Source organism: Peromyscus californicus, unplaced genomic scaffold (genome assembly GCF_007827085.1).
Source record: "Peromyscus californicus insignis strain IS unplaced genomic scaffold, ASM782708v3 Scaffold_4__1_contigs__length_199733344, whole genome shotgun sequence".
NCBI lineage: Eukaryota > Metazoa > Chordata > Mammalia > Rodentia > Cricetidae > Peromyscus > Peromyscus californicus.
This window is the reverse complement of record NW_026294562.1, coordinates 7,632,542-7,853,878: the sequence shown is the minus strand read 5'-3', so window position 1 is coordinate 7,853,878 and position 221,337 is coordinate 7,632,542. Positions and strand designations below refer to the sequence as shown.

At 41.0% G+C, this 221,337-nt stretch overlaps 4 protein-coding genes across 15 annotated transcripts; 3 read left to right on the top strand and 1 right to left on the bottom strand.

Annotated features, from left to right (window-relative positions):
* The first annotated feature begins 4,417 nt into the window (after positions 1–4,417).
* On the top strand, positions 4,418–40,035 carry Pdcd4 (programmed cell death 4). 5 transcript variants are annotated; one of them, XM_052712490.1, is made up of 13 exons: positions 4,418–4,696; positions 8,161–8,267; positions 9,926–10,228; positions 12,149–12,243; positions 14,114–14,227; positions 26,007–26,228; positions 27,773–27,870; positions 28,973–29,087; positions 32,416–32,523; positions 32,763–32,873; positions 33,623–33,762; positions 35,717–35,801; positions 39,537–40,035. In XM_052712490.1, the coding sequence occupies exons 2-12, from the start codon at positions 8,225–8,227 to the stop codon at positions 35,775–35,777; spliced, it is 1,410 nt and encodes a 469-aa protein (XP_052568450.1). In that variant the 5' UTR covers positions 4,418–4,696; positions 8,161–8,224; the 3' UTR covers positions 35,778–35,801; positions 39,537–40,035. The 5 variants fall into 5 exon arrangements, with proteins under 5 accessions (XP_052568450.1, XP_052568449.1, XP_052568448.1 ...); XM_052712489.1 differs by lacking the exon at positions 39,537–40,035 and adding an exon at positions 36,316–36,450; XM_052712488.1 differs by having other exon boundaries at positions 4,419–4,696; positions 35,717–35,825.
* Positions 37,690–53,550, bottom strand: Bbip1 (BBSome interacting protein 1). 5 transcript variants are annotated; one of them, XM_052712497.1, is made up of 3 exons: positions 53,426–53,550; positions 38,792–38,880; positions 37,690–38,183 (listed from the first exon to the last, which is right to left on the bottom strand). In XM_052712497.1, the coding sequence occupies exons 2-3, from the start codon at positions 38,823–38,825 to the stop codon at positions 38,017–38,019; spliced, it is 201 nt and encodes a 66-aa protein (XP_052568457.1). In that variant the 5' UTR covers positions 38,826–38,880; positions 53,426–53,550; the 3' UTR covers positions 37,690–38,016. The 5 variants fall into 5 exon arrangements, with proteins under 5 accessions (XP_052568457.1, XP_052568454.1, XP_052568455.1 ...); XM_052712494.1 differs by having other exon boundaries at positions 38,805–38,880; positions 53,426–53,542; XM_052712495.1 differs by lacking the exon at positions 53,426–53,550 and adding an exon at positions 53,167–53,278.
* Shoc2 (SHOC2 leucine rich repeat scaffold protein) lies at positions 53,200–141,723 on the top strand. 3 transcript variants are annotated; one of them, XM_052712483.1, is made up of 9 exons: positions 53,200–53,311; positions 96,299–97,236; positions 113,107–113,244; positions 126,097–126,227; positions 133,675–133,863; positions 136,212–136,334; positions 137,980–138,117; positions 138,443–138,560; positions 139,673–141,723. In XM_052712483.1, exons 2-9 carry the CDS (start codon positions 96,534–96,536, stop codon positions 139,879–139,881), a joined length of 1,749 nt encoding a protein of 582 aa, XP_052568443.1. In that variant the 5' UTR covers positions 53,200–53,311; positions 96,299–96,533; the 3' UTR covers positions 139,882–141,723. The 3 variants fall into 3 exon arrangements, with proteins under 3 accessions (XP_052568443.1, XP_052568445.1, XP_052568444.1); XM_052712484.1 differs by lacking the exon at positions 53,200–53,311 and adding an exon at positions 53,848–53,909; XM_052712485.1 differs by lacking the exon at positions 113,107–113,244.
* Positions 141,724–155,134: 13,411 nt separating this feature from the next.
* Positions 155,135–158,952, top strand: Adra2a (adrenoceptor alpha 2A). Of its 2 annotated transcripts, none has more exons than XM_052712797.1 (2): positions 155,135–155,707; positions 155,837–158,952. In XM_052712797.1, the coding sequence occupies exon 2, from the start codon at positions 156,144–156,146 to the stop codon at positions 157,539–157,541; it is 1,398 nt and encodes a 465-aa protein (XP_052568757.1). In that variant the 5' UTR covers positions 155,135–155,707; positions 155,837–156,143; the 3' UTR covers positions 157,542–158,952. The 2 variants fall into 2 exon arrangements, with proteins under 2 accessions (XP_052568757.1, XP_052568756.1); XM_052712796.1 differs by having other exon boundaries at positions 155,135–155,744.
* The last annotated feature ends 62,385 nt before the right edge of the window (positions 158,953–221,337 follow it).

Here is a 221,337-nt window from a genome sequence, read left to right as displayed (position 1 = left end):
TTTTATTTTTTTAAGGGAAATGAGTTTTTCTGGAGTTCCTCATCCCTAGTTGAGCTTGTTTCTAACTTGTTAAGGTGGTAGGACTGACTTGGTAAATAAGCCCTATAAAAGACCACAAAATAAGTACCACAAAACCTCTGAGGAGCTGAACTGAAGTAAACGCTTCCAGTCACTCAGCACTCCTTGGTTTATCCTGTGGTAAGGTGCTGCATCTACCTGTGCATAGCATACTTGTGCTATGCTTCTGATCATGCCGTGCTCTGCAGCCCAGGAATGAGATTCTTGAGAATGTCTATGAGACGGAGTCACCTGAGAGCAGAAGGTGCTGGGGTCCAGATACCTGACTTTCACTGAAAAGACTCAGGACTGAGCTGTAGAAACAATTTAGTCCAGCCGGGCTTCTAAACACCTGGACCCTTCCTGTCTGTAGGATCCCTACTTGACCTGTGTGCTGAAACCTTATTTTCTCTTCTGGCTTTGATTCTAACTAGTTATGAGGGTTGGACAACTCACTCAGTTTCTCTGGATCTGTTTCTCTACTTAGTAAATGAAAAGTTTGCTTTCAGCATAAAAAGTCCCATGATTACTAGAGACCTGCTTAAGCTTCATTTCTCTCGCCTCTGAAGCACAGAGTGTCTCATCCACATCACTGTGTACACTGTGACATGGCCTCTTGGGGAAATTCCTAAAATCTTGGCTTCCACAAAGGGAGACCAAGGCTGTTTGTGAATGAAGCTGATGCAAATGACAATCTCATCTGCAAGTCCTTGGGAAGGAAGTGGGCTAGATCTACTCTCACTCCCCAGAAAGATGGCTGCTTCTCAGTTTCATGCAGGAGCTTGAACGGTGCTCAGTCAGAGCCCTCAGATCTCAAATGTGACTTTGTCCAAAGCATGAACTGGCTCTGAGGAGCGCCACAGCCACCTGCAGACATTCAGGAGTTTGCCTTCCACCTGTGTGTTTCTAGGCAGTTTGCTCATCCGAACTCATTAGCATGCCGGGCCTAGCACCGACTGTCAGCCACTCTCTTCTCTGCTTGATCAGGGGATGGCTCCATGCTGTTGCCCAGGCTGCCCTTGGACTCCTGGTAGTCCTCTTGCTTCTCTCTGCCAACTGCTGGAATTACAGGTATGGCCACCATGCCTGGCTTCTGCCATCACTCTTCTTGCCTTTGGGATGGAGGGGACGTTGTATTATCAAAGCCTTGCACCCAGAGACAGCTCCTAGATTGAGTGTGACAATGATTTTACCAGCATCTCACTGAATCCTTTCAGAATTAGAGGAAAATTCTGTCACCTCTGGTTTTTCATTCCCAGGACTCCTGTGGTGCGACCTACGTTCTTTGCATAGTATCTCGAGGTGTGACCCCTCAGAGTCGATAATTCCTTCTTTTACAGTCCAGAATAGTGGAGCATTCGATTGATCTGGGGAAGAGAAGTTGAAAATGCCCAAAGCAATGCAGTTAGGAACAAAGTCAATAACTTAAAAGCAAAACTGAGGAACTCTATCACACTCTTCTTCCCACAAACCCCCACAAGCCAAATACACCTTCTCTGTGCATCTTAACAGGGCTTAAACCTGAGGTATAGTGGGAAACTGAGCTCCGTAACGCCCATCTCATCATACAGTAAAGATTCTGCTGTCACTTCTGAACAGGTGGCTTGTCCTAGGTTATTGTTGGTCTTTTCTTTCCTGGAATGAGTTGTTATGAAAGGAAATGGAAGTTACAATCCCATTATTCTGGAATGAACGAGTGAAGAGGAAGGGAAATTTATATCTAACAGCAAAATAAATGTGAAGCCCATAGGCAAAGGGCTTTAAGTAACAAAAAGTCTATGAGAGTTTATAATGTGACATGAAAGTACACATGGTGGCCAGAAGGCCTGGGGAGTCCTAGGCTTCAGGTACTAGCTCTCCTAGACAGAAAAATGCCTTTTGCTAAGAACACAGATGGATAAATTAGGTGCTTTTCACAGAATAAGCAGCCAATAAATACTTGTAGATTGATTTGCTACGCAAGAATTCTTGGCACCTGGTTATTTTTCTATTTCTAGTTCATTCTTTAATTTTTATTCTTTTAAAACATTTAGCTATAAAGGCACAGATGATCAGGGTTCAGTTTGGCTAGAAACAGTGTTGGTGACGGTGGCTATCATATATACTCCCAAGCTGGTTTTTTTTGCAACATGTTCTGGGCTATCTTGAAGCCTAAGAATTCTGTGTTCAAATAAATAGACGTCAAGTTTCTTGGGCTGCCCACCAAAGATGCTAAGAGTGCATCGTAAAGGAAAGTTTAACTTTTTTGAAACTCCTTTTTCCCAATATGTGGCTATGAAACAGTTTCTCCCCCACTTTTTTTTAGGATGCCTATTAAAATATTGCAAAATTCATATGCTTCTGAAAATATCATCTGAATTTTACTGGTAAAGAAACAGAAGTCTTGAGGAGGAAGTGGAGTTGTTATTGGTAGCAGGAGACCTGGGACTAGAACATCACTCCTGTCCGGCCCAGACTGGTCAACCACATACTAAGGTGGGTTTTGGGATTTCAGATATTGGGGCAAGGGTTGAGACGGCGAGCAAAATGGATGTGAATATTTTATTCTCCATTAGTCCCCTTTGCCAGGGCAGACTTGATAACAGACAGTTTTATATTTTGTTCTCTATTAGATCCCTCTTCCGGGGAGATTTGCTAACACGATTTCAGAGGTCTAAGGTGCTCTTTTTAAACTGGGGATTATATTGTATTCTTATTTCAGAGGTTTGGGGATATTTGCTTTACAAACCTGGCTATCCCTTGTGCTAACCAAGTGAGTAAAGGGAAGAACTTAGCAGGCATCTGCAGTTGGTGGCAGGCTGGGAAAAAGGGTCAAGAACCAAAGTCAAGAGAGGGATGGGGGGAAAGAGAAGCCAGCAGCCACAGATTAGGGGAGAGAAAGGAGACAGCTGCAGATAGTTAAATAAGCCACAAAATTGAGTGGCTAGGAAGCTCTGATTATACATAATGATCATGACTCATGAGGCTAATTCAGATGCTGGCCATGTGAAGAAGCCCCTGACCAAGAGCGGGTGATCACCAACGGCTAGAATCCTCTGTGAACTCACACAATGTACATTTATTATATGGGTTAATAAATCTACAAAGCGGCTTCTTAAGCACACATACAAAGGATGAGTGAGACACAGATCTTGTGTCCAACAAGGCCATGTTCTTAGGGAGACAAGCCAGGACCGGGACTCAGATAAAAGAATGCCAGGTAGAATGGGATCGGTGCCTCCAGAGGCACAACAGGCCAATACTCCGAGGAATTAGGTTTCAGAAAATGAATCGTATCGGCGTGAGACTTGACAAAGACTGAGGAAGGCCAAGAGACATGGATATACCAGGCATTTCAAGATGATATGATAAAGAGCTGTCAAGACACAAGGGAGGACGTGGATCAGTGAGCTGCCCAAGTGGGTTTCAGAGAAGGGGTATCCATGGACTGACTAGGAAGGGTGTGGAGACATGGCCTCAAAGCCTTTAAGTCACATTGTGGGTTGTAGGATGTCTGTTGAGAAGCAGGAACCCCAGGGAGGTAGTGGGGTGCTTGTGAAGGAGCGTGTGTGTGTGTGTGTGTGTGTGTGTGTGTGTGTGTGTGTGTGTGTGTGTGTGTGTAATTAGTTAACACCAGGTAGGAGACTGGGCAGTAAGGCATAAGTTAGGGGATGGTGATTGCTATTGAGCGAGGAGGCAGTTCAGTTTTGAAAAGACCAAGCGATCATTCTGCTATTGCTGCAGACTATAGGTAAACATGGCCAGAGAAAGCAGGTCAGTCCTTTTACAAGGGCACAGGGAGATTATAAGGCACTGCACACTATCTCAGGAGATAACGACCCAGACAAAATGAGAGCTAGCAGGAAAAGTCACACAAGACAGCCAAAGAAGGCTGCTTCAATATGCAAACTGTAGCCATGGTTGAGAAACCCAGCCTTGAAATCCAGAAAGCAAGAACCACAGTGGCCTGGCTGGTTAGCAAAGGGCCTTCAGTTTTTGATTCTCTTTATTTGGGAAATGGGAACGATTTTTATCTCAAAGGGCTTAGGCCTTTGCTGCGAGAAACTTCTGAGCACGTGGACACACGGTAGGAGCCACGCGTGAGCAAGGGCCAGGGGCAGAAGGAAGAGAATAGCTTTCCTACACGCCCAGAAATGGAGGGGACCTCAGGAAATCCACAGCTTTAGGAGTTGGCTGAGTCTGCCGACGCCCTGGGGAGAGACCAGGCGAGGCGGGTCGACGAGCCGCACCCCAGCCCCCACTCCGGCCCAACCCTCCGGCCCTCCCCACCCGCCCCCGACTTCCCGCGGAGCGGGCCCCCGAGCCGCTGCGCATGCGCCGGCCGTCGGAGCCCCCCCAGCGCCCCGCCCCGACTTTCCACGTTTCACTTCCCTCCCTCTCGGCCTGGGCTGCAGCTTCGCCGCCACGATTGGCTGCCGGACCTCCTCCTCTCGGCCAATAAACGCCACGCCGTCGCCCCCGTGTTACTGGGTAGAACAAAACAAAAACAAACAGAGCGAGCCGGGCCAGAGGCGCTCCGAGGCGGCGGCGGAGGCTGAGGAGTGGGGTCGGGGCCAGGTGGACCGGAGGCCCGGGCGAGCGGCGGCGGCGGCGGCGGCGGCGGCGGCGGCGGCGGCGGCGGCGGCGGCGGCCGGAGGAGGTCAGTCGGGGGGGCGCGGCTCGCACGCTCCGGTGGCGGCGGCGTCCTCCTCCTCCTCCCGCTTGCCCTCGGTCCGGGCAGGCTTGCCGCACGTTGGGAGGGGGAGGGGGCGTGGAGGCCTCGACGCGGCGGTCGGGGCGACGAGCCCGGGTCTGCAGCCGCCTGGAGGCCCTCAGGCCCAGCCGCGCTCGCCCAACGCCCGGGGCTGCGGGGAGCCGCCGGGGCTCGGTCTCCGAGGCCGGAGCGGGGCGCTGCAGCGCGGGCCCGCCCCCTCCTCCGCTGCCCCTTCCCCGGCGGCTGAGCGCGCGGGCGCTCGTGGCCGAGGAGCCCTCAGGTGCCCGTCCCCGATGCAGTTGAAGGTGGGGGACGGGTCGGTAGGGGAGGTGTGTGGGCCAGACGGAGGTCAGGGGAGGGCTGCGTGCCCAGATCCTGGAGGGCCTGGCCCTGCCGGAGGGTGGGAGTCCCGCGGGAACGCCGTCCGCCCGTGCGGGTTCCGGACGCGGACAGGCCCCCGCCAGGCCCTGCGCCAACCCCTCCTTGCCGTCTCCTGCACAGGGGCCCTAAAAAGAAAAAGAATACCACCTAGGGAAAACAGCCGAGAAGGGGGCCCCCTTTCTGTGAACGCGTGCTGTGTCTGCTGCCTGTGTCTGTCCGCTGCTGTGATGTACACAGAGGGTGCCCCCCCACCCCCCAGGCTGCAGATGTAGGTCTCCCCATTTCTTCCCCCACACCCTCCTGGGAACTGGCTCAGTAGCCAGCCGCTGTAGGGTCTGTCCTATGTGCTATGATTCAAATGCAGCTACTGGCCTGGGTGAGTGGTGGCTGTGAGGCCTACAGGAGGCTTTTAAAACATTTTCGGAGACTCACAGTTGTGACAGTCTCCATGATTTAGAGTTTGAGGCTTTGGGAAAGCCCATATTCCTTTTTAAAAACAGAGTCTTAGCATATGTATCTGTATTGGCATTTATACCCATAACGTGCTTGCTACTGAGGCGCGCGCGCGCACACACACACACACACACACACACACACACCGGTGGCATCTTTGAATTATAATTTGATTAGTTTGTCTAGTGTGGTAATGTTAAGGGAGAAATACTTGTAAGGACCGCAAAAATAAATGTACACGGTTATTTTCTATAGTGATTGCTTTTGCAATTGCATTACTGTGGTGCAGTGCTTTTAGCTGAGTGTAAGTTGCTAATTAGGTGATTGTATCCCAGAAAAGAACTAAAGTAATTTTCTAGTTAACATTCGGTCTAAACTCTGACTTCCAAAAATGTCAGTAATTTATGGGGTTATTTAGGAAGTACACTGGAGAACAGTTAATTTCAGCTTTAATTTTTCTAACTTGTAAAGCATGCTTTTTTTTCCCTCATTGGAAATGATTTTGTATAGATTACTGTGGAGCAAATGGAGTTTAGATTTTTTTTTTCCTTTGCCTTAAGTTTGAGGTACGGATTGTTAAATTTTAAAAAAGAAAAAAAAATCCTGCCACTCTGAAGAGAGTAGAACATATTGTTCTTTAGAACAGCTGTGCTGCTGTGGGCTGTGACTCGGTTCCTGATTGTTTGATCCAGTTGTCATGGTCAGGAGAAGGAACTTTTTTTTTAATTTTTACTTTTGTTATAATTACTTAATAAAACAGTATATTATTTGTGATAGTCATTTCCTGATAGCTGTTTTCTGTATCATAGATTAATTACTTTTAGTGTTTGGAAAGCAGTGTTTAACAGTTGTTGTAACAAGTCTGTGTTGTCACTTTTTTTGTTAACCCGGACCTTCCCTGTAGGGCACTGTGAGCTCTGGTCCTGCATTTACAGGATTGGTCTGGATTCGAGTAGTGGTTCCTCTACTGTGCTGCTCTTTATCCTTGCACAGATCACCCGCTCTCCTGAATCTCTTGAATTGTATGCAAAGTGAATACATGAAGTACACGAAATAATGCACTTAAAATTTATTTTGATTTATACAGGGCTTGATAAGTATTGTTTATAATCTTTCCCCTTTATTAGGTAGATGCTGCAGAAAGTATTTTCTCAAAGATTATGTTTGCATGAAGAATGAAAAGAAAAAACTTCACAGTGTAACTTTAAACTCAGATCACATCCCATGTGACAGATTTCCTATAACATGTAATTCATACTCTGAAAGGAAGCCAAAGGTGGCATTTCCAGCCATGGAAAGTACTAAGTGTTTGCATTTCTAAACTGTATTTGGTCTTATATCTGTTTGAATCTCCACATAAAAATTCGTTTTTTTCTAAATCCTCAGTTATTTGAAATTAAAACGTTGGGAAGTGATCATTTAGATCCATGTGTCAGTTAATTCTGAATAGAATTAGAGGATGATTTTTATTGTGTTGTGTTTCTCAAGCAGTATGGTAATGTGTTGGTGTAGCCTAACAGTTATGGCATCACTTTAACATAAGGTTATTTTTGTTTCACAAGTTAATACCCTTTTTAAAGGAGAATATAAAATCGAAGGGGTCTTGCACATGCTGCCACTGAGTTCTGTCAGCTGTCTGTGCCTCCCTTAGCACAGTCACTTATGTAGGCTGTAAACTCCTGATGATCCTTCCTTGTGCTTCCAGAGTGCTGTGCTTATGGATTTGGTTACCACGTCTGGCTTTCATTTGTTACTAAAACAAGTTATTTCTTTTTAAGAATGAAAATTTTAGATTGTAAAAGCAATATGCTAAAAATAAATTACAAGTAAATCTCATAATAGAAAAGGTTACTTAAAAGAATGACTCCCCATCTCAGTGCTTCATAAAAAGACACGAAATGGCAGATACTTCTGCTTCCAAGTCTGTGCTTGAAAGATCAATATGTGAAATAAAAGTTATTGTTAGAAAACTATTCCAATAGTTGTGTTCCTATATATGAATGTGTGGTTAATTTTAAGACTATTAAATGTGGGCTGGAGAGATGGAACATGGATTAAGAGTACCTAGTCTTCTTCAGAGGACCTGAGTTCAGTTCCCAACACCACATCAGTCAGCTCACAACTCCCTGGAAGTCCAGCTTTGGGGATCCAGTGCCCTCTTCTGGCCTCCACAGCTGCCTGTACACCTGTGGCTGTACACACACACACACACACACACACACACACACACACACACAGCGAGGGGGAGGTGTAAATCTTAAAAGATTTGCTGTGTATGTATTTCTTTAAGTTGAAAGAAATATGTGTTGTTAAATAGGTCTTGAAACCCCAAATTTAAGGGATTCATTGGCAACATGCTGAAATCTGTTGTATTTTAATCTCAATTTTTTTTTCTTTTTTCTTGGTCTCAGAAGAGCTTGTCGAGCAATTTGAAACTAAGTGTTAATTAGATTATTTGTGAAAGTAAAGCAGACTTTAAAAAGGCATTTTTTTCACATTGTATTCAAGTAAGTTGAATTTACCTTAATTGTGTCATCTTAGAAGATGCTGAAACTTTTTTCTTTTTTAAAACATAGATTTTAAAGGAAGACTTCCATTTCATAATTTGTGTATAATCAGTGCAAGCAAAATTAAGGAAAAATGGATGTAGAAAATGATCAGATTCTGAACGTAAACCCCACTGGTAAGTTGTATCCTAACCCCTGTCTTGTGATCAACCTTGACACTATTCCATATTTTATGTGAAAAAAATGACAGTAAAACTTTTAAAGCACTTCCTTATCCATGCTGAAGATGCCCTAGCTCTACAGAGAGGCAATCGGAACTAGGAAGACTTTCGAAAGGAAAGAAGATATCATAGCTACATTTGACGATGTGAGGTAAAATATATAGTCAGCACCGAGGGTGGCGCAGTTAGCAGGGGCCAGGTGTCAGTGACGTCACACTGCCTAGTAAAGACTTTACATTCCCGTGAGAGCACGCGAAGGGTGTGCTTTAGGAACCACTCTCTTGATTTAGAGAAGGCTGAAGATTGAAGGCAGAGGCTGAGACCCATGGGACACCTTAATATACTGAGTGTGTGTGTTTGGGATCACAGCATTTCCTTATTGACATCTGTACCTTTTTGTTAAGAATCGAAAAGGATTAAGTACTAATATAGATTTTAGAGGTTGATTTAATGTTTACTTTTTAAACTATCACGAAACATATTAAAGTCCTATATATCAATTTTACACATTATAATTTTAATTAGGCACCACACAATTTGGGTGATTTGGCTCTGACTTGAGTTACCTATCCTGAACAAAACTGCTGTAGTGGTAAATGAATTCTGACATAAAAACGTTTCCAGAGCAAAGCTGAGGTTGACAGGCAGTCTTTAGAGACATCTGAAATGGGGTGGAGAGTGGTCTACTCAGTGTTGTTGGTAGACAGTACAGTCTAGTAATAGCCTCTTCTTTGAAGCTATAGCCAGTGAAAAGAATTATTAAAAAGTAAAACATGGATTTCTGTGATGGGCTAAATGATCATTATATGAATGTTTAGGATTACTGTGGCTTGAGTTTTTAGGGAGATATTCATGGAAGGATTAAGATTTGGGGTGTATTTTGAAGACTTCTGATAGCAGATTAGTAATTAAATGACTTCTAAGCAAGAGAACAGTAGGAATGATTTTAGGTGCTAATGTGCCAACTTGTATAGGCTGGGAACTTTTCATAGATAGAAATTTGGGGAAATAAGTTAGGAGTTGGAGATGATGATTTTAAGAATATTACTTATGTTGAAGGCAGTCAGTTCAACAATTACATGTGATTACATTTATTTGCCAAATATATATTATAGACTTTTTGGGAGTTACTAATATTTCCTAAGTATTTATAACTGAACAGAGAATGTTTGGGAAGTAATTTTAAATACAATTCTGAACCTTAATTTTCTCATTTGTGTCAATTACTGAATTTGTAGTGTCCAATATAGAGCCTAAAAATCATAATAGACATTGTGTGTGGTTTATCTCCATTGTCTCAAGAGTTTTTGTCTTACTATCTCTATTTTCATAACTCTTTGCTCATGAGTCTACAGTTTTACGATCTTCTACTAGCATAATTTTTTTTTCAAACATGAGGCTCCTTTTCAGACCTTATTAGTTAAAATTCAGTGTCTTCGTTTACGTTCCTTGGTAATGTCCTTTATTAGATGAAACCATGTTAAATTGCCAGTGTATGACTACTGCTAACGACAAAATGTTAATTTCATGGGTAGTAATAAAATTCAATTGTACCTGACATAACAGTGGGTGTTGGAAATACTTAGTTTGGTTTCTTCGTTTTCTCTTTTAAGATCCTGATAACTTAAGCGACTCTCTCTTTTCTGGTGATGAAGAAAATGCTGGCACTGAGGAAATAAAGAATGAAATAAATGGAAATTGGATTTCCGCATCCTCTATTAATGAAGCTAGAATTAATGCCAAGGCAAAAAGACGACTACGGAAAAACTCGTCCCGGGACTCTGGCAGAGGCGATTCCGTCAGTGATAACGGAAGTGAAGTCATTAGAAGTGGAGTGGCTGTGCCCACCAGTCCAAAAGGAAGGTTGTTAGATAGACGGTCCCGATCTGGGAAAGGAAGGGGGCTGCCAAAGAAAGGTTAGTGTGTGCCATGCAAAGAAACACTGGGAAACCAGTTCCTGCGCTGGGAAGAGGATGGAGGTACAGGCAGTTGTAAGGTTTATGGGTCGCATATGCATTTGCAGTGGAGCGAAGCCCACATCGCTTTCTCTTAAGGTTGATTCTTTTTCTTTGGAATAGTACTTTATTTTTTCCCCTAGTGAAATATAGTAAAACATTGTTGCTTTCAGTTATGGATTTTATACACACTATGAAAGTAATCAGATTAATCATAACTTACCAAATGAATCTGGTTTTGGTCTGTTGTTTAAGAATAGTAACTATAATACAGTTGGTAACATGTTTGTAGATGTTGGTCTGGGTTCTCTCTAGCTTTGCTGTTTGAATGGTGGAGTGGATTGATTTATTTCACTGCTGTATCCAGTGCCCAGAATACTGATAGACATTTAACACTAGTTGGGTGAAGGTCTGTCAACTTCGATCTATAGTAGAATTTTGGTAGAATTTGGAGACTGGACTGAATTTTGAATGATGTGAGCTTCAATTTATACACTTAATTAAGACCCTGACAACTTAAATGGATCTGGTGATGAAAATGCTTAGAAGAGGGTTGGGGATGAAACAGATTGGATTTTAGCATCTTCCATTAATGAACCTAGAACTAATGCCAAGACAAAAAGATGATTATGGAAAACTTTTTGTTAAGAAGAGAGAAAGATAAATATATAACTATTCAGGTAAACTATAGTAGTCTTTCAGAAATTATTTTTGTGAATAATTTCATAATCATTTGGATCAGAATGATAGTTATCTGATTCTGGTCTGCTATGTTGGCAGGGATTATACTCCAAGTACAGAATGAAAACTTAAAAAAAGAAAGGCAGAGGTGCAGTGTCAGAAATAAAACTTATAAAAAGGGAGGGTGTTGGTAGAATGAAAACTTAAAAAGGGGCAATGACATTCTGAAGACTTTTTTTTTTTTTTTTTTTTTTGGTTTTTCGAGACAGGGTTTCTCTGTGTAGCTTTGCGCCTTTCCTGGAACTCGCTTTGGAGACCAGGCTGGCCTCGAACTCACAGAGATCCACCTGGCTCTGCCTCCCGAGTGCTGGGATTAAAGGCGTGCGCCACCACCGCCCGGCCGACATTCTGAAGACTTTTAAAAAGTATTATTTTAGACTAATTTGGCCTTATAAAAGTGTCACATTTGATATGGAAAAGCAACTTGGCAAGTTGAAGTTTTACTCTTTGGTTTGTATACAGAAATAGAAGCAACTGTCAGTGTTGTTGTTCTTAAATAGCAATTAGTTATTTGTTAACACACTGCTAATTTCCAAGCATAGTTTAATGTGTCCTTTATGTGGAAGAACATTAGACTTTAAAGCATTTGATGGTGGTCATTATGGTTCTTTGTGGAATCATAGGTTGTGGTTTTAATGCCACATTTACTGGCCCAACATGCGTCTCTTAATTTCCTTCTTTCTAGTTCCAAGAAATGTCAACCATAGTGTCACTTTGTGTAAGGTCTGTGGCATGGCTGTTTTCGGATTAAAAAAAAAATACTTTAAAGACTCTGCCTTTGTAGTTTCTAAGTAAGTTATTTCAACTTCATGCTTTTGGAAATAGGTAACCTAACTATTGAAAAATGATCTAAATAGGAATTTCAAGTGTAATTCTTAACTGGAAAATGATTAGCATAAGAATTTTTTTTTTTTTTTTTGGTTTTTTCGAGACAGGGTTTCTCTGTGTAGCTTTGCGCCTTTCCTGGAACTCGCTTTGGAGACCAGGCTGGCCTTGAACTCACAGAGATCCGCCTGGCTCTGCCTCCCGAGTGCTGGGATTAAAGGCGTGCGCCACCACTGCCCGGCTTAGCATAAGAATTTTTATATTGAAGTTATTTCAGATTTCAGTTAATATGTGTGAACTATCAACAACTTCCAGGTGGTGCAGGAGGCAAGGGTGTCTGGGGTACACCTGGACAGGTGTATGATGTGGAGGAGGTGGATGTGAAAGACCCGAACTATGATGATGACCAGGTGGGTACCAGTTATTTTTTTATATACTCAATGTTTGTAAGATTTCTTAACTTTTCACTCATAAGAATGTCAAATGGTGTGTGATTATATATGAACACTCTGTAGTAGTAAAGGGACACACAACATGTATAGCAAAGTCATATACACTCAGTACTTTGTGATTGCTAAGTTAATTTTAGATGAGGAAAATTAGTTTTTGATAGTCAAGTGTATAAAATTTCTGCTTGGAGGTCTTTATTGACTTGGATTAGTATTGATGATGAAGGAGTTTTCTTGAGTATTTTGGGTTATAGGTGTTAGGTTCCTTTTTTGTGTCACTATTTAACACGAGTACTAGCATATATGTTGTTCTGGGAACACCTGCATTTTCTCTTATGATAATGCTTAGTAAGGAATGTTGTAATGCATCATTGTGAAGTGTTCCTTACCTTTTTAGTGGAAAAATTCCAAAAGTAGACTTGTTAGAATGAACCTTCTACTTACCTTTGAGCATCACCAGTGTCACTGTATTAACTCACAGGAAATCTTATTTAGTCCTATATCTCCATTTACCTCCTTCCTCCATATTCTGGATTATTTTTAAGTAAATACTAGATCTTGTGAAAAATTTTCTAAATCAAAAAATACTTTGTATAGATAGAAAATGGTGATAACAAATTACAACTTGAAGATGTCAGTGTGTGTGCTAGGCTGTTGTCTCTTTGCATTATCTGTACTGGTTGACAGATAGACATGGGAAGATTTCTAAGAGAATATAAAAATATTTAAAGCCTGTGGGATTGAAATACCAGGGAATCTGCTAAATATTAGTCTTTTAAATATATATTGCAAATAGTATTTCAAATTACAGTTACAGATAAATATTTTAGCTTTCCTGTAGAGGAGACATGGTTTGGTGATAGACTTTTAATCTTACTGAAATTTCACTTGAACTACTCTTTCTTACAGTTTTCAATCATTACAATGTGATCTCATTATTTTTACTATATTAATTATGAAACTTTCTGCTTTTGATGATATTGATATATAAGGAATACTTAATCTTGTTAAAAAGCCAAGTTTTAATGACAATATACAATAGGGTGCCATCTTAAAGGTTTTGGATTGAAAAATTGGTTTTGAGAGGGGTTTAAAAGTTAGCACAAGAGCTGAGTTGGCTCTGTGCAAGGATGGGATCTCAGTGTGGATCTCCAGTGCCCACATATAAGCTGGACATAATGCTGCGTATCTGTAATCTCAGCACTGGGGAGTGGAGACTGTAGGACCCCAGGACTTGATAAATGGGAGCTGTAGTATCAGTAAGAGACTGTCTCAAAAAATGAGGTGAAGGGACAGGGAGATGGCTTAGTAGGGAAGAGCTCTTATTGCACAAACCAGACAACCTGGCTTAATCCCCAGAATCGGGTAACCCCCATAAAAACTGTACATGCCATGGTGAGATGGGAGGTGGAGTTGGAAGAATCAGATGAATGGAGTGTTCTGCATAGCAGCAGAGACAAGAACCAACTCCTGGAAGTTGTTCTCTGACCTGCACACACACACACACACACACACACACACACACACACACACACACACAGAAAGAGAGAGAGAAAGAGAGAGTGTGCAGAGGGAGACAGCTCCCCCCCCCCCCCCAAGTCAGCTCAAAATACAGAGTTTGGGAGAAAATCATGTATTTGCCACAGTTAGTGGGTTTAATCTGTCTTTTGGCTAACTGAAATTTTATGAAAGTAGTGGCATACAGACTCTGAAGTGATTAAAACAGGTAGCATGTCTTTATCCTGCCTTACTGGTGATCACTAATTGGTTGGAGTGTGAAGTGATAATTTCATTTTATCTAAATATTTAATTTATAATTTCCCTTCTACAGGAGAACTGTGTTTATGAAACTGTGGTTTTGCCTCTGGATGAGACAGCATTTGAGAAGACTTTAACACCAATTATACAAGAGTACTTTGAGCATGGAGATACCAATGAAGTTGCAGTAAGTTTTAAGTTGGAGGGAGAAAAAACACTGGTATAAGGGAAACATATCTAGAATGATTTTGGATTACTCTGGATAAGTTTGTGGTTTTTGTTTTGTAACACTGACAGATTTCTTAACCATTTGTAACAATGATAAGGGGCTTGGTGGTTTATGCCTAAAATTCCAGTACTGGTGAGGGGAGGTAGGTAGGACAGTTTGAGGCCAGTCTAGGCTATATAGGGCTTCCAAAGGAAAAAGAAAAGGATAAAATTTCTTCAAATAATTTTTCTTACATATTTTTGGGCTCTGATGAAACCTGTATTCCATTTCTCTTGTGGGGGAAATGACACAACCACTATTTTTTTCCTTTTTTTTTTTAATTAAATTTTTTTCATTTACTTTACATACCAACTAGTTTCCCTTCCCTCCTCTCTTCCCGTTCCCTGCCCCCACCTCTCATCTACCCCTCCCATCCACTCTTCTGCTGTTCAGAAAGGGGAGGCCTCCCATGTGAGTTAACAAATCATGTCATATCACGATGAGGCAGCTCCTCCCCCTGCTTCAATGCTGGGCAATGCATTCCTGCAGGGGAAATAGGTTCCCAAAAAACCCAGCTCCTGTGCCAGGGACATATCCTGATCCCACTGCTAGGGCCCCACAAACAGTCCAAGCTACACAACTGTCATCCACATGCAGAGGGCCTAGGTCTGACACAACCACTATTTTTATATGTTTATAGAATTTGGTTTTATAAGTTAGATAATTTCAGGGAATTTATAGATCTTGTGTTGAAACCTCTTCAGGGGCCTCAGGATTTCTTTATGGTTCTGGATGAGATTAAAATGTATCTATACTCTCTTCAAAAACCAAAACATTTATACAGATATTTGAAAAAGAATGAATATGGCACCAAGAGAATCAACCTAAGTCATAGTTTATATGGGAATACTTAATATGTTTATAGTGGTTTGTTCATAGGTTAAATCTAGAAGGGTAAAATAGAATTGCTGATTTCACTGGAATTACAGGCCTAAAACATAACAGTACTAATTGAAAGATGTAACGTGAATTGCTAAGTGGTCTTATTAATAAAAAAAAAAAATCTGGAGCCAGATATTGGGGTGAAAGTTGAAAGATCAGAGAAATAGAACAAGCCCATCATGTTCTTACCTCTATAAAATCTTCAGCTTCAAGAGAGAGACTTCCTGATTTCTCATGCCTTATATACCTTTCTCTGCCCTGCCATCTTACTTTCTTCCTAGTGCTGGGATTAAAGGCATGTGCCACCACGCCTGGCTCTCTTCCTAGTGTGGCCTTGAACTCAGAGAGATCCGGATGGATCTGTGCCTCCCGAATACTAGGATTAAAGGCATGTGCTACCATTGCCTGACTTCTATGTTTAATATAGTGGCTGGCTTTGTCCTCTGATCCCTAGGCAAGCTTTATTGGAGTACACAACATATCACCACAGAAAGACATTTATAATTCTTAAAATCCAGGCTCAACTTTCTTGGTTTGTTTGTTACATAGTTTTGGTATCTTTGGATTTATAGAATTTCAATATAAAACAAATATTTGTTTATAACATACTGTTGTGTGACAAACTTTTCCTGGGGAGACACAACACACACACATGCACTCACTCCAGATAGGGAACCTATGACAGTCCAAAGTACAAATAACACCACAGTCCAGTTTGGTGAGTGTATGAGTTTTATTGGGATTACTTACAGGATTTGGGTGAGGGGTTTTATTGGGATTACTTACAGGATATTACTTACAGTGAGGGGTTATTTACAGGAGCAGAAATGACTCACAGATAACTGCATCACCAAAGCCCACCCCACCATGTGTGACTGCTAACAAAACTGGGAACCTGGAGCTCACTACACAGCTGCAGGCAGCTCAGCACATTAGAGTTTCCTTCTTTCCAGTGCCTCAGTTGGTCCAAACGTCTTGTAGGCAGCTTAGCTGGTTACTGCTTCTTCCAGGCCATTGGTCTGTTCTCAAAGTCCTCTTGGCAACTGGGCTTGCTTGAGTTGTCTTTGCAGCTTGGCTTTGCTTACTGTGGTGTGGAGAGACCTAATGAATCTGTTCAGTTTCAAGGACTTCCTGAAGCTGTTTTGAGTTGTTTACTTTCCTGCTTAAAAAGCTTCCCTGCAGGATGGGATGTTTTAATCTTAGAGGAAACTATTACACAACACTCCACCGCTTACTCTTGCTCTTATATTCTTTCCACCTTTTTTGTAGTGATTTCTGAACCTTGGAGGGGGTGACTGTAGATGTCTACCTATGGCTAAGAAATAGGCCACCTTAACATGCCACGGTAACAATCACTTGTCAGGAGCTTCACCAGTGCTTAGGAGTTGAGGCTGATCACAATAGTGATCTGTGGGCATAAACACACTTTTAGAATGCAGTTGGATAGGCATTTCACATCCATCTAAAAAGCCATACAAGTTGTATCCCCCATTGGAACCTGTGACCTCCCCAGCCACAGGTTTTTGTCTTAGCATACAGTACCAGGCATGAACTCCCTTTTGTGGTGTAGGCCTTGAATCTAGTTGGTAAACTGTTTTTCTTAGCCATGATAGTTGGGTCACTATTGAACACATAGAAACATCCTGCTTAGTATCTTGGTATTTCAGCATTCAGGGTCTGTAGCCAAGCAGGAATGTTGACCAGCAGCCTGCATGGCCCCTCCTGGCACTATGAAAGCCAGCCAGTAGGGTGGGAGTTTCCAGTTGAGCCCCATCTTAATTTTTCCATGTCCTATAGTCAAAACATGCACATGTAATGTCTTTAGCAATAGGGTCTTACCATCTGTGGGAGGCCAGCTGGGAGACCAGCTCCCACATTTTACCCCAGGGTACTCTTGAGGAGAGAGGGATAGGAGATTTAGATAGAAGGATAGAGGGGAGAGAAACAGCATAGGATAGCCTCCGGAGGGCCTTGATCCTTATCCACCAGCCCCTCCTGTCTCTTCTAAAGGGCTATTTATAGGAATGCCAAGGGGTGGAGCAAAAGTGTAGACCCTTCCAATCACCTAGAAACTATGCACATGGTCAAGCAATCATCTAATGCAGCTCTACTGGGTAAAGCAAGCTCATATCTTGCTAGGAAACCTTTGTGAACCTCCACAATTCCCCCTTCTTGATATAGTAAAGGACTCCCTAAGCCCCTCAGATAGACTGTGCCTGTGTTAGATTGTCCTTATTACATTCAGGGAGTTATCAAGAAGAAAGTTGCCTGTCTTTGGCTGCAAGCCTCTGGCAAGAGTGGGGACAGAGCTTGACTCAGCTCTGACCCAAGTCCTTACTATGAGCTTGCAAATATCCACAGCAATCTCCATAGTAGCCACACCTCCCAGTAAAGGAGTAGAGGATAATAAAGATGGACTATCCTTTTTGAAATGGATCTAAGGTGATTACAGTAGTCTTAGCTGTACCAAGCCCTTTTCCTGGATCAAAACTCTCTCCTAACAGATGATCAAGATTTTGATTCTGAGGAGAAAAGTCATTTCAAATCATTTCAAAGTATCTACTCAAGTGAACAAAACCCCATGCTAATTATAAAAACACTGTTAGCTGTTTAAGTATCTCATCTGTACATGTGTCCCTACCACAGCAGTAGACTTTCTGTCTGAACTAACTCCATTGTGGAAGGCCTACCCTTTTCTAAACAGAAACAGAAGAGTGGAAACTTTTAGGAAGAAGACAGAAAAGCTCCCCTAATTATGACACCTTCACTTAAGTTTTCCAGGGGCCACAGACATCATAAAATTATATTTTAAGCTATCATAAAAAGTATTCAAATATATCTGAAGGTAAAAGTAATAAAAGCAATTCTAGTATGAACTTACATTTAACATTTACACTTTTTACAGACTTACATTCAACGTTTAGACTTACATTTAACATTTACAATTTTTACATTCAACATTTACACTTTTTACATTCAATATTTCATTATCCATACACTTTTTACAGACATATTCAAAAGGAACCTATTTTACAAACATTCAAATTGAAACTGTAGAACTATTTTACCAACTTATCTAGAAGAATCTCTTAACAGAACTAACTTACATTCAAAAGCAAACTCTATAGGATTATTTTACAAACTTTCAGAAGAGATTTCTTAACTGAACTATTATATTTTCATTCAACTAGATAGAGAGGATGTAAATCATGAGTTACTATAGTAAAAATCATAGGTAAACTCAACACTGCTTTATTTCTGAAAATTTGGAGTTCATGGTCAACTTTGATATCATTCTGAAAGTTTTCTTAAGAATTTGAAGTCAGTGTAATTTATCAAGGGCTCTAAGCTTAACTGAGGGTAAAGTTCCCTCTTCTTAATTTTTTAAAGCTACTTTTCAAGATTACCTTGAGCATTTTTAATGATTCCAATATTTCCCTCTCACATTTGTAGCACAACTCAATCCTGTAAGTTTCTTTTTCATACCCAAAGTAATTTTTGAGTGTATGGACCACTTTACCTTGTTTTCTAAAGGATTTCAAAGTGGCTTGTTGACAGATGGTATTAGCATTTTAATTGCCTCCTGACAGGCAAGCTGGTCACCTGTTTCTCATTCCCTGGATACAAGCTAACAAAGCTTGTGGAAAAAATAGCATGTTGAGCTGAAAAAACGTTGAAAAAACAGTTTTTGGGCAATGTAATACTGGCATCTCTGTTGTGGACTTCATTTCCCAAATTGCCTTTCTCTATAGCATCATGCTATTACATTGTGGACTACATTTCCCAAACTGCCTTTCTGTATATTGTCACTACATTTCCCAAACTACTATTTGAACTACATTTCCCACGTTGCCTTTCTGGGTCCAGGAGAAAACTTGGTTCACATGGTCTGTATTTGTGCCAAAAATCAAGCTTCTGCTTTTACCACGGGAGGTTTTTAATTTCCTAAGCTTGCATTAGGACTCCTGTGTTACTGTTTGAAAGGTGTACTTCTCTAATCAGAATTTTCACCTGACACTGTTCCTGAGCGGGTCATGCATGTCCGTGTGCACTCAGATAGGTGCTTGGTGCCAGAAGTGGAAGTCCCTTGGGGCTTGCTCCCCTGCCTTTCTGGGTCAGTGAAAGAAAGTGAAAATACTTGAAATAAAAGCTGTTTCAGAAAGGTCTTTTCCCCAATAGAAAAGAGAGCTTTCTCAGAGAGATTTTTTTCCCCCCAGGATAGATCCTCTGATTTTCCCTGCTTGTCCCCTCCCCAAGATGTAGAGGCCTTGATGCCTTAGCCGAGGCTCAGTTTTTCTGCTAACTGCTTCCACACCAGCAGCCCCTTCCCAGGTCCTGCACCATGTCTGTTGTGGTTCTACCTTGGGGGATGCTTCCCCTGCTCAGCTTTTTGGCTGTACTTTCTCAAGCATAGGCTCTGGCTGCAGGAGATTCTGGGTGCTGTTCTTATTGGCTTGAAGGAGAGACAGGACTACTCAAGAAGATTTGCCATGTTTTCAAGAGTTTTTTCTCCCCCTAGAGCAATTACAGGTGATTTTTCTTATTCTAATAGATGTTATTTCCAGGTGAATCTAATTTTGACCTTACAGGAGGAAAAAAGATATGAGAAGGGAAGGTCTGCAAAGCTTTTAGTTTTTTAGAGAGAGATTGGTAAGTTTTTTTTTTTTTTTCAACAGGATTTCTGTTCTCTAAACTTTGGCTTCATGGGCAAATGGAAACTAATTCTGATTGTACGGTGTTGTAATGGTGTCTGCCAGCAGAATGGAGGGTTTTGTTTCATCTGCATCTGCCTCAGGGAAAAGTCTTTCCTTTGCCGCTCAGGACTTAGAATTCAGCTGTCTACAGGCCACAAGTTTACACAGGAATCTTTTCTGCCTGTTTTTCTCATCTTTGATAGATTTTTCTGTGATTCTTCCCAGGAGTTTGTGTTCATAGTCCCATAGCTGGAAAATCAAGGACATAATTCCTCTGTCTTGTTGCTTATCTTATTCTACCTTATCCTAAGTTTCTTTTTACCCAATATTCCCAGTTCTACTCTTTTCTAAATTTCTTTTTACACTATATTCCTATATTCTACCTTAAATTTTTTTCTCAAATTTTATAGATAGAAATTGAGAGAGAGGAAAGAAAGAAACCTAGATAGAGAAAAATATATGCTGCAGCCTCACTTTTCAACTTTGACATTCCGCCGCCTAACTTTCACTCCCAAGAATAAAACACCATCGCCTTTATCTATTAATTCCTTTTCAGGCATGCCTCCTTATACCTGCAATGCCCACCTCTCTTTTCTCCAAGTCCCTGGTCCCTGTTCCTGGTGCCATCGGTAGGAGGCCAGCTGGGAGACCAGCTCCCACATTTTACCCCAGGGTACTCTTGAGGAGAGAGGGATAAGAGATTTAGATATAAGGGTGGAGGGGAGAGAAATAGATAAAAACACAGGATATAGCCTTGGGAGGGCCTTGATCCTTATCCACCAGCCCCTCCTGTCTCTTCTAAAGGGCTATTTATAGGAATGCCAAGGGGTGGAGCACAAGACCTCCCCCTAGCTCAGCCAAGTGCAGACCCTTCCAATCACCTAGAAACTATGCACATGGTCAAGCAATCATCTAATGCAGCTCTGCTGGGTGAATCAAGCTCCTATCTCGATAGGAAACCTTGTGGGCCCCCACAGCCATCTAGTTCTGACATACAACCAATAACAGTAGTAATAGGTTTTATGATTTGTAGGACCTCATGGGCTTCCCTGGCCAACAATTCAAAGGTGGTTGCGCATCCCTGGCACTGAGATTTTCAGGGAAAACTGGGGTTCAAACACAGACCCTGTTAGTCCTAGTGCCCTCGACAGCACCTACCTCTTCTCTGTGATCCTCCAGTTCCTGATTTATGGGGACTTTAGATGGAGATAGCTATGTATGCCTAATGGCTCTGATAAGCCAGTCCACTGGGACTGATTTCTCTCACACTGTCTCAGGTTATGCAGCCTTTACCTTAAGGAGGGGTGGGAAGTTACATCACTCAGTTTTCTTGTCTCCACAGTAGTCAGACTGATCCCATCTACTCCCATGATCCACAGCCTCACAAGCATGCTGTGACAGGCTCTTTTGTTGGCTTGTTTAAAAATCTTCTTTACTTCCAGTAGTTCAATCACTGAGTATTTGCTGATCATCCCAGTTTCTTACCTTGGACCATATTCTGGATCCTAGATTTTCCCTTTTTTTCTATTGAAGGTTGGGCCTGTGGGGTATCTTCTATTGGTTTTACTGTGATCTCTTCTTCACTCTGAATCTTACCATGGGTTCCAAGGTCTTGGATTGGAGGAAGGGCTTTTGAGCACCTATCTCTTTTCCTTTTCACCCCTGAACCTTAAGAAGTCAAAAGCCAACACCTCTATCCCATGCTCTTGTTTCTTTGCCAAATTAGAGTCTTAACACAGAGGATGCCAGTCACATCTGTCTTTCTTAATGCAATTGCTCTTTTGCGCAAACAAGTTCCTGCTTGGCCACCATTTCAGCCTCAGGTGCATTTCTAACTACACCTAAGAGTGACCAGGAAGCCTCTGCTGCTGCTTGCTGACAATCTTGACCCTTGTGTACTAATCTTAAAGACTGCAACATTTCCTCTAGACCAGTGGTTCTCAAGATTCCTAATGCTGTGGTGACTCCTAACCGTAAAATTATTTCAATGCTACTTCATAACTGTAATTTTGTTACTATTATGAATCATAATATAAATATCTGATTTGCAGGATATCTGATATGTGGCCCCAAGGGGGTTGTACCCCACAAGTTGAGAACCTGTTGCAACTTTTAACTGTTTTCAGAGCCTCTCCATATCCATATGGTGGACCCCACTCATCAAGCAGACATGCTACCCCATACCATAGAGACAAAGACTGACATCCTGGGATTTCTCCCATAGACATTCCTGATAGTTCAGCCTTAGTTTATGTCTCATTACCCATAGCAATACCCATGTAACCTCTAGCACAATCATAACACAAAAGTGCAATAACACAATAAAGGAAAGGACAACTATTGGAATTTCCTTTGCTGTTTCCCCACTCAGGTTTTTCAGCCTCAGTTGCATGCCTTGCTATCTGTCTTCGTTAGGGTTTTTATTGCTGTGAAGAGACACCATGATCATGACAACTCTTATAAAGAAAATATTTCATTGGAGTGGCTCACTTACAGTTCACAGGTTCAGTCCATTATCATCATGACAGGGAGCATGGTGGTGTGCAGGCAGAGGTGGTGCTGGAGTTGAGAGTGCTACATCTTGCAGGAAACAGGAAGTGACAGATACACTGGGTGGTATCCTGAGCATAGGAAACCTCAAAGCCCACTCCCACAGTGATACATTTCCTCCAACAAGGCTATACCCATTCCAACAAAGCTACATCTCCTGATAGTGCCACTCCCTATGAGATTATGTAGACCAATTACATTCAAACTACTGCATTCCACTCCCTGGCTCCCATAAGTTTGTAACAGTATCATAATGCAAAATGTATTTAGTTCAACTTCAAAAGTCCCTATAGTTTATCACAGCCTCAGCAGTGTTTAAAAGTCCAAAGTTCAAAGTCTCTTCTGAGATTCATGCAATATCTTAACTGTAATCACCTGTAAAAAATCAAATTAAAAAAAATCACATAATTTCAACATATAATGGCACAGGATATTCATTACCAGTCCAAAATGCAGGGAAGGGAAGCATAACAAGGAAATACTGGATCAAAGCAAGACTGAAAACCAGCTGGGCAAACTCCAAACTGCATTTCCATGTCTAATGTCAAAATGCTCTTCAGATTCCCAACTCCTTTCAGCTTTGTTGACTGCAACACACTTCTTTCTCTTGGACTGTTTCCACACTCTGTTAGCAGCTTTCCTGATCAGGAATTCTACAACTCTGGCATCTCCAACATCCTGGAGTCTCTAAGGCAATCCAGGCTTCAACTTCACAGTTTATGCAATGGCCTCTCTACTAGGCTTCTATTCAGGGACACCCCTGACACATGCCTGGCCTCAGCAGTTTTCTTTAGGTGCCAGAGGCAAATTCCATAACCCGTTTCTTCTATCCTTCAACCATATGGCCAAAGCTGCCAAGTTCTACTGCTTACTGCTTACTCCTTCAATTACATCATCACCAGGTTTCTGTCCTTCACTGCCTAAGCTTGGCTAACCTGAAAATGGATCTCTAGACCAGGCTGGCCTCAAACTCAGAGATTTACCAGCCTCCGCCTTCTGAGTGTTGCTATTAAAGCTGTGTACCACCATACTCAGCTCTAAACTTCAGTTTCTTTCCACAAGTTGGGAACTTAGTTGGATTCTTGCCCTGAGGTTACTACTCCCTTTATTCCGTTTCTTATCATTTATTTCCTTGAACACAAGATTTAGCTCCATTCCACTTCCTGGTGTTCTTTTTCCATTCCACTGCCTGGTATTTTTTTCTCCTCTAAATTTACATTTTGTAATTTACCCTGCTCAGCTTGCCCCTTTTCATTATAAATCTTCAGTAGAGTTACCACTAATATCCACATGACAGAGTCTACTAGGCTGTTTTGAGATTTCTTTTGTCAATAGAATTAATCCAAAATTCTTTGTTTTAGCCTCAGGCAGACTCTTTGGACAAGGGCAAAAGGCAGCCACTTTTTTCCCCACCAAAATAGTGACAAGAATGATTCTCTAGGCAACATACTGAATTCTCTTCTGAAACCTCTTGAGTGAGCCCTCAACAGTTCAGATAACTCTTAGCACCTCTGTCTTCCATGTTCCTACTATTAGGGCTCACTAAGTGCTTTCACAGTCCAAAGTACCAAAGTCCAAATTTCTCCAAACAAAAACATAATCAGGCCTATCACAGCAATATCCAAGTCCCTGATACCATCTTAGTTAAATACTTAACTTAAAAACTTAGGGTTTTTATTGCTGTAAAGGGACACCATGACCACTCCTAATAGTGTTACCCCTGTGAGATTATGGGGGCCAGTTACACTATCTATAGTCAGGACCTTGCACTCAGTTCTCCCCAGCTCTTCTTTGGTTCTGTCATGTTCTTGTTGGGGTGCCAATTACATTGTGTGACAAAACTGTTCCTGGGGATACACAACACACACATATAATCATCCCAGATAGGGAACCCTCAACAGACCAAAGTAAAGATACACCAAATTCCAACTTAGTGAATCAGTGAGGTACTTAGTGAATCAGTGAGGTTTACTGGGGTTACTTACAGGAGAGGGGTTACTTGCAGGTGAAGAAATGACTCAAAGATGGCTGTATAGCCAAATTCTACTCCAGTATGGGTGACGGCTCACAAAACTGGGAACCCAGAGCACACTGCACAACCTGAAAAAACAGGTGCCTCAGTTAGTCTAAACCTTGTAGTCAGCTCGTCTGGTTTCTGCTGCTTCCAGATAGCTACTCTGGTCTTAATCTTTGTAGCTCAGCTTGGCCAAGTGTCTTCTGTGCAGCTTGTCTCTTTCACTCTGGTAGGGAAAGACCTAGTAAGTCTGCTCAGTTTCAGGTACTTCCTGAAGTTCTTTTGAGTTATTTACCTTCTTGTTAAAAGAGCTTCCCTGCCTGAAGGTATTTTCAGTCTTGGAGGAAACCATTCCATAACACACAACACCATGTGGAGAAATTTGTGACCCGTGCGTGTCCTGCCCTGCTGGAGGTCAGTCAAGTAAAGGAAGTGAGAGGTGAACATTATGTTCAGAGGAACAGCTCAGTTCAGTGAAGGCAGGGACTGTGATATTTGAGTCTTTACCTGTAGCAGTTGTGTCCTGTGATTGAATAGTGTTAAAAGCGGTGTTGTAGAAGTGTAAAATAGAGATCATGGAACAGGTGATTTTAACCATATGATGTCTACTTAGCAATTTGAGTTTGCTACATAATATGATTGAAGATTATTCTGGTAAGATGGGTATGGTGTTTAAACCAGTGGGTTGTTAAAGTGCAGTTGAGGGAGATGAAAGGGTGTAGGAAGTGATTACTAACCAGGACACTACTTAGTGCATTGTGACAGTAGTACTAGTATACACCTAGTTGTATATCATGGCTTAAAAAATTCAAGAAAACTTTAAGAAGTAGGCAGTGTTAAATAACCAAGTTAGAACTCTGCCTCTAAGGTCATACTACTGCAAGTATGCCACTTTAGGTTATTTTGAGCATTAAATGAGGTGGTATAATGCCTGATAACATAGTCGAGTGGTTAATAAATATTAGCTGCTATTGTATTTTAGTAGGGAAGTTTTTTATCCCATCATTTAAAACAGTAATCCCATTTAACCACTAAAGATCTCACTTTAAATTTCACATGAAAGAATAAACACTTGTTTTAAGAGAAGGCAGGGTCTCACTGTGTAGCTTGGGCTGGTTTGGAATTCACTCTGTAGATCAGGCTGGCCTTGAACTCTGAGATCTGCCTGCCTCTGCCTCCCAAGTGCTAGGATTTAAGGCGTATACCACCAAACCCAGTCTTCAAGAGAAAAATTTAAGTAATGTAAACAGCCTGTAATATAAAATGAGTTTCTCCACAAATGTTCATCAAGTATTTGTAGAAATAATAGTAACAGATTGTAAAGCAGAGGATTAATTAAGTAATTGAATGAACTATTTTCAGTTTTCTTCACATTCTAAATGTACTGATGTTCACGAAGTTAAAGGTTATATCAATATTACTGTTTTAAACCTGCTAAATATGACTATTTTGATATTTCTAAAGAAAGGGAGGTATAATGTAGGTAAAAAGCATGACTGCAAAAATAAAATTTTACCAAACTATAGTGACAAGTAATTATTTTCATTCTTTTAAATAGGAAATGTTAAGAGATTTAAACCTTGGTGAAATGAAAAGTGGAGTGCCTGTGTTGGCAGTGTCCTTAGCATTGGAGGGGAAGGCCAGTCATCGAGAAATGACATCCAAGCTGCTTTCTGACCTTTGTGGGACAGTAATGAGCACAAATGATGTGGAGAAGTCATTTGATAAGTTGTTGAAGGATCTACCTGAATTAGCATTGGATACTCCTAGAGCACCACAGGTTTGTGGCATTTTCCTTTTTATTCACTTCCTTTCCCTTTTATACTTAAAACAGTAGAAATAATACCTGCTCCTAGCAAATCTTAATACCTAGAAGGGAAATGATGCACATTGCTTACCATCCAAAACATAGCTCTGCACATCTTCAGGTCTTTCCCCGCCAACTTTGTATTTTTTTTTTTTTTTTTTTTTTTGGTTTTTCGAGACAGGGTTTCTCTGTGTAGCTTTGCGCCTTTCCTGGAACTCACTTGGTAGTCCAGGCTGGCCTCGAACTCACAGAGATCCGCCTGGCTCTGCCTCCTGAGTGCTGGGATTAAAGGCGTGCGCCACCACCGCCCGGCCAACTTTGTATTTTTAGTATTGTCTGTTAGACCAAGGGCTACCCACTGCTAGGCAGTGCTCTACCACTGAGCTCTAACCTGCCCAGCCTTTCTACTGTTTTTCAAACAGTCTTGATGAAACTAAACTAGATTTTATGTCTGACCTCTTTTCCCAACCAGTTGTGCATTGTATTAGATCATATATAATACATGTATTTTCTGCTCATACATTTTTATTACATGTACACTGTTTTACCAAGAATTAACGTATGTTGCTATAACAGTTATAATTGACTTACTTGAGTGGCATTTATTAAAACAGAATTATAAGTAATAATGTCCCTTTTGTAACTTTGAAAACATGTAATTGCTGTTAACATTTGCATAAAAATCAATTTATAAAGAGTTACTAAATAAAATGGACTTATTTTCTTTCCCTTTTTTATATACACACTTGAAAATGATCATCTGAGTTTATATTAATTATAGAATTTTATAATTATTAATTTTAGAAGAAAGGTCAAAACAAAAAAAAACCCACAATAAACCTGTTAACATTTTGATAATTTTTTTATTTGTAGTTTTTTAGTTATTTATCAATATTCGTTTACCTTTATTTAATTAGAAAATGGAATTGTACCACATAGATTGTTTTGTAGATTTGATTTTTCTTACAGAATGCATCAAATATCTTTTCTTATGGCCTACAGTGTACTGTGCTTTGTATGCACTGCTTAACCACACCGTTATTGTCGTTATTGTCAGACACTGAAGGTGTTTCTAGTTTCTGTAGTAAATCATGCTGTGGTCATACTTTCAAATGAACATTTGTGCATAGCTTTTCTTCACAAGGTACATTTTATAGATGGTTATTTTATTTAAGAAATGGGAGTTGTTTTTCCTTGACTGTAGGTCATTTTAACAGATATTATTGATTATATGTTAAGAATGAGGCAGTGTGCAAAATATTGAGGATTAAGTAGTGAGCAAAACAGATGTAGCTTTCAAAAGTCCTGGTGGCATTAACTTGAAGGCCAATGTAAAGGAGTATAAGTCATGCATAACAAATGGATATTTTTGCATATCCCAACATGTATTTTAGCTGTTGTGTAGTTCAGCAAGTTTTTATCATTTATCCATTTCAAAATTGTGTCCTAATAAAGGTTTATTTTGGATTTGTTTTATTATTATTTTTTTTTACATAGTTCTCTTTCTTTCTTTCTAGTTGGTGGGCCAGTTCATTGCCAGAGCTGTTGGAGATGGAATTTTATGTAATACTTATATCGACAGTTACAAAGGAACTGTAGATTGTGTACAGGCTAGGTAAGTTAATTTTTGCTTCTTAGAATTTCAGAACAGGAAACTACAACATCCTGTAAAGTGACACTCACATCATCAGACATTGTAGTTGTCATTTATCTGTTCTTCATTGTTAAAAGAGTGTTGACATGAACTAACAAGAAGAGGACAGTAATAAAATGCAGGAATTCTGAGCCAATTTACTAGGTTTCCTCATTTCCAGTTAACCTTCTCTGGTCCTGATCTCCCTACTTGTGAAATGAAAGCATGGGGTGGATAGTGTTCACCGTGCCTTCTGGTTCTGACACCTGAAGTTAGTGAACCTTGCTTAGAATTCTGTAGAAATCTTTTCTTAAAATATGTGCTTTTCACTTTTGTTCTTTGATTTAATGAATTATAAGCCCAATGTGGTGTTTTACTTTTCTAAACTTCCTGGAGACTTAGATTTAGACAGCTATGCCTCAGATTTTCCTAGATACAGATACTAATTTTGTGGGGCTACTTTACATATAATGATAAATCCACGGAGTCTGTTTAAAGGGCAAAGGATTTATTAAGGGGAAAAACTCACTGTACAGAACAGAATTGATACAGGTTCTGGAATGTTGTTCCAGCTGCCTGGATCAGTCCCACAACCAAGTACCATGAGGGAAGAGAGTGATGCCTCCGTGCATCCCAGTTCTTAAGGGTCTGTGAGGCCACACCCCATGGGCATGTACTTCAAGGTCACAGTCATGTGGAGCAGTTACCTGCTGCATCTCTAGGGGTGGTGCTTCAAGGTCATAGATAGAACAGCTACCCACTACAGTGGCATGACCTCCTTGGGTGGGAAGGTGTGAATCTATATAAAAGTTGTATATGAAATGTTCCTTCCTGGTTATATGTCAATTATTTTGCAATGTATTTTGGTCTTTCTTGATGAGAAACAGATGTAAAGGAACGTGAGAATGTTAAATATTTTGCTACCTAATTTTTATTTGTAAAGTTATTTTCAAAAATCATATATTTTTTGTTATATAAAAGTTGTCAGTACATAGATACTTTGTAAACTATTGACAATGTATTATTAAACCTCAGGCATATCTGTGTATTAAAGTGAAAATTTTTTTTTTTTGTCTTTTGGTAGAGCTGCTTTGGATAAAGCTACTGTGCTTCTGAGTATGTCTAAAGGTGGAAAGCGCAAAGATAGTGTGTGGGGATCTGGAGGCGGGCAGCAGTCTGTCAATCACCTTGTTAAAGAGGTACCTAATAAGCATTGTTTTCAACTTACATGTGTTCCTTTGAAAGAGAAAACAATAAGACAACTACTAGGTAGTATTTTTGTGGGTAAGAATTCAATGTGGTCATATACCTGCAAGTAAAACAATGGAATAATCTACAAATTAGAAAATAATTACATAATTATTGCTATTTTTACCTTTTTTGAGACTTAATGGTATGACTATTAAGAGGCCTGTCATAAATCTTAAGAACACTGTCTCTGAACATCTAAGGGATGCCTGAAATCTTGTTTATAGTAGTATTTTGTCTTAACTTAAAATGCTATTTCTTTTTAAATTATTCAATAAGTATATATAAATAAGCAATTTGGGTAGTCTGAGATTACAAGTTAGGAATTATGAACATTAGAGTAGATCGGGGTCGTAGATATAAGGATCTTCACTACATTTGTTAAAAGAAAATTTAGTAATTGAGTTATTTCATTAAAATGCAAGTTTTGCTTCCTATGGATTTTTCTCTCATGTTCTTTATCAAGTGGAAAAAAAAAATGTAATGTCTTAACTGCACATCTTGGAGACCGGCAGTTAGAACATTTATAGTTTATGTACTTGTTTTAGTGTACTCTTTATTTTGATTTTTAATTAGTTTTTTGTGTGTATGCATGTTCATATTGTGTGTGTGCATGTGTGTCTGTGTTTTAGTCCAGAGATCAACCTCAGGTCTCATTCCTTAGGAACTGTCACGTTCTCTTTTGTCCCAGTCTTCACTAGGATCTTACCTAGAGCTAGGCTGGCTGGACAGCAAGCCCCAGGTATCTCCTTGTCTCGGTCTCTAATGCTGAGATTAGAAGTGTGCCATGCCCAGTGTTTTCCATGGGTAATGAGGATCAAAGTAAGGTCATCAACTTGCACGAAAAGCACTTAATTGACTGAGCTGTTGCCTTGACCCTCAGTCTCTTTGACGTCTCCACTTTAAGTGGGAAGGAGCTCACATGGGCAGTTACAGTGTTGACTGGTTTGCTTTTACATAGGTTGGAGTAGATAGATATGTCAGGTCATGATTGCATTGTCTTTTAAAAATTGGAAGAATTATAAGAAAAGTTAAAATATAAAAGTTGTTAATATCCTAGGGATATTGGGCAAGGAAATGCAATAAAGGGTATCCTGACTAGAAAGGAAGATGTAAAACTAGCTCTATTCTCAGACGAAGTGATACATAGGTTGAAGAATCCAGGTGAATCTACAGAGAAACTCCAAGAACCCAAACTTAACCAATACTTTAGCAAATTTGCACAGTAACAAGATCAGTACATGAAATTTAGTTCTTTATACATTAGGATTGAATGAAAATGTAGTGTATTTATAAAAGCGTAAAAATAGAATATGATGAAAATTAACAAAGGAAATTCAGGTCTTAGACACTAAAAACTGAAAACATTGAAAGATACGATACATTTATGGATTATAAGACAATATTGTTAAGATGATAATACTCTCTGAAGGTGATATTTTGAGAAATTGACAGACTCTTAGAATATGTGAATTATCTTTTAATTAAAAAGAGATTGAAAATAGAACAATATATGAATTAGAAATTGGCATTACTTTGGGTTCTCATTTAAATGGGAGCAAGGGTTCAAATAAAAGTACTTCCACTTTTTAAAAAATAAGTATTTTTTAAAGATTTATGTATATGTATGTGTGGGCCTATCTGTATGTAACGTGTGTGTGCGCGCGTGCACGCGCCAGAGAGGCCTTTGCCCCTCTGTAACTAAGTTAGGGGCAGTTGTGAGCTACTGTGTGGGTACTGGGGACTGAACCCAGGTCCACCACAAGAGCTGCAAGTGCTGCTAACCACTGAACTGTCTCTTCAACCTCATGTTCACTTTCTTAATGGCATAACAGATATAACTTAAGTAATACATATCTTACAGTTTTTAGTAAAAATACTAGAAATAGTAAATATTTATACAAAATATATTAAGTATATAAACATATATTTATGTTAACTATTCTTTGTGTATGTGTGTAGTGTATATGTATTGTATGATGTGGTGCACTCATCATATGAGGCATGAGTTTTTTGCGCCTGTGCACATATGGACATAAGGTGTCTTCCTCTATTACTCTCTACTGTCTTGCCTTGAGACAGAGTCTCTCACTCAGCCAGTGATATTTTATCTTGACTTACTACTGGCTAGTGAGCTGCTGTGATCCCCCCCGCCCAGCACTGCTGGCATTACATTTATGCTCAATAATGCCTGCTTATATTCTTTATGTGAGTGTGGTCTTCATGCTTGTAGTGCAAGCGCTCTTACCCACTGAGCTGATCCCTGGCCTCAAGTACAGACTTTTTAAAACAAAAAAGAAATTACTAATTAAGATGTAGTTGAGTGGTAGAATTTTACTTTATTTTTTTATTTTTTTTATTTTTTCATTTTTTTTTGTTTTTTTCGAAACAGGGTTTCTCTGTGTAGCTTTGCGCCTTTCCTGGAACTCGCTTTGGAGACCAGGCTGGCCTCGAACTCACAGAGATCCGCCTGCCTCTGCCTCCCGAGTGCTGGGATTAAAGGCGTGCGCCACCACCGCCCGGCGAGATGCTGAGTTTTAAATCCTCAATTGTAGAGAAAAGAGAAACTGGAAATCTTTGTTCTTGTAGTAATGCTCCATCATCTCTTACCTTTTGGCTCTCATTGCATTAAGACCATCCTGATACTTGTTGGCATTCTAAAAAGTGAGGAGACTTTACATTAGTGCCCTCTAGTGGTGTTTAACCCCCTGCCCTTTTCAAAGATTTTTTTTTTTTGATTGATTGTGTGTGTGTGTGTGTGTGTGTGTGTGTGTGTGTGTGTGTGTGTGTGAGATCTGCAAGAGCATTGCATGCTCTTAATTGCCAAGCCATCTCTCCAGCCCCCAGATCCTTTATTTATTTGTTTTTTGAGACAGTTTCTCTGTGTAAAAGCCCTGGCTGGAACTCACTCTGTAGACCAGGCTGACCTCAAATTCAGAGAGCTCTACCTCTGCCTCCGGAGTGCTGGGATTAAAGGGTTGTGCTACCACTGCCTGGCAAATCACTTATTTTTAATAGGATGCATTGGAGCATTATAGCTACAAGCTAGGTCATCTACATTATAAAACCTGCTTGTAGATACCAGTAATTCTTTTGAAAAGTACTGCATTTGCTTTATAAACGAAACATTCAAAGCATGGGAATTTAGTTTTTAATTATGAAAAAGTTCTTTATGACACCACCATGTCAAATCCCTATGTTCAATATTGGTGTGAATGTAAATAAATCACATCTTTTAAAAATTAGGAATTCTAACATTTCAACTTTTAAATCTCATAGATTGATATGCTGCTTAAAGAGTATTTACTCTCTGGAGATATCTCTGAAGCTGAACACTGCCTTAAGGAGCTGGAAGTACCTCATTTTCACCACGAGCTTGTGTATGAAGTAAGATTACATTCTCACACCAAAGAGGATTGTCAAGGGTTCTTACACCATAGTGACCAATGTTTATTTAATAATACAAAGATTTTTTTCCCTTAAATATACTAAAATGATAAGTTTATGTAATCATTACAAAAACCATATAATCACTATATGTTAGAGGAGAGATCTGATAACATTTTTAGGAGGAATTTCTCATGAATTGATGAACAAAAATTAATTTATTCTTTTTCAATTTTTAGGCCATTGTAATTGTTTTAGAATCAACTGGAGAAAATGCATTCAAGATGATCTTAGATTTATTAAAATCCTTGTGGAAGTCTTCTACCATTACCATAGACCAAATGAAAAGAGTATGTATGACATTATTTTAAATAAGTTTTTAAAAGGCTTATACCTGAACTATATAATTGAATAAACGTTATGAACTGTTCATGAAAATTTCTTTTAGTGCATGTGTAGTATGCCGGTATATTTTGTTTGACTTTTTAAATCTTTTGGTTGGGTTTTTTTTTTTTTTTTTTTTGGTTTTTCGAGACAGGGTTTCTCTGGGTAGCTTTGCGCCTTTCCTGGAACTCACTTGGTAGCCCAGGCTGGCCTTGAACTCACAGAGATCCGCCTGCCTCTGCCTCCCGAGTGCTGGGATTAAAGGCGTGCGCCACCACCGCCCGGCGACTTTTTAAATCTTTTGGATGTGAAACTTGTAACTAGTTTTGGAAAACAACACTTCAGTCTTTATTGTTTTTAAAGTATAGTTGTTTAGTGTGTGAGATACGATATTTTCCTTTTCTTACACCTAGAAGAAACATTTAAGTTGCATTTCTTGTCCTACTTAAAATTGTACGTGTTTTTTGAATGGTGATATTTTTATACAAGATGGTAAATGTAGATGGGGAAATAGGGAATTTGCTCATTGTCTGATATTTGCCTAGTGCTTTTTAGAGAGTTTTTAAAGAAAGCAAATATACTTTATTTTCAAGGTTCAAATCTTGACTTGTTTTGCCAGTTTGCACTGTATCAGTTTATGGTACAGTGGTGGGTTGTTTCATGGCATCATACATTTTTATACATGCTAACAATTGCATATATACTTTTGTTCTAGGGTTATGAGAGAATTTACAATGAAATTCCAGATATTAATCTGGATGTCCCACACTCATACTCTGTGCTGGAGAGATTTGTAGAGGAATGTTTTCAGGCTGGAATCATTTCCAAACAAGTCCGAGATCTTTGTCCATCAAGGTACTATGTTTAAATACTATCTCAGTGTAAAATACTGAATGAGATACTTGGGAAGCTAAGATAGTTTTCTCTCTCTCTTTTTTTTTTTGGTCATTCTGCTGTCAGAAAAATGAAGTAGTATCTATCTTGAAGTGACTGGAAATCAAGAACTGTCTACTTAAGTAAGAGTTTATGGAGAAACAAGTGTGAATCTTGTTTGTCCCCTTGGAACTGTGGACAGGACTACCATTTGGAGGGAACTAACTTTATATAGCATAGATGTTTACCAGGTTGTTAGTAAATATTTAAGAGTAGGTATTATCACTAGAAACACAGAAAATTGAAGATTATTTAATGAACCTTCACTGTCTGATGACTAGTGCATTGTATAGGCAAAGTTTGAATTCAGACTTTCTGAGACGTCAAAGGTCTAAACACTTTTCCTGTACTATGTAGTGGCTTCCTTTGCTTCCTGTGATGGAGAAACTTATTGTTAGAAACTGTGCATATGGGAGTGTTTTTCTTTGGAAGGAATTATATTTGTACTTCTAGGATATAACTTAAAGGAGGTGATAAGGGCTTTTCCTCTTAAAATTAATAAGGCTGTAATGTAGTAAGTTAAATATTTAGTTGTAGCCAAACTTACATTTTATATACATTTTTGTTTGTTCTTTTTAAGTCTGAAGAATGTAAGCTTTGAATTTTTGTTTTTGTGAAGAGTCTGAGATAAACTATTTCTAAAGTTTAGAAGCTCAGAGAGAGGAAGATGGTGGAGTAGGAATGTCTGGAAATGCAGATTGTGGATAGATGTCCTGTGTCACACAGCATCAGTGAAACTTCCATCTTGGCTCGGTCTCTTGTTGTCACTGTTTCATCCCACCCTGACCTTTGCATAGTCCTCAGCCTTTCTGTTAAGAACAAGAGCAGATTCCTGTCAGTACCTTATGGTTGCTTTTTAAGGTTTTTTTTTTTAAAGCTTGTGTTTGAAAGTCTGGTTATTTTTATTGGGGTTTTAACTCTGGAGTCATTGAAGAGTTCCTACAGTTGTATAGCATAATACCAAACAACTTTGACTTTTGTCCTCTCTTAAGCATTAGCTTTTTGTGTGTGTTAAGTGCACATGCATGTATGATCTTGCATGCTTGTACATTGTTGGTCTGGGGAAAGAGAGTAGGGGCTAATGCTGCAACAGGTCTGTTTATGCTTACAGATATAGGCTGCTGGCCAGCTGTTCTCTTGGGAGAGTGCTGCTACAGTAGCTAGAGTACAGTTACTTTAGTAGAGAAGAACTTGAGTTTTCAAATGACAGTCAAGAATCCTCTTATGGGGCATAGAGGCTAGAAGGAGCCAGATTCTCATTTGGTTGTCTACCAGTTAGGACTTTTCTAAGGTCAAGGAAAATTTAGTTATTAAACATTTTGGCAATATTATTTGTTAACATTTATTTATTCATTTGTTTATGTGGCTTTATGTGCTCATGTCATGGTACATATGTGGAGGTCAGAGGTCAACCGGTGGGTCCCAGAATTGATCATGTTTGCTGGCAAGAGCCCTTATCCACTCTGAACCACCTTGCTGGGCAAAACTATATTTTGTTGAATTCTATAGTTCCATACTTCTCATTCATGTTTAAAGTCCTTATGTTCGGCTCACTTGCTTTCACATAAGGTAGAAGTAAATACTAAAGTCTAATTAAAATGTCTTTATTTTCTATTTAACTTTTATTAATAACTAAGTAGATAAGGAAGTTCATTAGTAATTATCTAAGCTACTCATATTTGCTCTTTATCTAATGTTTTCTAAGGCTAAGGTATCTAGTAGGTAAAAAACATCTTTTCAAAGGAATTCAGACGTGCTGGCCTTGAAACAGCAGAACTCTTTAAGTCTTAAATATGTAAACAAAGAAGTCAAGGTTTTAATGTTTTCCATAGAATCAGATTTTTACCTACTCTTGTTTTTGTCCTTTTTGTTACAGGGGAAGAAAGCGTTTTGTAAGTGAAGGAGATGGAGGCCGTCTTAAACCAGAGAGCTACTGAACACAAGAACTCTTACAATCTTAGGTGTGATAACGGCAGATCTGAACTGTAAGAGGAGTTAGTGCAGTTTTTTTTTTTTTGGGGAGGGGGGCGGTCGGGTAACAAGGCATTTCTGAGATTTTATAAACATACATTTAATGGGGATTTTTGAAGGAAGTATTTTCTTTTTCTTTCTTTTTTTTTTTTCCTTTGAGGGGAAATTAAAGGAGGGACAGCGGAGTAACCTACCACTTAAGTGTGGACTATTCTGATAAGCTACTTTTTCTAAGTGCCATGTTCATGACCTAATCATTCCAAGTTCTGCATTGATGTCTGACTGCCACTCCTTCCTTTCAAGGACAGTGGTTTTTTTGTAGTAAAATCACTGGTTTATACAAAGCTTTAGTTAGGGGTGAAGTGACGCTACTAAGCCCCATGTTGGCTGCTGCTGTGGAAATGCTGTGCTTTGGGAGTAAAAACACACACACACACACACACATTTTTGTCTTAAAGAATTTTTAAAAGACGAGTTAGTCATGAGACTTTTTCATCTTTCCAGGGAACATATTGATTGGTCTTAAATACTAGACAGTTAAGTAAATGGTGGCTGGAACATCTATTTTTCTACAAAACTGGAAAAATGAACCCGGTTCTACAAGAATGTACAACAAAATAAACCGTGAAGCAGTGTTGACTCTTTAGTGGGAGTTCATTTATTTTGTCTCTTGAAAACGTCTTTTAGGCTTCCCGTCTAAACCTCATTAGGCCTTGTGTTCAATCCTAACAGTGTAAGACAAACAAAAATGTTTTGTTTTTCCTTGAGACAGAGCCTTGTTAATGTATCTCTGGCTGGCCTGATAACTCTTTAGGTAGTCCAGGCTGTCCTCAAACTCATGGTAGTCTTCCTGTGTCTATTCAGTGTCCTGAGTGTTAGGAATAAAGGCATGGACCACCATGCCTGGCTTTCAAAACAAGTATGTTTGAACTTAGTAAATTCAAGTTATGACAAGCTTTCTTTTTAACCTTCAGATTTTAATTAAAAAAATAAAACAGGACTAGAGAGATTGCGAAGCAGTAGTGAGTACTGCTGCTCTTTCACAGGACCCAAGTTGTATTCCTAGCACCTACATTGGGTGGCAGCTCACATCCTCCAGTAATTTGAGCCCTCTTGGTACCAGATGTTCTCTTGTGGCTTCTATGGACACTGCACATAGGTGGCATATACACGTACACATAAAAATCTTACAGCAGTGTAATAGTTGAAAAACTGCCTTTTAAGGTTATACTAGGGAAATATATGTATATTTTCATCTTTTGTTTACTGATCTGGAGATTAATGAAGTTTGTCTAATATATAAATAGCTTTTATATTTAAGTTCTGTTAACATGTTTAAGAAAGCATTCTCCAAGTACTTTATCTAAATACCAATTTGTAATTACCAATAAATAAGTTACTTTAAAGAGAGAGCCTATTTCTAGCCTCTTTTATAAAGGCTAATTACTTAGCAAGGTTTTAAGGTCTGTGGTAATTGAAGGTGTCTAGTAACTGCAGTAAACCATTACATTTATAATTTTCAGAATAGTTCCTTGGTTACAGGGCTTGATAAGAGTCTTAGAAAGAAAACTCTACTGTTCATACTTCATGGGCTCTTCTAAGCTCATATTGCTTAGGTTTATTACTGTGATGGCTATAATAAGCATTTCTAGGTTTTTGTATTTGGCACTCAAGTTATACAATTCTCTATTTCTTAAAATTAGTGTAATTAAAAGCTTAATTGACTCCAGAATAGCTAAAGGTTTCTCAAAATATCAAATTGGTTTAAGAAACCAGTTTTGTTATTGCTGCTGTCATTATGGTCAGGCTACATACCATTAAACGTAACATGAACATAACTGGTTAAGTTGGTTTTGGGGTAATATGTAAGCCCAACAGTGTATTCAAGAACAGAGTTTATTTTCAGATCTAGGTGTCTAATAAACATGAAGAAATCATTTATCCATAAAAGATGCATTTAATTTCTTACATTCATAACAATAGGTATGGCAAATAAGGTAATTTATAATTTTAAAAACTTTTCCAAAATCCCCCAACTTGATAAAAGCTTTCTTTTTAACATAAACCAATGTTTAAGTTCCCCAATTTTTTTTTTAAAATTATGAATGTCCAGTTTGATTATATATTTTCAGCCTATATTTATAGAATAGTTTCTAGTTCCTGAACAGGTAAGATGGGGCGTCCATCCCCTTAAAGTGGTACTCGTCACTGGGCTCTTTGCCGGTCTTCTTTTTCGGCCATTTCTTGTTGGCGGATTGTATCCTGTGCTGCTTGCTGCATTTTCTCCAGTTTTTCCAGAGTCAGAGATTTTAAGGGTAAAAGTTTGGGTTTACACAGCACCATTGTGGTTACATCTTCCACAGACAACTGCCCTATTAATAAGAAATAAGAAGTTAATTTGAGAAAGATGCCTGGTGGTTTTGATTTGCAACTAGAATGTAAGTCTAAAATCTTACTGCCAATGAAAAAGTTTCTGCTCCTGGACTGACAAAGCAGTAATCCCACAAGCACTGTTTCTCACTACTGAAGAGTCAGGAAACAAGAGCTGATACACAACAGAGCTGTTTGGGCCAAATGTTTAATTGGAAGAATATATACACAACACAAAAATATAGCACATGAATGCTCAAATTATGAGTTGTTTAACTGGAATGGTTAGCTTTTCTTACTAGAGTTTGATTTTAGGTTACTTTCCCCATATTTCCAATCTTCCTTTGAATTCCATTTCACTGAGACTTTCACATTATATTCTGCACTGACGTATAACAGGATTTATAGTTATAAGAAACAGTTTTTAATTTGGTGTCCTTTTGTTGAAAAAAGTGAGAATTTCTTTACAACCTACGCACGAAAACATAATAGACGGGAGAGTGGACAGTAAGTGAGGCATGTAACCACAGTAGTTGCAGATACTTAGCTATTCTTCTGTGTGATATTGCCCATCACCTGATAAGTCTCTAGTAGTCTATAGCCAAAATACCTGTGAGATATACCTTGTTTTGGAAGGACTTCATGGAACATCGACTTCACTTCTGCCATCTATAACTGCTGGATACAGTGCTTTTGCTCCTTCAATGAGAAATCAATTACTAATATTAAAATTCCCAACGAATACTTACTAGAGACCATAACTGAAATCACAAATACTATAGAAAGTAAACTACCCTACATGCAAGATTTTCTCATCAGTTTTCTGTGATTTTCCTCTAAAATAAAGGTGAGATATTTTATGTGTATCAAGATCTTGTCAATATTTATTCAATAGTGAGTAATTGAAATGTTACCTAACTTCTTTTCCCATCCTAAGAAAAAATTGGTAAAACTTCTGTTTTGTTTTTGTATTTTTTAATTTAATTTTATTTTTTCGAGACAGGGTTTCTCTGTGTAGCCCTGGCTGTCCAGGAACTCTCTTTGTAGACCAGGCTGGCCTTGAACTCACAGAGATGTGCCTGCCTCTGCCTCCTGAATGCTGGGATTAATGGTATGTGCCATCACTGCCTGGCATTTTTTTTTCGTTTTAAGAGGAAATCATTCAGTTGAGAAAAGGCATATAGGAAGCCATCCTGGTTCACTGACAGCTTCTCTCCCGAGGAGGTACTGACACCACTGAAACTACCACACTACCAACTGAAAAGGGGTGAAGAACAGACAAAGAGGTGGTAATAGGCAACGTTTCCTTAACATTCTTTCTCTTAAGTTGCTAACAGCTGATTTCTACTTTTCAGTTCCTGACTGCACAGCTATAATCTGTAAGAAAGCAACACAACGGGTAAACAAGCTAGAAACAGACATGAAGTATGCTTTTAGCAGTCCTACTGAGATACTATATTCAAAAGGACCAGGATACACCTTCCTATTAGCATTGTTATCGCTATGTAAGCATATGCTACCTACAGCCCTTGCAACAAATGTTACATCCCAGATTCAACTATACTGTCTGCTCTAAGTGTCTGGATCAAGTTGTGGAATAATGCCTTTCTAAATATGCTTTTCCAGGCAGTGCCACCCATTTAGTGATGTTTCACTACACTGACGCAACCTTACTATATGTCTTTCGCAATGTTACTACCAAGATTTATTATTTATAAGGTGGTGATGCTGGCTTGGTGCCTGCTTTTCCACCCACTGCAAATTAATTATAACCAAGTGAAGCTGCTTTTGTTCTTTGTCATTCTTGTTCCACTATTTAGTCCTAATAAAAGCTTTCTACTTTGTATCCTTCAAGTGATTATCTTCTCATTCAAATTGCTTGAGAATGTCTAGGTTCCTGAGAACTTCTATCTGCTTTGCAGAACTCCTATCTTCAAACTTTATTCCTGTTCTCTCTCTCTGCTCTACCAGGGAGAGTACATGATATAAGGAATAGGCCAGGAAAGCCACTCATCACTAAATGGAGTGTGAGGTAAGTGTACTATTGCAATTCCCTTAGAATGCATAGCTCCTAATACATGCTTCCTTGTTATTTAGGCCTGAAACCTAATACATCCTTTTTCTTCCTGGTTAAGGCTGATAGCAGTGCATATCCTTGATTAAACTGAATATAGCTACTGAACCCCTAACCTCTCCATTAAAAACATCACAATGAAAAAATACTGTGCCTGCATCAGGTACAGACCTGACATGCCACTGAAAAGGATGGGCGTTACTGATTTTGAGAAAAGTAAAGCATAACAACTATTTTCATACATACCACCAAAATGCTGTCTATCTTGGTAGGTTAAGTTTTAGCTGTTTATAAAAAGAGCAACCCCAACTTTGTATAATTAAATCACTACCCTTTGTTTTCCTTTGGTTTGTACCTCTTACACATCCAAAATACAGCCTGAGGAAAACAGTGATACTTGGTGCTCATTTCTGTTTGAGCCATTGTTAGTGGAAAGGGTGTGGGGCTGGCGAAGAGTGGGTTGACACTTGTGAGAGTAACATCAGCGCCTTCATTTGCTTACGTGGTTTCTGCTTTAGTAGGACTGATTCTTATTCTAGGCCCCTTAGGCCTTGACAGGAGAGAAACAGGAAGGGAAGGGCTAAAATAAGCAAAGTGGAGATCTGATGGCTAGCATTGGCCAGGATACACAGTTTTGATAATTAACTGCCCTGGGAGTCTAGAACAGGAAGGAACATCCCCCCCCCCCCCCCCCCATAGCAGTCTGCCATTATCCAAACACAAGTGTTTGTAGGGTGTAGTGTTTTCTAAGGAGTTGTGGCTACTTCTAAGCTCATTATCAAAGCAGATGGGGTGTATACAAAACCAGAGACGGATGGATCAAAAGAGAAATACAACAAACACCTATTAGTGAAATGTGTATTGAAAAACTGCCATGACCATTCAGTAAATGAGGGCCTACCATGTGTCAGACAATGTTCATCAGTGCAAATAAAAATCTTTTGCCTTTTGTAGCCTACAGCTGGGGGAGAAGAGAAACAACAGAAGGTAGCTAAGTGCAGCTACAAGTTTAAACTGAATGGGGGAAGAGGGCAATCCAGTTATAATAAGAAAATCATGATGGTCCCATTAGGATGACACTTAAGCAAAGAGTTGATGTGTGTGAGTTTATGTGCTATGCCTTGGAATTGTGGACAGATCCAAAGCCTGCTAACTTCCACAGTGAAAGAAGGGTTATGGAAATGGAACCCTCTTTCAGCTTTTTTTATAGAGCTACTTTGCTGTATCTCCTAAAGCCAAGCATTCTTCAGAGCTATCATCCCTAATAAAACTACAGCAGAATGCTTAGGAGTAGGGATGCCCATTCAGCATTGCATTAAAATGACATTGACTAGCAAAATGTTTAGCAATACTGAGCCCACTTTTTCACCAACTGCCCAAGAGTTAAATTATGGGTTATGTATAGACTAGAATACTATCTCAGAATAAGAAATGATCCAGATTGTGATGGCACATTAAGACAAATATTAAAATGAAGAAGTAAACTTACTCTTACCATATTGGAACTCAGATTTTTAACACTGCTAAATGCAGTGTCAATAAACCATTGTTTGAAGCCCTTGGTCTGGGTAACTGGAAAAGTCTGACGCTTCCTTTCCTTTTTAAAGTTGGTAATCACTCTCAGAGAATATAGTTCTGATGGGCAGTGTACCTCAAAATCCTGAGAAGGTATGCAAATCTACCATAGTACTGGATGTCTAAAATGAATGCAAAAGAACTCAAAGGAAAACAAAACCTTTGTCATAAGGTATTTCACTGTTTTTGGAGCATTGAAAGACTTGTCTAAGAAAGTCTTTTAAAATCAATCATGTATCTGGACAAGTTGGAAGAGAAGATCACCAAAATGTGTAGCAGGAATCTTAAAAAGTTCTTATCAATAAAAACAAACCTGAGCCAGGTATTGGGGTGAACTGGAAGATCAGAGAACCAGAACAAGCCACAGCTACCTCACCTCGCCGGATCCTCAGCTGGTCTTGTTTCCTCAGACTGGAGGCCTCTGAGTCCTCATCCAGAATGGCTCTCAGCTGAACTGCTGCTAAAAGCCTAAAAGCTTAACCAGGCCAAATGCTTCTAGTTCCTGGTCTTCATGCCTTATATACCTTCCTGCTTTCTACCATTACTCCCTGGGATTAAAGGCGTGAGTCACCACGCTTGGCTGTATCCTTGAACACATGAATTTCTGCCTCTGCTAGGATTAAAGGAATGTGTGCTACCACTGCCTATCCTAAATATCTAGTGGCTTTTCTGTTCTCTGACCCCAGATAGGTTTATTAGGGTACACAATATTTTGGGGAACACAATACCACCACAAAAGTGTCCTTTTTAACTTTGAGAATGCAAGCTGTCTTCAATTCTTACCTCAAGAGTCTTAGAGACATTTTACATGTTTCTAAATTGACATTTTTCATTTGCAAAAGTTATAAAGGACATGATTTCTACATACTTAATATCAGTTTTTTAAAACATTCACTGTAAACAGCAATTTGGTAGCTAACATTTTTTTTTTTAAATGAAGTTCTTCCTTAGAGATTTTGTATTATTTTATCCCTAGATCTCTTTATTTCTATCACAATTTTAATCTAATGTAACATTTTCCCACTTGTTATGTTACTGATCATACTAGATTATTAGCTGGTTACAAAATGATATTTAAAATGTATTTTAAATTATAACTTTAAAATACACATTGATAAAGTTATTGCCCACACATCTGTTATTAAGGAGACTTCTCAGTTCACATATGCTTGGCTGAGAATTTGTTTGGATTGCTACAATCTGACTTTTTATTTTTCCAGGCATTGCTACAGTCTGACTTTTCCTTTATACAGGTATAAGTACTGAGATGGGAATGGGAAAATTTTTTGTTCAAGTTTTGAACTTGTTATATATTTAAAAGTCATAGTGATCTATCACTAATGATTTGTTTTAGTGAACAACAAACTAGTAAATTAAGTTTTCCTCACCGTGCATGTTAGGCAAGCATTTTACCAATGGGCTGCATCCTTAGTGCCTACATTTCTGTGAGTAGTTTTGGAAGCGGAGCACTGAGCAGTTCCTCTTGTGAAAGCTCAACCTTACCTAATAATTCCAAGCCCTTAGTTAAGAGCTTTATTTACTTACTGTCCCTGGCACCCAAGAGCTTTCATCCCTTGAAGCATTTCATTGTAGTAAAATTCTACACTGGCTGGAAAAATGCCTTTTTCCCTTCTTTTTGTTGTTGTTAGGTGATTGTGAAGGGAGGGGTAAAGGAAATAAGACTAGGCATGATGATCTACAGGCTCTTTTTTTAGGGAATTAAGCATCAGAAACTTCACATGGGAGTTAACGGTCTCCACGTTCGTTACTCTTAGCCTTGCTTGCCTTCATTCTGCCCTGATTGTCTTTAGGTGTCTGGAAGCATGTGTACCCTGGCATAAATACTACTGATTTGTAAAATAAATCACATTATGTTGTACTTAGAGAGATTAATAGATTTTCTGAAAGAATTTTATAGTTAACTAAAATTTGAGATGCTCTATGAAGGAAAAATGATTTTTCTTTTTAACAGCAAGACTTTCCTGAAACTTCAGTATACCAAAGTATGTAATGAATCTGCAGCAGGAGAAATGAAAATGTATTATTTGTCAAACTTACTTGATCCTGGACTCCTTTAAAAATGCTCTATGGTACAGCATCTACTACAGCATACTAGATGTGTCATAAGACACGAGGTGGAGCACACACTAAGGAAACACCATTATTTACAATATAATAAAGCTAATTTGAAATCATTTTTTTTTTCTGAATAATTTGTAAAGGTCAATCCAAGATGGTTTATCTTCTTTCCTTAGTAAGTAGAAAGTTTAGACACTCTTGGAAAAAACTGTCTTTTACCACTACTTAAATATGAAAAGAGAAACATTTTTCAGAGTATTTGAGGAATTGACAAAAATAACAGCTGTTTGCTGTTGCCTGTCAGAAGAACACTCTGTGACACAAGTATAGCATTTTGACAGTTGTTTATGTATTGTGTGCACATTAGACATACAGTGGCTAGGGTGGATGTCAGGTGTCCTCTCTGTTGCTCTCAGTATCTTTAAGACAGGGTCTTACACTGGCCACCACAATCACTAAAACAGTTTGAAGACAAAAGGACCTGAATAGATGTAAAAGTTGTTTTAGGAGGACAACTGAGGCTCTTAATATAGGCTAGGACAGGTAATGGATATTTCAGTCTTGGCAACCAGCTGGATCATGGAATCAGAGAAGAAAAAAAGGAAGAATGGATGACAAGGTCATGCTCAGGTTTGGCTATGTGAATGAGGATATATTTGTAAGTCTTAGGAGGAAACGTGCTGTGTAATGACCTAGGCAGTAAAAGTGCTTGCTTGAGGTTGACCCTTGGAATCCACGGTAGCAGGGAAGAACTGATTGCTGAAGGTTTTGGCTGCATATATGCTGTACCATATGTGTATACACACATAGAACACATACACCATACACCCAATAGGCAAAGGGATGTTTAAGTATGGAATGGAATATTGAAGGAGAAGCCAAGAGGATGGTGATAGTGCAAACCAGCAAAAGCAATGGTATACATATTTTCCTTTAAGCAGCAATTTCATAATAACAATATCAATAAAGGACTTTGAAAGCAAAAGACCAAGGTTTATATGAACTTGTTAAGAGTGTGCTCTTACGACATCTGTTAGACTTTAATGTAGACATATATAGATCTCTAAAGTGGCCACACAGTAAAAGCTTATGTACTAAAACCATACCTTCTAGCCTATAGAAAACATAGGTATCAGGGAACTGGATGACTTCAAGGTATATAAAGTGATCCCTTTTTAAAAAACACATTGTAGACAGGCAAGCTTAGAAGAGACAGCATGGGCATTGGGATCAGTAAGGGAGACACAATTGTTTCAAGATGATGAATCTACAAAATCAATGAGAACAGATGTTAAGATGCAAGGGATGTTCAATAAATCTCCCCTACCATTCTACTTACCACTCTCTTTGGGTGATAAAATGATTAAAGATGACTGAGTAAAGCTAAAATGGTTGGACTGTGCAGGTAGTAATTCAAATTTGAAAGGAAGAATAAAGACCATGTATGGTGGTTTGAATGAAAATGACCCCCATTGGGTAATAGATTTGAATGCGTGGTCACTAGGGAGTGGCACTATTTGAAAGGTTTAGGAGGTGTGGCTTTATTGGAGGAAATGTGTTACTGAGGGTGGGCTTTGAGGTTTCAAAAGCCCATGCTAAGCCCAGGGTCTCATGGCCAGTGGATAAGGACGTAGCTCTCAGTTACCATTTCTGCCTGTATGCTGCCATGCTTTCTGCCATGATGATAATGGACTAAACCTCTGGAACTGTAACCAAGTCCTCATTTAAATGCTTTCTTTTATAAGAGTTGCTTTGGTCATGGTGTCTCTTCACAGCAATATAACACTGACTTAAGACACCACAATTCAGATTTAGGTTCAGTAAGTGTGTAAGTCCAATTGGAAGATAGGAATGATCGAGGAACAGAGAGTCAGCTGCACATCAGTATCAACGATAGAGGTACACTCAATCACTCAAGGATGTGGAAAATGGTGGGTGGTGGGATTAGCGGTAAAGACAAGTATACACAGCAGTTAAGAGAAGCACTTTTTCTTTTAAAGCATTCTAGGATTTTGCTTATTTTGTATGCATGTAGGTGCATACATGTCATACTAATGCATGAAAAATACAGAATTCATATAAAGCCTCACATCAATTCCTAGCACATAGAGCTGAATGAATATTAGTAATTCTTACTGTACTGTACCACTATAATGATGTCATAAAACTAGATTCTCAGAAAAAATGAAGTCTAAAAAAGAGTTATGGGGGCTTATTACTAATATTTAATGAAGAAAAATGTACCAGTAAGGAGGAACATTTCAGAATTATTCACCCATCATCCCACCCACTATCAACCAGGCCAAAACCTGCTTAGCTTCTGAGGTCAGTCCTGTTCACAGTGGTATGGCTATAGATGCCCATCATTCTCTATACAGCCATACTCTCTTAGTAATGATCTTAAACACAGATTAGTTTAAATGCATCTAGCTGGGTTGTGGTGGCACATGGCTTTAATGCCAGCACTTACCTGGGAGGTAGAGGGAGGGGGTATCTCTTGAGTTTGAGGCCAGCCTGGTCTACAGAGTGAGTTCCAGGACAGCTAGGGGTACACAGAGAAACCCTGTCTCGAACAAAACAAACCAAACTAAAGAATTAATATATCTGTATGTACCTTAGCTTCATAGTATCAGTGTTTAGTGGAAAGTTGCACATACTAAGACATTTGAGCAGAATGTGTGTGTGTGTGTGTGTGTGTGTATTTTTCACCTCAAAAAGGTAATGTTAGAATTGAATTACGTTGGGTGCAGCCAAAAAATAAGAAAACTTGAATTACCCACCTCCCATTCGTCCTCCAATATATAAAAGTGAACTGTAAAAGACTAAAAAGAAGTAATCATGTCTAAGATTATATAGTTGTTAAGTGAAGAAAAAGGACTTGGACTCTCATCTTCCATAATCCATTAACCTGGTCCTCTTCTCAGTTTTCTCTATGCTACATCTGGGTAAATAGCTTGGAGGCCCATCAAAAGAACACAAACATTTAAGATGTTAGACGAGAGAAGAGACCTCAGTGAGTAGAAACCAGTGAAGGCTAAAGTAATACATCGTCACAATCTGTTGGAATGGGCAGTTTTTAAGCCACTAATTACTGTGAGAAAGGTAAAAACCGAGTCAGACAGTAAGTCTTAGGAATGTGTACATGTTTAAAAAGTAACTGGCATACAAACTAAAGTGTATGCTTTTTTCCCCCTCTTTAGCAACTGTCACAGACAATACATGTAGCACGTGAATGATCTTTCTTAATTTGTAGATCAAGTATTCTAGTTGTCATGTTTGATACCAGCCTGAAAACAGCATTAGGAAGGCAAACTTTTTTTTGACTATGACTTTTTTTTTTCCAGTGCTGGTAATCAACTCGGGGTCTTGTGTATGATAAGTAAGTGCTCTACCATGAGCCTCAGCCCTAAATATTATGTTTTAAAAGAATGTGCCATCAGAGCTGCCACATTTTGAGCAGATAGGAAATATGTTAAATAGCTAAACAGGGCTATAAGCTTTAGGTCATATCTTTGTGTAGCTATCTGGAAAATGCAAGCTGTGGTCACAAAAGTAGTAAATAGAAAGGGAGACAGATTACTAAAATATAACTCCAGTTACAAGAATATGGATCAGAAACATAAAAAGTAAGACCCAGACCAGGATTTGGATCCATTTTTAAAACTCTTGTAGCTCACAGGAATACTGGGTTTTGTGCCAGAAGTCATTCTCATAGTCTCCTTAATATTGCCTACCACTCCTAACCTGTTTTTTTTTTTTTTTTTGGTCTTCACTATTATTCTTCCCCCCTGTATTAAATAAACTTATCAGCTTATTCTAATTATAGAAAACCCATCTTTAAAGTCTGAAATGGAATGCTTCCGAGTAGTTTAGGAGTTCCATGTACTTTAAACAAGCAATGACAACAAAAGCTCGTGTAAAACAAGCTTGAGCTGAAAATTTTTCTTCCTTAGTAATCTCTTTATATTTCTATTTTAAGTGGGGCACAGAGTTGTTCTCTATACTAATTAGCTAGCTGTTTTTGCTCTGTTTCATGTACATACTTATGAGATACTGAAGTTACACTGATACGTAACTATGTGACACTACATTTCTTAGCCTTTATGCAGCTTGGTTTCCTCATACAAAACACTTCATATTTCAATATCTATCCAAAATTCAAAGCTCCAAGTAAAGAGCAGATATAAAAATGCCTAGAAATTCAGTAGGTTAGGTCAAATTTTCATGTCATGATGGACTTGATCTACACTGCCATTAAGGGATCTTTTAAATCCACAGACCTTTGAATCTTTATAGACATTGTATTACCTACAAATAGGATGGCATGATTTATTTAAAAGTGTTTTTCTTTAAACATTTTTTTAAACTTATTTAAAGCAACATACATTGCCAAATTGTATCCTTAAATTTTTTTGTATGTATGATAAAACAAATGTACTTCATAATATATATAACTCAAGGCTGAAATCATGTTGAAGGTTTTAAGTGAGCAGCGAAGAGTAGAAACCTATATAGACTGTAACCAAGGGAACAGAAATCTGTTAAATGTTAAAATTCTATCTTGAATCTTTGGCAGAGATGACAAGTGACTTGAGCCTTACCAAGAGAAGTAATAGTGCCTTAAAGCATTTTGAGACTCTAAACCAAGTCCTAATGTTTTTATGTAAGAAATATAGACATCATAGACCAGTAGCTTTATAGTCCCAAACTAGTTTAATTTTTTTATTCTGGTCTGCTGGATGTTTAAAAAGTATCTGAACCAATTTTGAAAACCTGCAGATTCGACATAAAATTCAAATTTTAGCTGTATTGGGCAGTATTTGCTAAACTCGTACTCTCAGATTCTCTAGTCCTTACTGTTTCCATTGCTCCCCTTCCCTTATCAGCTCAGCAGTTAAGCATATCTAACATTTAACTTGCGGTAAAATACAGATCCACTACAACACATTATATGCCAAATTGTCTAACTGTACCAGTTGTGCAGTGATTGACTTTTGTTTGGTTTTTAGTTGTAAACCTAGTCTTTAATGTTTGTGCCATCTCTCCAACTTCCCCTCCCTGTCTTGAGACAGGCTCTGGATGCAGTTGCTTAGGTTGCTTTGGGACTCCTGGGCTCAAGTAATCTTCCTGCTTCATCCTCCAGCGTAGCTGGTACTATGGGTGAAAACCACTGAACCTGGACTACTAGGCACTAAGATTCAAATCCTAGAGATGGAAGCACCAGAAGCAATCCTATTATATAAAGGATATTCATTGTTAGGGCTCTTAAAGTAAATTCTTTTGTGAATTCATTAAGCTCGCTCTTTCAAAGTAAATTCAGTTTGGCTGGTGCAGTTTCAAGGGGGCATGGCATAGAATTGTAGGAACAATGACAAAAATTATCTTGTTACAGTCAAAAGTTGAAGTTAAATGAAGACTGAAATTTCAAAAGCATAGATTTTGGAATAGGGAATGGGGCAGTACTGGGGATTAAATTTAGGGCCTTTTGTATACTAGCCATGCATTCACCACTGAGCTACACCTCCAGTTCCATATAGATTGTCCAATGTAAGCTAATAAGGAAAGGTAGAGTGAGCCCTGAAAGACTATGTTTCCCAGCAAACATACAGTAGTAACACCCAGTTTTACTCAAGCAATTGCCCATATGCCAGTGGAGTATGGACTGATAACATTCATGTGGAGAAGCCAACTGAAACATCAGGTATGAGACAGTTGGAGACATAGTAGATTCTCTTCTGCTTTGCTCGCTGGCATCTGCTAGTATAAATGTGTTGCAACATGCTCAATTTGGCTAATTAACTCAGACTCATGTTAATAAAATGTGTGGTGTCTAGTTTCTGAAATGTGCCTAAGTCTCAGAACAGGAACTGTTCATGGGGGAGCTAGATGATGTCATAGGCACTGGAAGACTCCAATAGCATATACTATTAAGTTCATATTCATCTCATGTAAAATACTGTTCTCTAATAACCTGTTTTAAAATTCAGTTCTAGGTGACAGTCTTAAAAATATTAACCTTTAGCCTTGTGAAAAAGTTAATTAGTAGCTGAGATAATTGGTTAGCTATTTCCACAGTATGTAAGGAAAGAGAATTGATAGTTTACATTGTTTTCTAAAGCTCATTCCTCAAATCTCAGATTTGTGCATAAAAATCTTGTTTTATTATTAAAAATGTACACTTTTTTCTAAAGCCCTCCAGAATCAATGAATTGGAATCTTTTGTTTTTGACATTAAACTTGGAGAACTGTCTCTCTCTCATTGATCTTTAAATATTTAATGCCTAATATGTGCCTAAATTATACTGCTTTAGAAGTTAATAACAATCATACTCTGACCACATTCTGTAAGCTATGAGGCAAGCTAAAGTACTTCACATAATATTTGAATTCTGTTCAAATTTAGCCCATAGACATTAGCTAGTGAATGGTCATATTCCCGAAATCCAGGTCTGATCCTAAAACCTAGTCTTAACTACTATATTATTTAGCCTTCTTGAATTACGTACTAAGTTAAAATTGTTTCAAAATCACGTATGAGCACTCTTCCTCCTATACAAAGAAAGCAACTATTGAAACATGTTATTTTAACTTTCAGTATGGTAGCTAAAAACATTCTACACTAACCTAAGAGATTTCTTTTCACTTTCAAGATGAAAAATAAGTATAGGGTAGGAGGAATACATGAGCTTTGCATTCTTGGGAGTTTTCTTCTTGTTTATAATTTATAAACTAAATTCCACAGTTCTCTATCTACCAGGCAGAGAATGTTCCTAATGAACTAAGTGTTAAGCATAATCTTGATTTTGCAATTTTTAATAGGCAATGCTTACTACCAGAAAGCTGTCATAGAAACCACAGGACCAATTAGATCGTGCAGAAGAATTTCAGGGAGAAAATAACATTGCCTCAATTGGATTGTGGCCAGGTGGACAACAGTTGCTGTGGTATCTGCTGTGATAACATCAAGGTTCATGGATTTGAATTACAGAGCTACACATCTTTCAACAGCAGTCTGGAGGGTGCCAGGACTTGAAACTCCAGAAACTACGCTGACATCAGTATACTTTGCTGTAGATTTCATTGCACCAGCTTCAACCACAGGCGAAGTAGCAACATCTATTAAAGGGAGACAGTCTTTATTGCCAGCCCAGGGTACCAGGGTACTCTATAGACACAGGCAAATTAAATGTCAAACCCTTAGCATGCTAAATTGGATGGACTTCACTAGTAACACACGGCAAGGGTACATATAGTTGCATTTGAGAACACAACTGGGAAAGTAAGAATACTGATAATGTAGTCATGAACAAGAAAGGCTTAAGCCTCTGGTCTAACTTTAGGTCACATGAAGTAAGGAAAGGGATCCCTTTTTCAACAGTACCTCTGGGTTGATTTCTTCAAAATGTCCATGTCACAGAAGGGAAGAAGATGGGGACAGTTCTAAAGTTAGAGTGGTAATGTCCATGTACAATACAACACTTTTGACAGGACTGTGATTTGTATATTCTCTATGTTACAAAATTGCTAATTTTCTTGGTTGTAATGATACTGTATTTTTCAGTTTCTCTATTTCAAAATTCTTAGGAAATTCATGTAGGAAATCTTAGAGGTGTCTGCCTAACAGCAGACCTATAACCTATTTTTAAATAGTAATAAAGTAGGAATGTGAAGAGTAAGGAAATGTGTATATAGTAGAATGATAACAAGTATTTTACATAGGTAAATGGTGTATGTCTATACAGCCTCTGAGCTTTTCCCCTCCCTTATCCTTCCCCCTTTTTTTGAGAGAGGATTTCACTATGTATCATAGTGGCTTTGAACTTGAGATTTTCTTGCTTCAGCTTCCTGAGTGCATTACACCTAGCTCTTTTAGCTTTGTAATGTCTGAACATTTTCACAATAAAACATGCGGGAGGGGGACTATGCTGTAAAGATTTCAGAGGTTAAAACTAAGAAAACACTGAGTATCAGGGACTATGCTCAATTTCTGATATAGTGAAGAACAGTAACACTGCTAGGAGTGTCTTAGACATCCAGGACATAGCTAATTATGCAACATTTTGTCAAGGCACCATTATGTTCAGAGCAGGTGAATCTCATACAAACCATTTTATTCAGGCATAAACATGGTCATGAAGTTAAAAATACGTAAACAGCTGATACATTAAATAGTGACTATTATAAGATATGTAAGAAGTGCTATATAAACTCGGAAGAAATCACTTCCTGTTGGAATTTGGAAACACATCTCCAAGGATTACAGAATCATGGACAAAAACTCACAAAAGGTGACAGCAGACTAACCCCAGAAGAGACAAGAGTACTTCATTTTTGCCTGGAACATAGGTAGAGAAGGTAGATTTGCACTCTCATTATCGATTGGTTAGTTATAAGCAATTCTTTTTTTTTTTTTTTTTTTTTGGTTTTTCGAGACAGGGTTTCTCTGTGTAGCTTTGCGCCTTTCCTGGAACTCACTTGGTAGTCCAGGCTGGCCTCGAACTCACAGAGGATCCGCCTGGCTCTGCCTCCCGAGTGCTGGGATTAAAGGTGTGTGCCACCACCGGCCAGCTTATAAGCAATTCTTAATTTGCCTGAAAATTATCTTTTTCTTGTAGTTTTAGGTATTCAATAAATTGAATATAAATATTAGAACGACTGACTCCCTGACTCAAAAAGCCAACAGAAGGAATCGCATGAGATAATGTCTTGAAGGGGACACATAAAGCATGTTAAGTGTTCTTTAAAAGGAGATTCATAAGCATTAAGTTGTTTGTTAAATCGTAGACACCCACGACTACTACAGTATACCCTTAAAAAGAGCCCAGAAAGGGGAGGCAGGACAAAAAAAAAACTGGCGGTGGGAAGGTCTTGTTTTGCTGGTTGGCTAGAAAGTCATCTTTTTCTTTGATTGTTGGGGTGAAAATTGATTCCTTTTTGTTCCTGAAATGTACAGACTCTAAAGGTCAGGGAGTACTGTACTTGATAGGAACTCGTGGAGGCGTGGTCAGGAGCTCCGCTTAGCAGTTGCTTGGGCCCAGGCTCCTAGGTTGCCTTTTGGGCCAGCCCAGGCGGGGAACCGGCCTCGCCTTACCGGGAACCTTAGAGGGGCGGAGGGAAGGCTGGCCACCGCCCCACCAGCCGGAAAGAAAACCCTCCGCCAGCGGAAGCAGCCTTGGGCCTTACTAGTCTTCCCAGGGCTCCCTCCACGCGGTTCCTCCGGCCTGGCCGGCCCGCCGCGGGCCGTCGCGGGCACTCACCTCACTACTCAACCTTGGGAGCGGAGGCACCCCCGGGGCGCAGGCTGGGGCGATGATTCCACCTTCTGGCTATGACCCTACTAGGAAGTGCCAAGCGCAACTTCCGGCGCGAGGGAGTTTTGAAGCTCTAAATTATTTCTTCTAGGTGAGTGATCAGGGGTCTCAGTAAAGGGCCTGAAAACAAAACCTGCAGTTCCGGAGTACGAATTAACTCGTCTACCGTGGGCTGTCAGGTCACTTCTTCTGTAGGTATACTTACGGGTTCGTTCCTTCCCAGACCGCTCCGCTGTTGCCCGGGGTAACGGGGACTGAACGAAGGAAACGTGAGTACGTCAGACGGGAGACAGGAAACGCCTCTTGCCATTATCAATTATGGCTGCCCGGACTTCACCCGTAACCTCCGACTGGGAGTTGTTGCTCTAGCCGGCTGGAGGCTTTCTCTGTGGCAGAGCTAGCCAGCGGCGCCCAGTGGGCGGGCGACGGCGCACAGCCGCGGAGGAAAGGAAAAGGGCGGGGAGAGGGAAGCTGGCGCCAACGACTCTCTCTGATTGGACGGCTGCCTTCGCCCTGGCTCCGCCCATCCGCTCTCCCTAGCGAATGCCGGGCTTGCTCGGGAGGGCCGGGGCGGGGCGATTGGAGCCCGAGTGTGTGGAGGGGCGGGGCGAGTGGGGGAGGGGCGGGGGGGCGGTGGCAGGGGAGCGTCGCTCTGGGAGCGGAGGACTAGGAGGAGGAGGAGGAAGGAGGTGAGCGGGGATGGTGGAGTCCGGGCTCCAGCCTGGGGCGGGAGAGGCGGAGGGCGCCTTTGGGTCCGTCCTGCCGCCCTCCTGCCTGTCGGGCAGTCGGGCGGGCCGTCGGGAGGGGGAGGCCCCACACGTCCTGACAGGCGCGAGCCTCCGGGGCCGGGCGCGGCCTGAGGGGTCGGGGCCCTGGGAGGCGCCGCGGCCGCTTTCCGGGGTGCTCCGGCCCGGGGCCCCGGGTCCTGGGAGCCGCTGCTCGCACGGGGCCAGCGCGCGGGGCGCCGAGAGCAGCCGGCCGCCCCTGACCGCGCCGGGCCGGGCCTACTGCGGAGAGGGCGGCCGGGACAGCCCCGGAGCTCGGGCGCGGGCCCGGGGCGGGCGGTCAGTCGCGCTGGAGCTGCTCTGGGCTCTGGGCGCCACCCGGCGGGAGCTTTGGCCGGCGGGGGTCGTGGGGACGGCTGGGGCGGGCTGGCGCCGGCCGGGCGCGGCGGCGGGGCGGCGGGGTGGGGTCTCTGCGCCTCCTCCCCGAAGCCCTGGGCGCTGGGCGGTCTCCTTCCCACAGACCCTGCGTGCCGAGTGGTGAATTGGCTTTGGGTGTGTTGCCGGGTGAAAGGAGTTGCGGCCGCCGAGACCGCCCTGTTCAACATGCCTGATGGCAATCTCCGTGCTGCCTTTGAGGGCTGGAGGAAAAGTAGTGTAACTCCCCGCCCCCAGCTCGGAACGCCGGAGGCTGCAGGGCAAAACGATTTTCCCCCAGCCCCTCGGTATCCATTGTTTTGTACCATCCCCTCCCCCATGCCTAGGTAGGAGACTAAGGACTCCAAAGCAGTCGTTCGCCCGCCTCTCCCCCTTTCTCTCCCCCCTTCCCTCTCTTTCCCCGTTCCCTTTCAGAGGGTTTGGGTTAACTGTGCAAGTAGGGGTTTACAAACAGGTGGAATGCTTGTCTATTCGGGAATTGGAAAGAAGATGCTTTGGGGCTGTGTTTTCCATCTCATCTCACCTTTACACTTGCAGATTAGATTTTCTTTCTGTTGGTTTGTGTAAAAGGGGAAACTATTTTGCGACCTAGACCATAATATTCTTGAGGATTGTAGGAATGCTGAAGTAAAAATTAGGTTGCAGATGTGGATTGTGTGCTACACTGGTCTCCAGCATGATGATTAGTCTCTAAGCTTAAACCTGTATAATCTTCTACACTCTTCATAGATGTCAGAAGTTCCAGCATCCTCTCAGAGGGATTGCCGAATCAAAAACTTTGGGTTGCTGTGTTTCAGAATCCTAGGGTATACTTGTGCAACCAAGTGTTTTTGTGTTTTAGTCGTTAGCACTGACGAAGACTTAAGACCCAGATTTATTAGTGCGCTCCTAGTCCTCACTGTCACCCCTCCTTGGCAGGGCCTTTCTAACTGTTTTTTGCTGTGTATTTGAAGAAATTTAGAGATTTGTAAGTCTACAAAATAAATTACAAATATATTTTAATTTATCAAAAAATTTTTCATATGAGTTAAAGATTTTAGATAAATAATTAATATTTAATCATTTTCCACACATGGAGCTTTGGCTGAATGCTTAAAAAGTATTTAAGTGTAAAGTCTTTTAAACTTTTTAAGACAAAGTATTTTTATGTTAGTTTGAGTGTGCATTTGCAAAGTAAAATAGACAAAAGAAGGGTTTTGTCTAAGGTTTGTACCTTTCAAAGGATTAAACATAACAGAAAGCTAACATGAAATCACACTCTTGAAATCTCAGTTTGGAGTTATGGTCTTGGCCTCACTTTAAGAGTACATTTTCCCCAAGATGCTTGTTCAGTTCTGAAGAAACCATATTTGTCTCTGTTGGCATTTGTTTTATGATATGTCATTGTTTTTCTCTTATTATTCAGAAGTTAGTATGGATTGAAAAGTAGTTTAAAGAGATGTATTAATATTTTGAATCCGGATTACTTTTTAGTTTTTTTTTTTAAGATGTCATAATCAGAAAGTAGATCAGAGCTGTTTTTGGTAATTGTAGCAAGTACATATACTAAATCATCATGTGAACGACAAACCAGTCATACATTTGAAGCACTTTATGTTTAAGTAGGAACACAAACATTATTATTTTTGATATGCTTGCAGAAATTCTTTTAAAATATTATCACATTGGGCCGAGGATGTAGCTCAGTGGTAAAGTATTTGCCCTGTGTTTGATTTTCTTAGCCCTATAATAAATAAGTAAAAAATAAATAATAAATAAATAGCTGTACCTTATGTGACTTGGGACAGGATGTAATGGCTCTCCCTGTCCCAGGTATAAACTAGAAGTGTTCTATATGAAACAATCTCATGATGGCTTCTGAACAGTTGCTGAGATATAAATGTATTTGTTTTATATGTATGAGCTTTGCTTGCATGTGTCTGTAGCACATGCATACTTGGCAGAGGCCAGAGGACTTAGATCCCCTGGAACTGGAGTTAGAGAAGGTTGTGAGTGGCCATGTGAGTGCTGGGAATCAAACCTGGGTCCTCTGGTTGAGCAGCCAGTGTGCTTAACTGCTGAGCCATCTCTCCAGCCCTGGAGGTATATTTTTTGTCTTTGATTACCCATTTCAATTGTGAATAAAATTGGGATGTTTTGTGCAAGTAGCCAAATTTCAGTCATACTTGTTTTTAAAATATGCTGAATTATCAATATTTCTTATGTATTATAATATTTCTGAAAGGCTAGTGTTTTTTAAAAGGTAATCCACATATAAAAAGTGGTGGCATTTTAGAACAAAACAAAAACTAGACCTCAGATGTGTAAATGTAAGGGTATGAATATTTAGGGGGTGAAGATGAAATGAAAGAATGTCTCTGAGCTTCAGTTGCTCTGCCCTTCATGTGTCTTTCATGTATGAAGAGGCATAAAAATCTTTAACTAAAACCTAATTCAAACCGAAAAGGCAATCAAGCAAATAGGTTACCTCAGTGAGTTCTGAGGTCTGTAGCTTAGACTTGGTGTAAGACTTCTTGTTTACAAAACTATCTAAATTATTAAGGGAGAGAGTTTAGATATTATATTAGGAAGTGTCAGTGTTTATGTTTATTAGACTCTTAGTGAATGGGTAAATGTTTTTTTGTAAATGAATTGACATTGGCTTTGTAATTTAGCCATAGAATGATATGTAAAGTAATACTTGAAATGAGTCATGTAAATAAGGTTGGTAGATAATTTATTTCTTGTTAGACTTATACCATATTTCATGAATTATGTATTTTGTATTATACATTTTATAATTTATGGCTAATGAACTATCTGCTAATTTTACATTTTTTAACTACTTAGTCTTTTTTTTTTTGTTTTTGTTTTGTTTTTTTTCGAGACAGGATTTCTTTCTCTGTGTAGCTTTGTGCCTTTCCTGGAACTCGCTTTGTAGACCAGGCTGGCCTTGAACTCACAGAGATCCGCCTGGCTCTGCCTCCCGAGTACTGGGATTAAAGGTGTGTGCCACCACCACCCGGCAACTACTTAGTCTTCATATGCATGCTACACCAAATCAAAGCTGTGCCTGGTAGATCTTTTTAGAAATATTTTCTTTTAATGAAGTAAACTTCCAATATTCTTATCTACTTGTCTTATCTTGACTTTTACAATTTGAAGTTTCATAAATTACAAGGTACTTGTAATGTGCTTGAACTTGGCATGTTGCAGAGTATCTGAAATGTGCTTGTTAATCAGTACAGGTAGGAGAAAACATTTGTTAAATCTGAAAAAAAAAATTGTGTTTTAAAATAGGTACCTGTTTAAGGTAAAATAGTTTTTATTTGATGTATTCTCCTTGTCCTCAGCTTTTTAGCAAAGCATTGTTAGTTCAGTGAAACAGTTGGAGCACATAAAAAGAATATTATAATTATAAAGCACTTTTAAGCTTTTGAGATGGTAACATGTGTTTCTTGAGTAAATATGTAGTTTTCACTGTCAGGATTGAAAGAAAGCCAAATGGATTTCATACTACCTCATTACAACTTAGGAAGATCAGAAGTGATAACAAGAGGTAGTGCATTCTGTACAAGGATTCTTTTGTAGGGAAGAATGAACATACTGCTTGTATCTACACCATTAAAGGCGATTTTTAAAAAGTATGAAATCAGCCCATTAAATATACCTGAGAGATTTTTATGAATTGTTTTTGTGATATCTTTATGAGTTTATAGTGGTTCAGTATGTTATTTATTCTATTTAGGAGTCCTACCATTTTAATTATATGCTTTTATAGCTGATAAACCTTTTCTTTGGGGGCTGGGGAGATGGCTCAGTGGGTATAATACTTGCTGTGCAAGTGTGCAGACCTGAGCTTGGATCCCCAGCATGAACTTGTGTCACCCCTGCACTAGGGGAGGCTGTGACTGCCGGGTCCTGGTGGCTTGCCCCCGTATAGTGAAGTGGTGAGCTCTAGATGTGCTAAGAGAACCTTAAAAAAAAGTGTGAGAATGAAAGAGGAAAAAGAGGAAGACACCTTATGCTGACTTGTATGTTCACACATATGTACACCAGTGCTCACACATGCCAAAGAGATCTTTAATTTTTCCTTCCTCTCCCCACTCCCACCTTTATGAGACACAGTCTTACTTACATAGCCCAGGCTAGCCTCAAACCCTTCAACACCAGACTGCTCTGCAGCTCAAGCCTCCTGCTTCAGGGTCCCGAGTGCTGGGGTTGTATGGGGAGTGCCGCCATGCCTTGTTCTTTTGATTTTTCCCCAATATCCTAGAGATAATGAGTAAATGGCTTGTCCTGATACAGGTAATTTTTAGAATTTGAAATTAATTTTATCAGTTAATATTTCAGGTTTTCTTGTTTTGTAGTTCTTATATTGTCTGCTTTGCCTTCAAGCCTTTCTTAGTAGTGCAGTGTTTTTACTTTTCTCTTACGCTAGGTAGTTCTTAATAGTTACAATTTGCGTATGTCATACTTGTCTCAGGTGCTGAGAATGCAGAGGTAATACCCCTTGTTTGCCACTTCCATTAAATAGTTTGTTTAATGAATTGGACAAGTCTCACTTACACAGTGTGACAAGTGCTGTAACTGCTGTATCGTGACAAACTCAGCTGAGTTAAGACTGAGACTGTTTGTATAACTGGCAGAGCTCACTGGAGGATGTGCTCTGTGTGTGGTAGTTGAAGGGTAGAGAAAACAGACAAGAGTTAGACATTAGGTCCATTTTGAAAATTATGAGGACTAGCTATTTGGATTCCAGTAATGTTTTCTGAAAATCTTTAAAATTTTATTTGAAGTGTATATGTGTACAGACAAATGAATGTTACAGTGAACGTATGAAGGTCAGAGGACTACTTGCTAGAGTTGGTCCTGCCTTTCACCATGTGGGTCCCTGGGTGTAACTCAGGTTCTGTGGCCACCTGCTTTAACCCACTGAACCACTCTCTGGTATGCCATCCAGTATTCTAAGCCCTACTGTAGATTTTCATTATAATTTATATTTTTAGTGGTTATTTCTTGTGTACCTAATTCAGTTTGGGCCTTGAATTATAGATCTGTATTAATGTTAAGGAGTATTGAGATTATTGCTTAAAACTTTGACCTAAGTGAATTTTTGATTAATATTTTAATGAAATACAAAGAGGATGATGAGCTTAGTTTGTGATATTTGTGGGGCTTATTGATGTTGTATTTCAAATTTATATTTAAGTATTCTTTTAGGCGATACATAAAGAATGATATTTATTTAGAACACAGTTAATTTTATTATATAAACATATTCCTTCTGAGTATAATAAACACTTACTTTTATACTTAGTTGTCAGTGCTCATTCTTTACGTGATTCTGACTCTGTGGTCAGCAGTTAGACCTTGACAGAAAGCTTTGTGTGCTTTCATTGTTTGTGCTTGAGGACAGAGTAACTTTCTGTTGTTGTTTGAGAAAGGATCTTCTTAGGTACCATAGGCTGCCCTGGAGTCAGCCATCTTCTCCAATCCCAAGTGCTGGGATTATGGGCCTGTGATACCACATTTAGACGTTAAATAATTTTTTATCCAGTATTATTTAATATTTCTTGAAGGGTATAGTGAGACAGAAATTTGAGATATTCTTTGTTTTTGATTTTCATATTTCACAGTTACCTTAAAATGTTTATAACATCCCATGTATCTCAAAGTTATTAGGAAACTAACAATTTCTGATACTGTCTGCTTTGGTACTACCCATATATATATCTTTTCGGACTGAACATCAGGCCTCAGTTTGATATCATGTCATTTGAGAGACTTTTGAACTCTAGTTTTAAAGAATCTATATTTTCTCTTTTGTAACATCCATCATTTTGTAATGATTTGCTTAATGTCTTTTTGCTGAAACATGAAATTTACATTGAACATTGGCTGCTTGTCTTTATTGTTTCTTTAATGTATTAACATGGTGTTTTGACCTTGTAGAGTCTTAGTAGAAAATTACTTTTAAAGTTATTAATAATATGGAGCCCCAGACAAACTGAATAGGCTATTAAAAAGGACAAAGAGATAGGAACACATTCTTGTTCTCAAATACACATTTTTTTCAAATCCTTATAAAACCCCTCAGATCTTAATTTAGACCTTTTTTTTTAAACTCTTAAAATATGCAATTAAAATAATTACAAAATGGTAAAAAGGCTGAAATTACTCTTATAGGCTGTAAGAGAGTTAACAGTAAGAGCCCGGGAAACTATTTGAAGAGTTGAGAGCTGGGTGTGGTGACTGTAATCTCAACAATTGATTGTTCTGAGTTCCAGACCAATGTGTGCTCTAGAGACCCTGTCTCAAAACAAACAGAAAGGGCAAATGGAAGACATTTTTTTTTAAAAAGATAGTATTTTATGTAGATGTAACCAACGGTATTTATAGCACCTTAATTTGTAAGCATGTGGAACCTTTCCAGATGTCATTTGTCTTATAAGTAGAATAATCCAGGGATAATCTAGTATCATAAAGAAGTCAACTGGTATAATTGTTAAAGATTAAAAAAATATGTCTTTCAGAAAGATCTCCAATCTGAATGATAAGATTTAGAGCTTTTAGTGTTAAGCTTTTGTTACTGGAAAATTTTGCCCAATGAGGTGAAGTATAACAGATCTCAATGAGTATTTAGTGGACAAAGTCAATGGAAACAAAGAATTATCTGTGAAAGTATTGGAATAATATAGTAACCCATTACTACCTTAAATTTTTCTAATGTGGAATTTTGTATGTAACCTCTAGTTTTTTTTGGGTTAGCTGTGCAATATGTGACATTTTGTAGCATGTTTTTCTTGATTATGTTGTTTGAAAATGTAGCCTGCTACAGTGATATGACAAAATGACCAAAATGTTATAGTTTTTATTGTTTACGGGAAGTAAGCTTTATTTCTCTTGTCATCTTTCAATCATCTGAATTGGGAAATGTAGGTTCAAGATTAGTTATTTCTTTACTGGAATTTAGTGTTGTATAAGGGATTGGATGACATGGAGGCAAGTGTATTTAATTGTGAAGCTTTAGTTTGTATATATTTGGGATAGAGGGTTGGACATTTAACTCAGAACCTTTATTTCTAGTTTAAACATTTGCATTTATATCTTAATATTAAGATATCTTGAATTCTGTGACTATATATGGGTATGTAGAAGAAAAGTTTTTTGTTGTTAAAACAAAAACTGGCTTATCTCCATGTGTTAATCATAGTTCTGAATTCATAGAAGTGAGATCCTTATATACTGGGAAGCTTAAAATAGTAAATTTTATGATTTAATCTTGAAGACGTTTATTTTTGTGCTTTGGAAGTAGTGTTCTGGAATTCTTAATACTAGAAATATGGCCTCGATTCAGAACACCCACCAAGCAATGGTGGGAAATTGGCATACTAAATGGCTTGTAGTGCTGCAGTATTTTGAAGTTTTCATCTTCTTGTTATATAATAGCTTATTGTAGTACATGCAGAACATGGGTTAAGAACAAAGTATATGATAGTGCAAAGACTCTTTAAGACTAGCAGATTGTGTTTTGAGCACTAAAGACCTAAACATAATCAGATAGGATGATCCATGAAAGTTTGCCATAAATTGAATGGTAGATGTTTTATGCATGAAGTATAAAAGTTATTTTGAAGCTTGAGAAATAAAATTACTTTTTAAAAATAGAGTCCCTATTTTCAGAACAGCTTTACGGTTTTTTGCTAAGCCAGGTGATGTGGACTGTGCCTATAGTGCCCAGCACTTGGAAGGTGAAGGTAGGAGGACTGAAGGTTCATTGCTATCTTTGGGGTCAATAGTGATAGTAAATTCAAAGCCAACTGGGCTGTACGAGGAGGCTCTGTCTCAAGTTTTTTTTCTTTTCTTTTTTAAACCAGGGTAAGTTTGGTAACTACAGTACCAATATTTCCACAATGCTGTGTATAGTACTTAAAAAGTTTAGTGAATAATTTTCATCTGCTTTTATTAAAAATATTATATGTGACTTATGCCTGTGAGTGTGCATTCCTGTGCAGAGTTGAGGTTCACGTCAGGTGTTTTTCCCTCTCACTCTCTACCTAGTATTTTGAGATAGGGTCTCTCACTAAGATGTGGAGCTCACCAGCTCAACTATTCTGGCAGACCAGTAGCTCCATGCCTTGCCTATGTCTGCTTCCCCAGTGCTGGGATAACAGACATACCCCCCTCCATGCTGACTTTTTACTTGAGTGTGGCAGATTTCATTTGAGATCCTCATGCATGCAAAACAAGCATTTAATCCACTGAGGCATCCCTCTCCCCTATGATCTAACCAAAACCCACTTATTCCCAAAGGCTCCATCCCTAATAATGATCACAATGGGCTAAGCATAAGCCATAGCAGCAGGGAGTTTAGTTCATAGCAGGGAGGGTTACATTTAGAAGGTTGCATATTCAATTGGAAATTGTATGGTTTGGTTTAATGTGTTAAATTATAAAGATAGTATAATATCTGCTGCCTTTGAGTATCATTTGATGAGAGAAATTCCTTTTACCCTTAAGTTTAATTAGTCATGGCTGTTTGATGTTTCTTTTGATCTTATATGAGTGGTTTTGCTTTGAAATGTTTGGAAATGCACAGATACTTTTCAAATCCAAAAGATGTCATGTATGTTATATTAACCATTGGGCTGGAGAGTTAGCTCAGCAGTTAAGAGCACTGACTGCTCTTGCAGAGGACTGGTTTGGTTCCCAGCTCCCACATGAGAGCTCACAGCCATCTTTAACTCCAGTTCCAAGGGATCCTACACCCTCTTCTGACCTCTGTGGGCACCAGGCATGTACATAGTGCATATACATATGAAAAAACACTTATGTACATGAATTTAATAAAAAGTTATATTAAATCCATATTGTTAGGATAGTAGGCAGGTAATATAGTTGAACATACAGATCTTTTAAAGTCTCAAAAATGGACTACCTAAATGATGGAAAGGCCATTTGTTTTATAATCATGGCACATTACTAGTAAGTTTTATCCTTTGAAGACCATATAATTTCAACTTGCTGTTTATGGTATGTAATTTTTTTTCTGACTTTATAGAGTAGTAAGAAGTATTTATGCAGTCATTGACTATGAAGGACTGTGGGTTTATGCATATAAAAATGAAGCATTAAATGTAATTTAATAGCTTAAAAGTACCGAAAATAATCTATTGGGTATTATAGTGACCTTAGCATATGTAAGAAAGTAGTAATTACATTTTATTTCTCTTGTTTTGTACTCATCTACCCTCTGGGTTCTTGACTGGACTATGAATTAAATTGACATAGATTAACAAGAGAAAAACTGAATTTAATTACACATTAAAACAGGAGTCTTACAAAATATGAGATTCAAAGACAGACCAGATGATTAAAGACAATATAGCATCTTTATAGAAGGAATAGATGTAGAATAAAGAAAGGGATAGAAGTGTGGGCTTCTCGGGGTGGTAGGGGTTTATGTTATAGGTATGTGACTGGAGGGATTGTATATCAATAAAGACAGCCTTGTGATGTATGTAAAGTCAGATAATAGTTATATTAGAAAGGGCTTGCGCTTGTAGCTCAGTGTTAGAAAGCTTTGCCTATCATGTACAAGGCCATTAGTTCAGCAATCCAAACACAAGAGCATCTCTCTTCCCGATTCTGATAACATGTCAGTCATAGAATAATCTGATGAAAATATACCAATGGAAATACATTAGGGTGGCGAACACTGGTCTCCAAAAAGTCATGTTTGGGTGATATACTTTGAGCCCCAACGATAGCCAATTTTTAAAATTTACTACCTGTTCACACAGGGAAATTCTGGGAATACTTAGGTTGTATAGGACCAGTTTGGAGATTTTGGCGAGAAAGACAGTTTAAGGAATATTTATAAGTAAATTTTTAGCTCTGTAGTATTCCTATGGTATAAAAACTTTTCAGATAATGCTTGATTACAGTATCTGATGTTGAGATTCTGCTGGAGCAGTTTACAGTTAATACACATGGTAAATTAGAATTGTACAAGAGAGTTGTGGTCCCAGTTAAGGTTTGTGTTGTGGGTTGCTAAATAGGAATTTGCAGCTCTTTGTTTTAAATTTGATAATCTGGAATCTAAGTTATATATAAAGTAACACAAGTTACCTGGGAAAACTTTCACTTACTTACAACAATATAAAATAAATCAATCCTGTCTCCACATCTGCCAAACTATTAGTATTTTATCTTACTTTCTTACCAAGGAATGGGGGAAAAGTAATTTTAAAGGTACTATATATATGAATTCTTGACATTCTAATTAATATGGACACAGAAAAATTTTTCATGGGCAGAAATTCCTTTAAAACTAATCCTACCTCAGACTCAGCTGTATAAGGTTGCACTCCTTCAGTTCTCTTGAAAACAACAGTGCTTATTTAAGCATATTAATATTGTCACATATTTTCTTGTTCTTTGGACTACTACTTTATCCTTCTGACTTGGAAGAGTCTCTTTTTAAAGTCTTTACCTTGAAAAATAGTTTTATGTCATTTGGAAGCAGGAATTATTTATTTTTATCCTTAAATCATTTGAAAGAATAAAGAACTTTTCAGAACTTTATGAACAGTAACAAAAAAATTCCACCTGTACTCTTGCCATCTTTTAGGTATTTATATAAAAATCTGAGTAAAGGAGAGTTGATTGTTTTAAGTAGCTTATACACGTATATGAGATAAGGGTTTGTTATATTTTTTCAACCATATCTAGCAAATGTTTATGATTTATGCTTATTTATGCTAAATACATTTCTAATATCTTGTGTTATGAAGCACTTCATATAAAAATTGCTTCTTCATGTAAGAATTAGATGCCCAGCATGGTGTATAAAACTTAGCAAAGTCAGGTTTGGTGGTGCACACCTGTGGTACACACCTGTGGTAACACATCTGTAATCCTGACACTTAGAGACTGAGGCAGCAGGATCAGGAGGTTGCATAGCAAATTTCAAGTTATCCTGGGATATATGGAAGGCCCTGTCCTAAAAGACCAAAGCAAAACAACAATAAAATACCAAAGCATAAGTTGAACATTTATTAATTATTATTATTATTCAATAAATACAACTACTGAAATACTATTCTAACTCCTGGGCTATACCTGAAAAAAGATAGGTTGGTTCCTATTTACTCATTGTTTTAAATGGGAGAACCTTACCTGAGAAGTATACTACAGGGTGTTAAGTGCTCTGACAGTGTATTTTTTTTTATTATTATTTTTAGCTTTTGAAACAGGGTCTCACTGTATATACAGTCCTGGCTGTCCTGAAACTTACTATGTAGACCAAGCTGGCCTTGATCTCAACAGAGATCTGCCTGCTTCTGCTTCCAAAGTTCTGGAATTAAAGGTGTAGGCCACTGAATCTGTTTGATAGTGTTTTTTTTTTTTTTTTAATGGGAGGACAGAAGAGATGATATGCAGAAAGGCTTTTCAATAAGAAGGGATTCCTGGGAGTATGCTTAGTGAAGAACTGTATATCCGTATTTGTAACAGAAGAAATAACTTGTGCAAAGTACTAGTTAGCAAGAAATGGTATGCCCTGATGTGATTGTGAAAAAAGTTCATGTGACCAGAGTGTAAACTGGAAAGTACTAGTGTTGTGGCAAAAGTAAGCAGGGGCCAGATCTTAAAAAGATTGTAAATTACTGTTAAGTTTTTTAGGATTTATCTTGAGGGTTACCTCTAAGTGTTTTAGTTTTGACAGTAACCTATTAGGTTTGATTGTTTGAAAGATCACTCTAATTACAGTTATTATGTTAAGAACAGAATGGAGGTGGATATGGTAAGGCAAGCAAGAAAGCCCTAGAGAGAACTGCCTATTCCCGATTGTGAGTAGGATCCGAGTCTACCTTGTTGATAGTGGCATTGGGAATACAGAGAGGCTGTCAAAAGTTTTTGGAGAAGAAATTAATAGAATTTGGTAATAACAGAGATGTAGGAGGTTGGGGTTGATTTCAGCATAAATGATCTCTCTCAGGAAGACCTTCCTGATCCCCCTACTTTGAGGCCTGTGTTCATTGTCTTCTCTTTATGCTTACCAACACATTTTTGCATTGCTTTACTTGCTTATCTGTAAGTGTATAGCAAGTATTGTGCGTTAAACATAACCACAATGTGTGAAGAATAATGTAATAAATATTGACTAAATGAAGATATACTTGTTAATTGTATTTTTAAGGTTCATAATTGGATAAAATTGTCTTTTCGCTAATGTCCCAAAACATATTTGTCCACTTATAAGTTGGATCATTTTATGACCTTTGAATACCACTTGTAGAAAGTGTATAACTTTGACTTGAAGTACTATATAAATTAAGTTCTTTAATTTAATAAAGTTCCTATAGGCTTCATTATATGAACCTCTCTTCTATAATACAAGTCAGGCTTTCTTCCAAAGTATTATTTGTTTTTCTTCTTTGTCAGTTTAAAAACCAGCTTACCCAGCCAGTATTAGATTATTTTTGTTGTTTACAAGTTGTAAAAGGAGTGTTGACCATTGTAATATATTTAACAAATGTTCAGCATAGAGATATAATTAAAAAATCACCCTTAATTGAAGGGTAACATTACTAACATTTGTTGAGTGTTTTCCTAGACTTTTAAAATTTCATACATATTTGTGAGTGGTTAAAAGAAAAATCCCAGATAAGAAGGCTTACAACATGCACACAAAACAGGGTATTAATATACTTCTCATGCAAAGGATCCTGTAACCAAGTAACCCAATATAAATGAAGCCCTTATGGTCTGTAGAGATGGCTCAGTAGTTGAGAGTACTTGTTGCTTTTCCAGAGGACCCAAATTCAATTCCTAGCACACATGTTAGGCAGCTCACAGCCACTATAGCTCCAGTTCCAGAGGATCTGATAACTTCTGGCTTCTGCAGGCACCCACACACTCATGGCACTCATGCAGACACAAAATGAAAAAAAAAAATTCTAAAAAGAAGTAAAGGGACCCTAACCTTCAGTTTTGACAGGAGATCAGGCACATCACATGAACACATGAACATAGCATAACAATGTGTGATGTAGGTGGCCAAGACCACTCAGAGGATAGCTTCTTTTCAGTGTCAGTTGATTGTTGTTGCTGAGAAATATGGACCCAGTGAACCCCAAGTATTTTGATGTTTTTAATGAGAAGTAGAGATCTAGTTTTTTTAATGTAAAGCTCTCAGTGGTTAAGCTGTAGTTATTTCAGGAAAATTAAAATTGTATTATGTGTTAAACACAATGTAGCTATTAGACACATTTTCTCTGAACATTTTATAAAAGTAGGAAGATGGAAAGATTTGCTCATTATCAATATAGATTAAAATAGCACTTTATATCTATCTAGTATATTGATGATAAATAATTTGAAAGATTGGGAATATAAATTAATGGAGGCTCTTAGATATTGGTTCTTAATTCAACTTTCAGCAATGTGTATTACAGAAATAATAGTTCTGATGAATGAAGGTTTATGGCCAGTGATGGCATTATCTGTCTTGGCAAAAATATTTTTTAATATAAATGAAGAAAGCAATTAGAATCAGCCTATATGGAGGTTGATACAGGAATAAATTGATGTAACCATACCACAAGTCATAGCAATAAGAAAGGATGATGTGTAACTATATGGAAAGGGTCCAGAATTTACTGTATATATGAAATTCTCATGTATCATACATTTATACTGTGTATGATAACTAATGTCTATAAATATTCCACTGGATTATACTGTGTTTTAGTGTCATTAAGTTTCCAACGTTTTGTTGTTTTTATGCACATCACAACATAATTAAATACTGAACTTTTCTAATTTGGAGAAATATATTTGTGTCTGAAAATTGGTATTTATATGACCTGTGAAATACAGAAATACACTTTTGTGTGTGGTGGTCAGAAAAAAACACCTAACAGCATTGTTTTCAGCAGCAGCAGATTCCTTAAGGTTTCTAAAGGCAGCTTAGTAGTTTTTGTTAAGTCAACACATGGTTAATATACAATATTCAAAAGAAGAAATATAAAATCTCTCTCTTACTCTGAAACTTCTGCTTAGTTTTGTTTTTTAAAGTCTAAATAAAAAATACTTTATGTATATGGGTGTTTTGCATACATGTATGTATGTGCACCATGTGTATGCTGGGTACCCATGGAGGCCAGAGGAGGATATTGGATCCCCTGGAACTGAAGTTACAGACAGTTGTGGGTCCTGGAAATTGAACCGAGTCTTTCGGGAGAGCAACAGGTACTCTTAACTACTGAGCTATCTTTTCAGCACCCATTTTGTTTATTTGATAATTTCATACATGACTACAAAGTATTTAGACCCCTTCTCCTCCAAATCTTCCTGGACTCCCCTGACACCCCTTCCTAATTTCCTGTTGTTTTTTTTTTCAGCCTACTTAATTCAGTTAGTGATGCCCAAATGTGCATGGGCGTAGGGCAGCACCCACTGGAGCATGGGTGCTGAAGAAAATTGACTCTCTACCACAGCAGCCTTCAGCTGGCAATAGTCCCTCCAGTAAGGGTTAGGACTTACTGAACGTTTTCCCTGATGCCAGACTGTTGGCTGGTTAGATTTTTTTTCTAAACAACTCTAGCTGCTGTAACTTCATGAGCATAACATCTTGTTAGGTCCAGAAAACAATTTTGTAGCAGTCCTCCCCAACATCTGGCACTTAAAATCTTTTGCCCCTTCATCTGCGGTGTTTCTGATCCTGTGGAGGAGGAGGTGTGAGTTAGGGCAGAGCACTCCACAGTCACTTACTCTGTGCAGTTTGCCCAGCTGTGAGTCTGTATTCACTACTGTCTGCTTTGCAAAAAGCTTCTCTGGTGAGGGGTGAGAATTGTACTAGGCTGGGTACAAGGATAAGTATTTAGATGGTGGTTTAATACTATTAGCTCTGAGCAAAATAATAGTAGTAGGGCCTGTGGTCTCCCAAACCATGAGTTCTTGATCAGGTTTATAGTACCAGGTATGAGTTCCTTCCTGTACAGTGAGCCTTAAGCCCAATTAAAAAAAAATCTGTTGGTTACTCTGGTAGCATTCATGCCACTACTGCATCCATGGGTAAATCTTGCCGGGCTAGTCATTACTGTAGCACAGGATTCACAGCAGGGTATGACTTGGTGGCTTTCTCTCCCAGGAGCCCATTCTAGCACTGAAGAAAACAGGGAGGAATCCTTCAGATCAGTTTGATTTCTCCATATTCTGTGATCAAAACATATGGTGTCTTACCATCAAGTTTTAGTGAGTAACCAAGAGCAATGGCAATAGCCTGTGTTATTTTGGGAGTCTCTAGGACCCTCCCCCTGACTAATAACCCCATGGGGTATCCCACACTGGACACTAGACTTTTTGTTTACTAACCTATAGCTTCTGGAAAGGGCGCTTTCCCTGTGCAGCTCCAAGTAACCATATAAATATATATTTATAAGCCATATATATATATATATAGCATTTCTCGGGGTGTGTGTGTGTGTGTGATGGCGCACATGTGATCTAGTCTGAGACTTTTAAGATGAACATATTAAACTTACCTATATTATGGCATCCTCTTTTACAACTGATTGAGATCAGTTGTAACAAATATAAAGGTATAAAACAGTTCAGCATAAAGATGTAAGTATACATCAATCCTTTTATTGTACTTTTTGCTGATCATTCAACATTGCTAGGGATTGTAACATTTATAGTGTATTTGGCAGTCACAACTTTTTCATAGTCTTGAGACCAGTGCTCACAGCTTGTCTTTTTGCCTTAGCTGTTGCTTGGCTGAACTTTCAAGGTCAGTTCATAAGAACTGAGGTTTTTTTGTTTTTTGTTTTTTTTTAATCCGAGACAGGGTTTCTCTGTGTAGCTTTGCACCTTTCCTGGAACTCACTCTGTTGGTCTTGAACTCACAGAGATCCACCTAGCTCTGCCTCCCGAGTGCTGGGATTAAAAGCGTGTGCCACCACCGCCCGGCCTACATATTTGCTAGTTTTTAACTGTTGTTTTAATCCTGAACTATAGTTAGTCTGGATATAAATTCTTGGCGCACACTTTCTTCCTTGAAGAGTTTGTCGCTATCTTTTTTGTTTTTAAATCACTAATTACTCTTTGTTTTCTGTGTTTATAAACTTTAAATATGTTTGAATTGTTCTTGCTCACTACAATCTTGACAATATAGTAGGGATTTTCTCCAGTTTATTTTCTAAACACCAAGTAGGAATCTTACAGTTCAGTTTTGAATACTACATGGAGTTCGTGTCAGATCCCATAGGTTAAAAGGGCTCAGTGTCAAAAGACTGCCCTCACTGAAAGCACCTGTCTGGCCACACAGACTTCTAGCCAACTAGCTGTAAACTCTATTCTTAGGTAATGAATTCCCAAAAGGATTCATAGAACTTGGGAAATTATATTTTTGATTATTAGTTTAGTATAAAGGATACAGCACAGAAAGAGTCAAATGGAAGATATGTATTAGGCAATATGGGGAAAACGGTATGAATATTTTATTCCTTCTCAGCACCTTGGTATATTCACCAAACCAGGAATTCTGTAAGCCCTGTAGTATAGAGATTCTTACAGAGGTTTCATTACATAGGTGTGATTGAATGAGCTGTTATTAAGCCAGTATCCAGCCCCTCTCATATATAAGTGGAAAGGGGAAGGACTATTTCAGTAGCCTTATCAGGTAATTGACGGTATCCTGTGTTACTTCATCAAAACTTGACAGAAGTAATTTTTTTTGAAGTTTAATGTAGTGTTTGTAAGACTGTATCAGTGAACTACTTCCAGCTTTTTATTTAGAAATAATAACAGACTTATGGGAGTTTACAAAAAGAGCCTATCACCTGGCTTTTCACAGTGTTGGTATCCTTCATAATTATAGTACAATGTCAGTATCAACCGTGAAATTGACATTGGTATAACACTATTAACTAGATTATAAAGCAGCATACATTCTTTCACATATTCATTGGGTGTGTGTGGTTTTACATATTTTTAATCTCATAAACAGATTTGTTTAACTACCATCACAGTCGAAATACAGACTTTTTTTGATCAGAAATCAGTTCTCCCATCTCTTCTTCCATCCCTAAGGAACCACTGCTTTGCTCTCCATTTCTATAGTTTTATCATGCTAAGAATGTTCTATAAATGGAATTATAAAGTATACCACCCTTTCTTTGAGCTTGATATTCTTTGTTTTTTTTTGGTTTTTCGAGACAAGGTTTCTCTGTGTAGCTTTGTATAATTTCCTGGATCTCGCTCTGTAGACCAGGCTGGCCTCGAACTCACAAAGATCCGCCTGCCTCTGCCTCCTGAGTGCTGGGATTAAAGGCGTGCGCCACCACCGCCCGGCGAGCTTGATATTCTTACTAGGCACAATGCCCTTGAGATCCACATTGTTACATACATTAGTAGTTTGTTGCTTTTTATTGCTCTGTAGGTTCCCTTGTGTGGATGTATCAGGATTCGTTTAACTACTCATTAAAAGACATCTGGGCTATTTCCAGTTTTTGCAAGCATAATTAATATTCCTATTAACAGTGGCGGATAGATTTTTGTGTCAATGTGTTTTTTTAAGTTTTAGGAATAAATGCTAACAACTGCACTTGCAAGATATATGGTGTGTATAGTACAGTGTCTCCTGTTTCCCAGAGTAGCTATACTCACAGTTTTGCCTTTACACTATAACATGTGAAATATGTGTTCTCACCATAACCTCATTGGCATTTGGCTGTGATCTTGTTTTTTATTTAGGTCTCTGAAAGATATGTAATGATGTGTCATTATGATTATCATTTTTACAAACTGCATTGTGTTGGTATTTTGTATATGGTTGTAGATAAATGAATTATTCTTCCTTCAGAAAGCATCAGATTTTTAAACTGTACACCCAGTTTCTAACTGGTGCTCTAGTTCCTCATTCCCCTTTATCGTTGTCCTTTCAGTTGCCTTACTTCAGCCTAGCCTGCTCTGTGTAATCCTTTATGGTTTTCTTCATACTTGGCCTTCTAAATTCTCTCAACTTAATTAATTTGGGAATAAAATACCAATGATGAAATATGATTGGGGAAAATTACAGTTTTAGAGGTTATTATTACAAGTTGATACCTGAGCTTCTTTATCTGTTCTTTCTTTCTTTCTTTCTTTCTTTCTTTCTTTCTTTCTTTCTTTCTTTCTTTCTTTCTTTCTTTCTTGCTTTTCTCTCTCTCTCTGTCTTTTTCTCTTTTCTTTATATATATATATATAAATATTTTATAATTAACTTAATTTCACATATCAGCCACGGATTCCCCTGTCCTCCCTCCTCCCACCCCCTAGCCCTCCCCCCCAATCCACCCCCCATTCCCATCTCCTCCAAGCAAGGTCTCCCCTGGGGAGTCAGACCAGACTGGTAGACTCAGCTGAGGCAGGTCCAGTCCCCTCCTCCCTACACCAAGGCTGAGCAAAGTGTCCCAGCATAGGACCCAGGCTCTAAAAAGCTAGCCCATGCACCAAGGACAGGTCCTGGCTCCACTGCCTAGGGGCCTTCCAAACAGTTCAAGCTAATCAACTGTTCCCACTTATCCAGAGGGCCTGGTCCAGTTCCATGGGGACTCCTCAGCCATTGGTTCACAGTTCATGCGTTTCCACTAGTTTGGCTATTTGTCTCTGTGCTTTTTCCAATCATGTTGTCAACAATGAATTTGCTTCTGCCCTTCCACTATGTATAATTGGAGATGATACTTCACCTGCTTTCTGCTTCTATTTCTAAACAAATAAGCTTTCTCTGAGTCCATTCTAATCTACTTGAAAAGAAAAAAATGATCCTTTTTCTCTAAGGCTAAGTTTTGTACTGTATGTACACTCTTTTCACTGTTCTTTCCAAGTTGCAAATAGCTGAACTGACAGCTTCAAGAATTATTATTGTGTGTACCTTATGTAGGGTAGGGGACAGAAGCTCTTTACCATGGTGCATGTATAAGGTCAGAAAACCAGTCTGGTGGGTTCTTTTCTTTACACTTTTACACGTGTTCTGGGCATCCATTCTGGTTGCCAGGCTTGTATGGTATATGGTAAATGTCTTTACTCACTGATAACCATCTCTTCTTGCTGGCTCCTATACTGCTTCTCTGACACTATTTTTACTTGGTTCATGTGTATTACTATTTCTTTATGAGCCCTTCTTCAGCTTTCCATCCCAGAATATTTACCTTCTCTACAAGTACCAGTCAGTATCTTCACAATACTCTATGTATATGCTTTTTTTTTTTTTTTTTTTTTGGTTTTTCGAGACAGGGTTTCTCTGTGTAGCTTTGCGCCTGTCCTGGAACTCACTTGGTAGCCCAGGCTGGCCTTGAACTCACAGAGATCCGCCTGGCTCTGCCTCCCGAGTGCTGGGATTAAAGGCGTGCGCCACCACCGCCCAGCTGTATATGCTTTTTATTACTTTATTTAAAACTGCTTTCTCTCATCCCTTTTCAAACACACTAGTTCTCCTCCTCCCACCAAGACCCCATCCTACTTCGATTTTTTTAATTTAGTTTTTTTTTTTGAGAATTTCATGCATGACCACTGTATTTACATAATTTCTACCTTACCTTCTCCCCACTCCAACAATTCTATGTGCCAAAGATTGGTACAACTGGGCCATATAGTAGATCTAATTTTAGCTTTTTGAGAATTCTCCATGCTGATTTCCGTAATGATGATACCTGTTTGTAAAACCACCAACAGTGAATGAGGTTTCTTCTTTTCCTGTACCCCCACCAGCATTTGTTGTTGGTTATTTTCTTGATGTTCACTTTATGATATATGTAAAATAAAAATCTCAAAGTAGTTAAATTTCCATTTCCCACATTGCTAAAGATATTGAATAATTTTAAAGATACTTCTTAGCCATTTTAATTTTTTCTCCTGAGAACTCTGTTCAGATTCATAGCCCAAGTTTTGATAGGGTAGTTTATTTTCCTGATTCTCTGTTTTTTGAAGTTCTCTATATACTCTGAATGTTAATCCTCCATTGAATTATAGCTGGCAAAAAATTTCTGCTCTGTGGGCTTCCACAATTATTTCTTTGGCTATACAGAAAGAAGCATTTTAGTTTTAAGAGGCCCTATCTTTTGGCCTTAATTCTTGAGCTAATTGAGTCCTATTCAGTCCTTTCCTGCACCTGTATCTTGTAGGATACTGCTTGCTTTTTCTTTCAGTAGTTTCAGAGTTTCAGATTTCACATTGAGGTCTTTGATCCACTTGGAATTGATTTTTGTGCAGGATGATAGCAATGGTTCTAATTTTAGTCTTCTACATATGAGCATCTAAATTTTCCATCACCATTTGTTGAAGATGCTGTCTTCCTCCAGTGTGTATTTTTGGCATCTTTGTCAAATATGAGATAGCTATTAATTATGTGTAGTCACTTCTGGATTTCTATTTTATTCCATTGACCTACATGTCTGTGTCTGAGCCAGTAGCATGCTGTTTTTCTTTATAGCTCTGTGATATAGTTTGAAGTCTGATGTAGGAATCCTTCTAGTATTCCCTGTCCCCTATGCTTTGGCTGTTTGGGGTCTTTTGTGACTCTATGTAAATTTTAGGATTTTCCTTTTTCTTTGTATCCTGTGACTTTGCTGAAAGTGTTGATCTCCTTTGTTTTGTGATAGGGTCTCTATATAGCCCTGGCTCTCCTGGAACTTACTATGTAGACCTGGTTTGTCTAGAACTCACAGAGATCTGCCTCTGCCTCCTGAGTGCTGGGATTAAGAGTATAAACTACCATGCCCAGTGAGTGTTGATCATTTATAGAAATTTTCTGGTAGAAATTTGGGGGTCTTTTATGTATAATCTGCAAATAGGGATAATTTGACTTCCTGTTTGTATCCCTTTAATTTCCTTCTCTTATGCTAGGCAGTACTTGGAGTAATATATTGAAAAGTTGTGGGGATAGTGGTCATCGGTGTTTTGTTCCTGCTTTTAATGAGATTCCTTTGAGTTTTTCTTTATTTGAGATAGTGTTGACTGTGGGTCTGTCATACGTAGTTTTTAATGTGCTGAGGTGTGTTACCTCTAGTTCTACTCTAGTTAGGGTCTTTATCATGATGATGTTATAGACTTTGTTATTTTGTTTCCCCCACTGTGTAGGATTTCCTTTGTCCCGCCCAGTTGTGCAGCTGCTCAGACCCAGGTAAACATACAGAGCCTTATATTATGAAGTGTATGGCCATGGCCTATGGCTCAAGCTTTTTGCTAGCTAGCTCTTATAACTAAACTCAGCCCATTCTATTAATCTGTATGTTGCCACGTTTTCCGTGGCTTACTTGTCTGCTGGCATGTTGTTCCTTGGGCGACAGGCTGGCGTCTCTCTGCCTCTTCTTTCTCTTCCTGTCTATCTTCCTTGAATTTTCCCACCTGGCTTCATCCTGCCCTGCCATAGGCCAAGTGGCTTTACTTATCAACCCATCAGAGCAACACATATTCACAGTGTACAGAAAGACATCCCACAGCACTTCCCCTTTTCTTTCTAATCAAAAAAGAAGGTTTTAACTTTAACCTAGTAAAATTATATATAACAAAACAGTTATCAAGCAGGAATTACAGTTACAATATCTAGTCTGTTTATATTTGGCAAATTCAAAGAAAATATTCTATTTATCCTGTACTTGTGAGTCTTAAGGTTTCATATCTAGCTTATTTTTTTTATCATAACCAAAGAAAATTATATCTAGTCTTCAACTACATCAAAGACCCCAGAAGGCCATATTATTACCTAAGTAAACAGGAAGTACATTGTAAGCAACTTCCAAAAATCTAGAATGAGAGACAGCTGGCTGCCTGGACAATCACCCAAAGTTCCTCTGCAACGTTGGGACATCCTTCTTCAGCCCATAGGTCTAGAGTCTCTCAGTTGCTTCTCTCTGTGTCCTGTAGAATGTTTGGCAGTTTCTTCTGCGAAGCATGAACCTGAAGGACCATCTCGCCTTGCAAAGTTCAGTGGTCACCTTCTTATGGGTCCTACTTGTCCAGTTTTTACAACATATTGTTAATCAGTCAATGCAAGGGCACTTTTTTGCCCAGTGGTTAAGTTTTGCCACAAAGAAAGCAAATTCCATAATGAGTTTTTTCAATGCCCATCATCCTCCTTGAAGTAATTGGTGCTGCCAGGAGCAGATGTGTCTCATTGTCCAGGAAAGTCTAAGGTTTTAAAACATTTTAAATGCCATATTCTGTAGGTCTTTGAAGTGCTTGAAGATTACCCACCTAATTGAAATACATCTTTATATATCTAAAAAACTTAACTAACATGACTATAAATTGACTATTAATTTGCATTTCTTAACTATACATTATAATTTCAAATGAACTACCAAACATAATACCTTAAACAAAAGTAGAAATATATATACAGTATAACAAAATTAACTTTAAATTTGTATCAATAAACTAAAATCCATAGCAATGTAAAACATTTCAAACAAGTTGTTGTTGCTCTTTAAAAGTAGATTCAATAATCTACCCTTTCATCCTATTGTATCTATTCTATCTCTTTTCCTTTAGAAAGAGATTGCATTTATAATCAACTCCCTTTGAATAAAAATAAACATTTATAAACAATATTTTGGGAATTTGGGTATAACTTCTCATACTACTTCCTGCTAGTTGAGGAAGCTGGCAATCTTATGGGGATCCTGAGAAAATTAAGAAGTATGGTCATGTCCTGACTGGAATAGTCTGTGACGTTACATTGTCCGAGCCAGTTGCATAGAAGCCGTTCTGAATGTTAGATCATCTGGGCTGTGGTGTCATCAGAGACCTTTCAGGGGGTCTTGGCTGATCTAACCATATGAGCCTGGAAGCAGTCTCCAGGTTTTCATCTTCTGTGGAAACAAAAGCAGAACCTCTTTTCCAAAGCAATGTATCCTTAGACATAAATTTTGAAATTAAGATACCTTTAATATCTATCTATCTATCTATCTATATATTTTTTTACAGTCTTTACAGTCAAATGTCTCTGCAGTTAAAAATCCCAAAGACAACACAATCCAGACTCTCTGTATACTATCCATATTTATGTGGCTTATTTTTTACATTACCTTTACTGTCTCTTTAAATACTTATTTTTAAAACTGTTTCTTTATATAACTGTCTATATTCATTTTCTTCTCTCTTCCAAACCTGCGTACATTTTTACAAACACTCTAAACCATATAAAGTCTTATTCCATCTGAATCTGCCTTATTGTGAATCTATTGTTTTAAACTGCAGTGGCTAGTACTGAAGCAAAAGCCATGGCTGCTGACTCCGCCCACTTCAGCTTCCCAATATGGGGGTGTACATTTACCGCCAGCTCTGGGAGCCATACTCACCACCAACTCTTGGTAGCAATGAGTCTATGCCTCCATCAAAGCAGTATATAGCCCAGAAACCTTTTTTTTGTTTTGTTTTGTTTATACTAGCAAAGCTAAATCTGCCATGCGGTTTGCTGCACGGTTTGGAGAAACCTCTATGTAACTTGGTGGGAATCTGCCATAATGTAGTTCAAGCCTGCACACCACAAACCGCCACAGCCAGGGGACATGGACCTCGCCCTGCCATGAGTGACATGAACTAGGAAGGTGCTGTTAGTTACATTTATAATCTGTTCTTATGCTCTCTCAGGTTTTAAGTGGAAACTCTTGCCACCATGTCTGGGTGCCATTTGTAGCCAGAAGTTTCTCTGGGTCCTGTCTGGCCCTGAGGTCCCACAACCGCTTATAAAGTAATCATTCAGAGACTTATATTAATTATCAATTGTATGGCCTAATGGCTCAGGCTTATCGCTAGCTAGCTCTTATATCTTAAATTAACCCATTTCAATTACTCTATTTTTTGCCACATGTTCTATGGCTTTACCAGTCTGCTGGCATTTTGCTCCTTGGGTGGCTGCCTCGTGTCTCTCTGCCTCTCCTTTCTCTTCCTGTCTATCTTTCTTGGATTTTCCTGCCTGGCTTCATCCTGCCCTGCCATAGGCCAAACAGCTTTATTTATCAACCAATCAGAGCAACACATATTCAGTGTACAGAAAGACATCCCACAGCACCACTGGGATGGATGGGTGCGGAACTGTCTACTGGAACATTAATATTTGAGCAGTGGCTATCCTCTGAAGGCAGTGACTTACTTTCTGATATCAGCAGTCTACTGCCATTAATCTGTCAGCTCAGACATAATTCTGGGTCTGTTTCTTTCATTTTTTCTTTGATTTTTATTTCTAAAATGTCTTGTAAAATATTCCTATCATCTATTATTTTTATTTGGTTATTTTAAACCAGTGGTTTAAAAATATATCAAACTTAATCTCTGATTTACATAATAAATTTTTATAATATAACCCTCTTATTTAAAAAAGTCTAATCAATTGGTAAGTAAAATATAAGAAAATTTATTTTATATGTCAGCATGTGGATTTTTGACACAATAACAATTAAGGAACGATGCATTTGGTACACATTTTTCATGTTAATATGAAAATGCTCAAGTGCAACGTTAGAAAATAACGAGGAATAAAACATACACATATATCACCACTGATAGCTTTAGGTATAAACTGTTACAGAAGTATGGCTATCAGTCACTGTCAGGTATAAATAAACCTTAAGTTAAAGTTGTCTCTCTCTGGAATATATACATTACCTTTATAATTTAAGAAGTTCAAAAACAGTTGAGGCTTATAGGTAAAATGGATATAGGTTCTGTGTGTTTATTACAAACAATTTTTCATCTAGTTGGCATTTGAAGATTATATAGTATGCAAAGATAGTTCTTGTGTGCATATTCTGCCCATAAAATTTCTAAACACTGGTACAACCCTAAGTGAATTTATGAAATTCCTACATTAATTTGATTATACCCTTATTATGTTTGTTATTGGCTATTGAAGTGTTTTCCAAATTTAGCCCTGCACTAGAATTACCTGGAGAACTCTTTAAACATACAGACTACTTCTTACCATAGATACTCATTTGGTTAACATTCTTGGGCCAATTCCTAGGATTGCTAAGATCCCAAATGGTTATCACTGATTGGCATTGATGGGACTTTCGGGACTTTATTATTTGATTATTTTCTCTTTAACTGTTTCGCTGCTTAGAGAACATTTGATTTATAAAAACAATTTTGGAGTATATCAGATATAAATCTAAAAGTCTACCTGTGATTACATCCCCCTTTCCATTTAGGAATATATTTTCTCGTCATATTTATCCATATCATCTTCCCAGAATATTTGTAGATCATGGTGTCTGCAAGATAAAGTCCAAATTATGAAACTTGTGTAACAAGTTTTTCAAGATTTGACAACCTATATTTCCAGTCATATCATGGGCCCTGACTTCCAGTCATGGGAAAATTACTATTTCGTAGTGCTTTCATGGTTTCTCTTGTGCTCAGGAAGCTGATGCCTAAAAGCTTGTGAGTCCTGTTGAACTTTTAACCTCGTCTTGCTCATCACATTCTCAGTTCCTCTGTTCTTAAAGTTTTATAACTTGTCTGTTTCTTCCTTACTTACAATCATTGAAAGTAAGAATTTTATCTTTTCCAATAAGCCCCAGATACAGTGTAGCATTTTACTCATAGGTGCATAGTAAACAGCTCATGAGTCAGTAGATGGTTGGAAGGATGATAGGTTTGTACTAGGTAATCTTACATTTTTTTCCCTGACATTAGGTTGATATATGATTGATAATTTTTTTTAACAAGAGAAAGTATATGGATTGATCATTCTTTTAAAAAATTTTTAGTGTACAAAAATGGATTTTACTGACATTTTCATACAAAAATATCATTGTACTTTGTTCATATTTTCCTTCCTATTACCCTTCCTTCTTCCTTTCTTGATCAGTTACTTTGATGGTGGTGGGGTGGTTATGAAGACAAGGTCTTACTATGTAGGTCTGGCTGTCCTAAGACTGACTCACTGTGTAGACCAGGCTGACCTTGAAATCACAGAGATCAGCCTGCTCTGTCTCCCACATGCATGCTGGAATTAAAGTTGTGTGCCATTAAGCTCGTCTTGACCAATTACTTTAGAATTTTGACTTATACAGCTTTTAATATAAATCAAAATGACTTTAACATCTTAGTAGCTCAACAAATGTGTGTGTGTATGAGAACTTCATTATAAATAATGCTAGTTATAAATAATGCTAGATATTACCAGCCATTTCATTGAGGGTCAGTTAATAACGAATGCATGAAGAAATCTAGAAAAATGAGTTGAGCTCTACTTGACATGATGAGAGTTTAGAGTAACAGTTTACATTAGAGGTTGCTTTAAATATCTGATAATTTGAGGGTCTTGCTATTAGAAGTTGGAAGGATTCTATCTCATTTACTGCTTTGGTCCTCATGTATTTGTAGTTTTGGCCAATGGGAAGGGAGTGTGCTCCCATTTGCAACTTTCTTACCTTTTCCCCTCACTAATCTTTCAGTTTGTGACCAAAAGGTGAAGCCAGAAGTTTCTCAAGTTTCCTTTAGTCTAGCAAGGGAGTTTTTCTTTATTGATTTTATTGTGTTGCTAGTGACCTTCTGATAATTAATTTTTCATTTTCATTTTTAAATCTAGCAATCAGCTGTTCCTTTTTCTTCTTTTCCTTTATAGAATTTGAGTACCCCTAATCTTTACTTCTCTAGTGCTCCAAATTGCATTTTAGGATTTGTTTGTTTAGCACTTGCTATGCAGAACAGGCTGGCCTTGAATTTATAAAGATCTGCTTGGCTTTGCCTCTAGACTGCCACCACTCCAGGCAGATTTTAGATGTTTTGACTAGGGATGCTAAAATGGGAAAGTTTATGCAAATTTTCCAAAATTCAGAAAATTCGAAAGTTTAAACCACTACTGGTCCCAAGTATTTTCAGTAAGGTCTACTTTACTTAACTTGTACAGTATACTTGTGGTTATCCAGCTAGAAAACATAAAGTTTAATGTTGGTATAAGCAACAAAGAGAAAATTACTTGAATAAAAATTGAAAATTGAGACATGGATCCATCCACTTTAAGCAAGTGGATCCTAGTTTGAAGGAGGAATGTACCAGGAGTGAAATGAGTAAAATTCAAATTTAATATGTATATCGTTATATTTGGAGAAAAGTGCTTTGAGGTAAAGGAGAGGAAGGACGCCTTGATATAATATACATTATAATTTCATATTTTATGTGTACTTTAATAGATGTTTGTAACAACTTTGGGGGCTGAGAATGTAGGTAGTTCAATGGTAGAGTGTCTAGCATGTGGGAAACCTTCTAGATTTGGTCCTTGACATCATAAAAAGACAAACCAAAAAGTACCTAGTGCTTTTTAAAAGAAAGTTGAAACAGTGGCTTTAGAAGTTAGGGGGTGGCATAAGAAGAGGTTACCCTGAAAACTAGAGGTATATCAGAGTAATATAACAAGAGTTTAACTTAATTTTTTTTTTTTTTAAAGAATAGGCACTTCCCAAAGTGGCTCTAACACATACTTAATGTCTGTATTTGGTTTAAAATATAGACTTTGCCATTTTCTGTTGATATATTTCCAAGATGATAGACAATTTAATCAGTTTTTTGGCAGTTTAGTGGATAACTTGCAGTTCTTTCAACACTGTGCTTCAGGTTTATTCATTCAGTAGGTTAATCACAATTTGTGAAACTTGCCGCCAACCAAGTTTCATCTGTAACGTACAACAACTCCAAACAATTTTTTTTTTTTTTGTATAAAAGAACCATAGTTTTAGTGTGTGACATGTATGCATGGTTTTAGTATGCATGGTTTAGGAATTTGAAATATCCTTGCTGGGGCTCATGAAGAGAAAGAGAAAGGAATAAAATACATGGAGCACAGGGAAATTGGGGAAAACGATTTTGTATCATAACATAGTAAACCCTCAGAACTTAGCATAATATAAAAATCCTTAACTATAATGTTCCCTTTCTCCCTTAGTCACAACTGGGAAACAGTCTTCTCTGTTTAGCTCTTCTTAGTGTTCTTGGATCTTTCTGCCCTTAATGTGTTTTCTCATTGTGGAAAGTTCTTTGATGATTTATCCCCCTACATAAATATAAGCACCTTGAAAGTAGGAAACAGGATTGTTTTAAATCAGTATTTACATAATGCTTCCCACATGGGAGGAACTTGGCTGGCATATTCTTTCCCTAGGATTTTACTTGGTGTCGTCTTTTGCTTGACTCTGCCCAGCCCCATCTCTTAAGTAATTTTTTTTCTAAGTTTTCTTCTAAAAGTTTTAACACTTTTTTACATCAGGTCTTTGATTCATTTTGAGTTAAATTTTATGTAAAATATGTGATTTAGGGTTTTAAAAATACCTATTTCATTTTTTGCAGTACTAGGATTGAACCCAGGGCCTTATGAATGCTAGGTGAGTACTCTCTACCACAGAGTAGTGCTCCCTCCCCCTTTCTTTTACTTTTTCATTTGAAACTAATAACTGCTAGATTAATTGTAGTGAAATAGTTCAGCAGTAGTGCTTGAAGCTGTGTATAAAGTTTATAAAAGAAGGAGATAATCCTAAGAGTTTCCAGATAAGGAAGTTTGTAGATGAAGAAAAAAGTGCTGAATTTACTGAGTTTAGTTGGTCTTCTTGCCTTTTATTTTGTGCTCCCTAGGGACTCACAGATGCTAGATAATGGCTCTGTCTCTGAGCTCTGTCCCCAGCACGTGCACATGTACGTGTGTGTGTGTGTGTGTGTGTGTGTGTGTGTGTGTGTGTGTGTGTGTGTGATACTTGTCGGTAGCTGGAAAGTTTCTCTCTGGGTCCGCCAAGCCCCTGCAATCCTGCAGCACACTTATAAAATAATCACTCAGACGCTTATATTAATTAAAACTGCTTGGCCGTTGGCTCAGGCCTACCACTGACTAGCTCTTACACTTAAACTCAGCCCATTTCTGTTAATATATATGTTGCCAAGTGTTCTGTGGCTTTACCTGTGTGCCTGTTACATGCTGCTCCCTGGATGGCAAGCTGGCATCTCCCGACTCAGCCTGCCCACTTCCCAGAATTCTCCTCTCTTTGTCCCGCCTGTACTTTCTGCCTGGCTACTGGCTAATCAGTGTTTTATTTATCAATCAATCATAGCAACACATTCACAGCATGCAGATATCCACAGCACTTGTCACAGCATGCATGGGGGCCAGAGGTCAGCCTCTGTCGGTCCTCACCTTCCACCTTGTTTGAGACAGGGGTTTAACTTGTTCATTCCTGCTTATGCTAGTATTCTGTAGTTATAAGCATACAGGTTTTGTGTGCATGTGATTGACTATACACAAGTATTTTATTTTTGGAGCTAATGCAAATGAAATTATGTTTTAAATTTTGGTGTAAATTTTTTTGTTTCTAATTTGTTCTAGGACTGAGGTGGACTCATTTAGTAGTTTAAAGGAAGTTTTGGATTCCGTTCGGTGTCATACAGACAATCATGTCTGCAAACGAAAGTATATTTGCTCTGTATGTGTGATCCTGCTCCCTCTCCTTTTTCCCTCCCCCTTTCTTTTTGCCTAGCTAGGACTTTGACAACTCTGTAGAACAAGTGTAGTAAGAGGAATTAATTTTCAACCATGTTCTTGAAGATTTTTGTATTGCTGTTCATGAAGATTATTGACCTGTATAGCTGCTTGTGCTTAACTCATTTGTCTAGTTTTGATATAGGGTACTTTGTCCTCAAAATGATTATTCCTTGGAGGAGATTATGTAGAATTGATATTCTTTTTTAATTTTTTGAACTTTTTATTGGGATATCATGAGTGGGAACCATCACCTTAGGGCATGCTCCTGAACTGATACTCTTATTTGGATGTTTCTCACAATTCATTGGCACATCTGTGGCTGACGGTTTCCTCTTTTGGAAGGGTTAAAACTGCTTTCAATTTCTTTTTAATTGATAATTATTCAGATATAATTAATCTTGAGTTTTTATAGTATGTGATTTCAAAGGGTTTAGCCCATTTTTATCTGTTGTACATCATTACAAAATTGTCTTCAAGTGTTCTGTTGTCCCTGTAATATGGGCTCTTCAGTGATTTCTCCCATTTGCCTGTTTTTGTCTTTGTCAGAGTTGATAAATGTTTATCAGTTTTATGAATTTTTAAAAATTGAGTTTCTGCTTTTTTCGCTTTGATTTCATGGGTTTCTTTTTGCCTATTTCTTTCTACTTTCTTTTGATTTCATTTACTTTCCCAAGTATCTGGATGTGGGAATTTAAATTATTGGATTATATAGTCTAATATTATCATTCAGGTTTGAATATTTCCCACTAAGATGCTGCTTACATCCTATAGATTTTGATATTTTTCAATTTCATTCTGCTTAATGAATAATTTTCCTTGTTAACTTCCTTCTTGGCCCAAGGATTATTTAGCAGTGTGTTCATTTTCATAAGTTTGAAGAATTTTATTATCTTTTCTGCTTCTGCTTTTTAGTTTTATTTCTTATTGTCAGAGAACATACACTATATGATTTCACTTCTTTAAAATTTAAAGTTTCTTTATGTTTTAGGATAAAATCTATTTTGTTATATATTGCATGGACCCTGGAAATACATGTGTATTTTACTTTTATTTTCTATTCATCTAGTTACTGTTGGTTATTCTATAGTGAGGTAATTCCCCCATAGGGGTGTGTGTGTGTGTGTGTGTGTGTGTGTGTGTGTGTGTGTGTGTTTTGTGGGTGTGTATTTATTTTACTTTTTTGGTGTGTGTGTGTTGTGTTTTGTGGGCTAGAGGTCAGTAATCAGATTCTTCCTCAGTTGTTCTCCACACCAACTTTTGAGACAAGGTCTCTTACTGAACCTGGATCCTTTAGTCAGACTAGTTGAGTAGCAAGCCCCCAGGATCTCCACCCCAGCCCCAGGATCACAGATGGATGCTGTCATTGCCAGCTTTTATGTGAGTGCTGTGGACCTGAATTCCAGTTCTAATGCTGTGCAGCAGATACCTTACCAACTGAGCCATCTCCCCAGCTCAGGTCTTTCTTCTTTTCAGATGAAAATACTTAGCATATTTTGAAGCTCTATAGTTTTGACAACATGCATTTAGTGATGTATTATTTTCTTAGAGACTTGACTATTTTTATATCAGCTCTCTTTCTGTCCCTGGTAATACTACTTTGATATTGATTGGTTAATTCTAGATTTTGTTGATTGATATTTACATGCTATCTTTTCCCATAGGTTTTTTTTTTATAACATATTTTTATTCTTTGAGAATTTCATACACGTGTCCCTTCTCCACTCCAGTTCTTTTTTTTTTTCCTTTAACCCACAGTCCAGTTAGTGCTGCTTATATGCACACTGGTGTATTGACATCCTCTAGAGCATGGGCAGCCTACCAGGAGGCACACCTGTTAAGAAAACTGCCTCTACCTTCCCCAGCTATCAACTATCAATAGCTTCCAGCTAGGGGTGGGAATTTCTGAGCCCTTCCCTGCTCATACTGGCTTGATCTTATGCTGGTCTTGTGGAGGCAGCCATAGCCACTGTGAGTTCACCTGTACAGTGGCCTTGTCAGGCCTAGAAAATGCTGTTTCACAACAGTCCCTCCTCCAACTGCTGGCTCAATTTGTACCCTCTCGTCTTTGATCTTCCCTGAGTCCAGCAGGGAGGAAGCATGATAGAGATGTCTCATTTAGAGTTGGGTACTCTGCTGTCATTTATTCTGTTCATGGTGACTAGTTGTGACTATACTAACCACCATCTTTTGTAAAGAGAGTTATGAGGGTTGAGAGCTGCACCAATCTTTGGGTATAACAATAATCATATTTAGTAGACAGTTTGCTTCTGTGTTCATTTAGTAGTCCATAATCTTCTGTGACTGATTCAGCCCCAGCTTCCTGGCCCAGTTTCCAGTACCAGGCATGAGGTTCATCTGGAGTCAGCCCTAAATCCAATTTATAACTGCCCCTTGTGTCTTTATTGACTTTTTTATAGATTATTTATGGTACTTAAAATCATTCTGTCTTTTTAATTGTATATTACTATGTGGGAACTGTTTAGATTTAACATTGTTGTGCTTGGATTTAAATGTGCTGGCTTATAATCTTTGTATTCTCTGCTGCTCTGTTGATTACCTCTGTGAGTCTGCTGGGAGACCAGCTCCCACCTTTTGAAGGGTTTTTGGGTGGAGGAGAGAGGAATGAGAAAATATTAGGTGGAAAGATAGACCTAGAAGATGAGGAGAAAGATAGAGACACAGAATAGCTTTGGGTGGGCCTGAGTCAATACCCAGCAGCCCCTTCGTGTATTCAAAAGGGCTTTTTATAATATGCTAAGGGGAGAGACAAAAGACCTCCCCCTTGCAAGATCAAAGCACACTGTAGAGCCAAGTGTAGCCCCTTCCAAACACCTGGTAAACATACCCATGGCCAAGTCATCTCCTTATGTAGCCCTGCTGGGTAAAGCAAACTCAGATTTTCTGACCTTAAGTAATTTCTCACTAGATAGCCTCTGTGGGCCTCCACAATTACCTGAACATTATCTTAAGGATTTCATTTTATCTGTAGTGATTGTATATATCCTTATATTGTCTCTTCCTCCTTGTGATTAATTTATGTCTTACAGTATCTGTTCTTAAATTTTTTTTTTTTTTTTGGTTTTTCGAGACAGGGTTTCTCTGTGTAGCTTTGCGCCTTTCCTGGAACTCACTTGGTAGCCCAGGCTGGCCTCGAACTCACAGAGATCCACCTGGCTCTGCCTCCCGAGTGCTGGGATTAAAGGCGTGCGCCACCACCGCCTGGCTTGTTCTTAAATTTTTTTTTGTTTTTTGTTTTTTTTTTGGTTTTTCGAGACAGGGTTTCTCTGTGTAGCTTTGCGCCTTTCCTGGAACTCACTTGGTAGTCCAGGCTGGCCTTGAACTCACAGAGATCCGCCTGGCTCTGCCTCCCGAGTGCTGGGATTAAAGGCGTGCGCCACCACCGCCCGGCTTGTTCTTAAATTTTTATCACTCTCACTTGTATCAAAATTTTACCGTTGCAAGGAGAATGTTCTTAGCATAGTTGAAGTCTCTTTCTTTTCATTTTATGATATTGCCATCTTGACTGTTAACTGTTTGTGTTGACAGCCATCTTTGCTTTCAAAAGTAAAACATTGAAGAAGAGAAACATTACATTTTATTTATCTATTTTCTTTTACCTTCTCCATTGGTCTTTCATTTCTTTTTTAAAAAATTAATAATTTTTTACTGAGAGTAGATTCTTATACAATATTTCCCGACCACAGTTTCTCCTCCCTCCACTCCTCCCAGCTCTCTTCCTCTCACCTCTCCCCTTGACTTACTCTCCCTCTGTTTCCTCTTCAGAAAAGAGCAGGATATCAAGAGACAATAGCCAAATGCTACAAAACAAGATACAATAAGACAAGGCAAAGATCTCATATTGAGTCTGGACAAAGGAACCCAATAGGAGCAAAAGAGTGTCAAGAGTGGCAAAAGAGTCAGAGACACACCTGTTCCCACTGTTAGGAGTCCCCCAAAACACCAAGCTAAAACACCAAGCTAACAGCCATAACATACTCAGAGGACCTGGTGCAGACCCTTACAGGCCTGGTGCTTGCTTCTTCAGTTTCTCTGTGAGCTCATGTGAGCCCTGCTTAGTTGATTCAGTGAACATGTTCTCCTGATGTTATCCGCGCCCCACCCCCACCTCCTCTTCTGTGGGGCTTCCTGATCTCTGAGTGGAGGGACCCAATGGAGACCTCCAGTTTAGACTCTCCGCATAATGGCTGGCTGTGGGTCTGTGCACCTACTCCTAAAGCTGCTGGAGGAAGCCTCTCTAGCAGACTATCATTAGGAATCATTTCATTATTTTTTTCCAGTTGTGTTTGGTTCTGCCCTAGGGCTCTGGGCTATTCAGTCTCTGGTTCCTGGCCATCCAGGCAGTGTAGGGCATGGGCTCTTTCTGGTGGAGTGGGCTTCAAGTTGAATCAGACGTTGGTTGGCCACTCCCACAAGTTCTGCCCCACCAATGCCCCAACACATCTTGCATGCAGGACAGATTGTAGTTCGAGGATTTTGTGGCTGGTTTGGTCTCCAGGTTTCTCTTTCCCTGTTTTAATGCCAGTATCATGCATTTGTTTGTTTGTTTTTTGTTTACTATAGCTCTGTAGTACAACTTGAAATCAGGAATGGTGAGGCCTGCAGCAGTTTGTTTGTTTGTTTTGTTTTGTTCAGGATTGTTTTAGCTATCCTGGCTGTTTTTGTTTTTCCATATGAAGCTGAGAATTGCTCTTTCAAGCTCTGAGAAAAATTGTGTTGGAATTTTGATGGGGATTGCATTGAATCTGTAGATTGCTTTTGTTAGGGTGGCTGTTTTAATTTTGTTGATCCTATTGATCCATGAGCTTGGGAGATCTTTCTATCTTCTGATATTTTCCTCAGTATCTTTCTTCAAAGACATGAGGTTTTTTAATCATACAAACCTTTCACATGCTTGGTTAGAGTTACCCTAAGATTGTTTGAGGCTACTGTGAAGGGTGTTGTTTCCCTGTTTTCTTTCTTAATCTGTTTGTCATTTGTATAACGGAGAGCTACTGATTTTTTTGAGTTAATCTTGTATCCAGCCACTTTGCTGAAAGTGTTTATTAGCTGTAGGAGTTCCCTAGTGGAATTTTTAGGGTCACTTATGTATAGTATCATATCATATGCAAATAAAGATACTTTGACTTTTTCCTTTCCAATTTGTATAGACTTGATTTCCTTCAATTGTCTTATTGTTCTAGCTAAGATTTCAGGTACTATATTGAGTAGACATGGAGAGAATGGACAGTCTTGTCTTGTTCTTCATTTTAGTGGAATTGCTTTGAGTTTCTCTCCATTTAATTTGATGTTGACTATAGGCTTGCTGTGTGTTTAGTATGTCTCTTGTATCCCTAATCTCTCCAGGACTTTTATCATGAAAGGATGTTGATTTTGTCAAAGGCTTTTTCAGTGTCTAATGAGATGATCATTTTTTTGTTGTTGTTGTTTGTATGGTGGATTACATTTACTGATTTTCATTATGTTGAACTGTCTCTGCATCTCTGGGATGAAGCTTACTTGATCATGGTTGATGATCTTTTTTCTGTGTTGTTGGATTCGGTTTGCAAGTATTTTTTGAGTATTTTTGTATCTATGTTCATGAGGGAAATTGCTCTGTAATTTTCTTTATTTGTGTGCTTTGGGTATCAGGGTAACTGTGACCTCATAAAATGAATTGGGCAATGTTCCTTCTGTTTCTATTTGAGGAGTATTGGAGTTAACTCTTTGAAAATATAGAATTCTTGACTAAAACCATCTGACCCTGGGCTTTTTTTTTTTTTTTTGGTAGACTTTCAATAACTTCTTTTTTTTTTTTTTTTTGGTTTTTCGAGACAGGGTTTCTCCGTGTAGCTTTGCGCCTTTCCTGGAACTCACTTGGTAGCCCAGGCTGGCCTCGAACTCACAGAGATCCGCCTGGCTCTGCCTCCCGAGTGCTGGGATTAAAGGCATGCGCCACCACCGCCCGGCTCAATAACTTCTTTTATTTCACTAGGGATTATAGATCTATTTAAATGGCTTGTTTCATCTTGATTTACCTTTGGTAAGTGTAGCATGAATCTTAGAGTCTTATTAATAAAATCAAACCTGGGACCAGTTATTGGGGTGAAATGCTGGATGGTCAGAGAGACAGAACAAGCCACAGCTAACCTCACCTGGCCAACTTCTCAGCTGGTCTTGTTTCCTCAGACTGGAAGCCTCTGTGTCCTCTTATCCGAATGGCTCTCAGCTGAACTGTGCTGCTAGAAGCCTGAAAGCTTAACCAGCCAAATGCTTCTGGGTTCTGGTCCTCACGCCTTATATACCTTTCTGCCTTCTACCACCACTCCCTGGGATTAAAGGCTCCCTTTCTGGGATTAAAGGCGTGTGTCACCATGCCTGGCCGTTTCCAATGTGGCCTTAAACTCACAGAGATCCAGAGGGATTTCTACTTCTGGAGTGCTAGGATTAAAGGTGTGAGTGCCACCATTTTCTAGCCTTTGTATCTAGTAGCTGTTCTGTCTCTGACCCCAGATAAGTTTATTAGGGTGCACAATATTTTGGGGAACACAGTACCACCACAGGTAAGTGTTACCTATCAAGAAAATTAACCATTTCTTTTAGAGTTTTCAATTTGGTGGAGTACAGGTTTTTAAATTATGTCTTTATGAATCTCTGGATTTCCTTAATATCTGTTATGTCCTCTTTTCATTTCTGATTTTGTTAATTTGGACATTCTCTCTCTGCCTTTTAGTTAGTTTGGATAAGGGTTTGTCTATCTTGTTGATTTCCTCAAACATCCAACTCTTTGTTTCATTGATTCTTTGTATTGTTCCCGATTTTATTGATTTCAGCCCTTAGTTTGATTAATTCCTATCATTTACTCCTCCTGGGTGAGTTTGCTTCTTTTTGTTCTAGAGCTTTCAGATGTGCTGTTAAATTGCTAATATGAGATCTCTCCAATTTTTTTTTTTTTTATAGCACTTAGTGCTATGAACTTTCCTCTTAGCCTTGTTCTCATTGTGTTCCATCATTTTGGGTATGCTGTATATTTATTTTCATTGAATTCTAGAGTGACTTTAATTTCTTTTTGTTTTTGTCTTGGCCTGTATTTCCTTCAGTAGAGAGTTGTTTAGTTTCCATGAGTTTGTAAGCTTTCCGTTGTTGTTGATATCCAGCTTTAATCCATGGTGGTCTGATAGGACGCAGGGAGTTATTTCAATTTTTTTTGCATCTCTTGTGACTTGCTTTGTCTGAGTATGTGTTGAGTTTTGGAGAAGGTTTCATGAGGTGCTGAGAAGAAGGTATATTCTTTTGTGTTTGAGTGGAATGTTCTATGAAATGTTAGGTCCATTTGGTTTATAACATCTGTTAGCTCTCTAGCATTTCTGTTTAGCTTTTTTCTAGATGACTTGTCCATTGATAAGAGTTGGGTATTGAAGTCCCCCCATTAGTGTGTGACGATTAGTAAGTGATTTAGTCTGTAGCAGTGTTTCTTTTACAAAAGTGAGTGCCCATGTATTTGGGACATAGATGTTAAGAATTGAAATGTCATCTTGGTGTATTTTTCTTTTGATGTATATGTAGTGTTCTTCCCCATCTCTTTTGATTAATTTTGGTTCGAAGTCTGTTTTGTTAGATATTACCACAGTTACACCAGATTGCTTCTTAGGTGATGTCTATCCTTGATGTTTCTCGTATGCAGCAGAAAGATGGATCCTGTTTTGTTTCCATCTGTTAATCTGTCTCTTTGTTGAGGAATTGAGACCATTGATATTGAGAGATAATAATGACCAATGATTGTTAATTCCTGTTATTTTATTGTCGTCATCCTTGTTGTTGGTATGTATGTGCATTGGGGCTTTGCTTTCTTTTTAGTTTTGCTGGTATTAGATTGCTTTCATAGGTGTAGTTAACCTTGATTTGGATTTTTCCTCCTAGTACCATCTATAGGATTGAATTTGTAGATAGATATTGATTAATATCTTATTCATCTGTGGTGATTGAAAGTTTTGCTGGCTATAGTAATTTGGGCTGGCACCTGTGATCTCTTTGAGTCTATAACACATCTGTCCAAGTTCTTTTGGCTTTTAGAGTGTCCATTGAGATGTTGGGTGTAATTCTAAAAGGTCTGCCTTTATATTTTTACTTGATCTTTTTCTCTTGCAGCCTTTAGTATTTTTACTTTGTTCTGTATGTTTAGTGTTTTGATTATTATGTGGGGAGGGGTCTTTCTTTTCTGGTCCAATCTCTGTGGTATGTCCTTCTTTAGGTTGGGGAAATTTTTCTTCTATGACTTTGTTGAAATATTTTAGGGCCTTTGAGCTGGGATTCTTCTTCTCTCCCTACTATTCATAGGTTTGGTCTTCTCATGGTGTCCCAGATTTCCTGGATGTTTGTGTTAGGGACTTTTTGGATTTATCGTATCTTCAATACCTGAGATTCTGTCTTCCATCTTTTGTATGTTGGTGAAACTTGGCTCTGTAGTTCCTGTTCACATGCCTAAATTTTTCATTTCCATAATAACCTCAATTTGTGTTTTTTCTATTGCTTGCATTTCCATTTTCAGTCATGAACAGTTTTATTCTTTTTCCTTCAACTGTTTGTTTTTTCTTGACTTTCTTTAAGGAATTTATTGTTTCCTCTTTAGGACCGCTAGGTTTTAAGGTCTTTTTCTTGTACTTCAGCTCTGTTGGGATATTCAGGGCCTACTGTGTTAGCATAGCTGGACGCTGGTGGAGTCATATTGCCCTGACTGTTGTTATGTTCTTATGCTGGTATCTGGGCATCTGGGTTTGGGGTGATTATAGGTCTAGGAGGTGCTGATTTCTGGATTTGTCTTTGTTGGGTAGGTGTTGTTCCTTGGTTTCCGTTTCCTCTCTAGATTTTCAGAGTGTGTTGCCTGTTTTACTGGCTTGTGCTGCTTGTTTGTTCATCCGGAATGCTTGTTAATGTTGGAGGCTCGGGGAAGGGGAGGCCAGGGGGAGATGGTCTCTTGCAGTGCTTGGGATGACCCTGAGGATTAGATTTGGGATAACAGAAGAGTGGAGAGGGTCAGCAAGCAGCCTGCTTGGTCTTCAGGCAGATGTGGCCTATGGTTGAGCCAGGATGTTGGCTCAAGTTGGGGGCCAGGATATAGTAAGTGTTGAGTTTTAGAAACCTATGTCGTGATTTTACTGAACTTTTCTTTTCTTTTTTTTTTTTTTTTGGTTTTTTTTTTTTTTGGTTTTTCGAGACAGGGTTTCTCTGTGTAGCTTTGCGCCTTTCCTGGAACTCACTTGGTAGTCCAGGCTGGCCTTGAACTCACAGAGATCCACCTGGCTCTGCCTCCCGAGTGCTGGGATTAAAGGCGTGCGCCACCACCGCCCGGCGAACTTTTCTTATATTGACCAGTCCAGTGAGTTTTACAGTTTTTGTTTATTATGATTTTTAGTTGTAAATTTTTCTGATTATTTCCTTGTATCTTTTGTTCTGAAACGTTTTAAATGTTTGCTTTCAAGAGTGTGCATAATTATTTGTTGGAGCCTTTTTATTTTCCTGAAGTATTTTATTCTTATCAGATTATTCAACAGGATCTTTTGATATCTATCTACTGATCATCTTTTCTCTTTAGAGTCAGTATTTTCTTAGTTCTTGGTATAATGAATAATTTTAGATTGTGTCATAAACATCTTGAGAAACTGGTTTCTATATGTCTTCAGTTTTCTCAGAGAATTGGTTCCAAACAAATGTCTTGGCCCCTATTGTGGCCATTAGTTCACTTAGTTTTCTGAGCCTTTTCAGTTGTACTCTGCTCTGCCCTGCTTCTGTCCTTCCTAATACTAACCTCATATACAGATAAGCAGTAAGTATCCTGTGTAACAGTTAGGTCCTCAGAGCACTTGTTTTGATTTCACAGGAGTTATGTCTGGGAATACTAAACATATTGAAATAATCTCTTTCTGTAGTCTGCTCCTCTGCTTAATATTCTCTTCTGCTGGGAGACGATATATCGTTTATTCACTAACACTTGTTTGGTGCAGGGCAAGAGATCATCAACAGAGCTCTTCCTCATCATACAGCTTTGCGTGAGGAGAAACAGGAGGGACAGGGAGAGGGCACCACTTTGACCTGTAATTAACTCAGTGCAGGATAGAAGAGTCAGCAGGCTCTTCTTCATACTCCTTAGCTGCTGGGCTAATGTGAAGGGGGATGTATGCATCTTTTCTTGAAGCTAGTACAAAGTTGGAATGATTGACAGGCTTTCATTTCAGTTTTTGTGGCTCCAGTGGCAGTGAAGGGGTGCTGAGAAATGACTTATTTTGTGTTAAAATATAGTCACACCAGTACCATCCTACAATGCCCCCCTCTCCACAGTCCTTTGACTAGAAAAAAACTGTTCTTGGAACATTTCTTTATTGCTGCTTGTTAGTGTCCATTGGTTGTTGGCCAGGCTAGGATATAAAGGAGGCAAAACAAACAGCAAAAGAAAAGAAAGCAAAACAACAGGAAAATCTCAGGGAACTACCTACTAGGTAGTTCCTAGAGTCTTATGGTCCTTAGTCTGCCACCTTGTCTGTACTTTTCAGAGTCTTTTTCTTGTTTTCTTATGAATTTTATCCACAGTTTTAGGTTGTGATAATTAGAAGTAAGGAGTAATGAACATTCTTGTCTGGAGCCTAATGTGTCCATTGTAATTCAAGATATAATATTTAAAGCTTTTATGTCTGCAGTTAAGGCAAAAGAAAATGTTTAGTACACATGGCCTACTGACCTTTAAAAATATTATGATCTTTATAGTTTTTATACTGACTAATTTTTTGTTGTTGTCTTTAAACAATATTCCCCTATATGTATTCATGGTCCTGCCTTGGCCTCTCAAGTGCTGGCATAGCAGGTGTATGTTACCACACTGGTCCCAATGATAGATTTCCCCTTTTTATTAGCTTATATTTAGTGTGCAAAGTAATGGGTTTCATTATGAGAGTCATATACATATATGTAATGTTCTTCAGTCCTATTCATTCTCTTCACCCCCATCCACTCCTTTTGCCCCCTTCTAAAGATGTATTTTTTTTTTTTTTTTTTTTTTTTTTTTTTGTTTTTTTGTTTTTCGAGACAGGGTTTCTCTGTAGCTTTGCGCCTTTCCTGGAACTCACTTGGTAGTCCAGGCTGGCCTCGAACTCACAGAGATCCGCCTGGCTCTGCCTCCCGAGTGCTGGGATTAAAGGCGTGCGCCACCACCGCCCGGCTAAAGATGTATTTTTTAAAATTCATTTTTAATAACATCCAGGAATAAGTGTCAATATCCTGTAAATAGTCCATCTCAGTGTTACAATACAAAAGGAAACTGATGCCCACTAAAATCCATTTGATTTTATTTAAGCCAACTTGTCTTTAGTGGGTTTTTTTTGTTTTGTTTTGCTACCTGGGATATTTTGTTTTTACTTTTCTTGGATATAGATTTTTTTTCTCACATAATATATCCTGGTATGGTTTCCCCTTCCTCTACTCTTCCCAGACTTATTAGGTTATGCTGTCTGACTAACAAGTCTTAGAGGTTCCTTGTCCAGCACTGCGATTATAAGTATACACCATCATGCCTGCCTTTTGACATGGTTGCTGGATTAAACTCATGTGTGTATAATTGTTTGACAAGCACATTACAAACTGAGCTATCTCCCCAGTCCCCTTTTATACCTAAAAGAATTTTGTGCCATTAATCTTTCGTTTTCAGTTTCTAAAATATAGATAGCAGTGGAGATGACTTTTTGTCACTATTTCCAAAGGTAGCCCTTATATCTCCATGCATCAGAATCAACTAATATGCTTATTATAACTCTTCCTCCTGGACTATGTACCTTTTCCCCTTACAAATCTCACTTCATTTGTTTTGTACTTTTCTTTACCACTCCTTAGTCTATGTCAGCTTTGAGGTCTTTACTGTTGTCTAAAACCATTTGGTTAGTAGTATAGATATAGCAGAGTCAGTGTATTTGTTAAGTACAGGTGATGGATATGTGCTACCTAATTTGTTCTAGATTCTGTCAGTACTCCAAAGATTAATGAGCTAGTTAGTTAAAATACTAAAAACAAAAGGTATTTCTGTGCTTCTGTGTCTGTTTAATTGGGGATAACAATTTATTCCTAATAGGACTGTTACAGTCTCAGGTTAAAAAAAAAAAAAGAATCCAAGTTAACTATGAAACAAAGTTTTGAGAGCTCAAAAGTAGGCTAGATTACAATAGCTAATAATTAAGTACTTTCTATGTATAACTCATTTAGTATATGTAAGTTCTGTGAAGGGAGGTCTTATGTGTTCTGCTAGCTTTTGTCATTTGCAATAAATGTTTCCTGATAGAGGGGACTAAGGAAACTGGGAAATTCCACAGTGATTGCTTGGAGAGAATTTCCATAATGTAAATTATAACCTAAGGTAATTTACTGCTGTGTTGTGTTTCAGGAATTTTAATGAATCACTGACTGATCAGCACCGTTTTACCAATTGGACTGAGTTATCAGAAATGGGCATAGTGCTTTTAGAGCCAACATGTAACAGATGGATGCAACTCCAAGCTGATTACGTCTTCATGCCAACACTCTTTTAACTGTACAGGATCTTTGTCTCTTCATCTTTGATCTGGATTGCTGGCAGATAAAAGGAGTTCATGTAGTGTTTTGTTTAAGCTTGAGTCACCATGAGTAGTAGTTTAGGCAAAGAAAAAGACTCTAAAGAGAAAGATCCCAAAGTGCCATCTGCCAAGGAAAGAGAAAAAGAGGCAAAAGCTTCTGGAGGTTTTGGGAAAGAAAGCAAAGAAAAAGAACCTAAAACCAAAGGGAAAGATGCCAAAGATGGAAAGAAGGATTCCAGTGCTGCCCAACCAGGGGTGGCTTTTTCAGTCGACAATACGATCAAACGGCCAAATCCAGCACCTGGGACTAGAAAAAAATCCAGCAATGCGGAGGTAATTAAGGAGCTTAACAAATGCCGGGAGGAGAACTCGATGCGCTTGGACTTATCCAAGAGGTCTATACATATACTGCCACCGTCAATCAAAGAGTTGACTCAACTAACAGAACTTTATTTATACAGTAACAAATTGCAGTCCCTTCCAGCGGAGGTGGGCTGTCTAGTAAATCTCATGACACTGGCTCTCAGTGAGAACTCACTCACTAGTTTGCCTGACTCTCTTGATAACTTGAGGAAGCTGCGGATGCTTGATTTACGGCATAATAAACTGAGAGAAATTCCTTCAGTGGTCTATAGGCTCGATTCTCTCACCACTCTATACCTTCGCTTTAATCGGATAACTACTGTGGAAAAGGACATCAAAAACCTACCGAAGCTCAGCATGCTCAGCATCCGAGAGAACAAAATCAAACAGCTTCCTGCCGAAATTGGTGAGAGGATCTGGGCTGCTATTTGTAGTACTTGTTAGCTAAGTAATTTTGTTGAGTGCTTTCCATATTAGAAATTTCTCACCTTGACTATTTTATTGACTTAAGTGAGTTTTAAAACATGCAATTAGACCTTTCTCAGATAACTGAAATCTGCTTTCTCATGAGAGAAAAATGAATTTAAAAGAGATTTGCCTAATTTTTAAGTTACCTTAGCACCTGTGTTTTAAGTATCTTTCTAGTTATATTTTATATCAGCTGTATATTGCTATATCAACTTTACTATTCTGACCTTCTCTTTGTCTGAAAAATGTTTATTCAAATTTGTACCACTTTCCACCTGATTACCACAGACAATTGTTACATTACAGTTTTGTGAAAGAACACGCCATAGGAAATTAGTTCCCCACCCCATTTTTGAAAGTACTTATATGTTCATTAAAAATAAAGTGTAGCAGCTGGGTATAGTGGTGTGCAGCACCCAGGAAGCCCATTCCAGGATGATTACAGGAGCCCAAGGTTTGGGTTCCATCCTGAGCAACATAGTCTCAGAAACAACAATAACAAACAATCTAATACAGACAGGCAGAAAAGAGACCTATAATGCATGCATTGCTATTGACAGTTTGATAGATTTCATTTCAGTCTTATGTAGTAAATAAACTAAATTATACTGAAACAAAGGAAAACTTAAAAGAATGGTATAGGAGGAAAAAGGAGCGTAGATGTGTAAAAAGAAATCAACTCTCCATCCTTTTGAAATAAATTTTGGAGCATCTTTTTAGTAATGGAATAAATTTCTGAACCATATGGAATATATTAATTCATTAGCAGTTTTTTGAGAAATTTATAAAGATAATGTCTTTGAGCCCATTTGATAAGGTTTTTAAAATATCAAAATAAAAAAATGGATTTGGGAACTTCAGAGAAGTTTTTCATTTTGTTATAGGCAGCCTGTTTGCTTATGAATAACCAAAGATGAGTTCAGTGTTTTGTTAACTGAAGAATTGTCTTACAGTAGATGATACAGGAAACTTCCTGACTTTTAGGTTCTTTAGCTCTCAGGGTTATAGTGTTCTCTGTTTGACTTTAAAAATATTAGTTAAAATTGATGTGTTTTATTATATTATATATGACTCTACACACTTAAAAACTAACTTTATCTTAAGCAACTTCCAGCCCTAATCAGAGAAGTGTCTCCTTACAGAGAGCATTGGCGCTGTCTTAGTGTTCTATTGCTGTGCAGAGACACTATGACCACAAAATCTCTTAGAAAAGCATTAATTGAGACTTGCCTAAAGTTTCAGAGGATTAGCATGACAGCATGCAGGCAGGCATGGTGGTAGCTCAAATTTCTACTTCTAGGTCCTAAGCAGTAGGAAGAGAGAGATCCTGGGCTTGGCATGGACTTCTGAAACCTCAAAGCCCACCCCCCAGTGACACATTTCCTCCAGTAAAGCCATACCTCCTAATCCTTTCAAATAGTACCACTCCCTGGTGACCAAGCATTTTGGGTGTATGGGGGCCATTCTTATTGATACCACCACAGGAACCTCAGAGACTCATGATTGCCAGGATGTAGAAAATAAACCACTTAAGTGGACCCAGCCCTAAACAAATCACTCTGTTACCACTCTTTTTTTTTTTGTTTTGTTTTGTTTTTCGAGACAGGGTTTCTCTGTGTAGCTTTGCGCCTTTCCTGGAACTCGCTTTGGAGACCAGGCTGGCCTCGAACTCACAGAGATCCGCCTGGCTCTGCTCCCAAGTGCTGGGATTAAAGGCGTGCGCCACCACCGCCCGGCTATCTGTTACCCCTCTTAAGGCCCAGTGAACATCACTGAAATGGGGCTAGAAAGTCTGTAAGAACCAGATGATAGAGTGAAGGGCTACGAAAAGCCATTCCCTACATTGGATACAACTATTCACATCAACTGCAGTTTCCTACACTGGGCCCACACAAGAGCAGTACTGTCAACACCCACCAGGCTCCAGTAGACAGCTCCAAACCCATGGTCACACAGATGGCCCTGGCTAATCTTTGTGGGTCACAAAACAAAGCGAATAGACAAGACTGCATGAGAGAGATTTGTGGGAAAGGGGAGGATGCACAGGTTCGTAAGGACCTGAGTGTAAGAGCAGTCAGCATTCAAAGGGCACATCCATGAAACTAAAATACTATAATAATAAAGAAAATTAATTTTTTCTTAATATATTTAGAAAATCCAATATAGATATTTTAAAGTAATGTGCATATACAGTATGATTCACTCCTGAATTATTAAAATAGTCTCAAAAAAAGTCAGTGGGTGGAAATGCTTCATTCTGTCTCCCATAGGAAAGTAGCTGTTGAGTGACATGCTTTAGTATTAGCTTCAGTCAGAATTTAATTTTTGCATTTAGCTCCTTGTTGACAGAAGTTTAGGCTATTGGAAGAAGAAATGCTGATTTTTCTCTAGAAATGTACAGTAGTCTTTATCTAAACATTGTTTGGTGTTTGTATTATACGTGGTCCTCAAAGTTCAGTTAATTCACAAGTTTTCTCTCTTTAGGATTTGCTTCCATAGGATTTGCTCTCAAATACCTGGTACTAAAGAAATGTCTTTTTCTGGGCATGGTGCTGCACATCTGTAAGCTCAGCAGTTAGGAGGCCACAGTGGACCCTTCTCAACACCAAGCAGAAGTAGAATGTTATATAGAAATAAAAAGCTGGGGGTGGGGAGGCACATGAGCTGGAGCTGTTTAATGTAGGGGCGAGGTGAGCCACAGTACTGCAGCTCAAAATCAGCATTCACTTGGTATGCTAATGGCGCCGCCGTAGGCCATTTGTCCTGAGTTTCTTTTGGACCTGACACTTTCTTCTTTTTTAATCTTGAAATGGGCTCTTTATTGTACAAAAAGCAGTCAAGAACTTCTATTTCCAGAGAGAAATAGGAAATAGCTATTCCCTTAACTGTTCTCATTGGTTCTTTTGAGTTCCCAGTTAAAGACATGGTTTTGAACAGTCTCTTCCTGAATGGAGGTATGTTAAAATGGAAGTCAGAGTTAGAGGTTAGTTCAGGATGCTATGGACAGTGAACTTTTACAGCATTTTATTTTTCTAGGAAGACTGTGATTATTATGTTTTGAAACCAGAAATAAACCTCATCTTGGTCTTATAATTTCTTTTCTCTCATTGAACATGTCTGGTTTAGAATTTTTTAAAGTAATTTATTAAATTACAATTTTCAAAAATATTTTTATGCAAACAGCTGAGTTAGAATGTTTATGAAAGTATTTTTCTGTATTATATCAGTAACATATTACATGTTTATACAGCATCAATTTCATATGTTGATTGTCAAAAGAACTTCTTTGCTAGTGGAATAATCTAATTGTTAAAGAGTATGCCTTTTGCAGACCATGATCATCATTTCTTCCCATTTAAAAACAACTCACACAGGACAGGAGAGATGGCCATCAATGAGTACTTGCATAAAATGGCATGGTGGTACTGGCTTTTAATTGCAGAGCTGAGGAGGCAAAGATGTGCAGATGCCTGGGTTCCATTGAGCAGCAGCCAGCCTGACAGTGAGCCTCAGGTCCTGAGGAGAAAGGACACCTAAAGTTGTCTTCTGGCCTCCATCCCCTGAAACAAAACAAAACAGCCTTCACAAAGATATGTGACAAGAAAGTAAAGTCAGTAGTATTTTTTTTAACCTGTTTGTCGTAACATTTATTGAAAATAAAGTCAATTCATTGCACTTTGGCAGTGTTATAGTTTATCTAAGTCAAGTGGTATGTAACCAGTATGTAATAAATGTATAAACACTTGTTCATACATAATATAAAATAAACAGAATCAGTGGCTTTTAAAAAATTGAATGAACTTAGTATACTTTGTTTCTGATGTGTAATTTTTCTTTGAATTTTTTAGATGATCAATCTTAGGCCTTCAGTATATATGACTTGAATTGAATTTACTGAAGCCCAGTATTTACTTTTTAAAAAACTATTTTGCTATTTTATATTTCAGTTTAGTATTCTAATAGATTTATAAGTCATTGTATTTTTAATATCTTAGTATCATATTTTAGCATTCTTGTGTTAAAAAAATTAGTGTTATTTCCAGTATTACCTTAAATAGTAAGCCTTAATCCCCTAAGAAAATTTTAAATTCTTTTAGTTTTGCCAGGAGCAGTAGAATTGCTTTTATGAATCCAGGCATTCTTTATTAAAAATATTATTTGAGTGTTTTTTTTTTTAAACAAATGCCAGTAAATAACTTTACAGGAAAAAGGAAATCCATAAAGAAAGGCCATAGGTGTTATTAAGTAATTCCTTTTAAAATAAAGAGGCCATAGGTGCTAATAAGTAATTCTTTTTAATAAAGAGGCCATAGGTGCTACTAAATTAACTCCTATGAATTGGAGATCAGTAAGAAATCTTAGAGACTAGGAAGTGAAGTGTTCCTACATTGTCAGGTCTTTCACTAAGATAATAAACACCTGGAGGATAGAAGCTCTCATTATTGTTAAAAGAGACAATAAGAGAATTAGAAATAGTATTTGAGCCAGAGAAGTATTAAGATTGTCAGTTTCTGTGTTGCTTGAAGTGTGAGAGGGAGACAGCAATCATTGTAACCTTAGAGTGTGTTGCTCAGTCACAGGGTACTTAGAGGAGTCCATGAAGTAATTCTGTAAACAAGTGGGGAGCAAGGGTATGCTGGAGTGTCAGGTCTTTGTGTCTCTGTCTGAGTCTGCTGGTCAGTTGATCCCATTTCATTCAATATTTATTTCAAACTTTTTTCTTTTTTGTGTGTCTGCATTATATTTGAGTGTTATTTTTGTTCCATATCTTCTTTTTTTTATTTTGTGAGGATCATTTTTTTTCTTGTGGAGCTCATTTTTAGTAGTCTTTTCAGTATTATTTTTTAGTTCTGTTATCTCTTGCTTTTGTTTCTTTTCTTCATCAGAGATCATGCTTTCTATATCTGAATGCTTGGTTACATTTTAATTGGATGTCAGAGCATTGTTGTGTCTAGATTTTGTTGTATTGCTTTAACTAATTCTGCATGTATTTTGGCCTACAGTTCAATTACTTTGGAATCAGTTTCTTTTGTGTTTTCCTTTTCAGCTTTGGTTACAGTGGTGCTAACTGCCGCTTGTTTAGATCTAAGTTTTCCCCACTATACTTTTCTCAGGACTCTTCCAGGTAGACTGTATTGTATGAGGGTGTTTCTAAATGGCAGGAATTCAGACTGTTCCCAGCCATGTGCCACTATGATTGGGAATTGTTGGATTGCTTTTTATTGGCTCTTTGCCAGACCATTCTTCAGTTGCTTTCTATATGGTGATTAGGCAAATTCTAGGTGGGACCTCCTTTCAGGTTGTATGAATGTTATTACTACGCTCTTGTCACTCACATTCTTCCTTAAAACAGCTTGTAGGCACTTCAGTTGTCTTGACTCTGTAGTCCTTCTCTGCTTGTTGTAACTTGTGACTTACTCCTGGGTAGTAACTTGGCAACCAGAAGGCTCATACACTTTTCCTTGGTCTTGGAGAGCATGGTCATGTTTGGCTCGTCTTGTCTACTGCCTAGGAACCATTTTCCTATATACTGGGTTCATTTTCTAGTTCTTTATAGCCATTGTGGTTCATATTTACTTCTAGTAATTGTTTTCATGGTTTGAATGGATTATGTATGATGATTTGGATGAATTCTCTTAACACTCTCTCGTGTTAAAAGTTTGTTTTGCTCCACAGTTAACTTTTCTTGAAGTAATTTTAACCTTGCAGAGACTTGGATTTAGCTCTTAGGGGTTTTGCTTGGTTATGTCCTTAAAAGCCTAGTAAACAGCCTTAGTCTTGAGCTGTGACTTTTCATTCCTCTGGGATACAGCTCTTTTGATACTGTTTTCTAATCCTTCTGGCTTGGCAGGGCTGCAGTTCTAAAATGGCACTGTAGTTGGCAGCTATAAGAGGTCTGATCTGCTCTTTTTACTTTCAAACTATTGTTTCCTTTTCAGGCTCCTCAAAAATCTTCCCTCACGTGTCATTAATTTTTGAATTGGACAGGAGTCTGAGGAGTTTATGTACTGCAAATTTTGGCATTCTGTTCTTTGTGATTTTTCTCTTTTCTGCTACTAAAGTTAATAACTCTGAAGTGCATCCCCTGGCTTCTCAGACTAATAGAACTCTGGCTTTTGATGAGATTTTTTTCCACAGGCAGATTTATGAGTAGTGTCATAATAAAAATGTGGATTTCATGTAATTCTTTTATTAGTTATCTCTTGAGTATCAAAGCGTAGCTCTTAAAACAGCAATTATTTCAAATTTTTTGGTTCATCAGTCAGAACTGTCTTAACTGGACTTCTAATACAAGATTGTTTTTCATAAGGTTTCTTACTCAGGTTAGCCAAGGCCCACCTGGGAAAGGCTCCACACTTAGGTTCAAGATGTCATTGTCAGGATCAGCTGACAATGGGACCTTGCTTCATCAAGGAACTCAAGCTTTGAGAAATCAGAGTATAGCAAGGTGGAAGTCATAGTCTTTTGAAATATAATCACAGATGTCACATGTCATCATTTTAAACATATTTTGCAAGTTGCTCTGCTGTGGAATAACCCTCTTGTATACTGTAAAGATTTGTCACTCGAATTGGTTTAATAAAACACTGATTAGCCAGTAGCTGGTCAGGAAGTATAGGCAGGGTAACCAAACTAAGAATGCTGGGAAGAGGAAGGGCCAAGTCAGGAGTCATCAGACACAGAGGAAGCAAGATGAGAGTGTCATGCTGAGAAAAGGTACAAAGCCACGTGGCTAAACGTAGAAAAGAATTATGGGTTAATTTAAGTAAAAGAGCTAGTTAGTAAATAAACCTGAACAACCAGCTGAGCATTTATAAGTAATATTAAGCCTCAGAGTCAATTATTTGGGAAGCGGCTCTGGGTATTTGGGAGTTGCTGGCAGGACAGAAACTTCCACTTACATTGCTTGTTTCAGTCCACTCGAGGGATAATTATTTAATCAGTATATGAATTAATTAAATATTAAGTAAATTAAATATTACAACAATTACTAGTAGTAATAAGTATGAACCATAATTGTTAATGTTCTCTGCTTTAGGGATTGAGTTCTTTCAGTTCTTGGTACTCTTTCTACCTCTCCCAGTAGCTCTTACAGTACTGTGTTGGTTGCTGTCTAGTTAGAGTGACTTACCCTAGACTCTTAGGTTTCCTCTCTGAGAAAATAGACTTTTGGAACAATTTTCTGATTAAATGTCAGTTTAAAATCCTCAGTTTGTACTTCATTATCTGGTCAAAATGGTTCATATTCCTTAGTTTTATATTAATAGGTGCCAGATATTTTTGCACTCCCATGCCTTAAGTTCTGACATGTATGTGCTTGTTTTATTTTTCATCCTGAGTGCCCTCATCATTTTCAATTTTTTTTTTTTGCTGCTTCATTTTTACTTACAGCAATTTTATCCTATTCTTTTGATTCCTGATTCCATGCTTTCTGTAGTGTAAGTTTCAGAATATGGAGACTTGCTTTCTTTTCTGCTGACTCCAGTCAGTGCACAAGATTTTCTTTAAAAGACCAGCTAGTTAAGTCATATCATTAAAGATCTTTAACCAGCTGGGTGTGTTGGCACATGCATGCAATCCCAACACTTAGGAGGAGATCCTGGTCTTAAGGGTTTGAGGCTCACCTGGTCTATACAGAAAGTTCCTATCTCAGAAATGAACAAACCTGAAGGAATCTTTATCATGAATGACTTTGAAGATCCAGAAGAATGGCTCTTAATACTGAAATTTCTAAAGTAGGCAATAAAAGGCCAGTTTGGAATACAGATTCTCTTTAGCTCACCTCTGTCATTTATTTATAGTCTTACTAACTTTCAGTTCCATTTGATATATTGTATTGTAGTCTGTTTCTTCACTGTCTAGTGTGCTACCCAGAAAGAGAATGCATAGTCTTTTGTCTGAATTAATGCTCAGGTAGTAATAATCTCTTTCCTCTTAGATTTTAGAAATGTGTGTGATTGTACAATCGTCATTGAGATTGTTACCTGAATGGCCGTATGTAAAGTGTGTGTGTGTGTGTGTGTGTGTGTGTGTGTGCACATCATATTTAATCAAAGACTATTCATAAAATTGGGAAGCCTAGGCATGAGCCAGATAGTTTTCAGGGATTTAGTATTTAAGCATTTAATCCCTGAAGTTTCCACAGTGGGGGGAAGCAGAATTTTTCTCTCCCTTATTTTGCCTTTCTGCTTGATGCACATGAGTTTACATCCCAGTTGGCTTACTTCTGGACAGTAGAAGTCACATTACTGTTGCCTGGATGTGGAACACTGTCTTTCTGTATCATAAACTCTCACCAATTAGAATAGTATAGTATAGAATAGTATGAATGATTCTAGTTTGAGTTATCAACTTTGGGAAGAGATACGTCTAGCATATTTTATTGTCTGATTATGGAATGGTGTCATGCTTAGAAAGTATAGAAAACATTGTAATTTTTCTCTAGAGACAAGACAAAAATATTTTTAAAAATTTGGAAACCATTATTTTATACTTTAGAGAACTTCTGTAGAATAAAATACTCTTTCCCTAAAATGTGTTGAAGGCTATCCATTTCTGCAACTTTTACAAACCAAACCCTCTTGTAGTTTTTCTATCATGGTTTAGATTAAGTGTTCAAAGAATTGAGGTCATGCTTTTATATATCTTTTTATTGAAGAATATTTACAGAAGATTGCACCTGTCAGTGCAGTGAATGTTTGCAAACCATGTAATCAGCATTTTAGTTAAACAACACCAGTACTAACCATTGACTCCTTCCACTATCATTACCTCTAGCCGCTGTGTTCATTAAGGTAACACAGCATTTGGATGTGTACAAAAAATACCTTAATTTTACTTGATTGTATAGGAATGAAGTCATAATGCATATATGCCTTTATGTGTGTTTGGCCTCTTCTATTTGGCATTATTTTTCTATGTTGTATAAAGTTAGAGCATGTGTATTTGCGTTCCTACTTGAATGATAGTATGAATATACCAACATTTAATCCTCTTGTTTTTCTTCAGTGGTTTTTAAATAGCAGTTAATGCAAGTATTACTGTTGTATATTAACACTGATTTTGGTAAACTTATGGACTTGCTTCTATTAAACTTAGCAATAACAGTGAAATTGATGAGCTGTGTCTACCCCCCCCCCCCCATTTCTTTTACTTTTACCCCGTCATGTTATTTCTTCTTCTTGTAATATCTAGGTAGTTTTTGCTCATTTTGTATATTCGAGCCTTTTACAATCCACTCAGCTGAACTTGTGTTTCTCTTTACCCATGATGATATGTATGTTATATGTGTGTTCTACTCTGCACTTTTTGTTTGTTTACAGTGTTCTACTTTTTATAGGGTTTTTTTGTATATAGATCATAATTTGCCACAGATGTTTAAGCTTTTTGAGAAGAAACACTGTCACACCACTAAGGTTTTTTTCCCCCATAAAACTGCCTTTGAGATCCTCTTTCCAATTTGTAACCCTTACACACATCGGAATGTCTAAAATCAAAACCACTGATAATCTCTAATTCAGATGAGGATTCTTAACCATTTTGAATAGGAATGCAAAATGGTTCAACCATTTTAGATGACAGTTGTCCCTGTCTTAAGAAGTTAAATGATGTCACCACAACAATATATTTAGCCATGCCTGCTTCTAGGTATATACCAAAATGGGTTAAAGTTTGTGTTTACATAAAAATTTATACATGAATATTTTAATTAGCACCTTTATTATTGCCAAAAATAGGAAGCAACTGAAATGTCTATCATTGAGTGAATGGGTAAACTGTCCCTCCATAGTGGGGTACTGTTCAGTGTCAGAATGAACTGTTAAGTTACAGAAACAAACGAGGGAGCTTTGGGTGTAAGTGAAAGCCATTTCGTTCATCCTGTATGTCATCTCAATTGTTAGGACTCATTGGGGAGATGACTGTTGGTTAAGGGCAGAGGTGCTGTTTTATGTACCAGAGGAGCGCCTTCCACAACAAAGAATAATCTAGTCTAAAAATGTCATAGTGCTGAGTTTGAGAAAGATGGCAGAATAGTAATTAGCCTCCAAAGTTAGCCATTTTCCTTGATCTCATCTAACTTGCTGTATTTAGTTGCCTGATCCCTTTAGGTTTGCTGTGCACCTTTCTTTCTATCAGTGGAAGTTTATTTTAATTAGAGTTGAAACAGCTTTAGGCATTTACTATTAGAAAAGAGGATGACAAGCCAAGAGTGGTGGTTCATGCCTATAATCCCAGTGCTTGGGAGACTGAGGCCTATGTGGACTACATAAAGAGACTTTGTGTCAAAGGGCAGGCGGCCGGAAGGCAGAAGATGAAATACCAAAAAGTTTTATTCTGATGTGAAGAGTATTAGGATCCAAAATTAGTTTTTTCTTTGAATTAAAGTGATGCTTTGCACTAAGCACTGTAAAAGACATGGAAAAGAATGTAGGTGTATATTGTTGTTGTCCCTAGGGAGAAGGGGAGGGGATCAGGAGGGAAGGAAGGGGAGAAAAGGAGGGTTTTTTAGCTGCTTAGTAGTTGCTGCTTGTATCTGTGCTGTTTGTTCAGGGGATCCAGGAAAGAGTGATATTAGTTGAGAACGGAGAAAATGATGCTTTAGATTGAGAACCATTCACCAAATGTTAGAATGGATATTGTGATTATTGCAGAATCAAAGATATTAAAGTTCTAAACAAAAAATAAAAGAATTGACCCATTCATTTAGCATTGTATAATATTTTCCTATAGCTCTGATAATTTTCTTTGTTTTGAAGTATGAGTATGCTTTATCTGAAATTTCTCCAGCTGCTCCATTTTCTCTTGATTAATGTTAGCCTTGGGTTTCTTCCTTCACTGCTGTTCTTTTTATGTACTTACATGTGTGCTTCAAGTGATCTTCCTGGCCACGCTTCAAGTGCTGGGACTGTACTGGCTCAGACTCTGGATTTCCTTATGAGGGGGTATTGCTTGCTTGCTGTTGAGGTTTAGTACGTTCAGATTAATTCCAGTGAGCACTATGCCACTGGATGCCTTATGACAAATACTTCCCATTTCTTCTGTGTTTGCCTTAAAACATTTCCATTTCTCATAATCTTACTACTATTAAAGCAGACTAAACTACTATCTGTTAAATCAATTATGAGTAAGAAAGTTAAGATTTTTAGCTGTGTTCTTTCTTTATCCCATTCTTTAAGTTTCTGTATGTATTATTTTCCTTTTTTTCTGAATTTATTTTAATATTTCTTGTACATCTGTTCTAGTGGATACAGGTACCCTCAATTTTTGTTAGTCCTATAAGCCTTTGTTTCTTCCTTATTTTTGGAGGGTAGTTTTATTGGTAACAGACCTTCTAGGTTTATGATCCCCCTGCCTTGCCTGTGTTTATTATATTTCATTCCACTGTTGTCTTTCCATGGTTTCTGAAGAAAAATCTAATATAATTCTTATTTTTGTTCCTCTGTATGTAGATTGGTTTTTTCCTTTTCTTTCAAGACATTTATTTTTTTACTCTTCTCTTTTAAAAACATTGACATATTTCTATAAATTTAAAGTAGAAGATAAGCTGTTCAATCAAAGCTATTTCATATATATATATACACACACATATATATATATATGTTACAACAACCTTTGGCATTCTATAGTATAAAATACACACAGACACACACACACATACACACATGAATATGTTGAGAGAGCTTTCCTAATGTCACAACAACCTTTGGCATCCTATAATATAATCCTCACAATTTTCTGTGTTAATACAGGTATATAAAGGGAACACTGAGATAGCCACGTGGTCTTTATTAAAATACTCATCTGAAGTGTATCAAAACAAGCAGAGCAGATGTTAGTGCAGCTCTAGCCCAATAGATTGTTCTTATGTGGGGATTGTCTTAGAGTTTCTGTTGCTTTAAATGCCTAGGTGAAAGAAAGACTTTTCCTGCTGTCTTTGCCATGAGAGCCTGCATTAGGACATTAGAGAGAGGGACACTTGTAGGAGGGACTCTGCTTGCCAGTCTCCTCAGTCACCTCCCTGCACCCCACAGTTTGTAGCAGCAGTCACCTTTGAACTGTCCTAAGCTTCAGTTGTTACTTCTGGTAACTAAATCTCTGAATTCTCATCTCTGTGGTTTTTAGCTCCTGAGTTTGCCCTTTGTCTTCACTTCTCAGAAAGACGGAACAGGAGTTGTAGATCCACAGCCTTTTCATTAGTATTGTGAGGACAGGAGTGTTGACTTCAAGTTTTTTACGTGTCAGTATGAAAATTAAGTTAAAATTCATATATAAATTTCCTTTCTGTTCCTCATTAGGATTTTTAACATACCCTTTAGGAGGAGTGAATGGGGGGGTAGGTTGGGGGGTCTGGGGGGAGTGGGAGGAGGGATGGGAGGGGGAACTGTGGTTGATATGTAAAATGAAAAAACAATTTTAAATTAAAAAAAACATTAAAATGAAAAAAAATATACTTTATTGTTAAAGGCACAATCCCCCCCCAAAAATATTTTTAATTTTATCAAATACTTACATGAGTCATCAGATAATATTTCTTTAGAACTATTGATGCAATGAATTATAATTGGTTAATTTTTCAAGCACAGAACCAGCTTTGAAGAATTCATATCTTAAAAGTCTCTATGTCTGTATATAATGTGTGTCATATTATATAAAGAGGGAATTGACCATTGGTCTATGGGTTTTCTTTTTGTACCACCTTTGACTGTTTTTGATATCAAGGTAATGCTAGCCTAATAAAATGAATTTGGAAATATATCCCTTTTTGCAACTTTTTGTGAGAGACTACATGAGTGTTAGTTAATTCTTATCTAAGCACTTGGTATGAGTGTCCAGAGAAACCATTTGTGCCTGCCTGCAGTTTTTGGAGGGAATACTTTTCATTTACATACAAAATTTATCTAGTGGTTAGAATATCATGGAGGTTTCTATTTGTTGAGTTTTGGTGTTTTTTTTTGTTTGTTTTTTTTTGTGTGTGTGTGTTAAAGAATTGTTTGTATAACCTAAGTTTTTGAATTTATGATTCATGGTTATAAAGTTGCTTATAATACTTACTTTATTTCAAAGTTGGTAGGCCAGGCTGTAATTCCAGCACTTGGGAGGCAAGGGCAGGAGGATTGTCACAAGATGAGACTAACCTGATTTACATAGTGAGCTCTGGGCTAGCTAGGGTTATGTAGTAAGCACTTGTCTCTACATCAGAAAACAATAACAACAACAACAACAAAACTAAGAACTGGGCTGAGAATGGAGGTGCATTCTTACAATCCCATCAATTTGGAGGCTGAAATCATAGGGTCACAAGTTCAAGGCTGGCTGGGGCTACAGGGCAAGGCGTCTCAAAACGTGAAAATGAAAAAGAAGATTGTAGAATGTACCTGCTTGTTTCATTGCTGATATTTGTAGTATGTGTCTTCTCTTTCTCCTTTTTATCATTTTAGGTCTTGCAAGTGATATCAATATTGTTTTTTTCTGAATGCGCAGCATTTACATTTGTTGACTTATCTCTATTCTGTTTTATTATGTATATTCTTTTATTTATTGATGTATACACATATTTTTAAATATACTTGCCTGGTACCCGCCAATCCCCAAGATGAAGACTGCCCCGAGACTCTTCCTCTTATCCAATGTAAAAAGAAAGCTCAGCATAGGCTTTTTTTTTAATTGTTACAAAGTAGATGTGACATAGTTTATTTTGAGATTTAGTGGTATTAAGTGTGTTCATAGTGTACAGCTATCATCGTTATTCAACTGCAGAACTTTTTCATGATATGAGAACAACACTGTATGTCCATTAAACTGCTGCAACCTCCATCTTCTTGAGAACGCAGTAACTACTGTAATGTCCGTCTATAAATATTATTCTACATACCTCATATAAAGAGGGTTTATAATTTATTAACCGTTTGTGTCTGGCTTATTTCACTTAGCATATTTTTCCAAGGTTACCCAGTTTTAGCATGTATCAGAATTCCATTCCTTTATAGAACTATAAGGTATTTATTATTAATATATACAACATTTTGTTTACTCATTGATTTCTGGACATTTGAGGTTATCCTCACTTTTTGGCTATAATGAATAATAGTTCCCTGAGTACTTCTGCAGGTAACTGTTGTTATACTTTTGAGTTAGTCCCTGCTTTCCGTTTTCTGTTTTTTAGATAATTCCAGAATTCCCAGAGGTAAAATTATGTTGTGGTAATGGTATTTTTATATTCATAGTTTTTTAAGGAGCTACTCTACTGATTGCCACAGAAGCTGTACCAATTTCTGTTCCAATCAGCTGAACCCAAAGTTCTAACTTTTGTACTTGCTCACCAGCTCTTTGTTTTCCAACAGTAAGTATCCTAATAGGTACAGTGATCAGTTGTCTCACTTTTACTCATCTAATATTTAGGCATGTTGACTGCCTTTACCTGTGCTTATTAGCCTTTTGTGTGTTTGTTACTTGAAAACCTGCACAACTCCTTTACATTTTTTACTTTTTGAATCATGTTTCTATGTAGTACAGATGGGAGACTGTCTTAACTTGTAAACTTTCTATGTTAGTCTTGTACATTTGAGATTACAGGTTGTGACACTGCTCAGCTTAAGCCAATTTTTAAATTGGCTTCTTTGGGGACTGAGGAGGGTGTTGTTTTATAGTGGGTCTTTATGTACTCAATATTTCTGTATTCCTTATCAAATCTGTGATTGTAAATGTTTTCTCCCACTTGGTTTCTTTTCACTCTCCTGGAAGTATCTTTTGATGAAATAAAACATTTATGTTTTGTTGCCTTCATCTATAAACATCTAAATTAGGAGTCTGTCCCACACTCTTATTTCAAGTTTCAGAGTTTTGTTTTACTTTTCTCAGTATCTCCAAACTTCATGCCTTTAATCCCAGTACTCAGGAGGCAGAGGCAGGTAGATCTCTGAGTTCTAGGCTAGCCTGTTCTACAGAATGAGTTCCAGGACAGTCAAGGCTACACAGAGATCATGTCACAAACAAACAAACAAACAAACAAACACAGCATGTACAGAACAACAAATCTATTACAACTAGAAAAAGATCTTAATGCAACCCCCATCTTCTTCAGAACCCAGTAACTACTGTACTGTCTGTCTATTATTTATATATTTAAGAGAAATATATATATTATATAAATATATATATAAATATAAATATTATTTATATAATCTAAGAGAAATCTGAATTGTCAGTGTACCTCTTTCTAACCCAGAATGGATAGGGGAAATATACCTCATTTTCTATTAATTGAGAAGGAATTTTTATTTAAAATGTTAATTTAGCCATTTATAAGCGCTGGAACATGTATTTTGAAAGCATACATATATTGAGGTAGAAGATGTCTCTAATATCATTTGCTGAATTTGGTTAATGAAATTAGTCAGTTTTTGAAAAGTCTTAGAATATATTAGCATTTGTGTAGTAATATATAAAGCAGGATTAGAGGGGAGGGTGGTTTGTAATGTAGATCAGTGACAGAGTACATGCTTAGTATGTGTGAGGCCTTGGGTTCATTCCCTAGGACCAAAAGACAGCACCAAGAACACACAGCACAGGATGATGAAGCATTAGTTTGTAAGCATCATTTTAATTTCGTTAGCTGTTAGTTTCTAAAATAATAGTTTGTGATTCTGTGCTTGAGCTGAAATTTCTTTCCACAATATGAGTGTCTTCAGTAGATAATTTACCATTTTGAAGTAAAAGTAAAAGAACTTAGGAATCATAAATGTGCTCCCTTGCTTACAAGTATTACCTGATATATTCTTTAATGCTTATTATGTTGATCAATTTACAGGTGAATTATGTAACCTCATTACCCTGGATGTAGCTCACAATCAACTTGAACACCTTCCAAAGGAGATTGGAAACTGCACACAGATAACCAACCTTGACTTGCAGCACAATGAACTACTAGACCTCCCAGATACAATAGGTATGAGGGGAGAAGGAAGATACTGATATCTATAGCTACATGATTATGGAAAGGACTATTTTGGATCCATTTTGGTAATACAAACTCAAAATTATCAAAGTAGTAGTAAAACTTTTAGAATAGTACTTTAAATCACTTTTCCATTTCTTGATAAAGAAAAAATGAGATCTTAGGAAATGAATTCATTTGGGATTATAAAGAAGATAAAACATTGAATTAGTGTACACTTACTGCAGAATGGAGAGATTTCTGTTCAGTTTATTTCAGAATGTCACATGCTATTATATTAGCGGAATCTCTTTGTTAAAGTACCACATTGCAAAATAAAATCATTGTTGTCTAATTTTTAAAGCATAGTAATATAACTTAAAAGTTTTTCATTTGTAATGTTGATTTGGTAAGAGATGTTTTGAAGGTGGTTAAAATATATTTTGAGGATTTTGCCAAATTGCAAACAATTGAATTGAGCTATGATAATATTTTATACTCCTGCAGTCTTGTTTTTTCCAATTGCCTAGAAATGTATACAAGCCAAAAAGTTTTTGTTTTTTTAAATAAATTCTTTGTTATTTAGAAAAATGTCATCTGTATTTGATTTATATAATTTGAAAAATTATTTCAGAGATGCTGTTAATAAAACATTTTAGGTTTATGATGATTCTATCTCAGTAATTATTTCGTTTGCTTCTGTCAGGTATCTAGAAGAGCCATTTTAATAATTCTATGTTCGGTGCATGAGGGTTTTTTGTAGTCTCTTAGATGGCACAAAGGTGTCTTGTTAGAGGACTAACTCGTATCTGGCTTACCCTGTTCAAGGAACATCCCTGAAGGGTTCTAGCTCTGCAGGACTTAGAGTTTAACTCTTGCCAGAAGCACAGCTTGGCCCTTCAGGTGCATCTTTTGTTTGGGAAAGCTCTCTCAGGGCAAACTCCTTCTCAGTATCTGATTGTTTCTGGTTTCTGAGTTTATTTCCAGACTGCTAATATTAACCTCTGTTTTGTTAAGTCTTTGATTGTGGAGGATGTTTTCAGTTTGGGTTTGTTGTTGTTGTTTGTTTGTTTTTTAAATTAGAGGGGGATGTTGTTACTAACCTTTAGGTGGGGAGTGAGTCAGTCTATTTGTCTGTCTATCTATCTATCTATCTATCTATCTATCTATCTATCTATCTATCTATCTATCTATCTACCTACCTACCTACCTACCTACCTACCTACCTACCTACCTACCATCTGTCTATTATCTATCATCTATCTATCTACCTACCTACCTATCTACCTATCATCTATCTATCTATCGTCCATCCATCCATTCGTCCATCCATCCATCTTTTTACATCCTGGTCATAGTTTCCCTGCCAGTGGGGAAGTATCTTGAGTAATGTAAGTCAATAATTTTCTTAGAGAAAAGCAAGTTGAAACTTAGATATTATAATTACCATTCAACTTACACCTTTCTAGTTCTTAGCCCATGGATCTTCCAATCATATTAGTATTTGTACTGGTAACAAATTAAATATTTATTCTTTAAACTGGAAAGGCAAAATTGTCTGCATCATGTAACAAGTTATAGGAGTGTTCTGTTAAACTTAAAATATAAAAAGAACAGATGGATGATTCAGGATATTAGAAACCATTACTTTCTACTTTTTTTGTTTTTAAAGTAATTAAAATGGCTAGGATGGAAAGAAAAGTTATCTCAGATGAAAAAGCATAGAGGGAGTATGTTCTGTATTTGTAAACATGATTATGTTCAGACTGACACCAAAGAGAAACAAAACACAGTTCTTAGAAATGTCTGCCAAGCACTGGGGAAATGACCTTTGCTAAAGTGCTGTACAGTCCTGAGGACTGAGTCCAGATTCTGAGCACCCACAGCAAAAGTGGGACTCGTTGGCACCCCTGTAACCCAGTGCTAGGGAACTGGAGTGATGGGGATCCCAGGACCTCACTGGCAGCCAGTCTAGCCAGCTCGTGAGCCTCAGGTTCATTGAGAAACTTAGAGAAAATGATGTGGAGAGTAATAAGACACTGGACACTGAACTCTGGCCTGTTCTCCTCCTAACACACACATGTGTGTACAAATAAAAAGATGTGTTTACCAAATTAAATTAGTTGGAAAATGCTATATATTAGACACAAAGACCAAAATAATGACCTATAAGCTAAAGTTGAAGAAATACCCTGGAACAAAAAACCAGGAAGATAGAAATAATATAAAATAAATGAAGTTTAAAAGGAACAAAAGAGAAAAGTTCTGGAAAGAGATAGGTAGTACAGTGAAGAAACTAATAAAATACAAGTTTATATTTTCACGAGCTTGATTAAAACTCAGACGAGCCTTTGTCCCCTAGCTTAGGCATCTGAACTTTGGTCTTCATTCCTGCATAGTAAGTCCATCACCCACTGAACTGTCTCCTCAAGTCCCAGAAGTTTCTTTCTAGGGAATTAATGAGCATGTCGAGACAGATCTAAACAGAGGTTGGTTATTTCATGAGTGAAATGTTAGAAAAACATGCAAAGCAGATAATGAGGATAATAAGATTGGAATTGTTTACCAAAGTGAGATAATGAAAAACACATTCTGGTAGAAGTTGGAAATTAGATTCATTCATTTATTTGTAACAGATATTCTCATTAATCATTATAAAATACGTTTTTGTTTGTTTGTTTGTTGTTTAGTAAAGTTGGTCACATATAGTAAGTTGGGAATGCTCCTCTTCATTATTTGGAAGTTTATATGAAAGTGACATAACTTGAAACTGGAGATAGCTCAGCGGGTAAGAGTTATTCTTCCAGAGGACCGCAGTTTGATTCCCAGCATCCACATGGCAGCTCACAACCATCTGTAACTCCTGTTCCAGGTGATCCAATGCCTTTTCCTGGCCTCTTGGAATTTACATGATACACAAAACTCAAAAGCATACTAAACTATTAAAAAAAAAAGTGGCATTAATATTTGGTAAAATTCACCATTGAAGACATTTAGGTCAAAATTTTTCCTTATTAGCAATGTTTTAAAAACAATTTTAGCCGGGCGGTGGTGGCGCACGCCTTTAATCCCAGCACTCGGGAGGCAGAGCCAGGCGGATCTCTGTGAGTTCGAGGCCAGCCTGGGCTACCAAGTGAGTTCCAGGAGAGGCGCAAAGCTACACAGAGAAACCCTGTCTCGAAAAACCAAAAAAAAAAAAAAACAATTTTAGTTTCTTTATAGACTATTAGTTTATCACAGTGCAGTTGAAACAGTGAGTGTGTTCTCCCTGCCCACAGCCTGCACTTGTGGGGGATCTTACCCCTTAGATCTGTGTCAGTTACAGTGTCAGAACAGCTGTAATGCTGTTTTCTAATCTTATTGTTCTAGTTTTTCCGTTGTTCGTCAGCTGTCTGATTGCTGCAGTTGCCTTAGTCAGGTTCTGATTAGCTAAAGCCAGGCTGGGAGTAGTTTGATCAGAACAGTTGATGGGAACAGTATACTATAGCTCTTGGTTGTTTGAACAGTTTGGCCAGGCACACGGTCACTAGGTTCCATGCCCTTCCCTTGGGGACCTTATGGGGTCAGGAAGTAGCTCTCTCTGCCTTTTGGTTCTGCCCTTTGGAATTTAATGTATGTTTTCGTACATTATAAGTGACAGGTTTTTTTGACCACCTATACAAAGGATGATGTCTTTATTTCTGAAGTTTAAAAACTAAGTTTTCTCAGTGTTGATCTTTTACAATGACATTTCTGTAGTATACTTCTAGGCCAGCTCAACAGATGTGTCAATTTTTACCTTAGTATCTGTTCTTAAAACGTACATATTGACATGTTTAGTTTCTATTATTGGATGTTCCTACATTGAAATAAATGTCTTCATGTTTGCTTAATTTTGAACAACTGATTGAATAGTAAAGGGAAAAATAACTGCTTATTTCAGTGTGTTAATTTTTTTCTCCCATGAGGTTGTCATATTAAAAATAACCTTACTAAAACAAAACCAAAATCAAAAATCTTTCATGAAATCCAGAACTTTACTTAGTCTTAGAAAGAAAAAACGTTGCTTTACTTTACTGCAAATAGGCAGGAAGACCAAATGTAGCTTACCCCAGGTTGTGAAACTGTGTGCAGATATCAGGCTAGTGAGTCACTGGGATTCTTAGGCTGCTAGATTGTTTCTTGAGCAAGTTCTAGCCAAAGGGCCTTTGTTTTTGTTGTCTTGTCTGCTGAGGAATCACTTTCTTCACTCATTCCAGTGATGAAATAGATATTTAGGAAATGGTCATTGGTCCACCATTTCTTCTCTCATAGAAGTCTTAGTGATGTTTAGTGTGTTTGTGGATTTATCTGTGTCCCTGTTTTGTTAAGGAGTACTAAGCACTGTACTAAGTACAGTGTCCTGCACACAGTCCTTTAGACTCTCTTCCTCTGAGAAAGGTAACTGTCCCACGTAACCTTCTTTCTCCTAGTTTTCTTAATTTTATATGTCTCTTTTTTTTTACAGAGGTAATTCTGTGTTTTAATTTCTATTTATTTGTTTCTTATGTGGTGCTGGGATTTGAACCCCCAGGTCTTGTACATGCTAATCAAGCTAAATCCCAAGCGAGTATCTTTATAGCTATATCTGACTTCATTGTTATTTTATTTTATGTGTATGAGTGTTTTTCTTGGTACCAATAGAGAGGATCAGGTCCCCTGGGACTTGAGTTAGAAAAGGTTGTGAGCTGCTGAATGGGTGCTGGGACTCAAACCTGGGCCCTCTGAAGACAGGCAGTGCTGTTAACCCCTGAGCCGTCTCTCCAGCCCTTGACTTTGTTATTAATCCCTTGTAATTAAGATGATATTGTAGACTTCATGTCTCACATGTTTTATGTGATCAGATCACAAGTATGTATTAGAAAGCCGTGAGAATGGAAACAATAAGAAGAATTTAAAATAATATTGCATTTATAGATAATAAATTTGTTAGTTGCGGGAGATAAAATAGTTATTTTGGGTGAAGGCAAAGTTAATAAGTAGTACTTATTGAAATTTTTATATTATAGTCATTTCTCATGTATTGCTTATTAAGTAATTCATTTTTGTCTTTTGTCATCCTTTCTATCCTGATATGTTGAGGTTTTAATTGTGTTGATTGTGTAGCTGAAGGTTAAGATTTGGTGAGAAACTTGGACATTTGGATTGTGATCTGTTACATATGTAAATTTTATGTATTTTTTTTTCTTTTACTTATTTAGGGATGCTGAGGATTGAAACCAGGGCTCCACACATGCTAGGCAGGTACTCTGTCATCAGTAGTTTTCAGCTGACATTTGAGATTCTTTTTCTTTTTTATTGGAGAAGAACAGCTCATCTGGAACAGATAGTGGCAAGCTTGATCTAATTGAACTATGGTTCCCTTGATACTTTTTCTTAAAAAATTACTGTTATCATTATTATTTTTTAATCATAGCCCAGTTTTGAAAGTATGGCTACAGTGAGCAAACAAGAGCCACTCTCTGCCCTGTGGACTTGCTGGTCCTGGAGCAGCTGCCCAGTTCTCCTCTGGAGTCATGTATACCTGACATTTCCAAAAGCCACCCCCACCTTAGGTAGACAGGTTGTTTCCACTGCTTTGTGTAAGATCAGCTCTTGTTGTGAAAACATTCCCTCTTGTCGATAATTTCGTTCCTGCACCAGCAATTCCAGGGTCACTCAGCTCCTGAGCCAGGGGAAAAGAGTGGAAATAGAGAAGGGCAGCTGATGGCACTTACGTCAGAGTCTTCATTTGACGGCCTAGAAACCTCCTCTACTTCAAGAGTTCTCTGTGAACAAAAGGAAAACCTTTAGTTATTACAGTGTAATTTTGTTCAGAAATGAACCTGCTTTCCCATAAAATACTCTGGGATTTCTGATAACCATTATAACATCAGGGAGAAAGGGTTTAAAGTAGAATAAACATTTAACTTTTTATTTCTTCTTGAAATTAGATAAAGAGAGAAGAATGCAACAAACCTTGCATTCATAGCTGAAGCACAGGCCAGTTCATAGAGGTCTTTTTGTTACACCAGGCTCTAAGAAATGGCAGAGAGATTATGGTTATAGAAACAAAGGTTATGCTGGGTGTGGTGGCACACGCCTTTAATCCCAACTCTCAGGGAGGCAGAGGCAGGGGAATCTTTCTGTGAGTTCTAGGTCAGCCTGGTTTACAGAGTGAGAGTTCCAGGACAGCCAAGGCTGTTACACAAAGAAACTCTGTCTTGAAAAAACCAAAAACAAACCAACCAACCCCCCCCCCCCCCCACACACACACACCAAAAAAAGGCTATAAGTGATTTTAGTGCAGCATTATCTAGAACAAACAGGTTGGTTTTTTGTAGTTTTATTCCTATGGTTTTCGACATTCAGGATTTTTACATTTCTTTTAGTTTTTTCTCCAGTTTGCTTTAAAAAATGCATCTTTGACATTATTTCATCTTTAGAATGGTGTACTCTTCCTACTGATTTTTTTTTGCTACTTTGTTAAAATAAGATTAAGACCATTTGAAATAGTCTTACTCAACTGTTACACTGAATTAACCTAAAGATGCTTTATATTTACCAAAATTGAAAGTATCTAATTTTAATTCATAGTCATGAAATTTCACCATGTTTTAAACATTTGACAGCATAAAAAAGCAAGCTGTCAAAGTGGAGCACAGAACAATTTATAGTCAAAGTTAAGCACTTAAAAGCTGTCGGTGATTGGCAATGATCAGCCCACATTTATACAGAGACACTTGCCTATGGTGGTTTTCTTAGTGTAGTGTCTCAACATTAAAGCAGAGCATTTCTTGATTTTATAGTCACAGTTTAGCTTGTAGTTAGAACCACTACAAGTAAAGAAGAGTTGGAACCACTGCTGAAGAATCACAATAAACATCAAACTTCTGGGGCCACCTGTCACACACACCCCCCAGCATAAATGAGTTTGCTATTTCCTACCTCATTTTTACAGTCTCTCTTACTTTGCTGATAGTAATAGGATCTTGGCTAAATGCGAACGATTCTTTGACATTCTCTTAAATAAGTGATAAGGTATTTGCAAACATGGATTTCTCATGACTCTTATTTTTAAAAATTCAACTTCTTTCCAACCCTACCATAAAGGAGGTCAGAGCTTAGGTGCAGGAAAGGTAGATGCACTGTTTTGGTCCTAGTTAATATCGTGGGCTACTTTCACGGCAACATTTTTAGTTTGAAGTGGTTTAGTTCTGCAAATCTGTCCTGATTTTAAGGGTGAGATTTAGTTTGGGTCTTTTACTGGCTTTTGAGGTGCTAAGCATTTAGAAGCCCATCACCATACTAATGTTTGTCACTACAGAATGAGATTAAGAGACATTTAAAGCATTGTGTTTATCTCTTGTTCTACTGTGGAGAGTAATTTAACCAGGCATGCCAGTTGGTGGAGCAGAATTATGGGGTCTTTCCATTATTAATCCTTTGCTCCTTGGTAAACTTCAGAGACTCCTTGGCAGATGTTTCTGTGATAGAAAAAGGCATAGTAGAGAGAAAGAGATACCTTATCTACTTTTAAAGATTTGTTGCCTTTTGCTGTCACGATCACTGCTTGAGGGAAACCTCCCACCTTCATTGACTTTACTGTAACAATGGCCATAGGCAAGGAATAAAGTATAATCTTACTTCTTGTCCTGTAGAGAGTGAGTAAATTAACATGATCTCTCGCTTTGTGGAAATGAAATTAATTTTGCTGTGTGGTTATCACATTCATAACAATTTACAATAACTATCCTCTGACACATCATGAAAGACTCCCATGTGCGCACAGATACATGTATGAAGGTTTTTATTACTGAATTCCTCTAAACATTACAAATGTGACAGTAGTTGAGTCATGATTAGATAGATACTGGTACTCACACATACTACTTTACAGCTGTTAAATAGAATGAAGTACGTCTGTCCTCTGCACATCTTTCCTGCTATGATGCCTTTAAACTGTGAGCTAAATAACTCCTTCCTCCCCTGAGTTGCTTCATGTCAGGTATGTGGTCTCAGCCATGAGAAAAGTAACTAATTGCTGCTTCTTAGCTGTTATTTTTTCATTGTTAAGATTTTTATTAAAAATTCTGCTCATCACAATTGTGGCTCATTTTTCTACAATGATGCTTCTACAAATTAAGTAAATATTTGTAGAATTTGTTGAGTAATTCTTGTATTATACTACATTAAGAACACACAAAAAAGAAATTTTATAAAATGTCTGTGACTCATTTAAAAAAAAACTTTTTATTGATTCTTTGGATTTCACATCATGCATCCTGATCCTATTCTTCTCCCTGTCCCTTCATATCTGCCCTCTGCCCTTGCACCCCTCTCCCCTAAATAAAAGAAAACGTAAAAGAAAAAAAAAAATCTTGTCATGGAAGCTGTAGTGCAACCCAGTGAGTCACACATTTTACCCTTTAGTCCATTCATCTCTACTTGCAAATGTTCGTTGCAGTGACTGGTGTGGCTTGAGACCTCAGGCTTCTGCTACACTGTCACCACTGGGCCCTCACTGGGACTCCTCTTGGGTATCCTATTGTTGCCCTGTGTCATGGAGATCCTGCAGCTTTGGATCTGCAGGACTGGCCCCATTCACATGCTCCAGTAGTTCATAGATGGGGTGGGTGTTGGAGTGGGCCACCTCATAGCTCTGGTTCTGGGCCTGGGTGGTAGCTGGGTTGGTTAGCCTGCCAGCTCTCCCTTGTCTTCACCACCAGGGTGAGCTCTCCAGCACTACCCTGGCTAGCTCACCCTATGCATCAGGCAGCAAGGGATGGGCCAGTTCCCCTCTCAACGCCCTCAGGGGCGTGCTCACAGGTACCCACACCACCTGGGCCCGCTCTTCTCTGTTGCCTAGGCATTCTTAGCTATTTTTATCGAATGTCACAGAATAGCTGTCTAAAGCCTCAAGCCATGATACATTTCTTAACCTTTGAATTCCTATTGTTAGTTGATTATGAAAATGAATGTCATTGTATAATACCCAAACATCTTACCTCTACATTTCATTTTTTAACTATAAATTTCCTTATATTCATTCATTCATTCATTTTTTTTTTTTTTTTTTTTTTTTTTTGGTTTTTCGAGACAGGGTTTCTCTGTGTAGCTTTGCGCCTTTCCTGGAACTCGCTTTGGAGACCAGGCTGGCCTCGAACTCACAGAGATCCGCCTGGCTCTGCCTCCCGAGTGCTGGGATTAAAGGCGTGCGCCACCACCGCCCGGCCATTCATTCATTTTGTGTGTGCACATTTGCATGGTCATGTATGGGTGCTTGCAGAAGAGGGGTCAGTCAGAGGACAACTTGCAGGAGTCTGTTTTCTTCCATCATTGTGACATCCCTCCAAAGGATTAAGCTCAGGTCCTCAGCACCTCAGGCACCTCCACCTGCTGAGCTGGCTCACTTGTCCCACCTCTCCATTTTACATTTTTACATTTTCCTTCTCTGTTTATTCCCTTCTGTTGTACCAGGCAGAGATGTTCCTTTGTGATAATGATTCTTTCACCTGGTTTATAAGGTCGTTTTTGATCTTTACTGCTAGGAGTTGTCCTACTCTTCTATAAATATTCAAAGCATTTTGTTCAGGCCTCTCAACTGCCATCATACTCTGAACATAATAGTCATTGGTGGAAACATCTGTAGAGAGTAGATGTCTGATATTATTATTTTATATAATAGCATCTGGGTCAGTAGATGGGAGCCAGGAGCCTTAAAAACTAGTCAAGTAATGTAAATACATTTGATAGGAAAAGAAGTGGTTGTTTAGTTTTTTCTCAATTACATAAAAAGAAAAGTAGATTTATCTCAACTATTATGGTATAGAATTAAGTATTAAAGGTTAATCTTCAAAGCTAGTTACATAATTTTGTTTTGAGGTAATGAGGGAGAAACTAGCAAAGAGACAGGAGAGGAGTATTTTAAGAATGTAGAATCTGATTGAGCGATTTGGACAAGATAACACTGCTATCAGGAAATATTTTCAATGAATGAAATCTATGTTTTTTCTTTCTATAACAGTTTTCAGAATTTAGTGCCACTTTAATGCTTCTCAGTGTTTGCTCTATTGTAATAAACTTCCAGCAATATTCAGCTATGGATATTCTTTGCCTGGCTCTGCATTAGTGTTTTGGCAATAGAATTTATGAGGCTATGGAAAGGGATACAGAAATAGAAACAAGCATTTATAATTGGTGTGACCCCCATTGATTCCAGAAGTGTTGGCATAGTATTAGGTATAGCATAACAGATACATCAAGGAGCCTGTCAGAGCTGGGTTTTCTCAGAGTATAAAGTTGAGTTTTAGGTATCAAGAAACTATCTTTGAGAATAGTATTTTTGGATGTTTTTACTCTGTTAAAGATTCAAGTGTGTACTGCCTACAGGGTTTTTCCCACCCTTAGCCTCACCTTTAGGGTACCACATATCTAGGTGGCAAACAGATTGACTTACAAGACTCAAGACTCTACTAAGTAAAATAGCCATAGCAATTAATCTGAAATGTTTTATTATGCATATTGCATACTTGCAAACAGATTGAAACATAAGATGTAATAACTTAGGTAGACTTACAAATATGGACACAAATTTAATCTCAACTCTGAGTCTAATAGTCCTGTGGGGTTACGTAGTTTTGGTAAATTGCATCAGAAACATTTTAAAACTGGTCTGTTTTAAGATCAGATGTTGTCGTTAAATAGTCTTTATGTGAGAAGAGAACATTTTAGTCGTGAGCATAAAGATTAGCCTCTGTGATGATACCCTTGCTCACTAAGAGGTCACAAGGTGGGCTGAGGATTCGGCTCACTTAATAAAGTACTTGCCATTAAAGCATGAGGACTGGAGTCTCCCTGAGGACACAGGTCTCCCTCCATGTAGCAACATGTGCCTGTAATCTGGGAAGGTGGCGATGGGAGGATCCCCAGGGCTTGCTGGCCAGCCAGTACAGCCCAGTCAGCCAAATCCAACTGCAGTAAGAAACTATCTTTAAAAAAAAAAAAAAGGTGGGGAGTGGTTGAGGAAGACATGGAGCATTAACCCTACACAGACAAGCACAGGCAAGCCTGTGAACCCACTCACATGTGTGGGCATACACAAACCCATGTATACAATGAAATAAAAAAACCCACAAAGTGTATATAGCTTTTAACTATTTGAACTAATAATACCAGACTCAAGAATTGTCTGCCTTTGATACATAATTCTTCAAGACTTACTTACTAATTAGCTTGTAAATGTTGCTGTCTGATTATCCAGTTAAATGACATGCTAAAAAGCAAAAATCAAAACAAAAACAAACAAAACAAAACAAAATACCACATACACACACACAAAAAAACATAGCATTTCTGAGCCTTCAAGGTACATTTTCACATTTCTAGTTGGTATGTGTGTACTCTGCACACATGTTATAAATAATATAAAATACTCTGATTTTCCTATTGTATTCTGCTATCTCCAATTTTTTTATTCTCTTGTTGTACATGTACATGTCCCCATTTTTGCCAGTATATATAGAACCTTCATATTTAGTCATAGTGCAGTAGTAACAATAGTAAAGAATGATTCTTACCCTATTTCTGATCTCTCAATTCTCTGGTGCTTTGAGAAGTAGTCAATCCTGTTTTGTTTATTGTTTTGTGTTGTCCCTCCATCCACCTTTAAAGTGGGCACATCTTACCAGAGTGCCATCAGAAAGATACTAGTGAAACACCTTGAGTTAATTTAGAGATCACTTTAAGGCAAGCTCAACTTATTTTTGCTAGGTGATAGTTTTATTGTTGCTTTTATATTCTATATTACACCTTTTAGAATCTTGCTTAACCAGAGCTGTAAATTCTTGGTGGTGCAATTTCAACAGGATTGTAGAAGAGAATTGTAAGTGATGTGCCTGTAGAATAGCTCTAGTCTAGTGGGAAGGGAGAGATACTTGGCAGGGTTTCTGTGTGATAGTTGATTGAATTTACTTTATATTGTTAAAGTATGACTGTTATCATGACATTGTAAAGGATAAATCTAGCTCTGAGTAGTAGTTTAGATAACCTCCGTTGCTGGTTGCTGAAGAGAGACTAGGTGAGAATTTGGGGCATAGCAACTGTTCCCCGACAGTGTCAAGGCTTCGTGTGTGCTGTGTTAGCTATGCTCATTATCATAGCAGTGTTGTATTCCAAAGACTGGGTCATATGGTGATCAGAATAAGAAGAATAACACATGATACAATCATCCATTTCTGTAATGTCTAACATTAGGGAAACTATTTAGTGTAGAAATAAAGGCAACATTTGACATTTTAACCTGACCCATCCAGAAATGTCAGCGCAGCAGTCATGATTTGTAGTTAGAAATGAATCAGTCATGACAAAGGAATATACCCAACTTAATTGTTGTCCTTTTAAATATCAAAACAAATTTATATGTATTGTTTAGGAAGTTTTGCTTGGATCTTTTATGATAGTGGAAACCATATTCATCCAGGGAGCTTATATATGGCTTCCTATGTTGTCTTGACAGTAAAACTAGGAAATATCTGCGGAATGATATTTATTTGCTCAGTAATAGCTAGTGTGTGTTTGGGTTGGATATGCTTAGATATCGTTTGTGTAAGATGCTCAGAACCACGTGTTATAAGTTAAATCTAAAGATTAACTTGTTAAATGATGCCAGTACTTTATCTAATAGTTCATTTAGAAATTCACTTAAAGCTGTCTATTTTGTTATTTCTCAAATACCAACCCCTTGGTTTAAAGATCTGTTGTTATAGTAACTTCAGAGTAATTAATGACTATCTAGTGGGTAGCTTATGACAGTGTAAGGCTCATTATATTTTCTGAATGATAAATTCCTTTTTCTTGTATTTACAGGAAACCTGTCCAGTTTAAATCGTCTTGGCCTGAGATACAATAGATTGTCAGCAATACCCAGATCATTAGCAAAATGCAGTGCACTTGAGGAGTTAAATTTAGAGAACAATAACATTTCTACTCTACCAGAGGTAAGAAGTAGACTAGAGGAAACAAAATGTAATTGAAAACTAGTCTGTAAGAAAATGGAGGGAAATCTAGTCAGTCTTACAGCTGGATTTATAACTTGGTGATTGGGACTGTTTAAACAATGAATATGCTATCGCATACCACCACTAAAGTAAATTCTGAAAAGGAAAGTTGTGTGTAGGAGCACGCTGTCGCTTCTGTGGAGAAGAAGGGGAGATCCAGAGTGAGGATCTGGCTGTGGTCTCTTCACTGCTGAGAAGCTGGAGTAAGACCTCTAAGAACAAGCTGTGTGACTTGATTAGAACTGGACTGCTCTGTTCAGCTGGAATAGACATATCTGATAATTGGAAGAATTATCTGTATAGTGTGATTTCTTGTCAAGATTAATACTGGCTATAACTCTCTTGTGACCCGTTATTACCCCATTGATGCGGTAATGTCAAGGCCTATTTAGTGTATAACAGCCAACAAATTGGATATTTTAACACCTTATTTTTAACTTGAATTATGTTGATTCTATTAGAAAAAAAAAATTAGTCTAGTAGGAAGTCAATCCCCTTCCCCCTGCAACTGCCTACTCTTGCTTCCTTCTGGTCTCAATAGAAGAGACAGCTCTTACTAATCATTGACTCTGGAGCCATCTCCTCTCTTGTAGATAATGGGTTCCAGTGTGATGTGCAGTTAAATTCTTCCCTTTCCTGTATTACAGTGTGTCACTAGTTCTGCGTCCTTGGCAATGTGTTTGCTTATTTTATTCAAATATATTATTTATTATTTTTTATTATATATTGTATATTATTTATTATTTATTCAAGCATAGTAACAAATTAAATGAAGGAACTGCAAGCTTACCCATTGACCTTTACAAAGTCATTTCTAAGTGATATCTGAGAGGTGTGTGTGTGTGTGTGTCTGTGTGTGTGTCTATTTCTGTGTTTCAAGTTCAAGCTTTATATATGAAGAAAGTTGGGTAAATGCAACTATATATCAATTTACAAAAAGACTTAACTCATTTGATGTGTTTGCTAGGGGAACAAAACATAGAGTCACATCTATTAATTTGGCTTGTTGTAATTTGGTTGTGCGTATTTTCAGGAAACATGTTGGAGAGTATAAAAATGTTTCCCATGGTTGCAGTTGCTAGGCTAGGCCCCTGAGATTACTATGACAGTACCTTTTCTTAGCAGAAATGTATCATTTACCTGAGATAAAGAGTGAAGTCCAAGGTATGAGAGCCAGCTCCAAGAACCAGACTGGATTTTTGTCCTGTGATAGTGATAATTCTGATTAATCAAGATGGGTGAGGGTTATACTGTTTAATACTATCCACTTTTCTAATGACTCACCCTTAATAGATCAGTTAGCACATTAATTAGGTCCCCCTTTTTTTTTTCCTTGGTGGTGGTGATGGCTTTTTTTCTTTTAGAGACAAGATCTTGTAGAGTAGACTTTTTGCCTAGTATTTGCTATGTAGCTCATGCTGGTCCCATGCATGTAGCTGTCCCCTTGCCTCAGCAGGATTCTCGAGTGCTGAGATTATGTGTGTGCCACTGTGCCAGCTAAATTCTTGAAGAGTTTCCTTTTGGGTGTGGTTTGTGTCCATATTCTTAAAGACTGGGTCCCTATAAACATTTTGAAAAATTTGAAACATTTGAAAAATATAATTATTGGGCTGTTAAGATAGGGACATTGCCATAGGTGGTTATTTTCATGTTTAATGTTGTATAACTGAAATATCAATTTATTGGCATCTATATTACTATGATTTTGTAAAAACAAAAACAATGCTACCACAAAAGCCTCTTTGTTCCAGCTATTTATCCTTTTTTTGCAATCTCTAATCGGCCCTGACCTTTTTTCTCTTTAGTTTTTAAACAGGCACAAGGGACCCCACAAAGATTTTTCCATGCCTTGGGCATGGGAGTGTAAACCTTCTTTTTACTTGTGATAAGAGCATTATAAAAAGGACAGCTCTCTCTGGTTTGAATTTGAAAGGCTGTATGGATATGTATGCATATGTCTGTTTTCAAGTAGAGACCCTGGGGAAGCCTTTGATTAGCTTTGCCCAAATATGGGAAATCATTAAGTCTTACTTAAAAAATCTATGTGCTTTGGAAATAGCATATTTCCAGTGCAAATGTGTGATTCTGTTTGTAACAGACTCAGTAAGGAAAACAGTAAGATCCATTAGATGCCGCTGAAAAGACTTTCAAGCTGAATTAGAGACGATGAATCATGACAGCAATTTGCAGGAGAGGCTCATTCCTGCATTCAGAGCTGGTAAAAATGAGGGCATTTTTCTATTTGAAGACATCTGAGACTGGACTAGTATTAATGTAGACATACGCACGTGAAGAAAACATTTGAACAACACTAGGCACATGTGCCCAAGGTTTGAAGCTAAGAGCTGTACATTTATGGTTTCATTTACACTTCAGTATAACCATTGTATTCGGGAACAGACATTAATTTCCTGGAGTTGACAAAAACTGTTAAAGCGGATGTCAGGTTGGAATCCACAGCCTGTAGCATTTCACAGTTGACATAAGAAATGGAGGCCTCACCAAGTTCCCTTCTTGTTGCACCTTCCCAGAATCTCAGATACTAACATTTTTTTCGGTAAACAAAGTCAGTTGTTACAGTAACATTTGTGGCAAGAAACCCAGGAAAACTTCAATGAAATAGATTGAAAATGTATTTCTTGAATTGTCTGTCATGCAAAGTTTTCTTAATCACCACACTTACCAGTTCTACTACAACAAAAAATGTTAAGAATACCTTCTCAGTATTCTATCTAAAGAACAAGTTTTCGTTTCTGCTCTGTTCTTTCATTGCGTAGTTATTTCATGCCTTCTGCTGCCCTTGCTATTTATACTGATATCCCAAATTCATGTCTAACTAGCTGATGTTCAACTGCTCCAAGTTTAAACTAACACACTCTAAACTGTAGTCTATGATTGTGTCTTTGAGTGTCTTATCTCAACCTCCTCTCAGTTTCCAGTGTTCTTTCCTTTGAATACAAAGATTTAAAATTTAAGCATTTATTACATACTAGCAAAAACTGTGTCTTCTGTCTCTTTTAGTCTTCACTTGAGCTTATATGGTATCTTTATTTCACACAGTAAATAAACTGTGGTTCAGAAAAGTAACTGGTTAAAATCACAAGGCATTAAAAGATAAAGCTAGGAGTCAAAATTATCTTAGCCTGTAGCAGAGTTTCTCATATGTTAGTGAACATACCAATCTCTAGTGAGTCTCATAATGAATATTGTGGTTCTATGGGAGTGGCCCAGATCCCATGAACAGACTCACAGGATGCTGATTTGATATCCCTTGACGCAGACTTTGATAGAGCATCCTCTGTATTACTCATTACTAATGATAATACAATTACATATTGTTTCTATTTTTTTTTCTTAATCAGTGTGCTTTTTTTTTTAATAGGGTTTAGTATTATCTCCAGAGATTCTTTTATGTCTGCATGCTTGGCACTTCCCTTACATAGTTGGAAGCTAAATTAGGGATCAATAAGGTTATATACTTAGTAAAACTCTTGTTTGATGCTTTTCTGCCCTCAAATTTTACCATAGAGAAAAACATCAATATCAGGAAGTGTAATCATCTATTAAATTTAATATTCCTAAAGGAAACATTGTTATTGAACATCTTACCCAGCACAGGTGTTAATGTTAATCTTATACTAACTTAGGGATAGATGCTAGTAAACCTCTGTAGGATTGATCACACAGTGGACTCAGACCATATCTTTCTCATACTGAAATATAGAGTCCATAGAGATTGCAAACTAGCTACCCACGGGCACTTCACATCCACAGATATGCTTTCTTTACTCCACAGTATTTCCAATAAATGGAGACCAAATAATAAAAATTGGGAGATTTTTCCAATTGCTTTAGAAATCTGATACAGTGACTCCAAAATTTCTGTCAGGTGAGGCAGCAATTTTTTTTTTTTATATGACAAAATAATATACAAGGTAAAACAAAAACCATCACACTGAGGCTGGACACGGCAATCCATAAGAAGGAAAAGAACCCAAAGAGTAGGCACAAGAATCAGAGACCCACTTATTCATACACTCAGGAGTCCCGTAAAAATTCTAAGCTGAAAGCTATAGTATATATGCAGAAGACCTGGTACAGACCTGTGTAGGCCCCGTGTTAGCTTCTTCAGTTTCTGTGAGTTCATATGAGCCTTGCTTAGTTGATTTAGAGGGCCTTGTTCTCCTGGTATTCTCTGTTCCCTCTGGCTTTTATGTTCTATCTGTCTTCTCTTCCATTGTGTTCCATGAGCTCTAAGGGGAGGGATTTGATGGAGTCATTTCTTTTAGAGCTGTGTAATGTCTGGCTGTGGGTTTCTGCATCTGTTCCCATCTGCCAGAGGGACTAAATAAGGTATCTATGAGTATAGCAGAATATCATTAGAAGTCATTTTAGTGGTATTTTTTTTTTTTTTAAGACCAGTAGTGTTTGGTTTTACCCTAGATCTTTGGGCTATTGATTGTCTGGTTCTTGGTCACCCAAGCAGTGTTGGATGTGGGTTCTGTCTTATGAAGTGGGCCTCAGGTCAAATCAGATATTGCTTGGCTACTCCCCTAAGTTCTTTGCCGCCATTGCCCTAACGTATCTTGCAGGTGGGACAGATTGTAGGTCAAAGATTTCATGGTTGGGTTTGTATTACGTTTCTCTTTTGGCAGCCTCCAGAATGCCTTCCTGCACCAGAGACACTAGAATGTAGGGGTGAAGGATCCATGTAGGTACCATCTTGACTTCTCTGTGTTCAGTGAGTTGTAGGTATTGTCTTCAGCAATGGGGCCCCACAGTCAGTTTGCAGAGAGCAGCCCATTGTCTCAGCACCAGTTTGGGTTGATTGGGGATTTCTGTGGGACCCCCTTGGCCAACAACTCAAGTGAATGCAGCCTAGTTCCAGTACTAGAAGACTCATTTGGTGATGAGATGGCCAGTTGGGATTCCCTTTCCCCATTATTAGAGGACCTTGTTAAGATTGCCTTCATATAATTTAGGGAATTTCCACTGCACTAGGTTTCTATACCATTTTTCAAATGCCCCTCAATTTTAACTGTCTCTCCCCACATTTTCTTCCTCTACCCTATCTCCCCTCCCTCTCCCCACCTGATCCTCCTATTCAAGTCCCCCACCCCCACCCCAGTCCACCCATTGAAATCTATTCTATTTCTCCTTCTTGGGGAGATCCATGTGTCCCCCCTAGTCCCTTCCTCTATACCTAACCTCTCTGGATCTACAGATTACAGATTGATTATCATTTTTTTAATGGCTAATATCCACATATAAAGTGAATACATACCATATTTATCTTTCTGAGTCTGGGTTACCTCACTCAGGTTGATTTTTTTTTTTTTCTAGTTCCATCCTTTGCCTGCAAATTTTATGATGTCATTTTTTTTTTTTTAAACAACTGAGTAAATTGTGTAACTGTCCCACATTTTCTTTATTCATTCTTTGGTTGAGGGACATCTAAGTTGTTTCTACTTTCTGACTGTTATGAATAAAGCTGCTATGCACATAGTTGAGCAGGTGTCCTTGTGGTGGGATAGAGCATCCTTTGGGTATATGCCCAAGAGTGATGTAGCTGGATCTTGAGGAACCACCATGTTGATTTCCATAGTGGCTGTACAAGTTTGCAATCTCACTGGCAATGGTGATTTTAGCCATTTTGACAGGTGTAAGAATCTCAAAGTAGTTTTGATTTGCATTTCCCTGATGATTAAGGATGTTGAACATTAAGTGTTTCTCAGCCATTTGAGTTTCCTCTATGGAGAATTCTCTGTTTTTATTTGTACCATTTTTAAATTGGATTATTTAGTTTTTTGATGTCTAGTTTCTTGATTTCTTTATATATTTTGGATATTAGACCTCTGTCGGATGTGGAGTTGGTAAAAATCTTTTCCCATTCTTTAGGCTGATGCTTCATTCAATTGATGGTGACCTTTGAAGCTTTTCAGTTTAAGAGGTCCCATTTATTAATTTTTTATCTTAATGCCTGTGCTATTGGCATTTTGTTCAGAAAGTCTCCTGTGCCAATGAGTTCAAGGTTATTCTCCACTTTGTCTTCTATCAGATTCAGTGTATCTCATTTTATGTTGTGGTCTTTGATCCCTTTGGACTTGACAGGGTGATAACTATGGATCTATTTTCATTCTTCTACATGTGGACATCCAATTTGACTAACACCATTTGTTGAAGATGCCCTTTTTTTGCCCAGTGTGTCCATAAAAAATTAGGTGTCTATAGTGTGTGTATTTATGTCTGGTACTTCAATTCAATTCCATCTATCAACATGTCAGTTTTTATGCCAGTACCATGCATTTTGTTGTTGTTGTTGTTGTTTGTTTTGTTTTTATTTTCCCTAGCTCTGTAGTACAACTTGAAATTGGGAATGGTGAGACCTGCAGCAGTTGTTTTATTGTTTGGGGTTGTTTTTCCATATGAAGTCGAGAATTGTCCTTTCAAGGTCTGAGAAGAATTGTGTTGGAATTTTGGTGGGGATTGATTGAATCTGTAGATTGCTTTTGGTAGGATGGCCATTTTTACTGTGTTGATCCTACTGATCCATGAGCTTGGGAGATCTTTCTATCTTCTGATATTTTCTTTAATTTCTTTCTTCAAAGACCTGAAGTATTTATCATACAAGTCTTTCACTTGCTTGGTTAGAGTTACTCCAAGATATTTTATATTATTTGTGGCTATTGTGAAGGGGGATGTCTCCATGATTTTTTTCTCAGTCTGTTTGTCATTTGTTTATAAGAGAGCTACTGATTTTTTTTTAAGTTAATCTTGTATCAAGCCACTCTGCTGGAAATGTTTATCAGGTGTAGGAATTGCCTAGTGGAATTTTTAGGGTCATTTATGTAGGAAGTATAATATTGTATCATATGCAAATACAGAGAGCTTGACTTCTTTTTTTTTTTTTTTTTTTTTTGGTTTTTCGAGACAGGGTTTCTCTGTGTAGCTTTGCGCCTTTCCTGGAACTCGCTTTGGAGACCAGGCTGGCCTCGAACTCACAGAGATCCGCCTGGCTCTGCCTCCCGAGTGCTGGGATTAAAGGCGTGCGCCACCACCGCCCGGCCCGACTTCTTTTCTTATTTGTATCCTGTTAATCATCTTCAGTTGTCTTAATACTGTAGCTGAGACTTCAAATACTCTATTAAATAGGTATGGGGAGAGTGAACAGCCTTGTCTTGTTCTCTATTTTAGTGGAATTACTTTGAGTTTCTCACCATTTAATTTGATGTTGACCATGGGCTTGCTGTAAATTCTAGGTCTATGTAGTGATTGTCCCTGAATGTGGTCACAGAACCAGCCTGCCGTTATCCTGTACAAGGCTGCTGCTTTGTTTAAAGTGAATATTACTTCATTTCTGAATCTTATACTTATTTTGTTTTTACAGAGTCTTTTATCCAGTCTTGTAAAATTGAATAGCTTGACCTTAGCTAGAAATTGTTTCCAGTTATATCCAGTGGGAGGTCCATCTCAGTTTTCCACCATTTATTCCCTCAACATGGAACACAATCGAATCAACAAAATCCCATTTGGAATTTTCTCCAGAGCTAAAGTGTTAAGTAAGCTGAATATGAAGGTAAGCCCGTCTGGGGTGTGTGTGTGTGTGTGTGTGTGTGTGTGTGTGTGTGTGTGTGTGTGTGTGTGTGTGTGTGTGTGTGTGTGTGTGTATGCATGCATGCTGTGATTCTCATTCATATTTTCTCTACTAGTGTGGAGAGTAGGTGATGCCTTCTTGATGAAATCTAAACTGTTAACAAGCATGCTTTAGGACCGTTCTTATTAGATACCAGATGTCTTCAAACTGAGCATACCCTCAGCAGTTTGTTCTCAAGAAATAATCCTGGGTGTCTGTAGACATATAACTGTAAGGACATACTTTGCCTAACCATCTATTTCATAAATGCCAACTTACACCAGAGTGGTTTAATTTTTTAAAATAATATATCTAATGAAATAATATGGAACCACCAAAATTGTTGCACTAGTCTAAGACAGTGTTAAATATCTATTTCAGTATTCTCAGTTTATTAAATAGAAGATAAAGTATGTAAAACTCTCTATATATACAGGTTTAAGCTGTTTTAAATGTGCTAGTTATTATATTAAATTCCTAGGTGTTATGTAATTACATTTAGCAGTGCTTTTTAAGACAGTGTTTCTCTTTGGCTGTCGGAGTGATTGATGAGTAACTCTCAGGTTCTTAGCCTGTCCATATGCCCTTCAGTGAGCAGCTTTCACATTTATAAAGCGAATTTATAAGTTTACTGTGGAAGGAAAAAATTATAAGTGCTGTGATTTAATTTGTAGTGGATAGATTTTAGGTCCAGAGACGATAATGGAAAGGTCATATACCTAATCCTGACTGAGTAGGAATCCAGGAAACCTGGGTTTCTTTGATTCCAGATAGAATGTTCTGTCATTGTATACTACATAGTTTTGGCTTTCTTTAAACTAAGCACCATAACTGGTGCCTTTAGTAATCTAAATCTGCAGCAGTTTGTTCCTATACTTTGTCATGATAACTCTTTGAATGTATATAAGTAAAAAATGTTAATTTAAGATAATCTTAAAATCTGCATCAAATTTCTTAGTCTGTTCATGTGATCATTGATGCGGTGGTAACAGCCTTCCTGATGAGTATTCATGATGTAGCAGTGCTGGCAGCTTAGCTTAGTGGCAGACTTCTTGCACAGCACGCACAAGGCCCTGGGTTCAGTCCCCAGTGTAAGTTATAAGTGACGTCTTAGTGTCTAATAGGTTTAGACTAGGATGAAGCAGGTGTTTGCTAGTTTTTGCATTTGAACATAACATTTTAATGCCTCTGATATTGTTAGAGTATATTTGCCTAGTCAGATTTGCCTGAGGTTTCAGTAAAATAAATGTGAAACTATAGAACATTGTCTTAACATTTCTTCAAATGTGATAAAAAAGATTAACAAAACTTTTTCTTGGAAAAAAAAAGTAAGGTTTGACATTTTTCTCCTTATATATGCACTAGTACTTTTTTTTTAAAGTTTTAAAACTACATTTATTTATTTGCTCTTGTTTGTATGCTTGAGCAACATGGCTCGTTGGGGGAGGTCAAAAGACAATAGTCAGTTCTCTCCTTCCACCATATACGTCCGCTGGTCAGGCTGGTGGCAAATGCCTTTACCCACTGAGCTCTTCTGCCAGCTTCCTATCCATATCTTTTTTTTTTTTTTTTTCCCCCCAAGACAGAGTTTCTCTGTGTAGCTTTGGCACCTTTCCTGGAACTCACTCTGTACCCTGGACTGGCCTTGAACTCACAGAGATCCGCCTGCCTCTGCCTCCTGTGTGCTGGGATTAAAGATGTGTGCCACCACCACCCGGCTCCTATCCATATCTTAATTTGAACATTCTTATTTTACTCAGTGATTTCTTTCTTTCTTTCTTTTTTTTTTTTTTGGTTTTTCGAGACAGGGTTTCTCTGTGTAGCTTTGCGCCTTTGCTGGGACTCACTTGGTAGCCCAGGCTGGCCTCGAACTCACAGAGATCCGCCTGGCTCTGCCTCCCGAGTGCTGGGATTAAAGGCGTGCGCCACCACCGCCCCGGCTTACTCAGTGATTTCTGTACATTGTTATGAGGTAGATAAAACCCATTTGTCACTAGGATCTTTGAAATTTTGAGTGATTTCTCTGTATATTATTATTTTTTTAAATTTTCATTACAAATACCTACATAAGAAGAAAATCTTCTAGTTTAACCTCAAAATAAAATCTTAATTAATTATAATGTTGGAAGTTCAGAGGTTTTATTGGTAAGTTTTAGCTCTTGTTTTCTTTTTCTATTTAGATGATAAATATGAGAATAAAATTTTCTGTTTAAGAATTTTGCTTGCCGAAGAAAGTATAAATGGTGGCTTTGTTTCTGTGGTTCTACCTGGGTGTTTCTTGTCTCTGCCAGGACAATCAGTTGACATCACTTCCTTTGGATTTTGGAACTTGGACCAGTATGGTAGAATTGAATTTAGCCACAAATCAGCTTACAAAGATCCCAGAGGATGTGTCTGGTCTTGTTTCTCTTGAGGTGAGTGAATATAGTGTAATTAGAGATGGTCACAACAGACTCCGTTAGATGCAGAACCCTAGTGAGGGGAGGGAGGTGTTGATGCCTCTGAACCCACTTCTGCCTAGCAGAAGCTGAGAGACTTAAATGCAGAATCTTTGAGGAGAAACATATGTAAAACTTAGCATCTTTTAAACACTTTTTCTTAATTCCTTTTTAGAAAACATGGTATTGCTTGCCAAAATAATTATGGATTCTTCAGATTGACACTCAGAACGTGTCAATATTATATTATATGGCTTTGGCCTAATTGTATCACCCCCTGTGTTGGTAATATGTTGTCCTTATTTGTGACTCTGTATAGTCCTAGTGTCTGGAGTACTGCTTTTCACCCTCTTGATTTTATTTTTTTCTTTTCAAAATCTTTTTCCCATAATTAAAGATCCATCTTTAGTCAAGAATGACTGTTACTGTTTTTGATTAGTGAAGTTTTCATCTTTAACAAACAGCTTAGTAAGATAGTAAATACACTGTTTTTAAGTTTTTTTTTTTAACTTTTTAGAGTTGTATTATATCATAAAGCAGCGGTTCTCAACCTTCCTAATGCTGCAACCCTTTCATATACTTCCTCATGTTGTGGTGACCCCAACCATAAAATTATTTTTGTTGCTACTTAGTAACTGTAATTTTGCTGCTGTTATGAATCAAAATGTAAATATATGGTATGTGACCCCAAGAGAGGTTGCAATCCACAGGTTGATAACCACTGTCATAAGGTAAAATAGTACGATGTAATGGTTAAAAGCATTGACTTTGGAGTAAAACAAATTGAAATGCAGTTACACTTTGATCACTCCTTATTTGTAGATTTCATCTACCAAATCTTTAGTTTCCTGAGGAGTGAAATGAGGTAATAGTACTCCATAGTTTTAATTCAGATTAAAAGAATCACTAAACAAACGCATTTAATATAAGGTAAACTTTAGTGGTGGCTATTGTTATTGTACCGGTCTTACTGTACTTTTTTTTTATGATTTTTATAAAGTTGGGGCAAACAAGTAGACTTAAAGTTAGCTACAACTTTATATGGCCCTTTAAATGTACTGCTCTTTCTACTATCTCGGCTCCCATTATTGTCTCCCTCGTTCCATTCTGAATTATAACTTCTTTGACTAGCTTCCTCAGTCCTTTTTACCTCTTTAGTGTTTTTAGGGTATACTGAAGTGTAGTGAAAAGTGTCTAAATAGTAACTTCAGTTACTATTAATTGTTATAGATAGTTATTAGTCAATTGCTTACTTTCCTTAAGTGAATATTTTAAAGAATTTTGAATAAATAATCAGGTTATTAATGCTTGTAATTATTCACTATCAAAATACTTCAGTCTTAAGGCAAATAGTTAATTTTGTTTTTCCTTTTAAAATTTAGTTAATGAATTATTTCCTTGTTTTTATTAGTTTCTAAGTAATTGAATTAAAATCTCTTTGTAGTACCTACATTAGTTTTAAAATGATATATTAGTCAATTAAATATTTAATTTTTTATAATTGTTATGCTTAATAGTAATTTTGGGGAATTAGTATTGCTTAATAAGCTTTAATCTGCATAAGAATCCTGTGTAATGTTATTTCATGAGTCATGAAATGCTCTCAATCGTTTCTGTTTAGGTTCTAATATTATCGAACAATCTTCTGAAGAAGCTTCCCCATGGTCTTGGAAACCTTAGAAAGTTACGAGAATTAGACCTAGAGGAGAACAAACTGGAGTCCTTGCCCAATGAGATTGCTTACCTCAAGGATTTACAGGTGAAACTCCTTCCTGGTGGCCTTAGAATTGAATGACTAAAGGTCTTGGAAACTATTCGAAATTACAAGTTTTTCTTAAGATTCTGATATAATTCTCCAACTAAAGATTTTTGTCTTATTTTCCTTTATGAACATAAAATACACTGTCTGCTTTTATTTTCCTAACAAATGAAAATTTTTGAGAGAAAATCTTGTGATTTACCAAGCAAATTTTACCCAACTTAATTTCTCTGATAGTTTATTTTATTCATTAGTTGTATCATTTTAAGTTTACATCAGTTGTAGGAAATGTATGTGTAACTTCTTTATTTTGTCAATCTTCTAGAAATTAGTCTTGACAAACAACCAGGTGAGCACTCTTCCCAGAGGCATTGGTCACCTCACCAACCTCACACACCTTGGCCTTGGAGAGAACCTGCTGACTCACCTTCCTGAGGAGATTGGTATGAACCTGTGGATGCTTAACACTGCTGATTGAGTGTGCTTTCAAACAGATAGGCTTGATAAATACACTGTTTTGTAAAGTCATTTACGTCAAACTCGAGGCTTTTAATGGAATGCCAGTGGTTTTCTCCTAAGTTCTTAGAACTAATACTGTATGGAGAATGGTTAGAGTGCTTATGCTGTCAATAGACTTTATCTGTGACTCTCAATGTAGAATTATCTTCTGTTCTTCCAAACTTAATAGTTAGATGGGCTTGAATTAAATTAGCAATGTCTGTGCTGTGAAGACATTAGTGTTTTTGTTTTATCTTTACTTAGATTTTGTTTATAATAAATAACCAGTACGGGAATTACAAGTGTAAACCACCATTCGTCGCTTCCAGAAGAACATTCCTCATAGAGATTTAGGACTTAGATTTACAGTAGTATTTTATTGCTATCAATATCTGAGTTTACTTTTAGAATTTTTTCCAAATACTTGTATCTATTATTTATATAACTAATATGACCACTTTGAATTTAGACAGTGCAAGTTGTAATCCTGTTTTATAATAGTTGAGTAGTTCCTAAGTAATTCTATGAATTATGATCTATTCTTTATAGTGTCCTGTTCTGGAAGCAAGATAAAGTAGTAAAGAATGTTTTTGGAAATGGTAGACAATTTAAAATTTGATTCTACCACTTTCTTTGCTTTGTAGCTTTGGATAGAGAATGTCTGCCACTAATGTCTTATTGTAAACCAGGACAGTAACTTATTTCATATAGGCTGTTCTGAGATTAAATATCCTACATGTAGACCAATCTGTCCTGCTGGCTGTTGTTTTATACTTTCCTAATGCCATTGGCAAGTAGTCCACGTTTTGACTTTGAAAATAGAGGTTTAAAAATCCGTATGTGAACTCTCAACTGTTCCAAAAGAATGTCTGAAAATGGAGTTTTTCCACAAACTTCTTAAGCTTCAAAACCATTGTGATTTCATTGGTATAAAGAGTGACCTATACATTGGGGTTTTAAAAAGTCTCCCCACTTGATTTCAATATGTGCAGTTTGAAATCTACAAAGGTGAGAATTTTAAGAGTAGTAATTAATTTTTTTTTCTTTCCCTAAACAGGTACACTGGAAAACCTAGAAGAACTGTATTTGAATGACAACCCCAATCTTCACAGCCTTCCCTTTGAGCTGGCTCTCTGCAGCAAGCTATCAATCATGAGTATTGAGAACTGTCCACTCAGTCACCTCCCACCTCAAATTGTTGCTGGAGGGCCTTCATTCATTATTCAGTTTTTAAAGATGCAGGGTCCATATCGTGCCATGGTCTGATGTAAACTGCTGGTCCCACACACTGTTCAAAAATAGACTGCCATTAATGTTTCATATCTATATCTGTATCTGTGGATATTGATCTATGGCAGATTTATAAAGACTGCATTATGTGTTTCTGCTAATAGAGGAATCATAGCCATTTAGATTTTTTTAATTCTGTAAAGAAAAAGGCTTATATAAGTTTTCTTTGCTAAATTTGATGGATGGTTTTCTGTTATGTAATCTGAGATGCCAGTTTGTTTAAAAATCTTCCAACAAATTATGAAGTCATTAAATTTAAGGGATAAAGTAATATAGTTAGATATGTGTTCCTTTTAGGAAAATGTGGGCCAAAAATTTTGTTGCAACTTTTCATATACATTTCCCCTTAAAATTGTCAGATTTTTATAATAGCATAAACCCTGAAGGTAGACTTTTTCTTTAACTTATTTTGAAATTTGAAATTTAAATTTTATATATTGTTTACAGTCAGAGTGAATCACTGGATTATTTTGATTTGCTCTGTGTTAATCAGATACAGAGTTTGTATTCTCTGTTAAAGAATTTGCATCAGTTAGTTTAACTATCATAAGATACTTTGGTGAAATGGCTGGCAAACAGAAAATACACATTTAGAAATCAAAATTTCCATGACTTTTATTTCTTTAATGAACTGTAAAGTAAATATCTGGAGTGAATCTTTGGGGTGGGGTACTGAGACCTTTCCTAGAATAAGTATTTTTACTTTTGGGGAGCAGAAATCTGTGGTGAAAGGTTTTCTTTTCTTTTCCATTCCTGTAAGTTGCAGATCCACAAAAATTTAATGGAAATTTGGCAAATAAATTACACATAAACTCACATTCTATATATGTATATACAATGCTATATAGATATGTATTTATTATATCATAAACTACAGTAGGTAACTTTAAAGACTTTCCCCTTTCCTTGTACAATGAGATGAATGTCTCTCTCTAAAGACTGCAGTCTGTGTATGTTTCAAGGTTATTTAACAGTGTACTATGGTTTTATATCTTGACTCGCCTTGTACATCTTTCTGTTCTGGAGTATCTGTGTCTAAGCACAATATCTTCACACTGTGCTGTATTGCTGCTGAACTAAATGCACTTTCCCCATGTATGGGGCACTGGCTTCAAACAATTCAGTTCAGTACCATCATTTTCAGTCTCATCTTTTCCTTGTTAGTAGGTGGTATAGTACAGTTACGGAAAGACGGCACCTTGCATTGACACCATTGGTAGTTCCATGGAAGTTATGTGGGATGTGCATGTACTATTTGATAGTATTTTCTTTTGCTTTACTGCCTTTACAAATAGCAAAATTGTAAATGTGTGCCCCTTACATAGTACTCTTATTTTTGGTAGTGTTGGTCTAGGTCAGTTTAATTATTGAAGAGACCCCCCAACAGAGCAAGTGCATCCTAGATACCATCCCAAAACATACCTTCCATATAATAAATAACTTATATAATTAAATATTGCTGCTTATTTTTCTGTTTTTCCTCCCCTCATTTTTTGGGCATTTTGTTCTAAACAACTATTTTTTACAATTAAAATTGTAATATCGAGATAAAAATTAGGACTTTTGCTTTTCCTTGCACTCAAACTCAAGACTGGGTTTGAGGTCAAGTCTGATTTCATAATTGTCAAATTTGTAAGGAGCAACTAAGAAATGGAAGGCAGGTAAAGATATAAAACCCTTGAGTGCTTAAATGTGCTGTAAAACTATTGTAGATGTTCACTGGATTTTACAAAGTAATATCCTTTCTCCTTTCCATCTACTGTGGCTTTTCAGTTAAGATTTTGTTTATAAAAGGAATTTATTACAGTTCTACCTAGAGCTTGTGTGTGTGTGCGTTTTTTTTTTTTTTTAAATCATATCCATATGTATTGATATTAAGGTCATGGAACTTAAACTTGAGAGGTAGTGGTCTAGTGTCTTTCCTTGTAAAACATGGTTTTTCAAAATGAAAATATATGAGAAGTGTTAAACAATTTGGTTTCCCTACATTTATTTAAGTTATTCTACAATAGAGGTTGAAAATGATCACAGTCTTACATGTAGAAATGCTACATATAGTGTATTATTAACCTTTTTCAGATGTAAACTATAGATCTTCAGAGCTGTCTTGGAAGATCCCTTTAATTTCATGACTGTTTCTACTAAGAAACTAGACTCCAATTAGGAGGAGGAATACCAGTGAAATAAAGATACTTAATCCTTGAGGAAGGGATGATGAATGACTGGCTACATGAGAGTTAATTTTTTTTCATGAAACATCAATGGGACTAATTGTCATATTTAAAAAGTTGCCTTTCTAGCTGGGCAGTGGTGGTGCATACCTTTAATCCCAGCACTCGGGAGGCAGAGCCAGTGGGTCTCTGAGTTTGAGGCCAGCCTGGGCTACAGAGTGAGATCCAGGACAGGCACCAAAACTATGCGGAGAAACTGTTTTGAAAACAAACAAAAATAAACAAAAAGTTGCCTTTCTTTTAAAAGAATAATGTTTTGACATTATTTGGTTAATGAAATAAAAATCATAGACTATTGTCAGAAACATGTAAATTTTGGTTTGTTAATCTGTAGCAGTAAAATGGAAACCTCAGAGTTTCTTCTGTAGGTGTTTATTTAGAACTTCATACAGAAAGGAGAGGTGGTGGTTTATAGATGAATATTAATAAAAACAGAAACTCTTGGAGAGACAAGAAAACACACGTTCATTCATACTTAAAAGGTGGGGAATGCAGTTGGAGTTAATTCTGAAAGTTTCTTATTAAATTTGTGTAGTCTGAGCTATTTAAAGTGAACAAATTTCGGCTGGGATGTAGCTAAGTCTAAAATGTAGCCTATCATTCACAAGATCTTAGTTCAACCCCAGTACCCCCACCTCCAATAATACAAACAAAAACTACCTCATAAGAAAAGAAGAAATGAATACACTTAACTACACATGATGGTTCAAACTCAAGGCTGATGCAGGATGAGCTCAAGTTCAATAATAGTCTGGGTAATGTTTTGAGATCTTTTGCCCCCCAGATCCTCAAAAATAGCATTCTTGCCACTCAAGAAGTAACCAGATGTCCTGTTGAGCTGCAGCTGTAACAACTTCATGAGTGCTGTATGGCTGAACCTTGGAAATGCCAGCTTCTGTGCCTTTTAGTGCAAGGGGCTCTGGAGGCTTAGCAGGCATTTTTGTTTCAAAGTCATTTACCCTGAGTTTTTGATGGGTGGGGTCTTGCCCTCAAGGCATCTGCCCTATTGTCCAGTGCCTAGCTCCTCTTTAATCATGCTGAATCTCTTCCGGATCACAGGGGATTGATCAACAATGGCTTTAAGTGAGTTTAATACTTCTTTCTTCACCAAACTGCATGTTTCAAATCTTCTGACTTTTTTTCCACCTTTTAGTTATCATTGCAAATTGGGTAAAAGCTGCAAGCACCAACCACAGCAGCCTAGATATTAAACTGTGTTGAAATTTCCTATTAGTCCATTACTTTTAAATTCAACTTCAAAATCAGAATTTCAACATACAAAGCGTGGCCAGATTTCTGTCAGAATGTAGCGTGGATAGCCTCCAGCACCCATCCCACTCTTCCTTTTTTCCTTCACCTGAAAGGTAAGCAGCATGTGTTGGCCGTGTTTCTGTCAGCCCTGTGCTCTGGTGAATTCTCACCAGAATTTCCCACTGAGCTCCAGTTCTAGGACTGCTTTACTCTGTTGTACTGTACTCTTCCAACCCCCACCCCACCCCTGTCCCAAACCCAAGTTCCAAATGCCTAGTTGGTACCAATTTTGTTTATTTTCTTGTTACTAAAGCAAATGATTTGATGGAAGTAAGAGAGGAAAGGTTTGTTTTGGTTTAATTTCAGAAAGATTTAAGTCTGGTATGGTGTGGAAGGCAGGGCAGATTTGCTCTGTCTGGTAGTGGAGTGTGTGGCTTAGTGGACCAGGAAGCAGAGAAAGCTGGCTAGACCTAGACCTGAGTGGCCTACTTCTCTCAGCCAGGCCTACGTGTCGTAGGCTTTTCAGCCTTCAGAGTAGTGTCTCCAGCTAGGGACTGCAGATGACAACATGGAAGATACTTGAATACCATGAACTGACTGTCAGCCTTTAGAACAACCACTGCAAATTATTCTTCATAGGCTGCCTTCAAGATTAATGCAGTGAGTTTCTTTGTACTTAATTATCCAAACAGGAAATTAATAATGTTTTCTTCCACTGTTACTTGTTCATGAATTTTTTGATAATTTGGATTATCAGAATTCCAGTTTGATCATACATTTTTGAATATGATCCAAGTTGTTTTCTGAAACCTTTAAAAACTTACTTTGTTTAGGGTTTTAAGATGTTTGTTTTTAAGGGGTCAGTTGTGTATTGAGTCATAAAATTAATCCCCTCCCCCTTTTTAAAATCAATTTGCCTATGTTACTTTCAAGATGAGGGAGTTTCTAGGGAAGGGATTGGGTTACATACTCATCTAGTATCACATCATTGCTGAAATTACTCAGGGACATTTGGCCCCTTCAGCAGTATTGTGACTCCAATGTGTTGCTTCCCTCAATAAAACAACACCTGCACAGCCCTGGCTGTGGATTAAACAGTGATGCCTGATTAAGCTAGCCAGTGAGGGTTTATTCAGACCCTCCAAAATGCATACACTAAAGTTGAAGTTTCACACTTGTCATCCTTCTGAGCCAAAACACTCCAAGTGCAAGACTCAGGTCTGCTGTATGTAATGTATACACCATCTGCAGCTGTTTCTGTTTGTATAGCTTTGTTTTTAGTACAAGAAACTTTTAACTTGGGTCATGACTTTAGGAATTTGAGATTATCTTCTGTCTCAGATAAATACTAGTTTAGAAGTACATAATGCAGCAGAACACTGTGAGGCAGTGCTTTTCTGTCTCACATTGAGTGTGGGAGCAGGGAGTTTAGTTGATCACTAAGGAATCCTCCTTTCTGAAGTTTCATCTTTGAAGAGGTTGTTTGGAGTTGTAGGTACAACCTTGAAGAAAGGGAGCTTCCTGGCAGCAGTCCTGAACGGCTTCGGGGAGTCTAGTGGAGTAAAGGAGTGGCAGATGTTGTAGACAGATTGCATTTTTTCCCCAGGACCCAGAACGTGTCTAAATGTAAATTAATAACAGTTGTGTTTTGTAGGGTGGTTGACTTAATTCCTAAGTTTGGAAAGCATATCTACACCTTTGGAAAATCTAGGCTATAGATATTTTCTACATTGTGTATCTTGGGAAGAAAGAGTGGACAACCCACTCCCGTTTGCTCTCTCTGCTTTCCAGTTGAAGAGGTGATCTCAGCCTCCTGACCCAGCCACCTGTTGCCAAGCCTCTTTCGGCCGTTATGGACTCTGCCTCCGAAGCTCTGGTGAAAGCAGAGTCTGGAGGAGCCTTTACTTAAAAAATAAATAAAATGAAGCTTTTAACCTTAAAAAAAGAGCAAATTTAATCTAAAAAAAATCCAAAGAATAGAGAGTAGACATCAATGAAATATAAAACAAGAAATCTATAGAGAAAATCAATAAAACAAAAAAATGAGTTATTTGAAGATAGTAAACTCATAACCTAGCCAGGCTAAGACCTGCTACCCTACTAATTCTTACCATAAATTGAAGCAAGGACGTCACTACAGCTCCTATGGGGGCTAAAAAGGTAATAGATATTATAAAAATTTCTATGGCCCTAAATTTGATAGCTAAGGCAAAATGTATCTTTCTTTGAAAGATACAGTATGCCAGAATTTACACAAGAAAATATGTATATTGTTACCTATTGAAGAAACTGAAGCTGTACCTCTATTTAGTAGAATTCATCAAGCATATAAAGAAAAAAATGTTTAAATGGTTTCTACAGCCTGTTCTCTAGTTCCTTCCAGAAGATGGGAGGAGGGGCCATCTCTTTCTTCTTTGGGGTCAGAATTACTCTAATACTAAGCCTAAAATCCTTACAATGAAAGATAATACACAAATATCTCGTAAACTTAGATGCAAAAATCCTCAACAAAATATCAACAAATTTTATCCAGTAAAATAATACAAAAAGAAGTATACAATGCAATAAAGCATTGTTTATGCCAGATACACAAGACTATTTCAACATTAGAAAGCCACGGTATGATTTATGACACCAGCAGGTTAAGAAGAAAAATAACACATGATCATATCAATCAGTGTAGAAAAATTGCTTGATAAAACTCAGAACCTCTTTGTGGTAACTTTCAGCAGCTAATTTTCCAAAGGAGGAAAAACAATTCAATGCAGCAGTGATGGCCTTTTCAATGATAGGGGAATATCTGACTATGTCTCTGTCTGTCTGTGTATCTAATCAAATCCAAATCCTAAAACCTAAAATAAACCATGTGTACAAACATAGATCATAAAACTCTAAGCTTCTAGTTCTATGGAGAGCAAAAAAACAGAATACCCAACACAACCCTGAAGCTATCATCACGCCCAGCAGGAGACTCACTGCACTGGGACCTAGAGAAATTCTAGAGGCCTTTGTGTCTGACTATCCAGTTTTAGGTATAGCACCAAAGGAACGTTTGTGGAAAGCATTTGTAAGTTGAGTGTCAATAGATTTATTTATGTTTTTTTTTTTTTTTTTTTTTTCTGCAAAAGGCACTATCAAGAAAATGAGAAAACAAACAAAAGGAAAAATCACCATAGACTGAGAGAAAATTCTGGCAAGGGATAAATCTGATAAAGACTTTAATTTGGAAAAAACAAAAAACAAAACAAAACAAAAAAACTCCCAAGGAACTCTTAAAATTCATCATAAGGGGGTAGGCTGGAGTGCTGTGGGATGTTCTGTATGGCAAATGTGTTGCTGATTAGTCAATAAATAAAACACTGATTGGCCATTGGCTAGGCAGGAAGTATAGGTGGGACAAGGAGGAGAATAAAGCTGGGAAGTGGAAGGCTGAGTCAGAGAGACACTGCCAGCCGCCACGATGACAAACAGCATGTGAAGATGCCGGTAAGCCACGAGCCACGTGGCAAGGTATAGATTAATGGAAATGGATTAATTTAAGCTGTAAAAACAGCAAGAAGCCTGCCACAGCCATACAGTTTGTAACCAATACAAGTCTCTGTGTTTACTTGGTTGGGTCTGAGAGGCTGTGGGGCTGGCAGGTGAGAGAGATTTGTCCTGACTGTGGGCCAGGCAGGAAAACTCTAGCTACACTGGAGAGATGGCTCAGCGGTTAAGAGCACTGGCTGTTCTTCCAGAGGTCATGAGTTCAATTCCCAGCAACCACATGGTGGCTCACAACCATCCATAAAGAGATCAGGTGCCCTCTTCTGACCTGCAGGTGTATATGCAGACAGAACACTGTATACAAAATAAATAAATCTTTTAAAAAAAAAAAGAAAAAAAATTCAGCATAAAGGAATGACTGATTTAAAAATGGACAACTCAGGTGATATGCAGGTGGCAAAGAAGTTGAAAGGAGCCCTGGACATCAGTCACCAGGGCATCACAAATGAGTAAGAAGCCTCTTGTACCTATTAAAGCCTCAAAAAGAAAACTACGGATGATGGCAAATTGCTGATTGCTGGTGGAGATGCAAAATGCACTGTGCTTAGGAAGACTGTAAGTACCTGCAAGTGTCTGCCAGCCCTCCCCAACCTGACACAGTGCACTGGAGCCCTTCCTTCTTGATACAGCCTTTAGAAAGGAACCTTCCCCCCTCACCCTGCTACCAACACTTTTCCAACTGGAATTGCTGAAACAAGGGGTGGAGGGAAGAAAAATCAAGCAATTATTCTCCTTTGAGTTCCCACATTCTCTGGCCCACAGAGGACCCTTTTCTAGTTTCTCAATCTTTGTCAGTGGCTCACACCTCCCACTGAGTTCCAGCTTAAGACCCAGAGGACAGATTTGAGGGGCGCAAGGTAAAGACACCTCTCATGTAGGTTTCTTCAGTTTTTGTTTTTTCTTCTTAATCTGCTTGTTTATTTTTTAGGTTGTTGCTTTTTGTGTTTTTCACATGTTTTAGTTAATGCTTAGTATATGTCACTGGACTATCTGGCATCTTAAAATTTCTTTTTGTTTCTTATTTCCACTTGATTTAACAAAAAATCTTGAAATATGATCTTAAAGAGTGCCATTTCTGTAAATACTTTTTTTTTTTTTAAAGACAGCATCTTACTATTTAGACAAGTTTGGCCTTGAACTCATATTTGCCTGCCTCTGCATTGTGAGTGCTGGGATTAAAGGTTTGTGTCCCACTACTTTTTGTTTTTCAGAAAAGCTCAGTTATATTTTGAGTATCTTCAAGCTCAACCTAAAATTTACCCCCAGAGTCCTCAGGATGGACTGAATTATGTTTTGTGCATGATTTCCATCAATGGACCTGACTCACTGAGATGCTCAATAAATAGTTTTACTGTTAATTAAAGCTCTTGCATCCATTTATTCCAGCCAAGTGTGATTGCACAGAGGAGAGACCAACTGGAAAGTGGGGAGTAGTTGTGTGGGCTGTGGAGTCACTTACGGTCGAAGGAAGAGAAAGAAGGAACTCACCACTGTTTCACATGTGAAACTGGACATGGAGCTGGGACAGATGATGATGGCTTCTTTCCCGATGTGCTGAGAACTGTATGGCTCCTTGTATCTATTAACCTGTGCTTTTGCTTCATCCTCTTTCCTTTGGCAAGGTATGAAGGGAGGGAAGGAGAGGAAAGGAGAGCAAGAGAGCAGAGGATGAACCTGTTCCTTAGCGACTGGTAGAGAGTGCTGCATCCACCTTGCCCCAAAGCCATCTCTGCCCCTGGATTGAACCATATGTCATTTACCTGAATTAATCTATTTTCTGTTGGTTTTCAGTGGAGTTAACTTGCAGAAGACAACATCTTGGAAGCATCAGTCTGTTTATCCAGCTTAAGTTTCCTCAGCTTTAACAGATGGATTCCTCTCCTCCTTTCTGCCTCCTACCCCTGCTGTCTAGTCTACACCCCATTCTAGATCCATATACACTTGTGAATCCTACTTTTGAATTGCTTCCAAAAGAGGTGATTCCTAGTTTCCATCTGTTATAAATTTTAGTATGGATGACCCTGCCAAGAGGCTTTCCCTTTTAAGCCCAACTTTATTGGTTCTCTGAGTTTACCGATGTTTGTATGTCTTCTCTGGTGTAAGGAACCCCATGCATTTCCTCTTTTATTATGAACAGTTCAGAACATCAACTGCTGTTCTCGTACACCGTTACCTTTCACACACAAATCTAAGAAAGATGTGTTAAGCCTATTAAAACTGTGTTTCCCACTTCTATGTTAATTTTGCTTACCTTCATGTTTCTAATGCTGGCTTATTAACAATCCATTGCTAAGATCATAGGATCTATTTGCATTGGTTCCATGAATATTTAGATTAATAAAGGAGACAGTGTTGCTAGATAAAAAATACCTAATGTATATTTTGTAGCCATTAAACCAAAGTCTAAGCTGAGTATTTTTAATGCATTCACACGTTTAATCTCCATTTAAAAGCACGTGTCAAGTGTCTAGAACTATTTCCTGTCTTCCACATGAGGAAGCAAGGGTCCAGAGAAGTCAAGGAAATAGTTATTAAATGGCAGAAACAGGGCCAGAACTCATTTTTATTTTACTCCCAAGTCCAAATATCAATGTCTCACTTGAATTGTCTCTCAGGACCTTTTGGGCAGGAGTTTCTTTAGCAAGGAAGGGTTTGTGCTTGGTGGTGTTGACTATGGAGAATGGAAAAAAGATCATTTTAAGTAATAGTAGCTAGAGTCATCTCTCTCTCTCTCTCTCTCTCTCTCTCTCTCTCTCTCTCTCTCTCTCTGTCTCTGTCTCCATTCTTTAGGCACATTGTCTCTGTATTTTCTTTGAGCAAACATGAAGGGTGACTCACTTTACCTAATTAGATTAATGGAATGTTAGCTTAAGAGTTATTACTGTCGGTGACAAATGTCTACTTTACCCATGGGCTGGTGCTGCTATCTCACATGTCAAGTGTGAGAACAAATAGCCATTGCTCACTGTAGCCAATTCAAGGGTTGCTTTTCCTCGTGTGTCTGGACAAAGCAGGGTCATTATTCCTCAGCTTGTTGGGGTGGGGTAGGCACTTATCTGTGAGGACTGTTCCAGAACCCTGAGGTAGGTGATGATAAGCTTTGTGTGTGCACACAAACTCTTGAAAGTCACACTTTAGTGGAGACACAAACACACTATGTAGAGTAAGGCTGCAGCAGAGAGCCTGCAGGGAGTGCCACCTTCCTTGGCATCCTCAGAGTGGAGTTGCTACTGACATCAAGATCAGTTGATTCTGGCCTTGGCTGGAGGCTTTCACAGAAAGGAAAACACCTGGCTTGAGTTTCCAGGCCAGCACATGGCAGGCTAATGCTCTAGGAAGAGACAAAGGCAGTGGCAGGGCTTAGTGGAGTTTGTGAACAGCCACAGAGATCTGGCATCAGTGTGAGACATGAGGGGTGGTGAAGACAGTTCCAAACAACACGCCTGGAAGAGGCCCTTTCCTTCTGGCTCCTGTCAACTCACAGTCATCATAGCATGCCCACAAGCTTCAGCATAGGAAAAGTAAGATGGAGGAGTTAGGTAAAAGTCCAGAGAAGCAGTATTTTCTTCTAGTGAGCCCTCTCTCCTGTCTCATCAGCAAAGGCTCTGAGTTGACAGATGTTTGTGGCTCCAGCTGTGTGCACAGCATGAGCAGTAGTTGGGAACATTGTGTTCCACACCTTCTCATCATGTTCAGATGGGCGAGAGTATTGTGTTTAAGAACCATCTCTCTGGGGGGTGGAGGGTGGCTTGTGTTTGTATGAAAATGTGGCAGATTTCTATTTGAGAGAGTTTTGACACTGCCTAGGAGTACATGCTAATAGGTATGCTGTTTTTTTCCTTAATCACATCTTCTAAAACAACAAACAAAAACCCCAAACCAAAATAACAACAGTAATAATAATAATGTTCTCCCTGACTCAGCTCTCCATTTCTGTTAAATTGAAGTTACCATCAAGGTAAGCAGATTAATTACTTTTCACTGATGTAACCAGATACCTGGCATAAACCAATTAGGCTCACAGGTCAGGGGGTTTGGTCCATGGTTAGCCCCACGCCCTTGAAGGAAAGAATGTCATGGTAGCAGGAGGGACAGGGACTAGGCAAACTCTTCAAAGGCATGTTAGTTACTTTTCTTGTTGTGACAAGAAGCAATATAAGGAAGAAAGGGTTTATGCTGGCATATAGTTTGATGGAATACAGTCCCTTATGGTGGGTGACAGGAGCAGGAGGCTGCTGTCCTGGTCACATTTCCCACAATCAAGGAACACAGTGAACAGAAAGTCAGGCCCGGATGTGAAACCCTAAGGCCCACCTTAATGACTCACTTCCTCCAGTGAAGCTCCACCTCCTAAAGGACCCACAACTTCTAAACAGTGCTGTCCGTTGGAGCCAAGCGTTCAAACACATGGCTGGGTCTCCGGGAGACATGCAAGTTCTAAGCACAGCAAAAGGTATGCCCCCAGTGACGCCCTTCCTTCAGCTAAGTCTCTCACCTCTTTATGTTGCCACAACCTCCCAAAATAATGCTACCAGCTTGGGATCAAACTGTTGACACCTAAGTCTGTGAGGGACATTTTGTATTCAAGCTGTAACAGTGGGGCTGAGAGGCCAGGGCACACTTGGGTCTTGTTTGACACTGGAACCAGATGTAAGTCAAGGACAAACGTTGTTTAGCTTAAGCAGCATTCACTTTTTGGCAAATCGTCTAACTGACACAATTAGAGTGCCTCTGCCAACAAACGTCCTTTGAGAAAAAAATAAGAATGGGAGGGTCTTATGCCTATCTATATCCATGAATTAGTTCATAGTGTAGCTATATCCTGATTTGGGACTGAAATCCTAGACATTTTGGTTGTCTACTTGTGGGCCTGCTGTCTTGTTGGCAGCACAGTCAGATGTGAAATTCATTCTTTCATTCATCTCATGAGCATTTAGAAAATGGTTTGTGTGTGCTCTCTGTAGTATTTATTGAATTATTTATGTTAAAAATGCAAGTACTAAGACCCCACCTTGATCCTAGTGAATTGACATTCTCAAGGGGTCTGTTCCAAAATATTTAGTGGTCCTGGGCATGGAACCCAAGGCCTTATGCAAACTAGATATCCTCACTCCCAGAAATGTGATTTGTAAGCATCCCTCTTCAGGGATGCTGTAGGAATAAAAGATGAGTCCACTGTGTGTGTGTGTGTGTGTGTGTGTGTGTGTGTGTGTGTGTGTGTGTGTGTATTATTCAAGTTAACACTGATACCCAGGAGAGGAGGGAGTCTCATCTCTTCATGCTCTCTCTCAGAGCATGAGAACTGTTCAGTCTCCATGGAGTGTGCCCATGCTATGCCAGAACAGCGAGCATAGGATTCGAGTGAGTCACACACTGTGCCCCACATGTGCCCTACTGTAGTAGTCACAACTGGAGGAGATCTCCCAGGACAGAAGGGCACTTGTAACTTCCCAACACCTTTCCTTCCTTGTGACAGGGTCACACTCATTATGTAACAGAGGATGACCTTTGGCTTGTGACCATCATGCTCCCATCTCCCAAGTGCTGGGGTGCAGGAATGCACCACCCCACTCAGTTTATGCAGTGGTATTGAGTATGGAACCCAAGGCTTCATACACGCTAGTTAAGGACTCCACCCTGAGCAACATCCATGGCTCAACATTCTCTGGATGAGCCTTTGCCAGTGTCCTGAGGGCAGAGCCTCAGTTGGTGGAGTGGTGGTGGAAAAATTCTCGGGCTTACATTCAGGAAACAGTCCAATAAATGGCTGGCAATGTACTTAGCCTTTCTGACCTTTATTTTCCCCATTTATATAAGCAAATGATCAGACAAAATAATATACAGCTTATAAACTGCTTAGTGTTTTGCCTGGCCTGGGCCAGTGCTAAGAAGTGGTATTTTGGTATTTTTTTTTTTTACTAATATTTATAGACATTCATGGGTATGTCCAAGGATGGATCTCCCTCAGGCCACCAATGACAACTCCCACTGTGTGATCCGCCTCAGTTCCTTTGGGGTCTGTGATACCACTCTAGAAGTCTGCATGTCGGAGATCCAGACGGCGGTTCTCATCCTGAGCTCATTCTTTGAGGCTTTCATTGGCTTTACAAAAATCTTCACATAATGGGGACACTTCCTGCTGACCACTTTCAGTCACATTTCCAAATGAACACACTGGCAATGTCCTGCTCCTGCCAAGAGACTCAGAGCAGAGACTTAGGAGAAGACAGGGGACAAGAGTCTCAACAGAGAGGCCATAGTCAGCCTCCTTGGTGTTCTGGAGAGTCTAAGGAAGTCTTGGTACAAAGACAGGAGCAGAGGCTCTCTACCTGCGGAAAGATTGGGGAGTAAAGGTGCTGAATTCAGAGGAGACATCCGAGAAGTACTTAGTAGCATCCTCAAATACCCTGTTGCTAGACAGAGATGAAAAGATCAGCTGGAGTTGGAACTGAGGGTCAAGGTCATTCATTCAGTCCGCAGTCCTCAGCCAGACCTGAGCCTGCACCTTGATGTCCGGGGGGGCGGGGGTGGGGGGTGGGGGTGGGGGTTCCTCTCAGAGCCTGGAACCTGGGCTTGAATGACAGCATACGGCATTTGATTTAGTGATCTCTGAAGTATACGACAGCTGTTTCTTTAGGTCTTATGTCCACTCTGTTGACATTTCCTGCTCTCCTGGACTTCCCGATCTGCCTGCTGCTCATCTGGAGTGCAGATGGCACAGTGAATCTGGTGCTACTGATATCCAGCATGCTTGGAAACCTTGATCAATTCCCGCGCTCCTACCGTTCTTACCAGAGAGAGCATTCGAATAGCCGTTCTTCTTGGCTAGCACCCTGCCCCCACTGAAAGATGTTGTGCAGGTGGTGTGTGTGTGTGTGTGTGTGTGTGTGTGTGTGTGTGTGTAGTGTGTGTGTGTGTGTGTGTGTGTGTGTGTGTGTTGGGGGTGGAAGGGGAAGGCACATGTAAGTGGGGTGGAGTTTAAGTTAAATTTTTTTCTCTTAATTTTAATTGTACAAATGTGAGGTGCTGCATGTTAATTCGGTATTCTGCACAGCATGTAATGACCAAACCAGGGAAGTTAACATTTCTATTTCCATAAACAGAAGAAACCTTTTTGATTAACACATAATAATTGTGTACATTTGTGGACTGCAGTGTGATACTTTAATACATGCACACAAAATGTACTGATTAAAACAGTGTGATTAAGGCTTACGTCTACTTATGATGTTGTGGCGCTCCTCTTTTCTAGTTCTTCATAAAATATCTGTGCCTCAACAAATACTTAACGGTTCTCAGCAGTTTAAGGCAAGCAGAGAGGAGGGCGCAGGACTCCCTCACATTTGTAGAAGGTTCGAGCCTCACTCTCGTCGGAGGTAGACACATACAACCCGAAGATTTCTGCAACATGACACAGTGCAGTTTAAAATTTGGATTTTTTTTTTCTTTTTTCCCTTGAGCTTAGATCCAGAATTGCCCCAAGACAGGAGAAGATGTAGGAAAGGACTAGAGACTGGAGCCTGGAGCCTCAAGTCGCTTCCCAGCCGTGACGTTCAGCGGCCAGCAGGTGTCAGTGCTCTCTCGTTCTGTCTCGGCTCAGGGCCTACGGCTCCAGGACCCTTCCCCACTGCCGTTCAAGGGGGCGCGGTACAGACCACAAGCCGCGAGCGTCCGGCAGACAGCTCTATGGCTGCAAGGATACGTGGCCTTCTCCTTCTCAATAATGAATAACTCGGGCCTGATCTGCTCACGCGTGGGTGCTGTCCATTCCGCTCCAGCGGTTCCATAGGAACCTGCACATGCTTATCTCCAGGATCCCTTTCATCCCGGCCACCAGGAGCACCTGCGCTTGGCCTGGGGCGGGGCTGCTTCGCCAGCGACACCCTATGCAACGCTGCGTCTCCTAATTCGGGTCCCAGCACCCTGACACCCTTTCCTGCTAGAACCCAGCTAGATCGGTGCCTTCCTGGGTGCTACTATCTCCTGGCCCGCCCGGAGCTGCACGGCCAACTCCCAGCAGGGGCCGCTCCCCACTCCTTAGGCTCTCTCTTAAAGCCCCTCGTTCACAGTACCCGCCTTTCCAAAAGGCTGGTCCAGCCTGCGAGGCAGCGTTCTCTGGGGTCCGACGCTAGTGCAGGCTCTAGACCTAAGGAGGGGAGGCGCGAAGGGCGGAGGAGGGTCGGCTTCCCACGTGGGGGCTGACGCTAGCTGCTCGGCAACGCCGGCTTCATCCTGGGGCTATAAAACCAGTTCACCGTAGCGCGGCGGAGCAGCAGCGGCTCCCGCTTCTGTGCAGACGCCCAGCAGCCGGTGCACGCCGCCCAGCCGCCCCAGCGCCTTCAGCCCAGAGTCCTGCTAAAACTCAAAAGGTCTTCGGACCCCCACCGGGTCTGCTGCGCTCAGCGCCCACCCAGCTCACCGTTAACAGCCACCCTTGCCTCGGCCGCGGCTCCTGGAGAGCGGCTCGCTCACCTAGCTTGGCTCTGAGGACAGGGAGTGGGGGGCGCCTTCATGCGGCCCCCACACCCTTCACCCCACCGCCGCCGCCGCCCCCGAGCTCTGTGCGCTGCGTCCCAGCCCCAGCAAGGCGTGCAACTTTGGAAGTCCCGTGGTTCTCCAAGAGAAGGCAGAGTCCGCGCCCTCGCTCGAGGTCCGGCCCAGCCCGCGCCATCGCGCCGGAGGGGCAGCGACAGAGTCGGAAATCGCTTCGAGGGTATAAGAAGACAGACCTAGGATCCTGAGCCCTCGCCAACACCCCTCGGCTGCCTCTTGGGGTAAGACTTCCTGCTTTGGCTCAGCTCAAGAGTCAAGGTATAGATGTCTATTTAAATATATTTGTATAATTTTCTGACATCTTTCCAAATCATCAGGCCACTGATGATTTCTTTTCTCTTTTCTTGAAGAATAAATCTCTAACCACCAGCTGGCCCTACTCTATCCTGCCGCGTAGAAATAAAACTTGGCTGTGTTTGGGGAGCTGGAAGAAAGAAGGCGCCCACCCGGAGCGTCGGAAGGACCAGCCGGTGCCAGTTCGCTGGCGCCAGTCCATGGACCACTAGAGGTCCCCCAGCTTGGGCCCGGGCTCCCTGCGGCCCTCTCCCTATGTGAGGCGCGGCGGGACGATCCGCGTGCCGGAGGAAGAGGAGGACCCACGGACGCGGGGCCGGAAGACAGCTGGCAGCAGGCCCAGGAGAACCGGCGCCCGCGTTCATGTTCCGCCAGGAGCAGCCGCTGGCCGAGGGCAGCTTTGCGCCCATGGGCTCCCTGCAGCCGGACGCCGGCAACAGCAGCTGGAATGGGACGGAGGCGCCCGGGGGCGGCACCCGGGCCACCCCTTACTCCCTGCAGGTGACACTGACCCTGGTGTGCTTGGCTGGCCTGCTCATGCTGTTCACAGTGTTTGGCAACGTGCTGGTTATTATTGCGGTGTTCACCAGTCGTGCGCTCAAAGCGCCCCAAAACCTCTTCCTGGTGTCCCTGGCCTCAGCGGACATCCTGGTGGCCACTCTGGTCATTCCGTTTTCTTTGGCCAACGAGGTTATGGGCTACTGGTACTTTGGTAAGGTGTGGTGCGAGATCTACTTGGCGCTCGACGTGCTCTTCTGCACGTCGTCCATAGTGCACCTGTGCGCCATCAGCCTGGACCGCTACTGGTCCATCACGCAGGCCATCGAGTACAACCTGAAGCGCACGCCGCGCCGCATCAAGGCCATCATCGTCACCGTGTGGGTCATCTCGGCCGTCATCTCCTTCCCGCCACTGATCTCCATAGAGAAGAAGGGCGCTGGCGGCGGGCAGCAGCCGGCCGAGCCGAGCTGCAAGATCAACGACCAGAAGTGGTATGTCATCTCGTCGTCCATCGGTTCCTTCTTCGCGCCTTGCCTCATCATGATCCTGGTCTATGTGCGCATCTACCAGATCGCCAAGCGTCGCACCCGCGTGCCGCCTAGCCGCCGGGGTCCGGATGCCTGTTCCGCGCCGCCTGGGGGCGCCGATCGCAGGCCCAACGGCCTGGGCCCGGAACGCGGCGCGGGCCCGGGGGGCACCGAGGCCGAGCCTCTCCCCACCCAGCTTAACGGCGCCCCGGGGGAGCCCGCGCCGGCTGGGCCGCGCGATGGGGATGCGCTGGACCTAGAGGAGAGTTCGTCGTCCGAGCACGCCGAGCGGCCCCCGGGGCCCCGTAGACCCGAGCGCGGTCCCCGGGCCAAGGGCAAGACCCGGGCGAGCCAGGTGAAGCCCGGGGACAGTCTGCCGCGGCGCGGGCCGGGGGCTGCGGGGCCCGGGGCTTCGGGGTCGGGGCCCGGAGAGGAGCGCGGTGGGGGCGCCAAAGCGTCACGCTGGCGCGGGCGGCAGAACCGCGAGAAGCGCTTCACGTTCGTGCTGGCCGTGGTCATCGGCGTGTTCGTGGTGTGTTGGTTCCCGTTCTTTTTCACCTACACACTCATAGCGGTCGGCTGCCCGGTGCCATACCAGCTCTTCAACTTCTTCTTCTGGTTCGGCTACTGCAACAGCTCGCTGAACCCGGTCATCTACACCATCTTCAACCACGACTTCCGCCGCGCCTTCAAGAAGATCCTCTGCCGCGGGGACAGAAAGCGCATCGTGTGAGCGAGTGGGATGTGCCCAGCTTACAGACGCTTGTCCGATGCAGGCCCCGGGCTTCGAGGGGGCGCGTCTACTCAGGCAGCCCCAGCACTCTGAAACCCAGGACCTACCTGCTCTATGTGTTATCATCTAACTCGGAGGGAGCCCCTTGGTCTCTGAGGGCACCTTTTGTTACATGTGTAAAGTTCTGGTTGAGAGGGACACACGCGCCTTTTGGTGGCTGTTATGGTTGCTCCCCACCCATAGCCATTTTCCTGGTGGGCTACCCTGATCAGTATTGTTTCCTAATACTATTCTCATCCTCCTCCCTAGTCTGACTTTTCCCAAACTCTTCAGAGCAAGTGCAGTGCTAGAGAGGGCATGGCTGCCAAAGGGTTAATGAACCAAGATTCCTAGCCCTGGCTAATTACCACTATCCCTTCTTTAAAAAAAAAAAACAAAACAAAAAAACCGATTCAGGGCAGCCCTGCCCTCCCAACCCCCACTGTAAATATACATTATTTTTGATAGCGTACTTTGAAGTCCTCAATGTTGGCCTTGGTGTGATGTTGGAATCATGGCCGTGGAGATGCTCTCCAGTTAGAGACTCAGAGGCAGTGGCTGTACCTGATCCAGACCAAGCTCCTTTGCAATGCAAGCCCTTTCCTAGTGTTATTATGTGGCTCTCAGTGCTTTTCACCAGTAACTGGTGACTGTCCCTTGGACACGGACCTGCTTTGAGATTTTCTGACAGGGAAAGGGTTTCTGTTCATTTTTCCCCCTGTGCCTAACAGCATAATTGCCTTTTCCTATGTAAATATTACAGCGATGGACAAAGACAGAAGGAAATGAACCTTCTGCCTTGCATCAGCCCTGTGTATAAAGCCATTATCCTCTGGGGCACCACTTGCTCCAGTAACTCACTTTAAAACTGACCTTGTGGTTCCCACTCCTCTGGGGCCAAGGCTTGAAGAAGAACATGTATATTTCTATCTTGTCTGTGTGCTGCCCCTCCCCCAGAAAATGCTGACTAAGGGGAATCTTTTAGCTGCTGATTTTAGCTACACAGGAGTGGAAATTATGTGGAAGAAACAAACCTGATACAATTTGCGCAAGGTAAACAATAGGAAGACAAATGGGCTGCCACACTGTACAGGGCCAGCCCCAAGAGCTCTTCCGTCTCAAAGTGCTCCCTTCCCCTGGCTTTTCTGGCTGCGATCATGTCACTAACAATTGCCAAAGTGGGAGTGGGGTAGGGCAGGAACTTCATGTTTACAGCAGGGTTTCTACTTACTTTAGGTCGACAGGGAAGGCCTGTGCTCTGACTTCACGGAAAAAAAAAAACCTAAATGTCAGCACTTGTTGCTTATGACAGTGGATTTTTAAAAAATAAAGTTTACAGATCAAATGTGAAATAAACATGGATTAAGTGGTCCTCTTGTCTGAGTTTTCAAGTCTTTGAACTCTGGCCTTATCCGTAACACACACACATTGTAAATTATCTTCAAACCTCTGGGCAGTGACAAACTACCATTCATGTGTCCTTCCATGCCAGCCACTGTGTGCCTATTCTGGCCATTGCCTTCTTTAATCTTTTTTAGAACACTGTGAGATAAGACCTATTGTTATTCCCATTTTACAGGTAAAGAAATTGAGTGCAGAGGGCAACTGGCTTACTCGGGGTCGACAGACGTGTAAGTTCATTATATTCCATTTCATCTGGTTGAAAAGTCTGTGTTCTTAACCCCAGACTTTCCAGAGTTGTGGTGCTGACATTCCTCTGAATGTAAGTGCATTGCACACATAGTGTAGGTATCCCAAGTGTGCAGTATGTACATATCCTAAAGTGTCTATATGTCCCAAAGTGTGTGCATTCCTCAAAGCATGTATCTATCCCAAAGTGCAATATGTGTATACAAAGTCTGGAATACACTTGAAAATGCGCATCATAGAGTAAAATGTGCTAATAGACAATGTGGTTAGCTACTCCATAGCTTGGTATCAGCACATAATATATTAGTTGGTGGCTTCCATTCTCTAGCCAGAAGCATGCATCCTTGTTGTATGTCTCTCATGTCAACATCTGCCCCTTTGCTTCTGAGTGTTCAAGACCTTCACAATGATGGTTAAAGTGCTTGAGTGCCTGAAGGGTCTTAGAGATCTGGTGATCCCACCCTACACCACAGCTAAGGAGGCAGCCTAGGGGAAGTAGCTTGCTTAGGCTCCCACACATGTAGATGGTGGAGGCCTGGCCTCAGGCTGCCCTGAGTTAGGGAGCTGCTGAGCCCTATGCATGACTGTGAGGAAAGTCTCCTGCTATAGCTGGTTGGAGAGACCTTAGTGAGGAGCTGGCTTTGAGGGACAAATACAAATGACAGGATGTGATCTTGACGGGAGAGAAAATTTTGTACAGCCACCTGTAGCTTGTGTGCAGACCAGCTCTGCATGCTCCAGAAGTGGGTCCCAAGTGCCTTCGGACAGGCTTGCAGCATCATGCCTACCGTGAAGGGGTATGCACAGAGATGGGCAGTGGATGGCCTTGAGAGGAGACCCAGAACAGAGGAGCCTGGGAGAGGAAGGCAAAGGGATTTTAGAGGCGGTCCTGTAGTCATCTGGGTTCTCCAAGCCTGAAGACTGGAGGAAAGGCAGGCACTTGACTCCAGTAACCCTTGTTCACGGGCTTCACAGATCATCCCCAGGCCCGTGACACCAAGGCTGGCTCCCTGGTCGGGTTCTGAGGCCTGCTCTCACCCTACCTTACCCAGACTCCAATCCCTCTATTCTAGGGCACCCATTGCCCTAAAGGCAAACAGTGCTAGACAATAGGCCAGTTTGGCAGGCCTCCAGGACCAGAGCTGTGTGACCCAGGCATAGAGGCAGATAGACATGTAGCTCACCCTTGGCTTTATTCTGCTCTGCTTGCTGAGAAGGCATTTGCCTTGCCTGTATCCCGGGAGGCCAACTGCTGCCTAGAGCGAAAAGTGAAGGCAGTGGTGTGTATGGAGGGTCTGGTACTGTGGCATCTCCTGTTCAATACATTAGCAGAGAAGCCTTAGAAATGGGTTTAGCCTAGAAAATGAGACACGAGGGCTGGAGCCCACGGTGGACTATTGGGCTTCTGAATTCACAGTAGGACTTGCTGTTCATTTAAAGGGCTCAAGCAGCAGTTTGTGAAGGTGCATGTGGGAGCGAGTGGGGGTGATGAATGGATCTTACCATCAGGAGCAAAAGATGGGAGATGATCCAGCATCCCTGGTCCCTAGTCCCTGGTTCTCCTCTGGGCCAAGAGAGATGGTGCTACTTCATACAGTTTTCTTGGGCTGTAAAACTGCTGGGTCTGGCTGGATTCCTTGCTGTGAGGACAATGGGTTTGGGGGGAGGGTAGGAGCCTCATTTTTGTTTGGATAGTTGAGCAGCTGCCTCCCACAAGGCTTTGTTCAAGAGCTCAGGTGAGATGGCAATAACATGGTTCAGGCTTTCCCTTCTTCATGACTCAATTCAATCAGAGTTTGAGAGCCCAGCTGTGGCCTGAGCCCCTTCAGCCTCCACACTGCCTAACCAGAGATCCTGAGAGCTGCCTGGTTAAGCATCACCCCAGGCTTACTCCCGTCTTGCCCTGGACTCTCTGTTGGTTGCCACCTATCTCTATCACAGAGTCTGTTTGGTTGTAGGGTGTGAAAGGCTGCTGAGAAGTCCCAAACACTGGCTCTCTGCCTGCTCTGCATCTAGCACCATGCTGTGCGCTGCAGGACCTTCTCCTTTCCTGCATGCACTGTGCAGTCATCCTTTCTTTGTCCTTGTAGGAGCTAGCAGGGAGTCTTCACCACCCTCTGTGAGCTTTAGAGTTGCACAAGAAGACAAGATGTGCCTGTGTGGAGAAGGCCATAGAACAGTGGCAGCGTGGCAGAAGGAGTAATGGGCACATAGGAAGGAGAAGTTCAAAGGGGAGATGGGGGTGGGGCTCTGAGATTTGGCTGAGGTCAGAACAGGGCAATTGGCTTTAGTTCTAGCAGATGAGCTGTCAGGCCATGGACCCCCAGGCCCAGCCAAGACCTTTGCTTTGATTTCAACAGCCTGTTCGTGGGGGTGGCAAGGCCAGCTCCTGTCCCTACTCAAGATATCTGTTAAAAGGGTTGTCTTCCTTGCCGGGCAGTGGTGGTGCACGCCTTTAATCCCAGCACTCGGGAGGCAGAACCAGGCGGATCTCTGTGAGTTCAAGGCCAGCCTGGGCTACCAAGTGAGTCCCAGGAAAGGCGCAAAGCTACACAGAGAAACCCTGTCTCGAAAAACCAAAAAAAAAAAAAAAAAAAAAAAAAAAAAGGGTTGTCTTCCTTATCCAGGACCCCAGGACCCTGTTCTCTCCAGAACTAGAGCTCACTGCCAGTGTGCCCTCAGTACACCTTGGGCTTTGACAATCTCCAAGTGGGTCCAAAAGTCTGTCTTGCGAAGAAACACCATCTTCTACACAGAGTCCTATAATGGGAGCCAGGCCACACTACTGCACAGAGTCACAAACATCAGAGTTTAGTTGGGAAATAACATCTATCCCTTCAAAGGACAGAAATCCTGGGGTTTGGAGTTCGATACAGAAAAAGGATCAGGGCCTGTTGGAAAGAAAGTAGATGCGCTATCAGGAAGCTGGGTTTCTAGTCCTAATTTTGCTGTTAACTACTATGTGACTGACCTTGAGCCCATCTCTCTGAAGGATTTGCGAAAGGAAACTCATTGATTGGTTTAGTGTTATTTGGACATGTGTTCTGTAGAGCTAATTAAATCTATCTCTGGTCTACCCATGTATCTATGCATTTATCTCTTATCTATCAAACATACATCATAAGGCCATCAACCTTAGATCTCTCCTCCACCTGTGACCACTTGTCACCTGCTATCTATTCATCTATTATTATTTATGTAGTGCCTTTCAAAAATAATTTTTTGATTATAATTAAATCATTCCCCTCTTCCCTTTCTTCCCTCCAAACACTTCCATGTACCACCCCTCCTTGTTTTTTGTTTGTTTCAAATTCATGGCCTCTTTTTCATCAGTTGTTGTTGTGGGGTGTGTGTGTGTGTATGTGTGTGTGTGTGTGTGTGTGTGTATGAGTGTGTGTGTGTGTGTGTGTATGAGTGTGTGTGTGTGTGTGTGTGTGTGTATGCCTAAATATACACATAGAATACGTTCAGTCCGTATAATGTAATTTTGACAGGTCCCTTTAGTTGCTGTGTTTCACAAATTGTAGTGAATCGTGTTTGCAGGGACACTTGTCTCAGGGATCTCTGGGGGCTTTTTTGCTGATCCATTTTAAGACAATAGAAAATACTAAATCTGTTTTCTCTTGTCCATGTCGGGTGAAGCACGTGTAGGGATGGGTCTTGTGCTTCCTGAGGGCAGGTATTTCCTGGAGCACTGTACTTCATAAGGGCTGGGCTTGTGCTGTTGTTGGCAGGTGTGGGCTAAGCTTGCCTGGACACGTGTGCACATGTGCGACTACAGGAATGTATGGGTGTATGCACTTGTATGGTGCGTCTGTGTGTGCATGTGCTTTCTGTGTGTATGGATACACAGGATCATCTGGCTCATCTGGGCTGGAAGATCTAGAATATTGAAGGCGGACACGCATGTGTCAGAGGAGGAAGTTGCAAAGAAAGATCAAGGGGAGTGTGAAATTGGCTCACAGATTCTAACTGCAAGGAGCCCCTCCTCAAGCTTAGAGCAGGCTCTCTGTAGTCAGAGAGTTGCCCTTGACCAGGGTAACAGTACAGAGCTAGATCAGCAATGATGGATGTAACTGTCTTGGACAGACCAACACTAGTTCCCAGCGCCGTTTTCTTCAGCATCCACACTCTCCTGCCTCAAGGAATTCTAGGGAAAGAGGGAGGCCAGGCTGGTGAAGCTGTTAGTGCTCTTTCCAGCTTGGTCAAAGCTAGAAATGTAGGACCTCTTCACAATTTGGATCTGAATAGAAAAGATGGCACACTTAGAAGGGATAAATGAGGGAGACTGAAGAATTGTTCACAAGGTACAGGCAGGGCTGAGAGATGCCTCGAAGGGATAGTACGGGTCGGGGGCGTTCAGCATCCTTAGGCCCAAGGGAGAGAGCTGCTGATCAAACTCCCACAGCTGATGCTGCAAGGAAGGCGTTGGCAGATGCCCTTGATGGGAGGCCTTAGCCAGGCTGCCTTTGGGCAGGAAGAGAAGCAGAGAATCTCCACCCTTGCCTCTTTTACTCCTGCACCTGGATCTGCTGGTAGCAGTCCTCACTGCAGACTCAGAGAGTACAGAAAGCTCTCAGGGTCAGCCTGCCGTGGCTCAGCTCAGGTGGGCCACTGCAGAGGCAAGGGCAGAGCATTTCATACCAGACCTGAGGCCAGGATGAGGCAGCACGATTGCTCTTTGGGAGATGAGCTGGGGTGAGGCATCTGCCTAACTCCTGCGCTTTGTCCATGGGCCAGTCACTGGCATCACTGGGCAGTTAGCTGTAGAGAAAATAACACAGACCTTGCCTTCTCCTTTGTGGATGGGAGAGACTGTTTCCATACTGTCATGAGCATGGCTTACTGTGTGTGTGTATGTGTGTCCACACAGACACACAGATAGATAGGTGTGCACACACGCGTACCCACACATCATCCTCTTACTCTTCTTTCTGCAGTTTGGGGAGCCCCAGAGAATCACAGCCATACTTCTCTGGGCCTTTACTGCTTTGCCTATGTCTGAGTGTGAGCTTCTGAGCATGAGTTTCAGAGGTCAAGAAGCAGCCACTAAGTTGCTTAGAAAAGATGCCATTAAGGCTGAGGTCTGGGTGCAGGGAAGTAGGGACTGGCCCAAGCCAATGTCATCACATAGCCCTGGATACATAGGGAATTCTGTTGCTCACTTCTCATCTCTGGGCGCTCCTCAACTGTTGTCTTAGCACACTCCCTGGACACACTTTTTTTTATACTCTGGTCCTAGTGTAGGCATGGAGACACTGAAGTGAGCAAATGACGGATTCACTTCTTCCTTCCTCCTTCCATCTAAGGGTTATGTTTCAAAGCTGTGGTGACACTGGTAGAGTTGGGGGCAGAGTAGTGAACAAGGAGATCAGAACCACTGCTTTTGTGAGGGAGACTGATACAAAATGGTACCAGAGGAGTGACAGATGAGAGACAAAGACTCCCATCACAGAGGAAAAGGATGCTGGGGAAGTATACAGCGAGCTGAGAACTGAGGGGCAGAATGGGGTGAGTCAGATAAGGAGATGGGGAGGGGGAGCTGGATGGGAGCAACCAAATGAAGTCTCCCCTGGGGGGATGGTGTGGTGTTGAGTGAACAGAGATGGGGACATGGCAGACCAGGCAGCTGTTGGTGGAAGATTTTTGTCCTGGAGGCAATGGGAGCTGTTCAGGTCTTTTTAAATGAGAGAGGGCAATGATTGAATTGTTTGGAACAATCATTGTGGCCACTGGGTGGAAACTGATGAGGAGTGTGTGTCAGTCACCCGAGCTAGAGATGGTTTCACTAGGGGCTGATGTGATGACACTCGGGGAAGCTTGGGGTCCCTCCTCTTGAAAAGGTCACCCTGCAGTGCCCATCTCTGCAGACTTAGAGCTGTCCCTCTTGCACCAGGGTACTCACTTCTGTGAACAGCCAATTTTCAGGGCAGTTCCTGGTCTCAGAGATCCCTGTTTGTGGCTAAACGCAAAAATTCCATTGGAGAATTACCAGTTGGCCTTGGTGATGTAGAAACTGGTCATGGAGCTGGTCTTCCCTCCTTCCTTCCTATTCCTAACTTCCGCAGCCTCGTCTACTTTCAGGCAGTGGTGGGGGTGGGGGTGAGGTGGAATGGGGGTGGTATGTGGGTGGGATATTCAGAGGAGAACCCCAGAGCACACACACTGCATGGCCATGATTGGCTGAAAGGGCAAAAGTATTTGCGGAGTGTCACCACCCAGGGTTCCTCTGAAAAGCCTCACCTCTGGGTCTCATCCTCTTTACTGAAGTGCCAGCACGTCGAGATTCCTCAGAATTGTCATTTGTTTCCAAAGACTTTAGGGAATCGGTGGCACACTCTAATTCCTTTGCCTGGAACCAGGCAGCTCACTGCTCCGGGACAAGCCTTTCCCGTGGCTTTCTATGCTTGCTTCTCTGCCTGCATCCTCTCCATTCTCTTCGGAGACCTTTCCCAGGAGCCTACAGAGAGGTGCCCAGGCTTGAGAAGATATGTGGTCTAGTTTCGTTTCTATTTCCATGACCCAAATTCCCACAAAAATCAACCTGGGCTGGGGGGGAAGACTTCATTTGGATTATGATTCCAGGTTATAGTTCATCATCGAGGGAAGTCATAGCAGTTAAAGTTAGGGACTCAAGGCAGTTAGTCACATAACACCCACAGTCAAGAGTAGAGAGAAACAAACATATCCTTGCTGTTGGCTTACTCAGCTAGCTTTTTTCATTCTTAAATAGTTCACCATCCCCTGCCTAGGGAACAGTGATGCCCACAATGGGCTGGGTCAAGTAACCATCAAGATGATCCCTCACAGATGTGCTCACAGGCCAATCTGATCCAGGCAATTCCTCTTTGAGAGTCTCCCAGGTGACTCTAGGCTGTGTTAGTTTAACAAAAAAACCTGAACAGCTCACTGGCATTTCTGAGGTGGCCATTTTAAAGCTAAGCTTCAGGATCAGAAAGACCTGATGAAATCTTTGTCCTGCCATGCAGCTTTGGTTTTCGTTTTGAACAGGTGGCCCCTGTTTCCTCAGGTGTAAGTTGGACAAGAAATCACTGGTGTTCGAGGCTTAGGCTGTGTGTGACATCGGGCACATCAGTGTGTGCTTGTGTTGCTGGCCTTTTCCTTTCCAGTTTGGGAGCTGGGAGGCCTTTTCTTAGGAAGACGTTCTAGGCAGAATGGGCTGGACTGGCAGGTTTGTGTGGCACCCTCATCAGCCTTCGGAGTCTGGGCTTTAGGGGAATTCACACCAGGGATTTGAGCTCTTGGGCTCTCTCTCTTGCAGCCTGCTGAAGACCTTGTGCAACCCAGTAGAGTGAGAGGTTGGACTGGATGAGCTTCAAGACCTGCACGAGACCCATGTCGGCTAGTGGGTTTCTAATAAAACACCCTTAAAACTAGGCTCCTGGAATAGGTGAGTGCTTTCATGGCTCTGTGGCCCTAGGCTGGTTTTACTGTCTCCTGGGTGTGATGTAATAACTTCTGTCTCTGTAGGGCTCTGCTTGCTTTGCCTGAAGCATCTCAAATGCTCTTCCTCTGCTCCCTTAAACATGTGTAGGGCTGCCTGGAGAGGGGATTCTGTGAAAGACAGAGATACTCAAGAGTCCTGGGTGGATGTCTCTACCTCGTTCCCACCCATCCTCCACCAGTCAGGCCCCATGGTCCCCAGGAGTTGTGAGGGAAACGCTCCAGAGCCACGCTCTACTGAGTGTCTTTCCCAGGCTCCCTGCCCAGCCCGTCCAGGTGTATGTTCTGAGAAGAAATGTAAAATAAAGGGAAGTAAAGGGAACTCATAATGAGTTTCTTGACTGCTCTATGCCTTAATGAATCATCTGTAAAATGGCGTGTGTGCATGTACACATAACGATGCATCATCGGGAGTTCACGGCAGTTTCTGCTGTAAAGTAGCTCCCAATAGCATCAGTGATAATCTGCTAGCTTCCATTCTGACTTCCCAGGGTGAAGAGACCTAGTCCCTGCCTTGTCATTGATGGAGAGGATACACACACTGCTGGGGTAACACATTGTGAGTGTGTGTAAGAATAGATGGAGAGAAACCAAAAACAGTGAAGTCTTGCCAAAATGGAGCTTTAACGCTGCAGCATTTAAAGAGTGGACCATTTTACGTATTTAAAGAGAAGTCAAATCCGCTTGGAAAAATTACAGATTATGTTGATATTTATAGAATATTTCTTTTTACTGCATATGTGTATGTGTGTTTGCATGTATGTGAGTTCATGTGCATGTGGAGGCCATCCATCAATGTCTACTACCTTCCCCAAATGCTCTTTATTGACTGAATCTCCCTGAACTCTAACTCACTGAGTTCCACTTAGACTGCCAGCCAGAGGGACTTGGGGTTTCCTTGTCAATGCCTCAGTGCTGGGATTGCAGGTGCCCATTTCTACCCAGCATTTACGGGGGGGGGGACTGGGGATCTGAACTTTGTTCCTCGCACTAGAGTGACAAGTGCTGTATCCACTGAGCTGCCTCTCCAGTCCCTTGTTTTTCCAAAGAGAAGACTCTTGGTTAATACTAGTGGAATGTAGTCACATAGAGACATCAGCAACAACAACAACATAACAATAGAAGCTGTTGATGATTATCTTCAGAGTGAGAGTTTTTAGGTAATGCTTTTTTGTTGTTCAAATGTTTATTCTTTTAGCTGACTCACAGTCATGTTTTAACATTTCCTGCATTCAATTAGCAGATTTATTTAAGAGACAATGATGGCATATGAGTACAGGAGCTATGACCAAGCATAGATTTCTGAAACAGGGTAAACAAAATTGTTAAAAACCTATGAGTATAGCAGAATATCATTAGGGATAATTTCACTGACTTTTTTAATTTTAATTTTTTTTTGTGCCATTCTTGCTTGGTTCTATCCTAGGTCTCTGAGCTATTCAGCCTTTGGGTCCTGGCCCTCCAGGTAGTGACAGAGGTGGGCTCACTCTCATGGTACTGATCTCAAGCTGGACCCATCATTGGTGGGCCACTCCCAGGATTTCTGCACCACTTTTAGCCCAGCACATCTTGTAGGCAAGGCAAATTATAGGTCAGAGGTTATGTGGCTGGGTTGGTGTCCCAATCCCTCCACTGGAAGTCGTGCCTGGTTATAAGAAATGGTTGGTTCGGGCTCTGTATCCCCCGTTGCTGGGAGTCTTAGCTAGGGTCACCCTCATAGATTGCTGGGAGTTTCTATTGTACTAGGTTTCTAGCTCATCCCAGAGATGCCCCTGATTCCAGTTGTCTCTTCCAGTACTCTTTCCCTCCATCCTCCCCCAACCTGATCCTTCCTGTTCCCATTCCTTCCCATTCAAGCCCTTCCCCCCCATCCACCCACGATGTCTATTCTATTTCCCCTTCACAATGAGATTCACACATCCCCCTTTGAGCCCTTCTTGTTACTTAGCTTCTCTAGGTCTGTGGATTGTAGCGTGGTTATCCTTTACTTTATGGCTAATGTCCACTTATAAGTGAGTAAATACCATATTTGTCTTTCTAGGTCTGGGTTACCTCACTCAGGATGATCTTTTTTGGTTCTGTCCATTTGTCAGAGAATTTCCTGATGTCATTGTTTTAAACAACTGGGTAATACTCCATTGTGTAAATGTACATTTTCTTTATTCATTCTGCAGTTGAGGGGGTATGTAGGTTGTTTTCAGTTTCTGACTATTACAAAAAAAGCTGCTATAAACATAGTTGAAAGTGTTCATAATGATATTCTGCTATACTCATAGGTTGGTGCCTAGCCCAATTGTTACCACAGATGTTTCACCAAGCAACTGATGGAAATAGATGCAGAGATCAACAGCTAAACATTAGGTGGAGTTTGGGGAATCCTGTGAAAGGGTGGGGGAGGATTGCAGGAGCCAGAGTGGTCAAGGGCACCACAAGAAAACACTCAGAATCAACTAACCTGGGCTTATAGGTGCTCACAGAGATTGAACCGACAACCAGGGAGCCTGCATGAGACTGACCTAGGCCCTCTGCACATATGCTACAATTGTGGGGCTCCTAACAGTGGGAGCAGGGGCTGTCTCTGTCTCTGTTGCCTGCTTTGGGGACCCTTTCCTCCCACCAGGTTGCCCTGTCCAGCCTTAATAGGAGAGGAGGTACCTAGTCTCACTGCAACTTGATATGCTGTGACTGGCTGATACACGTGGGAGGCCTGCCCTTTCCTGAAGAGAAACAGGAGGAGGAGTGGATGGGGGCAGGAAAGGGGAGGTGGGAAAGGGATTAGGATGAGAGGAGGGAGAGGGAAACTGTAGTTGGGATGTAAATAAATAAATAAAATAAAAAGAAAAAAATGTTAAAACCTCAGTAAGTAAAAGGCAGAGTTTTCAATACATGACTTTAGATATTTCTGGATCCATAACCATTTCCCATAAAACATAAACAAAATAAAAACTCACATGTACAACAAAAATTTGATCTTATTTAGAAATTAGCAATGCTCATGAGTACGCACTCTATGATTTCATTCTGCAATTAGAAACTAACAAATTAAGGCAAAGCTTGCAGTGCAGTGGTCGAGGGGCTGCTCATGTGCCTGATGCCCCAGGTTCCAACCCCAGTCCTCAGGGAGAAAAAGGGCAAAAGGAAAGAAAGTATCAGCTGTTACTCCTGCCACTGACTCCACAGGCTGAAGTCCACAGGCGATCCGAACGCTTTAACCTTTCTAACCATCATAAAATTATTCAGACCATTAAAAAAATCTCATTAATTAATTACAAAGTATAGAGAAACCTACTACATATTAAAAAAAAAGGCCTGTAAAACATTATAAAATCCATTTGTGGGCAAGTTTTACTCTGAAATTTTTTCTTGCATACATCTAGATATTTTCCTGGAATAACTGTGCATCACCTTTGTGACAAAAGTGACATTTTCTTTAGGTCAAAGAGGACACAAAGTGTTTCCAGTCTGGAGAAGAGACAAACGAATGAGCACTGTTGTTTTAAAGAACCGAGCGCTGCTGTGAGGAGAGAAGGTGAACATGAGAATTAAAAGGACTCACAACCGAGAATGAAGCCACCCAAAGGGAACAGATACAGTGGGAAATGACGAGGTAAGAAGCACAGTCAAGAAAGATCTCATATCCTGCACATTTGTGATGGGCCAGTTACGATGAGGGGATTCGATGTCCTTGCTGAGGGCTGACACATGAGGACGTGAGTGCATTTTCATCTGGCCAACACAACAGTGTCCTAGCAATAAAAGAAATAAGTCAGAGAACAATTGTGAGGTTTGACAGAGCAGTAATTAAAAAAAAAGGAAATCATAAAGTTACAGTGCAAAAGAGGAATCATAAAGTCCAGTGCTTGGAAGGTTGTGGCAGTACAGGATGGCCACCGCTGATGTCTGTCTGCTTTCCAGTGCCAATATTCTGAATGACACCCTGAAAATATGTGTGTTCACACATAAACTGATAGGATATATACAATGGGCCCAGAAAGAAATGTGGCAATGAATAAAAAGGGCTATGCTGCCTGTATTGTTTATTTTCATTACTATGCTCCTAAAAAATACTAAGATGTGAAAGAAAAGGGGATGTTTGTTCCAAGATATCTCTGATACTCTTTTTTAGTGTGTGGGTGTATATAAGTGTTTGAGCGCATGTGTGTGCACATATGTGTACAGGTGCATGTATGTGTGTGTCAGCATACACTTGGAGGCTAGAAGCCAATGTTGGATACATTTCTTGCTCTCCTCTCGAGTGTTTGAGTCAGGGTCCCTCAGTGAACCCACAGCTCATCAATTTGGCTGGGCCGGTGGCCAGAAAACCTAGGGATTCTCATCCCATCTCCCCAGTCCTGGGATTATATATATATCATATAACATTATATATAGATGCACGCTGCTTTGCCTGGCTTCTGCCTGGGTGCCGTGCAAGGGATCCAAGCTCAGATCTTCATGCTTCTGCTGCAAGCACTTCATTGCACTAAGACGTCTTTTCAGTACCCGTGATGTTGTTTATATTAGCAAAGCAATGAAAATATTTCAAATGGTCTCTCTTAGGGCATAGTCCAATGATTCCACACCACACAGGCCCTGTGGGTATGGATGTGAGTACGTAGTGTCAAGAGTGATACAGAAAGCTGAAAGTAGGCAGGCAGGAAGGCAGACAGACTGGCAGACAGGCAGACAGACACACCACACAGATGCTGATGTGTGTTACAGAAATAATGTCTTTTTGGAACAGGACACTGCTGTCCTGCAGAGGTATCCTGTCTTCATGACCACAGTCCCTGCTCCTTAAATATTCCCAAAGGTTGATTTAGTTACAGAGATAAGAGCCAGATGTGGAAGAGCATTCTTATAATCCCCATACTTGGTAGGCTAAAGTCACAGGATTGAGAGTTCTAGGCTAGCCCGGGCTATGGTAGGTGAGATCTTTTTCAAACAAAACAAAACAAAACAAAGCAAAACAATAAAAAGGATTGAATCCAATAGGACCACAGGGCTTTTGACTTCCAAGAACCTCAAACAGTTGGAGACTAAAGGTAGTATGCACAGGCATGCTAGTATAGTCCTGCAGGCTAAAGAGTCCTAGAAGGGCCTGAGAAGAGCAGGCTGGAAGGTCACGGAGGCATCCTCCAGTAAACAACTTTTCACTGTACCTTGAGAGCATAGCAGCACATATATGTACATATATGCATTTGTGTGTATGTTTGTGTACAAAATCATCACTTAATTGCAAGAAGTAATTCCCTTATATGAAATGGTATATAATCTGTATAATTTCCCATGGACTTTAATTTTTCTCTGTATTACCTTTAACACTCAATATTAATGATATACAGTTATATTATAATCTTGTTTGAGGAATAACAGCAACACATAGCTGTTTAGTACAGATGTAGTTTATTTTCTGAACATTTTTTGCTTTTTAATCCATAGTTGTTGAATTCATAGGTGTAGAGCCTATGTATAGAGCATGTGTGTGTGTGTGTGTGTGTGTGTGTGTGTGTGTGTGACAGTGTAGTGCTATCATGCCATAGATAAACCTGGCTTCCACTCCTGGGGTGGCTGTGGCTTGGTTTTGTGGCAATAGACACCATGGAGCCTGCTGAAGGACAGCATCAAGGTCAGTGTTGCTCTGGGCACTTGAGAATGAGAAAGGCTGGCTACTTGTCCTGTGTCCTGGATTTGGCAAGACCTGGACCTCCTCACCACTGCTCTTGTTCATCTGTGGACAGTTATGGTCTGTGCTTCATGTCCTTAGTGTTCATCTTGAGCCTCTCATAACTCACTTGCTTCACATTGTCATAGTGCATTCTTGGTTGTTACGGTGATCCCTGTACCTCCGTGGTTACTTTCTCTTTTATGCTTTAGTTGTCTAGGCTTTAGATTTGGCATTTGCTGTTGTCTTATGGGTATTGGTTTCTCTTGATGATGATACTTGCTTGGTGACACTGGTGCCCTGCTTTCTTGTCCCAGCAACAGTGGTGAAGATCTGAGGAATCCCTCCATTGACCCAGTTCCTGGGCCTTACTGTGGAAGGCAAGATGGCTGGCCCAGCTTTGTAGATGAGATCTGAGCCAGTCCCATGGCTGGGGAAAGGCCATGGGAACTAAGTGAGGAAGGCAGAAGTCATGTGATCCTCTTTAGTAGTCTGCAGATCTTAAGTTCTTCATGGGGTAGGACACTTGGTTTTATTTTCTTCATATCCACAGCTTCTCTGCAGTATTTCTAGAAATTACCCCATACTGGAGCAGAGGAAATGGAGGTAAAAATAGTAAGATGGCTGGCTTCGGTATGTATTTCTTCGGTGTCATGTGTATGATGGGGACTATGTATAAATTGTTATACGCTCCAAGGTGAAATTATGGTTTGCCTACCAAATATATTTCTTCTCTTACAACAACCCCACTTCTTATATATGTTTGGACACTATTGTGGTTCATCTTAACTGTTGACTTATTAGATTGAGAGACATCTAGGAAGTTAGTAAAAATACACCTCTGGCTGGGCGGCGGTGGTGCATGCCTTTAATCCCAGCACTCGGGAAGGCAGAGCCAGGCTGATCTCTGTGAGTTCGAGGCCAGCCTGGTCTACAGATCGAGATCCAGGACAGGCACTGAAACTACACAGAGAAACCCTGTCTTGAAAAACCAAAAGAAAGAAAGAAAGAGAGAAAGAAAGAAAGGAAGGAAGGAAGAAAGAAAGAAAGAAAGAAACTTTTGGGCTGGAGAGATGGCTCAGTGGTTAAGAGCACTGACTACTCTTCCAGAGGACCGGAGTTCAATTCCCAGCACCCACACGGTGGCTCACAACCACCCATAATGAGATCTGATGCCCTCTTCTGGCTTGCAGGCATATATGCAACAGAACACTGTATACATAATAAATAAATAAATAAATCTTAAAAAAATACACCTTTAGGTGTGCTGTGAGAGCATTTCCAGAGATGATTAAATCATGAGGGTTCTGTCTCAATATTCATTGATAGATTAAAAATCTAAGCACACCATTGGTAGGTGGAATTGTGGGTCTCGTGGGAGAAAGTTAGGATGTATTTGACCTGGCCCCTTCCTGCTGTTCTTCTGCTTCCTAGGCACTGTGAGCTGAGCCGTGCTGGTCCACTACATCCTCTCTGTCATGATGCTTCTGCCCTGCCACAAGTCTGAAAGCAGTGGTGTCAGCCAGCTGTGTGCTGCAGACTCTGAAGCCATTGTCTAAGACCAACCTTTCTTCCTTTAGGTCTTTCAGGTGCTTCACACACCGATAAAAGATGAGTGGTCTGACAAATAGATGCTGGAAAATTAGCACTCTCAGTCTGGGAGTTTGGGATGGGCTGCAAGATGGTCTTATAGGCTAGATCCAGGCTGCAGCTAGTGTATTCCCACCTACAGTGATTGGGATAATGGAGTGCCAAAGACTGGCTGGGGTTGTTAGAAGGGAGCAGATGTTCTTTCCATGGTCCACGCTGTGCCTACCCATCATCTAAAGCCATCGTGGAAGATGATAGAACTCTGACAGAGGGAAGGAACTGGCATATTGATACCAGTGGAGCCCTCAGTCTGGTTGGGGTGGCACAGAGGAAGAGCAGGCCCAGGGGATGGACCTCAGAGCAGCAGGCAATTCTCCTAGCTTAGGTGGTTGAGGTTAATTCTGTTTCCAAGTCCCTAACTCAAGCTGTGATGCAAGATCATTCTATCTGAAGCTCAGTGGAGTCATAAACACTCATTAAACAAAAGAATGGGGCTCCAGAATCCTTTTACTGGCATCTTCTCCACTCTCTTGAACCTAATTCTGACTTTAGACTCTTCCTTCTCTCAAACCCACTGGCTAACCAAGTCCACCTGTCAATAAAGGCCCTCTGATCCACAAGTCCATACCAAACATCTCTGCCAGGGTACCATGCTAGATTTCAGTTGGAAAGTGAGAAGGGTTCATCGAAAAAAGGGAGGGAGAGATGGAGGTAAAGAAAAAAATCAACTAATATTGTAAGAAGAGGATCCTGATTTCATCCTCTAATGTGTTGTATTTAAGCAGCCCAGATAGACTGTAAATGGAAAATTAACATGGTCAAGTTGTGTTAGTTGGTGACATCCCAAGTATCTACCATCCCTGGTAGGTGGTCTGTGTTCTGACCCACAGAGTGTGAAGGACTTGGAGTTATGGTCAGAGGACTTGCCATTGTCCTTCCTTTGTGGAGATCAAGAAGGACGTCTAGGTTTGATCTGTGACTCCCTTCCACTGGCTGCAACCTTATTGGATATCGTGGATGCAGCAATCTTATGATCCAACCCTGTTCCTAAAGAGCAACACTGACATGAGGCTCCATCCCCACTGCTTCACCTTAGTCTAACTGCTACCCACCCTTGGGAGCCATTCCACAGTCATAGTCCTGGGCACGCTGGCATCAGGCTCATGACTCGTCAGATGGACAGTTCTGTTCCCTTGCCCATTCCAGAGATGGTCTTTGGGAAGTGGGGCCTCTTGCATGTGCCTCTACTCTCTCTGTGTGTGTGTGTGTGTGTGTGTGTGTGTGTGTGTGTGTGTGTGTGTGTGATAGATACAGAGAAAGAGAGAGAGAGAGAGAGAGAGAGAGAGAGAGAGAGAGAGAGAGAGAGAGAGAGAGAGAGAGAGAGATTGTTAAGAATACACAGGAAGAAAGGACAGACCACAAGTGGACCGTCACTGAAAGTATTTCCTCTTTCCCCTGCGCAAAGCCCTGTGAGCTTAGGAGCAGGAGTTAAGTATAGAGGAGCTCCCAGTGCTCCTCCCCTCCAGGGGGCAAGCATTGAGGAAAGGAAGCCAATGTCATCGGGTGTCACTGTAGGCCATTCAGAAAGGAAGGCCTGGACCGTAAGCCAAGTTTCTGGGTCTGTGAAATAGGCACCAATCCTCCTCTCACACGTCATCTCTATGATGACATCACCTCCCCATTCACAGTCTCAGTGTACTCAACTGGGAAATGGGTATCCTGCCTCCCCTTCCTTGGTTAAATCTAGTGAGGAAGCTATACCATGTAAACGGTCTGTGTCTTGCCATAGCCATGCCAGAACACAGGGCATGCATACTGCAGTACTATGGTGGGTCTGTGCGGGTATAGGGACAGACAGGAAGGGCTGCTCCATGGTGGTTGATCTGATCCTCTCAACAGCGTGGAACTTTTGTCCTTCCACCTTGAGCCACAAGAAACCAGACGTTCGGCATGATTTTACGGTCATGGATGTCGAAGTAGCTGGCGTGGATGGAAAAGTCACATGAGAGCACAAGACTCATAGGCCTCAGGCTTATTCAGTGATTTGTCCCTGGTCTCAGAGCTTGGTCCCAGATTACGGCGGAAGTGATGGGCCTCGGACCTCCACATGTGACATATTTATGGAGCTGGCATATGGGTACTCAGGAGAGAATCTTGCCCTCTGGCATTGTCTCTGTTTCTACTACCCCTTAAAATACAATATGGTGTGGCCAATGAGAAAGAACAACAGACTTGGCTTGCATGACCTAATATAGCCTGGCATTCAAGCTCGGACCAGGATGCAAGTGGAGACTGGTAATTGAAACCACAGGATGTCTCTCTGATGGGATGGCAGAGAGCCTGCTGCAATCTTGAAGTCAGGGCACACCCCTGAGAGCTGGGCAGGTCTCTGGGGACTCCCTCCGATTTCTCAGCATGGGTAGAATCGAGTCCTGGCCAAGTGCAACCTCTGCAAACTCTGGTCCACTTGTCCAAGCAGGGCAACACCAGGTTGACTAGCCCGCTGAGTTCTTGCAGGACAGTGGTGGGTTCAGTGTCTCTTGGAGAGTGGTGGCCACAGGAAAAGAATTGCTTTGTCACTGTAGGACATCTGTCAGTACCATGGGAGGCCATAAATGCCACCATTCTGACTACTTGGAGAGCCGAGTACTCCAGTTCCCACTGCCCGGATCCCGTGAATGCCTGGGCTACCTCGGTTTTGTCCCACATGGAATCTCTGGGAGCTGAAGGGGCGGTGGGGTAGAAGGTGGGAAAGGAGAAAATGACAGTCAGTTAGGATGGATTTCCAGGACCACCATGCGAAACTGTTTCTTTGCAGTGAGAACCAGTATGGATAGCCATCGTGCCTCACCACCAAAACCCATGCCCCGTTATGCCCCATCACGCCCACACCATTGTATTCCCCCACCCCACTGTACCTCATTAAAACCCTGCACCCTGTATCTGCTCCTGCCAGGAGTCCAGCGAGCTGTCTGAGCTGTCCTGGGTGACACGCCAAAGCTGTAGCGTTACCCTTTGGTTGTCCTGGAGCTTCAACCCATGTCCTGTGCCTAGCCTGCACTTCTCTATGTGCCCACACTGGTCTAGCCTGCACTTCTCTATGTGCTCCACACTGGTCTAGCCTGCACTTCTCTACATGCTCCACACTGGTCTAGCCTGCACTTCTCTATGTGCCCACACTGGTCTAGCCTGCACTTCTCTACATGCTCCACACTGGTCTAGCCTGCACTTCTCTATGTGCCCACACTGGTCTAGCCTGCACTTCTCTACGTGCTCCACACTGGTCTAGCCTGCACTTCTCTATGTGCCCACACTGGTCTAGCCTGTACTTCTCTATGTGCCCACACTGGTCTAGCCTGCACTTCTTTATGTGCTCCCCACTGGTCTAGCCTGCACTTCTCTATGTGCCCACACTGGTCTAGCCTGCACTTCTCTACGTGCTCCACACTGGTCTTTCCAGTGGTCTTGTCCCACTCCCACCCCCGGGTGGGGAAGTGATAGTCAAACAGCTGAAAGGGGGGAAAGGGGAGATCTGGTCGTTCTTGGGGGAACCAAGGAAGAAGACTCTTCAGTCTGTCTCAGGTCTGTGGGATCCCACAGGGCAAAGACCGCCACCGCCCTTCAGGCATCTTTGCTGTTCTTCCTGGGAAAACACGGAGGCTTAATTACCACTCGGTACCAACCGCAGGAACATGCCAGGGTACAACAGCTGGGGGTGAGGCTTGTCCGGATCATGTCTCATAATGAATATACTCATGTAGGAGATACTCACTGTTTGTTCTTCAGCATGATGCTCCCTTGTTTAGCACACACTTCCATCCCTCAGGTCTCAAGTAAATATGTAACACTCAGTGAACACTTAGGACCAGGTGGGCACCATGGGAAGGCACTTTGAACTGCTCTAATGAAGACTCACTTAACCCGTGTGACTATCATGCCCATTTTACAGTTGCCGGGGCTTGCCAGCTCTCTCATTCATTAGGCTCCTGGAGCCCTCTGGTTATTCTATATGGGAGCACTTATCACAGGTATGGATGACCTCTGGTTACTCTATATTGGAGCACTTATCACAGGTATGGATGACCTCTGGTTACTCTATATTGGAGCACTTATCACAGGTATGGATGCCCTCTGGTTACACTATATTGGAGCACTTATCACAGGTATGGATGACCTCTGGTTACACTATTGGAGCACTTATCACGGATATGGATGACCTCTGGTTCTCTATATTGGAGCACTTATCACAGGTATGGATGACCTCTGGCTACTCTATATTGGAGCACTTATCACGAATATGGATGACCTCTGGTTACTCTATATTGGAGCACTTATCACGGATATGGATGACCTCTGGTTACTCTATATTGGAGCACTTATCACGGATATGGATGACCTCTGGTTACTCTATATTGGAGCACTTATCACGGATATGGATGACCTCTGGTTACACTATTGGAGCACTTATCACGAATATGGATGACCTCTGGTTACTCTATATTGGAGCACTTATCACGGATATGGATGACCTCTGGTTACTCTATATTGGAGCACTTATCACGGATATGGATGACCTCTGGTTACTCTATATTGGAGCACTTATCACGGATATGGATGACCTCTGGTTACACTATTGGAGCACTTATCACGAATATGGATGACCTCTGGTTACACTATTGGAGCACTTATCACGAATATGGATGACCTCTGGTTACTCTATATTGGAGCACTTATCACGGATATGGATGACCTCTGGTTACTCTATATTGGAGCACTTATCACAGGTATGGATGACCTCTGGTTACTCTATATTGGAGCACTTATCACAGGTATGGATGCCCTCTGGTTACTCTATATTGGAGCACTTATCACGGATATGGATGACACTTAGCTTCCTCGTGTGTTTCTTCCACACACTGAGTCCCAGGGAGGGCTGGGCTTCTCCATGGCATACCATGTTCTTTGCCTAGTGAATAAGTGAATGAATTAATGGATGAGTCCTCAAAGACCACAGGAGCTCAGAGACTGAGGTACTTAGTTTTGCCTCACTGCTGCAGGGCTCCCTGGCTGGCCGTGGTAGCAAGGGGTTCTTGACAGGACAGGGCCCTCTTTTTTGGAGTAACAAAATAACTTTGAGAAATGGATTTTTAAGCACAAAAGCAAACTCCAGGGAGGGAAGGAGAACAAGACATTTCCGTGAGTTCTTGGCTGAGACAGGTTTAGAGGGACTTGCATGCTTGCAGAGGTGTCCACAGGCATCTATCTCAGACAGCCCTCTCCCATTGCAAATTCCCCTTGGGGTGTGAGGTGCTTTGGGGAGAAAGTTCGAGAAAGATTCCCTGGAAAGTGGCTGGAACTCAGGATGTGGGCGACTCAGCCCATGGGGGAAGGGCAGGCACCAGAAGAAGAGTGCTGAATGAACAGAGGCAAGGGGCAGGGGGGCGGGGGGGGGGGGGAACACAGACCTTCTTCTGGCTGCCAGCTCTGGAACAGCAGTGGGTCATTGTGCAGGCTTCTGAGTGGCCCATACTGTTGTGAAAAATGTCTTGCAGCCACATCCTCAAGCAGTACTCAGCCTCCAAAAAAACCTCACAGTATTTTTAGTTCCATTAGCCATAAAAAAAAAAAAGCCATCTTTCCCCCCCATCAGCCAATTCACTGTTGATTTTGCCTGCTCTGAAACTCCAGTGCTTCCTTTAACTTAGTGGGATCAGCCAGTGACAGGGTGGAGGCCCGTGTCCCTCTCTATTTTCATAGTGTATGTCAATGTTCCCATGGGAGAACCATGACTTGTTCTCATTTTGGGGCCAGCTGTATAGCCCGGTTTTGTGCTTTTGGGATGGGATCATGTGGGGTGTGACATTAGTAAAAGACCGCAGTTTCCAGGAACCTGGACAGGCTGTGGCTGTGGCTGTGGCTCCAAGACTGTTGTAGCATCTGCTTGTAATTTCACTGGCCTGGGAGGTGATAGTAGTGTGTTGGCCTTTGCTGTGCTGTGACCTCCAGACAGGCATGTAACCGTGTAAGACAGCATCATTTACTCTGACTCAGGGTTCCAGAGGGTTTGGTCCCTAGTTTATAGGACCACGTCCTGGGGAAGAACACAGTGGCATCAATAACCTGTGGTGGAGGAGGCTGTTTACCTCGTGGTGAGCAGAAAGCAGACCACAAAGAAGGGATGGGGTCTGCCTTAGGGTTTCTATGGCTGTGAAGGGGCACCATGACCACAGCAGCTTTTATAAAGGAAACCATTTAGTTAGGGTGGCTCACAGTTTCAGAGGTTCAGTCCATTATCATCATGGCAGGACATGGTGGTGTGCAGTTAGACATGGTGCTGGAGAAGGAGCTGAGAGTTCTATATCTTGGTGTGCAGGCAACAGGAAGTGAACTGTCCCACACTGGGCATAGCTTGAGCAAATATGAGACCTCAAAGCATGCCCACACAGTGACTTCCTCTAACAAGGCCACACCTAATAGTGCCACTCCCTATGGGGCCATTTTCTTTCAAACCACCACAGGGTACCAAGTCTAACTACAACTGATTTATTTTTAAATTTTTATTTTATGTGTATGGGTGATTTTCTGGAATGTATGTCCATGTATCACTTGCACACTGGTGTCTGCAGAGACCAGAAGATGTCATTAGATTGCCACAAACTGTAGTTACAGACTGTTGTGAGCCACCATATGGGTGCTGGGAATCAAACCCAGGTCTTCTGGAAGAGCTGATGGTACTCTTCATCACTGAGCCATCTCTCCAGCCCCAGCCAAGTCTAATGTCAAAGTCATGCTTCCAATAGCTTACCTTCTCTAGCCAGGTCCTATCTCTCCCTCAGCACCCACCAGCTGGGGACCAAGCATTGAGCACTTGAGCCTGGAGGAAAACAGTCCATATTGACATTCTAGGACACAGGCAAAGGGGGTTGATGCAGCGCTTCCTCCCACAGCGGAAACTTCATTCTTTACTTCTGACAAGAATAAGAAGCTTCCTGATGCCTGGTGGGAAGGTGTGATGGCTCCAGGCCTCTTGTTCTCTCCAAAGACTAGGACAACCACCTGGCAGGACGGCCAGCTCCTAACTCCTGGATACCAGGAGCTAGCAAGTCATAGCTCAAATGACAGTCAGCCTGTGCTAAGCCCTTGCCTGGTTAGGGTTAATATTGCTGTGATTAAACACCATGACCAAAAGCAACTTGGGGAAGAAAGGGTTTATTTCAGCTTACAGTTACCCATCACAGTCCATCACTGAGGGAAGTCAGGGCAGGATCTCAAACAGGGCAGGAACCTGTGTGCAGAAACTGATGCAGAGGCCTTAGAGGAGTGGTGTTTTCTTGCTCCTCACAGCCTGCTCTCCCTGCTTTCTCATAGCACCCAGGATCACCAGCCCAGGGGTGGCGCCACCCACAATGAGCTGGGCTCTCCCACATCAATCATCAATCAATAAAATACTACAGTCTTTCCCATAGGTCAGCCTGGGAGGAACATTTTTCTCAATTGGGGTTCCCTCTTCCCAAATGAGTCTTGCTTATGACAAGCTAACCTCAGTCCCTGCTGTCATAGTCTTCACTCTCCCCCCAGACTAGCTATGGACAAGACTGTTGTCTCCAAAGGACATACTGGATTAAGTCCCTCCTCCATGGTGGGTCCTTGTAAGGTTTCCTCTGGGAGCCAAGGAATGCCAGGCCTCATAGACACTGACTTGGTGTCATATGTGGGAACTGGTTTCTTCCTCAAGCTTGGTGTGAGGTTCAGACTATTAGACAGTCATAACCACCTGAGGCTTTGTACCTGAGATCAAATAGCAAACAGGTAGTTGTCTGTGGCACCCTGCCAGGGAAGGAGGGAGTTAATGGAGGCGGACTCCTTCACCCAGCACCATGCTGGGATTTGGTGATGATAGCCCTTCCATCGAGACAAGCCTGATATTGATTTCCTTCTCTCAGGTGATGCTGAGATGTGAGGAGGAAGTGTAGGCCTGGGCAGAGGTCAAGCACAGAGAAGGAAGGATCAAAAGACTCCGGTACTGTTTGCGTGGCCCAGTCGCCTGCCAAAAGCTGCATGGAGAGAGCAAGAGCTGTGTTCTTCTATGGCACCAGGCCCTGCTGTCACTCTGGAACCCCGGGCTGGGGTAGTACAGCGGGACAAGGTCAGGCAGAGTCTCAGCTCTTTCCCGGCTAGGGCACAACTCCTGTTGTTAGGGCTGAGCAGGAATCTCAACTTGATTTCTCTGCCTTTCTCTTTGTGCGAGTGAGAATGGAGATTGGAAGGCCGGCACAGCAGTGGTAGAGCCTTGAAACTGTTTATATTGCCAGATGCATGGTGCAGTGGTGACAGTATGAGTCTTCTGAATCGGAGTGAAATTAGTCCCAAGCTTTCCCCCTCCACCCCTGTACTTATTGTGGATTCTACTTCTTTGGAACTTTTACATGACTCTTATCTAGTTGATGTTGTTTAGTTGGACTAATGTCAATATTGGGCTTTGTTTCCCTGAGGCAAGCATAGAAGGCAGCCTTCATTTTGTGTGCCACTTTGCTTAAAGACAGTTGCCACCTTGGTTAAAGATGGTGGCCACCTGGGAAGAAGTCAGTAGCTAGGGCCAGACTCAGCAGAAAATAGTGCTGCAATTGATTAGCAATGCCTGCCATTGGGAGGTAAAGGTGAGGGTGTCCATGTTGTCTTTTATTTGGGGGAATGAGTTAAATTTCCCCATTCCTAACTATCCAGTTTGTGGTCAGCAGATGTCTAAAATAAAAGATCTGTTCTCTTTTACAGGGGTCCAGTATCTATTGTATTACTTTATTTCCTCCATAGAGAGCTAGCCTCCACTCAGCTTCATGAAATGAACTTCCGATAACATAGACATAACCCTGCAGCCTCCAGTTATGCATATGGCTCTTCAAAATTTGGACCCCACCTCTTCCGCGCCTTTCATTAGTTACGCTCCATGTACCTTCAAGTGCAGGCATGGCAACCCCTTTTCTCATGGTGTCCTGAGTTCAGTGCCCCTTCCTACCTCTGCCTCTGCAGGTGCTGTGGTTTCTGGGGTCTGAAACAACTCTCCCATTTTTCTCTCATCTAAGACCCGGGTACAGTGCCACTTCCTTGGTGAGATCTTTGTGTCTGTTTCTAAGATCATCTGTGGCATTGGTTTCCTCGGAACATTCTCTTTATTTCTCTGTCATTGCCTGTGGTCCTGCAGACAGAAAGCTAAAGGCACAGTGATCCATTTCTCGTTACATCATCAGCCGGTAGACGGCAGGGGGTTGTGAGACGCTGGACCCTAGCGGGGCCCCTGGCTCTCCGAGGGGTTCACTCAAGGTTTTCTCTGAATCCATGTGAAGTTGAATGAGCTTCAGGAAGCATTGTAAAGTGACTTGAAAACAATGGTTTTGGAGTCTTATGTTATAGCCCAGATTAACCTGGAACTTGCTGTCAATCCTGCCTGTGCTTCCCAAATGCTGGGATTACAGGTGGATATGAGGCCACACCCCAGTCTTAAGTGACTTTTGATTCTCACTTGTTCCAGCCTGCCACGGACCGGACGTGGCTGGCTGAGCACACTGAGGTGGTGAAAGCAGAGAAGGGGCCGTGATGGACTGGGCCTCAGAGACCTCAGAGAAGCTGGGCTGAAACAACGCGGCTTCTCCAGGTGGGAAGACTGTGGTGGGGATGGCAGAGCTGAGGCAGCAGGTGCGGTTCTGGGGGCACTGTTGAGGTGGCAACTGAGCAGAGGGCCTGCTACCACGGGAGGGCACAGAGGCTTTCACAGAAGAACAGCTCACGTTGGGCCTTGAAGGAAGGGTGGGGAGACTGTTCCAGTCAAGGAACAGCACGTGTCTGGCATGGGGCACACCTAGCCTTCAGGGAAGGTATTCATCAGTCAGATCCTCAGCTTGTGGGGACAAACGGTGACAGCAGGAGGGGTTGACTGGGCTTCTCACTTTCTTTCCCTCAGTGGCTGTTGGCGTGTGTGATACCTGGCCTTGTTCAGCGATGGCTGAGCCGTAAGTTTTCTCTGAGTTGAATCTGGACCCATCTTGTCCTATCCCATCTGTAGTGGGTAGCTGTTCCAGCTTTGACCTGGAAGTACTAACCCCATCGAGGCTTCGGTAACTGTCACACCTACAAGGCAAGGCCGAGACAGGAGTCCTGAAGATCTGAGATCCAGATGGGCTGGCTCTCTTGGTTCCTGGATCCTGGATGCTGGAGGTAGACCGAGCAGAGTTCTCCAGAGAACACCGCTGGGCTGCGCTACATCTTTCCCAGACCCTGTAAACTATCCCTTCACTTGTAAGTTACCCCACAAAATAAACCTCCATTTTAACTACATGGAGTGGCCTTAGTACTGCAACCAATACCCACCAGCTGAAAGCACAGGGTGGAGGCTGTGGTGAGACATTTTCTGTGGCGGTGATAAAATATCTGAGAACAAATGGGTAATTTATAAAGAATAGAAGGTTGTCTGACTCATGGTTCTGGAAGTAGGGAGCTTCAATAGCATGAGAAAAGCATCCTTTAGCATCTGAGGGCCTTCTTTTAAAATATAACATGTTTACTAATTTTTTGAGAATTTCATATATGCATAAGTGTATTTTGATCATTTTCATCCACATAACTTCCCTAATTCCTCCCAGCTCTACTCCTTACCTCCATCTCCTCATAACTTTGTGTCTTTTTTTTTTTTTTCAAATAATCCACTGAGTCCAAGTGGGTGTGAGACCATCTATTGGAGCATGGTCAACCTGTCAGGGACCACACCCTTAAAGGAACAGAGTCTCCTGGGTGCCTTCTTGCTACATTGTAATGTGGTGGGAGGGCTGACATGGCCAGAGAGAGTTTTCTTTTGTAACAAAGGCACTCCTACAGCAACCTGCAAAGCCACCAGTCCATGAGTGCAGAAGTTTGTTTGTCAGGAAGTACCCGTGTGGCCCAGGCATTCCTCCAAAGGTCTTAGCTCTCAACACTGCACTGGGGCTGAAGTTCCTATATATGAACTTTTGGGGAACACATTTGAGTCATGTTTGAGGGTGACCCTTACTTTTAAAGCCACCATTCTAGCCTACTATCTATCTCATGACTAGGTAGGTCAACCCTCAATTAGTACACAGTGAGGGAAGGGGGATCATGAGCCCCTAGAACTAGCATGCACAGAGAGGAGAAGGAGCTCAGGCTACCCCCAAGTATCCCCAGGACCTATCTCTCTTCAAGGGCAGAGCTGGCTTAGATGCTTCACAGGGATGGAGAAGCACAGCCAACCCCTGGGCCCCCAGCATCTCCTCCATGGAGGAAGGAAGGCTTTTGCACGTCACTCCTGGATGAGAGCAGAGGTTCCTTCTCTTAGCATCTACCCTCTTCTGGTCTAACCTAGACCATTTGGGGCATCTGGCACATGCTCTGGCTTGTGTCTCCTCTGTATGTTAAGAGTTTGCTAGAGAGATGAGAATAACAGTTGGAAGTCAACTGATGCACATTTTGGATATAATCTCAACATGTTGTCTTAGGGTAGCTACTGCTGTGAGGAAACACCATGACCACAAACAGCTTGGGGAGGGAAGGGTTTAGTTTACTCACAGTTCCACAGTACAGTTCATCATCAAAAGCAGAGAGGTTAGGAAAGCAAGCAGCACAGGAGCCTGAAGCTAGGAGCCAATACAGAAGTCATGCTTACTGGTTTGTTCCCCATGGCTTGCTCAGTCTGCTTTCTTATGGTACCTAGGACCACTAGCCCACAGATGGCACCACCCACAATGGTCCAGGCCCTTCTCATCAATCACTAATTAAGAAAATGCCCTACAGTTTTGCCTAGAGCCTAACATTATGGAAGCATTTCCTCACTTGAGGTGTCCTCCCCTCTGATGACTCTAGCTTGAGTTAAGTCGTCATAAAACTAGCCAGGACACCTGTCTTCAGAAAACTGTGCAAAAGAAGTTTCTGCTTGACATCAAGTTTTGTCAGACTTGATTCCCCTTAGTCATGCTGTCCAATTGTGCTTCCCACGGAAATACAATGTAGCCGTACACCTGATCTAAGATTTCTAGTAGCATTTAAAAACCATGAAAAAGAAACAAGTGAACTACATATGATTTATTTTATTTTATCCAAGCTCTCCCACATTCTCTCATGTCCACATATAATAGCACATTTTCGTTAAATTTTCCTGTCACTGTGATACCTAGACAACGAAAGCGACTCAAGGGAGGAAGGGTCTATGTGGCCTGACCACCCCCGAAGCGCTGGCCTGACCACCCCGAAGCGCTGGCCTGACCACCCCCGAAGCGCTGGCCTGACGACCACCCCCGAAGCGCTGGCCTGACCACCCCCGAAGCGCTGGCCTGACAACCACCCCCGAAGCGCTGGCCTGACCACCCCCGAAGCGCTGGCCTGACGACCACCCCCGAAGCGCTGGCCTGACCACCCCTGAAGCGCTGGCCTGACCACCCCCGAAGCGCTGGCCTGACCACCCCCGAAGCGCTGGCCTGACGACCACCCCCGAAGCGCTGGCCTGACCACCCCGAAGCGCTGGTCTGACCACCCCCGAAGCGCTGGCCTGATCACCCCCGAAGCGCTGGCCTGACCACCCCCGAAGTGCTGGCCTGACCACCCCCGAAGCGCTGACCCCTTTCGGAAGGCATGCGAGAGCAGGGCAGTTTCCATGTTGTGGCCAGGAAGCAGACTAGTGGAATGCCAATACTAAGCTCTGAGACACTAGCTAGGATACTGAGGGCAGAGAGGGCTGGGGACACAGCTGAGTAATACAATTTTGCTTAGCACACGCAAGGCTTGGAGTTCAGTCCCCAGCTCCACAAAACATGCAAGAAAACCAACCAACCAACCAACCAACCAAACAAAAACCCATAAAGCATGTATGTCCCATACCCTTGATCTCCTCAAGGGTTGCTTTGTTCATCGGGTTTGGGACAGGGCACTGGGTTTATTTGGATCCAGAGGGCATCTGTTGAGGACTGATACATTGTTCTGTAATAAGCACAAGTGCAATGTTGCTGCTCCATTTCACAGGTGAAGAAAGTAGGCTCTAGAGGAGTGGTTCTCAACATGTGGGTTGAGACCCTTTTTTGGGATGAACAACCTTTTCACAGGGTTTGCCTAAGACCATGGGAAAACACAGGTATTTACATTATGACCATAACAATAGCAAAAATACAGTTACAAAGTAACAATGAAAATAATTTTATGATTGGGGTCACTACAGCATGAGGAACTGTATTCAAGGATCACGGCATTAGGAAGGTTGAGAACCATTGGTCTAGAGAGACCAGGTGCAACAGTGGATGAAATGATTGGTTGGGTCAGGGACCAAGACACAATGAGGATAAAGGCCCAGAGCATGTGCAGGATATCCCACGGGGCATCTTTCATTTGGCTACTTTCTGTCATGTGCAAATCTGGGTTTTATTAGAGGTTCTAGAAGGGATGGTGTCCAGAGAAGAGAGTCCCAGCCTTGCTCTCTTCCCTTCAAAGCACTTGGTGTCCTCTGCCCCTTGGAGAGCTGTCAGTGAAGAGTTATGTCTGAGGATGCGTATGTCCTGAGCTCCTAGCAGGATCTCAACACAGCCCTCAACACAGCCAAGATGGCTCAGGGCTTAGTGAGAACAGAAGCTTGGGACACCTTCCTGGGGGCTGCTGGGCCTAACAGGATCTCACTTAGGACCTTGCAGGGCCTGCCTCCACATAGCCCTTGCCTCAACATCTCTCTTATCCTCTCTTTTTTCAGCAGATCCTAGAATCCGTTCATGCATTTAATCATCTAAAATACGTTGAGCACCAACTGTTTGCTAGGCACTTGTTCCACTGAGGAGAGCAGAGTAAATACAGACCCTGCACCTATGAGCTTCTTGTTCAAGAGAGTGAGTGGCTCATCAAACATGCACACGTATGTGTGATTTCAGCCATAATCACAGGGAAGTCCAGCTGATTTGACACGGGTAAATGTTTTAAATTGATAATTGGTATCATTAAAGCTTCCCAGATGTTTCCAAGAGCTGGTAGGACCAAGAACCATCAGGAAAGATGGCGCTCAGAGTGAAAGCAGAGGCTGTGGGTTCTGCACCTGGGTACCCCTGCAGTCTCCTATTTCTGGAATTACATTGGAGTATTTTGATGCCGACCCATCAAAATGAAAAAAAAAATAGATTTTATTTCCAGGCAACACCCCCAGTAGTTAGTTATCTTTGATCCCTTTCCACTTAAACAGTCCCCGGCCTCAGTACAGGATCTAGAATAGAAGGAGGCTGAGTGGGGACCACAGGACATTGTTCTTACACACTACTTAGTAAGTCATGAAAGAAGTTGAAAACACAGTATTAGATTAAAAAATGAATGTTTGGGTAGGTAATATATTCATATGATTTAAACAAAAATGCTTAGAGGCTTGGGAGATAGCTCAATGGTGGAGTGCCCACCTTGCAAGCCTGAGAACCAGAGTTCAGTCCTCAGAACCCAAGCAAAACATCGGGTGTGGCGGCATGCACTTCTAATTCCAGCTGGGGAAGGCAGAGACAGGCAGATCTCTGGGGCTTGCTGACCAGCTCCCCCTTCCCACGCCCCAGACAGAGATCCCTGTCTCTAAAAGCAAAGTAGACCCACACCTGTGGAGGAACGACATCTCAGTTTGGCCTCTGGCTTCCACACATGTGTAATGTGCATGTACGTATGTACACATGTACCTTAATTCCCCTTCTCTTGGAATAAAACCCTCAAAAAGATGCAATTTCCCCTCCTATCCAATTTCCCCTCTCTGTATCCACTGCCTCACAGGCTAAAAGGAAAACACTTTTATCTGTTCACTTAGTTTCTTTTGAAAATGCAAGTAAATTAAGAGAAAATCCCCCTCGCTCCCCAGTTGTTCTTAATACATGAAGGATGGTATTACGAGCACTAGCCCGCACGCACTTTCCTTTAAACAGAATGTATCTTGGGGCGCTTTCTGTGTGCGTGCGTGCATAAGAGCTTCCCCATTCTCCGGTTTTCCAAGCAGCCGTGCAGCTCCCTTTGTGTGGTGGATGAACCATAACCCATAATTTGTGTCACCACCCTGGTTGGCGAATGCTTGTCTGTTTCCCATCCTCTGCTACAATAAATCATGCTGCAGCAAGTAACCTTGCAAACACGTCGCTTACGGTGTCTGCAAGTCTAGTAGGGAGGCTCCCAGGCTGCGATTGTGGGGTCAAGGTCTAGGTTGGCATTGTCACTTGGATAGAAGTTACTAAACTGCTGTCTGTGGAGGTTTCCCTGTTGCTGTCTGAGAACCTGGTTTCCACAGCCCTGCCAAACAGAGGGCTGTTTAAATTTGGCTCTTGGCCAAGTTGCTAGCTACATGACACGATTTCAGTGTCAATTTGGTTTGCGCTTTTCTTATTAGGAATGTAGTCGAGCATCCTTTCATATCTTAAAGTCATTTGTAAATTCTCTTCCATTCGCTCATTTCTGTCACTGTCCTCTTTGCTGTAAAAGTTTGCGCATCTTAGAGAGATCAGCCCTTAGTCTGTGACATGGGTTAGTTATAGTCTCCCTAGATTTCTCTTGTCATTTTTTTCCATGCAGAAGTTTTAGTTTTGTTTGTTTGTTTGTTTGTGTGTATGTGTGCATGTATGAGAGTGCGAGGCCAGATCCTCGGGCATCAGCTCCTTTTTCTCTCTGTAAATTGGGAAGGGTTTCTTATGGGCTGCCGTAAGACACTTGGCTGACTGGCCTGTAAGCCCCGGGGCTCTGCCTCTCCCAGCTCTTTATCTCTGGGATTAGAAGTGTGCTCCACCGTGCCAACTGCAGCACTTTCCCGACTAAGCCCAGCAATTTTAATTTTTATCAGTCAAATTGATCTATGTTTTATTTTTCATGAATTCTATAAATCTGAGCCTCAGTTAGTGACGCCATTCCAGGCTATGGAGGAACTCTGTTGCTTTCTTCTGGTCACTTTACAGTCCCTAGCACTTTAGTTTTAAATCTCTGATCCCTTTGGAGCTCACTGTGGTGCACGGATCCTACGTTGTCCTTTTCTCCAGACAGACCCATACACTTACGGATTCCTCCGCATTTCCCTCCTCTGAGAGGCCATGTTCACCGCACACTCAATCCCACTCTTAGCTGTGTCTGTTTCTCACGTTTTCTTTTTCATTGAGATGTTATTCTGGGCATGTTAGTGACACATTGTTAAATACTGGAACTCGATAGCATGCTCTTTTCCATAGTTCTTGTCTTCAGAATGTCTACTGGTATTTTGGTCTCTTTATTTTTCTTTATGAACTTTAGAATCAGCCTGTCTACTCCTGTGCCTTCTCCCATGTCCCCTCCAATTCTGTTAGTATTTTATAAGTCAGTCATTGGTAAAACAAACAAACAAACAAACAAAACCAGATTACCAGATTCTAAAGCGAGACTGCCCACATTCCAATCCCAATCGCCATTTTCCTCTTTGAGTGGACAAACTTTTATTTTTAAATCCTTTGATCTCTTCAACGCATATTTCACAATGTACCATGTTTATCAGAACATTCGCATATAGAACTTAGCTTGGTAGTGAGTTCAGAGGCTATGCAGTCCGGCTGCAGCCTCCTGAGTAGAGTGGTCTCAGGTTCTTTTTGCTCTGTCCCTGGAATGGCACCTCTCAGGTCACCAGATAGGTACAGTATCTCCATACGACAATCCAGATATGACTGCCATGACTTTTTCCCCCCAGAGGTGGTCTTTTCCTAGAGCCTTCCAGGAGGCCTGTATCTTGTCAGAATCACATGTCCAAGACCCAAGGGACCACCATGATTGGCTTGGAGCCATCAGACTTACCTTTTGGTGGTCTCACTTCTACCAACTGCAGAATGGGATGGGAACCCAGCGTCTGTGACTCCCTGGGAGGGAGGAGGGAGTGATAGCCTTTGTCCTCCCCCGCCCCCGCAGCCCTGTGATGGGGTAGTGAGTAAGCTTTCTGCAACAGCCCCAGGGACTTGAGGTCTCCCTTGGAACCACAAAAGCTTCCTGGCTCTTGCCCCAGACACCTGCAGGTGGGTTGCCTCTCTCCTGCAGTGTTTCCATGACCATTCCCAGGGCGCTAGTTTTAGATTCCAGGCATAAAGAAAAGTTCTGTTTCTTGTTCTTATTGCCTTATCCTCAAAGACATTGTTATATTTCTCCATCCTCTGCCAGATGCATTTCTTCACTGATCTGTAAGCACCTCCCTGGTAGATGTGTTGTGGGATTGCATTGCCAAGCCCTAAAAATCCCTGTGCATTGGTGAGAGGTCTGAGGTTCTCCCTGCTGCTTCAGAACTGGCATGGGTGCAGTATTCTCCATCCTGCGCCTGCTCGGAGACTGATGCATGACTGATGTCCAACTCCTAACTGAGCTGCTCAGACTCAGATCAATGGCAGGTAGACTCAGGGAGCTGAGAGCTGAGTCCCGGGTCACAGCCTCCTGTAGGTCTCCATGGGTTGGCCAGGGAGTGATGGTACCTGTGGAGGGGACAGCTGTGCCAGCTGTGGCTCTGACACCCTCTGATTTTCTGCCTGATCATCTGAGAAGAGGCCCTTTAGCTGGAGTAGGAGGAGAGCTCAGGCTGTAGCTAGCTAGGCTGGTCTATGGAAAGCCCCCTGTTTCCTGTGGCAGGGGTACCGCAGCAGCTGAGCAGCGGGGGCTGAAATGTACATCTGCTTCACTCAGCTGAGTCTGGGCTCCTGGAATTCTGCAATGCTCTTGTCTCTGAGGGGCATGTAGGTGGCATCAAAAACCTAACTAAGTCACAGGCTGAAGAAGTGATTCTACACAAGTCCAGCTGGGTGAACCAATGAATTTATTGGGGTTACTTACAGGTGCATGAACAACTTTTGGGCAGGTACACTACCTAAGAGTCTTCCTCCTCGGTAGACATTAATTGCTTATGCATTCTCATGGAGGGGTTGGGCCTTATGATTCTTATGAGCCTCTTGTTCTTTCACTAGCAGGTGTAAAGGTGAGGGTCTCATGCAGGTAAACACAGTTGTTTTAGTATTGAGATGACAATGGCCATGTCATACCTGCACACTCACTTGGAGGTCTGAGTGTCGCAACAGCTTCCAGCTGTGAAGCTGTTCTTGCAGAGAGGGAGCTCAGCCATGCACAAGAGACAAGGGACAGCTTAACTGGCTACTTGTCCCTTTAGGCAGATCCAGAAGCGGGGAGGTGATATGCAAAGTATCCCACTGCTGATGCCTGGAAACTTAGCACACCTAGGCCTCTGCTGTCCCAGGTGTGAGCCCTTTATTTGCTTGATGGTGGGGCAGTTTGGAGAGATCTTGGATAGGAGCTAAGCCAGACCTACATAGACGAAGCAATGGGAGCCACACCAATTGATACACAAAATATTCAGCATATGATCAAGAAATGTGGCTGTCTGAGTGTCCTGCCCATGGCAGCCTTGTTCTAGAAAACTGGAGGAAGTAACAGATCAGTGTTTTGAGGGGGAGTAGGGGTGGGACAGGCTGTTTGGACACTTTTGCTTTCTTGGCTGGCACATGTGCTAATCCTTTGTTTCATCTGGCTCCCCAAGAGCTTGGTAATAGAACTGAAGAAATCGGAATATAAATGTCTTATGAGTCTCAATTAAGTTTGGAATTTGCAAGCACTGTCCACGATTAGCTCTTGAATGGTGGGGTCATGGTGCCAAGACTCTGCAGGAGCCCATGTCCAGGGAGATCTACCACTTAGCTGTCCTGGGTCCTGAGGTACTTGCAGGGCTTGGGGCAACATCTCATGAAACTGTGGAGTTGGCCTCTTGGCTTACAGAGGGAGGTGGCACAGTTTGTCACTGACCTTGGTGGCAGGTACACAATCAGGCCACATGACCTACTTCACTTTCTGCCAACTTTGTTTACGCCCAGGCCTTGTTTGGGTTTCCATGATACTCCACATCCTGAGTTTTACTTAATTCACAAGCCAGTTGGACATTCTCATTTCTTTCGGTGGTCACCTCATTTCAAGTCTGTCTGGCTAGTCCATCTTCTCTTTCCTGCCTTGATTCCCCCCATCTCCTTCCTGCTTCTCTCTAGGAAGAACACTATCTTTTAGATGCATATAGCACTTAAATGAATAGATTGTGGGTAAAGTAAATTGTGGCTCATGATGTGGGTGGCTTCGTTCGATCAGTTGAAGATCTTCTCAATAGGAAAAGTTCAACCTTCCTCGTAATGGGGAATATAGAAGAGGGATTTCTGTTGGGAAAGGACCTTCAGACTTGAGCTGCCACACCCCACTCCCTGCAGACTTCGTCTCACAATGAAGGTTTTGGCTTCCCAGCCTCTATCATTATGGAGCAGGAGCTTGCTACTCTCTGCACTGGTGGAGGGATAAATAGGATGATCTCAAAGCACTGTATTTAACAGACTTTTTTTGATGTTCTAATTTATTTACTTTTCTTGCATTTGTAAGTGCTCCTGTGAGTGCACACGCATGTGTGTGTATTTACACGTGGAGGCTGGAGGCCAATCCTGGGTGTCATTCCTCAGGAACCATTCGTAATTTTTCAGTCAAAGTCTTTTCGTTAGGTGTGGGCTCGACAACTTGGCTAGCCTTGTTGGCCAGCCAGCCACTGAGCTTCAGAGATCCACCTATCTCTACTCCCTCAACACTGGGATTACAAGCATACACTCCCATGCTTGATTTTTTTTTTTTTCATATGGATTCTGAGGGGTGAACTCAGGTCCTCACACTTGTGTGGCAGACACGCTCCTGGCTGGTGTCTCCTCAGTCCTTACCGACATTTCTTATGTATGCTCTTGTGTCAGGTGGTGGGTCTTTAAAGATACATAAACTTGTCTCTGTCTTTAAAAGATTCAGAATCTGAATAGAGACACAGCTAGGTAACAAATTCCAGTTTATCCTTCTGCTCTGGGGAATGGGAGAGTCAGACTTAATTCCTGGTTCCCTGGAAGACAAAGGAAGCTCCTCATGGTGCGTGCTGAGTGGGCACTTGGGCTTGTGTTTGATTTTATCTTCATCGTGTGTCTCTGCCATCTCCCTTTCAAAGTGTGGCCATCAGAGCCTGGCAATGTGGTGGTGTAGACATTGTTGTTTGTCCTGGATAGGCTGAATAATGTGCAGATATACTGGACTGAGACATCATTATCCAGTGGCTGTTCTGAAAGTGTGTAAGTGGGCAAGAGTGATGGAGGAGACACTCGTGTCTTAAGAGTATGCATTATCAAGTGGTAACACTTTTACATTTTGAAGAGCTATGTGAAGACCATAGACCAGAGTGTCCAGGCTTCCACATGGAGACCTGTCAAACCCCTGTACCTTGTGTCTTAATGGTAGAATAATGAAAATAAGTTAAGATATTTTGTGTATGTTCATATTACAGACACTGTGCTAAGTTCCTTGTAAGCTTCATCCAAATGCATTGTTACATCAATCATGGGAAGTAGGTGCTGGGGGAAATTCAAATTTTGAGGGTTTAAAGGATTCACCTAAGATCAGAATGCTGGCCCACAGCAGTCAGAATTCTACTCAGCCCTATGTGTCTGTGGAATGTTACTTGAGAATGTATTATTCAACTTCAGGAGGAGCAGAACTTCTTGTTCTGAGCAGATGGTGGACTCACTGGCTTTTCTGGATACTTCTAGGAACCCAGGGTTCTTCTCTGATATAGAGGATGTGTGAGATGGTGGAGCAGACATTTGGAGGGTAACCCAATTTAAACAAGCCCTCTACAAAAAAGAGAGATAGAAGGAGATGTGTGACCCCCTAAATGTGAAACTTCACCATTCAAATTCCCCCCTTTCACCAGGCAGCTCCAACTCTCCCTCTTCCCTTCAAGCAGAAAGAATTAGAGGGCTGGTGGACTTGACAACCGATCATGACAGGAGTGAGGCATTCCTTTAGAAGCACAGGCACCCTTCCCTGAAACACAGTGCTGTTGTTATTCTTGGCTTTTGGTCTGGCTTGCTCTTCTAGGAAGCAGGATGTGCTCAACCACCTCAAGTTCATATCCTTCTCCATTGAGTGTGGTGTCCATGGGAAAATTACAAGGTTGCAAAGCCAGGATTTGTCCATCCACTCTCGGACCGTGCATGGTTGTGGCCCACTTGACTTTCAGGGTGGCTTTATGGGAAGGAGCTCACACTACTTCTCACCTAGAGCTGGGGAAGTGGAGACCGAAAGATGTCAGGTCATACATCCCAATAGCTAGTGAATTATCCCACAAGCATTTGTTGAGCCCTGGCCAGCTTTAGGTGCTATGTTAGGGAGCTGAGCATATAGAAGTAGTGCGCTACCTGGACAGATATGGGCATGCTCATGGGTAACAGAGTCACTTGTTGCCTCTTAAGGAATCAAGCCACTCCTGAGCTCTGCTTCTATGCTGGAGACTCTGGTGTGTGCTCAAGGGAGCATTGACTCAGCTCCATCATTCCTGTCTTCCAAGAGCCTACAGTTTCTTTGGAGAGAGAAGGATCCTGGGAGAAACAGTAGTCCATGCCATAGGACCAAATTAGTCCTGTGGTAGACAGATCCTCAAGGACAGGCCAGCTGGCTCCAGCTGCAGGAGGTCTTTAGAATGTCACGGAGGAGATGGGATTTAGGATTTTTTTTTTTTAAAACAGGAAGTGTTGTCTATGCACTGGTGGAGAGGACATAGAACAGAATTTTAAGAAGGCAGACCATCTGGAGATAGAGCACCAAACACACAGCTGAGGGGCATAAATCTTGGTACTAGGAAAATGAGCAATCTGTTGAGCTTACAGAGGCACTTTCAGGAGCTCTCAGGCTAGGCCTTAGAAGGAGAGACAAGAAAACTGGATAGGTGGGTGTTTTTGGAAGGTCGTGTCCCTCAGGCTGCTGGGTCTAGTGTCATCTGTCTCTAGATCTTAGAAGGGCATTCCAGGATCCGGGTCAGGCAACAGGACTATCTTGCAGAGCTGCACTATCAGGACATTGCCGATCTCTTTGACCCTATCATCCTCTGCTACTGCCCACGGCACTCAGTGAGCACCCAGCACCTTCTGCTTCCTGCTTTTGCAATTGCTGTTCCCTCTGCCCTGCAGCTTTTTCCCCATCTTGCCCCACTGGTCCCTTCTCATCTTTTGGTTTCTCACTTCAGAATGGCCTTCCCTGACCTTTCCATCTGAAGGAGGTCCCATCTTGCTTCTTCACCCTCCAGTCCCTCACCCTGTTGTCCATCACTCTGTGGACACTCACCGTCTGCTGTAATTTCCTGATGTGCCTCCTGCTCACCCTCTGTAGAATGTAAACTCTATGAGACCATGGACTGTGTGCTGTGGGATGGTCTGTATGTCAAATGTGTTGCTGATTGGTCAATAAATAAATCACTGATTGGTCAGTGGCCAGGCAGGAAGTATAGGTGGGACAAGGAGGAGAATAAAGCTGGGAAGTGGAAGGCTGAGTCAGGGAGACACTGCCAGCCGCCATGATGACAAACAGCACGTGAAGATGCTGGTAAGCCACAAGCCATGTGGCAAGGTATAGATTTATGGAAATGGGTTAATTCAAGATAGAAGAAGTAGATAGCAAGAAGCCTGCCACGGCCATACAGTTTGTAACCAATATAAGTCTCTGTATTTACTTGGTCGGGTCTGAGTGGCTGTGGGACTGGCAGGTGAGAGAGATTTGTCCTGACTGTGGGCCAGGCAGGAAAACTCTAGCTAAAAATACTGTGTGTATCTTTTTTTTTTTTTAACATGTGAATGTGTGTGTGTGTGTGTGTGTGTGTGTGTGTGTGTGTTATGTACATGCATGTGTATGTATGTTTGTTCACCTGTATGGCTACATGCACATGTGTGGAAGCCAGACGTTGATGTACATGTCTTCCTTGATTGTTGTCCACCTTCTACATGGAGGCATGATCTCCCATGTAGGACTTTCTTGATTTGGCTAGTCAAGCTACCCTTCCTGCTCTGGGCCCCCTGACTCTGCTTTCCAGGGGCTGGTATTCAGGTAGGCCCCTAGGGCACCTCACTTTTATGTGGGGACTGCTGGCTAGACTCCAGTCCTCACGTTTGCACATGGTGAGCTTTACCTACTGAGCCATCTCCCCAGTCCTGAGCTTTAGGTCTATTGTGTTGTCCCCATAGAATACAAGATACAGTAGACCTCAGTCCATTGTCCTGGGACTTGTTTTGGTCTCAGAAATCTGAATGGAAGGGAATATATAAACATGTTGTAAGAGCCTGAGTGTGGCTTAACACACTCCTTCCTTCATTCATGATGGTCATAGTCTTGTATGTTGAGATGAAGCCTTTTTAGTATGGATGTAAACCCCTCACACTGACCAATCTCAGACACGTAGCAGGATCATGAAGTAAATTTTGGTTGTGTTTACCCATGGGGATTTTGGACTCATTTGTTAATACAGCATAGCTTAGTCTGTGCTGACTGGTTAGGAATCCTAAATTCTCTCTCTCTCTCTCTCTCTCTCTCTCTCTCTCTCTCTCTCTCTCTCTATATATATATATATATATATATATATGTATATCTCTCTCTATTTATATCTATATATCTATATATCTGGAAGAGGTCTGTAGACCAGCAACTTGAGTGTCTTCTGAGATTTTCCAGTGATGTGGAACCAGAGGACCCTCACATGTCCTATATCCAAATCCGCACACACTTCCCCAAGTGATACGTCAATATACTCGTGCCTGAAACACACTGACGGGAGCACTCATCTGATGCTCTGTGGCTCCTGGAGAGCAGACCAGGGTAGCCAGCACTCAAAAGATGGGAATGATCTCCTACTCCAAGCGCTTTGCCCCATCCTTGCCAGGAGAGCAGGAACCGAGGTATTCAGGGCTTGGTTGGACATCTGGTCACCTTCCCAGCCTATATTCCTTGGCTCCTTTGGCAGGAATATCTTCAGGCAGTTTGAGCAGTTGCTGGTAACCTGAGCTATTAATTGACTAAAAGCCACTCACAGAGAGTGTCTAGGATGTGTTCTCTTTCCGCTGTGGATCTTTCGGAAAAGCATGAGTAATGGGATGGGCATGGAGTCCACGTGGTCCCACTGGGGACAGCTGATGTGTCTAGGAGCTGGGATAATTTCTCTATCATGGTGGCTGTGTGTCATGGATCCTTTGTGATGAGAGTATGCCTTGGTGTTGATTTGATGTCTGTTCTGACTTTAAAGGACCCTGACTCCCTAGTGGGTGCTGAACCCTCCAGAAGATCTCACACAGATCTTAGCACCCTCTAGTTCCTGCCTCTGCTACAGCGGCTGAGCAAGGCTACCCTGTTAGAAGGCTACAGATGAGGAAATGACCAGGAAGCTGTGCCAAGAGAAAGATTACAGCTCCCTGCAGACATGGTCAGGGCTGGGCATCTGGGAGAGGAAGATTCCAGTGGCCCATGGCTTTTGGCACCTTATCAGCTGGTGACATTCATCTCCATGGAACCAGCACGGTTGCTCAGAATACTGGAGTTCTGAGCAAATGAGCATAATTTGGTTTCTCCTCCACTGGCATCACCAGCTCGCTCGCAGCTCTGTTCTTGTCTATTTAGAGTTGTCCGTGAAAAAGGTGTATGTCCCCTCTCTTGGTGAAGATCTGGCTCTCCATTTAGTTAAGAGTGACACCTCCTATGACAGAGTGATTAATTAATACAACAAGTGTATTTTAGGTTTCTATAGAGAGCAATGCACTGGGATAAAATAAAATAAAGCACCGTGTTTTTTGTTTGTTTTCGTTTTTGCCTCTGAGCTAGTTGATGAAGAATAAAGGAACGGTGTCTTGTCTTTGGTTGCTTACAGCTCTGGGAGACAACACTTCGTATGACTGTGCCTTGGACGCTTGAGGTTGGCACAACGTGGCAAGCAGGGATGGAGGCAACAGTTTGGGGCTGTAGCTTGGAGCATCAGCTGAACATTCGGATCTGGATTTCTGAGCTGGCCCCACCATTTAGTTCCTTAGAGCTGCATCTCTGACTCAGAGAGGGATGGGGGTGCTGATGGAAGGAGAAGGGTGCTGTGGACCCCACTCTGAGTCCATGTCCACTGACCCAAAATACGGGAGTCCGCGGATGCCTGGAGATGCTGGGGGGAGGGTCATCATCATTATGGAGCCTGATTTGTTAGCTGGGAGGGAGTTAACCGAAGTGCCAGGCTCTCCGGTGGCAGAACTGGCTGCAGCTCTCCACCTCCCTTCTCTTTTGGTGCACACTGGGCACTTGCCCCATTTTCCAAAGCTGGGCTCTGTTTTTGTTAGCGTTTGGAAATGTGGCCGCAGAGGGACCAAGACCAGCAGAGTGGCTGGCTCCTCAGGACAGTCGCCAGCTTCCTTCCCATGGATAAATGGAGCCTGGGCCTACACTTGGCAAAGTGCGGACAAAACGAATTAAAACAGCGAAGCTCTCTCCTCCCCTCTTCCCTCTCGCCCCGGACTCTGGCAGATTTATTTTGGAAAGCGACAGGAGGCCAATGGAATCACTTCATTTCCCTGATTATAAATTAGCCCCAAGGGCACTAATTGAAAGTTTCTCAACAAGCAGTTTCTTTCTGCATGGCCTCCTCGGTAGGCTTCTCTTGTTCTGACAGCCTTCTGGTCCTCTGTCCCTCTCCCCTTGTCCCTGCTCCACCCCAGGGAAGCCTGTCTGGTGACATTTTTCTAATTTCTGGGCTTAGGGATACTGATCTTAGTAGGAGGACCCTTGAGAATTTTGAGGCATAAAAGTAAACACTGAGAATCCATGGGTTCAGGGTTTGACTCCTGCCTCTTCCTGTCACTTCCCAACTGAGTGGTTCAGGAAGTCCCAAGTTTCATTTGCTTTGGCATTTGCAAATGAGGGATCACAGTGCTCAGCTAGCTGGGTGCTGATGGGGATCAAGGCAGAGCCTGTGAAATCCTTGGCATCTAGTAGGTCTTCAGCAAACAGCAATTGTCTTTTACAGTTAGTATTTACAGTCTAATTAAAAAAACAACAGCAGCATATATTGCCCCGGATTGTTGGAACCTAGAAGTGGGTGGAAGATGGTGTATGGATGAGGTAGAGATGGAGAGCAATGGGAACAGAAAGACAAGCCGGAAGAACACGTTTGCAGATTTGGGCTGGGGAGAGCAGATCTGCCTTTGTTCAGTGGAGCTCAAACCCTTTTGTGATCCTGCCTGCCACAGCCAAGGGACCACACAGTTGCCAACCTCCCTAGCCAGATGTCTGAGGCTTCACAGCCATTGGACAGGGCCAGCTGGAATTTGGAGACCCATCTCTACTCCCTTGCAGCTCAGAAGCTAGGTGCCCGTCTGGATGTTAGCTGAAGAGTTGGAAGCCATGGTGGCACTTTCCCCTGTGATGCGTGAGTAATGTATAACTGGCAGCGGATTGCACAGCTGTTGGGCATTTTCAAGGCAAATGACTACATAAGACTAAGAAAATACATGGTTTGTACAATCAAAGTCTGGCCTGGGTATGTGTCAAGGATCAGCTGGCTGTCCTTTTGGCTTGAGGATAGGGACAGGGTATATAGTGGTCTCAATGTTAGCATCCCCAGGAATTAACACCTGGTGTCCTTGCAGCTTTCTCTTGTGACATCCCATATATCATTAGAGGCATTGATTCTAGCGCTGGGCTCAGCTCAGTTGGGACCCAGGACAGATAACCATGCCTTGGTACGGACAGGATGGCAGTGTGTCCCATTTGCAGAGAGAAGAGCAGAAACAGGCAAAGTATTGTCCTAGGGTGGGAGCTACAGAGATGACACTTCTAGTTAGAAAGGTGAGGTGTACTTTATGGATGAATGAGCCAATAGCTGAAGGATGTAGCTCTCGGACATTTATTGGGAGGTGAGGGCAGCTGCAAGTGTTTTTTCTTTCATATTCAGCTTATGTCTTTGTGTCTCAGAGCCCTCATTTATAAAGAAGACAGCAAGACCGGGGATAGCGCCCAGTTGACAGAATGCTTGCCTGGCATAAATGCAGCCCTGGGTTTGATACTCCGTACTGAATAAACAACCAGAATTTCATCACCGGGAGGGGAGACAGGGACCAGAGTTCAAGGCCAGCCTGGGATACATTAGACTGACTCAAAACAGGAATGATAAGGAGAAAGAGCAGGGGAAGGGGGAGGACAAAGGGGAAGAAAAGAAGGAGGAAGAAGAGGAGGGGAAGAAAGGAGCCAGTCTCAAACAACTGTTAAATGAAAAGATTCTGTAAAGCAGACACACTTGATCTGTTAGACGTATTTTGAGGCGGTAGCTGCTGCCATGTTCTTGGATGGGATTATTTGGTTAAACAAGTGGACAGTGTCACTCTGTCACTAAGGCCAGGGTTCCTCATTTGATCCCCTTTCCTACCCTGTTGTGCTGGAGTTACTTATCTGGCCTGGCTTGCTCTGAGCGATCAGAGCCCTCATGTTTCCCTGCCTTCTTCAAGGAAGAAGCTAAACTGTGAACCTCTTCTTGCCTGGAACCCATAGCCATGATGGGAAGTTCATCCTTTCTTTCTCTCAGCAAAATGTATGTGTCCCCCGCTAGAACCTACTGCAGTTCATTTGGGGATGATTTTCAGCTTGTTTCAAGGTCCAGTTTTGAGTTGAGGGAATTTAGCTGGCAAAGTTGTGTATGGGGCCAACATTCTCACAACTGTAAAACACAGAGGAAGAAACGACAGATGTTCACCCCTTCTTCAGGCAGCCTGTGTGATCGTGTGAGAGAGAATCAGTGTTGTTTACCTCCTGGTCCCCACTTTGAAATGTGGCAGTTAGAGGCACATGTGGCTGGAGCTGAGCTTTGGATGTTCACAGCCTAAGGGCATTCTTGTAATCTGGAATTAGGTCAGTGGAGAGAGAATGGAGGCCAAGGGTCTCCCTTAGAGGCAGTGCCCAGCATGTAGAGGGGAGCTTTCTGCCACTCTTTCCCTTGAGGCAAGTTAACTCACCTCCCCTGCTGCCCTGAGACACGGAACCTGGCCACCCTTGTAAACTCTCCTGGAGCTATGAGACGCAGAAGCCACAAATATTTGTTGAGAGAATGGATTTGTGTTCATTCCTTTGATTTAGACCATTGTCTCTAGAAAACCCAGGGAAATGCAAATATGTTTTCTGGGAGAGGCAGCAGGTTAGTTCATCAAGCATATAACAACGGTGTGTTGACTTTGGTTACCTAACTCGGTCCTAAGGAGCTCTTCTGGGTCATTTTGGTGACAGGATATGGTGTCTGGGTAGGACTAGAAAGGGTGTGTCACACTCATCAAAGAGCTGCTAAAGGGTTCCAGGCCTTAGAAGAAGAATGGCCAGCTCTACATTCTTCCAACCTTTGGGGAGCGTTTGGAAGAGGAATTGAAAATCGTGCCCCCTCAGGATCCTTCCAAATGCAGGTTCCTAAAACAGAACTGGTTGGCACCCATTACCAGCTGGCCAGTGATGCTACTGAAACAGCTCAGAGGTTTTTTCAATCACCACATTGTGTTGGAACATACTGGGGTGTAGTCCACATGTATTTTGAGGTTTAAATGGTTGTAATAAACATATATAATGTAATGACCACTTAACCTCCTTTGAGTAGTTAACATGCTGATTTAGCACTCACAGTGTTTGGCTCCGTTTTCAGAACTTTTTGGGCATCTCAGACAGCCTCACATCTCTCTGCCCCAGCCCCTGGTAACTAGTATTGCCGTTTCTGTCTCTGTGAGTTCAACCACTCCAGATCACATTTCAAGAATCATGTGGTATTTGTCCTTTGGTGACTGGTTTCTTTCCCTTAGCATAATGTTTTCAAGTTTGTCTATGTTGTAAAGTGTGTCTGAGTTTCTGCTCTTTCTAAGGCTGAATCCTATGCCACTATGTGCATATGCTAAATTTTATCTATTTTTTTTTTTTTTTTTTTTTTTCCGAGACAGGCGTTCTCTGTGTAGCTTTGCGCCTTTCCTGGAACTCGTTTTGGAGACCAGGCTGGCCTCGAACTCACAGAGATCCGCCTGGCTCTGCCTCCCGAGTGCTGGGATTAAAGGCGTGCACCACCACCGCCCGGCTCTATTTATTTTTTGATGCAGGAATTGTTTATACCTTTGGTTATTGTGAATGCTTCTGCCTCAAGTGTTGATGCACAAGCATTTATTTATTTATTATTTATTCAGCCCCCTTTTTAATTTACTGGTCTGTGTGTATATCCAGAAGTGGAATTACTGGGTTGCATGGCATCTCCCTGCTTATCTGTCTGAGATAAGTCTTTTCCGTAGTAGCTGCCATTTTACATTCTTACTAGCAATGCATATGGGTTTTTATTCTTTATTATCCCCAACATGTGCTAATTTCTACCTTTGTTGTTGATAATAGCCATCCTAAGAGATAACTTTTTTAAAATTTGCTCTTTCTTTGGTCACAGATATAATAAAAAACAGGTGCCTATATAATCTTTAATTGCTAGAGGTATGTAAATATCTTGCTTCAGCAAGTGATGTATTAGGAGGATTTAGTTTGCATGAGGACCAGAGCCATGAAAGTCAACAGATATTTAATTGAATGCATGATCATACATTAGACCTGAAGCTGGGTGTAAATAGTAAGTGATTTTCATAAAGCAGAGTGTTTTGTCAAATTTTACATTGGCAAAATAAATAGAGTTAAAAAAAAATCTGCCCCCCAGTATCATGTATTTGTGCATGCATGCATGTGTGTATGATTTTTAAATATGCCATCCTTCAATATATGCCTATGTGTGCAAGAGTGGCACACGTTATGGGAGCCATCAGCCATTTTATGGCTGGACTTCATGTCACTCTGGGTGGGAACTCATGTCTGGTACTATAAATCTGGCCAAGAACCCAAAGTTGGGGAGCTCACAGGCCCCACGGGTGAAACGACTACCATTATTCTGCTAAATGGACAAAGAATTAATACAAACGTTATATTTAACAAGAGATACCCAACTGGGAAGGCACCATTTCTACACTAGACTTAATCCTCTACTAGCTCAGCTCTGCACAGTTCTGGATTCTGAGGTTGGTGGTTAGGAAAGACATGAAGCAAGGGCACAGAACCAATTTCATACCCTGCACCAAACCAGAGCAAGGGGAATTATTACCCAAAGTCAAGTTCACTTTCTCAGTCACCCAGCTGGTAGATGGATCTTCCAACTAGGAACTCTCTTGCCTGCCACACTGCCTGGACCTTTGTTACCATGGTAACTGAATGAGAGGCACGTGATCAGTTAACTTTTATGTTAGCATCATGTGAGACTGTCTGATCCTGTAAATGCTCCTCATGCCACCAATATTCACCATGGATCCTGTGTGCACCAAGTCAAGGATGGGCCAACCTTTGAATGCCCTGAGTACTTAGCTATCAGCTCGTGAACTGTCTTGTTGTGTGAGGAGAGTTGTTGAGAGATTGCGACCTTTCAAAGCTCTTCGGGTGCCAACTCACTGCCCAGGACTGATAATGGAAACCTCCAGTGTGGGAATTTTCTTCAGTAGAGATCTGTGCAAAACGATGGTGGCAGAAGATACACAGTAACAATGAGCTCAGCGGAGTCTCTAATGAGCAGAGGACGTTAGAACAGGTAATGTAGCAGGCGAAATGGAGTGGGAGGAAACAAATTTGACGGAAAACTTAGCTTGCTAAGGCTCCTGCAGGACAATCACAGCATTTGGAATTCTACCTCCTGACACTGAGGACCTGTTGAAGGAGAGGTGTTTTTGTTTGTTTTGGTTTTTCGAGACAAGGTTTCTCTGCATAGCCCTAGCTGTCCTGGAACTCACTCTCTAGGTCTAGGCTGGCCTTGAACTCACAGATATCTGCCTGCCTCTGCCTCCCAAGTGTTTAATTAAAGGCATGTGCCACCACCACCACCTGGCTGAATGACTCGGAGAACTCAGGATTCTTCTTTTCTGCTCCTCGTGTCCTGACAGGCATTTCCCATAGGAAATCCATTACAATGGGTGAACCCCATGTTTCTGAAAGTGTGGTGGTTATAATAAAAAAAAGTAACTTCCAAGTTACCTACAAGATAATTTTGGTTTCTTTGGGATGTTCTCTAGGGCATCTTCCAAGTGGTTATCCCCTCACCCCCCACCACTTCCTGTTGAAGTGATTATACTGTCTGGACAGTCTAATGAACTCCTTGCCATGAGGTGCTTGGCACCAGGGCTGGTGAACCTGGATATCATAGAGCCACTTTGCAGCTGTGTGAAGATGGAGAAGCTTCTTGAATGAGCTTTCCCAGCTGTTCCATGGCACAGCCGGGATTTAAACCCAGCTGACCTGGCTGCAGAATCCTGCTCTTACCCACGCAGCTGCTCCCCAGTCAAAACCCTCAAGTACAAGCCGGGCACTCACACACTGCAGGGTGAGTTCCAGTGCTCCCAGGATACATGGAATGGAGGAGGGACAATGAATCCCAGGAATCAGGTCTTTGGCCCAATCTGAACTTCCCCATACTGCGATCTCCCATTTCTAATGCAGTTAGGATTTGTGACATTAGTGCAAAGATTTGAAGAGGTCAATGCAGAGGTCACGGAACAGGGCACTGTTCACAGCAACTGTGCAGCAGATGAAGATGAGGTGTAGTAACAACGGCAGTAGTTACAAGGTTTCTAGTAGAAAGTGAAAGTCTTTTCCTACCCTCAGACTTCAGAGCAGGAGGTGGGTGGATGTTCGTGTGATGCTGGTGACTGGGACTAATGGCAAAACTCTTCTTCTCTCACATATCATCAGACCATAGGAAACTCAAGTTCATGTGCACAGAGCCCAGGCAGGTGGCTTCCTGAGAGAGCAGTGTGGAATGCTCTTCTTCCTTGTGAGAGATGCCACCACCATCATGAAGGCTCTCAGGACACACCCTTGCCTCACCTTCACTGCCTGGGGAAGAAGGTAAGGCAGAGAAAATCCGGAGTCCTGACACCAGAGCGAACTCCCAGCTTCAGCTGTCTGAGGAGATGTTTGAAGAAGGTGGGTCCAGCGCAACCCTGAAGAACAGGGAGAGGACAGGTTGAGATGCTGAGAGGGACCCCAGGAGGGGAAAGGTGTAGCAGGATTTTTTTTTTTTGGTCCACCAACCAGCTTCCAAATCATGATGTCTTAGTTATGAACGCTCGGCCTTAGCTTAGCTTAGCTCTTATTTTAATCTGTTTCTCTTTATCTGTTTTGCCTCAGAGCTTTTTTTTTTTTTTTTTTTTTTTTTTTTTTTTTTTTTTTTTTTTTTTTATCTTTCTTTCTGTATGTCCTACTCTGGGTCCCCTGGCTGGCCCCAGGCGTCTCCCTCTCTTTCTCCCTTGTTCTCTCCTCCTTCTTCTCTTCCTGCCAGCCCTGCCTGTCCCTCTTCTGCCTGGCTATTGGCCATTCAGTTTTTTTTTATCAGACCAAACAGGTACCTTAGGCAGGCAAGGTGAAACAGCAACCCATCTTTTCATAATTAAACAAATGCAGTGCAAACAACTGTAATACACCCTTACATCATTAATTAAATGCAGCAGAAACAAATGTAACACATCCTTACATTGTTAAACAAATGCAGCATAGACAAGTGTAACACATCCTTACATCATTAAACAAATGCAGCAGAAACAAATGTAACACATCCTTACATTGTTAAACAAATGCAGCATAGACAAATGTGATACACCTTTACACAGTTAAATATTCCTCAGCATAAACAAATGTAACACATCTTTACATAGCTGAAATAATATACCACAGCAGAAATGTGCTGGCCTGGGTAGGTCAGGGATCTAGGTAAGAGCCCTTTGCATCTTGCCTGGGAATCATGACTCCACTGATGAGGAAGGCAAGTGTCCAAAGAGAGAAATGGGTTGCAGTGATCTGAACAACTGCATCAGGACAGCCATTGCTCTGGACATGAGGACCCAGGGCATCTTGGCTGGATGGTTCTGACGTTTTCGTGGTAAACACACAAAGGTGCTTCACAGAGACTGGCAGAACCTGCCTCTAATGCATCCAGGGGACACTAAACACTTTAGTCTATTCTCCCGTGAATAATTCTCCAAGTCTAACCACATTAGGCCCCTGTGGGGAGGTGGTTTGGGCCACTCTGTCAGATATCTTTGCCACTTAAGTGAATGATGAAGAGTAGGCCAGCCACAGCGCCTGGGTCTGTGGATGAGGCAGACAGCCAGCAGTGCTGGCCTCAGAGGTTTTATTTCTCTGGCTGTGTAATCAGATTGGAGGCAGAATGTTTTTCTGTGTCTTCTCTGCCTAGTCTCTCTTTGGGTACCATCCCCTCTCCTCCACCCTTCTACCCCCCATTGGTCCTGTGGTTGTCATGGTAACAGCTTTGGCCCCATCATTCCAGGTTCTTACTCTGGGGAACAGAGATTCAAAAAGATCCCACAGTGGCCTGTACCCTCAGAGAGCAACAGGAAGGTGTGCTTTTTAAACTAGAAACAAAGACATGCACTGGAGCCAAAGGACTTCAGTAGGCTGGACATGCAGGGAGGAGGGCTGGCATCTGGGTCTGAGTACTCAACTTTGCCAGACCAAGAAAAAATAAAACAGACTTTATGTTCTACAAAGGAGTTGACATGGACTAGTTCTGGGGAAACTGCACAGCACAGCTTATGACACAAAAGCCTGCTGTGAAGACAGGGACTCACTGCAGAGAAGTCAGAAAATTACCAGTGAGTGTGAACTATGGGCTGCACGGCTAGGAGAGAGGGAGAGGGGTGGAGGGAGGGAGAGGGGGAGAGGGAGGGGGAGAGGGAAACAGAGAGACAGACACACAGAGACAGATAGACAGACACAGAGAAGCACATTAGGTTTGACCTAAGTGAATCCTTCACAATTTTCTGTTAACACATCCAATTATAATCTTCTGCTCCCCCTAGGAAGAAATACAGTATGGCCCTATATTTGGCCTTTCACATTTTACAACTTATTTTTAAAACAATATAACTAGATACTATAATTTTCAAAATCATCATGTTATTTTCTCAACATTATTTTAAGTGTTACAAAATGGTCTGTTTTAAAGATTTAACATAGTTACAAAGGTGTGTTTTGTATATTGGCTTCCCTTACAGTTTTTTCCTCTATGTAGTGAACCCTGGGATAAGCATCCTTGCGGGGGGGGGGGGGGGGCACACTTTCTTGACTTTTGACGATATGTGAAGTCCTAGAAGTAGAAGATTTTGAAGAACTATGGCCATTTAAAGTTTTGCTTGTTTGTTGATGTTTTAAGCAATGGTGCCTTATACAACTTCAATATGAAAGTACCCGTGTTTCCCCAGAACTTGGCATTTTACTTTAAAGCATTTTATCCTGTTTATAAGTGAAATACAATATCTTGTTTTAAAATCTCTATTTTGCATTATAAGTGAGACTAAACTTTTCTACCATATTTGACATTTTAATCTCTTCTCAGTTATATATTCATTTTTGTTAATTTTTCAGCTGCTAATATGTTCTTATTTACTTTGAGAGTTTTTAATGTCAGTGCTATTAGCCTTTTTCCATTTAGGTTGCAAATATTTCCATTAACTTTGCTTCTTGCTTTGAAGTTGTTTATGTTTATTTTAGAGTTTATATAGAGAAATCTGTCATAAATTCTCTTTCCTGTCACACCTAGAAATATCTGTCCTGACCCGTGATTATATGTTCAACTGTCCTTTTGTGTTCTGTGCTTTTTAAATTTTGTCTTAACATTTAAATACTCATAATTTAATTATAGTGCAGTTTAAACCAGTATTCAGAGGAAAGGAGATAAATTATGGGGAGGACAATTTTAATTCAGTGCATGAATGAGATTTCTAAATAGAGCTGTGCAAAAAGAGGCGAGTGACAAGCAGGGCAGAGAGCCGATCTCATCCCGACCTTCCACTCTGGTGAAGAGTCGCTCGGCATTCTGTACTCGCTCAGCTAACACTTGCTGAGTGACCAATTGGACAGGAGGCCTTGTGTTTGGTGTCTCTCAGCACTCGCCTCCTGCCCTTGCCTCAGGTTTCAGTTCATTTCATCTTCCGTATCTGTAGGTCATCCCAGAACTCAGAAGTATGGTTTGTAGGGTGAAGCTAGGGGTGAAGAGGCAGGCAAGGAGACAGGATGTGGACCACAGAGCCTGCTTCTTAAATCTCCAATGCCCAACTTTGGAGGGAGGGCCTGCTGTTTATTATTATAATGACATTTTTTTGAGATATGGATCATACTTCCTGGAGTTTATCAGCCTGGGGTAATAGTCTTGATATAGAGGAAAGAACCTTCTCTGGCTCTACCTCATATACACTGTGATCCTGCAAGAATTGGTGTGGCCACTTCTTGCCTCTGGGAAACTCTGCTCTGTGTACTTCTCTAGCTTTGGTGATGCAGATGTCAGCCATTCCGTCCCAGGTGCTGCATCTTTGCTGCCTTCTGAGATTGTGTGCAGCTGACTTGTCTCCACACAATGTCAGCACCAAGGCAGTGCTTCTCTTAGCAATGTTTTCGTCATATACGTCGGTGTGGGCCCTGTGACTTTATCCTCCATCGACTGGTTCATGTGGACAAAGGGAGCTTCCATCTATTACTGATGGGAATGTAAACTAGACCATCCTCGGTGAACACCGGCATGGTGAATCCTCAAAGGACTGAAAGATCTACCACACACCCCAGCTACATTTCTTCTCAGGCTGTATCCAAAGGGCTCCAAGTTAACATATCACAGAGATACTTGCATGCCTGTGTTTACTGCAACACTGTTCATAAGAACTAAACTGTTAAACCAACCTAGCTATCCTATCCAACAATTGAGGAATGGAAAAGAAAATGTAGTATACATGCACAATGGAGGATGAAGTCATGTGTGGACAGGAAAGTGAGGCAATGTGGAGATGATCGTGTTAAGTGTAACATGTCAGTCTCAGGAAGACAAATATGTGTTTTCTCTCATTCTTAGTTCCTAGATTTTATATAGAAATATAAACTCACCCATGTGTATATATATATGACATGAACATTGAAGCCGAGCTGTCTAGGGAAACGGAAGAGACTAATTGGAGGCATGAGAAAGAAGAGAGCTCAGGGCATGGGGAAAATGCCCAACACACAGTGTATGTGAAAATGTCCTGACAGAGCACAGTGCAATGTACAATGAGTATGTATGATGAACATTCAAAAGGAAAGGCAGTTTTAAAATTAAAATTAATACAAAATGAAAAAGGCTTGCCAGTGATGCCCATCTGTCGTCTTTTCTCTCCTTTTAGAGGAAATGTCTGTCAGCCGAGCAGGGGCAACGTGACTTCTGCCCTTGTAGCAGAATGAGAAGATGGCAGTTTAGTTGCATGGGGACTGACTTAGTTCTGACCACTGCTCGTGCTGTGGAGGAATGTGAGCACCTGACACATCACGTCACTTTCCGTCTGTTTCCCCCGCCCATATTGATATTTTTTGAAGAATGGTTAAATACATCAACCTTCAAAAAGAGTAATTATTAAACATCCTTTGTCATAAAATTGAGGTTGTGTGTCATACACAACTAAGTTTAGATTTTTTTGTTGAAAATTTCCTCTTTTACTCCTTTAAAAAAAGTGCCCCACCCATGTCCAGCTTCTGCAGCTGTCTATTGGTTGTTTTCCAGAGCTTTCCCCGACTGAACGGGATGCTCTGTCATTTGAGCGGCTATGCTGAGGGCCACCAAACCACCCAGCACTGAGCAGTTTCTGCAGTGAGCTTTGCCGCCGCCGCCGCCATAAGACACAGCATTTTTCAGTTCATTAACTTTGCATCTCTAGAGCCTGACATGTAGGTTTTCTGAAATACACCTGCTCTTGTAAAGGCCAGACTGGCTGGGTTGCTGGGTGACTGAACTGGTGCTCTGGGTGGCTGCCATGGAGGACAGCAAATTTACCCGATGTGAGCAAGGGGACAAGTGCTTTAAAGGCATGATTTTGTTTAAGCCTCCTAAATACTAAATAGCAGTATTTGTTGAGGGCTTACCATGCCAGGTGCTGCTCCGTGATTTTATGGCACTTCCAAATGATTCTTGTATTAAGAGGCGTGGTTATTTAGGTTGCAGCTGTCAGTACCCCAGCTCCATTGTCTTTGATGTACAAGTTAGTTTTATTACAAAATGAAAACAAAACCCACCCCTGGCTTAGATCCAGATGACTTTAGAGGTGGTTGGATCCTGGTGCACAAATGATAGGATCAGAACTTCCCCCCATCCCTTCATCTCCTCTTCTTTCTCCATCTTCCTCTCGCTCTTTGCCTTCCTTTATATTGACTTTGCTCTCCAAAGAAACTCCATACAAGGTAGCAAAGAAGTCCACTGGTAGCTCCAATTTGTGCCCCATCTGATTAAAAGCTTTTAAAAAAGAGATTAAGGTGTTGTATTAGTTAGGGTTTCTATTGCTGTGAAGAGACACCATGACCATGGCAACTCATTTTTTTAAAATTTTTTTTATTAAGAAATTTTTTATTCATTCCACATACCAACCACAGATTTTTCCTCCTCCCTCCTCCCACTCCCCCCTAGCCTTCTCCCCAAGCCCACTCCCCATCCCTTCCTCTGAAAAGGTATAGCCTCCCATGGGGAGTCAGCAAAGCCCAGCACATTCAGTTGAGGCAGGTCCAAGCCCCTCACCTTGCATCAAGGCTGTGCAAGGTGTCCCACCATAGGCAATGGGCTCGAAAAAGCCAGCTCATACACCAGGGATAGATCCTATTCCCACTGTCAGGGGCCCCTCAAACAGACCAAGCTACATAACTGTCACGCCTATGCAGAGGGCCCAGTCCAGTCTCATGCAGGCTCCATAGTTGTTGGTCTAAAGTCCATGAGTTCCTGATATCTTGGTTCAGTTGTATTTGTAAGTTTTCCTATCATGGTCTTGATACCCCTTGCTCTTATAATTCCTTTTCCCTCTCTTCGATTGGACTTCTGGAGCTCAGTCTGGTGCTTGGCCGGACCATGGCAACTCTTATAAAGAAAACATTTAATTGGGGTGTCTTGTTTATAGTTCACAGGCTCAGTCCATTATCATCTTGGCAGGGAGCATGGTGGCATGCAGGCAGATGTGGTGCTGGAGTAGCTGAGAGTCCTACATCTTGCAGGCGACAGGAAGTCTCCCGACACACTGGGTAGTATCCTGAGCAATGAAAACCTCAAAGCCCACCCCCACAGTGACACACTTCCTCCAACAAGGCCATACCTACTCCAACAAAGCCACACCTCCCAATAGTGCCACTCACTTTGGGGGGCATTTTCTTTCAAACCACCAGGTGTATTGATTACCTGCTCATACCTGAACCATGAAAGAGGCCTAGACTGATTGTAGAAGGTGACACCCAAGATGTCCTACTCTATCTCGCAGGTGACAGGGCTTGGCTGAGGTTGTGAAGGAGATGGTAAATGTGTGCACACCAAAAAAGTAGAGGTGAAGGAGCAAGGTCCACTCCTCATCCACACCCACAGCAGATAGGCTGAGGAGGGCAAAGGTGCATCTAAGGAAAAGCAGGGAGGGTCATTTGATTCACAGGAGGCAGCACAGAAGACATCTACCACAATCCTGTTACTGGATCCACACCACGGTGGAGAGACAAAAGGTCGGAGATAGAAAACTTGCTGGTCCCGTGCACTAGATTCTGGAGTCTTCTTTCCATCATTTGGCCTTTATTTTAATTACCAAACACATCGCATTTCCTTTTTCCGGAAGACCTGCAACTCTGCTGTACAACTGGAGCAATGATTCTGCAAGAAGTTGCCCAGTCATACAGAGTGGGGCTTAGAGGAGAGTTCTGAAGATCATGCAGGTTTACTGTGAACTGAGGGCAACGCCAAACAACCGTGGCGCCATAGATGGCATAGAGCCAGGACTGCCCAGGGTACAGCACAGTCACAAGAGTCTCCCTCTGACATTGCTTTCATGGAGCCTCTTCCTTTGGTACATGGGACCCCAGAAATCACAGCCTGAGAGCTTTGAGGTGTTTGTTCCTCCAGCTGCTGGAGGGAGGGGTCACGGTGGCATCTGCACTTCTGAGAGAGAGGCATTAACTGTCCATCCTTGTGTGCCTCTAGAGAGCCTTCTGCTGGGCCTCAGTCTCAGGTGCACGGTAAAGATGGGGTAGGTTGATTTATTGCACTGTCCTCTGGGAGGAGCGTCTTCCTTGCAGTTAAATCTTGTGTAGACATTGAGTCATCACAGTTTAAAGGCCTTCTGTGTGCACTCCTTGGCCACCTGCTCACAATCTGAATGTTGTGTCTGCAAGAGGCAGATGTGAATGTCTGGTCCCACAAGATGATTTCAGACACACACACACACACACACACACACACACACACACACACACACACACACACACACACCATGAAATAACAGGGAGCTCTTGAGAGACATGGATTTCCATCTCAGCCCTCTATCAGTTCGTCTAACCAGCATCTTTTCAGACTTTGTCTTTGATGTACACATATCTGAGCATCAAGCCAACTCTTTCCTGTGTTCTCTCTCTTAATACAAGCAGGGCAGACTTGGAGTCTTTGGAAGATAGTGGCGTCTAGCTTGAATTTCATGGCCTCACTTTTGTCTTCATTGTATTTATCTTTGAAGTTTGCTTCTATTATGGAAGCTAGTACTAGTTCTCTGCTTAAGCTAGGGATATAAAATTTTGCATAAAAATACATCTTTTGGAGGTGAATGGATTGACATAAAACATTCTAATCATATGTGTTGGTTAAAGCTTGACTAAAACAACAAACAAAGCAGAAACAGTAGGAGATATATTGAAAGGGAATTTTGGACAAGGACTTGGGTCATCTGACTGTGGGGTGGTTGGGTTGGGCCAGTCCAAAATTCAAAGTTCAGGCTTTCCGGAAGGCTGAGCAGGAGTGCTTGTGTATGTGCTAATGCTACAGTCTGTAGAGAGATCTCTTTACCCGGGAAGCCTTGCTCTGCCTTGAGGCTTTTCAGGTTGTTGGATCAGCCATGGGACTTTACCTAGAACCATCTCCCTTTCTTAGCTCAACTGATGATGGGTTTTCTTCACATCTACAACAGTGCATTGAGTTTGATGCAGTAACTGGGGACTAGCTAAGTCAAGTTGACACCTAAGACACTCCATTATATCACAGCAAGTGACAGCGTTTGCCTAAGGGCATGAGGACATCATGGCTAGTTGGCAAACCTGTGCCAAGCAGGTCTGGTCAATGGTCAGGATGTTGAACCAGAGTGAAGGAGTTGGGAGTTGGAGAACGAGGCTTTCTAGGCTAGTGGTGGGCATTTTAGCAGTCTGTAGTTGGAATGAAAGGGTGAGTGAGAATGGGCTGGGAAAAGAAGAACACAGAAGACTTCATTTTCTGCCATCCCCTTTGAGTTCCTAGCTTTGGCTGGCTTCCGTTGCCCTAATTTCGTCTCTTCTACTTCATAGAGTTGAATTTATTCTTCAAGTCTTACCAAATATCAGACTCCAGCCAACTGCATGGGAATTGCAAAATTTACAAAGCCTCTCTGCTCATTCCCAATGAGACCCTCCCTTAAAGTTATTTACTTATTTTATGTGTATGGGTGTTTTTGCATGTGTGCGTGTGTGCACAATGTGTGTGTCTGCTGCCCACAGAGGCCAGAAGAGGGCATCAGTTCTCCTGGAGGTGGAGTGACAGACTGCTGTGAGCTGTCTTGTGGGTGCCGGGAATCAAATCCCAGTTCTTTGGAAGAGAAGCCGGTGACCTTGATTGAACCATCTCTCAGCCTGCAATATTTCCTTTTTAAACATCAAAGACTCAGCTGGTAGAGTTATGGCAGCCATCATGGTTGCAGCTCTGAGGTTGCTCTGTCCAGTGACAGTGGCCATTGACTGGAAATGTACTTACACGGTCATCAATCAAGTGCATTTTCTCCAGACTGGAGGAGCATTTCCACTGAGACAGTCAGAAATGAACGTGGAACTTGGTTTCAGAAGACTGACCCTGTGAGGTGGGGAGGAGGAGGAACTGGCTTTACTTGTCAAACCAGAAGTTTCCTATGTCCTACAGAAGCTTTAATTAATTTTCCGGACTGTGAGCTGTGCCTTTAGGGAACACAGAGGCTGACTGATCAGATTTCCATTGCCTGACCTGTAGAACAAACCATGGTGTTAAGTCATCCTCTCTTTGACATTCTGTGATTGACATGTTGACAGGTAACATGTAGCCTGCAATCTCTTTTCCATAATTGCAAGCTGTACCATTTGTCACAGTGATCGTACTGTGGGAAGTGGGACATTCCCTGGAAGATGTCATGGGGGGATGTCCCACTTCCCCCAGTATGATAGATGGGGCAAGGAGAATGGGTCTGGCTGTTTGTATTATACTCATTAGTATCTGAGAAAAAGTCATTGTCTGGGAATCTCTAGGAGTAAGTTGTCTTAATTCTGTTAGGATAAGAGGAAAAAATATATTACACTTAGTGTGTGTGTGTGTGTGTGTGTGTGTGTGTATGTGTGTGTGTGTGTGTGTGTGTGTGTGTATGTTCTTGTAGAATGTGGTCCTTACAGCTGTCAATGCAAAAATGTAGCTCTCACCTAAAAGTAAGTAAACTTTATTCTACAACCAAATACAAGTAACCATGCCTGGGAACACAGATTCATGGCATTGCACATTCCATGGTCCAATGTGCAAATAGTTTCATGGAGTTTTTATTCCGACAGAACAAAGGCAGTCAAGATTCAAGGCATTTTAAAACTACGCTGATGAGGACATCGATGAGGGAAGTGATAGCCAGGAGAGGAAACATTGGCCACGGGCTCCAGGTGCTTTATGATAGAATGCTTAGATTTTCCACTGGCGGAGAATAATTTTGTTGATTAGAACATTCCAAAGTTTTTTTTTTTTTTTAAAAATCTGTTGTCAGAGTATTAGGTTTGGCTTTATCTAGGAGTGACAGGATGACAGATCTGAGAAAGAAGTGGGTAAGGGATGGCTCTTTAGGTGGCTGTAAACATAGGCCAAGACAAATTGTAATTAGGCTCTGGAACTGCAACATTCCAACCTCTCCATATCACTGATGTTTTTTATTTGAAAATTTTATTTTATTTTTGATTTTATAATATAATTATATCATTCCATCCTTCCATTCCTCTCTCCAAACTTTTCCATATATCTCTCCTTGCTCTCTTTCTAATTCATAGCCTCTTTTCTCATGAATCATGTATGTTTTCAGGGCTGATGATTTGGTATTGGATACCTAATTGGTGTGCTCTTCCCCTGAGAAGACTCTTATTTCTGCTCTCAGAATTCCTTAGTTGCCTTCAGTTCTGTGTGTAGAGGTTGAGGCCTCACGGGCTTTTCCTTATCTATTGTTGCCCTTGTTCAGGTCATATTTAGGCAGATGTGTCATTGAGACTATGAGTGTAGCTTCTGACATTACTAGGGGACACAGTTTCACAGTAAACTCATTGATCCTCTGGCTCTCACAGTCTTTCTGCCCTCTTTCCATAGAGTTCCTTGAGCCTTAGATTCGGGAGTTGTTTTGTAGTGGTATCCATTGGGATTGGACTCCACAGCTCTGATTTTTGGATTGGTTGTAGTTTTCTGTAATGATCTCAATCTGTTAACAGAGGCCATTGAAGTTTTAATGTGTCTTTGCAGACACAGCTGCTTTCCAGGAACTCTTGTTTGCACAGCAGAACTGCTTCTGTCTTCATGAGATCAGTTGTATCTCCTTGCAAGAATCCATTGTGACCATGCGTGTTGATTGCTGACATTCCCTCATAGAAGCAGGGAGCAGGGAGGGTCATTGGATCCTCCTCTGAGTTTTCAGCCACTCCTCTCATCCATTTGAAAGCAAGTCTGTCCTAATTGTGGCCTTGAGGACTATAGTATAGAGGCTGGGAAGGTTAGCTGAGGGAGGGGGCTCCATTTAAGACAGAGCTATCATCCATACTGGGTACAGACCTTCCACTCTGGCTACTTGCCTATCACCCCCACCCAGGCTCTGTAACTAAGCCTAAGAAACTCATTGGTTACTTAGAGTGGATGTTGACTTGCCATCGGGACCTTATGAGGAGGGGACAGATATGTCCATCAACCAGGGAAGGAGTTCTTACAACAGACTTAAATTCTTCAAGTTTGTGGTTGACGTCAATTCTGCATTTCAAGAGCTAAGTTCATATGAGTGCTAGAGGCTGTCTGGGGGGCAGGGAAAACCAAGTCTTCCTGGTAGAAATGGAAAAACAGTACGACTATTACTGAACTTCCATGGAACACGTGTGTGTGTGTGTGTGTGTGTGTGTGTGTGTGTGTGTGTGTGTGTGTGTGTTGAAGAGAATGACTTGAGAGTGAAATGTTAAGCTGGTTTTGAGTAAATGCAGAATGTAAAGGTTAACACAGAGATTAGCACGGAACTTAGCTGCCTGTTTGCTTAGCTGCTTTGCATCCCATGAGAGGGCAGAGCTGGAATTTGCCCTTTTGTAGTATAGATGTCAAAGCTCTTTTGGAATTGTTTCTTCTCTTACCCGAGATGCACTTTAAAGACAGAGTAACCTCAAATGCCCACTCCTCTTTGTAAACGCCTTTCCTATCAAGGGTATACAACAACATTGGTTGGTCATGTGATTTTACTGGATGTCATATGCAAAGATGGAGGAGGCAGTCCATCACTGGCTTCAAAGATGTTCTCCCCCTGAATTTCTTCTGGGTTGCTTGGGACTTGGGTTCTGGCTACATGAATGCTAGCTTGACTTCACAGATGAACTCTATGGGTGTAACACAAATCTTAAAAGGTCTTATAATAAAAAAAAACCCAGAGCCAGATATTGGGGTGAAGGCTGAAAGATCAGAGAAATAGAACAAGCCAGTCACTTTCTTATCTCTACAAAATCCTCAGCCTCAAGAGCAAGACTTCCTGTTTACTCATGCCTTATATGCCTTTCTGTGCCCTGCCATCTTCCTTCCTTCCTAGTGCTGGGATTAAAGGTGTGTGCCACCATGCCTGGTTCTGTTCCCAGTGTGGCCTTGAACTCACAGAGATCCAGATGGATCTCTGCCTCCTGAATGCTAGGACAAAAGGCATGTGCTACCATTGCCTGACCTTTATGTTTAAGACAGTGGCTGGCTTTGTCCTCTGATCCCCAGGCAAGCTTTATCAGGGTACACAACATATCACCACATATGGGGGTTATTTTTCTGTTATAAGAGTTCTGGGTGTAGGATATCTGCATTCAGCTACTTCACTATGCTGCCAATTTTTCAGGCTTTATCTGTCTCTGCACTCCATCATCTCTAGTGGGTAGACTCTACTCTCAGGCTTATCATCAAGTGGTAGCATGCTTCTCTTGCCTGCCTCAGGTCCATGCTCTAGACGGGAAAGAGGAAAGCGCAGGAAGAAACCAGTCACATGAATTTCTATTTATTTTTCAACTGGAAAATAAAGTAGATTTCTGCTTCCATGTTTATATCTCACTGGCCAGAACTGGGTCCTAGGGTTGCTACTAGCTGCAAGGGAATCTAGGCTGGTTCTGTGCTGATGGAAGAAGGCAAGTAGATATAATGGACAGAAAATCAGTGGAGACATAGTTTTCCAGCCACCTCCTTGTCTTGCCTTGGTGCTCTGCAGACATTCTCCACATCTGCACACAATGGCTCCAGTGCCCCAGGGACCTTCTGCTTCTTCCTCCTCAACCTCATCCCTGCCCTGTCGGGAATCATAGGAAGATTTGCTCGGATATCCTTGGCATGGGAGCATTGCTGAGCAGGGGCTCTCAGTTCTAGATTCACTAGAATATCTAATTGTGATATTCATGTTGTGACTGCACTTGCCTTGGGCCCTTCCTGGCTGGTGACCGAATGTAGTGGGGACATTGGAGTTGTCATTGCTGCTTAGGATGGACTCCTCAACGGGGACCTTTACCCAGAGCCTGTCCATCCCCCTGCCCCAGTCTTTTCCAGGGTTGTTCTGCTCTCCTTAGCGCCTCTTGCTCAATCTTCTCCCAGCTCCCTCCCCCATTGCTGCTAGAATTGCCTTGTGGCTCAAAGGTGTCTCTCTTTCCCCTTCCTCTTCTTCACGGGCATTTCCTCAAACGTCTTGCAATTTGATGCTGTCTTTGTCTCTGCTTCTGGGGTGAGGGGGGAAACCTGGCATGCTGCCAATGCTGCTGTAACTGCACATGTCCCTTTTCTTACCTAGTGAACCCTATCTCTAACCCCATGTTCTCCAGTCTGCAAAGAGGTACATGATTTCACTTGTAATTTCTTTTTTTTCCTGACTTCCAAAGAGAGAGAGTCCATTCTTTGCTTGAATTCTAATACTCACATTCACCTCACCACACAAGGAACCGATCGTATTTATGGAGCATTTGTTCTATGTGTTGGACATATCAAGATCTGTCAGCCCAAGCCTCTGTCCTGGTGGATCTCAGGAGCAGTGGGTTTAAGAAGGAACTGGCCTTGACTTTTCACTAGCGGATGGTACCTTTTTCTGCCCACCCTCCCTTAAATACTGGAGACCTGTTGTTGCTCAGCACTTTTACCTTTTGACTTCCCTGCCATTTTCTTGACAAATAATAGAAAAGGCAACACAGCTGTTGCCCTTGTGTCTAGCACATCAAGAGTCCAGATAAGACAGACCCATTGTAACCACAGCAACCCTAATGGGGCACAATGACCCAGAATAAATCCAGTCCGAGCCTATTGTGAAACGTGAGCTCTGTCTGCTCCAGACTGTTTGGAGGGAAAGGTGCCTTGAACCTGGTAGGTGACAGATGAGGACGGTTTCCCCCAAACACAGGAGAAGCTGGGGGTTCTGTACCCAGTGAACATGGAGAAGGAGCCCTAACTGATGCTGGAGTAGAATGGTGGGTGATCCATGTGCTGTGAACTGGGTTGGCATGTGCAGCTGGTCATGTTTTTCATATTCTGGATCTGCCTTGAGCTTGGTAACTAAAGCCAGACGGACAGATTTTACTTTTCAACTGTGGAAGGCCCATGGGGTAGCCTCTGTAGAGGAACACTTGCACATGTGTGCACACTTTCAAGCACACAGATGGGGCAAGACTCTTGTTCACAGTTGGCTGCAGTCCTTCTGCGGTCTGCACAGCTGGAAGAGGCTTCAGTGCAGTGCCTCCCTGACGATTCTGTTCTGTCTTCATGATGAAGATGCCCTTGCTCCAGGGACCTGCACCGTTGTCCTTCTGTCTGTTCTGCGCTGCTTTGCTCATTTTCCTGCATGCTTGTTTGTTATGTGGCCTCTCGTGCACACAGGGCTTCTGTGTCTAGCACGTCTTGTCTCTTCAAACATCTAGCAGAGGTCCTGGCATGAAGCTGGTGCTCAATAAATGTCTTTTCAAGGCCAGCACCATGCTTTTTTCTGGTGTTTGGGAATGCAATCAGGGAAATACAGGGACTCCTCCAATTTGACAAATATTTTTCCCCTAGAAGTTCCTCTCTCTTATTCTTTAGCTGCCAGGACAGTCAGAGCATGTGCAGCTCAGATAGCTCGTTGTCAACCCTGCTGGGGCATATGCCTCTGGTGTTGAGGAACAGGGCTTGAGGGGAGAGCTAAGAGAATAGCAGTTTCTACCCTCCCCCTCCATATGTGTGTGTGTATCATGTGTCTCTATTCAATTGCTTTATCTTATTTTTTGCTACTTGGGGTTGAACCCATGGCCTAGTGCATTCTAAGCATATGCTCTACCTCATAGTCTCCTACTGCTTTGTTAAAAACAATCTGAGCTATGGATAGCAAACTGACAAGTCTCTTAGGTAGAACCAGTCAGATGTCTCTTTTAACTTATAAGTCAATCATCTCCTAGTAGTTTTTAAAAATTAAAGTATAAATTAAAAACTGCCTGAGCGCCCCCTGTTTCGAGTCCCCATCCTTTGGTAATAGAACGATGGGAAGGCTAGCCTTTGCCATTGCTCCCCTGGATGCTCACCCCCCTGGCTCACAATCCTGATGAGGACTACCCAACTTTTGACTGCCTGCTGACTAGAAGATAATTATAAATGGACAATACGTCATTTCTGTCCTGCCTGATCAGGGCCAGGTATACAGTGCTGCTGGGCAGGGCCTGCGTTGTGTGCTTGCTGGAAAATGTTTCAGGGAGACGATGAAGTGATTTGATTACCTTCCGTTGTCCCATGAGTACAGCTACGATAGACATTTCTCCTAGTCCTGCTACCGTTGACAATGTTTTGAGCCTACAGCGGTCATTGTTCTGCTTAGAGAGGCTGCCATGCAGATGGTATATAAGAAAAGCCCAAGGAAGTTCCACCAGAGCAAATGGGAAGGGATGGCAGCAGCTTCAGCACCAAGCCAGCACAACGGATGTATGTCCCTTACCAGTCCCTTTCTGTCTCTCTGGGAATGTGTGTGTGCATGAGTATTCATGGTTGTGCATGAGTGTGAGTGTGCATGCAGAAGGCAAAGGAAACAAGGAAACCTTGGGTAGTGTTTCTTAGATACCACTCACTTTTTTTTTTTTTTTTTTTTTTTTGGTTACAGGCTCTCTCACTGGCCTGGATCCTGCTGAGCAGACTAGGTTTCCTCATGAGCAAGCCTAGGGATCTACTTGTTTGTGCCT

Bases quoted from the DNA above. Each gene is read 5' to 3' on its own strand.
- Bbip1 (XM_052712494.1), bottom strand. From the start codon at position 38,850: ATGGCAGAAGTGAAGTCGATGTTCCATGAAGTCCTTCCAAAACAAG. The intron at 38,184-38,804 runs GTATATCTCACA...TCTTATTAATAG, and splicing joins TGAAGTCCTTCCAAAACAAG to GGCAGTTGTCTGTGGAAGAT.
- Pdcd4 (XM_052712490.1), top strand. From the start codon at position 8,225: ATGGATGTAGAAAATGATCAGATTCTGAACGTAAACCCCACTG. The intron at 26,229-27,772 runs GTTTGTGGCATT...CTTTCTTTCTAG, and splicing joins ATACTCCTAGAGCACCACAG to TTGGTGGGCCAGTTCATTGC. The intron at 29,088-32,415 runs GTACCTAATAAG...TAAATCTCATAG, and splicing joins TCAATCACCTTGTTAAAGAG to ATTGATATGCTGCTTAAAGA.
- Shoc2 (XM_052712483.1), top strand. From the start codon at position 96,534: ATGAGTAGTAGTTTAGGCAAAGAAAAAGACTCTAAAGAGAAAGATCCC. The intron at 126,228-133,674 runs GTAAGAAGTAGA...TTGTTTTTACAG, and splicing joins ACATTTCTACTCTACCAGAG to AGTCTTTTATCCAGTCTTGT. The intron at 133,864-136,211 runs GTAAGCCCGTCT...TGTCTCTGCCAG, and splicing joins TAAGTAAGCTGAATATGAAG to GACAATCAGTTGACATCACT.
- Adra2a (XM_052712797.1), top strand. From the start codon at position 156,144: ATGTTCCGCCAGGAGCAGCCGCTGGCCGAGGGCAGCTTTGCGCCCATG.